Source organism: Macrotis lagotis, chromosome 1, assembly GCF_037893015.1.
Source record: "Macrotis lagotis isolate mMagLag1 chromosome 1, bilby.v1.9.chrom.fasta, whole genome shotgun sequence".
NCBI lineage: Eukaryota > Metazoa > Chordata > Mammalia > Peramelemorphia > Peramelidae > Macrotis > Macrotis lagotis.
The window spans coordinates 824,944,201-825,232,558 of NC_133658.1; the positions used below are offsets into that span (position 1 = coordinate 824,944,201).

Sequence of the window (288,358 nt, forward strand, 5' to 3'; positions counted from 1 at the left end):
ATAATTGTTCTCTATGACCTCTAGCTATTTATTTTACAGTAGGTTCACTAGTAAGTATGTAAACTAAGTAAAGACACAAAGTCCTTTATTTGTAGAAACACAGAGGTTGCAAGTTTCAAACTTTCTCTAGGTTTGCACAAGTACCTCAACTCAATTCTGGTTGCCTATTTACTTTGGAAGAGAATATATGGGAAAATGCCGAAGGTGTAATGCAAATACAACATGTTATTACTCTTTTAAAAATCAGTTGCTTTTTTCTAGATAGACTCAGGACCAAAGTTGTTTTAATTCTCATTGCCCTCTTCATTTCTCTCCTGGTTGTCATGAAAGACTGATGCAACCATGAGACTTAAATAGAGTATGGAGCTCTCAAAGCGGACAACCTGTGCAATGAATCCAAAAGCCCAAATGAAGACATGCAGATGGCACCACAACTCCAAGGTCTTGAACCAAGGTATTGGCAAAAAGGAGCCCACCTGATCCTTCTTTTAAGAACACAAGACTAAAAATAACCTGGGTGAGTGCCATCCACTGAAATGGTAGCCATGTGATTGGGCAAAGACTCTGCCATGTATATAGTAGATATTCAACAGATATTTTTGAATGAATGAATCTCAGAAATGAAGGAGACCTGACCCAGAGGTAACAAGGCAGTAATGATCACAAAGGTTAACATTTTATATCTTCATATTTTTATATATTTATAGCAATTTAGATTTTATTTGATTCTTGCAACAACCTGATGAAGTTGGTAGAACAGATTTTATCTACTTTTTCACAATAAAGTAACTGAGGCACAGAGTAATTAAATCACAGAAGGTGATAGGAAAGGGACAAAATTTTGGTTTAACCCCACCCCCCCCAAGATTGACTCAAAATTTGATAGAATTTTTACCCTCATTAACCCACAGCTGCTTCTCCATCAGTGTATCTAATGGAAATAGGTTCCTTTTTCCAGGGCAATGAATTCATTAATACCCTCATGGTTACTACTTCAAAAGTCAGACCAGTGTATTAGGCAGAGATAGAGAAGATACTGCTCTTGTGAGGCAGAGAAAGAACAACTGAAAAGGAGAGCATGGGGTATGGATGCACAAAAGAACAATCAGAGGAAGAAAGGCATCCAAGCAAAAGAACTGGAGCTGCAGATGTATTTTGTGGTCCCCAGCTTCTGGTTTATTGATGAGGAGATGGTGCATTTATTTGTTTTAAATCAAAATAGACCAATTTGCTTTGTAGTGTGATCCTGCAGCCACCAGGTGTCACTGCAACAGGACCTATGACATTCTGAACAGGTAACAAATACTCAAACTTCTGCAGAGTAATGAGATTTAAGGGAACAGCTCTAACTGTAGCATCTGCTCCGTTTAAGGCTCTATTTGGTTAGTTACCTGCAGGATTTTATGCATTTCTGTGCAGGAATAACTAAGGACAGTGAACACAAACCTTTCACAGTAGGAAGCAGGAAAGCAATCAACAGATTAAATGTATTCCAGAAATGGAACCCCACCCTGAGGACCCATCCTTTTTCCTACTTTTCAAAGGGTGCCTTCAATCTTCTAAGTCCAGATTCTTAACTGGAGTAGGAATGGGACATATTTTATATAAATAGGGACATAATCCCTAGAAGAGAGTAGTGAGAGTGTTCTTGGGATGATCATTGGTTTGTCTTCTTTGACACCTGAAGCATAAAAGGGAATTGGTAACAGAGGTTTGAGCAGAACTCCCACTGCCTTGCAGAGATACCTATTTAGTCTATTAGGCAGTTGCTGTGCTAACTGCAGAGGGGGAGGAGAGTTGCCATTTTAATCTAATACTAATAACTGTGTGATTTTAAGAAAATAACTTTACTTCTTTGGGTTTCAGTTTCTTCATCTGTAAAGTGAATGCTCCAAGGTCTCTTCTATCTCTAAGAAAATGTGATCAATGGCAGTTCACACTCTTGTGAATAATGTGGTTGGGGGGTGGGTGGGAGAGTAGGGGGAAGATGATCTTTAAGGTCTCTTTTAGCTTTAAGAAAGTATGTTTTTAGGGGCAGCTAGGTGGCACAGTGGATAGAGCACTGGCCTTGGAGTCAGGAGTACTCGAGTTCAAATCAGCCTTCAGACACTTAATAATTACCTAGCTGTGTGGCCTTGGGCAAGCCACTTAACCCCATTGCTTTGCAAAAACTAAAAAAAAAGTATGTTTTCTAGTAGTTTACAATCTGGTATCAAAGATGATATTTAAGCTATCAAAGTTAGAGAGCATTCTGGAATTATACCCTAAGAGTTATAAAACTGTCTATTGGCCAAGCAATATCACAATAAGATTTGTTTACTAAGGTGATCAGAGAGAAAGGAAAAGAACCCAAATGTTCAGAAATATTTATAGCAGCTCTCTTTGTGGTGGTAAAGATTGGAAAATGAAGGGATACCCATCAACTGGGGAATGACTAAACAAGTTGTGGTATATGATTGTGATGGTATACTATCATGCTGTAAGAAATGATGTTGGTTAATTTCAGAAAGACATGGAAAGATTTGTATGAAATAAAGAAAAATGAAATGAGTAGAACCAAGAGAATATTGTCTATAGCAACAGCAATATTGTTCTTAAAAAACAGTGAATGACTAAGTTATTTTGATTACTATATATACTCCAATTGTGGGGCAGTTAGGTAGCACAGTGGATAGAGCACTGGCCTTGGAGTCAGGGGGACCTGAGTTCAAATTTAGCCTTAGACACTTAATAATTATCTAGCTGGGTGACCATGGGCAAGTCACTTGACTCCATTGTCTTGCAAAAACCAAAAAGAAAACTAAAAGAAAAGAAATGAATAACTACTCCAATCAATTACAAAAGACCCATGAAGGAAGATACTATCCACCAAAAGAAATAGTGCTACATCTATATCCAACTACATCTATCTATATGTTGAAACGTTGGTCCTTATTTTTAAAAATATTTATTAGTTTTCCAATTATATACAATAGTAGTTTTTACCTATTATTTTTGTAAGGTTTTAAATTGTACAATTTCACCCCCACACACAGAAGGCAGTCTGATAATCTTTAATTGTTTCCATGCTATACATTAATCAAAATTGAATGTATTGAGAGAGAAATCATATCCTTGAGGAAAAAATAAAATTTTAGAGATAGCAAAATTATGTTGTACATAAGACACTTTAAAAAAAAATGAAATTGGTCTTTGTTTAAACTCCACAGTTCTTTCTTTGGATACAGGTGGTTTTCTCTATCACAGATAGTCTAAAATCGCCCTTTATTATTGCAATGATGGAATGAGCAAGTCCATTAAAGTTGATCATCACCGCCATGCTGCTGTTAGGGTGTACAATGTTTATCTGATTCTGCTTATTTTGCTCAGCACCAGTTCTTACAAATTTTTCCAGGCTTCTCTGAATTCCCATCCCTCCTGATTTCTAACAGAACAATAGTGTTCCATCACACACACACACACACACACACACACACACATATATATATACCATAATTTGTTCAGCCATTCCCTAATGGATGGACATTCAGTCAATTTCTAATTCTTTACTACCACAAACAGGGCTACTATGAATATTTTTGTACAAGTGATGTTTTCACCCTTTTTCATGATCTCTTCAGGGTATAGACCCAGTAATGGTATTGCTGGATCAAAGGGTACACACATTTTTATTGCTCTTTGATGTTGGCCCTTCTTTAATGAGGGGTGGGAAGGAAGGCAGACTGTTTGGAACTTAAAATGCAACAAAAAAATAAAATAAATTATTTAAAAAACGATGATAATAACTACATTTAAAAAAAGCTATCAAAACTTAATTCTGCAGCAAGACTTTTGGGGCAACCTGAATAATTTGCTGCTTCAGGAGTCTGAATTTTTTTCTCAAGCATAAAGATATAGGGGATTAAATATATCTATGTCTACATAAATGTAAATTTATACAGAAAGTCTAATTTCTGTCTAAATTTTAAGAATTTTCCTAGATGGGTCTCAGAATGATTGTGATTGAAATAACTTTTCAAATAAGATAAACTTCCTTAAGCTGCAATGAAAGTAAATCTTAGGGCTATTATATTTCATTTAGACTTTAGAATGAGATAATTATTATAATAAGAAGTTACACTTGAATTGAAAGTAATAACTAGGTTCAATGACCTCAAGGAAGTCATTTAAAGAAAAACTTAAAATTGTCTTTAGAAACAAACTTCATTCTTTGCTAACTAAAGGCTTAAGTTTGGAAAGACCTCAAAGATAGAGAACAGTTCTTTGACATTTGTTGTAAACTACTTTGATGTAGTCTAAGATACTATTTAATTTCTTGGGAGTCCTTAGCCCAACTCTTTAAAATTTTTTTTAATTTATGGCAATGGGGTTAAGTGATTTGCTCAAGGTCATACAGTTAGGCAATTATTAAATGTCTGAGGCTGGATTTGAACTTAAGTTTTCCTGACTCCAGGGCCGATGCTCTACTCACTGTGCCACCTAGTCGTCCCCCAACTCTTACTTGCACTAGAAAGTTGGGTTCCCAGAAGACTAGTTAGCTGGCCACCCCTCTCTCCCTCCAAGTTCTAGAAGTAATTCTGAGGGGGAGAGTGGTTCTTCTAAGTTATAAACCTGAGCTCCCATTTAATAACTCACTATTTTAGTATAGTATCCTCAAAGTTATCATCCACCTAAACATTTAATATCTCACTTATAGCACTGATTCATCAATTAGTGTTTCAATATAATTTGCTGGGCTATAGTGCCTCAATATTATTGTTAAGCATTTGACATTGCTGTTTGTTTGGTCATTTCAATTCTTTATAACTACATTTGGGATTTTTTTTGGCAAATATACTGGAATGATTTGCTATTTCTTTTTCCAGCTCATTTTACAGATGAGGAAACTGAGGCAAACGGGGTTAAGTGACTTGCCCAGCATCTCACACAGCTAGTAAGTGTCTGAGAACAAATTTAAACTCTGGAAAATGAGTCTTCTTGACTTCAGTCTTGTACCACCTAGCTACTGATGACCTCTAATCTCCATTAAGGGTCACTGGGTGGTGCAGACATCCTGGAAGGGGAAAAATTCACCTTACTTTGTGGAGCCCTCAGAATAAGTACAAGGTAGGTTGTGAGGAGTCATCCCTCCTGACATGTCATCCTGGGCTTATCTCCTGGGAAGTATGTCTGATATACAACCCCATTCTATGTTGAGAGAGTTGATAAAGCCAGAAAGCAACTTTTCATATCCTGCTTTCTATGTATGAGAACCCCTATTCAAAGGCTCTATTTTGGGGGTCTTGATCTCTAGCTGGGCTTCCCAGGAATGCCTGTGTAATCAACAAACTTGGAGAAATATTAACAAATGTTTATGTTAACCTAACCTGATTCTGTTTTGCTCTTTCTTGAGGTCAACTCTGGAGGTTAACATTTGTTCCTTATTAGGAAAAACTCTGAAGGCTAACACATATTTAATTTAATTATTATTTTTAAGGTCAAACTCACAGAGGTCCCTACAGCCCAAATAACATTGACATTTTATAAAAGAACATTTACTGAGAAGATGTAGCAAGAATAACAATATAAATGCATTTCCCCCCAAAAAGAATCTGGAAATACAATGTCCCCTTTATGTCACAGATGCAGTATCTTAGCAGGTGTCTTGGTTGCCTGCCGTCATCCCACTGCTCTATTGGATCCCCAGGTTACTCCTCACTGGACTTGACTTCTGACAAACTCTGGTACAAACTTCAGTTCCTGGACCTTTTGACATCTCCCAAGACTTTGTACCAAAGAAACAAAGACACAACCAAGGGGAGGGGAACTATCCCAGAGACACTCCTGTCCAGAGGCCAGCCTGATGTAGGAAAGTAGATACTGCCTTCCCCCCAAATATACACATATCAATCACCTTAATAATGTGCAATATTAATATGCTTGTTATGAATTTGTTCTATTACATAATAATAGAAATTATTAATTTGATCATAATCAATAAGTATATTAATATTATACATAATATCCATAAATATTACAGGTACTATCAGGGTGGTTGTAAGGTATCTCTGGTGCTTTTTCAATACTGCTTAGATATTCTGTGTTCTCACGCAGTCAGGAACCTTCGGTCTTCCTCCATGACTTTTCTATGAAAGGATAATTTAATAATGCTAGTAATGCCCCATTTCTAATTTTTGACTCTTTTTTCTATATCTGGTACTAAAATAGTTGTATGCCCTGTTCTCAGCTTTAGGAAATTCATCTTAGAATGATAACATATTGGAACTAGAGGGGACCTTAGAGCTGATATGGCTCAATATTCCCTTCTCTACCATCACCGCCATCATCACCATCATTCTGCAAAAAGTCTAGAGAAATTAAACAACTTTTTAAAGTGTCAGTTCATTTTGGCAGTCAGGCTAGAACCCAGGGTTCCTGATTCAGTTCAATGTGCATTTTTAGTACATAAATAGGCTATCTCACTTTAAGAGGAAAAAAAAGCAAAAATGAACCCCTAGTTTGTAGATAAAGCTTTATTTGTGACATATAACCAACTTGCATAGACTTTCAGAGCCAGGAGGAGTATAGATCTGAGTAGTTACCAGAATGGGTATTCTTTCATTTTGACATGTTTTCCTGCAACTAAAACTTGCCTTTTTAATACCATCAGTCTCCTAGAGATGCAAAATGGATGTAAATTATTGAATTCATAATCTGCTGTTGACCCAGACAATGCAAGGTATGTGTAAGCTACAGGACATTAGCATGTGAGTTAGATTCAGAAGTCATTCTCAATGACCAAAAAAGAAGATGGGTCAGTTGTATAGCCAAAGTTAGATAATATAGATGAACAGTCCAATGTTTTCATTGGTATGGAATATTTTAAAAAGTACATTGTAGGGGTGGCTAGGTGGCATAGTGGGGCAGCTAGGTGGTGTGGTGGATAAAGCACCCGCCCTGGAGTCAGGAGTACCTGAGTTTAAATCTGGCCTCAGACACTTAATAATTACCTAGCTGTGTGGCCTTGGGCAAGCCACTTAACCCCATTGCCTTGCAAAAAAAAAAAAAAACAACAACCTAAAAAAAAAGTACATTGTACTTCAATACATTGTATTGAATTACTTAAGATAGAAGAGTAAGAATGTATAACGGCCTGCACAATGAAAATTATAGACCTGGGTGATGTTAGGTGTTTTTTGTGGGAAGGGATGGGATCTCCTCAGGGTTACAACATAGCATTAAAAAACAGCTATCTATTCCATCTTTACATTAGGTCAGTCTCAGCGAAGGTCCTATTTGGACTTAGTCTTTCAACCTCACCATGGTAATAAGGGTATCTTTCTAATGCTATTGATTCAAGCCATTATTCCAATGTTTTTCCTAATATCATTGCCAATTTATTACTTCAATATCTTTGTTAATCAATTAACATCAATAAGCTTTTTAAATTTATTTTTTAAATTTTTTATTATATATTTTATGTTTTCCAATTATATACAATAGTAGTTTTTTTTTCTTTTTATGTTTTATTAAAGATATTATTTGAGTTTTACAATTTTTTACTCCCCCCCCCCATGGAAAGCAATCTGTCAGTCTACTTTGTTTCCATGTTGTACATTGATCAAAAGTGAGTGTGATGAGAGACAAATCATATCCTTAAGGAAGAGACAAGAAGTCCAAGAGGTAACAAGATCAGACAATAAGATATGTTTTTTCTCCTAAATTAAAGGGAATAGGGGGCAGCTAGGTGGCACAGTGGATAGAGCACTGGCCTTGGAGTCAGGAGTACCTGAGTTCAGATCTGGCCTCAGACACTTAATAATTACCTAGCCATGTGGCCTTGGGCAAGCCACTTAACCCCATTGCCTTGCAAAATCTAAAAAAATAAACAAACAAACAAACAAATAAATTAATTAAAGGGAATAGTCCTTGTTCAAACTCCAGTTCTTTCTCTGGATACAGATGGTATTCTCCATTGCAGACAGCCCAAAATTGTCCTTGATTGTTGCATTAAGTGAGTTCTTCAAGGTTGAACATCACTCCCATGTTGCTGTTAGGGTGTACAGTGTTTTTTTGGTTCTGCTCATCTCACTCAGCATCAGTTCATGCAAATCCCTCCAAGCTTCCCTGAAATCCCATCCCTCCTGGTTTCTAATAGAACAATAGTGTTCCATGACATTGCTAAGCCATTCCCCAATTGAAGGACATTTACTTGATTTCCAATTCTTTGCCACCACAAACAGGGCTGCTATGAATATTTTTGTGATGTTTTTACCCTTTTTCATCATCTCTTCAAGGTATAGAGCCAGTAGTGATATTGCTGGGTCAAAGGGTATGCACATTTTTGTTGCTCTTTGGGTATAGTTCCAAATTCTCTCCAGAAAGGTTGGATGAGTTCACAGCTCCACCAACAGTGTAATAGTGTCCCAGATTTCCCACATCCCTTCCAACAATGATCATTATCCTTTCTGGTCATACTGGCCAGTCTGAGAGGTGTGAGGTGGTATCTCAGAGAAGCTTTAATTTGCATTTCTCTAATAATTAATGATTTAGAGCATTTTTTCATATGGCTATGAATTGCTTTGATCTCCTCATCTGTAAATTGCCTCTGCATATCCTTTGACCATTTGTCAATTGGGGAATGGCTTTTTGTTTTAAAAATATGACTCTGTTCTCTGTGTATTTTAGAAATGAGTCCTTTATCAGAATCATTAGTTGTAAAGATTGTTTCCCAATTTTACTACATTTCCTTTAATCTTGGTTACAGTTGTTTTATCTGTGCAAAAGCTTTTTAATTTAATGTAATAGACATCATCTAGTTGGTTTTTGGTGATATTCTCCAACTCTTCCTTAGTCATAAACTGCTCCCCTTTCCATAGATCTGACAGGTAAACCACTCCTTCATCTTCTAATTTGCTTATCAATAAGCCTTTATAAAGGGATATTTACTGAAATAATATAGCAAGAATCAAAAGCCCCCCAAAATTCCCTTCAGATGAGGAGGGAGAACACATTCTTCCCTCTATCAACTCAATCCCTGGGGGGGTGGGGTAGGATAGACTCAATATACCTTCCCCCTTCTTTCCCAGCCCACATAAATCCATAAATTAAAATATCCTACATTGTAAAAGTAAAGAATAATATTTGTTGCTGAAAAATAAATTCAATTGGGAGATAAAAGTTATTTCTATAAGCAGCAGAGGAAGGCATACTATTTGAAGAGACAATCCAGTGGACAATTTACAAAAATACAATTTGATGCTTTAACAACCAAAAAAAAAAAATGGGTAGATTTTAATGAAAATTCTCCAAGTATTCTTATTTGGTCATATGATTTTAATTTGGATTTCCATTTGGTCTTCCTTCTGATAAGTTGAATATATTTGAAAACTTTATAATAGATCAGGGAAAACCACACACACACACACACACACACAACATATACATCAAGATTTAAAGAACTAACAAAATTAATCAACAATGTAAACAAGAGTTAGGTTTGTGTAAATACCTTTTTAAAAAAATCCATTTATTTATTTAGTTTTTAGTTTTTGCAAGGCTTGCCCAAGGCCACACAGCTAGGTAATTATTAAGTGTCTGAGGCTGGATTTGCACTTAGGTACTCCTGACTCCAGGGCCGATGCTCTATTCATTGCACCACCTAGCTGCCCCTAAAAATCCATTTATTTAAAAAAATTCATTATGAATCAATTTTATCAGTTCACCAAAGTAGGTCCCATAAGAATGCCAATTTTGTAATACTTTGTTAGCATAGTTCTAGTTTGTATATGAAATTTTATTTCTTTAATTGCTTATAAATCAATTTTCCCCCTGCTTCTAATTAGTTTGGATTAGAGTAGAATCTCATGAGATCTTAATTTAGAGCTTTAAGGAATCTTACAAATCATGGGAAAAAACTGAGGCTCAGAGAAATTGAATAACACATTAGAATGTAAGTTCCTTGAGAGAAGGATTTTTCTTCACTCATATTCATTATCTTTAGTCCTGAGCATAGTTTTTCTGTATATAGTTGGTGTTTAATCACTGCTAGCTTGAGTGTCCAAAAGGCATGCAGATAATAAATAGTAGAGCTAAGACTTGAATTCAGTCTCTAAATACATGGTCACTAAGCCAAATTCTCTGATTCAATTCAATAAACATTTATTAAGCTCCTACTATTTGCCAGGCACTGTGGATATAAATTTTAAAAATACAGTTTCTACTGACAAGGAGCTTACATTCTAATGTCTGAAGACAGATAAAAGAAAGCTGATGAGCATGGGAAAGAGGAGTGTCACTAGGGGGTACCTGGCTGGGTGAAAGGTGTCCTATGGAGTTGAAACCAAGCAGAGCTGCTGACAGATGGGAAATGGAGCTGCCATGAAGGTTGTGGAGACTCGCTAAAGCATGGATGGGGAACATCTGGTCTTGAGAAATCATTTGGTCTGGCCTGGCCAAAGAAACTGCAGGTAGGACTCTAAATTCAATAAATCTGGCCTCATGCATAAATTTTGTCAAAAAGCAAAGGGTTTAACAGCCACCAGTTTAAGTGGTTACTGAAAGATCTTGACTGAGTAGGGTGGTCTTGTTTATCATTGTGAGATGTGATGCTGAGTTGAGGGAACAGGCTCATGAGGTTTTATGAACTGTGAGATGCAGTCAAGTAGTTTATGGAGATGAAGGGAAAACCTTCCCTCAGGAAACTTGATGATAGCAATGTGATCTACAGTGCTGATGGACATCACCAAGTACCTCCCAAGGGGAACTTCAAGCTGCAGGGTCTCAACCTGCTTCTCAGCTCCCTAATTTCAAATGTGAAATCATTTGAAACTAAATTAAGGCTGTGGAACATGCTTCACAAACGAATAACTGTGTATTTTCCCAGTCTGGAAGGTCAGCTGTCTTCTATGACACTTAAATATGCTGATGAACATGTGAAATTAATTGAGGAAATGAACGATTCAAAGATGTAAAAAGTAAAAAATGGAATTGAACATTTTTTCTACCCCATTCAATATGGAACCAACTGATATATCTGATAACCTACATGAACTCATTCAGAAGCAAACTGATGATAAGCTAAAAGCTAGGTATAACAACTCCCATGAATTCTATAAATGTTATAGAAACAATGATGAATTTTCCACTTTGAAATATGTATCTGTGTTCAGAACAACTTACTACTGAGAGCAGCTCTTTTTCAAAACTTAACATCACAAAGTCAACCGCACTCCAGACAGACCAACACAGAATTGGAAAAGCAGATGTGAGTAGCACCATCATCAATGCCAGCTATTATCACATGCCTCACCAAAGTGAAGCAATTCCAGTCATCCTATTAGGGGTAAGTTAATTAAATGTTCAACCAAGTACAGCTGGCTAATTTTTAAATTGATAATTTTGTATAGTCCCAAATGAAGTTATAATAATCCAAATGGTCCTTGGCAGAAAAAAGAATCCCATCCCTTCTCTAAAGGAAGGTGTTAAATGCTCTGTCCTTCTAGCCCTCTGGAGAACAGTCAAATGGGGGTAAGAGTTGAGAGGTGTTGAGTATCAAAGCCTGAAGTGATGAGATTTCAGGTGATCAGCTTATCTTCCAACTATATGAACAAATAGAGCATTTGTGTGTGTGAGTGTGTGTGAGTGTATGTGAGTGTGTGTGTGTGTGTGTGTGTGTGTGTGTACTCTGTGAAAATATGAAATGTCAGATCAATCTGGGAACCATCATAGTTCCCTACTGTCGTGCTGGTGATTAGATCAATCAGAAATCTGGATAGGGAAGGGAATTTACTCCTGGGGAAAGGTCTGAATTCAAATGCAAATTAAATTAGCACAATTCAAAGGCCAGGCTAGGGTTTGAAATTATCTAAAACAAAAAAATCCCAGGGGACAAATAGCAAGCCAGGAGAATTCAACTTGATACTAGATCAACAGGAAAGATATAGGGGCATGCTGTCAAGCTGATTCTGACTCAACTTATTTGACCAAAACCTCACTAATTTTATGTGGGCAGCTTGGGGGTGCAATGGATAAGAGCCTGGTCTTAGAGTCAGAGGGACCCAAGTTTAAATCTAGCCTCGGATATTTAACACTTATTTGCTGAGTGACCTTGGGCAAGTCACTTAACCCTGAGTGCCTGGCAACCAGGGCCATATCCAGTTGCCCTGATTCATGTCTGGCCACTGGACCCAGATGGCTCTGGAGGAGAAAGTAAGGTTGGTGATATAGCACCTACTGACTCAAATCTGATTCATGTGCTTGTCATGGCATCACCTCCCTGAGGTCATGGTCTCCTTGGAGAATAAAGGACAATAAAGGACATTATCATCATCATCATCATCATCATCATCATCTCATAGAGTTAATGAGATGATCAAATGAGGCCATATTTGAAATTTCTTAATTCATACAGTAAACACTTAATAAAAACTTATTTCCTTCCTTCCTTTTTAAAATGATAGCTTCATATACTCTATCCCCACTCCCTATTCCCCAAGTTGAAGTGTCAACATGATCAACAACAGCCAGATCCATGGTAACCTCTCTTGACTTACTCTTGCAAGTATGATCTAGGGCTTAAAAGTCTGTTATCATCAACTTTCTCTCAGATGCCCAAAAGTCTGAAAGTATAAAATGCAAAACTGGAAAACTGGATTCACTTTTATGTGCTCTGTAGGGTCCACTTAAAGAATTCATGGGAAGGGGGAGCTAGGTGGTGCAGTGGATAGAGCACTGGCCCTGGAGTCAGGAGTACCTGAGTTCAAATCTGGCCTCAGACACTCAATGATTACCTAGCTGTGTGGCCTTGGGCAAGCCATTTAACCCCATTTGCCTTGCCAAAAAAAAAAACCTAAAAAAAATTCATGGGAAGATAATAAGACTTTGTTAAAGTTTTTTTAACCTGTCAATCAAGGTATTAAAAACACAATGAACAATATTTTATAACAAATTTTAATGTTTATTAATGTAGTACAATTGAATAATTATATTATGAACTTTGTTACTAGCACAAGTGAAATTGCATTCATTTATCCCTGTATTAATTTTTTCAAATCTCAAATCTCCAGTTCCTCTCCATTTTACTGTTAAGAAAGCAAATCAGTTTAGAAAATACAATTGGGAGAAAACTAATTTAAAAGAATTAGTTATGACAATCTTGCTATATTATTATCTAGGCTAAAAACCATAATAACTTATAAACAAAGAATTCAGTTGTAATTTTTGAAAATTCATCTGAACTTTTTTCCTGACTTCATCTCCTTCTGATGCAGTTTCTTGAGTCCTATCCATGACTGCCACAGTAGTAGTCCTGGGATCAGTACCCACACACCATTAAAAAATACCAGGTAGACCCAAAGATAAAGCCAATTGCTGGTGTTAAGGTTGGGGCTTCCAATAAGCCAATCTGGACAGAAGGTCATCCATCCGCCATACAGTTCACATACGCACAGGGTAATCTGAATGAAATGCCTGTTGAAGAGATAGGAGAAAGAAATGAGAGAGGTATCTTGAATCACCTTTCCACCTCCATCATGACAGTTTCTTTTCTTACCAATAATCATCTCACTGGAGTTCTCATTATAAGCAACACAAAACAACCCTATCTCTTAGACTGATCCTTTTATTTCCTGGGCAAAGCACATCTCATTATTGATGATTTTCATGATTTCTATAGAGAACATTTTGATAAGGAAACCAGGTCTATCCTTAGACAGATGGTAGGAACACTTTCAATCTAGAAGGGAGATGATTACCTCTCAACTGTAGTTGCTCATACATCTAAATGAGTGAGTGAATGGAAGAAAAGGAAGGAAAGAAAGAAAAGAAGGAAAGAATAGAAGAAAGGATGTAAGGAACGAAGAATGGAAGTTAAAATGGAAAGAAGAAAAAGATCTAGAGCTGAGGAACATAGGACCTAGGGCAAACTCTTTGGCATGCATTTACTGCCATCAATATCTCTACCTGATGAAAAATCTAATATTTTAATTCTTCAGTATAAACAGGAGTAAAATCAAACCAAATTTTTTATTATTTAGTTTTTTCTAATTACATGCAAAGATAGTTTTCAACAGCCCTCCTTTTGCAAGTTTTATTTTCTTTCACATTTTTCTACCATTCTTCCTCCTCTCCCCATGGCAGTGAGCAATCTGATGTAAGTGTAGAATCATGTTTAACATATTTCCATATTAGTCATGTTGTAAAAGAAGAATCAGAACTAAATGGGAAAAAAATCATGAGAAACAAAGAAAAAACATAAAAGAAATTTTAAAAAGTGAACACAGTAAGCTTTGCTCTGCATTCAGACTCCATAGTTTTTTCTCTGGATGTGGAGGGCATTTTCCGTAATTCTCATGATTGTCCTTGATCACTGAACATGTGTCCATCATAGTTGACCATCTCTCAATGTTGTTTTTAATGTGTACATGGGTCTCCTGGTTCTATTCACTTCACTCAGTATCAGTTCATGCAAAACTTTCAGGTTTTTCTAAAGTCCAGCCACTCATGATTTCTTACAGAACAATAGTACTCAATAACATTCATATACCATATTTGTTCAGTCATTCCCCAATTGATGGACATTCCCCTCAATTTCTAATTCTTTGACACTATAAAAAACTGCTATAAATATTTTTATACATGTAGGGTTTTTTTCTCTTTTTTATGATCTCTTTGGGATATAGACCTAGTACATATTACTGGATCAAAGGGTATACACAGTTTAATTATCCTTTGGACATAGTTCCAAATTGCTCTCCAGATTAATTGGATCAGTTCACAACTCTACCAACAGTGCATTAGTATCCCAGTTTTCTCACATCCTCTCCAACATTGATCATTTTCCTTTTTTTTAGCTATCTTAGTCAATCTGAGGTGATACCTTGGAGTTATTTCAATTTGAATTTCTCTAATCAATAATGATTTGGAGTAGGGGCAGCTAGGTGGTACAGTAGATAGAGCACTGGCCCTGGAGTCAGGAGTACCTGAGTTCAAATCTGGCCTCAGACACTTAATAATTACCTAGCTGTCTGGCCTTGGGCAAGCCACTTAACCCCATTGCCTTGCAAAAACTAAAAAAAAAAAATAATAATGATTTGGAGCATTTTTTCAAATGACAACAGACAGCTTTAATTTTTCATCAGAAAATTGCTGTTCACATATCTGACCATTTATCAACTGAGGAATGACTTGTATTCTTATAAATTCAACTCAATTCTCTATAATTTTAGAAATGAGTCCTATATCAGGAACACCAATTGTGAAAATTTTTTCTCAGCTTTCTTGGTGATATTTTGGTTTTATTTGTGCAAAACCTTTTTAATTTAGTGTGGTCAAAATTAGCCATTTTGTAATTTTTAATGTTTTCTATCTCTTATTTGGTCAAAAATTCCTCCCCTCTCCATAGATCTGACAGAAAGACTATTTCTTGGTCTCCTAAATGGCTTATAAACAAAACCAAATTTAACAAACACAAGTGAAACAGGCATTTATTAAATGCCTACATGCAAGGGACTTTATAGAATTGTAATATATAGGGCATTCTAAAAGTCTTAGTGAAGTTTTAAGCTATTAAAGCTTATTAAAATATATAAAACAAATGATCACATTTCTGCTCATTTAGCACCACTCTTGGGAGTAATCAGCAAGGCAGCACTTGGTATACTTTCCAGGAAGAAAAGGAGGATAAAGGAAAATAAAAAATGCCAATAAAAGTCTCTTTACTCTCTACTAATCTTTACTCAGATTTTGGTTTGTTATTGTTATTAATAGTGACTTTAATATAATAATAATTTAACATTTTAATAATAATAATAATTAATAACATTAACTCATCAAAGACAACATTCCAGTCTAGTTTAAAAAAAGAAAAACAAGATGAAACAAAAAAAAAACCCAAACCAAAAAACTATCCAATGCTTTTGGGAAACCCTGCAGCCACAAATTAGTTACATATCTCATCTGTATCGCACTCATACTTAGAATGAATGGCATTAGTATAATTCACTTCTGTGCCAGGTGAAATGGGGTTGTCCTACAGGTATTGGAGAAGATTCAGCAGAAATGCCTCTTGTTTGCTTTAAAATATTAGCTGAAAAATGATGCAGTTTCCTGTTCTTCCACATATAATCCTCAACATCCACAATTAGATTGTCACCTGGGATCACATTTCTCTCAGTCTAGATTTTGAACAATTTGCAATTATCCTGATGGCCACAATGTCACGTAATTAAAATTTCACAGTTTTCTTTCATGTACTATTTTTTCTAGCTACTTATTTTAACCAGTTTACCTAGGTTTCATTATTGGACACTTGATTTTGAAAAGGACTAGCTACTGGGCACTTACCGATAGTACTTCTCCTTTATTATGGCATAAATGAGGAGCAAGGCTAGTAATCCATCCACAACGACAGTCAGCATCTCCAGGGATACAATGGTGGGATCTGAATGAAGCCATCTTGCATCTGCTTTGCCATATTCTTTCCCTAAAATGAGGAAATGATTCCTTACTAAGTATGTGATTAATTCTGCCATCATCGGCTCAAATGACCTTCTCTCAGGGAAATATTCCAACAACCCTCCCTCTATCCTCATCAGAATGGTTTATTGGAAAGTGAAAAAACTCTTGAGCTAAAACCAGAAAAAACCTTATCAGAATTAGAAAGCTCACTCACTCCAAAGCTTTATATTTGTATATTTTATATTTATTTAGCCTTTTTTTTTTCAAAATCATTTTACACATATTGGATTTTCCTCCCTCCATTCCCCTCTGCCCCCAAATTAATTGCAACTACAATGGAATTTTTAATTAACTCATGTGACAGTGAACCTTTTAAAAAAGGAGGACAATCTAAGCAAAAGATTTAAAACCAATATGGCCTGCAATACCTGTTCTTTAACATATTTGAATTTTTTGCCTCGATAACTGATTTAGTGAGAAATTTGCAAACAGAATTGGGAACAGAGAAATTTGAAAACAGAGATGGGAAATCATTGGCAAATACCTATATTTGGTAATAATTCCTGTTCAGTGGAGGGGAGATTATACTCAGAGAAAGTTGGGAGGGGGGAAGTTGAGGAAGAATTAAATACCATCAATAAGCCTGAACAACATAATATAGCAATGACAGACAAAGAACATTTGCCACCAGTATAGAGAGCTCATTAACAATAGCTGTGACCTGGAGTATCACTTATATTGATACTGCAGTGAATATGGTTCTGTATTCATTAAGACCTACTCTTAGAATGATTTTTCTTTGAACACATAGTAAGATCATAAAATCTTAGAGATGGTCTGATGGCAATGTACTGGTAATATCATATTTCTTTCCTTTGAAGCAGTATTCTTTTTTGAAAAGGCAAGAGCAGCCACAAATTAGTTACATATCTCATCTGTATAGTAAGACTTTAGTTCTCATAATGGACAGAGGAACTATTCCCTAGGGGTCAGGGACAAAGAAAGTTTCTAATGAAAAGGAGAAGGGAGAAGACAATCAATAAATAGGAGAAACTGTTTAATGAAATAAAACATGAAGACATCATGCTGAGAAGAGACTCACAAAAGTCCAGAAATAATGAGCAAGCTAGGCTAAGAGCTATTTAGGCTTGCACTAGCTAGTCATTTGTGCTGGTTCCTATTTCTTTCTTTGTCTCTCTCTCTCTCTCTCTCTCTCTATCTATCTATCTATACACACACACACACACACACATATGTATTTTAGAAAGTTATAGGTTCATTTCTTTTATGTTTTTCCTCTTTCTTTCTCCCCCCCCTTAGTACTAATTCTTCTTTCACAATATGACTAATGGAAATACGCTAAACACGATAGTACATGTACATCCCATATCAGATTATTTGCTGCTATGGGGAGGGGAGAGGGAAGGAAGGATGGTAGAAAAAATGTCAAAATACAAAAGCTTGCTAAAAGAATGAATTTTAAAATATATCTTTCCATGTAATTGGAAAAAAAGGTTTTGCTGAGTTCACAGATGGTACTTACAGAGGTTCAGAATAAATAGATACAAATATAAATGTAAATATATATATATTCATGTGTATATGCATATAAGTATATTTATTATATATCCAAGTATATTTATGTAGGTATTGGGATAGTCATGTGGTACAGATGATGAGGTTCAGGTCTTGGAGGTGGAAAGATATGAATTCAAATCTGGCCTCACCCCTATTTGCCTCAGTTTCTCATCTGTAAAATAGGGACCCACTGGAGAAGAAAATGGCAAACTCCCCTAGTATCTTGGCCAAAAAAATCTGATAGACAAAGTCTAAGGGGTCATACAGAATTGGACAATACTGAAGAGCTAAACAACAACATATATATATATATATATATATATAATATATACACATATGTATATTTTGTATATACACATGTGCATATTTTGTATATGTGTATAAATAATGATGACAATAACATTAATATAGTGCTTGCCATGTGCTAGGCACTCTGCTAAGCACTTTACAATTATTTTCTCATTAGATCTTCATAGCAACCCTGGAAGGTAGATGCTTGTATTATTCCTAAATTATAGACAAGAAAAATGAGGCAAAGAGAAACTAAGTATCTAAAGCTGGATTTGAACTTAAGTCTTCCTAACTTCATACCAGACACTATCCATTGCACTACCTTCCCACAATATGTATATGTGTATGTATTTATGTAGACATGCCCTAAAGGGCAATGAAAGACACTCTTTAAGCAGATGTCTTGTCTGCTTAAGTTGTTTTTAAGCAATGATTATTTTTGCCCAAGAAGTGAAATAAAAGGCATCAGAGCATTTATGACTGACAAGGGAAGTAGGCTGGTGATGTATCAAGAACAAAGAATCAATAGATCCAATGTTGTCCTGACATCCAGAAAACATTTCAAAGAAAAGCCTTCAGGATGATGATGAGTGTATCATCCATGGAATATTTATGGAAACATGGTCAAAATTTCAGAAGATGGGAAACATGGATGAATAATACATAATATATAACAATCAAGGACATGACCTCATTAATAACATCATGCTGTAATTGAAGAACAGGACAATCTCCAGTCATCCTGATTCACTGGCCATTGGACCCAGATCATTCTGGTGGTGAAAATGATACTGGTATTAGCACAGCACCTCTCATTCAAATCCAATTTGTGTGCTTGTCATGGCATAACCTCCCTGATGTCATGGTTCTCTTCAATAATGAAGGACAGACCACTATAGATTCCACCCCTAGGGCACCAGCTTTGGGACTCAGTGTATATAGGATAGTGCCAACAAAACCAAATGCAAAAGATTGCAATGATCTACTATTCAAAAATGGAGTAAACTATAATTATTTTTACTTATTTTTTGAGTATTTTATTTTTTCCAATCACATATAAAAACAAAACATTAATTTTTTTTAATTTTGAATTCCAAATTTTCTCTCTTCTCTCTACCCTCCATAAGAAGTAAACAACTTGATACAGGTTATAAATGAGCAAGCATGAAAAATATATTTCCATGTTGTGAAAAAAAAGCACAAACATCCTTACAAAATCACACAAAAAATTAAAAAATAGTATACTTCAATTTGCATTCAGACTCAAAATGGAGCAAATTATTGTTTGTTTGGAGACTAGTGGTTTAATTGTTTGGATTATTCAAGTCTTTGATTTCTCTTTCCATTTTTTTTAACCTCGTTTTCTGGGTACCTTACTATTAATACCTAAAGAATAAAGAACCCAGGAACTACTAAGATTCTGATTAGGCAATTGTTTTTGGTATTAGTTACAAAGTTTAAAGGGAGTTCTGGTAGTAAATAAAGGTAGACTAACAAGCTGAAGAGATATAAGATATTCATGCTATTCACTACTATGAAAAGCTGAAGTGAATAGACTGTGAGTTCACAAGAGTCCAACGTACCCATCTGTGCAAAGCTACCTCTATTATGAGGCTTTTTTTTGCCTATTTTTTAAAATTTATTTTTATTAAAGATATTATCTGAGTTTTACAATTCCCCCCCATCTTACTCCCCCCACAACGGAAAGTAATCTGTCAGTCTTTACTTTGTTTCCATGTTGTACCTTGATCCAAATTGAGTGTGATGAGAGAGAAATCATATCCTTAAAGAAGAGACAAAAAGTCTAAGAGGTAACAAGATCAGGCAATACGATATCTTGTTTTTTCTAAATTAGAGGGAATAGTCCTTGAACTTTGTTCAAACTCCACAGCTCCTTATCTGGATACAGATGACACTCTCCATTGCAGACAGCCCAAAATTGTTCCCGATTGTTGCACTGATGGAATGAGCAAGTGCTTCAAGGTTGAACATCACCCCCATGTTGCTGTTAGGATGCACAGTGTTTTTCTGGTTCTGCTCATCTCACTCAGCATCAGTTCATGCCAATCCCTCCAGGCTTCCCTGAATTCCCATCCCTCTTGGTTTCTAATAGAACAATAGTGTTCCATGACATACATATACCACAGTTTTATTATAAGGCTTTTAATCAGGGAATTTGCCATAGAGCTACCAAAAGGAATGACAGTAACCTGAGGATTTTGCTTCTGGAAAGGATGGAGAGGAGGGAAGATTCTATAGTGACCTAGATAGAGGACACCATATTTATCTTTACAACAGAACTGAGATAAGTGCTATGTGCACATGAAGGGCAGGTGTGTCTCCTAAGAAGAGCTCATAAGGGAGTTAAAGAAACACTTCTTTACCTTCCAGTCAAGTCAAGAAGCGTTTAGTAAGAATCTATTATGCACCAGACACTATTCAGTGCCGCTGACAAAAACCAGTCCTGGCTCTCAGGGAGTTTATGGTCTAATGGGAGGAAACAACATGCAAACAACTACTAACAAGTACAATGTAGTCAGAATAAATTGGCTATAATCTCAGAGGGAAAAGGTGTTGATGATGACGATGTTTGTCCTTTATTCTTGAAAAAGACCATGACATCAGGGAGGTGATACCATGACAAGCTCATGAATTGGATTTGAATGAGGTAGGTACAAAATCACCAGTCTCACTTTCTCCTTCAGAGTCACATGGGTCCAGTGGCCAGATATGAATTGAATTAGGATGACTGGAGGAGGCCCTGGATATGAAATCACACAGCTCCCACACTTAAGCTCCCCAAGTAACTTGCCTAAGGTCACACAGCTAGTAAATGTCAAACTCCTGTCCTGACTCCAAGGCCAGTCCTCTATCCATTGTGCCAGAAGTGTTAAGAAATGGAAAAAGGACTTCAAGGTAGAAGCAAAGTGAAAAAGGCTATGATGAGGTAGAAGGAAATCCTAATCTATCAATGGGTTGGAAGGTAAGGGAATGTGACAAGGGAAGGAGGGAATATCAGGGACCTGAGTAATAGGAAGGAAGTTTTTTACTTTGAGGGTGAACCTGGACTCTGAAAAAGCAGCTACTTTTGAACCAAGGAGTGGCAACAAAGAAGAGGTGATATCATTTGCTTTGACATCACTGACATTTTTTCCAGGATTCTCCCCACCCTCCCAGAAAAACCATTCCATAAAAAAATTTTAAGATAAAAAAGAAAAAATTCAGCAAAACCAATCAATACATAGAAAATATGAAATTATGTGAAGTTTTACTCCTGTGAACCTTCTATCTCTGCAAAATAATGGGAAGACCTGAGTTGAAATCCTGCCTCAGAAACTTATAAGCTATATTACCCTGAGTAAATCTTTTAATCATCCTTTGCTTTAGCTTCCCCATGTGTAAAATGTGGAAGGCATAGGAAAGAGAATGAGCAATTTATATAATACCAGACACTGTGTTAAGTGCTTTTTACAAATTTCATTTCATCCTCACAATAACCTAGGGAGATAGCTATTATTATTATTATCATCCCCATTTTATAGCTGATGAAATTGAGGTAAATGGGAGTTAACTGATTTGTTTAGTCACAACAGCCAGTAAGTATCTGAGGTTACATTTGAACTCTATGTTCTGTTCATTGTGCCATCAGCTGCTGCTGGGGGGGGGAATAATAACACCTACCTCCCAAGATGGCTGTGAGGATCAAATCTGATACCATAGGTGCTTTGTAAATGTTAAAGTGTTAGATAAGTGATAGTCATTACTATTATTATTATTATTATTATTATTATTATATCAATTATTTTGTGGTTATTATTTTGTTCCAATTACATTGCAGTAGTCTTTATTTCCTTGACTCTGCCTCCTTCATTCTGCATCAGGTCATCTATAACTTTACATGCATTTCTGAATTTACCATTTCACTGGTTCTTATAGATTAGTAAGATTTAATTACATTTATTTTGTTATTCTGTACCATACATTTAGCCTTTCTCCACTCGATGGATGTCTACTTTTCTTACAATTCTTTGCTATCACAAAAATGGCCATAATTATTAATAAATACAATATGTATGAGAATTTTTTTCTTCTTATCAATGTCCTTTTTGAGATATATGCATATAAATGGTATCTCTAGGTCAAAAGGCATGCATATTTTAGTCACTTTGCTTGAATAATTCCAAATTTTAGATCAGAGATTTTAATCTGGAGTAGGAAGCAGAGTTTATGAAATTGTTTGAAAAAATATTTTGATAGCTGCATTTCAAAATAATTGGATACCTGTGTAATCATATATATTTTATTTTATGCATTTAAACATGTTGTTATTCAGGGAAGGGGTTTAAAGTCTTTACTGATTTGCCAAAGGGGTTAATGACCCCCAAAAATGTTAAAATATGTAATGAGTAGAGATGGTTAGTGACTCCACGCTAAGGAGTAATGTGCCTACTTCAAATTAGTAATAGTGAAATCTGTTGCCTTCCTGGGACATGAATATAGCAAAGAGCTTCCCAGTATTTGCTAAATCATTGGGACTGGATAAATGTTGGCCTACATTCTTAGAAAAAGTCAAGAACTCATTATTAAAGAAGTGGGCTTTGAACATCTTAGCTAGAAGAGTCAGTATGACTTTATCAAGAACACATCATTCTAGATTTATTTCTCCATCTCATTTCTCTTCCCTTTTCCTTTCCTTTCTTTTTCCTTCTTCCTTGCTTCCTTCCTTTCTTTTCACCTGACTTTGTTAAAGTTATTGTACACAAGTGGTTTAGGTAGTAATTCTATTAGGAATTTAGTGACTAATTGACAAAACTTAAAGAGTAGTCATAAATGGATAGTTGTTAGCCTGGAGGGAGGCATGTAGGGAACTATCCCAAGGTCTGTGCTTGGTCCTATGCTATTTAACATTTTTATTGATGAAGGTATAGATGGCATACTTATAAAACTGTAGATGTCACAAAATTGAGAGGGATAGCCAGCACACTGGATGATATATTCAAAATCTCAAAACTGTGTCAACAGATATCAATGTTAGAATGAATAGAATGTGATGCTTATAGAGATAAGTGTAAAGTCCTACAGCTAGGTTTAAAAAGTCAACTGCCTAAAGAAAAGATACAGGAATGACTGAAAAGTTAATCTGGAATTTGAAGAAAAGCGAAGAATTCAACATGGCTGCCCTCAAAAGTAATGTTAGTCTGCATTATTGGAGGTATGGTGTTCAGAACTATATAAGTGATGATGTAATTGTATTTTGTTTTAATTAGATCACATCTCTTTACAATGCTGCTCACCCTCTTTTGAGGAGAACACCAACAAGCTAGAGAGAGTCCAGAGGAAGTCTATCTGGATGGTGAGAGGCCTTGAGATCATGGCATATGAGGACTGATTGGAGGAATGAAAGATGTTCAAGCCTAGAGAAGAGAAAACTTAGGCGAGGATGTAACAGTTTCTTCCAGTATTTGAAGTTCTATCTCATGGAGGAGAGATTATACTCAATCTGCTTAAATACATGAGAAAGTACAAGAAGCAATGAATGGGGGAATAAAGAGAACCAAATTTAGCATCAAGGCAAGGAAAAAATTCTTAACAATTATAAGTGTCCCAAAGGTAAAGATGGCTTCAAAGTTCCCTTTTGAGGTCATTAAATGAAAGTTAGATGACCAATTGTAAAAGATGTTGTAGAAGATAGGAGTCTTATTTAGGTATAAATTTGACTAGATCACCTCTGAGGTTCCTTGCTACTTGAGATTCTACCCAATCAGAAATCATGTTTCCTTATTCAGATGTCACATTCTCAGTTAAAAGTCAATCAGGCAATTAGAAGAGGAGAAGAAGGGAATAGGCATTTAAATAGGGAACTAAATGTTTTTTACAATTATTAACTCATTTGAGCCTCACAACCATACTATTAGGTGGATGCAACTATTATCTGCATTTTATAGTTGGGGAAAACTGAAGCAGAGAATGGTTAAGTTAGCCAGGGAAACTGAGACAAAGAGGTCAGAGCATTCTAGGTATTGGGGGGGGCACAGTCAGTGCAAAGATAAAGAGACAGGAGATGGAATTTTGTATTTGAGAAACTGCAAATAGGCCAGTGAGACTGGATTGTGGAGTGCAAGGAGTAAGGCAGGGGATGGCTGGGAAGGTAGAAAGTGGCTAGGGACAGGTTGGGCAAGGATGCCAAATAAAGGAGGTTATATTTTCTTGTACATTAATGTCCTACTCTGTATGATTTTTTTTGTGTCACACTCAGAACATAGATTTGTACCTAGTAGGCACTTAATAAATGTTTATTGCTTTAATAATTTAAAAATGTATTGCATAATTTAATTTACATTCATTTCAGTAAAAATGAAGAGCACTATATTTATATATGATGCAACAATGATTCATCCAGACACTATAAAATGTGAGTTCCTTTTTAATGGGATGGAGTTAGGATTTGTTCCCTGAAGCAGCCTGGACAAAGAGAAAGGAATGCAATGCCCCCTACAGAGTAGGTCAGCAGAGATGAGGAGGCCAGAGTTCTGGGGTCTAAGAACAGAGAGGAGAAACAAGGAAGGATGAAAGCCAGAAAGGGTCACGACTCTCAGTAGGGAGGCTGGGGTTGCTGTTTTTCTCTGGCCACTGAGGTTTTCCCCACTACGGCCAGTTTGACCTTTAACTCAACTTGTGTTGGCAAGGGGTGGGGTGGGGGGGAAGCTGAGCTAATCAGCCACAATCCATCCTTTGTCATTGATGTAAATTGCTTTCCAAGCCTCAGGGAATCCATTCTCCTTCAGTTTATGATTACAGGCCAGAGACCTAGATGAAGTGCAGAATTAAATTTGAGTGAATTCACCAAAGGTTTATTGAGTACCTACTATGTGCAGAGCACTGCATGATATCCAAAAGTTTGAGTAAGACACGGCCCTTGTCTGAATGCCAGAAAACTCTGTGAAGACTTTATGAATTTAATGCTGAGTGAAGTGAGCAGAACCCAGAGAACATTGTACATGGCAACAACAGCATTGAGTGATGATCAACTATGATTGATTTAATTTTTCTCAGTAATACAGTGATCAAAGACAATTCTCAAAGATTTGTGATAGAAAATCCACATCCGGAGAAAAAACTATGGATTCTGAATGCAGGTCAAAGCATATTATTTTCACTTTTTAAAAAAAGTATTTGGGTTTTTTTTTCTCATGGTTTTTTCCTTTTGTTCTGATTCTTCTTTCTGAGCATGACTAATATGGAAATATGTGTAACATGATTGTACATGTATAACCTGTATTAGATTCCTTGCTATCTTGGGAAGGGTGGGAAGGAGAAAATTTTACAAAAATGTATGTGGAAAACTATCTTAACATATAATCAGAAAAATAAATAAATAAATTGAAAAAAAACAATAAAGAAGCAGAGAAATGTGAAAAAAAAAGATATGGACTCTGTCTCCATGCAGCAACAAAGAAGATGAGGGACTGCAGTAGTTCTTTCCTGGGGAAGGTTCTGACATACATAGTTGGTAGAAAAGTCCTCAGGAATTATAGCAGAATCAATTATTAAATCATGCAACAGAATGTAAAATCTAAAAGAAATCATATTGAATGAAAATAAATATTAATACTAATGGCTAGCAGCAGAATTGTATTTTCCAAAGTTCTTTTATAGATCCAGCACAGCTTGGGACACAGAACAACTTTTTAAACTATATTATTGATGAACTGAAATTTTGAGAACCTAAGGAAGAAATCGAAGAGGAAGTGTAGAATTGTGGAAAGAATACTGGGTTTGAAATCATGAAGAGAAGGATACAAATTCTGTTTCAGGTGTTTATCAGCTGTTTGAATTTTGGGAAGTTGCTTAACCTCTCTGAGGTTCAGTTTCTTTATCTATTAAGTAGTGACAATAATAGCACATCCTGCTTAGAGTGTTTTTAAGACTCTTGTGATAATACAAGAAAGTGCTTTGTAAATCTTAAAACACCATACAAAAAACCAAACACTATATAAAAATATTATTATAATTATATTAGTACACATCTCTACCTATATGAATATTTAAAAAACCCACTTACCAAGACTATATAGGTGTACCAAGGTCACATATGGTATATTTAACTCCCCCAAATCACTATACTTTAGTTGGAATGGATGCTCCCTCCATTGATGTAGATCTTTACTGTATCTTGGGAGAGAGTGTTGCTATAGACAACTTTCTGGTAATAAGTCTCTTGGGGCTTACTGAACTTCATCATGAGACTACAATCTAGCTTATATCCATATAGGTATATCCATTCCAATATCCATATAGGTATATCCATTCCAAAAGGAATGGTAATAGATAATAAAATCATTAAGAATCTGTTCAAACTGCTGGGTAAAGATTCTTTTTTGAGAACTTTTGGGAAACCTGGAAAGCAGTTTGGCAGAAATTAGCTTTAGATCAACATCTAATGCCATCTTTCTCAATAAGCTCAAAGTGGATAAGCAACTCCAATTTAAAAGGTCACATCATAAGAAAACGAGAATGGAAGAAGGCATCCTTTCCACAACCAAGATTAGGGGATAATTCTTAACCAAATAAGCTTTAGAGATAATAAAAAAAGTAAAATAATTTCAATTCAATTCAAAAGCTTTTGCATAAAGAAACTCAATGCTGCTAGAGGAAGAGGAGAAGCTGTTAAAAGTATGACAAAAAGGTTTGATATAACCAAGACAGAGAATACGCACACAAAATCAATTCTTGTTATTTGTTGTAATTATGTTCTATAATATCAACATGAAGACAGAATCAGCAAATATTGGAAATAGAGGCTTAGGTTCCTGTGAGTGAGACTGTGGTCACATTTACTTTGGCACTTTCTATACAAGTTTTACATACTTGATTGGTGAATTTCCCCTTTCTTCTTCCAAATGTACTACATTGTTGATCCATTAATATTGTATTCAAGAGGAACAACTCTATAACTCAATCCTGGGTGATACTTAATATATATTTTCTTTATAACACCACAACTTTGCACTTGGGGAGTATTTAAATAGCAAAATCAACAAAAAGATATGCACAAAAATTAAAAGGGAAAAAATCAAACTATGGCACTCAATGGACTGCAAAAAAGAACACTAGTTTACAGCATGACAGCAGAAATAAGAAGACAGAGTTTTGCCTTATCCAACATCAGTTGGGAACATGAGTGTAACCATTCTGCATATCTGTGAAAGTGTCTCTATCTGTCTGTCTAAGCCAGGAGAACAATTTATCCAATAACTATAATAATTTAAGATAAAACAACACAGGAAAATTTCAGTATTCTGATTAATGCAGTGACCAACCATGACTTCAGATGACTGATGATGAAGCACACAATGTAATTTTACAATCAGAAATGGGTTAGCAAGGCCACTGTGTTCATTTGTTTTGAGTAATTATTTTTTGGTTACCAGACAGGATTCTGGGGATGGGTTAGGGGTATGAGCAATATGATGATATAAAAAAGTCATTCATAAAACACCAAAAAACTATACTTTAAATATTATCACATTTATTCTAACTGTGCTTCCCACATTCTTAACTGCACACCAAGCTTATTAGATTCCTCAAAATATTTCAAAATTCAAATAAAAGAATACTTACATAATGAAGCAATTATGCCATCTGAGTCTGCCACATTTCCTACCAAAGACAAGTAGACAAAAGGACCCTCCTAGGAAAGGAAAAAAGTGATAGAACATTTACTATAATTTCACTGGAGCATCTCATTTGCCAGAGGATAGTCATACCTCATGAGTTCCTACCTTTAATCAAGTAGGTTTTTCTATATAATGCAATAGCAAGTTAACTATCCTATTGGAGGGAGATATTATCCTTGAATATACAAAGTGATCATTCCAGAGTTTTCAGAAGTACACCCTGAATTATGAGATTTATACTTACCTGAAAAGTATTAATTGCATTTTTTCATTGATTTATACTATAAAATCAGAAATATTCTTTTGAGAAATAAAAGACAACTCAATCAGCAATGAACAGAGGCAAACATTCCTGGCAAAAAAAGCAATGGAGCAATGTTGTCACCACCTAGGATCAAATGGCAATTTGGTCAGTTGGTCAGCAAATAATTATTAAGTACCTACTACCTGCCAGTCAAGAAGGCAGCTAGGTGATTCAGTGGATAGTGTCGGGCCTGGAGTCAGGAAGATCTGAGTTCAAATCCAAATTTAGATACTTATTAGATGTGAGAACCTGGGTAAGTCACTTAACCTCTGTTTGCCCAAATCTACTGGAGAAGGAAATGGCAAACCACTTCAGTATCTTTTCCAAGAAAATTATAAGTACAGTATAGTCCATGGGGTCATGAAGAGCTGGACATAACTAAACAATAACAACCACAAAAACATGCCAGTCATTGTGCTAAGTGGTGGGGATATGAAGAAGGGCAAAAAACAGTACCTTATTTCGTGGAGTTTGCAGTCTAATGGGGGAGGAACAGCACATTTAAAAGAAACTGAAAAATAGGAGGTTAGAAGGATACTAGCTGTGGGAGCGTGATGAAATCCAGGAGTGGAGCTGGGCGGGAAATGAAAGGATGATTATGTTGATACGTAAATGTAGGATCTAGGAGGAGTTTTCTACTCACTAACCACTTTCCATCTTTTCCAACCAGTAGGAAGAAGGGGCCCTAGGATCGGGGATACCGATCAAGCGTGAGTTGCAATGTTGATGAGGCTCTGTGGATAAAGTATGGGTCTTGTAGTCAGGAAGATTTGAGTTCAAATCCTGCCTTAGACACTGACAAACAAGTCATGTGACTCTAGACAAATAATATAACCTTTCTGTGCCTCGGTTTCCTCATCTGTAAAATGGGAATAATAATAATAACAACCCAATAGGATTATGAGGATCAAATGAGTTAAAGATATTCAAAATATTTTTTGCAAACCTTAAAGTAAAACATAAGTCCTAGCTATGATGAAAATGACAATGATGATGATGATGATAAAACAGAAATGACAATGAATCTGAAATCAGAAGTCCTAGGCTGACATTCCAGTCTTGTTATTATGTAACCCTGGGCAAGTTGCTTCAGATTTCTGACCTTCAGTTTCCTCATCTATGAAATGAAGGGGTGGCCCAGGTGCCTGAGAATTTTTTCATTGCTAGAGTTCTGATCTCAGGTAAGCTTACCTTTCTTAGACTGTTTCTCCATTTGTAAAGTGAGGGGCCTTGACTAGATTATTCCTTCATTAATTTTTAAAATTACTATCTTTTGTTTTGACATCACTTCATTGCTCACCTCTGTTTTACCTGGAGAAACATCCTTTATAATAAAGAAAAAGAACAAAAAACAAAGCAAAAGGATTAGATGACTTCTAAGGTGTTTTCTAGATGTAAAATCCTATGAACTTTGAGAAGGGATATCTCACTGTGCCTCCTTAAAGGAGTACTCCTGAAGTCGTATAAATGCACAAACTAATATGTACAACTTGCTATTTTTTTAAATATATAATAAAGTTACCATGTAAATTTTTTTCCCTCATTTCTCATCTCCTATCCTAGAGATGGTTACCATTAGACACAAATCAATATATAGGTATGCCTGTATATATATATATATATATATATATATATATATATATATATATATATATATATTACACATATGAGTATATATAAATATAAATATATACATATACATATATATACTTTTATTGATTGTCTTTCTTTGGGAAAGTACAGCATTATGATATACTTTTTATTTTTTTATTTTTGTTTTTTTTTGTTTTTTATTTTTTTTTTTGCAAGGCAAATGGGGTTAAGTGGCTTGCCCAAGGCCACACGGCTAGGTAATTATTAAGTGTCTGAGACCGGATTTGAACCCAGGTACTCCTGACTCCAAGGCCAGTGCTTTATCCACTACGCCACCTAGCCACCCTATGATATACTTTTTAAAGACAAGGAAGTTGAAACTCAAAAATTAAGAGACTTGTACAGGAACATAGGATTATTAAGTCATGTGTCAGCAATATCTAGCTGGCCCCAGACCATGATATCATGAGCTTAGTACTCATGATACACCCTATCATACCATTTTCCAACACACCAGGAACTACCTATTAAAGGCATCTTGCTATGTGACCTGACACCTCATATATTCATCCCCTATCCCTCTTCTACCTCTTGTTCTGGAAATAATAATCAAATAAATGTTACCATTACTACTTAAATAGAAATGACCACTTACTGTCTTATGGATCTCCTTTGACTACCCGATCCAAACCCCTTTCCTTCTTCTGGCTACTACTTCCATATATATGGTTGTTTGTCCTTCATTCTTGAAGAGGCCTATGACATCAGGGAAGTGATGCCATGACAAGCACATGAATTGGATTTGAGTGAGGGGGTGCTGTGTTAAGTCACCAGTCTCACTTTCTGCTCCAGAGTCATCTGGGTCCAGGGGCCAGATATGAATCAGGATGACTGGAGATGGCTCTGGATGTGAGGAAATCAGGGTTAAGTGACTTGCCCAAGATTACACAGTTAGTATTGAGTGTCTGAGGGTGGATTTGAACGCAGGTCCTCCTGACTGCAGGATTGGTGCTCTATACACTGTGCCTTTGAGTTGCCCATATGTCAAGTCCAAAAGCATATATTAATTGCTTACTATATGCCAGGCACTATGCTAAGTAAATACAAATACAAACAGGAAGACAGTCTCTACCCTGAAGGGGCTAACTTTGAAAAGAGAAAAATCCAAAAGAGTCAGAAGTGCAGCCTGGAGAAGGAAGATATAGTAGGCCTTGGCATCTTCAAAATGGTGGGAAGAACTAACCAATCAAAGGGAAAGGCCACAGGGGCAGAGGTGCTTCCAATGAGAAAAGTTCAGAGCATCCAGAATAAAAAGGTTTCTAGGAAAACTGAGAGAATTGCTGGAGAGATTAAGGAATAGAGCTAGGAAAGGAATGAATTTGTATTGAGTGTCCCAAACTACTGGAGGAATCCTGAGGTCTTACCTTTAAGTTTGAATCCCTAAGATTGAACCCACTGCTTAATAGTATGTGTTTAATAAATGTGTATTTCTTCAAATATCGGAACTAGGACTCAAATGCAGGTCTTTTGACTTAAGATCCAATGTGTTTCCATTATAAGGAATTCTTTCACACAGTTTCCCTGTGTGACGTAGGTCATTTGTCATTTCTAGGCTTCAGTTTTTCTTGCTGAAGCAGGGATAATGGTAACAGATGTTTATTTAACACTCCAAGGTGTTTTATAAATTGTAATGAGGCAACTCCACTAAGGTGGTTCTGATAAGATGAGTGTCCACCTTTGAACAAGGAGAGCTATCTTTCCTGGATGAAAGAAAGATTCTTTTTTATGACCAACACTGCTTTCTTTTCTATGGAAAAGAAAAGAGAAAAGGGCCCACCAATATTCTGTGTCAGCAACCCATCCATAACTGGCTAAAAGCCTAATTCTGTCCACCTTAAAGACAAAGATGCATGGCACATCTTTTCTCAATTTGGGGAGATTGTTCAAGATCTGAACTCTGCAAGGCTCATATCAAATCACAATGTTATTATGTATTCTGTGCAGAAGGCTGGCTGATGAAAGCAGTGACGCACATCAGACGTGTGCAACAGGCTGACGCCATATCAGGGGGGTGCATGAATCAGATCTCCTAGGGGATCAGAGGATTTTAACATTGGAAACAAATGACTCAAATCCCATTCATTCCAGACTATAGTATTTCCTTCCGCCTTTCACCCAGCAAAGAAACTCAATATAAGCTAGAATAAATCATTTATAAAGTGATGGCTATGATTTGTAGAACTTTCATATATGCATTTGATCCTCACAACAATCTTATAAGATGGATGATATTCCAAGAATGTGTGGTGAGGGGGGCGGCAGGTGAAGCAGAACTGAGCCTCATCTCTGATTGCAAAAGATCCTCTTCATTCCCACTTTCCAGATGATGAAACTTGAGGCAGAAAAAGGTCATTTGTCCAGTGTCACACAGCTAGTAAGTGTCTGAGAAGTGAAAAAAGTCTTCCTGAACAATATCTTGAAGGGGTCCCACAACTATGGTACTGATCAAATCTAAGAATGATCAATCATTATAATGTTAAAAATGTTACAGAATTAGTAATATTATATCATTATCATTACAGTATTAAAGATACTTTGGCAGTATGGGTGAGGTATGTACAGGCTTCTCCTACCAAAGCTACTTTTATTTAATATTACCTGTGAACTAAGTTTATCCCAGAAGTTACATAGGTAATCAAGACCAAACACTGCCCCCTGAGCTCTGTTCTGATCATTTAAATTAAAGGAACAATTCTTATCAATGCAAACTTCATTGACTAGAAAAAAATTTTTCTTACTTTGGAAACATGCCTAGAATTCAGAACTGTAAAGCTTGGGTGAAATCATTTTAGTGGAGAGTTGTGGAATTATTAAAACTAGATTAGTTCCAAATGAGATGTTGTTTGAAGGAAGGAAGGAAACAGTTATTAAATGCCTATATTTGTCAAGCACTGTGCACTTTCAAATATTATCTCATTTTATCTGAATGATAATCCTGGGAGGCTGGTGATATTATTATCCCATCTTACAAATGAGGAAATTGAGGTAAACAGAGGTTAAGTGAATTACCCAGGGTCACACAGTGTCTGAGGCTGGACCTAAATTCAGGTTTTCTTTTGACTCCATATCCAGTGCTTCCCTAGTTGCCTGGAAGAATATAGTCTTGGATCTTGTTGGTCTGACCCAGGTCACACAGGGAGCATGGATTTGTAAAGATGGTAGCATTGAAATGGACCCTGAAGAAAATCTAACCCAAACACATCATTTTAGAGATGGGGAAACTGCAAATGAGAGGAAACAGCCAATGAAGTGTTAGCTAATGCATGAAAACATAACTTTGTGACTGTAAAAGTTGTACATAAATCCTAGCTTTCTAATGTGTAAAATGAAGAGGTTGGATTAAGTTTAAGACCCTCTATACTTTATGTGGGAAAGTTTCTGAGAACAATGGATAAAGTACTGGTCTTGAAGTCAGTTAGTCAGACAATCACATCACCCATATTTATTGAGCACTTACTCTTTCTCGAGTGAGGCACTGTGCTTAAGCACCAGAGTCAGACACTTGCAAACTGTATGGCCTCAAGCAAGTTCCTCTTTTTGTGAATAAATTTCCTCATTTGTAAAATGAAGGTTTAGGAAATGATAGTCCTAAGGTCCCTTCCAGCTCTATATCCATTCAAAATGTTTATATGAAGTATTGGTGCCCAACCTCTGGCAGAGTCTTCCAAATTCATTTTAGTCTGATCAGTCACAGTTGGACACACTGTATCCTGATCCTTAATACAGTGATGTTATTTTGATCTTCTTTGAGCAAAAAGGACAACAACCAACAAACATCTATGAGCCTATGATGCTATGAAGCAAATCTTAAAAGAGAACTTCATCCATATACATCAAATATTTATAGCCATACTTTTTGTCATAGTGAAGAAGTGTAAGCAACTTGTCATTGACTAGGGAATACTGAAATAACCTGTGTCACACAAATGTGATAGAATATTATTGTCTTGGGGAAAAATATGATGAATAAATAGAAACACAGGAAGACTTAGATGAGATCATCAGTATGACTCTTAGATTAAAGGAGCAAGGTCCCTCCTGTGTCGCTAGGTCTCACTCTATGGAGGATACTGTTCATCATAGGGAAAAAAGTGTTAAGAGATGGCCAAAAGTCCCAGAAAATATTCCATATTCTCCAAATATGATCCAAGGTAGAACTTCTGCCTTATGAGGCTTTTTTACTCAATGTCTTAAGTGCCCATAGATTTAATGTTCATGGTTAATGTTACAACTTCCTTTGAAAATACAATGTATCCAGTTGACAACAATATTTTGCAGATGATGATCATTTTGATAATAACATAAAAGCACAGAAATACGTACAGCAACAAGGTATGGGCAAGAATCTAATGTTCTACTAAAAGATACAACTTTATAAGAGAAAGAATGATTGCTAATGTTATACTAGCAGTCAGTCATAGTCAAAGACTATGGGTTTGTAGGGCAGACAAACCTAGGATAATAGGCCAATTTTTTTGAACTGAAGTAAATACAAAAACATTGTTCCTGAATTAAAAGAGTTTCTATTGATATCTCACATGCATTTCAGCTTTATGACACCAAATTCATAATATTTTACAGTCTGGGATTATTAATCTTAAATGTTAACATTAGTAGCATACTCTCTGTGTTCTAAGCAGCTTATTATATACTTTTGCTGTCCTGTATCTTTTGTTTTTAAGATTTCTAATATGTTCTGTAATGGCTGCTTAAAAATTCTAAGCACTTTATCTAATACTTATAATTGGAAAATAAAATAGTATTTTTTTTCAAATTTGTTTTTAAAAAAATATCTCAGTCATTAATGTCATGACTATAAGGTAATGAATTTAAGTTTAAGTTTAAACATTTTCTGATCTAAGGGGCATACAGATAGTGACATCAAAGTGTGCATGTGTGCTGACTCATCATATTGTAAAAGATGATGTCTTCGGTTATATAAAGTTATGTTAGAGGTTGGATAGTCTAAGTTTACTTATTTGTTGTAAACAAAATACTAAAAAGTATAGTAAGGTTTTTATATCAAAATATTGTTCTAAGTTTGTATCTTTAATTGAAATGTAAGTTCCACTTAATTTTCTTAAATTATAATTTTGTTGTATTTTATGTATTTAATATAAAGTGATTATCTTAACTTTGAGGAAGATAGGCTTGTTTTACCTGATATTTCAAAAAAAGAGGGCATTATCAAATGTACTGACAGTATCAACATTCTATTCTCTGCTTTATTTGTTCTACCAATAATAATAATAATAATAATAATAATAATAATAATAAATAATTTTAAGCCTTATAATAAGATGAACTAAAATTATCTTTCAAATGATCTGCTTCATATAAGTGAATATAATTATCAAGTTCTTCTATGAAGGGCCTCTTTTTTTTCTACCTGGAAATTTTGCAGTTTCCCATCTACAATTAAATTTTTATTCATCGTGTTATATACTCTTAGACATACACTCTTGCAAAATGTAACATTTTCAAAATTTTGATGAAAATATCCTTATTAGGGAGTCATATAGAGCTATTATGTATATTCTAACGTCTATGTATCAGTGATTGAATGGTGCTGAAAACACTTTCTTAAAATAAAACTATGGTTATTTGTGGCATCTTGGACTGTAACAGTGAATGAAATAAAGGATCCTTTATGGTAGAAATTTTTTCTAAAATAGCTGACTATTAGTTTTGCAAACAGTGAGGAGAATGGAGGAGTAGATTCACTCTTTACCCTCCAATGGTCATGCATATTGTATTGTGCTATAATAAATTTAGAGAGTCACTTTAATTCTGTACAGCTGGGTAGCACATTGAATATGATGCCAGACCTAGAGTTAGGAAGACATCTTCCTGAGTTCAAATCTGGCCTCAGACACTTACTAGTTATGTACCCTGGGAACATCACTTAATTGTTTGCCTCAGTTTCCTCATCTTATAATAAGCTGGAGAAGGAGATGGCAAACCACTCTATGAACACAAACATGCCAAGAAAATCCCAAATGGGGTCATGATGACTTCCTAAGGACTGAAAAGTCTGAAGAACAACAAATTCAGTGCTTTAAATCACTATCTTATGAAAAAGGCTGTGAGTAGTAACTGCACTGTTTTTTTCTTGCTGTGGGATATATGAAATTAGTCAGGTATTGTATATTTGACAATAAAGAACATGAAGAGATGGTCTTTGAACCTTAAGACAAAGAGAGAGTGCACGGCCACTACAAGGATTCCTCATGTGTAGCAAATGGACAATCAACAAATACTAAGTCTCTCTTCTTTATCCATTATTCAAAATCTTTAACTAATCACTAAGTATACTTCGCATGGGCTTATACATTTTAAAATCAAATTATTGATATAGGCAGTTCCCTCCCCTCATGGCTGGTCCAGGAAATGATGTCAAGTGAAACAAGCAGAACCAAGGCCACAACAATGTAAATGGAAAGAACAATCAAATAACTGAAAGAGAATTTAGTGAAATTAGAAGGACTAAGCTGAGAGCCATCAGAATATACTTCCCTTCCTTTTTTGCAGAGATGAGATACACTCCATATAATGGTAATCATTATTTTTTATTAGCTCTATGATTTATTAACAAAAACAACAAAACATGATTACTTACATTGTATTGGCTATGAGAAAAATCACAGTCAGAGTCATCTCTGGCCATTGTGGCTACTAAAGATTTCTCAGTTCTGTAAACTTGATTGTGTTAGTCATAAAAGCATCTAAATTCTATTTATAATATTTCTTCAGAATTTTTAATTTCAGTTTCTGAGGAAAGAAGTGCTTTAGATAATTTCTCTATGCAGTTCTGGAATGTAAGTCAATAAATATTAATTAAATGTCTACTGTGTGCCAGCAAGAGGGCTGTGTGCTGAGAACACAAAGAAAGGTAAAATACAATCTCAAGGAGCCTGCTGTCCAATGGCAAATTAGACTGAGATGTTGGTTAATTTTACTGTACCTCCCCTCCCCCATCTCTTTTTTATTCTTTGCTATGGAAGATAGCTCTCTAGGAGAGGAGCGACTGAAAAATTGAAAATTCCAGGTGATTAGAAAGGATCAATTTAAAATTTGTAATATTTTTTAAGGTATACACTTTCCTGCATTAGAATATGAGCTCTTGAGTAAGGGACTTTTTCTTCCCTCCTTCCCCTTTGTATTTCTATCATCTAATACAATGCTTGGCTCATAGCATGTATTTGATAAATATTTGAAATAAATAATTGAAATAAAAGAATAGGATTGGGGAGTGTTGATAAAACTAGAAGTATATGATAGGGAGTATAACTGATTAGCCACAGGAATTTTCAGGGTGGTTTCTGGTCATGAAGTCTGGAGGGAGGGAAACGTGCAGAAAGCCTCCAACCATCCTCCCCTCTCTGCAAAAGAAATGTCCACAGTTCAGGAAGAAGCAGGGACCAACCAGGATCAACAATTAATTGTCAACCATTTCTTTGCAGAGTAGCATAGTGAAAATGATACAGTATTAGATTTGGGAAGAAATAGATTAAAATCTTGTTTCTGACATGTGTTAGCTTTTGTGATGACAGGGAAGTCATTAACCTTTCTGAGTCTTGATTTCCTCATTTGTAAAACCAGTCTGTTAATATTTGTATTACCTCCATGAATACTGTGCTTTTCGTTACTATGGTCATTACCAATACAATGTAAGGAACAAATGCGGTAAAATATGGAAAGTTTTAAAAACCTATACCAGTACTGTGATTATTATTCAGTGGTCCATGGTTCAGTGGAAAAAATACTAAACTGAGAAGTCACAGGACCAGAGTGCAAATAGTGCTACTTATTACTTGTGACATCTTGGTCAGGTAATTTAACCTCTCTCAAACTGAGTTTCCTTATCTGTGAAACGAGGGGGTTGGACTAGCCAAGGTACCTTCCAATTTTAATGTTGAGATCTTAAGTTGGCGTCTGTGAACTTTAAAAAAAATCGATGCCTATATTTTTGTTATAATTGGTTTTTCTTTATAATTCTATATAGTATATTGTATGTATTAAAAATATTATTCTGAGAAGGGATTCCTGACTTCACTAGCATTGTTCAGAAAAGGCTGAGAACCCTATTCTTGAATAATAATTCAGTGAGTAAGTGATCTGTTTCTAAGTTCACTTCCACTAACTGTCCTAACATTTTCTGCTTCCTAAAATAAGCTATTAGTCTAGTTCTATGTCCTCATCAGCAAACAGTACAAAGTTCTGTTGCCACAGGCTGATTCAAGCTGCTAGTGAAACTTGTCAACTAACCTCATTACTGACCATCTCCATGAAGGTACAACGGCCTTAGAAAAAGAAATGCCCCCCTTTTTTCAGTCTGCCATAGAGTTTGGAATAATGCACTTTCTAATGATGTGCCCACAGATGCTAATGAAACAAATAAAGCTTCTTGGGAGGGGCACCCATCTAGAGAAGTTGTAAATAACTCAGGGTCTAAGCTTGCAAAGTGATCCAGCTCACACGAACATATATGAAAACCATCTTCTGCCCCAATGAGATACCAGAGTATAATGGAAAAAAGGGGACAGATGTCTCTTCATTCTCTGGATCAGCTCAAAAAACCAAGTAAAAAGAAAAGCAGAATGTATTGGCTACACACAGTTCTTAGCACAGTGTTTGGTACGTGATCAGGACTTAATAAATGATTTTTCACTCAATTATTTATTCATACAGAGTGTCCTCTTAGGCTGCTCAGAAATACCAAGTCATTTGCCAGCCTCTTTTGCTACCAGACAAGATTTAATATTAAATAGTTTAAAATCACAGTTTAAACAGTAAATATTCATGTTAGCCACTTGATTATTAAAAACTGTAACAAATATGCAGTGGCGATGGGCTTACAATTAGCACTCTTCCTTCCTGCCAGTCCCATGAATATTGCCCCTTTCAGCACCATGGCTACCACCAAGCAGTCATTCAGAAATGACCCTGTGCCTCAGCAAAGGTTTTCAAAAACATAGGAAGGTAGTTTTCAACCTGATGGGGGCCCCTATGGCTCTCACGTATGCTTCGGAGTACCATGGTAACATGGCTCTATCAGCAACTCACCAGAACCAAGGCAGGTTTCCATTTCTGGTGATATATTGAAAAATAGATGCTGGCACAAAAAAGGATAAAAATGAAAGACAAAAAGGAATGTTTCAGAAGTGGGGAGGGGAAAGGGCAAATTTTATCTTTCCTAGTCATTATCCAAAGCTCTCTCAATGGCCATGCTCCCACTGGGTTTGTTCCATCCAGGGTTCTGACATTGATTTCTTCCAGACCCTATGTAGTGTAACTAGATGATTTTTCTAAATTTCTTTGAGGAGAAAGCTGCAGAGCTTCTTATTTCCACTTAGAAAGCCACTTTCTCCTCCTCCACCAGAGTGAGGCCAGGCCTGCTTATTGTCACAGCATCTGCAGTGTTTCCCCCTGGGCCAGAATACTACTGTTTCTGTAGGCTGTCCTTTATGCTGCTGTTGTATCCCCCAGTGACTTATTTAGGATGCATACTGTTCTCCATTCTACTAACCTTTGCAGTATTCATACAAAGGGGGAGCAGGATGACTGTCAAGGTTTTTTTGCTTGGTTCATCTCATTTTAAGTTTCATGTGTTTCACAGAAATTAAAGAAAATAGAAAAAGATGTGAAATTCCACATGGCCCTCATAATTCATAGTGAATTGCTCCCAGGCAATGAAACTCTTTGCAGACGGGGGAAGTTCTCATTTTTTATTTTTAAATCCCCTCTGCCTGAAATAGTAGGTACTTAATAAGTGCTTTTTGAATATTACTCTTTCAGAAAGTATTAGATTACTAAAACAAAAATTACAATTATGATGAATGTCTATGAAGGAAATCAATTCCAAACTGATATCTCTTAGCTGGAAAGCAAGTAGAAGTAATCAATTTCTAATCTCACCCATCATCTAAAAAGAACACGACTTATGTTCTTATTATTCTTTCACAATATAGCCAAAATGGAATTAAGTTTAACATAATCATGTCTGTATAACATATCAAATTGTTTACTGTCTTGAGGAGGGGGAAGAAAAGGAGGAATAAAAATTTTAAAACATGAATGTTGAAAACTATCTTTATATGTAATTGGAAAAAAATACTATTAAGTTTTTTTAAAGCACCTAGAAAAAAGACATTGAATCTTTAAAAAGTGCCTTAATATCTCTAAATAGAGCTCTTAACTAAGACATTAATAAAAAAAATGTTTAAATGAAGGAGCTACTGGGTATAATCAGGCTGTTTCTTAAGGGAGATGTATTGAATTTTTGAGTTTCCAAGTTTAATTAAAAAAAAAACCTCAAAGAAATGTATTGGAAATTTCAATAAAAGATTCAACTTAATTAGAACTGTACTTGTAGGAACATGTGTTTCAAAAGAACCTCAGAGAATATCTTAAAAAATTTAGTTATGTTAGGTACAAAAAGAAGACACAAATGAAAGTGCAGAACTGGTATATTAACTCTGTTCTAAACTCATTAGTTACTTCCAAACCTGGATCACAAAAATGGTAGTCAAATGAAGATTTGTGCTATTATGCCATGGCAAGAGGATATATCCCCACTGACTGAAGGATCAGCTGCCCCAACCTCCTAGAGCTGCCCTTGGTGACTTGGGTTTAATACAGTCACAGATGTGTGCTGCCTAGTTTTCCTCCTAATGAGATGATGACTTCCATTTAATGAGAATTGACTACGGTGGACATACGGCCTCATGAAATTGAGATAGGACACAAGTACTTTCAAAATGATGATAAATTAAGGGATCAAATGGCTGCCTGAGGTCTATCATCCCTGCCACATGGTAGCTGGTTATTTGTCACCAGGGCTTCCAACACATTTCTCTCCTGTTACAAAAAAAAAAAAATGAAAAAAAGAAAGAAAACCTTTCTGTGTTCACAAAGACTGATATTTTGAAGATATTTACCAATCTTATTCACAACTTGACTTGGTAGATGGAGTTCTGAACTTGGAGTAAGAAAATTGAATACAGACTCAAATGTTTAATAGGAGAGTAAGAACAAGTGACTTAACTTTGACTTCACCTTAACCTCTCTAGGTTTTTCTCATCTGTAAAATGAGCCTAATAATACACCCATCTCACAGGATGACTGTGAAGATCAAGTAAGATATTATATATATTTGAAAACCATATAATCTTATGTAAATAGGAACCAATATTATTATTTTAACTATTTGGTATAAGTAAGAAAAAACAAGCCACAAATATAGTTAAGCTGCACAAATCAAAAATACAACCAGGTGAGAAAACATCCTGATGTACTCTACCCCGACCAGACATCTTGGAGTGTCATGCTTAGTTTTGAGAAACACATTTTAAGAGGGACACTGATAAACTCAAATGCATATAGGAGAAAGAAAGTAGGACAGTCCAAGGTCTATAAGCCATGACATAATATGGAATGATTCAAAGAACATGAGGTATTTAGCTTGGAGAAGAGAAGACTAAAGTTCAAAAAGATATATGGAAGAAAGATTAGATTTATTCTGTCCAACTCCAGAGGCTCAATTAGAAGCAATGGAAAACTGTAATAGGACCAGAATCTACTAGAGTTACAATTTCCTCTCTAGTTCCCTCCCTAACAAAAAAAAAATCCCATTTGAGTTAGGCTAGTTTCCTCATCACCTCCCAAAGTAGACTATATTGTTCTCTGGGACTTGATTAGCTTAGAGGGCTACAAACTCAAGTTTCTCCTTCCTTGATGTAGTTTCCTGGTAGCCTCTGGTCATACTGTAAAGCTTTATGTATTCTTCAGGATCTGGATTCACCAGGAATCCCAGTTCTTAGGATTTGGCAGCTTTAAGAAGACCTAGAATCATGCTCTATCCTCTAGACAAAAGATAATTCCATATGGAGATAATGGGATCATGCTCCCTGGGTCCAAGTGCAGGAGTTTCCTTCCTATGCTACAACTAAGTAAACCTTTTATTTACTGTTAAGTGACCTATGATCATTTTGCAACAGGTTTTCAACAGGAGGTAAGCTTGCTCCTAACAAAAGTAATGGATATAAGTTCCAAGGACATGAATTTGACCCAATTTGACCAGGAATTCATATATACGTGTGTGTGTATATATGCATGTATCAATACATATGTATTCATATATAGGAGAGAGAGAGAATGATTATTTCTCTCTGATATTAATAAACAATCATTGAGATGAAGATTTACCTTTTTTATCTCTTCATTCAAAAACTAAACTTCTGTAGGTTATTCAGCATTCTCTACAGGACACTGCTAACAGATGAGACTGCCCAAATCCTCAGAGCACTCTATCCAACTAGGAGATCTTACAAGCAGATTTCAGTCTAAGTGAGATCTTGCCCTCAGGAAATAAGCCTCTGCCTGTCCTTGGAATCCCATTAGAATTTAAGATGACCCAATTTATGAAAGGGAACACTAGCAAGGTTTGGGAGAGATTGTGTAGAGATGGGATTTTTTTCCTAGATTGCTGTAGGTGGTCAAGTCTTAGCATCAGGTCACATTTTCTCAGGAAGAGGTGAAGACTTTTCTCCATCCATCAACATGTCCACTCTCTCATTGTTGACCAATCAGAGTTGATTTCCACCCTCCAGGAAGAGTCTTTAGTTTATGAGAAAGTCAAATGACCATCATTTAATTAATTATTTGCTAGCTAAAATGAATAAAAGGATCGTTAGTTATCCAGAAATTATCACTTGAACTTTTCATATGTCACAACATCTAACAAAAACTGAAACTTTATGGTGATTGGTGAGGAATCAGGATGTGTGAACATGATGCCCCATCTAAGATAAGCTGGGATCTCATCATCATGCTGTTAATTCAGCTTCCTATCTCCCTCAGCTTCCTTTCCCTTTTGATTGGATAGTAGAACTCTAAATTTCTACAGCTTCCCTTGAGAGATGGTTGGGATCTGAACTTTCCAGGCTACTCTCCACTTTCCATCTGTAACTCTGCTTGGTTTGAACTCTGCAAAAAATGATATTCCTGCTGGGTATCTTATCCCCTAATATACTCCTTAAATTTCCAGTCTTCTTTTATTTGCTGACTTCCTTCTTTAGATTGTGAATTCCATCAGGGTATGGACTGCCTTTCTTTTTCTTAATATCTTCAGCATGTAGGATAGTGCCATGGAATACAGGGGCTTAATAAATGTTTATTGAATTGAATTGAATCAAGGTGTGTGAATGCTCCAGACTTCTTTACAGGTGCTAGTGATCTTTCTAGCCTCCAGACTCCTAATAGTGAGAGCTGTCCCCAAGTGGTATAGACTGCTATTGTGAGAAATGAGCTTTTTTGTTACTTCAAATATTTATCAGGGGCTACATGACAATTTGTTAAGGAGTTTGTAGAGACTATTCCTTACTATATACTAGATAAGATGGATAAGTATATCTCAGGCTCCTTCCAATTCCAAGTCTCTTCCCAGGATGCTAGGCATTATACCTTGACATACTATGGTCCCTGGTCCTAGAAGCTCAAATTTGACAACCGCAACCACCCTGACTGTCCCGCTTTTCTTGAGAAAGAAACAGTCAACAAGATACTGAATGAATGACTTTTAAAGTGTGGCAAGCAGGCCAGAGAAGTTGGAATAAGACAAATGAGCCTCTATTAAATGGTCACCCATTGGAGCAAATCCTAATCAATTTTCTTCTCATTAGGTAAAAACACTATGCTTTTTAGTATTTAATTTCTGCAGAATTCAAAACTGATAGTCATAAAGCATCTTTAGCTCCAAGAGATGAAACTGGCTTGTAACATGAAAGGACAAGAATAATAACAAATGATAACATTTAAATATTTGTGAAGAGTTGGATTTTGCTTTATAACCCTTTAATGACATATAAATTGCCCAAAAGAACCAATATTCATTTTTTTAAGTTTTTGCAAGGCAATGGGGTTAAGTGACTTGCCCAAGGTCACACAGTTAGGTAATTAAGTGTCTGAGACTGCATTTGAACTCAGGTCCTCCTGATTCCAGGGCCAGTGCTTTATTTACTACGCCACTTAGCTGATCCAAGGAACCAATGTTCTAAAAATAGTCAAAGAAATCATAGATTTAGGACTGGAAGGGATATGAGAGATCATTGAGTCCAATCCTCTTATTTTACAGAAAAAAAAGTAAGGACCAGATTGCTGCTGTTCATTCATTCAGCCATGTCTGTGTCTTCATGAGTCCATGGGCCATAGCATTCCAATAATGTCCATGGAGTTTTCTTGGCAAAGATGCCCTCTCCAGTGGATTAAGGCAAACAGGGTTAAGTGACTTACCCAGGGTCAAATAGCTAGTAAGTGTCTGAGACTGGATTTAAACTTATGTCTTTCTCACTCCAGTCTTAGGATTCTGGATACTGTGGTAACATCTAACTGCCTAACAGGAGCAGGATGGTTAATAATTTGCTTAAGGATACTTAGGTAATTAAATGACAGAGCAAGGTTTCAAACAAAGGTATCATAATTTCAAAGCTTATCCCCTTTCCACAGCTCCATGCCAGATAAACAATTTTTCTAACTGAATTTCCCTCTGTTCCAGTATATTTTTCATTTGTGGGCAGTCAGCTAGTTGTTAGTAAATAGATTTTTTTAATTTAAAAAAAAATTGAGGGAATCTTAAAATGATCAAGTAAACAAAAAGGAATTAAAATCACAAATTAAGCCATAGTCTGGACTATTTGCATGTTGAGATCTTATTTCTGTTTCATCTCTATGAATACTGCTGTTCTAATTCTGCTTTCTTTCTTTGTTCCATTCTATATGTCTTTTCATATTTGTCATTTTAAAGTTCAAGAGTATTCCCTAAATATTGATTTATTCTCGCTATTTGTTTTATTTGAGGGTGCTTTCCAGCTTTGGTTTAACCCTCAAGTAAGTTTTGGGTGAATCAGAAGGAACTTCTCAGAACTGAGATGGGAGATGGATTCTGAATAGGGTAAAAGGGGAGAAGAGACTCAGAGAAGAGCAGATTTGTGTGTGTGTGTGTGTGTGTGTGTGCAAAAAAGAGAAAGGTACTAAGAAAATTTCCTTTTCCCATCCCAAGGCAGTAGGCAGAAGAATAAGAGGCAAGGAGGAAAAGAATATAAAAATGGAGAAGTGGAAGAAGAAGCCTTGATCCGAGGATCTATTCTACTTCCTTATAACACAGCTGATTATGGTAATTTTAGATATGTTACAGGTCAATAAAAACTTGTCATAAACCATATTGTGCTTTCTCACAAAAATCCTGCAACAGAATGATGTACAATTTTCCACTGGGTACCACATACCCTCTGAAGTTAGAATATGGGGACCTGAGATTTCACCAATGCAGAGTATAGTCTATTATAGAACAGAGGTTCTTAATCTAGGCTTAATCTATGAATTTATTTTTAAAAATACTTCATTAACTGTATTTCAATATAATTTTGGTTTCCTTTGTAAACCTATATATTTTATTTTTGGCATTTATGAAGTTTTCTGAGAACTTCAAAAGTCCATAGATTTGCAAAAGGGGTCTGTGATACCAAAAAAATTAAAAACCCTATTCTTCACAATCTTTTTAAAGCTGCTGGAGAATAAGAGGGGTTAAATGACATGTCCATAGTTACGTAACTAATGCACCAGAAGCTCAGTTGAACCTGTTTTCCTGTTTGAAGATACAGCATGATATAGGTCTTGAAATCTCACTACGGACACCTTCTAACAAATCATGTAACTGCTGTGCCTCAGTTTTCTCACTTGTAAAATGGGCTCCCATCACTACACAGGCCTTTGCCTCTCCCCAGGATAAAAATAAATACAAGGTGTGCATTATACACCACACACACACACACACACACACACACACACACACACACACACACACAATGTTTTTATGGTTTCAAAAGATTGATTTCCAACTGCCTAGTTTGTTTTTTCAGGATTTCTAAAAGTCACAGCCCATGATCTCACATTTGTTAACAGACTCCCAGGGCAGAGTTCAGGGCTGTGGCCCTTCATCTCTGATAGCAGCGATCATGCCTCAGCTCTTTGACAGGTCTCTTGATCTTTTGAAGGCCTCTTTCAGACACAGTACTCCACAACTACTCTACTTTCATTAGACAAGTAGGGACAATGAAAGGAAAGCTTCCATACATTACATATAATACATCCTTACATATATTACATATTCACAGAGAGAGTCAGGCAGAGAATAGGAGGGCAAGTGAGAGAGACCAGTGGTGGGGAGGGGAAGATTGGGATTTATAATTCATGGGATTTATAGAGCTGGTAAAGATTTTACAGACTACCCCAAATTCAGCAGTTTTTAGATGAGAAAACTGAAGTCCAGAGAGGGTAAATGATTTGCCTAAGGTGATCCAAATAGTAAATAACAGAGCTAGGACTGAACAGAGGTCCTATGTCTCCAAATCTGTTCAAATACAGCATAATATAACTTAATATAATATAATTTTTGGGTAGCTAAGTGACACAAAAGATAGAGTACTGGGCCTCTTCCTGAGTTCAAATCCACTTTTAAAAATTTACTAGCTGTGTAACTCTAGACAAGTCACTTAACCCCATTTGCCTCAGTTTCCATATCTGCAAAATGAGCTGGAGAAGGAAATGACAAACCACTCCGGTATCTACCAAGAAAATCCCCAGTGGGCACACAAAGAGTGGGATACAACTGAAAAGTGAGTGACTAGCAAAAATATAAATTTAAAAAACAATGCCTAAATAAATGAATGGAAATAGAGACGGAAAACTCAAAAAATATCCCTAATGAATATTGATGAAAAAAATTAAAACATTAGCAAAATGACTACAGGGACATATCACAAAGATTATACAGTAGAACTAAGTTTGATATTTATAATGAGTGGATTTATTTTGTAATGAGAGTTTATGGGCTTGCCTGGTGGGTTGAAGAGGGAGCGACAGGGACAAATCTTTGTAAAATGCTTAACTCAATCTTTTCTTAAAAGCTGCACTGTTCAGTGTTTCTCCACGGATTATAGAAACTTTTGTGTGTGGGGGGGGAATCACCCCTTACTTAATTCTCAGGGAACACTGGTAGTTTAGAAATTCTAAGCAAGGAATAGCTAGGTGGCACAGTGAATAGAGCACTGGTCCCGGAGCCAGGAGGACCTGAGTTCAAATTCAGACTCAAGACACTTAATAATTACCTAACTGTGTGACCTTGGGCAAGTCACTTAACCCCATTGCCTTGCAAAAAAAACCTAATTAAAAAAAAGAAATTCTAAGCAACTTAATGAAACCAAGAAGGACAAAATATGAAGGTGAGAACCATCGAAAAGAACTACAAGATGCTTTTCTTCTTTGGATTCTCATAGGATTGCCATTCTTTTTCTTTCTCTAGGGTAGAAACTCTAGCTATTCCTCTGAAACAATATTGACCCCAGCTCCAGTATGATCTAGAGTATCAGGACCTGTCAATGGGACTTTTCTTTTCTTTTTTTTTTTAGGTTTTTGCAAGGCAAATGGGGTTAAGTGGCTTGCCCAAGGCCACACAGCTAGGTAATTATTAAGTGTCTGAGACCGGATTTGAACCCAGGTCCTCCTGACTCCAAGGCCGGTGCCTTATCCACTGTGCCACCTAGCCGCCCCAGGAACTTTTCTATGTGGTAGTATTTTTCATCTGGATCTGTTGGACTACAGCAAGGGCAAGTTGATAGAACTCTTATATTCTATTCTCAGGACTGATGGACCCTGGGTTCTGTTTGGTTCCCACCCTTTTCTGTCCCTATGATCGCACATGGACTGTGGCAGGTCATCACTAGGTAATCTCAGTAGAGACAGGATCAGATCTGACAAGTCAGAGTAGAAATGGGGAGAAAAGGGTCCAGGTGTCACCTGGAAAGAAAAGTAGTTTGCATCTTAAAAGATGCTCCCTTATCAACACAATCAACAGTATGTCTTTAGAGCTTGTCAGATTCCCATTAAGGAGTTAAATACAGAATACAAAAGGAGACAAAGAAAAAACCAAAGGCAAAACCTATGTTGAACCACCAGGAAGCAGAGCTAAAACCCAGAAATTCCTATAGAAGCCTGAGCCTAGTGTCAGGTCCAATATCCAAGACCAAGATGACCTGTCAACTGACAAAACAAGAGAATGAAAAATGAATAGAGAATAACCAAAGCACTGTGAATTAAAATCTATGCCTTTTCTTAAAAAAAAAAAAGAACTGAAAAATGCATAAAGATTTGGGAGCCACCAATTTAAGCACAGATAGAATTACAATGATCAAATCACCAAGGGGATGCTTAAGAAAGCTGAACAAATCATCAAAATTTACCTGGAAGACCAAGAAGTCTAGAATTTCAATGAAAATAAAGGAGAAAAAAAGTTGGCTACAAAGCAGGGAACATTAAGATTATTTAATACAGGTTAAAAAAATCGAAAAGCAGAACACTGGAACAGATTAAATAAAGAATCAAAAACAAATAAATTCCCTATTTGGCAAGAACCACTGAGAGGACTAGAAAGTGATTTGGCAGAAAGGAGATTTAAAACCCTAGCTAATACTTTATTCCACAATGAATTCAAAATGGATGTGACTTGAATAACTTTTTTTTAAAATAGAGGACAAGATAGATATCTGACATAATTATGTCTAGGAAGAAGAGTTCTTATCTAAACCAGAGATAGGGGTGGTCACAAAAGAAAAATAACAGAGAAAATGTCAGTTATGTGAAATTGAGGGAACTTTTGGCTAAGGTGGCACCATGAAAAATTATAGAGAGGTTTAGTTCTCCCATATGCACTCCAGCAAGATTTGAAAAGAACATTGAGAGGGCAAAGATAAAATGGATGGGGCAGCTAGGTGATATATTAGAGCTCTGACCCTAAAGTTGTGAAGATCTGAATTTAAATCCTGCCTCAGATAATTTATTAGTTGTGTGTCCCCTGGCAAGTCACTTAACTTTGCTCCCTCTCTTCCAACCCACCCTGCCAAAAAAAAAAAAAAAAAAGATTTAGGAAAAAATTAAAAAAATGGAAAAGAGACAGAAGTAAGATGTTTCTTTCAGTCCCAAAGTACAAAGACAGAAGTCAACAGAGTCCTCTCAGAGAAATTAGAGTGTGTTTCAGTTAATGAACTTGAAGTCTGTAGGGCATGGAAAAGGGGTCATTCCAAGAAGCCAAACAAACTCCAGGAAATAGAACAATCAAGTCATTGCTGAGAATTCTGGAGGAGGAAAGTTTTCCTACTGCCCTTCTAATCTTTTTTTTTATTTTCCATTTTTGTCAACCTTGCCAATCAGCTTGGTGAGATCAGGAATTTTAGGGTAGCTTTAATGAGTACTTCTTTTATAAGTGATTTAGAGGGCCAGTTAGGTGGTGCAGTGGATGGAGCACTGGCCCTGGAGTCAGGAGGACTTGAGTTCAAATTCCACTATGTTACCATAGGCAAGTCACCTATCCTCATTGCCCTGCAGGAAAAAAAAATGACTTAAAGTAATTCTTTCGTATGTTATAAATAATTTGGATTTCTTCCTTGAGATACACCTGTTAATATGCTTTGGCTATTTATTAATTGAGGAATTACTTCTTATAAATTTGAATCAGTGGACAGGTAGGTGGTTCAGTGGATGCAGCACTGACTCAAGTCAGGAGGACCTGACTTCAAATTTGACCTCAGACATTTGAGACTTACTGTGTGACCCTGGATAAATCATTTAATCTACAGTACGTCTCCAGAAAACAATTATTTTATTTTATTTATTTATTTTAGATTTTTCAAGGCAATGGGATTAAGTGGCTTGCCCAAGGCCATACGGCTAGGTAATTATTAAGTGTCTGAGGTCACATTTGAACCCAGGTATTCCTGACTCCAAGGCTGGTGCTCTATCCACTGTGCCACCTAGCTTAAACCAGATCCTTATACCTCTTGCAAATGACACATTGTAGAAACTTGCTATAAAGATGCTTCCCACTTAACTGTTTCCCTTTTAATTCTAATTGTGTTTATTTCTTTGTATACACTCTTTTAAATTTTATGTAATTAAAATTCTATATCTTTTATGATCTTCTCTTTCCCTTGTTTGGTCAGGAATTTTTCTTTTGTCTGAAAGGTAATTTATTTCTGTTCCCCTAATTGTTTATGTGAACTTTCATATATATATGCCATTTATTCATTTAGAGCTTATCTTGCCATATGTTGTAAAATAATAGTCTAAATACAATTTCTGTCAGATTTCTGTCCAGTTTTCCTGGCAATTTTATTTTTATTTAGTATTTTATTTTTTCCCAGTTATATGTAAAAATAATTTTCCTCAGCTATTTTTTTGTCATTTTTTTGTATTTTTTTAACTAGGGTCTTAGGGTTTATCAAATAATAGACTAATTTCTTTATGCTGTATACTTAATCTGTTCCACTGATCAACATCTATTTTTTAACTAGTAATGAACTGGTTTGATGATTATTGCTTTGTAGTTTAGACTCCTGCTTCTTGCTTTTTCTAAAGATTTTTTTGGTCATTTTTTCTTCCAGATGACTTGTTATTTTTTTATCTCTATGAAATAATTTGATTGGAATGATACTGAAGAAATAAATTAATTTGTACAGTATTGTCATTTTATTATATTAGCTCAGTCCAACTATGGGCATTTAATATTTCTCTAATTATTTGAGCTTATCTCTACTAAAGCAAAGGCTGTTTTGTAGTTAAATTCATATAGTTTCTGTGTATATTTTAGTAGGAAAATTCCCAGGTATTTTATAAAATTTTTAGTAATTAAATTGGAACTTTTCTGTCTCTTTTTGATGTTTTGCATGGATTTATTTTATACCTTGCAACTTTGTGGAAGTTATTGTTCTGATGAATGTTTAATTGGATTTCTAAGGTTCTATAGTAAAACATCATATTTCTTGCAAAAAAAGTGTTTCTTCTTTGCTCATGCACATTCGTTTAACTTTCTTTTCTTTGATTATGGTTGTAGGTAATTTTTGTGGCACCATCTATATTAAAGAACATCATCCTTGCTTTACTTCTGATCTTATTGGAAAGATTTCCAATTTACCTCCATTACATAAATTTCTTAGTTGAAGAAAGACATGCCATATCATGTTAAGAAAAGATCTATTTCCCCTATGTTTTCTAGTTAGTTTGCTTTTTTATAACAACGATTATTTTTATATTTTATCAAAAGTTTTTTTCTGAATTTATTGCTAATGTGATTTTTTTTAATCTGTTGACAGTTTTCCTATTATTGAGCCAACCCTGAATTTCCAGGATAAATCAAACCTCTTCATAGTGTATAAGTTTTGTGATATGTTGCTGTAGTCACTTTGCTTGTATTTTATTAAATTTTTTGCTTCAATATACATTGGGGATATTGGTATTTTAGTTTTCTTTTTTGGTTTAGATGCTATAACTATTACATTATATTATGTCACATCATATTAAATTAGGATTATACTTGAAGAATTTTATAGAACCCCTTCTTTTCCTATATTTTTATGCTGAAATTAACTATTTTTTGAAATGTTTACTAGAACTTGTTTGTAAAAGTCATGTGGTCCTGGTTTGGTTTTGTTTTTTCCCCTTCAGGAGCTTATTCAATTTCCAATCTTTCTTTTCTAATCTTTGCTTTAAAGGATGACTTTCAGAATTAAGGAGTGAGGGATATGTTGTGAAATAAAGGTGATAAAAAACAAAAGACAATACATTTTGAAAAATTATCTTAAAGAATACTGGATTGTAATCTGTAAAATGGAGTTAATCATGTACCATGTACCACACAGTATTTCTGTGAGGAAAATATTCTATAAAAATTTCTAAGTGCTCTTAAAAAAAAGAGAGAACATTGAATGTGACAGTTATTCTTGATTAAACATTTGCTAAGAAATCAATGTGAAGGTGGAAGGGGTTGGAGCAATCATCTATTCTAACCTGTTACTGCCATTTTGCAGAAAAGAAACTAAGACTCAAGAGAGAGAGGAAGTATCCTGCCCAAGATCATACAGATAACAAATGGAAGAGTCAAAATCAAAACCCAGGTCCTCTCCTGTATTTATTGTACTTGTATCATTTATGTTCTCTAAGGTTCGGTTTTTCTATCTGGAAAATCCAAATATTGGCATAATATTGGCCTCTAAAGTTCTTTCATCTCTGACATCTATGATTCCATATCTATAAAACATCTAAGATCCCCTCTTACATTTTCATTTCTTCCTCTCATCCTTCATTTTTTTATATTTTGTAATTCTAGACAAGTGTCAGGAGGAAAGAGTTGGGATCTTTAGAGCAGATATATTTTCTCCATAAACCCAATCTTTTTCCAGATGTGCTTATTACTAAGGCCCACTAAGTGCCCCACCCTCTCCTAAATTAGCATCATCTTCACTTACTTCACATATACTAAATCTTGCCAACTCTTTTTTTTTTCTCTCACATGATCCCTTTTTCCTCCACTCCTATACCTACCATTTAAGTTCATGTTTCATCATCTCTCATCTGGATTACTGCAATAGCTTCTTCACTGTTCTTCCTGCTGTGTCTCTTCTTTCCATTTTGTCCTCTTTATAACTACCAAAGTGATTTTCCTTAAGTCCAGGTCATTCCCTTACTCATTGGATAGAGCACTGGCCTCAGAATCAGAAGGACCTGAGTGCAAATCCAACCTCAGATAGTTACTAGCTGTATGTCTCTGGCCAAGTCACTTAACCCTGATCCAAGGTTATTTCTACTTGTCCGGATCCATATCTGGCCACTGAACTCAGATGGCTCCAGAGGAGAAAGTGAGGCTGGTGATTTAGCACAGCCCTCCCTCACTCAAATCCAATTCACGAGGTTATGGCATCACCTTCCTAACTGTCACGTCTTCTTTGAGAATGAAGGACAAACCACCAAATGCCTCTGACTCCCTTTTTAACTACAGGATAATTTTCCCCCCAATCTTTAATTCCTTTTAAAATTTAAAAGAGAAGGTAAAAGTAATAGAGTAGGGTTAGTTAGCTTTATCAACCTGCTCTGTTTCTCCAGTGAGTTGCCATCACCTATCGAAATGACTTTAAATTTCTTCCGGCATGCAAGCAAGGAACAAAAAATTGAGAAAGGGACTAGAGAAACGTGTGAAGACTCTATGAATCAATGCATGGTGAAGTGTGCAGAACCAAGACAACAACCGACAGGATAACAATACTGTAAAAACAAACAACTCTGAAAGACTGAAGAATTAAGATCAGTGCAATAACCGACCTACTACCTATGTCGTGATAGAGGGGAAGGGAGAGAATTTGTACTTTATGAGCATGTATATTGATTAAAAGGGCTTCTCTCCCTCTGTAGGGAGTGTCTCTCCTCTCTCTCTTGGGAGAGCAAATAGAATTTTATTCCTTGAAAAAAATTTAAAGCTATTAACGTTAACCTAGTTAACGTTTTTCAACGAATCTAACACAAAATTGCAGTTTTCTATGCATATCTTCTCTCTGCTCTACTCTGTAGGCTCACTTTTCCCTGTGGTTTGAATGAGGACTAAAAGAGAACCATGTTTAAAATTTGAACCCAGTCCCGGCTCGCGTCACACTAGCAGGGGAGGTGATGGAGCCCCTAAGCAGCGGCCCCGGGGGCAGGAGCGCGGTGGCCCGAGGCTGCGGGACCCCCGACTTACCAAGGTGAAGTGCACCAGGGCGTCGTAGCAGAGCCAGACCAGCGCCCAGCGGTCTGCGGGGCCGGCCCCGCGGCCCAGGCGGCTGCCCAGCGCGTAGCCCGCCGCCAGCTGCGCCCCGCAGAGCAGCAGCGAGCCGGCCGCGGCGGGGGTGCCCAGCTCCGCCGGCCACGCGCCCATCCCGGCCCGGTCCGGGGCGCACGGGAGGAGCCCGGCCCGGTCCGAGGGCGCACGGGAGGAGCCCGGCCCGGTCCGGGGCGCACGGGAGGGCGAGGGGGGAGCCCGGCCCGGTCCGGGGCGCACGGGAGGGCGAGGGGGGAGCCCGGCCCGGTCCGGGGCGCACGGGAGGGCGAGGGGGGAGCCCGGCCCGGTCCGGGGCGCACGGGAGGGCGAGGGGGGGAGCCCGGCCCGGTCCGGGGCGCACGGGAGGAGCCCGGCCCGCTCCGGGGGCGCACGGGAGGGCGAGGGGGGGAGCCCGGCCCGGTCCGGGGCGCACGGGAGGAGCCCGGCCCGGTCCGGGGCGCACGGGAGGGCGAGGGGGGAGCCCGGCCCGGTCCGGGGGCGCACGGCAGGAGCCCGGCCCGGTCCGGGGGCGCACGGGAGGAGCTCGGCCCGGGAGGGCGAGGGGGCCTGGGCAGCCGCGGGCCGAGGAGGGGGCGCTCCGCCCTCCGCCAGAGGAAAATCCGGTTTTCCCGCGCCTGCTTCCCGGGCCGGGCTCCTTCCCGCAGGCGGGGCTGGAGGGCGGGGATCCGGTTTGTGGTCCTTGCCGTCCGGCCCTTCTGCCCTGAAGCGACCGCCTCCCCGGGGTCTTTTTCAGAGACCCCCGAGGCCCCCGGCCCCGGTGTGGGACGCAGAGAAGGCAGCGGCCGGTCCTGGCCGCCCCGCACACGGGCTTCCCAGGCCGGGCAGCTTCTGCCCGTTCGCGCTCTGGAAAGCCCCAGGCAGGGGCCGCCTGGGAAGCAGCGGCGGGGGGCGAGGTGGGCCGGGCAAGAACTCTCCCGTGTGTGCTTTCTGTGTGCTTTTTAGAGTCCTCTCTCCCCAAAGCCCTAGCAAAGAATGCTCCAGGAGGCTGGCCTTGAGAAAAGCCTGGAAAGACTTGTATGTACCGATGGTGAATGAAGACAGCAGCGCTGGCAAGGGTAACATGGTGAGATGCGCCCCGGTGGAGGCAGCTCCCTCAGCAGTTCAGTGATCAAGCACAATCCTGACAGCCCTGGTATGGAAGATGCCATTCTCATCCAGAGAATGTCTGATGCCAGAGCAAAACATAGACTGCGTTCACTTTCTAAACCTTTTTTTATTGTTTCTTTCCCCCTCTTAGCTTTTATTCTTCTTTCACAATATGACTGATGAAACAGGTGGCACAGTGGTTAGAGCACTGGTCTTGTAGTAAGGAGGACAGGAGTTTGACTAGTTGTGTGACCTTGGACAAGTCTCTTAACCCTGGTTGCCTCTCATCCAGGGCCATCTCCAGTGGTCCTGATTCATATCTGGCCGTTGGACAAGAAAGTGAGGCCAGTGACTTAGCACAGCACCCCACCCCCACTCAAATTCAGTTCATGTGTTTATCTTGGCACCTCCCTGATGTCAATGGCCTTCTTGGAGAATGAAAGACAACTATTATATTTTAAACGAGATCTTGCTCACTACCATGGGGAGGGGGAAGGGAGAGGGATAGAAAAATGTGGAACTCCAAAAGCTGGCAAAAGAATGAATGTTGAAAACTATATCTGAATGTTATTGGAAAATAAAGCCAATAAAAATTTTAAAAATGCTCTAGGATTTTAGCTGACCCTTGGGAATAACTGGGGGAGTGAGAACAACTTATAACTTGAACATCATAAGCATCTGCATTTCAGGTAGAAACTGGGAGATGGAGAAGGAGGCTCCAAGTTCAGTCTACTTGGTCTTTCATCAGAGCTTTGTTTCTGATCTCCAAATGCACTTAACGTTTAAATATTGATAACAATTGGTGACAATGGTAAAATCAAGTGGGTTTTGGACATTTGTTGGGATCATGAATCCTTACAGATGCCACTAGTGTTGAGGAATCTGGGGATTACTGTTGAGTAATGAGGGGAGCGATGTGAGTTAGTGTTTAAGGGATGGTTAAGATTAGGGGAAAAAAATAAATTACATTTCTATGGTGCTGTAAGGTTCACCGCTCACAGTTATTATCTCATTTAAGCCCCCCAACTGGGCATTAAGGATTTCATGCCACTGCAGAAAAATAAGAAGGAAAGAGAAGTAGAAAGGAGAAGGTGCTTCTTAGAAGTATGGTGGTTAGACAAATGGGTTTGAAATCAGGTAGATTCATCTTTCTGATTTCAAATCCAGCCATAGATATTTCCTGTCTTTGTGAACCTGGACAAGTTACTTAATCTTGTTTGTCTCAGTTTTGTCATCTGAAAAATGAGTTGGAGAAGGTACTGGCAAACCACTCCTATATCTCTGCCAAGAAAATTCCAAATGGGGTCACAAAGGGTCAGATGGGACTGAAACGACTGAACAGCCTTGTAAAGAAAAGATTTGGAATCATAAAACCTGGTTTTTGAATCCTAGATTTGGGGTGTGAAGGATGGAATGAAAAAAACATTCAGCACTAGCAGCACTGAGCTAAGCACAGACAAATCAAAAGGAGATGGAACTTATAGTCTATAAAGACAAGAGCATCCATTGAGTTTATGGTAAAAAAAAAATCAACTTACCAATTTTAAAGAATCCAATAACTCAGGCTCTCATTCTTCACCATGTAATGGAAAGATTTAGCACCAGCATGGTTCTGGAGTCAGGAAAATCTGGGTTTGAATCCTTAGTTATGTGACTTTAGGCAAGTTACCCACTATGGACTTCTGTGTTTTGATCTGTAAAATTAGAGGGTTGTACTTGATGGCCTTCAAGCTCTCCCTTCAAGAAGTCTGAATTTTTTCTTTTCTTTATGGGGTGTTTACAGTATTCTTTTGTAAAATTTGGATGGCTATTATATACTATACATGTTTTATACATTTTCTGAGTTTCTAAAATTTTTGTGTCACCTGAGGGCCTTTGTGTGTCATCTGTGACTTCTGCAAAATTCTCCCCCATTCCCATTTAGTTTCTTTTGCCAACCTGCAGTTCTGAGTCCTGGGTTCTCATTCTAACACGATTGCTACCTAGTAATCTTGAGTTATTTGATTTCCTCTCTTGGTCTGTAAAAGGAAATAGATATGAAGATACAGCTACCTACCTATGTGATGTTATCCCAAGATGGAGGTATCAAATTCAATTAAAAATAGAATGGAATTACATTTTATCTTAGAAAACCACAAATTAACATTATTTGTATTTTGTTTTCTATTTTTGTTTATTTTGTTAAACTTTTCCCAATGACATTTTAATCTTGTTTGGCATTTGGGAGTTTTGCAAGGATCCATTGGACCTGAGTTTGACACCTCTGCTGAAGGGTATCTAAACCATACCCCAAACTTAACATGTCCACAGCTGAGCTTAGAATAATTCTCCCCAAGCTATCCAACTTCTTCACTCTTTCTGTCTGTGGGACTACAATTCAGTATCACACATTTTAATCACTGGGGTCATGATTGACTTTTTCTTTATCTTATCTCTCTTAACTAGGGAATACTGGAATGGAGACTTTGGAGAGACCCTCTATGGGGATGAAAAAAGTATCAAAAGAGGTGATGTTGAATGGTGTTAGTAGAAGGGTGTTAGGGAAGAGGCAATGAGAAGTAAAGAGCGAGCCTACTCCTACCTTTTCCAGTGTGTTGGATCTATGAGACAGGCTGTAGCTGTTGGGAAGCTGTTTTAATCTAGGTCTGGAGCAGCAAACAAGGAACAAAAGTCCAGCTCTGACCACAATAAAATTTTATTTTTAAATGTAAAAGTCAGTGAGTCAGTGAGGTGGTGAAGTGGATAGTGTTGGGCCTGGAATCAGGAAGTCTCATCTTTCTGAGTTCAAATCTAGCCACAGACATTTCCTAGCTATGTCATCCTGAGTAAATCGCATCACCCTGTTTGCATCATTTGTAAAATGAACTGGAGAAGGAAAAGGCCTACCACTCCTGTATCATTGCTAAAAAAAAAAAAATCCAAATCAAAAACCAAAAAACCCAAATAGGTCACAAGGACTTGGGCACAACTGAAACAACTTAATTATATCTTTGCAACATCTTTTGAATCCACCCCAGCAGCACAGGTATTCATTACCACTCATTTATACTAGGGTTCTTGGGCAAATCCGGAGAGCTAAGAATGTCTTTTACATTTAAAAATAAAATTTTATTTTTGGTCAGATCTGGACTTTTGTTCCTTGTTTGCTGCTCCAGACCTAGATTAAAACAGCTTCCCAACAGCTACAGCCTGTCTCATAGATCCAACACACTGGAAAAGGTAGGAGTAGGCTCGCTCTTTACTTCTCATTGCCTCTTCCCTAACACCCTTCTACTAACACCATTCAACATCACCTCCTTTGATACTTTTTTCATCCCCATAGAGGGTCTCTCCAAAGTCTCCATGCCAGTTTTTAGTTACTGTGCAGCAGCTGATGAATGTTTTATAAAGTTGAAAATTGTTTAAACTGTAGAGCACAAGATAATGATAATGCTGAATGTTACAAAGATATCAATATTTAACAATTTTAAAATTTGAAGTTGACAAAGTTTAAAACTAAAGTAAGATTTTTGTAATACCCTGTTATCTCACCCTATCCAAATTTGGGTAGAAGTTATCCACTGGTCAGCAAATCATTTGCCCTTCTTTCTAGTATTCTGTATTTAGCTCTTTACTCCATCTCCTATCATTGTACTAGGAAGACTTCAATATACATCTTGGTCTTTCCTCAAAAACCATTACTCTCTTGTTCATCGAGGTCTTCAAATTTCATTGATTATATCTTCATTCCTCCTTAACAACAAATAGGGATGGTCATATCCTTGATCTCATCTCAGAACCCCTAGTGTCCAACCTTTTAGATCTGACATCTCTATCTAGCTTTCTATTCATCTCTCACATCCCTCTGAAAATCATTCTCCATCCTTATATTACAACTGCTTTGTTGATAAATTGAATTCTCATATGCCTTCCATGAAAATCTTGATAGTTAATCAATTCAAGTTTGTGTTGGTCTGGTGTCTTTTAACCCTTCACTGCCCTGGTCATCCTTTTCTAAACTTCAGTCTTGAATTACTCCCACCATGTAAGGAACCAACCAACTTAACTAGATCCACTGCTGTAAGTCAATCCTTTTACTTTCCCCATGGTTACTTTTTTCCTCCAGAAACTGATACTACCCTTTAGCCCTTTCCTCTCATCAAACACCTCACCTCACCTCATATTCATTGAGAAAATCGAGGCCATCTCTTTGAGCTTCCAATTTAACACCCTAAATATTTTGTCATTCCCATTTTTTCCTCTCCTATAATCTCAGATGAAGAAATGGCTCTTATCCTCACCAAGGCTAGCTAATTTTTCTATTTATATCCTTGATCCTATTCCCTCCCTTTTTCTCCTCAAGCTTGCCTCTTTATCACTTTTTCAAATTTTCCATTTGCCCAACCCACTGGCACTTTTTCTACTACACACAAACATGTCCAGCTCTACCTATTTTTAAAAACCCATCATTTGAATCTATTTATTCAATCTACCAACCTACATTTCATCTATTTCTGACAAGCTACTTGAAAAATACATCTGAATTCATTCCCTCTACTTAGATCTTATTCCTTAACTCCTTACAATTAAATATTTTTTTCCTTTCAAAAAATGATTCCAAATTGCTTAATTGATAAACCCAAAGGTCTTCTCTCAATCAGTCTTGAGTCTCTCTGTAGAATCTGATATTTGTTAACCATTTTTTCCTTTTTTTACATTTTCTTGGGCTTCTTCACTGAATGAAATTGCTCATTCCCTCATTCTTTTACCTATCTCATTACTCCTCTTTTGCAAGATTACCCATTGTCAACTATATGTCCCTATAAGATGTAACTAAGAAAGCTATCTTGGACCTCCCTCCCCTTCTTTTTTTGGTAATCTTGTCAGTTTTTGTGGAAACTAAGATGACCCCAGTCCATATTTCTCTCCAGTCCTTCATCTGTACTTTCCTCCTAGATATCTTCATCTGGGAGTCCCATTTGGGCAGCTGTGTAGAGGATGGGGAGAAGGGGGAAATGAGACACCTAAGTCAATTAAGTTCTGGGCAAAAACTAAGGATGTCATTTCAAATAAGGTAGGCCAGTCACGGAGCAAGAACAAGGATAGTGGATGGACAACATGCATTGGTAGTTTTTGCATAATGTTGAAATTTGGAAGAAGTCATCTTTCTGGGTGCAATCTGGTGAAGGATTTATAAGAAATGCAGCAATAATCACCCATAAAATGTGAATTGGTTGCAATTTGCACCCATGAGTATCCACATAGATGAAATCACAGATTCACTAAATAAAATGGGCTGAGATTGTGGTGGGCTGTTACCATACATGTCATCATATTTTCAAATCATGATATTCTTGTACACAAAGAATAGATGGCATTTATATAGAATCAAGATTCCAAATCAGGTTGAGATGGCAAATTTTGCCTTGTTGATTTTAAAGCTAAATAAAAATCTGAGGTAGTACAATGTAGTAGAAAGTATCTTATGTCATTATGATCACATCAAGGCCAAAAGCAGTTCTTCATACTCTTTGGATGTGGCTCCAGATTCATTCAAATAGTATTGTCATTTAGCCAGTACTTTGTGAGGACAAGTTAATATTTTTGTAAGCTTTTCTTTGTTAAAAATGTGGGCTGAATGCTGCCTAAAGCACTCCTAAATATAGTAGAGTTTAGTGGCTCCCATTTTTATTTGAGTTTGACACAACAGGACTAAATGAAAGGATCAAGATTTCCTCCAGCTATATGCCATGAGCATAAATTTAGATTTGAAAAACTACAAAAGCATTGGGCTTTTTTTGGGGGGGGGAGTAGAATCTAGCTTAATAGCAATTCATGTTAACAAAAAGTCTTGGGTGTTTTATTGATAAACTTTATATAAGTCAAAGATGTGATATGTACCTTAAAAAGCTGATTAACCATCTTGGGCTACAAGTTTAGGGTCCAAGTCATTGGATGGACCAGTAACACTGTACATCGACCAGATCAATTTGGAGGAACCCTGAGAAACTGGATTATGTTTTGAGGAAGAACAGCTGGACATGATCACTTTCATAGGTGAAGACACAGAATGCACTCTTTTCAAAACAGGCAGGAAAATTTATAGTACCTTAAGGTTTCTAAAACTTTCATAAATATTACTAATGTTTAAATGACTGCAGTGCTGGGTTGAAAGGTTCTAAAACTCTGGTTTTCCATGTTAATCAACATAAAATTTGAGAATTTATAAAGCTGCTTGGGCCTTCTTTTCTTTTCTTGCCAGTGCTCCAGAAGTGGATATGGGTTGGCTGGCTGACAGTGCCATACATTAATGGCTAGACATAAAATGGCAAAGGGTAATAATAAGAGAGCTCTTGTTGCTAACCATCTCTAATAAAAGATGGCCAAAATGCGCCACCCTTTTGTGGGAACATAAAATACTATTGAATTTCTTCTTGATGAGAAGGTTGAAGGAATGCATCAATTTTTTTTTGTTTTGTTTTTTTGCAAGGCAAATGGGGTTAAGTGGCTTGCCCAAGGCCACACAGCTAGGTAATTATTAAGTGTCTGAGGGCAGATTTGAACCCAGGTACTCCTGACTTCAAGGCTGGTGCTCTGGCCAGTGCTCTATCCACTGCACTACCTAGCTGCCCCCATCAATGTTTTCTTTAAGATCAATAGGGGTGAAGACTGACAGAGTGCTTTCCGTGGGGGGAGGGAATTGTAAAACTCAAATAATATCTTTAATAAAAATTAATTAAAAAAGATCAATAGGGCTGATTAGAACCTTAGGAATTTTGGACAATATTAAAGAATTAATGACCAATTTCAGGGAATAAGGGATTGGTCTTATAAAACTTTTAGGCTTAGAAGGCAAAGGACCTGGCATTTTTATGCTATTTGTAAAAAAGCCTACTATAAACATTTTGGTATATCACAACATCAGGCTAAATCACATCTTTTGTTTTCAAAGTGATACCCTGGTATATCTCATATTAAAATCTAATGGAGGCATTCTCTCGTTTTACAAGCAAATTTTGCTAGGCTAACATGATCTTTTGTAGCATAAGAGCAGAAGGAAAGGCTCAAGTCCTGCCTCCTACAACAAGCCTTTGATGACTCCTCCAGTTATTAGTGCCCTCTCCTATCTAGGAAATTTTGTACTTACTGAATACCTTAGCCTTCTTCCTCCTCCTTCTCTCCAGCTCCTGAGGCCCCCATCCAGAGAAGTATAAGTTCTTAGGGTCTAAAAATGTCTTTTTTTGTATACCTAGAACCCTTTACAATGCCTGGCTCATAGACTAAGTTCAGCTATCTTGTTGAAAAAATGTATGTCAGAGTTCAGTGTTTCACCTGTTATGCCAATACTAAATCAACTATAAGTCTATTCTCTACACAAAACCCCACAAACAGGCTAAGGGATCAAAATAAGGTGAAAAGGAAGAGAACATTTCAAAAAAGTAAACTTTCATAACTGAAAATATGAGAACCACAAGAGAGCAAGAAAGAGTGAAAAAGAGAAATGAGGAATGGGAGAAATATCTGGAAAGCCACTAACTAGGCTAAAAAAGGAACACCCAATTCCATAATAGTACTAACCTTTTGTCTTTGCCTCAAACAGCATCATAATTAATATAAAGGGAAGCTCTAGCAACAGAATTAACTATCTCTAACTTAAAATAAGTAAACATATATAATCTACAATATATGCAAGCAAATTATCATTGTCTTAAGGAACATTTAAATTTGAGTTACTTAACTGTTTTAAAAGTTAACAGTTGAGGCAGCTAGGAGGAGCAGTGGATAGGCCAGCCCTGGAGTCAGGAGGACCTGAGTTTAAATTTCCCTCTAGTTATGGATTCTATCATCTTTGGCAAAATCAATTCTGTATTTTCTCCCCATTTTAGTTGTATTGCTGTTTTTCAGTCATGCCCAATTTTTCATGGCCTCATTTAGAGATTTCTAGGCAAGGATACTCAAGTGGTTTGCCATTTCCTTCTCCAGTTCATTTTCGTAGATGAGGAATTGAGGCAAACAGGGCTAACAAGGTTAAATGACTTGTCAGGGTGCACAACTAGCGTCTTGAGTTTAGATCTGAACTCATAAGTCTTCCTGATTATAAGCCCAGTATTCTAATCACTGAACCACTCTTCTATTGTCTCTTCTTAACCCTGTGCAACTTGGCTTTGACCTCATCCTTCTCTCCAAAGTTACCAAAGATCTAATTGTGAAATCTAATGGCCTTTTCAGAATCCTCATTGTGACTTCTCTGTAGCATGACATTATTGATCACCTCTTTCCTGTCTTGGGTTTTGAAACATGGTTCTCTTGGTATTCCTGTCTGGCTGCTTTTTTTTGCTGTATCTTTATGACGTTCCCCCCAAACTGTCCTGATCCTTCTTTGTTCTCCTCTCAACTGATTCCAACTTCCAGTTTTAATGATTTCCAGGATTTAGAATCCAGTTCTAGTCTTACTACTGAGGTTTAAACTCATGTTATCAACTGCCTCCTAAACAGCCTGAATGGGATGTCCTATTGGCATCTCATGGTTAAAACACCCCAAATGGAAGGCATCACCCTCTACCCTCCCCCCCCTTTTTGCAAGGTAAATGGGGTTAAGTGGCTTGCCCAAGGCCACACAGCTAGGTAATTATTAAGTGTCTGAGACCAGATTTGAACCCAGGTACTCCTGACTCCAGGGCCAGTGCTTTATCCACTGCACCACCTAGCCATCCCCTAGCCCTCCCTTTCTATGAATTTCTCTGTTACTGCTCAGTCACCCCAGTGTCAAATTTTGTCCTTTCTCTATTTACAGAACATCTCTAATATCCCTTTCTTTTTATTCACTCTAGCTCAGGCTCTTATCACAGACAACTGCAATAGTTATCTAATTTGTCTTGTTGCTTCAAGTCTCACTCCACAGATCCAAAGGGATTTTCCCAAAGCCTTTTTCTGACCATCTTCTTCCTCCTGAATAAATTCTGGTGGCTCCCTATCCACACTGAGGTGATAAATCAGGTCATAACCTGATCCATTCCTATCTTCTAGTATTTTCATACTTTCCCTTCCATATTATATAATCCAGTTACTTTGTCCTTATACTTTATATTCCTCAGACAGGACACTCCCATCTCCTATCTCGATGTCTGTAATACTTTCCTTTAACTTCTTTAGTCAAAATTTCTGGGTTCCTTCAAAAATAAAGTCAAATGCTACTTTCTAAGGTAAGCTTTAACCTACTCTATAGAATTGTGAACCTATTCTTTTACATGTTATCTTCTCCCTTTGAAGTCAGGCATTGTTTTTGCCTTTGAACTCCTAGTTCAAAAAAAGAAAAAAAAAGAATTCCCAGTGTAGGCAGCATCTAGCACATATTTTAAAATGTTTGCTTTCTTAGTACAAAGTACAAATCTATGTATTTCATAATTTGGCACCTAAAGCACATATGCCAAGTTTTAGGACCCAGTTGTTATTTGGTCCTAGGACAAAAGAAAAATCGTAAGTAGTCTTTCCTATGTGTCTCTTACTGGAGTTATTAAAAATCCAAACCTTTCCTTGCAAGAAACAAGGTACAAGTGTACAGCCTACAGTCCAGGTCTCTAAGTTCCTTATGTTTATTTAACCTTTATTCATCAAGAACCACACTGAAAGATGTGAAGGAAAAAGTCTTAATCATCAACTTTTGTTGTTTCATATGTGCCTGACTCTTTGTGACCCTGAGATTTTCTTGACAAAGAAGAAAAGTGATTTGCCCTTTCCTTCTCCAGCTCATTGTACAGATGAGGGAACTGGGTCAAACAGGGTGAAGTGATGGCCCAGGGTCCCATAGTAAGTGTTTGAGACAAGATTTGAACCAGACAGATGAGTCTTCCTGAATTCCGGACTGGTAATCTATCCAATTCACCACCTAGTTGCCCTAATCATATTCTGTTGAGTACTGATCACAGTTGAACTCTCCTTCAGGACCTAAGGGTAAAGAAAGAGTTTGGGTTTTGGTAATACTCAGATCTTATTTGGTTGTTAGTTTGAATAATAAGGCTGTGATTGGTAGGTAGTACCAATGTGATCAGGTGGAAATCAAGTTAGATATGTAAAGCCAGGATAAGTTGTTTTTTTCCTTGTTGTTGTTCCAGTTCAGGTACTCTTAACAGGTTGAGTAAGTTTATATCAGTTTTTTTGGGAAGCACCTGTGGGGAAAGGGTATGACCAATAAAGTTAATTATTATTTTTTAAAAAATACTTTTCCCCTTAAAAAAATTCCATCACCCCCATATAGTGTCCCAAAAGTCTTAGTGCAGTTCGATAAGCTTTTAGAGAGCTTACATATTAAATCAATAAATAATAGTCAACACCTAAAATTGTGTGTGTGTGTGTACGTACTAAAACAGAAAACAAATATTTACACATTAGAATTGAAGACACATCTAGATAAGACATGGCAGAATTATTTAGGAGTTAAAATTTCCTCATATTTGGGTATAATTTTTAAACCAAATTCAAAACTGGTATCTTCTTATTGTCCAAGCTAATTTGTTCTTTTATGTTATAGAATTTACTACTGCCAAATGGCTGTCTTATTGCAGTTACCATCTTTGATGATATATTTTTAAGGACTTTGGATAATCTACAAAAAAAGAGCTCTGTATTTTAATGCTAGTGGCTTTATTTAAGTCACTACTGCACTATCTTTTCTAATTAAAGATCACTCAAAAGCTATAAATATAAAACTCCATCCTCAAATAGTACCTGAGACTACTCACTGCCTTAGTTTACATTATAATGTTCTAAAATTCTCTCATTTTGAAACCCCTTCTTCAGGGGAAGAGGATGGAAAATACCATAAAAATTAACAATGAAAGAGTATCTGAGGTTCAAAATATTTGGGAACCATCACTCTGGTCATTTGGACATTTAAAAAGAATCCTATCTTTTCAATTTGGTCATAGAAAAAAGAAAAATAAAGCTACTTGAGAAACCTAAACAATTTCAAAATAAGTTGTGCGTGTTTTGTAGTATTTGATAGCAGCTTTTTATTGGTTACAAAAACCTAAGCCCATATACAAAATTAGGAACACATTTAGATGCCTCTTTTGAAAGAACGTTTTAGTCTATTTTAACTGATAGTTTAAAAAAATAATAAAAACAATGCAATTTTTAAACACTGTTCTGAAAACTTAAAAGTGCAGCAATATATTCTGTTTCCTTTAACTATGAAATGGTGCAATTTCAATCGAAAACTGATAAGGTCACAACAAAAAGAATCAAGTAACTGCACAGATCTATCTGCTTTACCTGACTCTATTATGTTCACTTGGATGTTGTCTGCACTTTCAGTGCAGGAAAAAACTGCAATTTTCACAGTAGTGGGAAAAATGTTCATTTTAATCTCACTGTAATATTAATGTGTGCAAAATCAACAGGGTAACTGTCAGTATATGTGGCAGGATCATCAGAAATCAAGTTGGAAGGGGAAAAGGATTTTAATTCACCATAGTATCTGGTGGATTTGGACTTTAAAATTTCACCAATTTGTGACCTTAAATTGCTTTGATTTTGTCATACCTACTTTTAGTGAACACCACACAGTTTTTAAGATTTTTAGATTTTGTGTGAATAGGATGCAGTTACCATATGAAGCTTTTTAAAACTCAACTTTTGGGGAAAGAAAAAAAAGGCACAATGAACTTCAACTCAATTTTATGTGCACAAGAGTTGAAAAAATCTGAGCCACCTTAAAGAGAAATTGATTCTAAAATTTATAAAACCTATAAATAATCAGAGGCCAAACCACTATATTAAAACAGATTCTCTAGCAAGTAAAAATCTTGCATTTTAAACATACGCTTGTATCTATTTAAGATACAAGACAAAACTCACTCTCTTTAAAGTGGCTCCACCTTGGCAGATATATACTTTTAATGAATGCACACCTGCTATGTGTTGTTCATCAGTGAAAAAAAACCAGCTGATCCACAAAGCTCTGATGGCATCTATCCTTGTCTTCATCACAGTAAATACACCCCACATCGTATCACTAAATTAGTTTAGATTTTTCTATCCCTTCACATCAATGCATTGGGAAATCACACCCAGTAAACAATGGCAACAAATCCATTTTTGTGATAGCTTACAGAGTTTCAAATTGTTCATTCCCACTCCAGCAATACCATATCCTTTTGTAAATTAACTGGGTCAGACAATTTTACCAAAAGCAATGACTTCACATAATACCACCAGATTATGCAGAACTATTTAAAGATCACTGCAAATCAGATTTATGCTGAATAATGGCAGCTTCTTCTATACAGCCTTACACATACTTGTCGGTATTTTTTTAAATAAGGGAATATGGTTTTAGAGTAGGTTCAGAAGTAAGTTTTCTGATACTCAAAAAAAATGAAGCTTTTTATGACACTTCTAAACAGTTGCTGGTTTGTTGCCAACCACATTATCAAAAGCACTGGTCACTAAGTAAAAAATAGTTTAAGACTAAATTACAGTAAACATGAAAGCTCCACAGTTTAAACCCAATATAAATCAACCAGATTCAATTATTAATTTAAAACAAAACATACTGACAACTGCAAGGTGAAAGCAAGACTCTTATGATCAAGGAGCCTTTCATTTCAGACTTCTCTTTTTCCCCCGGGAGTTGGGGATCTTGCTTTCAGCTTAAACAGAAGTCCAAGTCCAGGACAGGTTGCAGCTCAGGTAAAATACCATGCACAGCATTTGATTACTTCAAAACAGCAGGAACACACAGGCTGAAGTGAGTGGCCAAACAGGGCTCGCTGTTCTCATTTAGGGAAAATGGCAAAAGCGTCACCGTTCCAAATCTAGAGCTCTTTTTCCAACCCTGGCTTCTGAGGCAGGTAATGAACACATCAATTACTGATAGATGAAGTACAGTTTTTTTTAACTTAATTGTTTAATCAATAACCAAGTTTTCTTTTTTGTTCCATTTTTTAAAGTTACTTTTTTTTTTTCAGTTTCACCAATGAAAATCATTTGGCTCGCATTTTAAAATCTATTCTTCCACATAAAGTATATGAAAATATGTTTGTGGAGGACAGTGATGGAGGCCCAGGTTGGACTGTGCCCCTGGTAAAGTCTTCCAGAATGTACGCACGCATCATACCCAAGTGTCTTGATCCACAGCGCACCATTTTCCAAAGAAATGCTCTGTGGAAAGCCGACGTGCCACTGCTATGAAATCTCTCTAATAAATCTGCAGGCTGCGCTGTCAGCACGTGGCACCAGGAAAAAGAATGAGAAAATAGGAGAGTTGGGGCTGTTGAAAACTCTAAAACAGTTTAGGAAATCATGCATATGCATTTATAGTCCATGTGAGAGTGACTTTTGGCAACTGCAAAGTGACCGATACACGGCTTGCTTTAAAAGCATCAAAACGAAGAGGAGGCGTGTGTGTTTGGGAGCCTTTTGATGTTGTTTGTTTTTGTCATTTGGTAGCCATCTGGTGGTGCTTCAGGTTGATTGGGGAGAGAAGCTGCCCGCTAAGGAATTTAAAAATTAAATTCTTTTGTTTGAAGGTTGGCCGTTGGGTCAAAATTGTAAGTACCTCCTTGTGTTGCTTCAGGAATGAGGCTAGGGTCTTCATCAATCTATAAAGAGCACAAACAAATCCATTTAATGTTAAAACATGGTTAACTCTAGCTTGTTGCCCTTGCAGATAGAATACTTTTATGCAGTGTTTGGCTTAAAAGCTTTGTTTTTCATTTTATTGCACAAAAATGGTTTAAGTGATCCAGCAATCATTTAAGAAAAACATGGATAATCTGAAAACAATTTCCTGGAAAATGATACTGTATTGAAATTAGTAGCAATTTGGTATAACTTAATTACTTTAGCTGAAATGTTCAAATTGAGTATATGTTAGGAGAATTAAGTCATTTAAATTTGACTCCCTTTAAGCCTCATGGATTTCATTTGTCTATCATAATAATTGTGCATCTGCTATGTAATTCTAATGAACTGAATCTAAAGCAACAAGAACTATCATTTTAAATAACTTCTTATATGAAGTAAAGGAAGATGATTTTAGGGAGAGAAAAATAATAAGAAAATGGAAAAAATTTTGATTTAGGCTGTCTAAACTAGAAAATCATTTTGTTTTATTATTACAGGAAAGAAATCATAACTATATAAATGGGAAGTTTTAGTAAATTCAAGAGATAAGCTTCAAACTGCATTCACACACATCATTGCTGTACTTACATCATCGCCAGAGAAATACTGATCTATGATCTCAAATGCTAATTTGTAAATATCCTCATTTTCATGTTGTTGTAAGGCTTCAATTTTCTCCAAACCTATTAGAGTGAAATCAGTAAGATCAACAACCACATGAAATATTGCTCCAAATAACAAATAAGAGAAATCTCAAAACATCTCTGAGGTTTTAACACTCTCTCTCTCTCTCTCTCTCTCTCTCTCTCTCTCTCTCTCTCTCTCTCTCTCTCTCTCTCACACACACACACACACACACACACACACACACACACGTTCTGTGAAAAAAAGAACATCAGGAATTCAGAGAAACATGTAAAGTGATGCAGAGTTATAAAGGAGTCAAGGGAGTATGCATATTGACTAATAAGTTTTTTAGAAAGCAGTTGAACTGCTATGAACAATCTTTGTTTCGAAGTACTAGGCCACTTCTCTCTTTTTCTCTATAAAGAGGTAGGGACTACAGATATAGAGAACAGTGCCTACTGTTAGATTCAGCTGCTCAGTCAGTTGTCTTGCTGAAATGTTTTTATGATAAAGTATGTGATAGTGGGAAAACTTAAAAAAAAAAGAAATAAAAAAAGATTAAAGCAAGCATAAAGGGGATTTGGTTTCCATCTTGGGGAAGGCCAGTTTCTCTAATAATCCTATGAATTTCACTGGATCAAAGATTTAGATGCAGAAAGGATTTTAGAAGTCACCTAGCTGATTTTTTCATATTGCAGATGAAGAAATGGAGGACCCAGAATGTTTAAAGTACTTGCCAAAAGACACATGTATAGTAAGGGGCAGTGCCCTTTACTGGAATCTGGAGGTCCTCTAACTCAAAAATATAGTATTTTGATTGCACTGTGCTGATTATGGGCCAGGGCTTTTAAATGTCTACTTTTAGAAAGAAATAATGTATCTGTGGCACTGAATATTAATAAATGAAATAAATGATTGGAATTTGTAACACAGAAGAGAGGAGAAATGATCTGATAAAATGGAAATATCATAGGATGGCTGAAAGGTTTGGTAAATCTTATGAGAACAGATTAAATGGTATCCCATTTCAAACAAGACCACAAGTGAAGCTCTCCTCTAACAAAGCCAGTCCATAGTCCATTTCTGGTAGTCATCTTTTTCTCATCTACTTTAAGTTTAAAAGTCCCACCATTCTTGATTCTTTTCCCTTTCTCAAATGAATTCAATCAATCAAAATTTATAAAGTACCTGTGATGTGCCAAGTGCTGTGCTATGCTTGGAGAATCAGTCAATTGATGGTTCTTTCAAAATGATCTATCCAATCCCTGAAAAAAACCTCCCTCCTTTCCACTATCATTACTCTAATTCAGACCTAGTGTCTCTTGCTCAAAAAAACGTGTAAGCCTCTCTAACTGTTCTTCCCCTTCCAATTCATTTTCCAAACTGATGCAAAATCATATATTTCCCCTTGTCAAAAGGCTTTGGTGGCCAAATAGTTGTCATAGGTGTAGTAAAAAGGATAATACCAAGTTCTAAATGAATGTGTCTTTTTAGAGGAGGAAAGGATTTATTATATGTGATGTCTTCCATAAATCAAGCCTGAAATGCCTGATTTCAAGACATCACTAATTGGCGATAATATGTGTAGGAGAGCTAAAGAGGTTATAAGAGAGCCTGTGGAGAGGGAGCACTCATAGGTATAGGAAGGAGTCAGAAAAAAAAAATACGCCTTCAGGCTGGCATTTCAGACTTTCCATAATCTGACAGAACCTACCTTGTGAGCCTTGTTTCTGGCAGTTCACTCTCCCCTACCAGATAGCTAAATATTCCTATTATTCCATCCTGCCTCATTATGGCAGAAGGCATTTCATAGCTCTACCTGGAATATTATTCTTGCCTATGTACTGTTATTTTTTCTTCTTTCCAGTCTTGATCTTACATGCCACTACCTCTAATTTTCAGATTTTTTATTCCCTTGATTTTCCTCCTTGACTTCCACAGCCAGTAAATCCACACACACACACACACACACACACACACACACACACACACACACACATGCCTGTTCTCAAGGAATGATTTGGGCAGACAACAAGCAAGCAAGTACATACAAGGCAAACTTTATATATAGGATAAATAAGGGAAAGTATGAGAATCAAGAGTGATTGGGGAAAGAGTTCCTATAGAAGGTAGGATTTGTGCTTGCTTCACAGTATATATACTAAAATTGGAATGATATAGAGAAAATAAGTATGGCCCCTGAACAAGGATGACATTCAAATTTGTGAAGTGTAGAAGGTGGGATTTTAGTTAGGACTTAAAAGAAGCCAGGGAGTGGACAAGAAAGAGAGAGTTCTGGCATGGGAGACAGAAAAAATATCTGAAGACAGAGAGATTGCTGATCTTATTCGATGAATAGCCAGGAGGCTAGTGACACTGGATTGAAAAGCATGTGCTGAGGAGTAAGGTGTAAGATAATTGAAGAGAAAGGGGGGGGGGGGCCTTTGGTGAATAAAGGTTCTGAATACCAAAAGATTTTGTAGTTAATTCCAAAGTCTGTAAGAAAGTCGCTCTTCTAAGCACTGAATCACTTGTGAATATGTGCTGATCACTATTACATATCACTCTTCTGCTCAAAAACTTAAATGATTGCTCTTTACTGTCCAATCAGTTAAATTCAGACTTTTGTTTATGTTCAAGACCATTCAAATCTGATAATAACCTTTCCCATCTTGGTTTCATACTTCTTTTTGTCATTTGCTTTACATTCTAATCAAATGAGAAAACTCTTCCCTTTATAATACACCATTCCCTTTCTTCCTTCTGGGTGTTTGCTTGCAGTATCCTTCATCCCCTCTGAATTCCTACCCAACTTTTTTTTTTTAAGGTTTTTGCTAGGCAATGGGACTAAGTGGCTTGCCCAAGGTCATACAGTTAGGTAATTATTAAGTGTCTGAGGCCGGATTTGAACTCAGGTCCTCCTGACTCCAGGGCCAGTGCTCTATCCACTGAGCCACCTAGCTGCCCCCAATTCCTACCTAACTTTCGAAAAGCTTAATTCAATTGTCATTTCCTCCAAAAAAAGCCTTCACAGATCTCCTGGAAGTTATATTTGGAAATCTTACCTGTTTGCTATTAACCTATATTGAAAATATAACTAACAATAAGTTAATATAATTAATATATATATAATAATAATATAATAACTAACAATAACTCAGTTTTGAATACATTTAGCTTCATGTTTCTCATCTAAAAAAAAAGGAGGATAATACTTGTACTGCTTGCTTATATATCAAGAAGCATATAACTATGAACCATTTCCCCTCCCTGGGTCTCATGAGCTAACATAATGTATAGTACAGTTACATGTGAATATGCCTTCTTTGGTCAACCAGTCTGTAAGCTCTATTTCAAGGAAAATACAATTTCTAAACTTTTATTTCCCATAGTACGAACATAGAGTCTAAATTCTAGAAACACTTTATAAATGTTTGTAAGAGTCAAATTCAATGTCTTGTTCCCTCTGGGGAGGAGAATGAAAACTCCTCATGTGTTTAATTTCATTAAAAAAAAAAAATCAAGCAGTCAATCCAAAAATATGCTAGGCATTGTGCAGGGGGATAGGAATAGAAGGTCAAGTGTGAAACAACCCCTGATGCATTGAAGACCCAACTGGGGTTGGAAAATCAAGCAATATTTTTTGTAAAGGGGGAAGGCAACACAGAAAAAGAGAATGGGAAGGAGAAGAGAATGAAAGAGAGAGATGGGGGGGAGAGGGACAGGGAGGGTGGAAGGGGAGAGGTGGAGAGAAAGAGAGAGATGGAAAGAGATAGATCAAAGTTAAATACAAAGTTGTTTGGGAGGGAAGGCACTTGATAGTTGAGGGTACCAGGAAAGGTTTCCTATAAAAGATCCTGCCTGAACTGTACCTTTAAAAAAAAAAAATTTAAACAAGGGGAAGTGATAAGATCATACATCTAGTTAATGACAAAGTTGGTTTGAGAACCCAGGTCTCTTACCTACCCTTGACAGAGAGTAATCTATTATTTCCATATTTATCATGCTGTACAGGAAGAATTAAAACAAAATGGGAAAAAGCAACACAAGGGGGAAAAAACAAAACATGCAGAAATTTTAAAAATTGAAAATCATTCAGACTCCCTAGTTCCTTCTCTGGATGTGGATGAATACCATCCACATAGTAAGTCCTTCAAAATTCTAACCTGCATCCTAAAGGAGAAGAGAGACTATGGGGCAGAAGAAAGGAAAAAATACACTCCAGGCATGTGGTTCAGTCAATTCTTAAAAAGGGGGAGGGGAAGTGTTCTGGATGAGCAAACAAGGGTTCACAATGGCTGGACTGCAGAATGCAGGAGGCAGAGGAATGTCTAAGGAGGTTTGAAAAGTTGGGTTGGGGCCATGTTATACAGGGCTTTAAAACAGGAGTTTATCCTAAAGGCAAAAAGAAGTCACTGGAGTCAAAGTAAGGGAGCCACAAATGACCTCTGCATTTAAAGATGCTAATTTTAGCATCAGAGTGTGTGTGTATGTGGAGAATCTCCCCACTCAAGTGGGAAGAAAGGAAAGGGGAGAAAAATTAGGAACTGCTGCACATATCTAATCAAGAGGTGATTAGAATCTAAACTATTTTGGTAATTGAAAGAAGAGATCAGTGGGAGAAATGTGAAGAGAGAAATGAAAAATTTGTTAACTGATTGGTATCTGGGGTAAGAGAGAAGTGAAGTATACAGGATAATACCAAGTTTCTAAATGAATGTGTGTGTCTTTTCTGTCAAAAATGGGGAAGTTTAGAAGAGGAGAGGATTTAGGGGGAGATATTATATGTGATGTCTTCCAGAAATAAGCCTGAAATGTCCGATTTCACAACACCACTAATTGGTGATAATATGTATAGGAGAGCTAAAGGGGTTACAAGAGAGCTTGTGGAGAGGGAGCAAGCACTTGCCATAGTTAGGTATGTGAAGAAGTCAGAAAAAGAGAATAAGAAAGAATAGTTGGAAAGGAGAAAGTAGTGTCATCAAAACCCAGAGAAAATATTCAAGAGGTAAGAATGCTCAATAGTGTCACATGCAGGAGATAAAATTGAAAAGGAATAGGACTAAGATTAAATTTGGTTATTGAGAGAACACTAGTTAACTCTGGAGAGAGAAGCTTCAGCTGAAGCCAGTACAGAAGCCAGACTATAAAGGCCTGAAGCATGGTTAGTACAAAAGAGAGGCAATGGAAATTGGTACAGATAGTTAAGGGTTTTATTTTTTTTTTGATAAAGTAAAAGACAAGGACTTTAGGAGAGGGGTTTGCAACAGTTTCTGCACCAAGTTAGGGAATCGATAAATGGGAAATATTAAGGTCTGCTCTGATGTGGAGAAGACCCAACTGAGGTTGTGGATAATATGAATTTATAATATCCTCAGTTAGATTTCCTCCAGTAGAGTTCAGTTACTTGTGAGTAGGAATAATTCAAGACTCAGAAAGAGAAGAGTAACAAGAGGACAAGAGAGCAAGAGAAGAGGACAAAATAAAGATGAAATAACTACTGGATCGAGACTTTAGAGGGAATAAAGTAAACCCAGAGCAGAGATAGTGTTCTGAGAAAGTATCCATTTAGTATCAGTAGATATTCAATACTAGAATTGATTGAAATTGAATTCTGGGTCCTTTTTTGGCTCTAAAATTATACGGTATTTATTTTTTCTTTAAAAATATCACTCAGAGGGGCAGCTAGGTGGTGCAGTGGATAGAGCATTGGCCCTGGAGTCAGGAGTACCTGAGTTCAAATTCAGCCTCAGACACTTAATTATTACCTAGCTGTGTGGCCTTGGGCAAGCCCCTTAACCCCATTTGCCTTGCAAAATCCTAATCAATCAATCAATCAATCAATCAATCAATCACTCAGGGACAGCTAGGTGTTGCAGTGGATAGAGCACTAGCCCTGTAGTCAGAAGGACCTGAGTTCAAATTTGGCCTCAGACACAAAATAATTACCTGTGTGACCTTGGGCAAGTCACTTAACCCTGCTGCCTTGCAAAAACAAACAAAAAAATCACCCACGCTAAAATAAAATAAAGCTTTACTCTCCCCTTAGACTTGAGTTATAGTAAAGAATTATTAAAAAACTTATTTCAGAGAAAAATATAGGTTCTAGTTAAGTGAACATTATTCACCTTTCCTTCTCAGATTAGAAAATAGTGCCCCAAATTAGCTAACTTTAAATAAACCAAGCCTTACCTCCACATTCTTCTATTATTTCAGCTATTGTGCTAGCTTCATCACCAGCCATGATCAGAATGTTTTTCAGACCATCTAGAACCACCTGAACCACCTGAGAGTCTTTTACCGACAGTAAGTTACAGAATGGTGGTATTACATTCTGCTGTACAAGGTATTCAACCTGAAATGGAAAAATTTATTACTTTTTAAGCAGACATAATTTTTTCCCCTAACGAGCGCAAGGAATTTACCTATTGAATTTAACCCCCCCCAATAATTTCTTAAGCAGCTTAGAAAAAAAGGATATTTGCATGTATCAAGGAACAACTTAAAATAATTTAATAACTATTTCATACAGTCATTTGGTACCTGATCTTTTCGCCCACTTATCGTCAAGTTGCTGATTGCCCAAGCAGCTTCTTTTTGGGTTCCAAAATCCCCCTGAGGATTAAAAGATAAACTTAAAATATACTGTTTATTAAGAAACTTTTGTTAAGTTATATCAGATATTTTATTCCAAAATTTTTTATCAAGGTCATTTGTTTTTACAGTATCTACATTTTCCTTCCAGAAAGCTTATGTCAGATACTTTAAATCAGTCTACTCATAAAATGACTGACCTTAGCCAGCTGGTGTATGATCATAGGGATTAATCCAGCATCTATTACAGCTTGTACTTGTTGTTGGTTTCCTGCTGTTATATTGGAAAGGAACCAAACTGCTTCCTATAATTGGACAAAAAAAGGTACTTTTATTAATTAATTTTTTAAACATATGGTAAATTTAAACAAAACACCTTAAGATAAATGAACAAAATCAGGTTAGATGACTAAAGTACAGGACTTATACAAAATCTTTCATTGGTAATATTAGAATCCTATTAACTAATTAGCATTATCACATTTTTAAAGTCAGGGAGACAGAAAAAAAGGAAATTAAACCTACTGATAAATAACAACATTCATCATCATTATACTTGAATTTGTTCTATATGCATTATATTTAGCTCAAATAATGATCAATTAATTTTTACCACTAAAAATACTTATGTGGCTAATGTCTGGGGCCTACTACTATTCAATATTCAAGCTAAGAAAGACAATTTCTTGGGATTCTGAGTAACAACTTCCATGTTCACCTTCTAATAGTCATGTACCTGCAAAAGCTGTGAACAACCAAGATTACCAATAGAACCAGAAAAGTCTAAGACTTCAGACAAGATCAAGAGTAAAAAAAGTCTCATCCAAGATATGTAGAGACTTTCAGTCAGTAGTAAATAGAGATTGCTCAAACCAAGTGGTTACTGGAGAAGAACTAGGACATAGATATATTAAATGATGTTGCAATATTCTGCTCAGGGATAGACCAAAAATCTGATCATTTTGTTGTTTTTATCTGGACTGAAAGAAAAATACAAATAAGTATAGAGAGCTGGTAGTGACTGGAATGTCAACCTGAGAACAAATGTCAGGCTGAGAAAGGACTTAGAGATCTGGGACTTTGATATTCAGCCAAAACAAGTCTGAAATCAAAATGAGGGCTGGAAGAATAGGCAAAGAAAAAAAGAATTCCACCACAAAATGCTTATCATTGAGACAGGGCATTCAAGAAGAGAAAAACTTCCAAATATCTACAAGTAAAACCTCAAAGAAACACACAGCCTAGAAACAAATTCAACAATAATTCCTGAAAGACATAAAGCAAGAGTTTAAAAAAAAGTTCAAAATAGTATTTTTCATAAATGAAATGAGAGAACTAAAGGAAAAAATTGGAAAAGAACTGCAAGTTATAGATGAAAGAAACAGAAAAGTAGTAAACAGCATGGGATAACAGGTATAAAATTTTGCTCAAGAAACAAACTCCCTGAGATACTAGGAGTCAACAGAAAATACTGTAACAAAGTCAAAAGACTGAGGAGGAAAACACTTCAGAATCACTAGACTAACAAAAAGTCATGAACAAAAAATACCACACATCATATTTCAAGAAATCTTAAAAGTGTTCCAATTTCTTGGAATCAGAAAGGGAAAAAAAGAATCCACTGGTCACCCCCTGAAAGAAACTCCTATAGAAACATTCTACCTCAGAGCCAAAGTTTTCAGATCAAAAGAAAAAAAATACCCCAAGCAGCAGGAAAGAAAGTATTTATGTTAACAAAGAGATGCAGTAGGGAACATACATGATTTAGTACCTACTACTATAAAAGAACAGAAAACACAAAAGGGAGGAAACAAGCATTTATTAAACTCCTACCATGAGTCAAGTATTCTATTATTAAATACTTTAAAAATACTTCATTTGATCCTCACATCACATATAAGAGTTAAGTGCTATTGTTAATCCCATTTATCATCCCCAGGTGAGGAAAGTGAAGTAGTTCAAATGACTTTCCAAAGGCTCCTGAGCCATCAAGTATCTGATACTGAATTTGAACCTAGGTCTTCTTAACTCCAGGCTAAGCTTGGCCAGTAACCAGATAGAAATTTACAGCCAAGAATAACTTGCCCAGTAAAAAAAATGAGTTTAATCCTACAGGGGGAAAAAATGTACTTTTAATGAAAGCAAATTTCCAACATTTCCTGATAGAAAGACCAGGTGTGTAGAAACTTCAAAGTTCAAAAATAGGATTAAGAGAAACATAAAAGGTAAAAACAAATGAAAAGTGATTAAAAATAAACAGTTTAATATGGGGAGAAGATAAGTGTGTACCTTCTGAAATCTATTCTCATCAGGGGTCAGAGAGGAAGTCTAATTATACAGGAGACAAAGAAGTGGTTCTGTTTTATTTTTGCTGTCTTAAAAGAAGAATAGAAAGGCAAGGGAAGAATAATACAGAGGTAAGAGGGAAATGAAGGTTAGATTAGTAGAAATCTCATATAATCAGGGAGCAAAAGCTGAAGTCTAAGCAAGCAAAAAAGAATGAGGGGGTGTGGATGTGGGAAAAGTAGAGAATGGTTGATACCTGAAAGCTTATCTGAACTGATCAAAGGAGAAAGAATACATTCACCACTAGATTTAAAAATAGAAGGAAAAGGGGGAAAAAAGGAAAATTAGAAGGAGGACAGGTTAAGGGGAAGGATTAATCCTAAGTAAAATAAAGTCTGAGGATATGCCAAAAATGATGAAGGGAATGGTTTCTGAGAAACTGAAGACGATATGTATGAACTAATACAGAGAAAAGTGAACACCAGGAGAATCAGGTGAATAATTTAGACAATGACAACAATACTGTAAAAACAAACTTTTAAAGACTTAACATAAAACTTAAACCTGAGGGAGAGAACAAAGACTCAGAGAACAGAAAGAAATTGCTATCTCTATATGCACAGTTTTAGATATCTGTATGGCCTTTTTCCCTTTTAGACATGATCAATATGGAAATCAGTTTTGAATTTGAACTTTGCTTGGATTAATATTTAGATTAGATATTATTTTTCTTTCATTTGCATTTGGGGGTGGTGGTGGAAAAAAGTGCAGGAGGGAGAGAGGACAGATTCTTGCTGATCAAAAATGAATGAATGAATGAATGAATGAATGAACTGCTACATGACTACTGGCGCATATTTTTCATCAAAGTAGTGATAGAAATGGCAACAAACAAACCTGTCCTGATCAAAATACTACTGATATTGTATTAGTCACATACAGCAGTTAGTAAGTGAGAAGAATGGGGCAGATAGGTGACTTCAAATCCAGCCTCAGACACTTAATACTTACTGTGTGACATGTCATTTAATCCCACTGCCCCATTAAAAAAAAATAAATGGAGAAAATGAAGGAAGAGAGATAAAAGTTAATAGAAAAATTCTACTACGTACCTTATTTATCTTTTCTTTTGGGTGAGACAAGAGATTTGGGAAGTGTGAAAGAACATCACAGTTGAGAACAACTTGTGTCTGCTCATCAGTGCCTGTCACTATATTTCCCACTGCTCTCAAAGCTGCTGTCTGCAATGACAAGAGAGAAAATAAATTTAATTCACAAAGAAAATTCATTTCTTCTTTAAATCATCTGACTGGACTTGAGAATATTGAACATTCAAGAGAGGAATATCTAACTTTATCCTAACCAAAAGCTTGTTTGAAATTTTTAAATGAAGTATGTTAGTTAATAAGCACAAAGTTAAGTGATGGAAACACAAAAGGCAAGAAGACTCTGACCTCAATCAAGGAGAACATAATCTACTACTTGTAAAAAAAAGAAAAAGAAAAAGAACCCCAAATATGCAACATGATAAAAAAAAAAGTTCAAAGATTCCAAAAGTAGAATGTAAAGAGAAAATCTGAAGGACTAGTAATTCAAAACTTGCACTTTGTTGCTTAATAGCCTCTTGATCTACTGTAATTATATTCCTTGTTAAGGCAAATCTGTCTCAATATTCATTTATTTCATTATTTGTTTTCTACCTTCATATAAACAAGATGATTCTCATCTACTTTTAAGATCTACATCAATATTTATAAATTAAAAATGTTTAAAATGAGTTATTTCTTAAATCTTTCACAAGAGAGACATCAGTTAAATGACACTATAAATGTTGAAAGCTAAAACTTTCTGCCAAAATATATATGGTAAAGTTTATCATTTTGAGAAATATATTGATATTATCTGCTCCTATAAGTTTTTTGTTAGCTATATAAGTTGGTTTTCTTATTCTTCTAATTATTCTTTTTAAATATCCAATCATTAAAAAATATATAGATCATCGAAGTTGTGCAAGGCACTATGCTAGGCACTTTGCTAAAGAGTATTAGCATCTTGACAACTTATTTTGACAGTGAAAATAACTAACATATCAATATATGGAAGTGAAGATTATAAACTATTCTTTCTCCCCAAAAAGGACCTACTTCTAGTAACCAAAGCTACAGTATTTTAAAAATTCCAATATTAAAAATATTTTAAAAACTCCAATATTTTGGGTCCACATTAGAATAGAAACCAGAATTCAATAGGCTTGATCATTAATATTAGGATTAATATTTTAACTAAGAAATAATCAGGATAGATTTCCTTGGCCTTGATGTTGAGAACAAGGTCAAGGCATATTTTTTCCTATCTTTCATATTATTACTGGAAATTGGTTCATTTTCTTAGATGGTCAAGGCTAGAAAATACTAGTCTCAAGCTTCAAATTGGAAGATGATGGGGATGGATGAAAAGGGAATAAAAGAATTATGGTACCTCTGTAAAGGAGATGAAGAGGAAGGAGAAGCAATTTTGAAGCATTAGCATTCTCCTTTGGGAGATTCAGCTGTTTTTCAAATTTTCCTATTTTTGTTGAATTGTTCTATTCTCAGTTTCTTACTTTGACATTATTCTTGATTTTTCTTTCTACCACATACCCCATATATCCAGCCTACAGCCAGCTTACCATTTCTATGTGCACATCTTATAAGTGAACCAATCTTTCCATTTTTATAGGCACTACCTCAGTTCAAACCTTTACCATCTTCTGTCTTGATCACTGCATTGGCCTTCTCAATGGTCTTTCTACCTCTCACCTCTTCCTAGTGCATCCTATCTTACACCAGAGCTATTTTCTTCAGTGCTGATCTGAACATTCACTACTGCGGCTCAATCAACTCTAGGGGAGCTTCCTGTCGCCTCTATGATCAATATAAAATTTTCTATTTAGCTTTTCAATTCCTATACAACCTGGCTCTAATTTATCTTCCTGATCTCAATCTACCTGATTTTCTTTTCTGTAATCTGATTTGGCCAAATAAGCCACCTCTATCCCTTTTCCCATCTCTATGCTTGAGTGTTATTCTATGCCTAGAATGGACTTTCCCCCCCTCTACCTCCTAGAATGCTCTTCTGTCAAAATGTAGCCCAGATAATATTTCTGTATGAAGCTTTCCCTCATGTCCCTGGTTTCTGAAGTTGTGAGGACCAAAGGAGAATATCAGTTCAGTGCTTAACTTACTGGTTGGCAAAGAGTAGTATGTAATAAATGCTTGAATCCTTCTCTCCTTTGTTTCTGTTTATATTTTCAATATATTTATTCTATACATATTTCCATGTGTAACCACAGTTTGCACTAGTAGGATGTAAGCTCCTTGAGAAAGATTTATTTTACTCTTTATACATTCAAGGCTGAGTGTGGGATATAGAACTTTCACTACATAAATGCTTGTTGATTGATGATTCCCTTTCTACCTTTTTAAAAATTCAGTTATTTTACTTCCATTTAAAAACTTAAGTTTTTTTTGTTTTAATATTTTAAGGTTTTGAGTTCCAAATTTATCCATCCTTTCCCTTCCCACCTCCATGGATTGGTAAGCAATCACAAATAGGCTACTGAGTTAATATTCATTTTTTAAAAGATTTTTTGAATTCCAAATTCTGTACCTCTCCCTAATGTGGTGAGCAACTTGATATAGGTTATATATGTGCAATCAAGTAAAACATCTTTCCATATTGGTCATGTTGTGAAAGAAGAAACAGCTCAAAAGAAAAAAACACAAAAAATAAAAAAAAATGAAAATAACATGCATCAATCTGCATTCAGACTACATCCTTCTCTGAAGATGGATTGCATTTTCTATCTTGAATCTTTTGGAATTGTCTTGGATCACTGTATTGCTGAGAAGAGCTAAGTCATTTATAGTTGATCATTGCATGATGTTACTGACGCTGTGTACAATGTTCTCTTGGTTCTGCTTACTTTACTCACCATCAGTTTCATGTAAGAGTTTCCAGGTTTTTCTGAAACCACTCCTCTTGTCATTTCTTATAGCACAACAGTACTCCAAAATAATCATGTGTCAGAACTTGTTCAACCATTTCCCAACTGATAAGCATCTCAACTTCAATTCTTTGCCACCTCAAAAAGAGCTGCTAGAAATAGTTTTATACATGTGGATCCTTTCCATTTTTAAAGATCACTTTCAGATACAGTCTTAGTAATTACTGGGTATGCACAGTGTTACAGCTCTTTGGGCATAGCTTCCAATTATTCTCCAAGATGGCTAGATTAATTCCCAACTCTACCAAGAGTGGAACCAATTGGTGTTCCAGTTTTTCCACATCCCCTTCAACACTGATCATATTAGCTAATCTGATGGTACCTCAAAGTTGTTTTAATTTATATTTCTCTAATCAATAGATGTATGATGATGTAGTACAATAATGTAGAACATTTTTAAAGGGCTATAGCTAGCTTTAATTTCTTCATCTGAAAACTGCCTGTTCATAATCTTTGACTGTTTGTCAACTGGAGAATGACTTGTAATCATATGAGGCCTTTATCAGAGACACTTGGCTATAAAAATTGCTTCCCAGTTTTCTGAATTCCTTCTTTATTAGTTGCTTTGGTTTTGTTTGTGCAAATCCTCCTTAATTTAATAAAACCAAAATTATTCATTTCACATTTTGTAATGCTATCCCTTGTTTGGTCATGAAGCTTGTTCCCTTCTCCAGAGTTCTGAAAGTTAAACTATTCCTTGCTCTCCAAATTGGCTTATGGTATCATCCTTTTATATCTTAATCTAGGACCCATTTGGACCATATCTTGGTCTATAGTGTAATATTGATCTATGCCTAGTTTTTGCCATACTATTTTCTATACCATTTCTTAGCCAGTATTAGATAATTTTGATTATTGCTAGATAATATTGATTTTGAGATCTGGTATGATCAGGCTCCCTTGCTTTACCTTTTTTTTCAAATTCCTTTGATCTTCTTATTTGTTTTTGCAAGGCAACAGGGTAAAGTGACTTGCCCAGGATCATACAACAGAGTATGTATTCAGTGTCTGAGGCTAGGTTTGAACTCAGCCCTTACTGACACCAAGGCTGATGTTTTATCTACTGCACCACTTATCTTCCCCAATAATCTTGCCATTTTGTTCTTCCAAATGAATTCTATTATTTTTTCTAGTTATAAAAAATATTTTTGGCAGTTTGATTGGTATGGCATTAAATAAGTAATTTATGTAGAATTATATAGACTTGGCCCACCCAGGAGCAAGTGCTATTTTTTCCAGTTGTTTAGATCTGTCTTTATTTGTATCAAGTGTTTTATAACTGTACTCATATAGTTGTCTTTGGCAGGTAGTCAGTCTCTCACATATTTTATATTGTCTGCAGTTATATCCATTTCGCCACCTAGCAGCCCCTTCTGCAGTTATTTTAAATGGAATTTTTCTTTCCTTTCTCTTGCCACTGAGCTTTGTTGTAATATATAGAAATTTTATATCCAGTAACTTTGAGAACATTGTTTGAAGTAGTTTTTTGGTTGATTCATTAGGATTCTCTAAACATATCACCATTATCATCTACATAGAGTGTTAGTTTTGTTTCTCCATTGTCTATTGAAAATCTTTGAATTTCTTTTTCTGCTTTTATTACTATAGTTCACATTTCTAGTATAATACTGAATAAGAATGGAGACATTGCCCTGATCTTATTGGGAGGGTTTCTAGATTATCTTCATTGTAAGTAATTCTTACAGATAGTTTTAGATAGACATGACTTACCATTTTAAGAGAAACTCCATTTATTCCCATGGTATTAATGTTTTTAATAGGGATGAATGCTGTTTTATTAAAATTTTTTTGCAGAATCTATTGAGATAATCATGATTTCTGTTGGTTTTGTTATGGATATAGTCAGTTATGCTAATAGTTTTCCTAATTTTCAGTCAGCCTTGCATTTATGGTATAAATCTTACCTAGTCAGTGTATAATCCTATTTTATTTAAAATTTCTGCAACAATATTCATTAGGAAAAACAGTCTACAGTTTTCCCCCCTCTATTTTGGTTCTTTCTGCTTTGGGTATCAGCATATTGTACTGGAGTTAACTGTTCTTGAAATGCTCAGATGAAATCACATGTGAATCCATCTGGACTGGGGAATTTTTTCTTAGGGAGTTCAATGATGGCTTGTTAAATTTCTTTTTCTAAGACTGGGTCACTTAAATTTTCTATTTCTCTTTCTGTTAATCTGAGCAATTAGCAAATACTTATCCATTTCATTTACCTATTTAATTCTGTAAAGCTATTCCTATGTGACTGGTTACAAAGTCAAAGACCCTAGAAAGCTTCTACATCTTCTCAAAATTGTTCATTTTTGTTACATTGTCACCAACCCCATGAATCAGCAATTCCTTTGGGCCAAGTAACTTTTCATCCTAAAATTCAAAATTATTGAGAGGACTGTGGGTTATTAATCATTCATACCTTGGTATAAATTAATTTTAAAATAATGATTTCTTCCTATTAACAAATGCTATAAAACATACTGAGGGAATAAATGTTTTGGTTAGTGGGGATGGAAAAAACAACAATTTGGGAAAACTGAGTTATGGAAGGAGGACAAATATGGATAAGGAGATCAAAATAGGTAAGTATGAATTGTAAGAAGACCCATCTTTGTAAAACTTGGTGTCTGAAGTCAGATAAGAATGGAAAACAGTGATTAGGAGGAGGGCTGGCAAAAAGCTCACATAGTTCATAAACTATTAGGGGCATCAATACCCCTTTTTCTGGAAACCAGCTGGGAAGATAAGCATTATCTAATACCCACATTCTAAGCAGTAGTTCCCTGCAATGTTATTTGACCCTTGCAGATTTTTTTTGCTAACTATATTCTAGCTTATTATACTGACATTCTGTCCTGTTCTGTCTGAAGCATGGTGATAGAAATGTCTTAAAAAATAAACCTCTCAACCCTGGGATGATGGCTGATAAGAAATTTTCCCTTCCCAACTTGCCATCTCACTCCAATTTAGTAACTCTGCTTCTCAGTTCTGTGGCAGTGAATTAACTTAATATTTAATATTTATGAAGAGACAAATGGAAGCCTTTAGATAATTTAAAGGAACTAGTCTGGGATTAGCTGTTAATGACAGAAAGACTGAGAAATGGTCATACAAACTGGCATGTTAAGACAGTCTGACAACTCCTTTTGCTTCTTCCATAGAGCCTACTACGATGCTGGGCACATATCTCTTATTTTTGTTAAATTTCCAGTTAAATAGAAAATTAAGTTATTTTAGTATCCTAGCTAATTTAAATTTTAATTGTACAATCCTGAATGTTGTTTTGAAAAAATCAATTTTCAAACTGAAAAATAAAATCATACTGTATAATTAAAATCACGAGGAATAAAAAGTAAAAACAGACCCAAATAGGAAAATCAGTCACAAATGAACACAGTAAAATATTTGTTTCAAATAACCATAATATTTTAGGGACTTATTGTCATCAGTTTCAGTATTCCCTCTTTAGTGAGATTATCCTTAGAGGGAAACATTTGTGAATTCTTGTAAGTTGAAAAAAAATCTATGAAGTGGCTATGTCATGATGAAGTGTAAAGTATTCATAAGCAGATATTCATAAATGACAGGCCCTCAACAAAACCTGAAGCCTTTCTAGAATGCTGAAATCTGCCAGAAAAAAGTCTGTTTCCTCCATATAATAAATGAGGTATTGAAGTAGGATCTTAATAAAAGTTCAAACTTTTAATCTTATTAAAATAGTTACATTAATCTATGTTTTGACAATCAAATTTTAATTAACAATTTTTTATGGAAATATCTGAAATTTATGCCTATTTTAAATTAACAGAACTGTGTTTATAGGTGGAATAATACTTACTTGAACTTTAACTTCCTGATGGCTCAGAAGAGGCACAAGAAATGGTACAACTCCTGAATCAATCACCATTTGAATCTGTTCATTACCTCCATCAGTTAGGTAAGACAAAGCCCAAACAGTGTCCACAAGAATCTACAGGAAATAATGATTTTTAAAAATCACCATTTTTCATATTAATTTCAACATTTCACGTACACAAAACATTAGATGGTGGTAGATAAATGTCAAAATTTGTTTCATGATTACAAATTAATTATATGTATCAAATATCCCTTAGTCATCATCCCCCTACTTTCAAGACAGATCACCACCCCAATTCTCTCACTTTTAGATCCAAAGAAACAAGTGCCAGTTTGTTTTTTTGCTACATCTTACCTGAAAAACTGATATTTGTAATGTCATTGTCTCTTCTGAATGGAAATTTGGAACAGCTATCCCATCTACTTTATGGCTTACTACTTTGGGTCTTTTATCAAATCAAAGATAACACACAGACACACACACACACACACACACACACACAGATACAGATGTAGAAAGCAAGGCTGGACACCCTGATCTTTTCCTCTTAAAAAAAATGAGCCCAAATGTTTTCTCTGCTCTCCTTTATTCTCTCACACCTTTCTTCAAAGGAAGAAAAATGTACTACCAAAACTTAATTCGTACCTTTTTGAAAAATGTTAATTTCTAATGGAAATTATCATCATTGCACTGTAATCAGTGAGTTTACTGTCACCAAATTAGAGTCTGAAGATTTTGATGGTCACCTCTGGCTTCTTGATTATAACCAGGAACAGAACTGAATGGTTGCAGTATCAGAAAAAAAATGCATTACCAAGCATCTGTATAAATGAAGTAAAATAAACTGTTCCTAACAAAGGATAAAGAAAGCATTTTTCATTGATCTCTAAGGACATTAGTTTACTTTCATATCAATAGCCTTATAAAACTCTTTATTAAGTTTAACCACAAGATATATGGGGTATTACCTGAAAACTATGTACTTCAACGTCATTACAGACTGATTTAACTTTCTCACTTAAATCTTGGGCACCTTGAAACTCTCATCTCCCTTGGTTTTCATGACATTATGCTCTTCTGATTCTCTTGGTCTTATTGCCTTTTCTCTCCTTTGCTGATTCCTATTCTTCCAAGCCTTCATCCTTGGCTCTGTTCTTCCCTAGATATTCATTTTCCCTTATGGAAATTTTATCCACAAATACAATTTCAACTATAACCATCACAACTTAAGCCCAGTATTGCTAATTAGATTATCTACCACATCCAATAAAATTATCTACAATTTAACAAAAAGTGGGCTTGTTTTCTCCTTCAAATACTTCTTCTTTTCCAACTTCTCCATTCTAGGAGTATTAACATAATAATAATAATAATAATAATAATAATAATAATAATAATGAATGTGTTTTTATTCTTCTTCAACTATGAAGTACTTGATTCTTTAGTACTTGTAAGAGCAGAATTTGGCAAAACCAGTTTCACTAGTGCTGTAAAATTCAGTATGAGTTAGGTGAATTAATTTCCTAAAATGGCCTGAAGCTTCACAGCTTGCTTGTTATGTTTCCCCAGGTAAGCCTACCCTTCCAATGCCTCAGTCTGAAATGTCCACTGTAAGATATTAAATTCACCCACTAGAAATTACACACAGCTCAGTCAACTGCATTTACTCATGAAAATCTTTTGCCTTTTCAAATAACTTTGAGTAAAAGACTTTCATCTTTTTACAACAGAAAGTTTAGAATACATATTATAATGTGAGTCCAAAACCAGATCTAGCTATAGTTCTGTTGCCTTTTCTTATACCACTGTTTTGGCTATAGTACTCTGCTACATAGAATTCAATGCAAATCTGTTAAACACCTAATGCAGGCAAGGCACTGTTAGGAATATAGAGAAATAAAGTAATATTATCTGCCCTAAGTGATTACTATAGTAATAGGATTCAACAACTGGAAGGCCTGCTAGATTGCTGTGGTCCAACCTCCTCATTTAACTGAGGAAGAAATTAAGACTCAGAAAAGTAAATGATTTGCCTAAAAGCACATTTAGTTAAGTTGGTTAATAACAGTTTCATATGTATGTATGTATATATATATATATATATATGTATGTATATATATATATATATACACACACACACACACACATATATATATAATATATGCATTATATACTTCTATATCATATAATAAATGCTATATATGGTAAGCATATAAACATAAAATATAAATGGTTAACAGTTAATGTTTGAATCCAGTACTCCTGGATACCCCTGCCACTACATTAGGCTTTCAACAAAGAATGTATGTGTTATGATCAATACCCTTCAATATTATGCTTTCATTATGCACCTGTGACTGTAGTGATGCCCTCTGACAATATGAAAATATGCTTACTTTGCCCTTTTATCAAACTCAGTTCCAAATACCACAGGGCTCTTCTTAGCCATCAGCATAAAACAACAAAAATAACTTTTCTAACTATTGTAAAATTGTACGGTTTCCCCATCCTCTTCCCCCAACCTCAGCATAGATTACTCTTTTATTCTTCATTACAAAGAATTTGTTGATTATTGATCCCACTAACCTCTATATCACTGTTCTTTTTTAGGCCTTAAATAGTTCTGCTGCCTCCCCTCTTTCACTTTTGCCTCCTTTCCTCATTTTTTTTAAACAAGCAAGACATTTTAATTCCTTTTTATTTTTTAACACCCTCCCTCCCCTTTCTTGTTTCCATTTTTTTCTATCATAAAAATACTCATCAATATTTTGATACATATTACACTATTATTTTGGTCTACGATTTTCTTGGGTTATAAGTTCAATGATGAGATCAATAGATCAACAATTAAGGTTCATACATTTTAATTTTTTTACTGAAGAAAAAGTTTTTAATTGGTTGAAAAAATTTTAATTAGTTGAGAAAAAACATCTGAACCAACTTATAGCTCCACCAATATCGCTCCACCAATATCTTTCCACAATCCCTTTAATATTAAATAATTTTTATCATTATTGTCAATCTGCATTTCTCTTATTTTTGTGTGATTTAGAATCTTTTTTTCCATTTGGTTTATAGTTTGCCTTTCTAAAATAGTCTTGTAGTAAGAGTAAACATAATTCCCCCCCCACAAAAATAGAAAAACCTCACAAAAAATAAAGTGAGAGAAAAAGAAAAACAACTGTATTTCAAGCTGTGTTCAGATACCATCAATTGTGTCTCTGGGATGGATTGAATTCTTTATTAGAAATCCATCAGAGAAGTTGCTTCAATATTTTTGCCACAGTTGCTATTGCTAATTGTATTTCCTTCCTTCCATTCCTCCCCTCTCCCATTTATTCTATTCTCTCTCTCCTTTCACTTCATCCCTCCTAAAAAGTGTGTTGTGGAATAGAAGAGTGGTTCAGTGGACAGAGCAGCAGTCCTGGAGCCAGGAGGACCCCAGGCACCCAACATCCTCCCATGTTTCTTAACTATTAGGACAGTAACTTTTATATCCAGGCAGCCAGTCATTGAGAGAAGACTTCTTTCTTACTCATCATAAACAGAATATCTTTTGAAGTATCATTGGATCCTCAGCTCTTCTTGGCTTATGGCTAGTAACAACATTATGTTGAAAAATTTATTCCTGAACTGTTCCTTAGAATAATAAGCAGTATCTACCTGAAACCATCAACAAGCATTATAGTCAACAGGGCGAGGCTAAAGGCATTTCCAATAAGATCAGGGGTGAAACAAGGATGCCCATTATCACCACTACTATTCAATATCATATTAGAAATGTTAGCTTCAGCAATTAAGAGGGAAAAAAAAGAAATTGAAGGAATTAGAATTGGCAAAAGAAAACTCTCACTCTTTGCAGATGACATGAGAGAATCCCAAGAAATCATCCAAAAAACTACTGGAAACAATTAGCAAATTTAGCAAAGTTGCAAGATATAAAATAAACCCTCATAAATCCTCAACTTTTCTATATATGACTAGCAAGATACAGCAGAAAGAGTTAGAAAGAGAAATCCCATTCAAAGTAACCTCAGACAATATAAAATACCTGGTTGTCTATTTGCCAAGGCAGACTCAGAAACTTGTGTCTGAGGTTGGATTTGAACCCAGGTACTCCTGACTCCAAGGCCGGTGGTCTATTCAGTGCGCCACCTAGCCGCCCCCAGAAACTTTTTGAAAACAACTATAAAACACTTCTCACACAAATAAAATCAGATTTAAGTAACTGCTCATGGATAGGTCAAGTTAATATAATAAAAATGACAATTCTACCAAAACTAAACTACTTGTTTAGTGCCCTACCAATGAAAATTCCAAAAAATTACTTTAATGAGTTAGAAAAAGTTGTAAGTAAATTCATATGGAGAAATAAAAAGTCAAGAATTTCCAGGGATTCAATGAAAAAAGTGCAAGAGAAAGTGGCTTAGCCCTACCATATCTAAAATTATATTATGAAGCATCAGTCATCAAAACTGTCTGGTATTGGCTAAGAAATAGAGTGGTGGACCAGTGGATTAGACTAAGTGCAATAACAGGAAATGATTATAGTAATCTGTTTGGTAAACCCTAAGAATCCAGCTATTGGGGACTCTCTCTTCAATAAAAACTGCTGGGAAAATTGGAAGTTAGTATGGAAGAAACTTAGATTAGACCAACACCAAGATTAGATCAAAATGGATACATGATTTAGACATAAAAAACAATATTATAAGTGAACTAGAAGATCAAGGATTAGTTTACCTGTCAGATCTTTGGAAAGGGAAGCAGTTTATAACTAAGGAAGAGATGGAGAACATCACTAAAAACAAACTAGATGATTTTGATTATATTAAATTTAAAAGCTTTTGCAAAGACAAAACCATTGTAACCAAGATCAAAAGAAATATAGTAAACTGGGAAACAATCTTTACAACTAGTATTTCTGACAAGGACTCATATACAGAGAACTGAGTCAAATTTTCAAAAACACAAGCCATTCCCCAATTGATAAATGGGCAAAGGATATGCAAAGGCAATTTACAGATGAGGAGATCAAAATCCAGTCATATGAAAAATTGCTCTAAATCATTACTTATTAGAGAAATGCAAACTAAAGCATCCCTGAGGTACCACCTCACACCTCTCAGACTGGCCAATATGACCAGAAAAGACAATGATCATTGTTGGAAGGGTTGTGGGAAATCTGGGACACTAATACATTGTTGGTGGAGCTGTGAACTCATTCAGCCTTTCTGGAGAGCAGTCTGAAACTATGCCCAAAAGGCAACAAAAATGTGTATACCCTTTGATCCAGCAATACCACTACTGGGTCTTTACCCTGAAGAGATAATGAAAAAGGGTAAAAACATCACTTGTACAAATATATATATATATATATATGTATATGTATGTATGTCAGGGAACACTATTGTTCTATTAGAAATCAGGAAGGATGGGAATTCAGGGAAGCCTGGAAGGATTTGCATGAACTGATGCTGAGTGAGATGAGCAGAACCAGAAAAAATTGTACATCCTAACAGCAACATGGGGGTGATAAGCAACCTTGATGGACTTGCTCATTCCTTCAGTTCAACAATCAGGGACAATTCTGGGCTACAGAATACCATCTGTATCCAGGGGAAGAACTATGGAGTTTGAACAAAGACCAAGGACCTTTAATTTAGAAAACAAAACTGATATCTTATTGTCTGGTCTTACTATCTCTCTTTACTTAATTGATATGATTTGGATATGATTTCTCTCTCATCACATTCAATTTGGATCAATGTACAGCATGGAAACAATGTAAAGATGCAAAACTGCCTTCTGTGGGGTGGGGGGAGGGAAGTAAAAGATTAAGGGAAAAATTGTAAAACTCAAAATAAATAAAATCTTAAAAAGGAAAAAAAGAAAAGTTTATTCCTCTACCCTTTGACTTTTGTCAAAGGACCCTAACCTAGGGTCCTATGCTTCTGATGAAACCTATCCACCTTAAATGGGAAGCAGGAAGGAGAGACAGAAGACACCCTGAACAAAGATAATCAGGTAGTCAGAATTATCTTGCTTTTTATTTTTTTCAACTAGCTCTTTTCCCAACAGTTTTATTTTGTTTTTCCTTTATGAACAAGATTCATTCTTTTATCACTTTGGGGAACTCCTGGGATGGAATTTTGCAAACTGACAAATGTCTCCAGAGTACTTCCAGGCATACCATTAGGTTAAATTACCTGTCCATAGCTATATAGCTACTATGAAAAAAACTCTATAGTCTTCTTGATGTCATGATTGTTCTGATCACTATACCATATTTCATTTCTTGACTACATTTATTCTCCTGTTTTATTTAGGCATCCTCAATAATTCTATTTAAGCATTTCTGACAGGGAAAAGAAGAACCTAAAAGTGGGTAATGAAAATGTGTGAATCTGTCTATGTGCCCCAAGTGGATTATTTATACATAGGAAATTAAAAACTGACACATATTTCAAAAATTCTTTAAGGTTACACCAAACAAGTTCTTCTCAGCAACCTTGCATAGGAACTAATTTTGTGGAAATTCCCTCCCCTACTGCAGACCAAGCTCTCCTTTATAACTCAAGGCATTTTAAAAAATGATTCTATCATGTCCAGGCTGGAAGTATACCAGCCATTTATGGGCCTACTGCTAATACTGATAGGCTTGGAAACTTAAATCTGCTTTGCTTTTCCAACCTGGGTTGGCCAGCCATTCCTCTATTCCTAGAGGTCCGCTGTATTCCTGCTGGGTTTAGCATGGACGCTGAAATGCTCAAGCCATTAACAAAGTTTGGCTTCCCCAGCAGTAGGTACTTTGAACTTGCACCTGGAACTAGTGCTAAGATATTTGCTATGATATGAGATATTAAGTAACTTGACCATGGTCATCTAGCTGGTCTGGCACAGCAGAGAATAGCTGAACCAGGTTTTCCTGACTCAGCTTTTTATTACTAAATGGCACTGCCTTAGAGATGGTCAATAGTCCATCAAGCCCATGCTATACTGGAAAAAAAAACATTATAAGACCCAGGTCAGATACTTTACTTGATTTATAATAAAGATTTCAAGCTGATAAACTAAAATCTCATACATTGATTTGTTTAAAATTAATTTCAATCTGTTACCCTAAAATGAGCAAAAAAATTAAATTTTTAAAAAAAGATTAAAAAGTGTCAAGTGAGATATATTATCTATGACTTCACATTTATTTTAACTAAAAAGTGATTTGCAAGTTGGTCTTTAAAAGCTAAAGAAAACTATTTAAAAATTCAGGAAAAATTTATAAAACCACAACTAGATCAACTACCAAGAAACAACCAAATCTATTATATCTTGTCTATAGCAGAACTGGTAATGAAATTTATCAAGTTATTTCACTTCCTTTAGATATAATTTCACATTTTTATTTATTTATTTGTTTTGAGAATATTCTAAGATTATATATTATCTCCAAAACAGAGGGATTAAAATTACTTAAACTTTAGTCAGCAAAATAAATGGTCTGCCTGAGGTAACAACCTTCCTATTTTAAATTTTATTCTCTAGTCTATAATTCTTGCCCTTAAATAATACACTAGTATTAAAAATTAACATGACGAGCTGTTGCCATTCAACCAGTTCATGTTAACCTATCCAAGATTAATATTTATGCTGTATAGGCAATCTAAAATATAAGCCCATTAAAATCATAATCCTGTTTTTGAGTAACAGCTATACTATACTGCTGAAGCTTAATAAACACAATGATAACTTTGCTGACATGTGTTATAAACTAATACGATCTTAGAGGACATATAATACTCCTTTCATCTCAATTAAGAAATCCCACAGCTTAGCTTAACATTGGTTTTACTTACATTTATATCTGTATGGTATATGAGGACACACAATGCTGGCAGAATCTGAGAAAACAGATGAAAGATTTAATCAACTTCAGTACTCTCTTTCTGATTTTGTGAAGCATCAGCAAAATTCAATTTACTAGAGTGGTAAGTTAAAAAGAATGAGGAAATGAATGCATCTCCTCTTATATATTCAACTATTCTGTGCTAGTAATTTAATCTACCTGGAGGAGAAAGAAGAAAATCATTTTATGAAATAATCCTTTGGGTATTCATGACATGGGAGATGAGAATATTGGCATTTTGTAGGTATTTATGAAAAGCTGGATTTTAAGGGCTCCTGAAGTGGAACAAAGTTTTACTTTATTAACCACTTGTCTGTGAAGAAAAGGATTTATCATGAAGTCTGTGCAAAAAAATAAAACAAAAAAACCACACACATATGTATAATTTTGCTTATTTTTATGAAGTTTTGATCTTCCAATTTTGGTCTTCTGCACTTCATTGTTTTTAATGACTAAGAGTGCATTAAAATCTTTTTCATAACAATAAAAAGTCTATCAAATTTTTGCTGTTCTCAACTGTAAGTGTACACTCAAAATAGCATGATGCTATTCAAATAAATATTATAGAATGATTAAAAAAACCACGAAACAATCCTACCTATACATAGTTATTTTTAAAATATATAAATAATCAACATTCAATTAAGTAGATTTAAATAAACAGCATTTTATAGCGTATAAACACAGTAACACCATGTCATGTGATTTTTATAACAATACTGGCAATCAGGAAATACAGGTTTTATTTGCAGTTGAAATTAAAAGGCTTGTCAAATGACACATGGCTAGTTAAAGGTTGAGCAAGGATGTGAATAAAACATTCCTGACTCATTTTGCATTCTTTTTCATAGCATTATGGAAATTAATGTCCAATTCAAGAGCTAAATCTTATAAAATTTATTCTGAACTTGTATATTCCTAGATAAAAGATTAATGTAAATACCATAGTAACAGATGAATAATTTTAATATTTTGTGATTAAAATGAAAACTTTATTGTAGTTTAAAAATACAATTCAAAATTAACAGGCTTTTTTTCTCTTTTAAAAGTTACACTAAACAGCCCTGTTTGTAGTGGCAAAATATTGGAAATTAAGTAAATGTCCTTCAATTGAGGAATGGCTTAACAAACTGTGGTATATGTATGTCATGGAACACTATTGTTCTATCAGAAACCAAGAGAGATAGGAATTCAGGGAATCCTGGAGGGATTTGTATGAACTGATGCTGAGCAAGATGAACAGAACCAGAAAAACACTGTACACCCTAATAGCAACATGGGGGTGATGAACAACCTTGATGGACTTGCTCATCTCATCAGAGCAACAATCAGGGACAATTCAGGGATATCTTCAATAGAGAATGCAATCTGTATCCAGAGAAAGAATTGTGGAGTTTGAACAAAGATCAAAGACTATAACCTTTAATTACAAAAAAATGATCTTATTATGTAACTTTGCTATCTCTTATACTTTATTTTTTTCCTTAAGGATATGATTTCTTTCTCATCACATTCAACTTAGATCAATGCATACCACGGAAACAATGTATAGGCTAGTCAACTGCCTTCTGTGGGGGTGGGGGGAGGGAAGCAAGATAAGGGGAAAACATAAAAATCAAAAATAAATAAAATCTAAGATAAAAAATTAAAAAAAGCAAAAATAAAGTCACTATTCTATTAAAAAAAGGTTACACTAAAGACTAAGTAGGCTTTATTCATTATTCTTTTAAAATATAAAAATAAGGCTCTATTTTAAAAAATATACACGAATGAAAAGTATCTTGTATTACAATCAAACACTGACACAAACAGTAAATTCATCCTGTTAATTAAAACCTAAAGCTTAAAGATAAGGAAAGTATATATCATCTGGCCATTATATTTCTTTGTTTACCTCCTGTACTGTTTCCATAGGTGGTGGGGGATCCTTATTCCTGCAGAGATTGACTATGACCCATGTGACATTCCGAAGGAAGGTGATGGGAATGGAGGGATTGATGAAGGACAGAAGAGGTTTTACAACTCCCAGTGATATGACATAATCTCTACATTGAGGACCATCACCTATAGAAATGAAAATTGATTTAAGAAAAATTACATTCAAGATGGAACACTTTGAAATGTATGTAATGGCTTTTGTAGAGATACTGATATTCTATTTCCTCACCATTAATTTACGAACAGCACCCAAGATTTCTGTTCCTTCCCCTTCTGATATGGGGAACATACAATTTAACCTACTAGAACCTGACAGTAAGTCACAATGTCTTTTTCAAGAAGGTATGTTAAGACATCTTCTATGAGGAGAAAAAGATGAAGTCAACACATGCTAAATATAGAGGAAACAGTGTGCAATGGTAATGATAATGTTGAAGAAGTTAGATAATGTTCTTAAATGGTCCTAGTCTTAATTATTTTTCAAATCTGGCTTAACTTACCTATAATATTTCCTAAGGCCCATACGGCTTGCTCACAAACATTCTGATGTGGTGAATGGAGAAGTCTCAAAAAAAGAGGTACTGCATCTATAATTATACAAATTTTTTAACATTTTCAAAAGTTGAAAAATGAACTGAAGTATTTACCTTGAGAAATTATTATAAACAAAGACATATATAGGTATATGTATAAACAGATGTATATGTATTTACAAATGTTTACTCTGCTATACTGCACACTTTAATTCTAATAACACATTTTAAAATTCTTTTAAAACAAAGTTTATCATGTTTCAAAATGGCACCAGCCTGCTAATCCTCTAAGTAAGCATTCAACATTAAATAATTAAATTAAATAGTAAGTGAAGATAAAAACACAAAATCTTTCCTAGTCTGAAAACCAAAGCTATATTGACATGCTCTAATGAGCCTCAGCCCTGATCTGTGCTACTGTAACCATTTAACAAGTTACTATAATCACCAATCCCTATTGAAAGTTGGTCAATATTAAGTTATTTCCCAAGAATTAAAGAACTACTTAGTAATCCCAAAATAAAATTACCTTAAAGAAATGATACTTTAATAGAATCCTTATATTTTGCACACTTTATTTACTACAGTAATCTTTACAATATTCCTAAAGTATTATAGAAGATTAGAAGACCAGAGAAATCTTCTCAATCTTTCCTGTTCTTTGTCCCTTTCTGCCTAAAGGGTTGACCCCTTTTTCTCTTCTAGGTCTCCCTACAAATATTGTTCTTTAAATGATGAAGTCAGTTGACTTAGGCAAGAGTAATATTAGTTTATATGAGAAAAGCTGCAAAATGTTTTGTAACGTCCAAGGTATAAACAATTCAATATTTAAATACTGAAAATAACATTAAGGCATGCTTTGGAAAATAATTTGCATACAAGTACAAAGTTCAAGTTACCTCATTTAGAAAATGTAATCTGTAAGAGGTACAATTATCCCTTGATAGACGATGAGAAATAAAGCCTTCATCTTCAAGGGGAACACTGCACTCACCCACTTTATGTTTTTTTGTTTTGTTTTTAGGTTTTTGCAAGGCAAATGGGGTTAAGTGGCTTGCCCAAGGCCACACAGCTAGGTAATTATTAAGTGTTTGAGACCGGATTTGAACCCAGGTACTCCTGACTCCAAGGCCAGTGCTTTATCCACTATGCCACCTAGCCGCCCCTACTCACCCACTTTAAAAGCTAAAACACAATGGTAGGGTATTTACACTCCAAGAATAATAAAGGAAGCTGAACTGACTTACTAGATTGTACCACTGCTTGAGTCTGTGCAGAAGTTCCTGATGCTATGTTAGTCAGGGCCCAGGCAGCTTCAAATTGTAACGAAGGACTAAAAAGCACATTTAAAAAAAAAAAATCTGTTAATATGAATGCATTTACAAACCATGCTATCACAGCTAAAGTTATGTCTATACAGAAAACTGACACGGGCAAGTGCTTTGACGGAAACATTCCTGCACTTAGTCTTATGCCAAGTTCCAAACAACTGTAATAAAAATGGGGAAAATAACCTTGGCATAGTTGGGAGATGGTAATGTCAGTCTAGCTGAAAGAAAGGGTTTATTGAAGAGGGTAGCAGAGATAAAATGGAAAAGACAGTTTGGAGCCATCCTACTGAGGTGCTTGAATAAAAGAGTTTGGAAGCTAGTATAAAGCCAAGCAAGTTAAGCACCAAATACTCACCACTACCCTCTCTGACTTTCTTTGATTAAGAGGAAGGAGGGTAGGAGTTGGCAGAGGAGAATTTAAATGGATAGGCTGTGGATCTGGCCCCTGGACTTCCTCAGTGTTCCAATGGAACTGGCAGCTACTGGGGTATCATTACCCCTACCCCCTGCACTGTCCTAAGGACTGGGGGGGAGGGAGGGAGGATAAATTAGGAGGTTAAAGAAGAGGGCTTAAAAAGCCCTACTTTTTATGTACTGCTCCTGAGGGTATGTTCTTTGTATCTTCACACTAGACTCTCCACCTTGCCAGTTCCTTTTATCCCTTTTTATCATAAGAAGGGCTGCTAGTTTCCAAGGGTAGAACTAGGAGCAATGAATGAAGTTACAGAAAAACAAATCTAGGTTTGAATGTAAGGGGGGTGGGGCGCCTTCTTAACAATTGCCAATAGTTCCAATGTGAAATGAACAGTTTAAGAGGTATGTTTCCATCTGTCAGCAAAGATAGGATGATTATCTAAACTCTGAACAACTCCAATACTGGCCAACTCATTGTATGACAAAAAAAAGCCCAATTAATTATATAATGGGGATAATCTAGGAACATTTCCATTAAAATCAGGGGTGAAACAAGGTTGGCCCATTATCACCATTACTATTCAACAGAGTATTAGAAATGTTAAGCTTTAGCAATAAGAAAAGAAAAAGAAATGGAAGGAATCAGAATCGACAAAGATAAAGCAAGGTGTTCACTCTATGCAAATGATATGATGGTATACTTAAGAGGACCCTAGAAAATCAACCAAAAAATTATATGAAACAATTAACAAATTCAGTAGTAGGATATAAAACAAACCAACATAAATCATCAGCATTTATATATATATATATATATATATATATATATATATATATATGAACAACAAAGCCAAGAGCAAGAGATAGAAAGAGAAATTACATTTAAATTACCTGCAGACAACATTAAAAACTTGGGAATCTACCTCCCCAAACAAACCTAGAAATTGTATAAACACAATTACAAAGAACCTTTTATACAAAGTCGGATCTAAACAATTGGAAAAATGTCAATTGCTCATGGTTAGGTTGAGCTAATAAAAATGACAGTTCTTCTCAAATTAAATTACTTATTCAGTGCCATACCAATCAAACCACCAAATAACTATTTCACTGAGCTAGGAAAAAATAGAAACAAAATTTATCTGGAGCAATAAAAGAATATCAAGGGAAATGATGAAAAAAAAGGTAAAGAAAGGTGGCCTTGCTCTACCAGATCTAACACTATACTATAAAAGTGACAGTCATCAAAACTGCCTGCTACTGGTTATAAAACAGAAAAATAGATCAGTGGATTATGATAGTTTCAAAAGAAAGGTAAATGACCACAAATTCAGAGACATTAGTTTCTGGGACAAGAACTCACTATTTGACAAAAATTGTTAGGAAAACTGAAAAATAGTATAGAAAAAGTAAGCATAGACCCACATCTCACACCCTATATGGTCAATAAGGTCAAAATGAGTACAGGATCTAGACATAATGAACAATACCATAGACGAATCAACAGATCAAGAAATATTTTCTGTCAGATCTATGGAAAGGGAAGAAATGTATGACCAAGCAAGAACTAGAGTACATTATAAACTACAAAATGGATGATTTTGACTATATTAAATGTAAAAGGTTTTTGTACTAATAAAATCAATACTTCCAAGATTAGAAGGAAAACAGAAGGCTGGGGATTCTGATAAATGTCTCATTTCTAAAATATAGAGAGAATTGCATCAGGTTTATAGCAACTGATGCTGAGCAAAGGGAGCAGAACCAAGAGAACAGTGTGTGTATATTAACAACATTGTGAGTTTATCAACCTTGATGGGTGCAGTTTATTTCTGGAGTTCAGAGAGCTAGGTCAACCCTAGAAGACCTGCTTTGAACCATGCTATCCACATCCAGAGGAAGAAAAACAAAACCCAAAAAACCTTACAGAATCTCAATCAACACTACATTCATTTAAAAATTTTTCTCTTTTATGTTTTTCTTTCTTATCTCATGGTTTTCTTTCTTTTTTCCTTAATCCTAATTCCTCATATAAAAATGATTAATCTGTAAATATATGAAACACAAATGTGTTATGTACAATATTTACCAGACTGTTCACCACTGAAGGAAGGGAGGGAGGGAGGTGGGAAAAGAGAGTGGAAGAAAATTATGTAATTTTAAAATATGCATATGCATTGTGGATGAATGTTAAAAAGCTTTCATAACATGTAACTGGAAAAATAAAATATCAATTGGAAAAAGATAAATTAAAAAATCCCAATTAAATTTTTTTTGTAGGTTTTTGCAAGGCAAATGGGGTTAAGTGGCTTGCCCAAGGCCACACAGCTAGGTAATTATTAAGTGTCAGAGACCGGATTTGAACCCAGGTACTCCTGACTCCAGAGCCAGTGCTTTATCTACTGTGCCACCTAGCCGCCCCTCCAATTAAATTTTAGATAACTTTTGGAAATCTCAAACTGGCCACTCAAACTCAACACATCAAAAATGGAATTGATCTTTTCCCTCTGTCTTGAATTTATCTACTGAAGTTCCTACCAGCTTCCAAGTCACTTAGGCTCTCTGTCTTACTGTTATTCTCAAATTCTCACTCATATATACCTCACATATCCAATCAGTGGCCAAAACTTGTTATTTCTACCTTCAAACATACATCCTCCTTTCTCCACTCACAGTCACTATCCTAGTTCATCGTAAGACTTTTGCAATATCCTGACTGGTTTGCCAGCTTCACATCTCTTCCCACTCCAACCCATCCTCTACTCAATTCTATGGTGATTTTCCTAGAGAGCAGATCTACCCATTTCACCCCACCCCACCCCATCCCCTGCTTTCTGATCAATAAATTACTGTAACTCCCTATCACAGCCAGGATCATAATTCCTCTAAATTGGCTAAAAAAAACCCCACTTAGTAATCTGGCTTTTCATTACCTTTCTAGTCTTCTTACCCTTTACTTTCCTCCAAATACTCTATGATATAGTGATACCAATCTTCATCCTATTCTCAAACAAGACATAAAGTCTATCTCCTAACTTCATGCATTTGCCTTGGCTGTTCCTCATGCCTAGAATGTTCTTCCTCACTTCTTGATTACTCATTTCCCTGTTTTTCTCAAAAACTCAATTAAAATCTCTCCTTCTGCAGGAGATCTTTTTTCTGATATCCTCAGCTAATAGTGGCTTCTCTCTTAAATAACCTTCCATTTATTATCTCTATATCTTATTTATTTATTTTTGGATATTCTCTAACTCATTAGAATGCAAGTTCCTCATGGGAAAAGACCATATTTTGTCTTTCTTTATATTTCCATAGTGCTTGGCAGTGTGTCTGAAACACAGTGAACACTAATCATGCCTGTTGACTTGCTGGCACTAATTGTTTAGAAGTCCCTCCATATAGTAAACTGCAAACCAGTTCTCTTTAGCTTTCATTTATTAGTCCTACTTCTGTCCCGTGGGAGTGAAGTATAATAAATATAATCTCTATGACAATGCAACTACTAAATGCTCCTTTAATTTTTGGTTAAAAATTTTTTTTAAAAATAAAATCATTGGGCGGCTAGGTGGAGTAGTGGATAAAGCACTGGCCTTGGAGTCAGGAGTACCTGGGTTCAAATCCGGTCTCAGACACTTAATAATTACCTAGCTGTGTGGTCTTGGGCAAGCCACTTAACCCCATTTGCCTTGCAAAAAAAAAAAAAAAACACCCTAAAAAAATAAAATAAAATAAAATTATTTTCTCCTCAAGCTGCACATCTCTAACTGCCTACTGGACATTTCAAACTAAAATTCTGAAAGGCAGCCATTCATCATGTGAAAACCAGAACTTAATGTCTTTTCCCCAAACTCATCCCTCTCCTGTATTTCCAGGAAAGAAATCAACCTTCCTGTCACTTCACTTTGTCTTATCCTCAATGCCTCCCCCATCCCCTTACTCAGTCCCACATATTTACTAAATTGACAAATCTATCCAACTACCTCTCTTGTACTGAATTCCTTCCCTCTAGTCCCATGACTACTAGGACTTCATTGCTGCTTGTGTAGACAATTATAATAGCCTTCTAATTTGACTCCCTGATTCAGTCTCTAATATTAATCTACAATTCATCCTTCACACACCCACTACAGTCATGGTCCTGAAGGGCAGGTTGGATTAAATTTGAAAAATTCCACTGGCCCATTATTACCTTTAGGTTCAAACATAAATTGTTTGGTTTTTTAAAAGAAAACCTGATCCCAGCAATCTTTTCTGACCACATGGTATCTCATTTCCCTTCTCTGGGACTTTGAGAATCTTGTTGCCTTCTAAAATCAGTTCAAAACCACCTTCATGAAATCTTTCTTGATTCTCTCTGATGCTAATCCCACTAACTAGAAAATGTCCCTGTGTTGACTTTGTATGACTTCTTTTACGTATATGAAATCTGCTACCATCCCCCAATAAATGTAAGCTCTTTGAGATGGCTGTTCCATTTATCTTTATGGTCCCAGCCCTGAATACACAGAAGTTTAATAAATGCTTCTTCAAAGAATAATTCTCCAGATTAAATATCAACAATTCCTCATACAGTCTGTCTTTAAGTCTCCTCACCATCCTGGCTGCTACTATCAATATTCTAGATAGGATGGGAATTGGTTGAGTACAATAGGAATATTACTGCTTTTGTTATAAATATTATACATCAATTAATATATTCAATAACTTGTGCTAATATATTACAATTTGAAGTTTACAACAAAATACCTTCATCCCAACAACTCTGAGGAGGGTTTACTTAAATATTGTTATCCTATTTTATAGAGAATCAATGAGGTTAACTAATTTGTTTGTAGTCCTGCAGCTAAGAATTCTCAGTGGTAGCTTTCCAACTTAAAAGAGTAATGACTTGATGTTCAGTGAGATTTTCTTCTTAAAATTACATTGATACTAAAGGAGTGCTTTAGATTTTGTTGTTTTGCTGCCATTTCTTCATAATGAATTTGCATAACATTAAAAACAAATATTTTTATGATTCACTGTCCTTATGATGTTTATTTTCTAACCTTAAATGCAGGATTTTACATTTATCAGTATTAAATTTTATTTTGCTAGCTATGGGACATCGCTCCTACCTGTTGAAATTTCTTTATATGTTTGTTCTGTCATCCACAGTGGAAGGTATCCCTTCTAATTTTGGATCATATGCAAATCTTATAACCTTGTTTTCTATTTCTTCAGCCAAATCAATGATTTTGGAAGGGCAAAATCTTGTGGTAGATCACTATACACCCCCATCTAGTAAGGAGAATTCATACATTTCTCTTTTGATTTACTCTCAACAATCTACCTTATTCACAAGGGTCTCATCAAAGACTTTTATAATAAATAGCTTGCTGAAATCAAGACAACTATAACATTTTTGTGAGGTACAAAAATGATCCAAAAAGAAAGTATTTGTTCTTAACGATCCCAAGTTCACTTCTAGTGGGCAATCTTTTCTCTTCTAAATATGAGAATCCATGGTTTTCTGGAATTTTAGTAAAGAGTAATGTCAAACTCAATGATTTATAATTTTTGGAATATACTTTTTATCCCCTACTTAAAAAATTGGGACATTTGTAAATTGAGATTTCTAGCACCTCTTTTGCCCCCCCCCATTTCCTTAAGGTTACCAAAATAGCAAATTTTGGAATCATGTCCAAGTTCTTTCAGTAAGATAAATCACAATTTCAGTTGCAAGACCTGAACTCATTAAAATTATCTAAGTACTCTCCTACTACCTTTGACTTTCAATTCCCCGAGTAGTTTGTGCTAACTTATTTAGTTTGAAGACAATGACAGAAATCAAATGGTTACTTTGGCTCACTCTGTAGATTAACATATTATTTACCCAAAGCAATGAACCTTGTTCTTAGCAGACCAAAGTCCTTTCATTAACATTTTTTGTGGTTCTCATTTCATTTCAGCCTTTCTAAAATGTGACTTCCTAACATTCTAAGTGTTTGCCTATATTCAGTGCTCTCTCTCAATATTACATATGCTGTGATGACACACACACAAGATGCTCACTATTTTCATATAACCAACTAGTTATTTCATCGGGTGTCACTTAGATCAACATTAGCAATGAAAATTATTATCCTTTCTATCTTCTAAGTACTGGAACTGCCAGCAAAATAAGTAATAAATTTATTATAAGCTTTGCTTTGGAAGAGAAAAAATTTCTAATAGATATTCAGATAATTCTAGATCTCCATCAATATAATACTATTCCAAGACAAATTCAAGACAAAGCAGGAACCATTAGTGCTATACAATACTGAAGTGGAAAGTATTATGAAGTAATGAGTTTCTTACACTGGATGTGTTTATGTAGAAGCTTAAGAGTGAATTGTCATCTATTAGTGTTTAATAAATCCCTTGCCTTAGGAGAGGAGGAAAGAGTAAATAAATTATCTAAGGCTGATTTCAAATTATCCACTCTTTACCTATTAGGCATTTAGTAGATTTTGATGTGAGAAGTTTTATTAGTTTAACTGTCATTGTTGGAGACAGATATCAATTCAATCTTTTCTTTGCAAATAAAGAAATGACTGGAAGAGAATTATTTAATAGAGAGTTCAGATAAAAGAACAAATAGGAATACAAGTGAGAGAAAGTTGAGAACTAAGGTGGCTTTGGGTCATTTAATTTTTGAATATTCATTAATGGCTTAAATTAAAATAAATTCTAAAGAATGTTACCATGTCATTGATGATTCTGGACAAGCCACTGGTGTCAAAAAGTTGAATGCATATATATGTTGGATTCTATCATTTAGCAGAGAGCTTAAGTCTTTCTCAAGTTACACCAGTTACTGCATTCAACACAAAGCAGCAGTTAGACAACACAGTTACCAAGTGCTTCCTATGTGGCAGATCCTGCACTAAGCTCTAAGGATAAAAAAAGTGGCAGAAGATCATCCCTGACCTAATATGGGGATGATGACAAGAAAACAACAATGTAGACATAATCTACATACAACACAAGGAAATCAATGAGAGGGAAGGAGCCAGAAAGAACAAGGGTTTGGGGAAGTATTCCTGGAGAAGATAGAATTCAAATTGAGACTTAAAGGAAGCCAGGAAAGGCAGTAGCCAGAGATGACCAGGGAAAGCATGACAAGCATGAATGAAGGACAAAACAAACAAACAAAAACAAAAACCCCAGAAGAAATGAAATTTCTTGTTTGTAGAAAAGCAAGGTGGTCAGTGTCACTGGTGAGGACAAAGTAAGAAGCAGGTAGACCCTCTAGGATGCCACTGTAGTAGTGCAGATGAAGTGATGGAGATGTTGCATAGATGAAGTTTATAGACCTTGTCAACATGTGTTGACATCTGTTATGGAAGTGGGAGGAGTGAGGTGGTAAGAGACTGCAAGGAGCTAAAGATGATAGGTAGGCTGCATGCCTAAGGGATGGCAAGAGGGTTCTGACTTCTGTGCTAATGGGTTGGCTTTAGGAGGAAAGATAATGAATTTAGTTTTGAAAATGCTAAATTTAAGGTGTATACTGAACATCCAATTTGAGAGATCGAAAGGGCAGTTAGAGATGACTGGAAGTCAGTGGAGAAATTAGGGCACAATAAGTAGATTTGAGAATCGTTAGCATGCAGATAAGTAATTAAATCCATGAATACTGTTGAGATCATTAAAAAAAAGTAGTAAAAAAAGATAACAGAAAAGAGACCCAGGAAAGTGTCCTGAAGTATACCTAAGATTAGAGGGATTGATCTGGATGAGAATCTATAAGTAAGATTAAGGAAGTGAGAATAGTATCCTGAAAACCTAGAGAAATGGGTGCCAAGGAGGGGAGGTAACAACATCAAAGGTTGCAGAGACAGACCTCCATCAAAGAGAATGAAGAATGAGAAAAGGTCACTGGATTTGGCAATTAAGAGATCACTGTTAACTTTGGAGAGCAGTTTCAGTGGAATTGTGTTGTCAGAAGCTCAAGTGTAAGGGGTTAAGAACAGAGTGAGAGGAGAGAAAGCAGAAGCAATAATTATAGATAGTCTTTTAATGGATCATAGCTATAGGATAGAAGAGATATAAGACAGTAGGTATGGAAAGATCAAGTGAGTGTATTTTTAGGGTGGGGGAAAAATAGGCATGCTTTTAGGCAGGAGGGAGTGAACTACTAGAAAGAAAGAAATTGAAAACAAATAATAGAATGGAGAAGAGAGGCAATTTGTTGGAGAAGACTGGATGGAATGAGACTATTTGTGTAGGTAGCAGGATTGCTAAGGAATAAGATCACTTTATCATGTGAGAAAGGGGGTAAAAGAAGAGATAGTGGCAGAAGGTGTATATATATATGAAAGTAATACAAGATTTAGAAAGGGAAGATGATGGAATTGATGATAAATAGCCTCAACTTTCTCTGTAAAATATGAGACAAGATTCTCAGCTGAAAGGGTAGAAGAATAGGGAGAAAGGAGATTTGAAAGGGGGGGGGTCTAGAAGAGCTACTGTGGATCAAACATAGTAGCAGTGAAAGGCCAATTAAGATTGTGTTACATAAATTCATAGCAGATCCCATCAGAACAATCGTGTGATTTTCTCCACAAATAGTTGTAGGGATCCAATTCTGAAACCCAACAGGATATAATCAGAAAAATGATATGGGAATTAGGCAGTCAAGAGAAAGAAGACAGAGTAAAGTTCAACTGGTTTACCCAGAAGACATCAAGATGGGGAAAAGAGAAGAATGGTTACAATGCAATTTGACATGATTGCCTGGGAAAGAATTGAGATGTCAAGGCTTTGGAGCTCTATGTAGATAAAAAAAATAATGCTTAGTAAAGAAGAGCAGAGGGAGAGGTGAAAAGTCAACAGTTTATGGTCAGATATGGAGATTTTATTATATCTAAACTTGAAAGTGGAACATTTGTGAGTGATAAAAGATCAAGGGTGTGATCATAGTATAAAACCAAGTTGGGTGGGAGAATAGGTCATTGAAAATGAAGAGGCTGAGAAATTGAGTGGTTAGAATGTTTTGAGGGAGAGTCAATGTGTATACTGAGGAGAGAAAAATTCTAAGTCACATACCAAATCCATTAGTTTGGAAGGGGAATAATCTGGGGATCTACTGAAAATAGCTACTAGGATTTTGATTGGGTGGTAAGAAAAATAGTTTGAATCTCAACAGAGTTATGGAAATAAGGAAAAAATCTGGAAGTTTTAGGTACTTAAAGAAGTATTCCAACTACCCTACCTTGACCAGTGGGCTAAGGGGAATAAGGTATAGCCAGTATTAAAAAAGGTGGCCAAGGAGACTGTATCATCAGGGAGGAGCCAAGTTGTAGTAATATTAGAAAATAAAATGCATAGGAGAAGAAAAGATTTAGGATGGAAGAAAGTTTATTGTTATAGAACAGGTATTATAGAAGGCAAAGTAGAAGAGGATATGTGTTCGATTTTAATTTGGGGATAGGAGATTTGAGAGGGAATGGAAAAAAGGGATCAAGCTGTGGAAGATGGAGAATGGGATCTGGATAATGACCTGTTAGGATTTCAAGTCATTGGAATAAGTAGAGTATGACTGGTACATGGACATAAAACAATAAAAGTATAATAAAATTGTATTAATTTGATGCTAATAGGCAAATAATGATGGGGGAGGGGGAAGAGACAGAGGAAGCAGATTATTTCATATTTCATGGGAAATGGAATTGAAAGAATTTTATACAGTTTCAAGAACCAACATGCACTTAAAAAGCACCCCCTTCCTATTATATGCTAAATATAGATCATTCCCTTTAATTCAAAACAAGTTCCCTCAGAATATTTATTTGGCAACATATAATTAAGGCAAAATATATAATAAGGCAAAAGAATATAATATAAATAATATAATATATAATAATATATAATATATTAATATAAAATAAATAAGGCAAAAACATATAATAAAGGAAAAATATAATTACTCAATTTTAATTACTATTTGCATTTGAAAACAATAAAAATACTTTAAAAATATTATTTATAATTCTGATGTATTCCCCCCATTAGTCCAAATTACTGAGCTTTTAGGGTATGTGATAAATATTCTTAGTTCTTGTTGGTAAATGGGTTCTATGGCCCTTAATCCAAATGCTGCCTCTTCTATTCCCACTGCCACAACCCTCTCCTTATTTCCAACTCTTCTAGGTGAGAAAAACCTATTTCCTATTTCTGATAGGCCACAAATAAAGAATATAGTATTACAAAAGAGCATACGGGCTCAAGTACTGCAGAAGCATATGCATAAGCTCAGTGGATCAGCTGAGAACATTCCTGATCTAAGTGGGAGTCATTCGATTCTGGAACAGTTCATGTTGTCTCTGACATGTGGTGAGTCTATAAATAGTTTGATAAGAAAGCCTAAAGGTTCTCCTTAGAACAAAATTTTCAGGTCTATTTTAAAACATTTTTAAGGAAAGAAAATCAATGAATACCATGAATAATGTTGAGGTTATTGGGTTCATTCAGGAAGAAAAGAAATTAAGACACTATAGAAAACGCAGGTTTCAGAGACTCTCAAATGGTCAGCATTTTAGATTTCCATCAAAAATGTGTGATAATTAAAAAACTATTACTAGAAAGATATGGCCAAGTAAAACTTTAAGAGGAAAAGCAGTGAACTAATATATCTAAAAAATTCTAAGTATTTAATTGGGGGAAGATAAAAGGCTAGCAAAACAGATATATACTTACTTATCATCCCTTTCTAGACATTTGACTAGAATTGGTAAAATCCCAGACTTTATTAAGTCATCAATTGGTGGATTTCTGTCACTGGATAATAGTTTTCTAGACGAAGAAATGAGAAGGGAAAAATGGTTATAAGAGTCAAAGTCTGAACCAAAACAATACTGAATACTCTGGCTACATATTTTTAAATTTCATACCAATGACCTTAAATATGATAAACCAACTCCCTCTTAGGAAAAATTAGTTTTACCTTGCAGCCTGAACAGCACTCAACTGGATCACTGGGTTATCACTTGTGGCATTCTATAATACCAAATGTAAAGTTTAGAAATTCAGAAAGCATTAAATACAAACTTTTAAAATAAAAATGTTAAATCATTAACATACCTGTAATATAGCTTCTAGTGTTACATTTTGCTTAAAAAGAAAAAAAGAAATAATTCAGCAAAAAAAATTATAAATTTATATAGTCTCAGTTAAATATACCCTTATTTTATTTGTAAAATCGGTATTTTAAAATTTTTTTTATTTACTAAAGGCAATGGGGTTAAGAGATTTGCCCAAGGTCACACAGCTAGGTAATTATTAAGTGTCTGAGGCCAGAACTGAACTCAGGTCCTCCTGACTCCAGGGCAGGTGCTCTATCCACTGTGCCACCTAGTTGCCCCCCCACCATAAAATTGGTCTAACAATTACCGCAAAAGATTTTCTTTTAAAATTGATTCAGAAACAATGTTCAACTTACTGCTTTAAAATCAGCATCAACATCAGAATCTTCTAAACTTTCTTCTTGAGGAACATTTCTCTTTTTCAATAAATGTTCATCTCTTTTGTTCTGAAAGGGAAATGGCAAGTAATTGGTCAACAAGTAATTAAAGATACTATGGAAATTATGACATGTCTATTATAGATCGTTCTTAAAAAATGAAAAGCTGATTTAAATTACAATTAGTGTACTTCGACTTTAACAGTTGAAAAATCTCATACAAGGGGCAGCTAGGTGGCACAGTGGATAAAGCACTGGCCCTGGAGTCAGGAGTACCTGGGTTCAAATCCAGTCTCAGACACTTAACTAATTACCTAGCTGTGTGACCTTGGGCAAGCCACTTAACCCCATTTGCCTTACATAAACCTAAAAAAACCCACCTCATATAGCTGCTTATCTCCAAGATTAATTTGATTCAATTGTGCAGAGTATGAATGTAAAAAAATGTTAAACCTCGTTTTCTGTCAATAAATGTGCAACAAACTAAGGAAAGTGACAAACTTCTACATAAAGGACATAATTTTTATTATATTATTTAGTTGCAACAGGAATATTTATTTAGAAATTGTTCACACTGCTATTTTAATAAAATCAAAAACTGAAACTGAAAACTTGTTTGGAAAAAGTGTGTAACCCTCTGAGTTATCCAGATTAGCTCTATTTTAATTCTATGTGTAAGAAAACATCTTTAAATGCTGACACTTATATAATATCTGCTGGTCATTGTAATATTAACAATTTCCTCTTAAATCACTTTACCCTTCTTTATTTAGAAAGTGCTCATCAAATGAGTTGCTCTGAAATAATTATTTTAATGCTAAAGCATCTTGTAAACTGTTTATATCTATTAAGTTCAAATATACCCCAGGCACAACACTACATTGATCATAATATTGGCTAATTTCAAAATAATAACAGAAGTTAACTTTTAGCTGCTTAGCATATATTCCATTAAAAAAGTTAAGTAAAAATTGCTGAACTGATTGATCTATGGACCATCCAACTAAGTAGTCTGTCTTCTATGGTGGTAAATACTTCTCCTCTTACCTAATACCAATCTCAAAAAATTAAGAAGGCACCTGCCAATACCTCAGTCTAATTGCTTAATAAATTAGAAGTCCATTATCCACTTGCATATCTAAACATTCTCTCAATCTCTTCAGTTACTATTTTTTTTTCAGTTTTTGCAAAGCAGTAGGGGTTAAGTGGCTTGCCCAAGGCCATACAGCTAGGTAATTATTAAGTATCTGAGGTTAGATTTGAACTCAGGTACTCCTGACTCCAGGGCTGGTGGCTCTGTTCACTGCACCACCTAGCTGCCCCTTCAGTTACTATTCTTATGATTATAATTTACTTCAATGGTAGCTATCACTGCTTATCTCTTTTATTTTCTATCAAGCTTGCTAGATTTCTTCATATCAATATAGCTTCTTAATATACAACATTTTCTCCTCTTAATTATCTGCTCCTTTAATCTATTCTGTTTTGTTTTAAGATATATACTTCTAGGGTCATGTTCCTGTCATGAGACTTGTCCCACCAAGATTCAGTGAAATATATTGAAAGAAATCTGTCTCCTTCCACCAGCATTGCTGGGTTTACCCTATTTCTTATGATATGTATCTACAGATTAGAGGGCATGGGTTTTATTGCTAATTCATTTCTTGGATTTTATATCCTTTGAAATTCTCCTTTTCTCAATTGTTAAGTTTCTACATTGTAGGACTTCTATATTGTTTTTAACTGTTTCTCTCTCTGATTCCTGGTTTAAACATCATTAAAAATACTTTAAAGGGAAACATTCTAAAGGCATCCAGCATGATAGTTTGAATTGATTTCTCCTAAATGCACTGCCTTGCAGTTTCCTAAAATGAAGTCTATCAACTATTTTTTAAAAAGAAATCTTCAATATAGTATTGACAATAAACTGTAAGATTGAGAGGAATTATTTTCTTTACAAATCTTAAGTAAACATGTTAAATACAAGGCAGCATGCTGTATTGGGAAGAACTTAAAGGTAGAGAACCTGGGTTTAAATTCTAGGTCTGTTTATTTATTACCTTGCATATATTACTAAGTCATTTACACTCACTGAGTTCCTTAACTATAATGAGGAGGTTGGATGAGATGATCTTATAATTCTATGTTTTAATAATTGTAAAGCTAGCCTTGGCATAGAATTCTGGGGAGACCCAGTTTACATATACCGAATGTCAAGAGTACTAAAATCTCTTGGGAGCCAAGGTGAGAGGGGGGAAAGTTAAGAAACACAAGAAGATATCTGGGCTTCTAATTTGTTTGGAATTAAATGGTCAGAAAAAATTTCTTAAGAGGGTTGATACCCATGAGAAGTGGGGAATCTGTTCTTGATGAGCTCAAATCACCAATTTATGATGAACTACATGGGCATTGGATACTTTCTTTTCTTTCTTTCTTTCTTTCTTTCTTTTAAGATTTTTGCAAGGCAAATGGGGTTATAAATGGCTTGCCCAAGGCCACACAGCTAGGCAATTATTAAGTGTCTGAGACTGGATTTGAACTCAGGTACTCCTGACTCCAGGGCCAGTGCTTTATCCACTATGCCACCTAGCTGCCCCTGTATACTTTCTTATCTTGACAGTCAATCAGTGGCCAAGTTCTATTGTTTCCATCTTTGCAGCATCTCTCATATGTATGAATGTATGTTTGTATGTAAGTATGTATCCCTTCTCTCCTCTAATACTGGAGTAGACCCTGATTATTCCCTACCTACACTATCACAATTAGCCTCCTGCTAAGCTTCCTTGCCTCAGAGTCTCTCACCATTCCAATCTATCTTCCACATTCAACTGTTAAAACTATTTTGCCTAAATATCTGATTTAACAATTTCATGAACATTTTTACCTTTTATTTTGTATATTCATTTAGTTATTATTTACTGTTAAGCTTATAATTCGGTTTGTGAATACCTAGTAAAATAATAATCATTAAACGTTAACATTCTTACCAAGAAAGGACAGACCAAAAGAACAACTTCATTTGGGGGAGAACAGTTAGATTATGAAGAAAAGAAAAATTTCATAGATTAGATTTTGGCCAAGATTTTTACAAAGGATGAAGTATCTGGTTGGTACAATGGAGAAAGTACAGGACTTGGGAGTCAGGAAGCCCTGAGTTCAAATCCATTCTCATCCATTTCCTAATGGGGCAAGTCACATAACGACTCAGTTTCCCCATCTGTAAAATGGGGATAATAATGAGAGTGCTTGTGAGGATCAAATGAATTAATGCATATAAAACACTTTATAAACCTGAAAGTGCTTTATAAAGCACTTTATTATTACAGTTTCTTATCTTTATTGACAAGATGGAGACATTTGGGCTGTGTAACAACAGAGTCAAGGTGAAACAACTAGTTGAATGAGCAAACATGAACTCTTCAGTAGAATATCCTAAGGAGATGGAGATGGTCTTGGTCCTTCCTGTTCTGGTCAACCTTTTTAAATAACAAATTGAATAAAGGCACAGATGCTGGGCTTATTAAGAATAAGTATGGCATAAAACAAGGTTACAATGATAGGGCAAATTAAGCAAGACAAAACAACTGGAATAAATGTAAAATCATACAGTTGGGATAAGAAAATGTGATGCACAAATATGATATAGGAGAAATATGGTTAATCTGGTTTGTGTAAAAGGATTTATATGGTCAAAATACTAAGTATCTTGGACTGTATTAAAATATTTGTAGTATATAGAATGAGGAAAATGGTATTAACACTGTACTGTTCTGGTCATACACTAGTTTCAATTCTGGGCACTCCATTTGGAAGGGCATCTGACTTACTAGAAAGTTGATAGACTTGGAGACTGCAATCAAGAGCAAATATTTAAAGAATTGGAAATCTTCATTAAAAACTTAGGATGGAACTTGATGACTGTTCTCATGTATTTGCTAAGGGAGGAGACTTTTGTTTGAACCTAAGAGGCAAGGAATTGGGAAGCATGGGGCAAGTGGCAGAAAGGTATGGGTTTTTTTTTTGTTTCAATGAAAAACACTTCCTAATCTCAAATGGAAACAGGTTGTGTAAAGAGGTAATAGAGCCCCCCCATTACTAGAGCTCTTCAAGTGAATGCTGGATAAACATCTCTCGATGATATTATTAAAATAATTACTGTTCCGGTAATTCTGCTAAATAAATATGAAGTTTCTTCTAATTCTGAAAGCCTGTGATCTTACTATCTTTTTTATAATATTGGAGTATGCATTTTGCAATGAGATCACTACTAAAACTACCCTTCTCTCTAAAAGACATCTTACAAGATAATCCTTGCATATTTTAGGCTGTGTGATATCTAGTTTGCACCTAATGTCACATTTTCCCTCTTATTTTCCTTGACTAGGCAATTTTAACTTTTTCTCTCTTATGAGTCTTAGTTTGCCAATAATTCATGCAATGTTTATAACCCCCCCCCCCCTTTCCTTTAAACACTTTGTCTTTTTTTATCCTTGGCACATATCTATCCTGGACTTTTACTAAGGCATTAAAAAGTGCATTCTTCTTCACTTGTGCATTAAAAAGCTCTTGGCAATTGTCACAAGGTATATTTTCTCAAGACGGATTCTAATTTTCCACAAGAACAGTGATTTATTTGGGGTTTCATTTGTATTCAAGGACTTGGTATCAAATAAATATGACAGTTGTAACTAGACATATGTCATTAAAACAAATATAATGATGTAACTCTATAATCATTTAAAATAAAAAAAATGCTACCAAGTCCTAGAATCGTTAACTACATAAATGAATTACATAAGGGGGTTTAATTTATAATAAAATGTGTATAGAGTGTATTATAAAAACCATTCAATTGTATCATTATTTTGATTTAAAGTTAATATTGCTAGAATAAATATTAACAGTTAATCAACAATAATTTAAGAAGACTTTGGGGAAAATGATTTGGATCAGTACTGTCAAACTCAAATAGAAAGAGATCCCTGGGAGCTACATACTGCTTAGAAAACTACAAACTAACATTGTATATGATGTATTTTTATTCATTTTGTTAAACATTTCTCAATTACATTTTAATCTAGTTCTAGTCATGCTGATAAGTTTGACATCTCTGAATTGGATAGCCTAGGTCTTAAAAAAAATCTGTTCAAGGCAGTATGAATTTTTCTCTTGATGAATTTCCCAGTAAGTAGAGGCATTCAAAATTATTCTACTGGCCTTAGAGTACTGATAAAAGTAGTAGGTATAAATTAGGGTTTTTTATTGTTGATGATAATAGCATTATTCCTCCCACAAGAAGCATTTTTAAAAAATTCCACTGTGCACCACCTAGCTGTCCCCTAGAAGTATTCTTAAAAGAAGGGATTAAACCTAGACTTGTTCTTTTCAACCTCATTTATCTCCTCAGTTTAACCAAAATTTTGACTGCAGCTGCTCAGTATTAGACCAAAACAATATTCACCAAGAAACAATTAAAAAGCCGTTAAGTTACTCAGAGTAACTTAATGCTTTAAGACAGCTTAGTCACTGTAGTTTTTCCCAGTCTGGCTAACTTTCCAAAGAAGGCTTGGCCAAACAGTACATTCATTCAGGGTGTTCTGCCTTATGAGCTCTTAAAAAATCCCACCAAATCTCTAAAGACAGCGTTCAGAAATGTTACTTCCTCTCCGTACAAAATAAAGTAGGACAGATTTCAGTAGATAATAAGTGTCTTCCATAAGTAGCTTAGAAGCAGAAAGCTACAAATAACTATAAAAAAATCTTCTGCTACATGATACTTTGTCAACAAGCTATCTGTGGACTTCATACTTCATTGGAAGCCAAAAGATTACTACATCATTAGCAGACTTTTATAAAGGTGCTTCAAAACATCTCCCACTAGTGAATTGCTAAGAAAGGCATAAAATAAACAAGATCATATCCTCATTATATTAACTGTCTTGGTCTGAGTAGAGAACAAGCAAGAAAAGGGTCTTAAATTATGCAGAGGGATTGAACAAAACAGAAAAATGGGAATTGCTATACTTCTCCAGGAATTCTTTTTAATTTTTTCTTTATTCATATTTAGCTGTTAATCTCCTCTCCTGTCAGAATGTTTAATATGATGATCTGACTTTGGTGAGTCATTGAGAAATAATTATTTCCTGTTAAATATTCAAGAGAAAATACAACATAGTTCCTTTCTTTATGATTTTAAAATGCTAGAAAGCAGAAATTTGTCCTATACCAAAATCTCATCTCCCTTTTCCACCACAATTAAGTACTCTGTCAAAATACATTTAGACAATTGATGTCTTTCATTAATTTTACCTGGCCTCATCACTTTTAGATTTCTCAGCTGCAATTACTGCAGTTGAACTGCAATGAACTGCCAGTTCATTAAACTGTTGAGCTGGCATCTCCCTATTGTACTTCTAAGCAGCAAAATTTAAAATACTATACTACTTCATATCCAATAAGATTTCGAATTCACTGTATTTGTTAGCAATCTTCAAACCTCCTCAGGCTCCTCCAGACTCTCTTTCAGCTGAGAGAAGCTGGGCTCCTATTTCATTGAAACAGTTGAGGCCATTAGCTTAGAGTTACTTCTTCCATGCTCCTCATTCTCAAATCATTCAAATTTCTTTTCCTACTATTTCCTCCTTCATACCTGACTCATAAAGACAAGGAAAATATTACATGTGCATAAGGGGTCCATTTCATTCTGTCCTTTCTAAAAGACTGCCCCCCCCAAGTTTACTGGCTATCTCCCTGCCACTTCAAAAATGTCCATGTCTCCCTTACTCTCAAAAACTCATTTTATTTGTCTCTTCTACTGTCCTACATCTCTACTGCCTTTTATGGCTAAAATCCTGAAAAAGGACATTTACTTCCGCTTTTAATTCTTTACAGCTTGGCTTTCAATCTCATTCATTCAAATGAAACTACTCTCTCCAAAGGTGCCAATGATCTCTTAATTGTGTCATTTTTCAATTGTTTCCAACTCTTCATTATCCCATGTGGAGTTTTCATGACAAAGAAACTGGAATGGTTTGTCATTTCCTTATCTAGCTTATTTTATAAATAAGGAAACTGAGGCAAACAGGGACAAATGGCATACCTTTGGTCACACAGCTATTAAGTGTCTGAGGTCAATCTAAACTCAGGAAGATTGAGTCTTCCCAATGCCAGACCTGGTACTCTATTCACTGCACTACCCAGCTCTCCAATCTCAATTTTAATTATCAAATTCAATGATCCTTTCTCAAGCCTGATTCTTCCTGATCATCTCTATAGCTTTTAACACTGCTAATCATCCACTCACTTCTTCCTGGAAATCTCTTCTCTCTATATTTTCATGACACTACTGTCTCTTGATTCTCATTCTATCTGTTGGACATTCTATCTGTTGAGTCTCCCTTTTGCCAGCTCTTCATTCAGGTCCTGTCCTCTACTCATGTTTCCCACAGGTTTCTTTCCTTTTCCATTTGACCAATTCTACTTTTTAAGGAGTTTTTTCCTTTAGTGAATTTTTGTGCCTTTTTTTATTTGACCAATTCTGCTTCGTAAGGTATTCTTTTCCTTCATTGACTTTTTATATCTTTTACCATTTGGCCTAGAATCTAAGGAGAGGTGTTTACTATTATCCTGGTCTATACCAAGTCTGTGAGTGACTACAAACACTCTTTGCTGTCCTGGAATTGGGAGGAGGGCTTCAGACATCTGCCACTTACTAGTTGTGTGATCTTGGGTAAATCATTTAACCCTGACTGCCTTGCATCCAGAGCCATCTCCAGTAGTCCTGCTTCAGACCCAGACCCAAATGACTCTGGAGGGGAAAGTGAGGCTGGTGACTTAGCACAACACCCACCTCACTCAAATGCAATTCATGTGCTTGTCATGGCATCACCTCTCTGATGTCATGGTCCTCTTCAAGAACAAAGGACAAACACATGGAGAGATAGATGATGAAGACATCCCCGAAATCTTGGAAGATAACCTCCTCCTGCCATATAACTCATACAATTTCAGTCAGCTTTTGTATGAGCATTGGACCCCATGAGATGCACAAATCTTCAGAATTTAAGTGACCACTGCTGTTGCTGTTTCCAATTCCATTCCTCTCAAGTTCTACCTGCTATGACTGGCATTCTGAACCTACTCTAGCATTAAAGTCACCCAGAATAATAAGTTTGTCCTCTTTTGACACATTAATGATAAGGGTCTTCAGCATAAAATTTTTCTTTGCCCTCATCAGATGTCATTGTGGGAGGGCACTGATGATGGTGGCATTTCTGCACATGGCAATTGCACTGGCATGAATCTGTCTTCACTCCTTTTGGTAAATATATAAGCTTTTTGACTAGTTAGTTTTGATTACAAAACACCTTCACATACTCTATCATCAAGTGACATTGGTCTCCTTGATGTTCCTCAAAAAACCACAACAAAACACTACAAAAACTGACCCTACCAAAAAGATGGAGGGATGGAAAATTATCAGGGTATGAGAAAGCTTATTATATTTATACATCTGTTAGGAGAGGTATACAGTGATAAATTCTAGCATTAAAGTCACCCAGAATAATAAGTTTGTCCTCTTTTGGCACATTAATGATAAGGGTCTTAAGCATAAAATTTTTCTTTGACCTCATCAGATGTCATGGTGGGAGCATAGGCACTGATGATGGTCGCATGGTAATTCAAATTTTTATGCACTTTTATACAAGGCAAAGGACTTTCCTTTAAAAAGCCTGTGAAACAGTCTATCTGAACAAATCCTAATATTCCTGTTTTACAGAGGAGGAAACGGAAGTTCAGAAAAATTAAGTGCTTTACAGTCAAAAAGTCAGTAAACACCAAAAACAAGAAACAAATGCATATTTCCCCCCCTCGAAGCAAAATTCTGTTTCTCCTACATCATATAATCAAATATCTTTCCAAATTCCCATTTCCAAATTTTCAAATGTTTGAAGAAATCAAATCTTTACTTCTACAAATGAGGAGTTCCAAAAAGGCAAATGAAAGTGTATTGATGAGAATGGAACAGTTCTAAATAAGTAGTACAAAGATAAACAGGGAGAGATGTAAAAAGTATATATTTTAATTAATAATAAGAACATACTCTCAAATGGAATTGTTTAAAAAAATTTGTCTCCTTATCTAGTAATTGATATTTTTTCATTATGATAAAAAATAAACTACAAAAATTCTCTATTAGAATGTCAGCTGCAAAAGATAATTAACAAAAACTATAAAGACAAAAAAATAGACACAAATCCTTGTTAAATCAAATATAATATGTTACACAGAGATATTGAGGGTTCACAGAAGCATTCAATGCTACTTTTATTTTATAACAGTTTCAGAAGGAGTTCTGCATGGTAAGAAACCAGTTTTCAAAAGGCATATCTCATAATTCAAATTAAGTATAATTTTTAACAGAAAATAAAATTACCACCACATGAACAACAAAATCATAAACCCCTTCTTACCTTACGGAGTTCAATTGTTACTTCATTTCTGTGTCTTCTCATAGTCTAAAAAAATAAAAAGGATATATAAATATCTAAACCTAAAACAAAAAAAATCACTAAGATTTATAATGCTGTTATAATTTTTTTCAACCATGAAGATACTGATAAAAATTAAACAAAGATCAAATATCTTTAAATTGTCATGGCATGTCAATTTTTCACATTCAAATTTCTAGATAAAAACAACAGGTTCATTAGAATCTTAAAAAAAAAAAAGGAAAATTCATGAATAGAAGTATATAGAAAGAGAAAGACCTGATATTGAAAATAAATAGAAAAACTCTTCAAAATAATGGGGTTGTAAAAAAAAAAGCAGTTTGCTGGAAATAATTCCCCTACTTGCACACTGCAAATACACACTAAAAATTCTTTTAGGGCCTGATCTATCCACTCTAGTCTCTTTTATTGTCACTATTATTGTTTATTTTCTTTCGACCCTTACCTGATCAACCTCTAAAAACAAAGAAATATATCTAGTCTTTCAACTATTCTTTAAAAAAATATTCTTTCAAAGTAGTATAAAGTTGATAATCTCGATAAAGCATGATATCCCCTACTGTAGAAACAGCAACCAACCTAAACCAGATATAGTAAACAAAAGTCATATTAGAGACTACTCTGAGGACACTAAAGTATCAATTCTCAAAAAAAATTTTTTTAAGGAAGTATAGGAGGTGGAGTGAAGAAGATGGAATAAAGGCAGGGGCTTGCCAGAGCTCTTCCTAAAACCACTTTAAATATTTTTAAATAATGACTCCAACCAAATTCTAGAGTGGCAGAGTCCCCAAAAAGACTGAGTGAAACAATATTCCAACCCAAGACACTCTGAAGATTTTTGGGAAGGGTCTGCTGAATCAGGATGAGAGAGGAGTGTAAGCTAACCCAGAGCAAATCAGCTCTGGCCATCTAGAAATAAGATGCCAGGCATCCATGTCAGTGGCAGGGGTGGTGGTTTCCAAACCTCTGAGCCTAGGGATTGCCAAAGACAACTGGGAAGATTAGGAGAAAAACTTTGCCGCTTAGGAGTGAGATTGGAGCACAGTTCAGCAACAGGCCTCATCAGCAGAGATTTGACCCCAGCAGACCAGGAACAGGCCGGAGGAGTCAGTGAATCAGCAGTGGCAACTACTTCCGAAGCCCACAGCCAAAGGGCAGTAAGGGGACCAGAAGGAGATTAAAGGGATCTCTTTGCTACAGTGGAGGCAGAACTCTGTTGCTTTGCCCATATTCAGATCAGGAAGAGGAGCAGGGGCTTTGTCCTCAAAGGACAGAAAGAAGTCAAAGAGAACATATTGTTAGGCAGCCAGAAAGAAAAAATTCAATTATCATGGAATCACCAACAAGATAACACAAGAGTTAGCAACTTCTACATTAAGGGATTATAGGCCTCGGAATATATTCCAGAAGGCAAAAGAGCTTGGATTACAACCAAGCATCAACTACTCAGCAAAAACTGCACTTACTCTTTCAGGAGGAAAAGATGAACATTTGGTGTAATAGGGAACTTTCAAATTTTTCAGATGAAACAAATAGAGCTGAACAGAAAATTTGATCTTCAAATACAAGACTCAAGTGGTAAACAGGAAGGGCAAATCATAAGGGACTTAATGATGCTGACCTGCTAATATTTCTACATGGGAAGACGATTCTGTCAATTCAAATGAACTTTATCATTTATTAGGACAATTAGAAGGAGTATATTTAGACAAGGCACAGGAGGGAGTTGAATTTGAAAGGATAATATATTAAAAGGTGATGTCGATGAGTGAGAGAACATACTGGGACAAAGGGAAAAGGGGAGGTAGTACAGGATATGTTAATTCACATAAAAGCAAGAAAAAGTTTTTGCAGTGGTGTGGAAGGGGGTTAAGATGGGGGTGGGGGAGAGTGAGCGAGCTATACTTTCATCAGAATTGGTTCAGAGAGGGAATAAATATACACACTCAGTTGGGGTTGGAAATCTATCGTAAGATAGAAGAAAGTAGAACAAATGGATGGAGAAAAAGAAGGAAGAAGAGGAGGAGGATAGATGACAGAAGAGAGGGAAGATTGTGGGAGGGGGTATTCAGATGCAAAATCACCTTTGAGGAGGGAATGGGTGAAAGGATAGAGAGATAATAGAATAAATGGGGGTGTGGGGGGAATAGGATGGAGGGAAATATAGTTAGCAAAAGCATTTGTGGGGAAAAATATTGAAACAAGTTTCTTTGATAAAGAACTCATTTCTCAAACATACAGAACAGAGTCAAATTTATAAAATATAAGAGCCATTTACCAACTAATAAATGATCAAAAGATATGAACAGTTTTCAGATGAGGTTATCAACACTATCTATTTAAATCATTTTTTAAATATGTAACTCACTACTGACAGGAAAAATGAGGGTTGGAACAACTGAATTGGCTAATAGGACAGAAAGAGAAAATGACAAATGTTGGAGGGGATGTGGCAAAAATGAGACAGTAATGCACTGCTGAAGGGATTCAACGAGTCTGTAGAGCAACTTGGAACTATGCCCAAAGGGCTACCTTTTGACCTTGCGATGATACTACTAGTTCTATATTCCAGAAGAGATGAAAAACAGGGAGAAAAGGACCTATATGTGTAAGGATATTTATAGCAGCTCTATTCTGGTGGCAAGGACCTGGAAATTGAGGAAACACTCATCAGTTTGGGAATAACTGAAAAAATTGTGGTATATGAATAAGGTGAAATGCTTTTATATGTTATCCTTAACCCCCTAAAAAAGTGACAGAGAAAAATAAAATAACTATCTCCTGACCCTATATAAAATGTTTTTGAGAATAAGCTAAACATATTTCCAGGCCTTAATGAAGATATTAGAATGCAACTGCCAAGCTTTTAGATCATATCTCTATCACCAATCTACTGACTAAAGGACATAAGAAATTCAATCAATCAATGAATCAACAAGAAAATATTAAGCACTTATTTTGTGCCAAGTACTGTCCTAAAAGCTGGAGATACAAAGAAAAAAGGAAAACAGTCCTGCCCTCAAGAAACTTAACATGCTAATAAATGAGAAAATATAAATCAGTCTATATGAGATGAATGTAGATTAGATGGGAAGTGACTTTAGCAGGGATGGCTCTGTTTGGGTATGGGTTGGTCTTAAATGATCTGATAACTCATGAAAAATAAAAGAACTGAAATTATTAATAAATTCAAATCTAAAAAATTAAGACACACAAATACATAACACCATGGATAGACATGGACATGCACAATAGGCCCAGAATTAGAACAAGAGGAAGAGAGTTGACTGGGTTGTCTTTAGTTAATTACCAAGTTCTTTTAATGATTCTCATCACCCTGAAAAAAGGGCTCATCTTTTTTTAGTATTAATAGTCTTCTGGTGATATTTTATGGTCATAAGTCACAGAATACTATAATATTCAAAATATGGACATGGAAGACAAAGGTAGGTTGTAATGCATCACAGACAAGGATTAGGGAAGGAATAAAGCATTTGTTTCATTAAAGAAGGAACAATGGACAGTTTTTGTGCTAAGAAAAGGAATAACCAATGGATAATTTATTATTGGCATGGCTAAAAAAAGGGGGGGGGGATAACCAGTGGACAACTTATGAGCTTTAGTGATATGCCTGCAAATAAAATTCAGAAGAATTCAAGGAAAGTTTCCAGTGCTTTAAGATTGATCACATATGATGAAATTATGGGAGTAAATGAACAAGAGTTTAATCCATTAGTACCCATTATTTATGTGCAGGACTGAGGATACAAGTACAAGGAATGCAACAATTCCTGCTTGCAGTGTACTTGTACTGAGGGAGATAACAATATAAAAAACATAGCATAAATATAATGTGAGCAATATAGAGAGTAATCAAGTAAAAGGTAGCTTAGGAGGAAGGGCCCTAGCTCTTGGATAGGTAAGGGAGAGTGAAGCCTGTTTGAATCTAAGACTGTGTCTAAGATGTATGTTAAAGGAAGAGAGGAACTCTATGTGGCAGAGGAAAGGAAGGAGTGCATTCCAAGGATGGTAAATAGCCATTGCAAAAGCAGAGAGATGGACAATGGAGTACCATTTGTGAGCAATATAAAGAAGACTAATTAAGGAGTCCGGGATGGGAGAGGAGAAATGTTTGATGAGGTTTGAAAGACAGGTTGGGGTCAGGTGATATCACTCCAGTGACTTCTTATTAAAATGGGAATTCCTCTGTATAGCTTTTAATAAGAAGTCACTGGAGTGGTTGAAGAGGAATCATATGGAATGATCTGTGCTTAAGGAAATAACTTTGTACAGGATGGAGAAAACAAGAGCTTTGATTGAGAGAGGGGATGGAATAATGATGAAATCACATATTCATCTTAATGTAGTATAAGATGTGTATCTAAATTCATAATACTGCTGTCTAAATACCTCCAAACTACTATTAGATGATTTCTTTCCCAATCTTTTATTATAATAAATTTATTTTAAAATTAGCTCCATATTATTTATATATAGGCATCTATTTTTCTATTTTATCTCCTAATCTATTTTTTATTTACAATCAATTTTAATATTTCTTGCTTTATAACATGAAATATAGTACCCTCAATTCAATTTTATCACAAGTATCTTTGAATTCTTGCCTGTTTGCTTTCCCCATGTAAACTATTGGCCTTTTTTCTAATACTATAAATATACTATTGCTATTCTGGTTGTATTTCACTAGGTGAAGTTTCCATTTATTGCTATCTTCCTTATGTTTTCTGGTTTGACTTCTAGTAAAATCCAGAGGCAGCATAGTGTAATACATAAGGCACTGGAGTTAAAAGATCTGAGTTTAAATATCACCTTTGATAATGATTAGTTAAGTCCTTTAAATCTCATATAGCCTCAGCTTGCTCTCCTATAAAATAAGGAGAGTTGGCTATAATAATCTCTAAGGTCCCTTCCAGCTCTAAATATAATTCTAATAAAAATGTCAATATGGTTGAGGTTCAACTTCTCCAATAATATGTAAACACTGGTCACTACAATAATCTGTGTTTAAATTAACATCTATGAACATTCAATCATTTATCATTTATTACGTGCTTATTATATGCTGTGCTATAGATAAAAAGGCAAAAACAAAACTAAAAGCCCCCACAAAATAATTTTCCCTGCTCTCAAGTCCCTAGTCCATAGTCTAATGGGGAGACAATATCCAAACAACTACACATATCTATATGTGTATTATGTAATAGATAAATAGGAGGGAAAGCACTAAGATTAAATTTGAAGATTTTAAGATTAAAACTTTTCTAATCCTTACAGCAGGTGAGGTCTGAAGAAAGTCAGAGAAGTCAGGAGGCAGTGATAAGGTGAGAGAATTCCAAAGAAACAGCCAGTGAACATACATGAAATTGGTAAATAAAACATCTTATTTAAGGAACAGCAAAGAAGTGTCATTGGATTGCGCAGTATGTGGAGGAAAGTAAGATGTAAAAAGACTGCAAAGGTAGGAAAGGACTAGGTTATAAAGGGCTTTGAACACCAAACAGATTTTTATATTTGATTCTGGAGTCGCTGTAGTTTATTCAATGGTGGGGAGAGTGATTTTGATCATACCAGCTTTTAAAGAAAATCAATTTGACAGCTAAAGGGAGGATAGACTGGACACAATCTAAGAACTAGGGATTTCGGGGCGGCTAGGTGGTGTAGCGGATAAAGCAACGGCCTTGGAGTCAGGAGTACCTGGGTTCAAATCTGGTCTCAGACACTTAATAATTACCTAGCTGTGTGGCCTTGGGCAAGCCACTTAACCCCATTTGCCTGGCAAAAACATAAAAAAAGAACTAGGGATTTCTTAAATCCTCAGATCTCTATTCTATTCTAATAGAATTTTTTGGTTGTTGTTTGTCCTTCATTCTGAAAGAGGACCACAACAACAGGAAGGTGATGTTGCCATGACTGGCAAATACATTAATGTGATTTAAAAGGGGGGTGGGTGGGTGAGGGGCTGTTTAAAGTCATCAGCTTCCCATTCTCCTCCACTGTCATGTGAGTCCAGTGGTAAGATATAGATCAAGATCATTGTAGATTTCCCCAGATACTGTGGGAGACCTTGATCTTTCAAAGCTAAGGTCTTTCCCTAGTCTCAGTTTAACTGAGGCAATGTTCACTTACTGATTAAGGTCTGGTAGGAAATGAGGCCAAAAAAAAAAAAAAAAAAAAAAGCACTGCTTTTACCTAGGTTCACCCCTCTTCAAAAACAATCAGGGAAGGGAAGATTCTCTAGGGTTTCTGGCTTAAACAGAAACAATTGCTATTTACATCACTGCAGAAATGAAAAACTACGAAGGTTTAAGGACCATGTTATTTTTATCTGGTTCACTGAGAACCACTGCAAGTATCATATGTATGAATATATGTATGTAAGTGTAAATATGTTCTCACATCTATAATGCATGCATACACATTCCTCCCTAGCAGCTAATCTTCCAGTAATAAAGTTAAGACAGCAGACAGGGTCACAAAATCTGTCACTTGGCCTATATTAAAAGCCTTTCCAGTAAAGGAAACCTGCCAGGAATTTGCAATCTTGTTGGCATCAACTTCAAAGGAATCAGGGTCAACTCCATGTCATGATGAGGGAATGAGGTAGAACTTTTGCAGAAGATGTCAACCAAGTCATTCACAAAAAAACTCTTCTTTCTAAGAGTTCTCGGACTCTCTAAAAGAAACCTCCATTCATTCAATGAGATCAAAATTCTTTGGATACCATCATTTAACCTGTTTCAAATAAAATCAACTATACCATGATCCCTGGCCAGACCTTTCCCCTCTTGTCCAAATGCACCTGAGAAAGAAATTTTCAAATACCTCTTAAAATCCAAGTAAAATTCTATCTATGGCATTTTCCTATATTAGTTTAATAATGTCCAAAAAAAAGTGACATTAGTTTGAAGTACTTATTCCTTATAAATCCAAGTCCTTCTTTTTCTAAGTTCTCAAAAATCATACCACTAAACAAATGCTTCCTAGAGTTTTGTCAATTATTTTTTTTTTGAGCTTTGTCAATTATTGAAGTCAAGCTTTATACTATAGTTTGAAAATTATCCCTTCCCCAGGTTACAAAGGTATCAAATACTAAAGATGCAATTTGAACATAGGTCTTTCCGACATGTTGCCTCATGGTTTTTAACTCCCTCAAACATTTTCTCCTCACTGTTCAGTACTGTCATAGATCCCATTAAACTAAGAAATAAACTAACAGGTGATGAAATGTAGACTGCACTATAATAACCCTTTAAGAAAAAGTTTCTTTAACTAGTTTCACAGCTAATTGATTATTGATTAAATTCATTACTTTTAACCAAGAGGTCTGTGGTTTCTCCTTCAGAATATTACCACTGTTGATGCATTTCATCTACAGTATTCCCTCTCACCATACTCACTGCAGCAAAACACAACTGACATTTGGTTAATTGTCAAAGGTGTTCAAATAGTCTTGGTCATTCTGATCAAACAATGATCCAAGACAATTCTGAAGGACTCATGACGAAAAATGATCTGATGATCTCCGAAGTACACTTTTTTCACTCACATTTTCTTGCTTTATTTGGGGCAACATGGCTAATATGGAAAAATGTTTTGTATAACTATATATAACTCATCTACTGCTTGCATTCTCAATGATGGGGGAGGGGCTATAAGAATTTGGAACTCAACTTTTTTAAAAATCCATAATAGACTAGAGTCTATCAGTCTACTCTAGTAAATGCTCAGATATGTCATTAATCAAAATTTAACTACAGATCAACCTAACTAATGGTTCTTGTCCTTCCTAATCCAAGACCAAAATGAAATCTCTCTTGCAGACAAGTTACAATGTATCTGACTTGTGGTTGATCAGACCAATATGGGCTTGGAATGCTCTAAGATAGGTCAGACACAAATAGTCCATTTGAACACCTAGGGTGGGTTCTCTAAACTTGTGCATCTCACATTTCTTTTGAGCTGCTTCAATTCTATCCTTATAGAGCACAGAGATAACCAACCTAATGGATGCCTTTTAGCCTCTTGAGAAGAGCTAGTAAATATCTGCATTGCATAGAAAATGCTAATGCAACATTTAAACAGTCTATGTCTTGTTTGGCTTAAAGCATGGAAGAGTAGAAGGCAGTCAGTCCATCACTCAAGTATATGTACTGCAAGGACTGAGTGGAGGGCCCAAATGACACAACTATACTTGTTGATATGACTCATCCTGAAATATTTCCAGTCTCTGAAACACCACTCTGTTGAGTGCATGTGACTAGCAATTGAATCTCTAGGCCAAGGGTATTTAGCCATTTTATTTACTAACATAAGTCAAGTTTCAATTCAAAAAGGTTGTACCATTGCATCAACAATGCATTAATGTGTCTATCTTTCCATAATCCCTCTAACAGACTATTCCCATTTTTTACCATCTGCCAATTTGCAATTTCCAAGGCTAAAGAAACCTCAGCAGTGTTTTGATTTGCATTTCCCTTAGTACCAATGACTTAAGAATTCTTTCATAGCTCTTTTTTTTTTTTAAAGGTTTTTGCAAGGCAAATGGAGTTAAGTGGCTTGCCCAAGGCCAAACAGCTAGGTAATTATTAAGTGTGTGAGACTGGATTTGAACCCAGGTACTCCTGACTCCAGGGCTGGTGCTTTATCCACTGCGCCACCTAGCTGTCCCCTCATAGCTCTTCTTTTAAGAACTGTTTATATCTTTTGACCACTTGTCATTTGGAGAATGGCTTTTGGTTTGAAATACTTGGGTTTGTTTTTTATTTTTTTTTTCTCAAGGCAATGGGTTTAAGTGGCTTGCCCAAGGCCACACGGCTAGGTAATTATTAACTGTCTGAGGTCAGATTTGAACCCAGGTACTCCTGACTCCATGGCTGGTGCTCTATTCACTGTGCCACCTAGCCGCTCCTGAAATACTTGTTAACTGACTATGTGTACATGTATAAGATCATTCTATTAAAAAAATTATGAGAAGAAGACCTTTCACAGCTTTGGAAAGAAGATGTACTCTTATTCAAATAAGAGTTAGAAGGGGCAGCTAGGTGGCACAGTGGATAGAGCACCTGCCCTGGAGTCAAGAGGTGCCTGAGTTCAAATCTGACCTCAGACACTTAATAATTACTTAGTCGTGTGACCTTGGGCAAGTCACTTAACCCCATTGGCTTGCATAGACAAAAAAATTTTTTTAAAAAAAGATAATTAGGAAACAATAAAAATAATTGTTTTACATGAAACTGAAACTTCTGCAAAATAGAATTAATGCATTATAATCTTGGAAAAGAATGAAAATGATTCAATATAGGAAAAGCATCTTTGTATCAAATTTCCTATAAACTCTTATAGGGGAAATCTGATACTAAGATTTTTCAAAATCTGTAAATTATGTTTTCCCTTCATCCTTACTTTTTTTCATTATTCCCCTTCATATCTATAACTTTTGTTTCTCCAAGTAAATTTAGTTATTTCATCAAGTTCAGTATAGTATTACTTGGATAGTTTGATTGTTAAATAAAAATATTTTATAAATAAAAAAGTAAATTAAGTTTTGGCAGTTTTTTCAATAGACTGTCAGTTAAAAACATAGGCATTGAACATTGCTCTATTTAAATTGTTCTTTAGTTCAATAAGGAACCATTTGTAATTGAATTTAATCAAGTATTAAGTGTTCATAGATTCATTCTTAAATATTCTATGCATTTTGTGGTTATTTTAAATGGAATTTCCCTTTCTACAGTTACCTCTTGGATTTTATTATTATATAGAAATATGAATGACTTTTAAGGATTTATTATTATTTTGAAAGTTATTTGCTTTGCTCAAACAAATAACTATTCCAATTAGTTTCTTTGCTGAATCTCTAGGATTTTCTAAGAAAAACATCACACTATAAGCAAATAGAAATAGTTTTGTCTCTTTACCTTTATTATTAATTTCCTTCTTTCCTGTCTTACTATTATTGCTAGCATCTCTAAAACCAAATTAAATAATACTGGGAGGGGGGGAATAAACATGTTTTCTTTATTCCTGCTATTTACAGGGAAAACTTCTGGCACGTTCTGATGAAATTATTCTAGTCTAAACTCTAACCCTAACCCCTTTAAGACCAAAGGTACACATATGTAAGAAAAGATACATGTGGTCTGTAACTAGTAAGCAAAGAGAAAATCATTGGCTGTTAACTAAAATCAACTCACCAACAACATGGTCTACAAACCAACACCAAACATGAATTTCCCTAACAATTCACTAAAATCCAATTCAGTCTATTATGTATTCACAAAGTGTCTACCATGTGCAAGAGATACAAAGCAAAATGAAAAGAAGCCTTGGTTCTTTTACATTCTATTGAGAGAGGGAAAGTTTAATAAACAGACAAGATTATATATGATTATTTAAGGAAGAGAGCACTAATAACTAGGGTGGGCTATAAGGAAAGACTTCCCAAGAAAGGTGGCTAGGAATTCTAAGGCACAGTTGCAAGGAAGCTGTGCACAGGAGCACAGAGTGTGTAAAGCGGAACAATGTTAAATACCCTAGTAAAAGTTCACTGGAGTCAAACTGAAAGGTCTCAAAATGTGAAGAGGGAGATACTGAAAGTTCTTGAGCAAAGGAATAATACGGCTAATCTTGTACTTTGGGATGCTTGTTTTGGTAGGTGTGAGGATAGAAGGGAAAGAAACTAGAAGCTCAGTTAAGAGTAATGCAACAGTCAAGATGATAAGTTTTTATCAGTTCAAGACACTACATTTTATGAGAGTTAAACACACAAGAGAATAAAAGGGCCATGGGATTATGCCATATGAGGAATAATTAAAAGAAATGAGGATGTCTAAGCTGCAGGAGAATAAAGTTAAAGGACACAATAGCTATCTTCAAGTATTTTCAGTACTGTTCTAGAGAAAAGAAATTAGTTTTGTTCTACTTGAACTGAGATGCTGATATATAAATAATGGGTACAAGTTGCAAAGAGGTAAATTCATAATAGAAGGAAAAATTTGCTAGCATTTAGAGCTATGTATAGATGGAACTGGGGCTAGTCATGGCAGTGCATCCATGACACAGGGAGGTGGCATAGTAGATAAATGGCTGAATAAAAAATCAGGAACACTTGAGTTTAAATTGGATCTTATACACTTCCTAACTGTGACCTTAGGCAAGTTACTTAACTTCTGTCTGCACTATAGGTAAGTGTCTTTATCTATAAAATGGGAATAATAAGAGTATCTACCTCCCATGGTTGCAAGGACCAAATGAAAAAAATAAATATAAAGCATTTCCTTAACAATGCATGGCATATAATAAGCACCATATTAAATATTAGCTCTTACCATGGTTCTTCTTATTCCATCTGCTGGCTGAGTCTGAAGCTGAAAGGGCTGTCAAATAAAGGAGTTCTGAACTGCAAATAAGTTACAATTCAGAGTTCAGCACAAACATGATAAGTTCATGGGGACAGAGGACAGCCAGACTACCTTATGAGGGGAAACAAGGCTAAGATTTTTGTTTGTTTTAGTTTTTTTGCAAGGCAAATAGTGTTAAGTGGCTTGCCCAAGGCCACACAGCTAGGAAATTATCAAGTGTCTGAGGCTGGATTTGAACCCAGGTTCTCCTGACTCCAGGGCCACATAGCCACCCCCAGGCTAAGCTTTAAAAAGCAAAATAAAAGGAGCAGGTCAAAGCTTCTGTGTTAGTCAATATTAGGATCTGGCTTAGTGAATGGCAGCTATACTTCTAGCCTAGATGAAACTGAGAGACTCAAGTCTCAAAACAACAACAACAAAACTGTACAAAGGCCTGTCTTGGGAGGTGGTATCTTTCCCCTTCATTGGAGATTAGACAACTTCATGTCAGGGAGATTTTACAGGGAATTCTCATTTAAAGGAGAGACTAAGTGGCCTCATGGGATCCTGTGACTCGTGACTGGATTCATGCTCAAAAGAAATATGTCTGATAGACGGAGTTCTCTATTCTAATGTAATGGAATAGTACTTATAAAACATTTAACAATGTGCCAAGCACTGCATGTAACTCAAAAGATACAAATAGAAAAGGCAGGGCAGTCTCTGCTCTCAACTCATATGCTAATTAGAAGAAAAAACACATATAGGAAGTGGAAGGCTCAAATTCCAAAAAAGATGGCAAGATCACTTGGTCATGGAACTATGATTTTAGCTGGAAGAGACCTCAGAGGTCAATGATTACAACCCTCTCGTTTTACAGACATACATAGAGATTAAGTGACTTGCCCAGAGGACAATATCTGAACTCAGATCTTCCTGACTCTAAGTCCAGAATTCTAACCACTCTACCACCCAGCTGTCCTTAGGGTCTGGAAGGCAAAGCAACATGGCAGACAGTTAAGTATCAGTGGACTCTGGAAAGCAAGAGTTGGGCAGAAGGCCCTTGACCAATGACTATTAGGGAAAAATGTAGTAGACCCAAGGATCAGAGTAGATAGAACTGAACTGCAGAGTACTTCGGACAGAGGTGAATGAGACTATGCATCCAACTGAATGCAGCTGGTAAGAACAGAGCAGTGGGGGAGTGAGAGAGATGAAAGAGGGTAGGAAAGAGCATTCATCCAAAGAGTGCTCCTGCTATGTTCTTGGGGACTGCTGGGGCAGGGGAGGTCAAGTCACTGGTTTCCCATGACAGGACCAGACATCTTGCCCTCTGGCATGCTTTAAAAAAAAAGATACACATATGGTAGTCGTCTAAATGGGAACACTTAAAGGGGAGTATGAGTGTCAAAAAAGTAGAAGTATATAATTGTGGGAATACACTATAGACTATAATCACATAGAAGAAATAAATGTTGAATTCCTGTTATAAAGCATAAAAACTAGAAAACAGGCAAGAAATAATTTTGATGGGGATGACAAAAAAAATCAATCAGCTAAAAGTTTCTATTAAAAAGAACATATTTCCTTACTTCTAACAATTTCTTCTTTCAGAAAGAAGAGGAAGTGATAAATGAATTGTTCTGGATGTGATTCTGACCATAAAAAAAGGTTCTTCAGTGGAAATGACAACTAAATAGAAAGAGGACTTTATTTGTATAGTTATTTTTGCATATCTTACTGATATGGTAGCTTTGGAGTCAGCAAACTTCCTTAACTAATTTAGATCAGCAAATCACTTATAAACTGAAATAATCTCACTTTGTAAGAGGAGGTTAAATGATTTCCAAAAGCTAACCCATGTTTAGAAGCAGAATTTGAACACAGGTCATTTTCTAACCAAGAATGACTCACTAAATCATGAAAAATCTGTGGGCAGGCACTGTGCTAAGGACAGAGCATTAAAAAAGGAAGAAGAAATGGAGGAGACAACATGCAAACAACTATATACCACAAGTTATATACAGAAAAGGAAATAATCATCAAGTGAAAGGCAATATAATTAAAGAGGACTTGGAGAAAACTTTCTGTATAGTGTGGAGTTTTAGCAAGAACTTAAAGGAGAGAAGCAAGAAGTAGAGTTGAGAAGGGACAGAATTCCAAGCATAAGTGAAAATGCCTAGATTGAAAAGATGGAATGTCTTTTTCAAGGACAGAAAGGTCAGTGTCAATTAATCAGAAGATGTGGGAGAGGGAACAATATAAAGTAGAAGTAGATTGAAAAGTGTGTGAAGGGGCAAGAGCTGGGTTCTGAAGGGATTTGAATATCCAACAGAGGATTTTATATTTGATCTTGGTAGAGAACCACTGGAATCTACTGAGTTGTGTGCACATATAATGGAGATGGTAGAAATGCACTTTAGGAAGTGGTAGCTGAATGAAGGGAGAGACCTGAGGCAGGTAAACCCACCAGCAGGCTTTTTCAATCGTTCAAACCTGGCCTCAGACACTGAATTACCTAGCTATGTGGCCTTGGGCAAGTCACTTAACCCCATTGCCTTGCAAAAACCTAAAAAAAAATAGTATATAGGAGTGAGGAGATGTGGGTAATGGTACTGGCAGTGTCAGAGGAGAAAAGGAGCCACATACAAGAGATGTCATACAAAGGTTGTAAAACTGACAAGACATGGCAACAGACTGCTTATATGGGAGTTATGATAGTGATGAGTCAAGGATTTTACCACAGTCATGTGACCGGGAGGTTGAAATTGCCTTGACAGTAATAGGGAAGATTGGAAAGGAGGATGGTTTAGGGGAAAAGATTGTAAGGGGCAGCTAGGTGGCGCAGTGGATAAAGCACCAGCCCTGGAGTCAGGAGTATCTGGGTTCAAATCCGGTCTCAGACACTTAATAATTACCTAGCTGTGTGGCCTTGGGCAAGCCACTTAACCCCGTTTGCCTTGCAAAAACCTAAAAGATTGTGAGCTCAGCTTTTTACATGTAGAGTTGAAGATGTCCAGTGGACATCCAGTTCAAAATGTCTAATCTCAAACAGTTGGAAGATAGGAGACTGGGGACCAGGAGAGAGGTTAGGGCTAGATAAGATTTGAAACATCAATACAGTGCTTGCTTTGACAGCATATATATTAAAATCAGAACATTAAAGAGAAAATTAACATGGCCTCTGTACAAGGATGATTTAAAAAATTCATGAAGCACTTCATCTTTCAAAAGGGGGGAGGGGCAGCTAAGTGGCATAGTGGATAGGCACCAGCCCTGGAGTCAGGAAGACTTGAATTCAAATCTGATCTCAGACACTTAATAATTACCTGTGTGATCTTGGGCAAGTCACTTAACTCCATTGCCTTAAATAAAATTAAAAAAAAAGCAGGGGGAAAAAACTCATCAATATAGAAATGATTACTAAATTCATGGGAAATAATGTAATCACCATAAGAAACAGTAAAGAAGGCAGAAAAGAGAGCCTGGGATGAAGACTGAGAAAAAGCTAAGGGATTTGGCAATTAAGAGATCATTGGAAATATACTCATTATAATTGTACAGTATAATCTAAATCAGATTACTAGCTGTTATGGGGAGGAGAGAGGGAATAGAGGGAGGTTAAAAAAATGGGAACTCAAAATCTTACAAAATGCTGGGAACTGTCTTTGTATGTAATTGGAAAAAAATAAATTTTAATTAAAAAAGAGATTATTAGTAACTTTAGGGACAGCAATTTTTGTTGAACAATGATACTGGAAGGAAGAGATAGGATAGAATGAGATTGACTTGTGTATGTAGAAAAGTTTGATCCTTAAAAAAAAAAGGTTTGACCTTTCTAAGCTATTCAATAAACCTTTCATTTTATGTGGGAGTTCATTCCATTCAAATTCAGTTAAGATTGTTAACTATTTTCCTCCATCCTTTCTTCTTCAATTTTTCCTCTGTTTCACATCCCTCTTTTTAAATTTTTTAAATTATATAAATATTTTGTTTTCCAATTACATACTATGGTAGGTTCTACCAATCAAGTTTTTTTGGGCAAGGTTTTAAGTTTTACAATTTTTCTCCCTCACTCCCCATAACAGAAAGCAATCTAATAGAGGCTTTACATTTTCAACCATGATAACTCTAGATCGATACTGAACATGTTGTGAGAGATGAATCAGATCCAAAAGGAAGAAAAACAAAAGAGATAACAAAATTACATAATACATAAGACAACTTTTAAAAATTTAAGATAATTAGCTTTGGTTTTCATTTTAACTCCACAGCTCCTTCTCTAGATATGGATGGCATTCTCCCTGGTTATTGCACTGATGGAATGAACAAGTTGATCATGGTTGATCAATACCCACCCATGCTGATGTTAGTGTGTATGATGTTTTTCTGGTTTTGCTCATTTCACTCTGCAAGTTCACATAAGTTGTACCAGACTTTTCCGAAATTCTGTCCCTCATGATTTCTTACAGTACAATGGTGTTCCATCAAACACATATAACAATTTGCTCAATCATTCTCTAATTGATAGGCGACATATCAATTTCCAATTTTTTGCCACTACAAAAAAGAGATGCTATGAATATTTTTGTATATGTGGTATTTTTACCTTTTTTCATGATCTCTTCAGGATAAAGACCCAATAGTGGTATTGCTGAATCAAAGGGTATGCACATTTTTATTGCCCTTTAGACATAATTCCAAATTGCTCTCCAGAAAAGTTGGATCAGTTTCCAATACCAACAATAAATAATGCATTATTATCCCAGATTTCCTACATCCCATCAAACACTGATTATTTTCCTTTCTGGTCATATTAGTCAACCTGAGAGGTGTGAAGTGGTATTTCACAGATGCTTTAATTTGCATTTCTCTAATCAATAATGATTTTGAGCAATTTTTCATAAGATTATAGATAGCTTTGATTTTTTTTTCCCAAGAATTACCTTTTGCATATCCTTTGACCATTTGCCAATTGGGGAATGACTTGGTTTTTTTAAAAATAAATTTGACTCAATTCTCTAAATATTTTATAAATGAGTTCTTTGTCAGAAATACTAGCTGTAAAAATTGTTTCCCAATTTACTATATTCCTTTTGCTCTCTTGGCTGCAATAATTTTGTTTGTGCAAAACCTTTTTTTTAATTTAATGTAATCAAAATTATTCAGTTTGTTTTTTATAATGTTCTCTATCTCTTCTTTGATCATAAACTGCTCCCCTTTCCATAGATCTGACAGGTCAACTACTGCTTGTTCTCCTAATTTGTTTATAATAAGTGTTTTTTATCTAAACCCTGTACCCATTTTAACCTTATCTTAGTATAAGGTGTGAGATGTTAGTCTATTCCTAGTATGGCAGAAACTAGGAATAGACCAACATCTCACACCCCTCTTTTTAAAAGAGGTAATGACAGGAAAGATGATCACTATCTTTGTTACAGTTGAGGGAAAACTGATAATAAGCAATACTAAGATCTGGAATGATACCATGAATGGGCAATCTGAAGGAGATATTTAAAAAGCTAATATCAAGATCAGAGATTTGATAGGCTAGAATATCTACAGAAGCTGAAATCAAAAAATGGATGAATTTCCAGATGAAAGGAATAGCTTGAGTAAGGACAACTGAGATAATGGAAGACAAAACTGTATTTTAAAGGGCCTTCAATATGTAGAAAGAAATTAATGAAAATTTTAGAAAAGAATGAGGATAGAAGAAACCAATTGTAATATACTTTAAAATATTAAGTGACTACTAATAATTATTGCTTCTACTCATTACTACTACTGTATTTTATTATTTATTATTATGATGATTAATATTAGAGCAAATTTGTGCTTCAGGACTGGACTAGAATACCTCTAAAATCTCTTGTAATTTAGACTACGATTCTAAGAATTTTAAGAACAAGAGATGACTCTCTGGATGGGATGGGGTGTTGCAGGAAGGACAAAGGAGGAAATAAAAACCATGTTTAAAAAAAGGAAAAGATGTTAAAATTCTAAATAAAAAAGTAATTTTAAAAATTTCTACAAATGACTTAGGGCAAGGTAGATGATAATTATTTTAAAAGTGTCCATTTGACCCTTCTACTGATACAAATAAAAAAAATTTATGTATAACATTTTACCTTTTTTCTAATATCTGACATGCTAATTTACACATCTTGATATAATTATTATATTCAAAATATATTCCATGTTCCTTACCTAACACTGAAGTCGCTAACAATAAATATATACTGCAAACAATTTCTGATAATGAAAAAAGTATTCCCCTTATTAACTCAGAAAAATGCACTCTTGTAACCAAAGTGCAGTCAAGCAATGCAGTGACCAATCAGAAATTCCAGCAGTCTGGTGATGAACTATTATAATCAGGAAACAGCATTGGTCAATCATTCATGGAGAGGGACAACAGACATTCTGATAGCATTTAATCTTTTTAAAATAAAATTTCAGTTTTCCTATTCCATTCACTCCTTTGAGGAAAAAAGAAAAGAAAAATGCAATCTTGTATGCACTCTTGTAACCTAAGTGCAGTCAAGCAAAACAAACATTGATTATGTCCAAATTTTTGTTTCTCATTCTGTATCTTGAGTCCTATTCACCCACCTCTTAGGAGATAGTTCTCTTCTTTATATCTCCAGCTGGAGGAAGTTCCTTTTCTAATAACCTATATTAAGTTCTTTCAGCCTTAAATTTGGGATATGCAGGAATTTCCAGATCTACTCCTTTGTTTTAACATTGAATTTCAATGTTAAACCTTTCAATGAAAACCAGTTCTAAGCTGTTCTAAATACTGTGAGGACTTCCCTTCTTCTGATCTAGAAAGTCAAGACAATATAAGCAAACCTCTGAGGAGTTTCCCTCCTTAGCTGTAGATGGCATTAGAGAGTAAAGGAAGACTCTTCCCCAGCTAACTCCTTCAAAAGCAAATTGTTTTGCTTTTCTGTTCAGGAGCTAGTATCAGTTCTTTCCTCCAATCAGATCAGCTCCCTGCATCAACTGCAAAGCCTATCTCTGGTCAGGTGGTCTTACCTAGGCTCTACTTAGGGATTCCCCTAGCTTATCTGATTCCATTGGTTTCTGTCACCTCTTAGCTTTTCTGCTGTCTTCTCACTCCCCAATTCTATTTGCAATTTCACTTATTTCTCCACCCTCTTCCAGCTCATTTCCCAGCTGGCTGCTCTATTAAGGTTTCATGGGGTTCAGAAACTCATTATTTCACAAGATGAAAGTTGACTCTGAGACTCACACTACCTCAGCACCCCGCTGCTCTTGGGTATGGGGTGGGCATCTGGTAGCTACTCCCAGATCTTCTGCCACTTAAGGAGACTACCCAGGGTATTACCTCTGACTGTTCTCCTGGACTTCACGATCTCCAGAAACACATAATTCTGCAAGATGAACCCCATACCATCAGCACCCCCTGCATAGAGATCCTGCCCTCCCTTGGGCTGGAGAGGATGGAAGGTCAACAATTAATTAAGAGTTCCTTCCAGATCCTCAACCATTTAAGGAAGAGAGCAGCCAGGCACTCATCTCATTTTCCAACTAGCTGTTGTGAACTTTATTAAAACCTCAGTATTCTATACAAGATGAAATCAACTCTAGAACTTACATCTCACAGCACAGCCTTCCTTTGTTCCTACCCTTCCTTTTTAGCATTTTTTTTTTTTTAGTATTTTGTAAGGCAATGGGGTTAAGTGGCTTGCGCAAGGCCACACAGCTAGGTAATTATTCAGTGTCTGAGGCCGAACTTGAACTCAGGTACTCCTGACTCCAGGACCGGTGCTTGGTCTACTGTGCCACCTAGCAGCCCCTTAAGCATGTTTTTAATGCAGTCTTTCCCCATTAGATTGTGAGCTTCTTGAAAGCAGTCATTGTCTTATATTTTTCATTTTTATCCCCAGTATTGACCTAATAGGATGCTTAATATATGTTTATTGGCTCTGATTCTGACCTTTCCTACGTGACATCAGGAACTTCTTATATGACAGTGATTCATTTCTATCTTGGACTGAGAAACTCAAAATTCACATTTCTAACAAACGTGACAAAAAAGTCCATAGTCCCTAAATAGTTCTTTGCTTCAAAGTGTCCCAGTAATAAAACTTCAAAGTACTAAAAATTATAATTATTACATTAAATTAAATGCTTTGGAAACAATGCACTCTCAATAGCATTACCACTAATTAATGTTTTTACTGCTGGGGGGGGTATATTTCTTTCTTAGAGCTGTCCCTGTTTCTTCTCAAACAAATGTCTTTTTTCTTACCCTTTGAATAAATAAAATATTCATATAGGGGATGCTACTTTATATCGAGATCCTTGTAAACTGAAATATATTCTCTCTACAGAATCAATTAGCATTCACATACCAAGAAAATAATCTCAAACCATTTCCTCAAGTGTAAGGACCCAAAACCTTTCCTCTTTTGAGGTTTTTTTTTTAAGTTTTTCTTTTGTGATTCTGCGTATCCATCATTAATGAAGAAGAAAAAACACTCCATACTTAGCATGGTTTTATCAACTGCTGTGCCCAAAATAATTTATCATTAACCTTTTCATGTTCCCAACATGACAGTCAATCCCCAGGTCTAAACTCAAAACCTTTCCAGTTTAGTAAGCTCTGCTAGAGCTAGCACTAGATTCATAGAATATTTAAGAATCAAGAGGTATTTCCTGGCAATAGTGAGGAATCAGAGTAGGACTTTCATAGAAATTTTCTTTGCTTTTTAGATATAATAATGCCTAAGCAGGGGATACCTAGGTGGTGCAGTGAATAAGGCTCTGGAGTCAGGAGGACCTGAGTTCAAATATGACCTCAGACATTTAATAATTATTAGCTGTGTGACTTTGAACAAGTCACTTAACCCCATTGTCTTGCAAAAAAAAATATCAATTTTGCCTATCAAGAACACAAATCAAAAAACAAGAAAGTAAGAAAAGAATGATGAGAGCAGTCAAATGATATGTTATATACTTTCTTATGTTAAATGCTTAAAATTTCATAGTAACTTCCATGTCTGCAACTGTAATCTCCCATGTCTGTTTATATCCTTTGACCCATTATTGTATCTAAACAATATTATTTCTACCAACAATATTCATAACAGGAAAAACAAATGAATATATACCCATAGACTGGGGAATAGTGAGCAAATCTTGTTATATAAACACAGTGTAACATTATCAAACTCCAAATTCCAAAGAAATATGGGAAGACATTTAAAGTGAAACAGTGGGGAAAATCTAGTTAAAAGAAAATCTACATGATGACTACAACAAAATCCAGAAATACATACAAAAAAAATTGTACAGCAGGAGAAAAAGAAACAACAGGAAAATACCATTACTATCTTCTCAAAGTTAAATATATTTTTAAAAAGCAAAGTATATATAAAAGCTCAAAGTATCATGCAAAATCATCTGCAATATTTTCTTTTGTTCTTATTTCCATATTTAAATGTTTGTCAATAAATGTTAAGAAAAAGTAATTTTCTACACTGAGGTAATAGTGAGAAACAGGATAAACTATAAAAGAACTGGGAGTGTGATTATTGATATTATTATGCTAACCATATAGTCCAGGCAGATAATTATAAATTAATAACTAATAAAAGACATTAGATTTTATACCAATATCATATATTATATACCACAATAAGTTTTAAATTAATTCAGAAGTTAATTATAAATGTATAAATTTGCATATATTAAAACTGAAAAGCTTTTTTTTTTTTTTTTAGGATTTTGCAAATGGGGTTAAGTGGCTTGCCCAAGGCCACACAGCTAGGTAATTAATTATTAAGTGTCTGAGGCCGAATTTGAACTCAGGTACTCCTGCCTCCAGGGCCAGTGCTCTATCCACTGCGCCACCTAGCCACCCCTACTGAAAAGCTTTTGCACAAGATTAATGATAGAAAAGAATTAGGAAAAAAATTCTTTATAGCAAATATTTCTGAGAAAGGTTTGATATTCTTAGTATATATATATATATATATATATATATATATATATATATATATATATATATATATATGTATACACACACACACACACACACATATAAACTAGCAAAGGTGTGTAAAACAAAGAGTCATTCTCCTGTAGATAGTCAAAGGATGTGAATAGGCAGTTTTCAAAAGAATACAACCACCAGATTAAAAAAAAAAAAGAGGCCTGGGAAGCACAATGAAGAGTACTGGGCCTTAAATCAGGAAGATCTGGGTTCAAATATAGCTTCAGACACTTACTAGCTGTGTAACCCTAGACAAATCATTTAACCTGTCTCAGTTTCCTCAATTGTAAAATAAGGTTCATAAGTCCCTACTTTCCATAATTGTTTTGAGTATCAAATGAGATAATACTTATGAATTAGTGCCTGGATATAGTAGGCATTAATAAATCTTATTATCTAAGCATTTATTATTTCTAAAACATTACAAACAACCACTAAGAGGAACACAAATTAAAACAATCGATGTTCCCCTTCATTACTATAATAATGACAAAAGCAACAAAAGAGGACAATGACCATTGCTGGGCTGATTAGGGAAGGCAAGGACACTAATGCACCCTTTAAAGACTGGTGAATTGGCCCAATATTCTGCAAAGCAATTTGAAACAACTCTTAAATCATTCAAGTATTTACACATAAATTTACCTCAAAGAGGTCAAAGACAGAGGGAAAGTATTCATAGTAGAAACATATTTATAGCAGTGCTTTTGACTATTAGCAAAGAACTGGAAATCAATCAAAACAAAGTAGGTGTCCATCAAACAGATGTTTAACAAATTATGGTCCATGAATGCAATGGAATATTATAATTCTGAAACACTTACATGAACTGATTGATGCAGTATGAAATAAGCATGACCAGAAAAACTTCTAAGATAACCACAATAATACCAGGAAAAGGGCAGCTAGGTGGCACAGTGGATAGAGCACTGGCCCTGGAGGCAGGAGTACCTGAGTTCAAATCTGGCCTCAGACACTTCATAATTACCTAGCTGTATGGCCTTGGGCAAGCCACTTAACCCCATTGCCTTTCAAAAAAAAAAAAAAACCTAAAAAAATAATGCCAGGAAAAAAAGAAAGATTTCAAAACTTTCATCAACAGGTTGAAAAAACCATGACTTGAAAAAACTGATGATAAAGCAAGCTTCCCATCTTTTGTTAGAGAAATACAGAAGGAGTCATTCATTTTTCAAACATGTAGATTAGTTTTACTGATTTATATTTATTTGTTATAAGTGAGCGCTTCTATTAGAAACAAGAGGGAAGGTCAGAGGCTAGTTACTGGGTCCTGGTAAATAAAAAGTAGATTTAAAAAAAAAGTAAAAGTGTATCACTAAGACTTTAAAAATTTTACTAAGAAAAAAGTTCAGAAAGGGACAAAGAAACTTTGTTACCTACTTGTTAAATTTAAAACACACTTTTAAAAACAAACTATACCTAACAAAAATTCATTTTTTTCAGAACCAATATTCTATATACTAAAACATTTGTTGATGATTAAATACAAAATAAAAAAGGCCAATTTAAAAAATGATGACCCTCAAACATTATGAATAGGATTATTGAACAGAACATAACCTTTTCTTGATGAAATAATTTCACTCCAAATCATTTAAGCAAGAAATATTTGGGGGTTTAAAGGAATAAATTTTCTGCTTGTCCTGGTCTCATTTCTCAAAGGTTCTAGATGACTGAGACTGTTTTTTCTTTTTATGTTATTACAGTTATTTAATCTTTAAGCTAGTGCTCCTCCAAAAAATAAATTCTCAAAATTATGCTTTCCTCAGTCATAAGAAACATCTGAAAAGTAGAAATAAAAACTAGACCCATGAATTCATATATATATATATATATATATATATATATATATATATATATATATATATATATATATAAAAGAAATGCCCAGTTGAAGAAAAGTCCCTCTGAGAAATACTTAAAGCACTGAGAAGTTGGATCCAGGGTCACTCAACCACTATATATATTACAGGTAGAAGTTCAACCTAGAAATTCTTGACTTCAAGGTTAGCTTTCTGAATACTCCATGTCACAATTCCATAACACTTTAAAACACTTACAAAGCACAAAAGTAGTGTATTTAAGATAGATGTCTTTATACTCCCCAGTTCCTCTCTTAAGTCTCAAACAGAACTATTGTCTTCCCTTCCTCCTATTTTCTCATTACTCCCTGTCCCCAAAAGCTTTTCTCTTCTGGACTTACCTGTTACCGTATTTCTAGGCAAACTGTTCACAAAGTGTTATGTTAAATTTACAAGATAGTAACAAAATTGCTCTGTCCCCCCAAAACTTTTTTATTATGTAAAATCCTCATTCATTTCCTATTCACATCAAATCAGTAACCAAATCTTTCTTATTTCTATTTTCAAGTCTTTCATACACATTTTACTCTCTCTTCTTCCACAGCCACCAAGTTCAGTCCCTCAACACCTTTACTGCTCGAACTAATCCAAGTCTTCTAATTTGTCTCTCTACCTCAAGTCAAACTCATTCTAATCCATCCTTCCCTCAGGTGCTAAAGCGAAATTCTACATGTCTGACAATACTTCCCTCTTATTCAATTAACTTCAGTGGCTCCCTGTTATGTCCAGTGTTTAATACTTATTTATTGAATTCTGTATTTCTAACTTTCAGAAATGGATGGCTGAGGAAATTGAGAACTTAGAAATAAGAGTAAGGCATGCAAAAACTTATACTACAAAAATCAGCTATCAATTATCACCTACTGGATGTACTGCTTGAGTCCTGAAAACTCAAAAGTGATCATCATATACAAAAAGAAGCTCATTTTCCATAGTTTCGTTATGGGAAAACTACAAAAATGAATATTATAAATATCCAGGGAAAGTTTGTTACTTAAAAGATTCCTCTAGCAATTTCTGTGTGTGTGTGTGTGTGTGTGTGTGTGTGTGTGTGTGTGTGTGTAGTAAATCTAGTCTTAATTTGTTTTCCATAGACCTAGACAATCACAAATTTTAATTAGGTACATAGACCTACATTATTTAACATTGCTACAAATTCATAATTTTCTTTCCTGCTGAACCAGTGATTTTTTGTGTAGTCTGAGAAAATCATTAATATGGAGCACGGACAACACATTTCAATGTAGACAATAGTTTTCAAATAATTAACTCATCACTATTAAATTCAATATGCACAAGAAACTAAACTAAAATTTTAAGACAAAAAGCCATTCCCCAAAGATAAGTGATTGGCTATAAATAGTTCTCAAAAGTGTTTTTGTACAGAGTAAGCGCTTAATACTTTAATTATTAATTTGAAGAATTGTAAACTAAAAACAATGATGTGAAATACTCCTCCAAATCACTAAAGTAAGATAAATGCAAATTTAAAGAACTTTGAGGTTTCACCTCACACATAATAAATATGCAAATATAACAAAAGATGAGAAGTTAATGTTGGAGACAGTATGGAAAAATATGCAAACTAATAATACTGGAGCTATGATTTGGTCCAAACATTCTGGAAAGCAACACTAATAATTAAAGTGACTAAAAAGTACATTTTTCCGTGGCCAAGAAATCCTGTTGCAAGACATCTATCTCAAGGAGGTTAAATTGAGAAATGGAAGAACCCATATGTACAAAAAATATTCAGAGCAGTACTTTTTTGTGGTATCAAAGAACTGGAAACAAAGTTGATTTCCCCAATTAGGGAAACAGTTAAATAAATTCTGATACATGAATACATTGAAATGTTACCATGCCATAAGAAAAGGTGAATATTAAGAATTCAAAGATGCATGAAAGACTTAGATGAGCTGATGTAGAGAGAAGCAAGAAAACAATTTACCCAGTTACTACAGTAATGTACATGGAAAAGAACAAAAGAATCTAAATGTTGTACAGTTATTATGAAAAAAAAAAAAGCTGGGCCCAGCATAAGAATTTTGAAAACACCCCCTCCACCGCTTTTGGAGGGGGAGGGGTAAGGAAGATACATGGCACAGATATGGAAACAGTTCATGTTTATTGCTACTTGGTTTTGTTGAACTACTCTTTTTTTTTCCTTCAGTTGCTTGTTTGTTGGAGTGATAATAGGAGCAAGGAAAGAAGGAAAGAATATATTCAGAAATTAAAGTGATATAAAAGCAAAAAAAAGTCTTTAAAAATAAGCATGGATTACTAAATTTAGGCAAAGTTCAAGGTCCTATGGTTGCTTGATCAAAAGCCATTTCCCCTAATTTTATAGTGAATAATAGAACAAAGATTCATACTTTTCAATTCAAATAGGTATCTAGCATTTCATAATCTGTAGTCCAAATGATACAGAAAAGAATTTCACCAATGTGTAACTTAGGGTATTTTCACACCTGTGGTTCTAATTTTGTTTTCTACCACAGTACCTTCCCTGTTCCCTGGAGATACTGTATATGACATCTTGCCTGGAGACAAAGGAAAACATTAAATTATTTCAAAGAATAGCTTGATGATCTATAGACTAAGCCTTCTATAAAATTAATTTTCTGGTATTAGTTTATAATTTAAAATAAAAGTTGTTATAAATAAAATAATTACTTCACTAAAATCTTATCAAAAGAAATTTAGCTTTTTTAGGGGGTGGCTAGATGGCGCAGTGGATAAAGCACCGGCCTTGGAGTCAGGAGTACCTGGGTTCAAATCCGGTCTCAGTCACTTAATAATTACCTAACTGTGTGGCCTTGGGCAAGCCACTTAACCCCATTTGCCTCGCAAAAACCTAAAAAAAAAAAAAAAGAAAAAAGAAATTTAGCTTTTTTCAACTCAAATGGAAGCCAATATTGTATTAAGTCTAGCATCACAGGATCAGACATTTAGGAATACAAAAGAGATGCCATCAATCACCTAGTCCAATTTAACCATTTTACATAGAAGAAACTGAAGTCATAAGAAGTTAAGTGACTCCCCCCAAGTCACAGAGGCAATAAGTGGCAGTCAGGATGTGAAGCTCTATATTTCTGGCTCTAAATACAGCATTTTTCCCAGTGTACTATATTAACTCCTTATAGGCCCTTAAGTCAGAAAACTACTGAACTAGGTTAAATTTCCAAGATTCTATAAATAGAGAGCACATCTCTCAAAATGTATAAGATGGATTTCATGTCATCTCATTAAATCCACTATTCTTAATTCGCATGAGATGATAAAAATAACTAACTTGGATGCTACATTTTTCTTTCCCAAAGTTTAGTGGTTTATTAATCTATATTATCTACCTTCATCTTTATAAAAAAAATTAAGCATATATGTAAAATTTAGTACTGGTCAACAATAAAGTAAAAAGGTTTGATAAGCAATAGTAAAAACAAAAACAAAAACAAAAAAACCCCAAACATGCGCTGCCCGAATGGAGCTTATAAAAAATTAAATGACAAATTATACTATTTTTAATAAGTCAATGTACTGAATATCTCAGCAGACAAAATTATACTCATGAAGATAAGTTTCCTTTGCAAAAGCTATCTCTAAATTAAATAATTTTTCAATGAGGCTTTTAAAAAAGTGCATGTTTAGAAAATGGAATATTCTAAAATATGCAGAAAGAACCTTAATTTTCTTATCTGAAAATAAGTTTACTGAATGACTTCCTTATACCATTTTTAAACACAAAACAACACACAATGAAATTAAATATTAAAATCACAAAGATAACATGATCTTTTCTTATATAACTTTAAAATCCTACTGTGGACTCAGAAAAAAAGGGAAATGTTTATAGTAAGCAAATTTGGGCTCAGTATAAAGAATTTTCTAACAATCAAAACTGTTTAAAAATGTAATAGGTTGACTTAAAAGATGAGCATTTCCTGTCACTGGAGAGGTAAAAGTAATAGCTTTGTTTACTTATTGGTGAATTTGTAGAAGGAATTCAAACTTCAGATATAGGTTGGACAAGATGACTTTCTTAATTAAGGTCTCTTTCAATTCTGAGATTCATAGAACAGTTATAAGGAAGGCTTGTCAGCTAAGAAACATTTTGTAGAGGAAGTAGGATATAGAAGATATGAGGGACAAAATAAGACATGATTAAGCATGAACATCGAAAGACTATTCCAGGGATGCAGCATAACCTGACTAAAAGTATAGAATCAGTTAAAGAGTATACTGATGTAAATCTAGTTAAAATAGAGGACCAGGTGAAGTTCTGGGAAAGATTAAATTTGATGGGATTCATTCAACATAGAATTATTGAGGAGAGATTTTTGGTGTAAGGAATTGTACTAGTCAATGAGTTAACTGAGACAATGACAAAGATCACAACAGGGAGTGATGGGGACCTTTTTTGATTTCTCAGGACATGAATACCAGTGGAGCATGTGGACTGTCCAGTGGTTATCAATTACTTTGGAGAAATAACCAGATGTCTTTCTGAATCTCATATGTATATGTATATGTATATGTATATGTATATGTATATGTATATGTATATGTGTATATGTGTGTGTGTATATATATATATATATACACACACACCAACGATGTCTTTTACTCCAGTTCCTCTTCCAAGTTCCTTAATGTTATCTGTTGCTAATATGTAGATTTATAGGACATAGATCCTGCTCTAAAGAAGATTATGTGGGGCAGCCAGGTGGTGGTGTAGTGGATAAAGCACCGGCCCTGGAGTCAGGAGTACCTGGGTTCAAATCCAGTCTCAGACACTTAATAAATTACCTAGCTGTGTGGTTTTGGGCAAGCCACTTTACCCCATTTGCCTTGCAAAAACCTAAAAACAAAAAACAAAAAAACCCAAAAAGAAGATTATGTTTTAACCTGGGTTAAAAGACATGTAACAATAATCAAGACAATAACCAAGTTGCAAGGCAAGGTGAACTAAATGCAATGGAGATAGATAGGAAAAGTTTTCAAAAAAGTTGGTGCCTGAGTTAACCTTAAAGTAAGGGAAGAAGTTTACTATAGTGAAATTTGGGGAATTCCTATTTAAGAAATTATTAAGAACAAATAAAGGTACAGAAATGGGATGAATTAAGGAAAAAACCATAATTTAGACTATAAACTATGTGAAGTAAAACAACAGAAAGAAATAAGACCAGAAAGGTAAGTTGGATCAGACTTTGGAAGACCTTGAATATCAAAGGAGGTGTTTTATTTTTTGATCATCAACAGAAAATCATTGTGGCTGGGTAATGTTACAGTGAAAGGGAAAAGAAATTAACACTGATTTAGAAGACTTGCATTCAAGTTTCAGTTTTGTTACTTTAATGAGAAATATTCAAAAAGTCATTTTATTTCTCTGGGGTTTATCATTTCTTCATATGAAAGAGTTGTATAAGATGGTCCCTTTAAACTCCAACATTTGGCTTTTGAGCAGTAGAAGAATATGATGATTTCAGTAGCAATGTAAAGGGACAGTGGGAAAAGAACGGACACAGAAAAACAAGTTAGGAATCTAATTATAATATATTTAGGGGGAAAATAGATGAGTCTAAACCAGTATGAGGGGGACAAATTAGTAGGAAAATTCTTAAAAATCTTAAACTTTTAATTTTAGAGGATGACTCAGAGTCACTATAGGGATCTAAGTAATATCATGAGAAGATCTTTCTAAAGGTATTAACAAATACTACTATTATTACAAGTATGGAAATGAAAGCAGAGGGTTAGGTGATTATCACACAGTTACAGTTTAGACAACCCTAATAGAAAAATAGCTTTTGCTCATTTAGGAAGAGGCTTTGCAGAGTTTAACACATGTACCCAGACAAGATTATTTACCAACATGCTAATATTTATTAGCAACTAATAAACCCTATCAAAAACCTACTTTTTCAATCCAAATAACAAATTCTATATCATGACAGGGATTTATCATATACTTGTAGTTTCAAGAAAACTGCATTGTTTAATTGTTCAACATTGTTTAATATAGAATTCAGACTTCAATGTAAAAGACTCATACTAAAATATATTCAATGTCTGAGGACTGGCATTGAGAATTTCCAAGAAAACTGTTCCAATCTAATCTCCCAGTTGCTATGGGTGATACCATTCTCAAACCTAACTAGCAAGAGGATGATAGGATCACAGATTAAGAGCTGAAAGGGATTTTAAGAAATTAGTGTTCACTTTGTAGATAAGGAAATAGGGGTCAAGAGAGATTATGTGATTTGACCAAGGTCATACAGATAGTAAGTGGAAAAATTAGGATCCAAACCCAGGTCTGACACCAAATCCACTCTTTCCACTGCATTCCTTACCAGCGACCTTTAACTCTTCTCTGCCTTCATTATATATTTACACGTACACATAGGCATACACATTTATATGTTTATGTGAACACACACACAAACACATAAATTTTACCACTAGGCTTTCATCTCCATCCCATCTCCATCTCTATAATTACAACTACTTCTAAGCAGCTAGGTGACAAAGTGGATAGAGCACTGGCCTTGGATTCAGGACAGGAGTTCAAATCCAGCCTCAGACATTTGCTACTTACTAGCTGTGTGACCTTGGGCAAGTCACTTAACCCTGACTGCCTAGCATCCAGGGACATCTCCAGTTGTCTTGACTCATACCTGGTCACTGGACTCAGATAGCTCTAGAGAAGGAAGTGAGGCTGGTGACTTGGCACAGCATCTCCCTCACTCAAATCCAATTCACATGCTTGTCATGGTATCACCTACCTGATGTCATAAGACTTCTTTGAAAATGAAGGACAAACATTATTAGCTACCTCCATAGCATAGGACCTCACTGCCACACACCTTATCTCTTCCAACAGCCTCCTAATCAGTCTTCCTATTTGTAACAAGTCCTCTAATCCCTCCTTCACACTGTTGCCCGATTATTCTTTATTTAGAGATTTGGTCATGTTACTCCCCTGCTCAAAATTCTTGCAATGGTTCTCTATTGTCTTCTAAGTAATCATTTAATATGTAAAGCAGTGGTGTTAAAAAAGAAGCATCCTTCAAGAATGAATTGACTCAGAAAACCACAAATTAACATTACATTTATTGTATTTTTATTTTCTTAAACATTTCTCAATGACAGGACTGTGGAGTGTTACACCACTTGCAGCCATGAGCCCCAAATTCCACATGTCTAATGTAAACGACAGAACTGTATTTAAAACCTGCAATGTTACCATGTTTTAGTTCCTGTAAATATTGTCAGTTAACATCTCTGATATTTATAAAATGAAGAGAACAGGAGATCAGGGCCTATTACTTCATTTCTCACCTATCTGTAGGACTTGTGGATTTCATCATGCCTAAGGAAACTACTAGCATTGGGAAAATCTCATCAACCTGCAAGGTCCAATCAGCCTTGGTTACTCACTCCTCAGCAAAATCCTCTGCCCCTCTGATTGGAGAGTTGAACCATGAACTCCAAAACTTTTATTTAAGTAGGGCACTCATTTCTTACCGGGGGAACACTAACTTGGAACTTCCTTGATTCTCCTCCTACTTTTCAGTTTTCTTTGTCTTCTCCCTTTAGATCGAAATCTCCTGGGGTGGGGGCAAGGATTGTCTTTCTAGTGCTGGGGTCCATATAACAACCATATAATTTAGAGACTATTGTCTACAGCTAAAAGGAACTTCAACAGTCCTGTATTACAGCCCCCTTCATCTTACAGATGAGAAAACTGAGGCCCATAAATCTTAAGGAACTTGCCTCAATGACATAAAAGTATTAATTAGCAAAGCTAGAGATCAAATTCAGATCTAAATTCATTATTCTTTCTACTAAAAGATGTTGCCCTCTCTGAAGTAGCTACCACATAGGGCTGTTATTTGGTTCAAATGAAATCATGCATATAAAACTCTGAAAATTTTGCTAAAATAAATGCCACTATTCATCAATAGACCTCCAAATACTCTATACCAAAAGTATCAAACTCTGATAGAAATAGAGGCCAATAGCCACCCAATGACTTGTGGAAAACCACAAACTAACATTTTCTCTATTGTATAGTATTTTAATTCATTTCGTTAAACACTTCCCAATTAGTTTTAATCTTATGGTTCAATTTGAGATTCTGTTGGCTACTTGTCTTGCAGGCTAAAAATTAACTGCCATCTTTTGCTCTCCACTCTTATCTAAGAGCAATGATTACAGTCCTTCACACACAATTTCACTTTCTTGGCTCTGTGATTTGATTATAAAGCAAAGTCTTCATTAACTTGAACACCTTCTCAATATGCCTACTAAAATCCTACCCATCTTTAAAAGCTCAGCTCAAAGGCTACCTCTTTCATGGAGGCTTCTTTGAATCCCCCTTTGAGTAATGTAAATTCTTTCTCAGTTCTCACAGAGCCCTTTTTTGGTACCCTTTATGAGATGCCATATAATAACTCAAATTTATCTATTTTATGGTTTACAAGGTTATTGGTGTGTGTCAGAACTTATTTACCAGACTGTAATTTCTATGAAGGCAAAGATATCTTGTCTAAATTTTGCACCATCACAACTTATATGTGGCTTATACTGAAACAAATGTGTATATACATTAGCAAACATCACACACACATATGTATGTATACATAGGTATATATGCATTCATTGTAAAGTCTACAATAAATGCTTTGCCCAGTTCCTACACATCATCAGCCCTCAAAATTTTTCCTTGAAGATTCATTTCATAGCAGCACTGTTGCAATCAATTCTAAAAATTGCTACCCTTTTAGATTTCAGATAGGCCTGGAATAAGGAAGACTCATCTTCCTTAGTTCAAATCTGGTCACAGATGTTTATTGTGACCCTGGAAGAGTTGGTTAAATTTCTTTGCCTCGGTTTCCCCAACTGTAAAATGAGCTGGAGAAGGATTTTGTCAAGAAAACCCTAAACGGGGCCAAAACTGAAATGGCTGAACAACAAATAAAAGACATAATAAAAGAAGATGAAAAGTGATGGGGAGAGGGAAAGAGGGGAAGGCCAAACAATTGAGGAAGTCAAGAAAGGTATTTGAGATGAGCCTTCAAGAGTTCCAAAAGAAACATCAAGCTGCCCATTTTGCCTAAGCATGTTTGAGTGAGTTTCTGTGTAACCAGTCTGTAAAGATAGGCTCAAGTTAAGAAGGCCTTTAAATGGCAAACATTGGAGTATGTATCAGGGGAGACTCCTTTTAGAACTCCCTATATAATTCCAATTCCCAAATAGTACCCATCCTCAAGTTACCCATAAGATTCCCATCTCTATTATTTTTTGTCCCTCCATTCTAACTTGTCTAAAACTTTACTCTAAATCAATATCTTTTTATACAGTCCCCCTAAGCTTGCATGGTTGTCCCTGAAAAACGTACCAAGTTTGTCTTCCCTCCAAAGGCCTTTTAGAATTCTTCTATGAAGCCATTCCTGACTTAATAAAAATGAAATGTTTTTCTTCTCAAGTTCACTTCATACTTAACTCTCAGAACTATAGATTTATGGGAAACAATTTATTTCTGGTCTCCTCTGTCACACACACACACACACACACACAGAGACACAAACACACACCCCCTACCTAAATATTCTCTGTTCTATATTATAAACTCCTAAAAAGAACAATGGTGGTAGTTAAGATCAATTTGCATAGTACTCAGTATCTTGTGCATAAAATGACTTTAATATTACTTGAGTATGTGCCCTGGTGTGGTTTGAAGAACAGACCACCCAGGTTAGTATTCAAAAACCCTGGATTCAGTCCAGTTTTGTCACTGATGAATTTGATTGGGTTCTGGGAGATCAAGAAAGGGTTTCTTAAAATCTTTGATTAACAGAGTGAAAAACAATTACCAATCATCTACTATAGTGTCAAGCACTAAGATGGGATCTTGGGAATACAAATAAAAAAGCTACATGGTTCTTGCCCTCAGGAAATGTATATCCTATGCTGAAAGACAAGACCTATAGGAGAGTTATAGCTAGGGAAAGGAGTTTTGGTCTGTGGAGTCACAAGGACTGTGAGTGGAACCACAGGCAGTTCTTACAATTCTCTCAATTTGGAGATCCGGCCTGAAAGGTACTGTTCCAGCTGTTGAGGGAAGGCAAAGAGGAAGCAGATATTTTTGGCCATGGGATGGCCTTTCTAATGCCCAAATTGGCTAATCCGTAAAATGACAATTAATTACTATTCTTCCTGGAATATTGTTTTAGGCCAGAAAACCTACTACTATTCATTTATTTTAAGACGTCCATGAAAGCATATAATTGCCTAGATTTAAAAGATAGAAATTAATGTCACAAGCGGCAAACGCTTAATGTATATCCATTATGCAAATGGAATAATATTAGAAGTTGTAGAGAAATCAAAATAAAGAAGGGGGGTGAGGGGGAGAGGAAGCATCCTAGAGACCTGGGGAGTAGACGAGATAGCCATACCTTCTGGGAGGACCCGGCTAATTTTGCTCTTTTGCACTTGCTAATGGGAGGCGGCTGCAGCAGGTGGAAGGGTTTGCTTATAAATGGTCCTGCACTGAACTCAGACACCAGCTCCGGCACCGGGACAGCAGGAGGCTGGCATTCCCACCTTTCCTTACGGGGTAGGAGTCGGGGCAGGTGTCCGTGAAATGCGGCTCTGCACAGGAATCGGCTACTTTCGGGTTTTAGATCCCCACGTAACGCACTTTACGCCTGGGAGAGCCTGTGCCATCTCCGTTTCCTCATGAGAAAGCGGCGGTGTTGGGATCAATCTCCATGTTTCGGCGGAGATCTCCCACCTCGGGGCCGTGCCCTGGCGGGCCGGGGCTGGGCGTGCGTGCCCCCAAAGGGCGCTGCTTAAGTTCGGCCGCGCCTCGGCCGGGCGCTCCGGCGCTGCCCAGGCCGGGCCCCCCCGCGTACCTGCTCGTGCCACCTCGGTGAAACAATGGCCACGCCGGAGCCCCGGGGGCCCAACGCCCGGGCCGGGGCCACGATGGGTCCCGGCCATTGTCCGGCGCCTCCCGGGCAAGGCCGCGGCGGGCCCGGGGCCGGCGCCTCCCTCCCTCCCGGCCCGCGCCCAGCCCGGGCCGCCGCCCCCGGCCGCCGGGGCCCGCCAGGCCCGGCCCGACCCGGCCCCGCGAGGCCCGGCCCCGGCCCCGGCCCCGGCCCCGCTCGCCCCCGGCAGGCCGCGCCCGCGTGACGGAGGAGAAAAGCCCCGAGCGGCCCCCGCCGCGGCCCCCGCCCGCGCCCGGCCCCGCCGCGCCGCCGCCACACTCACTTCCACATCGCGGCCCTTGTTCTTGAAGCTCTTGATGCGGTGGTTCTCCAAGCCGGCGTTCTCGGCCATGGCGGGCGCTGCTCCGGCGGCGGCTCACTCCTGCGGCGGCGGCGGCGGCGGCGGCGAGGCTCCGGCGCGGGCGGGGGAGGGCGGGCGGGGGCGCCCGGCGGGGGGCGGGGGGCGGGGGCACGTTCCGTGACGCCTGCGAGCGCGAGCGGCCGGCGGCGCGGTGGGGGCGGGGCGGCGCCGGCGGAGCGCCGCGGCCCACGTGACGGCGCGGCCGGCCGGGCTCCGGCGCGGGCGGCTCCCCGGCGCGGCTCCCGGGCGGATCTCCCGCCGCCTCGGGGCCGCGGCTTATTTGCATAAAATGGAGCCCGGCCCAACGGCTTTTCCTGCGGGCGCGCCGGGGAGGAGACGGAGGACTACCGTTCCCGGCATGCCCCGCTCCGAGCCGGCGCCGCGTTCCCCCGCCGGGAGAGAGAGCGGTGGAGGCCGGGATAGCGGGGCCGGAGGCCCCGCCCGCCCTCGCGGCTCCACCCCGGGGCGGGGCCGCGCCCGGCCAATGAGCGTTCAGCGAAGGGCACGGCTCCGCCTCCCGCTCGCCCCACCGGCTATATATGGGGCCCTCCTTTGTGTCCGGCTCCCCGCGGCGCCCCCCGCACCCGGCCCGGGAGCTGGCGGGGCCGGAGCGGCCGTGGGCCCTGTGTCCGCTCCCCGACCACGGCCCCCGGCGGGCCCTCCAAGACGGGGGCACGCGCCGCCCGGGCCTCGGCACCCCCGCCCGAAGCGCAGGGCTCGTGGAAATGAATGGGACGGGCCGGCTGTGCGGCCTTGGCCAGGCCGCCGGACCCGCCGCCTGGCAGCTCACAAGGACTTGGACCGTGAGGGAGAACCTTCCAGACTGCCGTCCCCCGAGGGGGGACGGGGCTGAGCCGCAGAAGCAGCAGAAGACGCACTCAAGGGGCCACCGCCTGGGATTCCTGAGAGCGGACACTAGCGTGGACTCCGTGGAGTGGGCCCACCCGGCCCCTGCTTGAACATCGGGGAAGTTCAAAGCCTGGGGCAAGGCCACGGTGGCACGAAGAGCTGTGCGGGGAAGGAAGCAAAGCACCCGGGAGGAGGAAAGCCTGGAAGCCCGCCCGCACAGCGGAATGGCCCGTGGGGGACCAGGTGGCTGGAAGCTATTCTAAATAGTGTGAAAAGCGAAGTGAAGTCTATGCGATTTTTTTTTAGATTTTTCAAGGCCGTGGGGTTAAGTGGCTTGCCCAAGGCCACACAGCTAGGTCATTATTAAGCGTCTGGGGCCGGATTTGAACTCAGGGACTCCTGACTCCGGGGCCGGTGCTCTATCCACTGCGCCACCTAGCCTCTCCATGGCCTATGGGATTTTGAAGGAAAAAATGTGTCCTACCTTAGGCAGGGATTCATGAACACCCAAATGGACAGTTTGAGGGTCTCCCTCAAAAGAAATCAATTTCCCTTTCAGCTCATTATTGACACTGTCTAGTTTCCTCTGAGAAATCTCTGAATATAGCTTTTACATAATTAATATCTAGTTTTGGGGGGTAATTCCCTTAAAATAGGGGAAATAGCAAATTCTTATCAACCTCCAAAGAAAATACAGAAGGCGAAGGAAGGAAGGAAGGAAGAAAGAAAGAAAGAAAGAAAGAAAGAAAGAAAGAAAGAACGAACGGACTCTTGGTGATGATGGGGAATTAGACTGGTATCCCCAGAGGAAGAACTCATGACTGACCCTGAAGGTGTAAAGGCTCAGATTTTTATTTACAGGCTTGTAAAGTTCATCACAGGTTTGCAAAGCATAAGCGACTCACAGGTTAAACTTCATCTGGTTGACTAACAAAGGTTGAGGAAAGAGTACCTGAGGGAAAGAGAGAAAGGGGAGCAGCCAGAAGAAATGACTGGGATTGATCCTAGCAAGTCCCACATGGAGGGGAATATGGGTCAAACTTTTATAGTCTTGCCCACTTCCAGTGCAGGGAAGAGTCAAGAGAAAGGGAGTTAAAGAGGACCCACTCCTCTACATGACTTTGGAAGACTGAGAGGCTGAAAACTGGTACCCACTTCAGAAGACTGAGAGACTGGAAACTGAAGGAAGGGTAGAGAGATGGATTGAGGTTACTCTTAGTCATTTAAAAAAAATACATTGGACAATTTGGAGAGAATTTACTTTTGAGGGGATTTTGCTGAACAAACAGGGTCAGAGGGAGGGAAGGACTGAGCTTACTCTTGAACATTTAACAATTTAAGGGAATTTACAAGCACAAATAATATCTTCTTAATATTAAGAAGTAACAAGATATTTCTCTAACATCAGGAGCCCATAATCAGAAAACTCATAAAAAAACACTCAGAGTAACCGTTAAGGAATCAACACAATTCTCTTTTCTGATAGGTCCACTCTGGTTCAGTTGTTAACAATCTTTTGCTAGCTTCACCCATTTTTGAGATCTGCCAAGATGATGACCATCTCCTTTTCTAACTTGATGCCAGAAGCTACAAAGTTGCCAGATCAAAAGTAGATTACTTGGGGGTGGCTAGGTGGCATAGTGGATAAAGCACCAGCCTTGGAGTCAAGAGTACCTGGGTTCAGATCCAGCCTCAGAACCCCATTTGCCTTGCAAAAACCTAAAAAAAAAAGTATATTAGTGTCTCCCACAGATCAAGTATTTTGTTTTCCTTTTGTCTGCAGACTTTCTCTCTGCTTTTCCTAAAGGAGTACAAACTTTTCAGCAACTCTCTGCCCCAAAGACTAAGAAGCAGCTCTATGTCATTTTAGGAATAGTACTGTCATCAAATTCCATCCTTTGTTGAAATTACTAAACCCTTAGCTTCTCCAAATAAAGTCTGTTTCAGAACCTTTGCAGATTGGACTAGAACACCCTTACTATCCTTGCAGACCTCAAGAAAGCATTGGTATCAATTCTCACCTTGACACTATGAAATTACAGTTAAGTCTTTTTCTCTTTTTGTTCATGAGCAAAGTGGGAATTAGGAGTGACCTAGGGGTTCTTAATCCCTTGGGCCCTCTCCTTGCCCCATTACATATCATTCTGCATAGCCTGCCTTCATTCACAACATTCTTGAACACTGCAGGCTGCAACTGCCACATACCTTTTAGTAGCAATGTCAGTGATTTGATGTTAAGAGCTCCCTTTGTAGTAATGAGGTTGAGACCTCAAACTCAAACCTTTTCAGATGAGAAACTTGCTAAGTATAAATTGATTTTACTGAGCAAAGAAAAAGTGCCTTCTTAATTTGATCACTTTACTCCTTGACATCCCACCTTCAAGGCATCTTCTTCATGATTGCTCCTCATTTGTGGATATGACTGAGAAGCTCTGCAATGACCTTTTGGATATCCCTCTTGATTTTGCCTTATAATTAGAGGATTCCTCTTTCACGATGGATTGCATTAGGTAGGTAGGCACTTCCATGCTCTCTCTCCCCATGTGACAGATGAAATATGAAATAACTGAAACAAAGGTTTGAACTTCTGAGAATATTAAGAAATGTATGCCAATATTGCATACCAAATTGGGAACAGGCCTTATCTTGGCACTGATCCCAAAGATAGGGGATGTTAGATTTTTATGTGTTTAAACAAGACCAAATCAACAGTATATAAACCAGGATATAAGATTATGTAATCTGATTTATAACCGGGAGAAAGATTAGAGACTTTCGGAGTTGGGACAGAGATGGATGAATAGGAACAATTCCCTCAAATCAGAAAGATGTTCTAGTTCCCCTACCCCAGGCATCTGTATTCAACAAAGGAGCAATAAACAATATCTGATTGACCAGTACAAGGGCCATTTTTCAGATAAGACATAAGACTTGCTTGACATGTGTGATTGTAAGAAAACTACTTGCATTAGTGTTTGGATCTGACTTGGGTTTCTGGTCAGCATGACCTAGGTCCTTAGTTAAGGGTTTCTAAGCAACAGGTGGGGTAGCAACTTTTCAACCCTGCAGGGCTAGGTTCAAACAATGTTTTTTTCAGCATTCCTTTAATTGAATAAAGTTTTCTTTCAAGACAGAAATTAAACTAGACCTATATTTGAATAATTAGGGAACTGAGCTAGCTTCAGGACTAAGTCACAAGATAGAGTCAGATTCATGCAATTCCTATAATGCCCTCTTTTGATTCATGGAGGATGGGCCATCCTGTACTTTCCATGGATCATTTAACAATAATCTAAATGTATAAAGTTTTTAATATATTCATATTCAGAATTAAGGCTATAGGTCAAACTACATAGATGGCTCACAGTGGAATAATTTTGAGAATGGAGCTTTATATATCATCAAGGTAACCAAGAAACCTCAGTGTAAACATCATTAAACAAAAAATTTAATAGATGCAATAATGATTATCAATGCCAACTAATATCAGGTCTCCTTGGATCCTAGTAATCCACTCCTAATATCCATTTAATCTTTTCATCTTATCTTCAGTCCCAAATGTCCCAAGTAGTTGTCTGATCCTTGGAAATATCTTCTTGAACATTCTGGAATAGACCTCATTATCAGGACAGCTCTGTAAGTGTTTTTTCCTTCTCTGAACAGAAATTCCTAGATAATTCTGCTAAAAATCTCCTGAAAACAAGATTTAGCACAATTCAGTACAATTTCTTAAATTTAGTTTTCTATACTTAGCTCATATGATGAAAACCAGCTCAAATCTTATGATTCTGATCCTAGTAACAACAGAGCCATAAGAAGATCAAATCAGAAACTTATGATTCACTTCAGATAATTTCAGTTTTGATATATCATATTTTCTCATATATGATACACCCTTTTTCGAAAAACTTGGAATCTAAAAACTGAGAGCACTTCATACAGTGGTGTAGATTGTTGTCTCTTTGTTGAGCTTTGTTGTCTTTGCACTCACTGTTTCACATTTGTTACCAGTATATTAGATTATGTTTTGCCACGTCCTGCCCAGAAGTAGTTCAGAAAAGATTTTTGTACTTTGCTGAATTCAAGTTCAAAGTGATCCACTTTGCAAAAGGGAATGGAAATCGTGCTGCTGAATGTCAGTTTGGTCCTGCTCCAACTGGAAAAAAAAAAACAATTCGAGACTGACTCCGGGAAGAGGAAACCCTCCTGAAAATGCCCCAGCAGAAGAAAGGTAAGCTAGCCAAATGGCCTGAGCTAGAGAAGGAACTGAAGAGTTGAATTGAAGAGCTAAGGGAACAAAGATGGTTCAGCAGGAGGCAAGAAGAATTGCTTATGAAGAAGTGACTGATTTCAAAGGAGGACACAATTGGTGCTTCAGGTTCATGAAATGGAATGGACTAAGCATGCGTTCACACACCAGTCTTGCCCAGGGAATGCTTATGGTCAACCTCAGACCAGGGTACAGGCAGGATTGTCTCCTCAGATAGTGATTCATCATCCAACACAGATGAGGATAAGCTAAAGGATGGGAGTTTTGACAGTAATGAGGAGTTGTAAAAATTTGAAAATGAATAAAAATTGAGTTCACTAACTTTATATATCTTTTTTCAAATTTTGGGCCCAAAAATTAAGGTACATCTTGTGCATGGCGAAATATGGTAAACCCTGTATCTGATATAAGAATCTTAAAAAAAATTCATAAGGTCCTGACTTCTGTCTTTTAAATTATTATCAGACAGATACTTTAAAATGGGAAAGTGATTTCATTCTCTTTACAATTATCAATGAAATTTTATATATAAAATCCTGAATCTGATTTTGAGAACTTATTACTAAAACAAAAATCCTGAATTTTTGATGAGAAACATTTGGAAGGCATTGGGTCTAAAGTCAGGAGGACTTCAGTTCCAACTTGACTTACTAGCTGACTAATTCTGGCAAGGCATTCAATTGCCTTAAGAAGAAATATTTGAAAGCCAATTATATATTCATGCATGCATGTATGTATATAATTTTTAGAGAAAGCAAACTAATCCTGTTGCTTTCTAAAATTTTACTATTTTGTTTTTAATAAGAAAACTTTTACATTACATGTTTATCTCATTACTTTGTCTAATTCCTGTTTTAGGAGATTATCATTCTATATTATAATTTGACCCTAAATGCAGTTTAAAATTTTTAAGATTCTTTTCATACTTGCATATTATTATAGTAACTCAGAGATATTCTAAAATTTCAATTATTTACCTGCTCTGATTATATGAATTTGTTGTGAAAGGAAAAGGAGAAACATAGTTATAACAATATCAAAACTCATTCCTTCAAGACCACAGACTGACCTGACATACTTAACAGGAAAACTCTAAACTCTGTTTGATTACAGGCAAGAATCATCTCTGACAACGATTCAGAAAAACTCCACCTTATTCACAGAGTATCAAGTGGAGAAATTTTCTATTCAGTAAGGAATTAGCACAATGGGGAAACTAAGTCAAGAAGTTCTTACTTTAGGTCACACCAGTTCATCTCTTCAGGTTTTTTCCAGGGAGAGACACTGACCTGTGGCAGTTTTCAGACTGCAGCATATGCCATTTTCTGCTATTTGGTTCATGACTATTCAAACAACCATCCCTACAATCAAAACTCAAAACAATAGTAAATTATAGTCCCAAGAGATTTTACCTCAAATAGCAAAATTTCACTGACCATACCTTAATGTAATACATATTAATGTAATGAAATCACATCTTTCTTAGACTTTTTTTTTTTTTTTTTTAGTTTTTGCAAGGCAATGGGGTTAAGTGGCTTGCCCAAGGCCACACAGCTAGGTAATTATTAAGTGTCTGAGGCCAGATTTGAACTCAGGTACTCCTGACTCCAGGGCCAGTGCTCTATCCACTACGCCACCTAGCCGCCCCAATCACATCTTTCTTAATGCTGGGTTCTCAAACTTCAGTAGTTTATATTTTATAACAGTTGGTCAGTAGGGCTGATAAGATCTTATGATCCTGCCTGAATACAAAATCTCAAGGGTTTCTGATGTTTGTCCTTCATTTTTTTTTTTTTTTTTACATTTTTTAAACTGCTTTATTAGGAATATCTGCTACTCATAATTGGAGATAAACTGCCTTTAAACCAAGTTTAAAGTGTCGATGTTTTATTTCACTCTTTAAGACAAAAGGATTTATTATGAATACTGTCATTTAAGGCCTTAATGGGTTACCATATTTAATGAGTTTATTATATTTCTAACATCTATAATGTGGATTCCATATATTTCTTGATAGCTGGTGCAGCATTTTCACATGAACAAAGAAAACTTTATTTGTGCAAATGTATTTCATTTATACCATATGATTATATCTTCCACTAGATTCTACAATGCCTGAACAATGTCATATAAATTGTCCTATGCTGCTGAAAGTAATTCTTCTGTCTGTGATCTGATAGGTCCTACCCAAGGTAGAAAGGTTTTGCATTTAGTCATGAACTCTATGTGCAGAGAAGTCATCCATAGACCAGTCAAGTTAAATTCAGGGAAGCTTAACATCAAGAGGCTGGACACATACTGATGAATTTTTCTGTCAAAACAAAAGAGTAAATCCTAACAAAGAATTCAAGGCAAGTAGAGCTTGCAATCTTTTTGAAGGGAGTGCTCATACTGATGAAATTATAGATCATTTCCAGTATCATTTTCAATTTTATTCTAGTTGTAAAGTAACTATTAAAAAAAAAAGGAGGGGTAGCTAGATGGCGTAGTGGATAGAGCACTGGCCCTGGAGTCAGGAGAACCTGAGTTCAAATCCGGCCTCTGACACCCAATAATTACCCAGTGGTGTGACCCTGGGCAAGTCACTTAACCCCACTGTCTTGCAAGGACAAAAAAAAAAAAGGAAAGAGACCTAGGAAGTTAATTTAGCTTTCGAAAGTATTACTCCTAAGGCTACTTTCCTATATCGAAAGAGTAATTTTAATCTTCTAAAGGCCTGAGAATGGGGTTAATCAGAAGACAATTATCATCATTATTATTTTACCTAGCACTTACTGAGTTTCTAAACTAACTGCTCAATATCAGACTTGAACTTCAATGCAAAAATTTGAGAACAGCGTTGGGTAATAGTTAAATATACTTAATGCTTAAACTCACAAGATTCCCAAAGATAAATAGATATTTTGGGGTAAAGTAAAGGATAATTTAATATACTTAACCATATTTCAACAGAAAACTATCTTTCTGATGAAACAAGAATGTTACCAAATCCACTTTTAATTGTTCATGTCTTAGAGGCAAATTTTCAAACAATGACTAAAAAGCACTTGGTTTGCTCTTTAATTAGATTTAAAAAATTATACTAAGTTGAATCTTGAAATTTTTTAGCTCCTTCTCTTGCTAATCTATCAGCTTCTTCATTGCCTGGAAACCCTGAATGACCAGGAACGTGCATCCATTCAATGTCTATGCCTTGAATAAGTTTATCGAGTTTAATGAAGTCTTCTTTGTTAATCACATCTTTTCCTGTGCTTGTTTTCCAGCCATTTTTCTTCCAGTCTTTAACCCAATTCGTTATACCATTTATAGTAAACATACTATCTGCTTACTGAAGTTTTGATTCTTGGCTTGTTCAGTTGCTTTACAGGCAGCATGTATTTCTGCTCTAAGTCTTTCACCTACATTTAAGGGATGGCCTGGTCCCCAATAAACACCAATGCCTGCTCTTGCTTTCTTCTTCCCATTACTGGAGCAGCAGCCATCTGTGTAAACCACGGTTGCATCTCCCATATAAGAAAATTTATCTTTGCTAAGTAAAGGTTCAGAATCTTGTTTTGCAATTTTTTTGCAAGGCTCATCTTCATCTGATGATTCACAGGGTCTCTTATTTGGTTTCACTTTGGGGTCCTCTGTGTTGCATTTCTTTGTTGTAGGTTCAGGGCTTGAAGTATTTCTGACAAAGGCCCAAGCCTCATCCTCAGTAGCAAACTTCTTGAACCGAGCAGCAGGAAATTGGTTCACTTGTGCTTGGCATTCACCCAGGTGGGGAATACGCCGGTCTTGCGACCCCTCATGAGGCGTAGAACGTGGCGGTGCTCAGGCACCGGGCACAGCCGCAGCCGAGGACACCCGTGGTGACTCTGGGGAGTGCTGCCCAGAGCCTCACCATGGCCCGCTCCTGGGCATAGTGGGCACGGGGAGGAGGCCAGTGGCCGGCGGGCCCGGGTAGCCGAGGACGCGGGCGGGAGCTTCAGCCCCTGGCGGCCTCCGTCTTGTCCTTCATTTTCGAAGAAGACTACAACATCAGGGAGGTGATGCTATAACAAGCATGTGAATTGGATTTGAGTGAGGAGGATGTTGTGCTATCACCAGCATCACTTTCTCCTCCAGGGCCATCTGGGTCCAGTGGCCAGATAAAATGCAGGACAACTAGAGATGACCCTGGATGTGGGGAAATAAGGGTTAAGTGACTTGTCACAGTCACATGGCTGCTAAGTGGCAAGTGTCTGAGGCTGCATTCAAACTCCCATACTCCTGAATCCAAGGCCAGTGCCCTATCCACAGCACCACTTAGCTGCCCTGCAAAGGCTCAAGGGACTTCACAGATAAAGATATCTTAGAGCATCACTGCAACTATTCCCCCCAAAAGCAAATTATTATTGTTGTTTTTATTAGTTGAAAACAATATACCCTATTAAATATTAAACAATATTCAAATATCTATTTTTATCAATCTTTTAACAGCTCAATTTGTAATCTAGTAGTATCCAGTTTAAAAGAGAAGTTTATTTGTCTAACAGTATTTCTGATACAGTGATTTATTAAAATTTACAATATAAGAAAAATTTTTAGAAAGTTATAATAATGCCTACAATATCATGTATTTAAAATATTAAACAAGACTTACCAATCAATGTCAGTTCAGTGTAATAGATTATGAAATTATTTTATATAAAACTGTTCATTTTATCACCTTTGGCATTTTCTATTAATCACATCTAAAACCCAGTAAAGATGTTATCAAGTATTTACATTTGAAAAAAATCTGAGGGACATCTCCTCACAGATTGATTTTTTTTTATTATGCAAAAGAGACCAGTTTGCTTCATTTCTTTCTTCCCTGCCTTAATCAGATAAATGGGTATTACCTCAGGGAAACTGAGACTTGTTAGAAAGTTAAAAAGGCTTAAAAAGGTGCGGGTTTCCCTCTGCACCCAGAATCATCTTGAATCATCCTGATCAACATCTGGCCACTGGACCTAGCTGACTCTGGAGGAGAAAGTGAGACTGGTGACTTAGCCCTCATTCAAATTCGTTTTACTTGCTTGTCATGGCATCATCTGATGTCATGATCTTCTTCAAGAAGGAAGGACAAACAACAACATGGAACAACTAATTAAAGAAATACTAATTGTCAGCATTTATATAGTACTTATCATATGCCAGGCACCATGTTAAGCACTCCACAATCATATCATTTGATGGGCACCATTATTATTTTCCTCTTTCCAGATCAGAAAACTGAGGTTAACAGAGATAAGATAATTTGCTTAAGATGACACAGCTAATAAATCTGAGATATCTGAGTTTCCCTGCATTTTTCTAGCAGTTTTTTTTGTATTTGATGCCATAATTAATAGAACACATTTCATCACAATATAATTTAGTTACAAGGCAAATCTCAACCAAATCAAATCTGGATTTGAAACCACAAAATCAAAGTCTCAGTTTTCCAGGGTTATGTTTTAAAATTTAGAGTTAACAGTTGGCTCTTTTCAAAGGTTTGTGGAAGCACCTTTTCATAAACAATACCCAAATAGCCAAATCAATTCTTTTCATGTTCATAATATAGTCCTACCCACTCTTTTTCAAGGCTTTTCAATTTTGAACCTGGGAACAAGAAGAGGAGAGACTCTAGATGGTAGCCTTGAATTCTTATCCCCTGCTTTGCAATTCAGGATATCCTAAAGATTGGGGAATATGTCCCAAACCATCTAAACTATTTATCTTTATTCCATAGAATTCCTCTTAATAATATAGTGTGAAATTTTACACTACAACATTTAATTTCAATTCTGTTGCCTTTTTGGCAGTTCTCAAGAGCTTACAAATATGTGGTTTCTTTCTAATATTTTTTGGTTACTTTGCTTCTAATCTAACTAAACAATTCTATTTATTATATGAGGCTTTGAAAATTTACTTCTGCCCTCCCAAACATTCCCAGTTCCTGGTCACCTCTCTCCCTTCCTGTCATTGTGAATATCTATCCAGTTCAAGGCAGTCTCTCTCTCCTTCTGGGGAGACTTTCCATTGCTTAATTAAATTTTGCTTTTAAAGTTACTCCCTGATTTAAGCAAGTTTTTTTTTCTTTTATCATGGTCAAAAGATTAATAAAAGGTGGCTATTAAGTTCTGATAAATTTAAAAATGCAAACTATATACCTATTTTTTTCTTCACTCGTATTACTTTAAAACTAGTAGCCTTCATTATACTTAAAAAATAGGTCTATCAATCTTCAGTATTATTTATCTCTAAAACTTTCACATCTCTAAAACTTTTCACAAAACTTTTTGCTTAAAGCAAATTCTACAGTGGTACCCAGAAACCCATTAAAACATTTCAGCATATGTTAAGTTTCTTCTAAGTGACTTATCAGGTTGGATAAAGAGAAGGTGATGAGATCCTGGTATTCCCCAAATCTCAGGAGTTCTCCCCTGATATCTTAAAATAAGTAATCATCATTAATGATTAATCTCCAATCTTCTTAATTTCTAAACCTTCAAAATCAGTTACTAAGATTTTTTTTATCCATTTCTATAATTTGGAATCTCTAATTCATTTGTAATGCCATAAATTCCAACAAACCAGGAAAAAGTTTTCATTTTTTTCGATTATCTGACATTGTCTCTATAATCTCAATATGTCTGAGGCTGAAATGACACAGAGAAAATATCTTGAAGGATTCTTTTTTTTTCTTTTTAACCTAATCTCCTGATGAAAGTCAAAAGTAGGAGAACGACACTGTCTGGGCTGCCTCTTTGCCATCTAATCCTAGCATCCAGGTTAATGAATTTATTATGCTTACTCAAGTATGCTGTCTTGCTAAAGGACAAAGTACAACCAAAGTCATGCTATGACTTCATAGTCTGCCATGCTCTAAGGGTGTTGTGGTTAGAAAGGGGATTTTGACATCTGCTGGCAAGATCACTGTTAATACTGATTTATCTTCTCTGCAATTTTTCTCTCTTTTATTTTTTTTAAGTTTTTGCTAGTCAATGGGGTTTTGTTAGGCAATGTGTGCCCAAGGCCACACAGCTAGGTAATTTTAAGTGTCTGAGCCTGGATTTGAACTCAGGTACTCCTGACTCCAGGGCTGGTGCTTTATCCACTGCACCACCTAGCTGTCCCCTCTGCAATTTCTAAACTCACTTGCCATCGTTCATTGTCTTGCCTACATCAATGGAATATTTCAAAAGGAAATAGCCATGTTGTTGCTGTGACTAAATTGGCTTCTCTAGAAGACCCTGTACATATATTTCATCTTTTCTCTTTGCCTCCTGATGACCTTATTGTGATGTGGAGATAAAAAAAAATAGAAACAACAGTATAAAATAAGATGGGTCTCTGGGGTCTAGGTGACCCAGAAGATAAGCTATTCCTCCCCTGGAGTTTCTATCACCAAGTATGTGTTTTTTTTTTTATCATGGGTGGAGGGGGTGGTCATGTTGGCATACAGGGAATAAAAGATAAATTAAGAAGTTTTGGTTTGCCCCAGGCCTCAACAGTATTGCAACTTGAATCTATGTTGCTTGATCAACTTGTTATGTATTCAACCAACATGGTTTTCAAGCCACAGCTTTCGTTGATCTCTCTTTAGCTGCCTGCTATAAAATCTCTCTTGTTATTGTTGATCAACATACTCAGTGGGTCAAAGATTTCCCTGGTTCTAAAAGTCACAGGGGCATTGATTGCTAAGATCTTGCTAAAAGAAAACTTGTATGGGTTTGGTCCTCCTGTACATATTTACTTTGACAAGAAAACTCATTTTATTGATAATGTACTTTCTCAGGTTTACTCATGTCTTGGTTACCTCTCAAGTTTCATACACACTTTCACCCTGAGACCTGGCAAGTTGAGCAAATGAACTTAAAACCTATTGGCAAGTTATGCTCTGATACCTGAAATGGCCAGAAATACTTTATACTTTCCCTTGTTTTGTTTCATCTGCACATCTGCAGAGTCAACCAAGGAATAAATTGCATATCTCTTCTTATGGAATGCTGTTCAGTTATCATCTTATAGCAAACTCTTTCTTATAGCACACCAGTACATATATATATATATATATATATATATATATATATATATATATCTTCCTAGCAAATATATATATTTGCTAGGAAGAGACAGGTATGTTGACTCTTACATCTTAGAGCTGCAATACAGACTGAAAGAATTCCATAAAGTAGGAACTGTAGTACAGACTGCTCCTTTGGGCTTTTCAGTACATGACTTCAAAACTGGTGACAAAATCTATATCTATAACTTTCAGTAAGCCAGCTGGATTCAACCTCCCTGGAAAGGTTCCTTATAGGTGCTGCTGACCACTCCAACTGCCAACAAAAGCAGAGAAAAGAACTCTAGGATCCACTGCTCTTATATAATGCTGGTACCATATTCTGATACACAACACTCCTGTCTTCTGATGATTAACCAATATTTATTTTAGCTGATTAGGACTCAAAGGAACTCAAACTTGTCTCTGTGTTTGACCCAATGCAACACAAGACTTTGGCAGTGGTAAAGTCTATTTTCATAGCTTTAAGGAGAATATACTGCAACTCTATTGTGTCATTTTAATTGTAGCATCATTGCCTATAGATTCTTTTTTTCTTATGATGATTAGGCAATGAATAACACTGTTATTAGACTTCCTGGTTAGGTAGGATATACTTCACACTTAGCCAAAGTCATTTGTCCCTATAGATGTTGATTCTGTCATCTGCTCCACCAGAACACTACTATCACCTTGGTTTCTAGTCTAGTCTATCCAGGCAAGTGAAACCATGCTACAACTTGCAAACTGTAACAGGTTACAGGTTGCTAATGAACTTAAATAATTAGCTATTTGCACATTTTGTTTTTATTATCTGAAAATACCAGTAGCATTTAGAACCCATATAATCAGTCACAAATAACATTTGGACATCTCAAGAATTTAAAATTTCAGTGAAATTTAGCAATTCAACTTCAGTGACTTTCAAATACTGAATTTTCCTACTAAATCAATCTCTATCCAGCTTTGAACTGTGTGTTAAAAAGGATGAATATAATATCTATATATAGGAGATTACAAAAAATGCATTCTCACCTTTCCATTCTCTATATTCATTTCTGCTCTTTAGACTCAGTGAGAGTCAACCTGAAAATTCAACTTTTAAAGTTTCTTCTTCCTATTCCCAGAATTCTCACAGGATCTGATAAAAATACAAGGTAATTTCATATCTGCATTTTTTCAGATTAGTATTCTCTTCCCCTAGGATCAGTATGAACTGGTTTAGTATAGGAACTATAGTCAGAACCATATAACCCCTGGTAGTTCTAGCAAATATGAGATATTTTGAATGACAATATTCTAAAAAGGCAACATATGTATGCATATTTGTATATAAATAATATATGCATATACATATATTTAGTCTTTTACAATGCAGAGTTAACTATAATCTGAAGGAGTAGAAGGGTAAAAAAATGGAAAAGAAAATCTCTTCCAATGAAAAGATCAGATCTCAGTAGAACTCTGAAATTCAAACATAAGAGTAAAGAGAAACATAGAAAGTTAAATTTATTTGATCAATTATAAGGAGCCATATGTTGTAGTACTAATATTCTAATAGTAAAAAGAAAAAAAGAAAAAGAAAACAACTTTAAAGTCTTCACAGTGTATTTTAAGTAAGAAAAACAAAAGACCTAGGAGTAAATTGGTTCTGTTCTGGCTATGGTTCCTACACTATGTTCTGTTCTGAGCATTTTTAGAAAGAGAAAAATAGTAAAGATCAAGGGGAGGGAAATAGATCTTTCTGTTTCCTTTTTTTATAATTATAATTTATAATTATATAATTATAAGTAATTATTTATTATTATATGTAATTATTATATATATTATATGTAAAAGACTAAATATTATTTATTTTTCTCTTTCTTATAACTGGGATATGTGTGAAAAGTATACAAACATGGAAGAAAGAGTGTGGGGAATAGGAATCAGATGAAACTCATGCTTATCTGTAAGAGATAAAACGGGGTTGAATACATGTACCTCCAAAGAATTTGAAATAGAAATACCTCAAACTCAAAAGAGAAACAATTGGGGAATGCCTTAAAAGAGAGGATAATAAAGATGGAAGGAACCATCTCAAGCAAAATAATCTTCCTAATCCTGAAGTAGGAAAATTCTTAAAAGCAGTTTAAAAACTAGGGTGTCCAGAAATTGTTGCCAAAGGGCAACAAAAATGTGCATACCCTTTGACCCAGCAATACCACTACTGGGTCTATACCCTGAAGAGATTATGGAAAAGGGTAAAAATACCACTTTTACAAAAAATATAGCAGCCTTGTTTGTGGGGGAAAAGAATTGGAAATTGGGTAAATGTCCTTCATTTGAGGAATGACTTAACAAATTGTGGTATATGTATGTCATGGAACACTAATGTTCTATTAGAAAACAGGAGGGAAGGGAATTCAGGGAAGCTTGGAAGGATTTGCATGAACTGATGCTGAGTGAGATGAGCAGAACCAGAAAGACATTGTACACCCTAACAGCAACATGGGAGTGATGACCAACTTTGATGAACTTGCTCATTCCATCAGCGCAACAATCAGGGACAATTTGGGGATATCTGTGATGGAGAATACTATCTGTATCCAGAGAAAGAATCTTAGAGTTTGAACAAAAACCAAAAACCATTACCTTTAATTTAGGGGAAAAAAAATTATCTTTTTATGTAATTATGCTATCTCTTATACTTTTTTTCTTCCTTAAGATTATAATTCCTCTCTCATCACATTCAACTTAGATCAATGTATACCATGGAAACATTGTAAAGACTAACAGACTGCCTTCTGTGTGTGTGTGGGGAAGATTGGGGGTAAAATTGTAAAACTCAAAATAAATAAAAATCTTTTAAAAATGTGTATTTGTTTAAAGATTTGATCTTTTTTTTGGTTTTTGACTATTTTTTTTTAACTAGGGAAAAGGTATTTTAGCAACACTAATGCAAATGTGGGTGTGTGTATATATTTTATATATATGTATATATATATTTGAAATGTATATTTTTGCTTTCATATATAATTATCTTTTGTGTAGTGTGAATGTGAAAATACTCTTTTTGGTATTCAAATTTAAAAGATATCTTCAATAAAAAGAACAGGATTTTTTTACAAATGCAATAAAATTATAGAAGTATAAATATGAGGAAATCAAGCATCTTAAGATAAAGAATAATTGAATGAAGATCAATGAATAAAGAATCAGAGGAGATGTCATTTAAATATTCTACAAATCACCATAACAGAAAAATGATGAGAAGTTCAGGAAACAAATTTAAAAGTCTATTTTAGAGGCATGATATAGTAGTAGTTTGATCCTTCTATTATCTGATTTAAACTTCTATTATTTGTCAAGTTCTGAATAACTAAATAATTTCTTAGCATATCTTAGTAATTGTTTTATTCCTCCAAAAGGTGAAAGAAGCTAGATGCCTTTCCTTTAAAAAACTGAGGTAGGAGCAGCTAGGTGGCACAATGGATAAAGCACTAGCCCTGGAGTCAGGAGTACCTGGGTTCAAATCTGGGCTCAGACAGTTAATAATTACCTAGCTGTGTGGCCTTAGGCAAGCCACTTAACCCCATTTGCCTTGCAAAAAAACCTCTAAAAAACTGAGGTAAATCAATCATTATTTGATATTATTTTTTAAATGTTAGCAATAATAAGACAAGAAAAATATTGATGAAATTATATGAACATAACTATAAAACATTTTTACAGAAGTGAGGACAAATTAAATAATTGGAGATAATTTAATTGCTCATATTTCAATGAAACTAATATAAAATGGCAATACTATATAAAGTCATTTGCCTATTCAATGTTATGCCAATCAAACTACCAAAGGTTAACTTCTAGAATGAGAAAACAAACCAACAAAATGTATCCTAAAAAAAAAAAAAAATCAAAGAAACTCTAGAAAAATTATGAAAAAAGGACTAGGAAATAACCATAGCAATGCCATATCTCAAACAGTAATTAAGTAATAATCAAAATTCGGTAATCATCAATGCTATTTGTTACTAGTTAAAAATATAAAAGTTGATCAGTAAAACAGATTAGGTAGTCAAGTTCCCAAAGCAAACAAATATAGTGTCATAAAGTTTGATAAATCCAAGACTATCTACTGGGATAAGAATTTACTATCAAATGAAATAGGATATAAAGTATATTGCAAACTTTACAGTGCTTTATAAATGATACTTATCATTATTTAGCACAAACATATGGGAAAACTTGAAACCCATTCATAAATTAGGTTTAGAACAATATTTCATATCAGATATTACAATTTCCTCATTATAGTCTCAAATAGATACATAACTTGCATGCAAAACAATTTAGAAGAGTAAGGAAAGGCATACCTTACACAGTTATAGATAGAAAAGAGTCTTTAAAATTAGAAGTGAAATCATTAATATGAAAAAAATATTTGCAGTAAGCTTCTCTGATAAAGATTTAATATTTATTAAATAGAGAAGTAATTCAAATATGTAAGAACAAGAACATTTCCCAATAGCTATAAACAGGATATTCTCAAAAGAAGAAAAACAGTCAGCAGCCATATAAAAAATATTGCAAATCACTAACAATAGATGATAGATAAATAAAATATTTATTAGATAATCTCTGTAAGACACTACACTACTAATAATAAGAAAGACAAAAGAAATGCAAATGAAAACTTTGAAGTTCTAACTCACAGTTATTAGACTGGCATCAATGACCCATAAAATGACAACTATTGTGAAGGGGAAGATAGGAACATGAATGTCCTGTTGGTGTTGCTCTGATACTCTAGAAAATGATTTGGAACTCTATGCAAAAGTCACCATCAGGCATCTATCCCAAACAGAAAAAAAGAAAGACAAATGACCTATATGTTAAATATATGTTTGTATAAATGCATGTGTGTGTTTGTGTTTTTGTTGTTGTTCAGTCATTTCAGTCATGTATGACTCTTTTTTTTTTTAGTTTTTTGCAAGGCAAATGGGGTTAAGTGGCTTGCCCAAGGCCACACAGCTAGGCAATTACTAAGTATCTGAGCCTGATTTGAACCCAGGTACTTCTGACTACAAGGCCGGTGCTTTATCCACTACACCACCTAGCCACCCCCCCATGTATGACTCTTCATGATCACATTTGGGGTTTTCTTGTCCAAGATATTGAAGAGATTTGCCATTTTCTTTTCCAGATCATTTTACAGATGAGGAAACTGAGACAAACAGACTTGCCCAGGATCACACAGCTAATAAGTGACTGAGGCCAAATTTGAATTCAGTTCTCCCAGACTCCAGGCCATGCACTCTATCTGTATTATTTAAATGTTCCTATACATACATTTATATGTGTGTTTGTATGACTATGTGTATCCAAATACATATATATGTATATACTTATACACACATTTATAAAGTTGATAAAAACAAAACTAAGAGGGTACTCATCAACTGAGAAATGATTCAATACATTATGGTATATAAATATAATGGAATGTTACATTTCCCATAAAATGACAAAAGGAAAGGATTCAGAGAAACTTGGGAAATCTTTTGTGAGCTGATTCAGAGTGAAGTGATCAGGAGAACAATTTGTGCAATAATGCTACCATTGTAAAGAAACAAATTTGAAAGAGTTAAAATCTTGGATGCAATCAAAGAACTAATGATGAAGCAATCTTCTCACCTCTTGGGAGAAAAATAATAGAGATGCAGAATGAGACATACATTTTTTAATGTAGCCAATATATGCATTTATTTTGCTTAAATATGTTTATATGTTACAAGGGAAAGAGGGAAGAGGAGGGGAATAACATTGATATGTCATGCCAGAAAAATGAAGAAAAGCGGGGGGAAAGATGATAAATGATATAATATATACTTAAGAGAACTGAAGGAAGTTCAGAAGAACATATAAATACAGACAAAAAGAATAGCCTTGAAATTACTTATTGAATTTCTTATTTAAAAGTCATAGTTAATAGGGAATGTCAAATTCATAAGCAATCCTCCTATTCTGTTCTTTGTATAAGGAAGGGCTCATGTTTGTTGGTGTTTATCAAGTTCAGGATAACAAAAAATTTAAAACCAAAACCAAAAATGAAAGAGGAAACAAGGGGAACTGCTCTTCTGGACTTAATTCTCACCAGAAAAGAGGAACTGGTTGCTAAAATAGCAATGGTAGAAACTTTGATGGTAAGTATCTATTCTGTCTTGCAATTCATGTTAGAGGAGAGGAAAGACAAGCATAGACTGACATGTATTCTGGATTTTAGTAGAGTATTCTTCAAAATGTTCAGAGAAAAGATAGGATACTCCTGCCAAAATTCTAAATGAGAAACCATCTCAAACAGGATAGAAAATTTTCAATAATGCAATTCCAAAAACACCAAGAAATATGTCTTATGAAAGAGAAAGGAGAAATTATATAGAAACTGATGTTCAGGTATAGGGAATTCATCAATCAATGTATATATATATATATATATATATATATATATATATTATAGAGACTACATAGAAAATGGAAATGGGACAGATAACAGGTTAAATATAAAAAGCATGGCATAGTTCTAAGAATACTATCAGGAGAGTTAACATTAAGAATGAGCTGAGGAGAAGCTAGCTTGGTGTAGTGGATAGGGCATCAGCCCTGGAGTTAGGAGGACCTGAGTTCAAATGTGATCTCAGACATTTAATACTTAATTAGCTGTGTGACCTTGAGCATGTTACATAACCTTAAGGGAAGAGGGGAGAATGAGCTGAGGCCAATCAAGAAAGCAAAGAAAGAGTTAATCACACATGGTACCAAAGGGTTTGGTGTGGAAAAATATCAAACTCAAAAGGAAAACAAAAACCAGATAAATAATTGGATATATATATATAATCGCTCATGGTAGGGTGGTGCCAACATAATGGGTATGACTAGGATGATGATAAATGATGATGGAGAATAGGCTCCTTAGCTCCTTTTAATTTTTATTTTCTCTGCCATGGATAGGAAAGAGCAAAACAAAAAAAATGATATTAAGGAATTTATACCCAAGATAAATAAGGCAATAATAAATAGAAGAGACTAGCTGGTATAGTGGATTGAGCATAGAATCTGGTTTCAGGAAGACCTGTGTTAATAATTATTTGATCCTGTACAATTCACTTAATCTCTGTCTGCATTAGTTTTCTCCTCTGCAAAAAGGAATAATAATTGTACTTATTTCCCATGGTTGTTGTGAGTATAAAATGAAATAATATTTGCAAACATACTTTGCAAACCTTAAATTGCTATATAAATGCTAGATAGTAGCTGTAATACTGTTTATTTTTCATTTTTTTGAGGACCACGACATCAGGAAAGCAATGACATGACTAGTGGCATGAACTGAATTTGAGTGAGGGGGTACTGTGCTAAGTCACCAGCCTCACTTTTTCCTTCAGAGTCATCTGGGGTCAGGAGCCAGATATGAATCAAGAAGACTGGAGATTGCCCTGGATGTGAGGTAATCAGGGTTAAGTAACTTGTCCAGGGTCACAAAGCTAGTAAGAGTCAAGTGACTGAGACCAGATTCGAACTCCTGTCCTCCTGACTCCAAGGCCAGTGCTCTATCCACTGCAAAAGAAAACCTGACATTGATGATAGACATGATGGCTGAAGCAATCCAAATAATCCAGTTCTTTTATATCATCATAACTCATGAATTCAATGATCAATTCTGTGTGAATAACTCCCAAATCTACATATTTAGTTTTCCTCTTTCTCTTGAACTGCAGTCCTCTCATTACCAATTGTTGGTACAGAATCTCCAGTTGGAAGTCTCAAAGGTATTTCATATGCAATATATGTGAAATAGAAGTTATTATTTTTCATTGTAAAGTTTTTCTTCCTCCTCACTTTCCTATATATGTCAAAGGAGCCACAAGTCTTCTGGTTGCCCAGATTAGCAATCTTAGAGTCAACCTCTTTACTCTTTCTTATCTGTCCAGAACTGATTGGTTGTTAAATCTTGGTTTTTCTATCCCCATAATACTTTTTACTCTTCCCCTTCTTTCAACTCAGTCATTACTATCCTAGTTCGGGACTTTTTTCTTCTCTTACTCATGTGGTTGCAATAACTCCTAATTGTTCTCCAAGCCATCCTCCACACAGTTAGCAAATTGTTAAAGAACAGGTATGTCTACATCTTCTCCTTAAGAAGATTCAATGGATGCACTGAAGAGAACTCAAGAAAATTTAGAAGGAAATATAGACAGGTAAGACAATCTTGAAAATTTATGTGTATTTATATAAATAAATATGAATATATAGATATGTGTATGATTATAATTATATATACATGTGCATATACACATAGACATATTTGTACATGTGCAACTGTATGAAATGAAAAATTGTGGTTTCATACAGAATCCTATTTTTTTTTGTTCTGCTTTTTGGAAATGTTATCTTTTTTTTTTTAGACATTTAAGTAAAGAATACATTTTTAGCTTCCCTCTGAGCTCAAATAAAAACTCTTCACTTTGTTATTGAAAGTTTTCACAATAAAGCTACATCTTTCTAAATTAATTTCACTTTCCCTTTTCCATGTACTCTTATAATTTATTCAAATTAAACTGATTAATACACCAAGGTGCTTAATAAATACTTATTGAATTTAACTAAATTGAAGTGGTAATTGATTAGGGAAAGTAGAAAGTCACATTAATCTCATGAATCAAGCAGGGGTAATTTGGGGAATGGACAGTACTTGTAATTGAAATAGTCAGAGGTTAGGGCCACTGGTATGGCCATGCTCTTAGTAATAAGGGAAGTGTTTTGATCTAGTATTTCATATATGTAGCAGATGGTATAAAAAGTACTAATCTAATCATCAATCTGGTTCCTTCAGGTTGACTGCCTGATCTTTGAAATGCTTGTCTCTTCTTCTACAGGAAGACAAGTATTCCTGTAGCAACCTTCTCTAGAGAACACAAATGAGAGACATTCTAGATTCTTGTAAGGAATTATTTTCAATGAATGTGATTTTTTTTTGTGGAAACAATAAATCACTGTTGTTTATTTGAGGAAAATTAACACTAAAATTTATTTTACAAATTTGCTTATGGCAAAAGTTGTAGGGGGTGGCTAGGTTTCACAGTGGATAGAGCACTGGCCCTGGAGTCAGGAGTACCTGAGTTCAAATCCAGCCTCAGACACTTAATAATTAGCTAGCTGTGTGGCCTTGGGCAAGGCACTTAACCCCATTGCCTTGCAAAAACTAAAAAAAAAAAAGTTGTATCTACCTATAAGCAGAATATGAAGTGTTCTATCTTCACCTTAAATTTCAACTTAAAATTTTCAGAGTTGGAATAAACTTTACAGATTTTCTTAAACAATTTTTTCATCTCTCATTTTACAAATTTGGAAATTGAGATTTCCTTGCCTTGCTATGCTTTCTTTTATTTAATATTTATTTTTTTCTCATTTTTTACAAATGTTTTTATACATTAATAAAATATTCTCATTTAAGTAAACAAAATACCCCCTCCCCCAAAATATAAATTCACTTGAGCGATAAAGTAAAGGGGAGAGAAAAAAATTAAAATTAAAATTAAAAAAATAATAGTAATAATTGTAGGTATGGTCAGGTGGTGCAGTGGACGGAGCGCCAGCCCTGGAGCCAGGAGCACCCAAGCCTACATCCGACCCTGTACACCCAACAATCACCCAGCTGTGTGACATGCAAGCCACCCCAATCCCACTGCCATGCAAAAACCAAAAAAAGAAAAAAAAAGACCCAAAATAAAATAAAATAGTAATAATAGTAGGGGCAGCTGGTGGCAAACAGAGCACTGGCCCTTGAGCCAGGAGCACCCGGGTTCAAATCCGGCCTCAGACACCCAACAATCACCCTGTTATGCGGCCCCAGGCAGGCCACACAGCCCCATTTTCCCTGCACCCCGAAAAAAACTAATAATAATAATAATAACAATAATAATAATAATGATGATGATGATGATGATGATGATAAAAAAATGTGCTTCAGTCTGTGTTCCAACACCACCAACTCTGTCACAGGTGGATCACATTCTTTATGATAAGTCGATCGCAAAAGTTACTTCCATATTTTTCCACCCTTGCCATTGCTGATCACAACTCCCTCCATTCATATTTCTCCACTACCATGAACTCTATTTTCTCTCTCCTTTCACTCTGACTCTGCTGTAGGGTAGCTGAGTGGAACAGCAGACAGATCCCTGGCCCTGGGGCCAACAGGCCCCGAGCCCCCCTACCAAGCCTTAGGCCCAGAATCCACCTGGCCCTATGGTCCTGGGCAGGCCTTCCAATCCCAGCCTCTTGCAAGAAGTAAAAAAGAAAATGTGTTATATCTGACCACTCTCCCTCCATGGTCCATCCTCTCCTCCTTTATTCACATCCCCACCCCTTCCCCCTGCTCCCCCCTCCTTCTTACTCCAGATGCCTATACCCCATTGAGTATATATGCTGTTTCCTCTCCTAGCCACCTCTGATGAGAGCGAAGATTCCCTCATTCCCCCTTGCCTTCCCCCATATCATTGCAATAGCTCATTGTAATAAAGAAAAATCTTATTTTATGAAATACTTGGCCTATTCCCCCTTTCCTTTTTCTTTCTCCCCCTTACATTTCCCTTTTTTTCTATTGACTCCATTTTTACACCTTTTTTAATCTTCAAATTCGGCTTTCTCCTGTGCTTCAACTATAAAAGCTCCTTCTACCTGCTCTGTTAATTGAGAAGGTTCATATGAGTATTATCAGTGTCATTTTTCTATGCAGGAATACATGCAGTTCATCATCATTAAGTCCCTCATATTTTCCCCTTCTCCTCCAATCTCTATGCTTCACCGGAGTCCTGTAGTTGAAGATCAAACCTTCTGTTCAGCTTTGGCCATTCCAACAGGAACATTTGAAATTCTCCTGGTTCATTGAAAGTCCATCTTTTTCCCTGGAAGAGGACATTCAGTTTTGCTGGGTAGTTTATTCTCAGTTGCATTCTAAACTCTTTTGCCTTCCAGTATATTATATTTCAAGCCCTACAAGCTTTTAATGTAGTTGCTGCTAAGTCCTGTGAGATCCTGATTGTAGCTCCACGGTACTTTAATTGTGTCCTTCTGGCTGCTTGTAATATTTTTTCTTTGACTTGGGAGTTCTGGAACTTGGCTACAATTTTCCTGGGGGTTGGTTTTTTGGGATCTCTTTCTCAGAGGGATTGGTGGATTCTCTCCATTTCTATTTTGCTCTCTGCTTCTAGGATATCAGGGCAATTTCCCTGTAGTAATTCTTTGAAAATGATGTCAAGGCTCTTTTCCTGATCATGATTTTCAGGTATTCTGATAATTTTTAAATTGTCTTTCCTAAATCTGTTTTCCATATCAGTTGTTTTTTCAGTGAGATGTTTCACATTTTCTTCTAACTTTTCATTCTTTTGGTTTTGAAGTATTGAGTCCTGATTTCTTGTAAATCCTTCAATCTCCCTGAGTTCTATTCTTTGGCTGAAGGATTTGATTTCCTCAGAGAGCTTTCTTATCTCTTTTTCCATCTGACTAATTTCACTTTTTTAAAGCATTCTTCTCCTCAATAACTTTTTGAACTGTTTTATCTATTTGACCTAAGCTGGTTTTTAGCTTGCTGTTTTCTTCAGCATTTTTTTTGGATTTCCTTGACTAGGCTGCTTACTTCATTTTCATGTTTTTCCTGCATCTCTCTCATTTCTTTTCCCAGTTTTTCTTCTAACTCCCTCATTTGATTTTCAAAGTCTTTTTTGAGATTTGTCATAGCCTGATCCCAATTTCTGTTTTTCTTGGAGTCTTTAGATGCAGGAGCTTGTGCTTCCTCCTCTTCAGACTGAGTGTTTTGATCCTTATTGGGCTCACAGGCAAAATATTTCTCAATGGTGTTCCTCTTGTTTCTCTGCTTGCTCATTTTCCCAGCCTTAGACTGTTTTGGGGGTGCTTCTTGAGCTTTTGGAACACTCCCACAAGGATCTCAGTGTGTGAAGCCTGTCCTCCCTCCTGGTCTCTGAATGACCATAAGTGCCCCCCTCTGCCAATGGGGCTGAGGTGGGGGGGCCTGGTGATCTTTGGGGGGGCCTAGACTGCAATCAGGATCTGAATATGGCCAGAACCCCAGAGTCCTGTTCCAGGGGCAGAGCTCCGCAGTCTCTCTCCACTCCCCTCCCTAGGTTCAATGGGCTCATGTCCTGGGGGCTCCTGCTTACCGGCTCTGCCTGCTTCTGTTTCTTTGATCTGGGCTATGCTGGCCACTCTGCTGGCTGTGTGCCCTGAGGGCTGGGCTCTGGCAGAGGTCCCCCCTCCCCCATTCCCCCAAGTTGTGCCTGGTACTCCCCTGGCTGTAGATCAGGAAACTCCCCTGCTGCTGTGAGCCGCAGCTCCCTGGGGCTGCCTCTGGGAGGCTGAAGTTCTTTCGCTCTGGTGGGCCACCACTCTGGCGGCCGCCTCTGCAACCCCAGGGAGCAGAGACTTTCTGCTCTTTTCCAGGTTACCTTGAGTAGGAGAATTGCCTCACTGGGTCCCTCTGTGGGTTCTATCTCTCAAAAATTTAGTTAGAGTCCTTAGTTTATAAGTTTTATGAGGGAGCACCTAAGAGAGGATCCTCTCTTGTCACCATCTTGGCTCTGCCCCCAGTGAATGTGAATCCTGACATTAATGACTGTTAGACCTTTCCTTAGTGAACTGGAGTGTCTGAGATTCATGTTATCCTATCAAAGTGAAGATGAGAATTTTGTCTCTCTCTCTCTCTCTCTCTCTCTCTCTCTCTCTCTCTCTCTCTCTCCATATTTTATAAATATAATATATATATATATATGTATAGTATACAGTGTAAAAGTCATACAAAGCCATAGATCACATTTTTTAAAAAAAGAAATAGAGACAAAACATTTTGAACACTGTTCCAATTCTCAATGACATTTTAATATGTTTATGGGCTTTACTGTGGGGAATGGAATAAGCAATAGTGAAAAATAAAACAATGTCAAGAATATTACAGTATTTTACAGTTTCTATGTTTACATTTTCAAACTATAATATCTGTTTTATATTCTAAAATATTTTGGCTTAAAAGTGTCTTTGTGACTTCATAAGAATTCATTTTTTATATTAGATTCTAATCAAGATAGAGTTCATCCTGTTCTTCCTCTTCAGTACTCTTCCAAATATGCTCAAAAAATTTTGTAATCTCATGACTGTGGTCCAACAATGCAAACTGAAACTCAAGTCATGCCTGTGCAACCTGTGAAAGTAATAACTTCAAAGTCTCCTCCACAAAAGTTCACAGAAGAGAATGCACTCATGTTAAGGGCCTTCCTCATTTTCTACTGATATCTCATGAAGACCAATGGAGTGCTTTAGCTGAACACAGACTATTCCTCATTCTTACCACATACCCAGTCAACATTCCTTTTTGTTCATGAGTTTCTCTTACAACATTCTTTATTCTAGCTCTTTTTGTAATAACTTTTTTTATTCAATGTTACATTATGTATTTGTTATATGTTTTTTTAAGTTATTACATTCTCAGCATGTACCCCTCCAATGCCTTCTAGATGCTATTCCATTTTAATTCATTGAAAACTTGTGTTCCATGATTTACAGTGATATAATAGTAGTATATTAGAACACTTAAATATATTGACCTTTTATGCTTCTGGACTTAGAGATGGGAAAAGTTGAAGTTAGGAAGACTTATGTATAAATACAGACTCAATGAACCACCAAAAAATAACTGGAAAGACTTATATGAACTTCTGCTGAATGAAATGCATAGAACGTTCTGCTGAATGAAGTGCATAGAACCAGGAGAACCTTGTACACAGTAGCAGCAACATTGTCTGATACTCAACCATGACAATCTTTGCTCTTCTCAGCAAAACAATGGTCCAAGACAATTCCAAAAGATTCATGATGGAAAATACTAACCACATGTAGAGAAAGAACTACAGAGCTTGAATGCAGATCAAAGCATACTATTTTCAATTTTTTTGTTTTTGTTTTTGTTTTTATGTTTATGGTTTTCCTTCTCTTTCTTCTTCCATAACATGACTAATGTGGAAATATGTATAACACAATGATACATATATAATATACATATGATTGCTTACCAACTAGGTGGAGGGGAGGGAAGGTTGGGAAAATTTGGGGAACTCAAAAATTTTTAAAATGAATGTTGAGGGAGAGGTGGAGCCAAGATGGTGACAAGAAAGGATTGTGTCTTAGGCACTCTCTCATAAAACTCATAAGCTAAGGACTTTAACTAAATTTTCGAGAGACAGAATCCACAGAGGGACCCAGTGATGAAATTCTCCTACTCAAGGTAATCTGGAAAAGAGCAGAAAGTCTCTGCTCCCTGGGGTTGGAGGGGTGGCCCTCCAGAGGAGTGGCCCACCAGAGCGAAAGAACTTCAGCCTCCCGGAGGCAGCCTCAGGGCACTGGGAGCCGCGGCTCACAGCAGCAGGGGAGTCTACTGAGCTACACCCTGGGGAGCACCAAGCACAAATTAGGGGAACAGCAGGGGACCTCTGCCAGAGCAAGCCCAGCCCTCAGGGCACACAGCCAGCAGAGTGGCCAGCATAGTCCAGATCAAGGAAACAGAAGCAGGCAGAGCTGGTAAGCAGGAGCCCCCAGGGCATGAGCCCATTGAACCTAGGGAGGGGAGTGAAGAGAGAGAGAATGCCAAGCTCTGCCACTGGAACAAGACTCTGGGGCTCTGACCACATTCACATCCTGATCTCAGTCTAGGCCCCCCCCCCCATAGAACAGCAGGGCCCCCCCACCTCAGCCCTGTAGCAGAGGGGGGCGCATATGGTCATTCACAGACCAGGAGGGAGGACAGAGCTTCACACACTGAGACCCTTGTGGGAGTGTCCCAAAAGCTCAGGAAGCACCCCCAAAACAGTCTAAGGCTGGGAAAATGAGCAAGCAGAGAAAAAAGAGGAACACAATTGAGAAATATTTTGCAAATGAGCCCAAGAAGGATCAAAATGCTCAGTCTGAAGAGGAGGAAGCACAAGCTCCTGCATCTAAAGACTCCAAGAAAAACAGAAATTGGGATCAGGCTATGACAGAGCTCAAAAAAGATTTTGAAAATCAAATGAGGGAGTTAGAAGAAAAACTGGGAAAAGAAATGAGAGAGATGCAGGAAAAACATGAAAATGAAGTCAGCAGCCTAGTCAAGGAAAGCCAAAAAAATGCTGAAGAAAATAGCATGCTAAAAACCAGCTTAGGTCAAATGGATAAAACAGTTCAAAAAGTTATTGAGGAGAAGAATGCTTTAAAAAGCCAAATTGGCCAGATGGAAAAAGAGATAAGAAAGCTCTCTGAGGAGAACAAATCCTTCAGAGAAAGAATAGAATTTAGGGAGATTGATGAATTTACCAGAAATCAGGAATCAATACTTCAAAACCAAAAAAAAATGAAAAATTAGAAGGAAATGTGAAATATCTCATTGAAAAAACAACTGATATGGAAAACAGACTTAGGAAAGATAATTTAAAAATTATTGGAATACCTGAAAGTCATGATCAGGAAAAGAGCTTTGTAAAATTGCCTTGATATTCTAGAAGCAGAGGGCAAAATAGAAATAGAGAGAATCCACTGATCCCCCTGAGAAAGAGATCCCCAAAAATCAACCCCTAGGAATATTATAGCCAAGATCCAGAACTCCCAAGTCAAAGAGAAAATATTACAAGCAGCCAGAAGGACACAGTTCAAATATCGTGGAGCTACAATAAGGATCATACAGGACTTAGCAGCAACTACATTGGAAGCTTGTAGGGCTTGGAATATAATATACCGGAAGGCAAAAGATCTTAGAATGCAGCCAAGAATCAACTACCTAGCAAAAATGAATGTCTTCTTCCAGGGGAAAAGATGGACTTTCAATGAACCAGGGGAATTTCAAATGTTCCTGTTGGAATGGCCAGAGCTGAACAGAAGGTTTGATCTTCAGATGCAGGACTCAGGTGAAGCATAGAGAGTGGAGGAGAAGGGGAAAATATGAGAGACTTAATGATGATGAACTGCATGTATTCCTGTATAGAAAAATGACATTGATAATACTCATATGAACCTTCTCAGTTAATAGAGTAGGTAGAGGGAGCTTTTATAGTTGAAACACAGGAGAAAGCCGAATTTGAAGATAAAATATGGTGTAAAAATGGAGTCAATAGGAAAAAAAGGGAAATGTAATGGGAGAAAGAAAAAGGAGAGGGGGAATAGGCCAAGAAATTTCATATAATAAGATTTTTTTTATTACAATGAGCTATTGCAATGATATGGAAAGAGGAAAGGCAAGGGGGAATGAGGGAAACTTTGCTCTCATCAGAGGTGGCTAAGAGAGGAAACAGCATATATATATATATATATATATATATATATATATATATATATATATATATATACATATGCTCAATGGGGTATAGGCATCTGGAGTAAGAAGGAGAGGGGAGGACAGGGGGAAGGGGGGGTGATATGAGTGATGGAGGAGAGGATGGACCATGGGGGAAAGTGGTCAGATATAACACATTTTCTTTTTTACTTCTTGCAAGGGGCTGGGATTGGATGGCCTGTCCAGGACCATAGGGCCAGGTGGATGCTGGGCCTAAGGGGTGGTATGGGGGCTCAGGACCTCTTGGCCCCAGAGCTGGGGATCTGTCTGCTGTGGCACTCAGTTACCCTACAGCAGAGTCAGAGTGAAAGGAAAGAGAAAAATATAGTACATGGTAGTGGAGAAATAGGAAAAGAGGGAGCTGCGCTCAGCAATGGCAACAGTGGAAAAATATGGAAGTAACTTTTGCGATCAACTTACCATAAAGAATATGATCCACCTGCGACAGAGTTGTTGATGTTGGAACAAAGACTCAAGCACATTTTTTATTATTATTATTATTATTTTGGGGGCGGTGCAGGGCAAATGGGGCTGGGTGGCCTGCCTGGGGCCACATAGCAGGGTGATCGTTGGGTGTCTGAGGCCAGATTTGGACCCAAGTGCTCCTGGCTCAAGGGCCAACGCTCTGTCTGCCACCTAGCCACCCCTATTATTATTACCATTTTATTTTATTTTGGGTCTTTTTTTCTTTTTCTTTTTTCTTTTTTTTTTGGTTTTTGCAGGGCAGTGGGGTTCGGGTGGCTTGCATGTCACACGGCTGGGTTTTTGCTGGGTGTACGGGGCCAGATGTGGGCTCGGGTGCTTGTGACTCCAGGATTGGTGCTCTGTCCATTGTGCCACCTAGCCATACCTACAGTTATTACTATTATTTTTTTATTTTAATTTTTTTCTCTCCCCTTTACTCTATCGCTCAAGCAAGTCTATATTTATGGGGGGGAGGGGGTATTTCATTTACTCTTAAGAATGTTTTGTTAATGTAAAAAAAACCCATTATTTGTACAAAATGAGAATAAATATTAAATAAAAATAAAGAATGTTGAGGGGACAGCTAGATAGTGCAATGAATAGAGCACTGGCCTTGGAGTCAGGAAGACCTGAGTTCAAATTTGAACTCAGATACTTAATAATTACCTATGTGACTTTGGGCAAGTCACTTAACCCCATTGCCTTACCAAAAATAAAAAAAAAAAAAACCAAACAAACAAACAAAAAATGAACGTTGGAAACTACTATTTCAAGTAAGTGGAAAAAAATACAATTTACAAAAATAAATAAATGAATGAGTAAAAAGACAGCCTACTTCATTTTTCCTCAAAAATGGGGATAATAACTGTATCTACCTCATGGAGTTGTGAGGATAAAATGTTATATTTATAAAATGCTTAATAAAGTGACTGGCACATAGCAGGTGTTAAATAAATGCTTGTTCCTTTGTTTCCTTCCCAAAAAGCAGCCATAAGTAATAGCCTTTAGGAGAGGGTAGCAGTTCCATATTTAGTAAACTGAGCTAAAAGAGAAATGGAATAATAAGCCAGAAGAAATTGGGCTAAGGAAAATATTACTATATGTCTTTGGAATATTATCACTTAAAATGGGTTGCACACAATTAATTTTGTTTGTAAACTAATGTTATATTTTCTGTTTAGTAAAAGTTGTCTTTGCCTTAAGCCTGTCTATAGCTATCAACTCAGAATGTACAAAAGGGATACTTACACAAAGCTTTTGGTTCTAAGAAATTCTAGCTATGCCAGAGAAGTCAGGACAATATGGCAGTAATCCAATGATATTAACTTCAAGTTTTGGGGAGTTTCAAAAGATTTTAAAAAATCAAAATTATCTAATATAGAAGGCAAGCTGGGAACTCAGCTGGTGGTGCTAATTCCTTAGTACTATTTTTGGTGCAATTCTTTACAACATCTGCTCAAACTAAGTCTAGCCCTTTGAGAACAAGAAAGAAAATTGATGCATCACCAAGAATAAAGAAGAAATGGTCCAAATGTATCCTGGTCTGGTCAGACCACATCCAGATAGCTCTGGTCACTTCTGGGAACTGTATTTTAGGGAGGATATTGATAAAATGGAGAGTATGCAGAGTACAACCAGGATTTTGACAAATCTCAAATTTACCACAGATGAGGACTGGTTAAAGAAGCAAGGGATATTTAACCTGATGAAGAGGTAACTTAGGGGTAACTTCCATTAATGGAAACTACAGTGGGAGAAGATTTGAGATTGATATAAGAGGAAAAAACTTCCTAACGAGTAGATTTTTCCAAAATAGATGGAGATATCTTGGGAGTTAGTGAATTCCTCCAACAGAGGTTTTTTCCATGTGTGAATTAAAAGTAATTGGCTACAACCAAACAACCATGAAATTGTTTGACAAGAAACCAGGCCACCTTGAAACTACTATGACTATGGTGTTTCATTGTAGCAGAAAACCCTCCTAAATCTCATTTGTGTTGTATCACACCTATTCTACTGCTGCAAAGTGGTTTAAATATAATGCAATTATTATCCCCAAATGAGTGGGACTCCTATGTGCCTTTCTTCAAAATCAGTGCTTGTGATTAAGCCAAGATCGCATATTAGAACAGCAACCCAGCCAAACTCTTCCAACATTCCCTTCTAAAAAAACTAAAATAACTCATCAAATAAAATTTTGGATTGCAGAGCCATCAAAGAGTCAGAAAGAGACATTTTTCCAACCTAAGACACCTTAGGAGGTTGATGGGAGGCATTTGGGGCAACCTAGAGCAATCTTCAGAAACAGTATACTTGAAGACCTCCCAGAATTAACTTTGAAAATAGCAGCACAAAAAAGGCTGAAGTTTGGGAGAGTGCCTCCCTATTTGAAAATAAGCAGAGTTCAACTTTAACATTAAGTTCAAAGTGAAGAAATATCCTGGAAAAAATAGCAAAAAGCAGCAACAACTGATCATAAAAAGCTACTATGGTGGCAGGAAAGATCAAGATAAAAATCTCAGAAGAAGACAATGATATAAAAACAGCCACCGATCACCTTCTGAAAGAGATTCCAAAATGAAAACTTCCAGGAATATTATAGTCAAATTCCAGAGTTTGCAGATCAAGGAAAAAATATTGCAAGAAGCCAGAAACAAACAATTCAAGTATTGTGACATCACAGTCAAGGCCAAAAATCACTTTGTAGTTTCCACTTTAAAGGAGTGGAAGAGTTGGAATACGATATTCTGGAAGGGAAAGGAACTAAAATCACAAACAAGAATAGCCTATTCAGCAAAACTGAGTATAATCCTTCAGGGGGAAAATGGCCTTTTAATGAAATAGAGGACTTTGATGTATTCCTGATGAAAATACCAGAGCTGAGTAGAATATTTGATATTCAAATGCAATAACACAAAGTGGAAACAAATGACATCTTGTTACCCCTTGTTGTTTGATTCTTTCTCTTTTTATAATTATATGCTTGTTTACTGAAGTAACAAAAAAGAGGGAACTGAAATGTAGTATTTCAACAAAAGTATAATGAGTTTTAAGAAATGATTAGGAACGGGAAGCACGGCCTGGGCCCTCGGCGTCTCGGGGCACCCTCTGGAGGCTGGGGAGCTGGCCTCGGGCCTCGGGCTGCCCGGTGCATGACTGAGCCGCGGCCCTGGGGGCACAGCACGCCCACCAGGAGCTTAGGAGACCAGCATCTACCTGAGGAAGAGAAAGGAAAGACCATGTTGCACCCGCTCTGAGATCCTTGTCCCTCCTCAGTCAGCTTGCAGAGGACTAAATGCTGTTCCAAGGAGAGAACCTATAACCAGAGAGAATGGCCCCCAGCATCCAGAAACCCCATTCCCAGGTGAAGGAAGGAAAGAAGGAATTCAGATTTTGCAGAGGAAATCCACATTTGCCTGTAGAACAGTTTCACCTTAGAAGTTTTTCACAATCCTAGTAGAGACAGGGACCTTACTGTGGGAGGATTTTTCCCTTTAATTATATATGAAGCCACCATTATACATCTTTGGAAACATTTCCGCACTCATCCTGAGTATTTTCTGAATGGCTTTCAGAGGTGGTGACATTCAAGGATGTGTCTGTGGACTTCACACCGGAAGAGTGGAATCTGTTGGACAATGCTCAGAAGCAGCTGCACAAGGACGTCATGCTAGAGAATGCTCAGAACTTTCTTTTCCTGGGATTTCCAGTTTCCAGAGAAGATTTGATCCCCTACTTGGAGCAAGAGGGTCTAAGGACCTCCTGTCCAGATATGGAACAGTGCATTGTCTGTGCTGAAGATGAATATTCAAACAAAGAGAGAAATCCTTGCCTCCCCAAAGTGGAGATCTTTCTGACATTTGAGGAACCTCTGGGCATGACTCTGACCTGCATAACTGTGTTCTTCAGTCTTAATGACAGTTCTGATATTTGGAGTCTTTGTGAAGTATCAGGACACTCTCATAGTGAAAGCTAAGGATATTACTATCAGCTACACCTTGCTCTTCTCCTTAATCCAATGCTTCCTGTCTTCACTGCTCTTCATTGGAAAGCCTACCTCAGTCATGTCTTCTCCAACAGACATTATTTGGAATCACATTGACAATGGCCATCTCCTGAATTTTGGCTAAAACCATCACAGTAGTTGTAGCCTTCAAAGCTCTAAAACCAGGGAGCAGGAGCAGAAAATGGATGGGCTCTAAGACACCCATTTCTATTATTCTTATCTGCTCCCTGATTCAAGTGATACTCTGTGGTGTTTGGATGTTGGTTTCTCCCTGCCTTCCCAGATACAGACCCTCACTTAGAACCTGAGCACATCATCCTGAGGTGCAATGCAGGTTCACTCATTGCTTTCTACTTTATCCTGGGCTTCATGGGATTATTGCCCCTGGGGACATTCATTGTAGCTGTTTTGGCCAGAAACCTTCCTGACACCTTTAATGAAACCAAGTTTATCACTTTTAGCACGCTAGTGTTTGCAGCGTCTGGATCTCATTTTTTCCCACATACCACAGCACCAAGGGGAAAGCGATGGGAGCTGTGGAAGTCTTCTCCATCTTGAGCTCAAATGGTGGCTTACTTGTCTGCATCTTCATTCCCAAATGCTATGTGATCCTTTTGAGACCACATAGGATCACTCAGGAATGGATAAATCATAAACCGTATGCCAGGGGATGCCATCATACTAAAACATGTCCTCCTGTCTCCTAGAAATATTATGACTACCTTCAAAAAAATAGCTAACTCTTGTTTGAGGTTAGATATATGTTCACATCAGGGTCTCCATTATTTCCTCATCTGAACAAGTCCATTTTCAGGGCTCTTCCTTTGCCTCCATCACCACTACTACCCTTTTGCTAGTTGCTGCCTCAATTTCTCAATGATATATTTTCATTGTCACTTTTACATTCTTACTTCTTTTAAACAATATTCATTTCTGCCACCTCACCACTATTATTTATTTAGCTCCTAGTCTTCCCACCATCGCCATCACCCTTTTATTTCCAGGAATCACTTCAACTTTGCCTATCAAGGCCTACTGATGTACTAATGGGAAAAATTTTCTCTCATCATTTTCCTTTCTTCTCTGTCATGAATCCACTTGACTTGAAAGATTAAATTTTATACCTTTGAACTGGCAACTGCTTTTCATTTTAGTCTTTTAATACTGACCACGCAAACAAGAATTTAGAAATCTACTTAAAAGCGAAACAAACTTTTTAATAAAGTGATATACAATAATATACAAAAAAGAAATGATTAAATAAATATTGTAAGCATAGTTCTGTCAATTTTTTTTTCACCTATGGGCAGAATTAACATTACTACAGGCACTTAGAAAACACTGTTGCGCAGATGAACATTATAAGAGTAAGGAATGTAAATTTGTGATTTCCACATTGAACTGCTGCTCAGGAGCCCACCTTAGGGAGAACTCTGATTACAAGTGCCATTTTTACAACTGGTTCACCAAACAAAACATAAAATTAAGTATCAGTTCTGCTGAACCAGTGCCAGCTGGCTGAATCCCACTACTGATGTAATCTGAAATAGCTTTCACAGGTACAATTGTGTTGCACAATTTCCATATAATCAAAACAAAAAGGGAAAAACCTTGAGAAAGGAAAACAAAAAACAAAATTTAAAAAGTAAAGAGGTGTGCTTTGATCTGCATTCAAATTTCATATTTATTTCTCTGAATGTGGATGGCATTTTCCATCATAGGTCTTTTAGAATTATCTTTAATTGCTGTACTGCTGAGAAGAGCTAAGTTCATCATAGTTGATCATCACACAATGTTGCTGTTAAGTTACAGTATTCTCTTAGCTTTGCTCACTTTTCAGCATCAACTCAGGTAAATTTTTCCAGGTTTTTCTGAAGTCTGCCTGCTCATTGTTTCCTGTAGACTATTGCATTATATTGCATAATATTGCATTATATTCATATAAAAGACAGCTAGGTGGTACAGTGGATAGAGCAATGACCTTGGAGACAGGAAGATATCTGACCTCAGACACTTGACACTTAACTAGTTGTGTGACCTTAGGCAAGTCACTTATCTCTGATTACTTCCCATACTGGGTAGTTTCCAGGCATCCTGATTCCTGTCTCAGAACTGGGCCCAGATGACTCTGGAGGAGAAAGTGAATCTGGTGATTTAACACAGCACCTCCTCACGCACATCCACTTCATGTACTTTTCATGAAATCATCCCCCCTGATGTCATGGTCTTCTTTGAGAATGAAGACCAAACATCATTATCATCATCCTCATATTCATATGCCACAGCTTGTTTAGCATTCCCCAATTGATGGGTATCTACTAAATTTACAATTTTTTGCCACCACAAAAAGAGCTGCTCTGAATATGAATGGTCTTTGTCCCTTTTTTGGTGATTTTTTTTTGTGATACAGACTTAGGAGTAGTAATGCTGGATTAAAGGGCATGCACAGTGTTATTGCCCTTTGGGCATAGTTCCAAATTACTCTCCAGAATTGTTGGATCAGTTCACAATTCCACCAATAGTGCATTAGGGTCCCAGTTTTCCCACATTCCTTTCAACATTTATCATTTTCCTTTTCTGTAATTAGCCAATTTGATGAGTGTAAGGTGGTACCTCAGAGTTGTTTTTAATTTGTATTTCTTTAATTAATAGTGACTTAGAGTATTTTTGCATATATCTATAGATAGTTTTAATTTCTTCATCTGAAAAATTCCTGTTCATATCCTTTGACCATTTATCAATTGGGGAATGACTTGTACTCTTATAAATTTAACTAAATTCTCTATATTTTTTAGAAATGAGATATTTTTCAGAAACTCTAGCTATAAAAAATATTGCTTCCCAGCTTTCTGATTTCCTTCTAATCTTGGTGGTTTTGATTTTGTATGAAAACTTTTGAATTTGATATAAGCAAAATTATCCATTTTGCATTTCATGATGATCTCTCTCTCTTATATGGTCATAAGTTCTCCTTCTCTCCCTAAATTTGGCAGGTAAACAATTCCTTGTTCTTCTAATTGGCTTATGCTATTACCCTTTATGTCTAAATCATGTACTCATTTTGACCTTATCTTTGTATATGGTGTGAGGTGTTCATTTATACCTAGTTCTACCATGCTATTTTCCAGTTTTCCCAGCAGTTTTTGTCAAATATTGAGTTCTTATCCCAGAACTGGAATGTTTGGATTAATCAAATAATAGATTAGTATACTAATTAGTATACTAGTATGCTAAGACACTACTGCATCTTGTGAACCTAATCTGGTCTGTTAATCTACCACTCTGTTTTTAATGTTATTTTATTTTATTTTCTCAATTACATGTAAATATAGTTCTCAACATTCTTCTTTTTGTAAGCTATAGAGTTCCACATTTTTTACCTCCTTCTTTCTGTGACAGTGAGTAATCTGTTAAAGATTTTACATGTACATTCATGTTTAACATATTTCCATATTAGTCAAGTTGTGAAAGAAGAATCAGAATTAAAGGGAAAAAAACATGAGAAAATATAAAAAGCATAAAATAATTTTTAAAAAGAAACTATTATGGGGGTGGCTAGGTGGCATAGTGGATAAAGCACTGGCCTTGGAGTCAGGAGTACCTGGGTTCAATCCAGTCTCAGACACTTAATAATTACCTAACTGTGTGGCCTTGGGCAAGCCACTTAACCCCATTTGCCTTGCAAAAACCTAAAAAAAAAGTAAAAAGAAACTATTATGCTTTGTTCTACATTAAGTCTCCATAATTTACCTCTGGATGTAGATGATATTTTCCATTACCAGTCTTTTAGAATTTTCCTTGATCACGAATTGTTAAGAACAACTAAAGTCCTTTATAGCTGATTATCACCGAATAGTGCTGTGTTATATAAAAAAGTATGCTTCAATCTATATTCAGATGTTCTTTCTCTGGGGTTGGAAAATATGCTTTATTAGAAGTCCTTTCAAATTGTCTTGGCTCACAGCACTGCTGAGAAAAGCTAAATCATTCACAGCTGATCATCTTACAATATTGCTGTTACTTTGTACTCAAGAATTTCATACCATATCTGCTCATGTCTTTCCAGGTTTTACTGAGAGCATCCTATTCATCATTTTTTTAAAGAAGACTAGCATTCCATCAAAAATACATACTACAACTTGTTTAATCATTCCCCAGCTGATTCTTTGACACCAGAAAAAAACTACTATAAATATCCTTAGACATATAGGTCCTTCTCCATCCCATTTTTCATCTCTTTAGGAATACAGACCTAGTAGTGGCATTGCTAGGTCAAAAGGATAGGAATGGTTTTATAGCCCTTTGGGCATAGCTCCAAATTTCTCTACAGAATAGTTAAATAATTTCACAATTCCACCAACAGTGCATTAATGTCTAATTTTCCCTACATCCCTTCCAATATTTGTCATTTTCCTTTTTTTTGGTACTATTATCTAATACTATATTATAAGTTAATACTACTTAATTGCTCTCATTTACATTTTTGCAATCAGTGGTGAGTTAGAATATTTTTTAAAATATGGCCATAGATAGCATTGATAGCCTCATCAGAAAACTGTTTATATCTTTTGATCATTTATCAATTGGGGAATGATCCTTATTTTTAATAAATTTGACTTAGTTCTTTATGTTTGAGAAATAAGACCTTTATCCAAAAAACCTTGTTTCAACATTTTTTTTCTCCACAGTTACTATTGCTAACTCCTTCATATTTCTCCCCACCTCCATTTATTCTATTCTCTCTCTCTCTCTCTCTCTCTCTCTCTCTCTCTCTCTCTCTCTCTCTCTCTCCTTTCCACCAATCTAGTTTTTAGCAAATATCAAATAGTTTTGAAAATTACTGCTTTATAATATAGTTTTAGATCTAATAAAAGTCTAGGTCCTCTTCCTTTACATATTTTTCATTAATTCCCTTGATAGGCTTGATACTTTGTTCTCCCAGAAAAATTTTGTTATTGTCTTTTCTACCTCTATAAAATAATTTTTGGTTAGTTTATTGTCATTTCTATTGTAGTAGCTTGGCCTACCCATGAGCAACTAAGATTTTTCCAATTGTTAATATCTGACTTTATTTTGTGAAAAGGGTTTTATAATTATATTCATATATATGAGTTTGTCTTGGCAGGTAGATTCCTAAATATTTTATGTTGTCCACAAGTAATTTTGAATGGAATTTCTCTTCTAACTTCTTGATGCTGGACCTTGTTGATCATATATAAAAGAGTTAATGATTTATGTGGGCTTATTTTATATCCTATGACTTTGTTAAAGTTAATTTTTTTCAAGTAATTTTTAGTGGTTAGTCTAGGAGTCTCTAAGTATACTATCATAAAATCAGCAGGGAATAATAGGTTTGTTTCTTTGGTGCCTAATCTAATTACTTTAATGTTTTCCTTCTCTACTATGATATTGAATAATAATGATTATCATAGGCATCCTTATTTCACCCCAGATCTTACTGGGAAGGCTTTAAGCTTATCCCTATTGCATCTGATACTTGCTGATAGTTTTAGGTAGATGCTGCTGATCATCTTAAGGAGAAGTCCATTTAGTTATGTCATTTCCCCCCCAAATAGTCTATTTCAATTTAGAATTAATTGTTCTTTTAATATTTGATAGAATCCATTTGTGAATCCATCTGGTTATGGAAATTTTTTCATAGGTAGTTCTTGATGATTTTTCCAATTTTTTTTTCCTGAAATAGGGCCATTTAAGTATTTTATTCCTTCTTCTGCCAATCTGGGCAATTAGTATTGTTGTAAATATCCTTTTCACTTAGATTGTCATATTTATTGGCATACAGTTGGGTAAAATATTTCTGAATTATTGCTTTAATTTCCTCTTCATTCACTATTATCATTTTTGATACTGGTAATTTGGTTTTCTTTTTTTTTAATCAAATTACCCAAAGGTTTATCTATTATGTTGATTGTGTTCATAAAACTAACTCCTACTTTTATTTATTAATTTAATAGTTTTCTTACTTTCAATTTAATTAATCTATATTTTGATTTTTAAGATTTCTAATTTGGCATTGAATTTGGGATTTTTAATTTGTTCTTTTACTATATTTTTTGGTTGCCCAATTTATTGATCTCCTCTTTCTCTAATTTGTTCATATATGTGTTTAGAGGTATAAAATTTCACTTTAGAACTGCTTTAAATGCATCATAAGTTTTGGCATGTTGTCTCTTATCATTCTCTTTGATGACATTGTTGATTGTTTTTATGATTTATTGTTTGACCCCCTCATACTTAAGGAATAATAGGTTATTCAGTTTCCAAATAATTTTTAGTTTATCCTTCCATGACCTTCTGTTACATATAATTTTTATTGTATCATGATCTGAGAAAGATGCATTTAAAGCTTCTGTATTTGATTATGAGGTTTTATGCATTTAATATTTCTGTATTTGATTGTGAGGTTTTATGCTCTAATACATGGTCAATTTTTGTGAAGGTGTCATATACCATTGAGAAAAACTTATATTCCTTTCTATCTCCATTCAGTTTAAGGTTCTGTTCACCTCCTTCACTTCTTTCTTGATTATTTTGTAGTTAAATTTTTCTAATTTTGGGAAAGATGGGTTGCAATCCCCTACTAGGATAGTTGTATTGTCTATTTCTTCCTGTAATTCACTTAATTTCTCCTCTAAGAATTAGGATGCTATACTACTTGGTGAAGATATATTTAGTATTGATATTACTTCACTGTTTATGATGCCTTTTAGTAAGAGGTAGTTTCCTTTCTTATCTCTTTTAATTAGGTCTATATTTACTTTTGCTTTGTCTGAGATCAGGATTGCTACCCTTGATTTTTTTTAACTTCAGCTGAAGCATAATTTTTTGTGCCAGTCTTTTTCCTTTGTATCTCTCTGCTTCAAATATGTTTCTTATAAACAACATAAAAAATTATTTGGAAACTAAATAAACCTATTCCTTAAGTATGAAGGGATCAAACAATAAATCATAAAAACAATTAAAAATTTCATCCAAGAGAATGGACAACATACCAAAACTTATGGGATGCTTTTAAATGGTTGTTTAATCCACTCTGCTATCCACTTCTATTTTATGGGAGGGTTCATCCCATTCACATTTACAACTTTGATTACTATCTGTATTTCCCTATATTTTATTTTTTCTCATTTATACTTTTTCCTCTCCTTTTACCCCATCCCTTCTCACTTGCTTTTGATCACCAATTTCCTCATTCCTTTTTTCTATCATTCTGCCCTTTTTCTTTCCACTTTCAGTCTTTCATCTGTCCCCTTCTATCAGCCCCTCCCACCCCTTTCCCCTTCCTTCTTCCTTGAAGGAAAGGATGAATTTTGAAATTCAATTTGGAATATATGTTATTCCTTCTTTGAGCCAAATCTATTGAGAGTAAGATCCACTCAATGTTCACATTCTCCTTTCTTTCCTTCTACTATAAAAAGTCCATTGTGCTTCTTCATGTGATATGATTTACCCTCTTCTTCCTCCTCTTTCTCCCAGTATATTTCCTTTCTTTATGTCTTAATTGTTTTATACCTGTCATATCCACATATATCCATTCTTTCAATTGTCCTAATAGAAATATAATTCTTGAGTTAACTAGTAACATCACATCATAATCAACTTATAATCACACCCTCTGTCTATTATAGCCAGAGTAATAATAATTGAATGATAGTTGAAACAATTCTCCAGAGTTACAAGTAATAACACATCATCAACAATTTATAGCCACACCTTCTAAGTATGCCCTTTTCAACTGCCCTAATAGAAATGATGGTAATGATGATGTTTGTCCTTTATTCTCAAAGAAGACCATGACATCAGGAAGGTAATGGCATGTCATGCATGTGAATTGAATTTGAATGAAGGAGGGCTGTACAAAGTCAGCAGCTTCACTCCTCTGGAACCTTTTGGATTCATCTGGGAGTCAGAACACCTGGAGATAGTCCTGGATGTGAGGCAATCAGGGTTATGTGACTTGCCCAAGGTCAAACAGCTAATAAGTGTCCAAGTTCAAATTTGAACTCAGTTCTTCCTAACTTCAGGGTTGGTCTCTACCCATTGCACTATTTAACTGTCCAGTTAAAGAAATACAGTTCTTAAGAGTTACAAGTACCATCTTCCCATAAAGGATTATAAACAGTTTAGTGCTATTAACTACCATTTTTTTCTTTCCATTTGCCTTTTTATCGACTAAGTTTGAAAATCCCCTATTTTGTTCAATGTCTGTCTTGACCATGAAAGAATATACTGGGCGGGGGGGGGGGGGGGGGTGCAGAGCCAAGATGGCGACATGAAGGGATCGATTCTTAGGAGCTCTCTGATAAAAACTCATAAGCTAAGGACTCTAACTAAACTTTGGAGAGACAGAACCCACAAAGGGACCCAGTGAGGCAGTTCTCCTACTCAAGGTAACATGGAAAAGAGCAGAAAGGCTCTGCTCCCCAGGGTCCGAGGGGGCAGCCTGCCAGAGTCAAAGAACTTCAGCCTCCTGGAGGCAGCCCCAGGTCGCTGGGAGCCTTGGATCACAGCAGCAGGGAGCATGTGGAGCCCAGCCCTCAGGGCACACAGCCAGCAGCTTGGTCTTTCTGCAGCCCAGACCCGGAAACAGAAGCAGGCGGGGCAGGTAAGCAGGAGCCCCCAGGGCATGAGCCCATTGAGCTGAGGGAGGGGAGTGAAGAGAGACTGCTGAGCTCTGTCCTCTGCCTCTGGAACAGGACTCTGGGGCTCTGACCACATTCAGATCCTGATCCCAGTCTAGGCCCCCCCATAGAACAACAGGGCCCCCCCACCTCGGTCCTGTGGCAGAGGGGGCCGCTTATGTTCATTCACAGACCAGGAGGGAGGACAGAACCTCACACACTGAGACCCTTGTGGGAGTGTCCCAAAAGCTCAGGAAGATCCCCCAAAAAACAGGCTTAGGCTGGGAAAATGAACAAGCAAAGAAACAAGAGGAAGACCATTGAGAAATATTTTGCAAATGAGCCCAAGAAGGATCAAAATATCTCCTGCATCTAAAGACTCCAAGAAAAACAGAAATTGGGCTCAGGCTATGATAGAGCTCAAAAAAGACTTTGAAAATCAAATGAGGGAGTTGGAAGAAAAATTGGGAAAAGAAAGGAGAGAGATGCAGGAAAAACATGAAAATGAAGTCAGCAGCTTAATCAAGGAAATCCAAAAAAATGCTGAAGAAAATAGCATGCTAAAAAACAGCTTAGGTCACATGGATAAAACGGTTCAAAAAGTTATTGAGGAGAAGAATGCTTTAAAAAGCAAAATTGGCCAGATGGAAAAAGAGATAAGAAAACTCTCTGAGGAGAACAAATCCTTCAGAGAAAGAGTAGAATTCAGGGAGATTGATGAATTTAACGGAAATCAGGAATCAATACTTCAAAACCAAAACAAATGAAAAATTAGAAGGAAATGTGAAATATCTCATTGAAAAAACAACTGATATGGAAAACAGACTTAGGAAAGATAATTTGAAAATTATTGGAATACCTGAAAGTCATGATCAGGAAAAGAGCCTTGACATCATTTTCAAAGAATTACTACAGGAAAATTGCCCTGATATTCTAGAAGCAGAGGGCAAAACAGAAATGGAGAGAATCCACCGATTCCCCCCAAGAAAGAGATCCCAAAAAACCAACCCCCAGGAATATTATAGCCGAGTTCCAGAACTCCCAAGTCAAAGAGAAAATATTACAAGCAGCCAGAAGGACACTGTTCAAATATCGGGGAGCTGCAGTCAGTATCACACAGGACTTAATAGCAACTACATTGGAAGCTTGTAGGGCTTGAAATATAATATACCAGAAGGCAAAAGAGCTTAGAATGCAGCCAAGAATCAACTACCCAGCAAGGCTGAATGTCCTCTTCCAGGGAAAAAAATGGACTTTCAATGAACCAGGGGAATTTCAAAGGTTCCTTTTGGAATGGCCAGAGCTGAACAGAAGGTTTGATCTTCAGATACAGGACTCAGGTGAAGCATGGAGATTGGAGGAGAGGGGGGAAATATGAGGGACTTAATGAGGATGAACTGCATGTACAGAAAAATGATACTGATAATATCCATATGAACCATCTCAGTTAATAGAGCAGGTAGAGGGAGCTTTTATAGTTGAAGCACAGGAGAAAGCTGAATTTGAAGATAAAATATGGTGTAAAAATGGAGTCAATAGGAAAAAAAAGGGAAATGGAATGGGAGAAAGAAAAAGGAGAGGGGGAATAGTCCAAGATATTTCACATAATAAGATTTTTTTTTATTACAATGAGCTATTGCAATGATCTGGAAGGGGGGAGGCAAGGGGGAATGAAGGAACCTTTGCTCTCATCAGAGATGGCTAGGAGAGGAAACAGCAAATATACTCAATGGGGTATAGACAACTGGAGTAAGAAGGAGGGGGGAACAGGGGGGAAGGGGTGGGGATGTGAATAAAGGAGGAGAGGATGGACCATGGGGGGACAGTGGTCAGATATAACACATTTTCTTTTTTACTTCTTGCAAGGGGCTGGGATTGGATGGCCTGCCCAGGACCATAGGGCTAGGTGGATTCTGGGCCTAAGGGGTGATATGGGGGCTCAGGGCTTCTTGGCCCCAGGACCAGGGATATGTCTGCTGCGCCACTCAGTGACCCTACAGCAGAGTCAGAGTGAAAGGAGAGAGAAAATATAGTACGTGGTAGTGGAAAAATAAGAAAGGAGGGAGTTGCGATCAGCAATGTCAACGTTGGAAAAATATGGAAGTAACTTTTGTGATGGACTTATCATAAAGAATGTGATCCACTCACGACAGAGTTGATGGTGTTGGAACAAAGACTGCTCCTGGCTCAAGGGCCAATGCTCTGTCTGCCACCCAGCCACCCCTACTATTATTACTATTTTATTTTATTTTAATTTGGGTCTTTTCTTCTTTTTGGTTTTTTGCAGGGCAGTGGGGATCGGGTGGCTTGCATGTCACATGGCTGGGTGATTGTTGGGTTTACAAGGCTGGATATGGACTCGGGTGCTTGTGGCTCCAGGGCTGATGGTTCGTCCATTGTGTCACCTGGCCATACCTACAATTATTACTATTATTTTTTTTTAATTTTAATTTTTTTCTCTCCCCTTTACTTTTTCACCCAAGCAAGTCTATCTATATTCATGGGGGGAGGGGTATTTTGTTTACTTTTAAACAAGTATATTTTATTAATGTAAAAAAAAACATTTGTACAAAATGAGAATAAAAAATAAATTAAAAAAAAGAATATACTGAATTTTACAGGGTATTTTATTCTTGGTTGTAATCCAAGTTTCTTTGTTCTCTGGAATATCATTTCCAGGCCCTACAAGCTTTTATTGTAGAAACTGCTAAATTCTGAATAATCTTGACTGTCATTCCTTGGTATTTGAATTGTTTCTTTTTTGACTACTTGCAGTAATTTCTCCTTTAGCTGATAATTCTGGAATTTTGTTACAATATTCCTTGGAGTTTTTATTTGGAAACTCTTTTTTGGAGGTGATTGATAGATTCTTTCTAGAACCATTTTGTTTTCTTTTTCTAGAATATTAGGGCAGTTTTCTGTGATAATTGTCTGAAAGATATTTTCCAGTATCCTTTTTTTAATCAAGACTTTTAGTTAGATTAATAATTCTTTAAGTCTCATAGGGCCATTAGTTTCTACATTGCCCAATTCTAATTTTTAGGGATTTATTTTCTTCAGTTAGCTCTTCTATCTCCTTTTTCAGTTGGCCAGTTCTTCTTTTAAAAGAGTTGTTTTTCAAAATGGAAAAGGACCTATATGGTCAAGGTTGTATAAAGTAGCTCTTTTCTCTTGGCAAGGAATTAGAAATTGAGGAGATACCCATCAGTTGGGAATGGTTGAACAAACTATGATATGTAATTATGTTGAGATGCTATTCAACTATATGAAATGATGAATAGGATGCTTTCAGAAAAACCTGGAAAGACTTTAGCTAATGTAAAGTAAATGCACTATATACAAAGTAAAAACAATTATGTAGGATGATCAATTGTGAATGACTTAGCTTTTCAAAGCAATGCTGTGACCCAAGACAATTTTGAAGAACAATGATGAGAAATACTATCCATCCCCAAAGAGCTGATGGTGTCTGAATGCAGATTGAAGCAAACTTTTTTATTATTTTATTTTTCTTGAAGTTTCTTTCTGTTGATCTATGTTTTCTGTCATAATATGACTATTATGGAAATGTTTTGCATGATTAAAAATTTATTTCTTTTATTTTTATTAACATTTTATTTTATTTTTCCAGTTACATGTTATGAAAATTTTTCAACATTTATCCGCATCCATATTTGTTACACAATTTTCTTTCACCCTTCCTCCCCACCCTACTTCCCTCAACATTACTCAGTCCAGTGAATATTATACATGTACATTTGTGTGTTTACATGTTAGTCATTTTCTACATGAGGAATTAGGACTAAGAGAAAAGAAAGAAAACCATGGGATAGGAAGGAAAAACAGAAGAGAAATTTTTAAAAGGTGAAAATAGTGTTCATTAAGATTCTGTTGTTTGTTTTTTTTGGCTTTGTTTTATTGTTTCTTCATCTGGATGTGGATGGTATTGTCCATAACAAATTTCCCAGTGATATCCTAACTCTCTGAACTGCCTAGAGGAGATGCATCCTTCAAAATTGATCAACTCACAATTTTTTCTTGGTTCTGTTCCCTTCATTCAGCATCAGTTCCTGTAATTCTTTCCATGCTTCTCTAGAATGGCCATCTCCTTAATTTCCTCCCTATTAGTGTTGAGTTCGCTCTTTTCATTTGGATACTAGTAATTGGGTATTCTTATTTCCTTTTTTAAATCAGATGAACCAAGATTCATCTAATTTATTGCTTTTTTATGAAACCAATTCTGTTTTATTTATCAGATCAATGGTTTTCTTGCTTCAATTTTTATTAATCTCTTCTTTGATTTTCAGAATTTCTAATTTGGTTTTTAATTGGGCATCTTTAATTTGTTCTTTTTCTAACTTTTTTAGTTATATACCCAATTCAATGATCTCCTCTTTCTCTGTTATTCGTATAAGCATTTAGAGATATAAAATTTCCCCTAAAAATTACTTAGACTGCATCCTATAAATTTTGGTGTGATGTCTCATTGTTATCATTTTCTTGGATGAAATGATTGATTATTTCTATGACTTGTTTGATCCACTCATTCTTTAAAATTAAATTATTTATTTCCAATTAAATTTTGGTTTATCTTTCCATGACCTTTTATTACATGTAATTTTTATTGCACCATGATAGGAAAAGTATGCATTTATTATTTCTGCCTCTCTGCATTTGGTTGTAAGGTTTCAATGTCCTAGTTCATGGTCACCTTTGGTATTGGCTTCATGTTTTACAGAGAAAAATCTATATTCATTTAAATCCCCATTCATCTTTCTCCAAAGGTCTATCACAACTAAGCTTTCTAAGATTTTATTCACCTTTTCAATGTCCTTCTTGTTTATTTTGTGGTTAGATTTATCTAGTTCTGAGAGAGGGAGGTTGAGGTTGCCCACTAGTATAGTATTACATGTCTCCTTGTAATTCATTCAGTTTCTCCTCTAAAAATTTGGATGCCATATCACTAGGTGCATATATATTTAATAATGATATAACTTCATTGCCTTTTGTGCCTTTTAGGAAGATGTAGTTTCCTTCATTATCACTTTAATAAGATCAATTTTTTTCTTTTTCTTTGTCTGAGATCAGAATTGCTACCCCTAAATTTTTCTTTTTACTTTCACTGAAGCCTAATATATTTTGCTTCAATTTTTTTACCTTTACCCTGTGTATATCTCTCTGCTTCAGATGTATTTCTTGAAAACACCATAATATGGGATTCCGGTCTTTAATTCATTCTGCTATCTGCTTCCATTTTATGGAAGCATTCATCCCATTTATGTTTATAGTTAAGATTACTTAGTCTGATTTCCCTCCATGGGATCTTTCCACATTTCTACTTTTCTCTTTCCTCTTATTCCCCCTCACCAAAGTTTTGCTTCCTTTCCCCTTTTAAATTTTAACTTTAAGTTTGCTTTCACTTATACCTACCCTTAAGAGATAATGTAGCCAACAAAATTATATTACTAATATTTTCATAAAAACAAAAACAGGGCGGCTAGGTGGCTCAGTGGATAAAGCACCGGCCCTGGAGTCAGGAGTACCTGGGTTCAAATCTGGTCTCAGACACTTAGTAATTACCTAGCCATGTGGCCTTGGGCAAGCTACTTAAACCCATTTGCCCTTGCAAAAAAACCTAAAAAAATAATAAAATTAAAAAAATTAAAAAATAAAAAACAAAAACAGTGGGCAGAAGGAAAAACAAAAATAGTGAACAACAAATACAATGGCATCATATAAGCCAATGAAGATGAAAGAATCAAGAAAGAAGAGCTGATCAAGAGTGTTAGATGCTTCAGAAATGATGAAGAGGATGAAAAAACTATTGATTATTGGAAGGTCATGAAGGACCTATTGAAAGTAGAGTTAAGAATTACAGGCCATTCTAGAAGTCTGTCAATTAGGGGGAGAAGGGAGATAGAATAATAGCTTAAGTAGTTAGATGAAATAATTTTGTTTGTTTTTGCTTAAAATTTGGGGAAACAAGGTTGATAGAAAGTGATTAACAATAAGAGGAAGAGATTAAAAATATGGGGGGGAGCAAGATCTCAGAAATGGAATTGGATAAGATCAAAGGTAAAGTTAGAAGTTCATTAGATTTAAAATTTTTCTGTGTGATAAAACTGAGATCCAGTGAAGTATTGTGATTGCACAAAAATTACACATTAGTGGAAGACCCAGAACTATAACTTATTCATCACCTGAACAGCAGCTCCCAGGGTTGAATGATTCAGAACCACTGACAGCATCCGGTTGCTGAAAGAACTTCAAATGGTTATCTCTTTAAGCACCCCTTTTTATATGAGAACCAAAGCCTTGACCCTCATCTGACCCCATTATTAGCTTCTCTGGACCTTTTGGTCCAGGTATAGGAAGGTTCCTATCTCTTTGCAACTCTCCCTTTATCTCCTTGTTTCACTGCTTTCTCTTCTTTCTGGAACCTCTCAGACCCCACATAGCACTTTGTTTCATAACTTTCTTTGTTCAGTTGCAATATAGAATTGTGTATTATATGAACACACACTTTTGTTGGGAGTGGGGGTTCCTCCAAAATAACTTTGAATATGTAACAAAGCTTCTCAAAGATCCTAGAAGTTGTACTTTTTCCCCAGCTTAAAAAGGGGGCAAATTAAAGAGAGATCAGGACAGAAGGCAGAGTTTTTCTTAGTATAGCAGAAATTTGAAAGATCTCTCAAGTAAAGGATAAAATGGAGGTGGCAATATATGACACATGTAGCAGCATCACAGTTGGGTTGTCCAATGTCAGTGACATCTTCAGTATCCTCCCTCAGACTAAAACTTCCCTAGAAGACTATGAGAGATGATGGACAAATAGGCATATGAATGTGGTTTTCTTTAAACTCATGTTTACTTCATTAACTGAAACCCTCAGAGAGAAACAGACTTCTGCCCCTTGCTTTAACATGAGATGGTACAAATGGCACCCATTTCTAAATTTAAAAATGCTGTTAAGGACTGTATTTGATGAATCTAATATTATTTCTCATAAACTCTCATGGTTGGATCTGTATTTATATTTTTTCTTTTTCTTTTTTACTTTTTTTTTTGGTTTTTGCAAGGCAGTGGGGTTAAATGACTTGCCCAAGGTCACATAGCTAAGTAATTATTAAGTATCTGAGGCTGAATTTGAACTCAGGTTCTCCTAACTCCAGTGCTCCATCCACTGTGCCACCCAGCTGGCCCCATATGCTTACATTTCCTAATGAAAGTACCACCATCACACTTTGATTAAGTCACAAAGATACAGGATAGCTCTAGAGCTACACAGGAAAAAATTACCTTTTTTATTTCAGAGAAGGGATCTTAACTATCTGATCCACTGTTAAGGAATCTTCACTTTCTAACTGGTGACATAATTAGAAATCATTTTATACTTATACTTTCAAGGGAAAAATGACTGTGAATTAGGGTCATTTTAGGAAAAATCTCATGTTGGGGGCAGAGCCAAAATAGCAACATGGAGTCAGGGATTCTAAAGCTCTTCCCTAAAAAACTAATGCTGTAAAATTATGATTCTAACCAAATTTTTGAGGGGCAGGACCCACAGATAGACTAAGTGAAACAATTTTCCAGCCCAAGACAGCTTGGTATATCTAAGGGAGAGTTCTATTCCACTGAGACTGGGGTTGGAAAGAGCATCCCAGGCTGCAGTCACACCATGCTGAAGCAAACCAATTCCAGTCTTCCAGGAACAACTGGCAGAGCACTTGGTTCCCTGGGGGCACCTAGTTCTGTGGCAGCAGGAGTGGTTGCCAGACCTCTTGGCCCAGGGATTGCCCTGATGACTTGGAGGGTGAGCAGGAGGACTCTGCTGCATCAGAGTGAACATAGATCCCAGACCAGTACTGGCCTTAGGGCAACCCCACTCCACTCTTTGGAGTCACCCAGCAGTTGCTTCCAGAGCGCTCAGCATGGTAGGGGGGGTGGGGAGAGACTATAGAGGTCTCTCTGCTATCACTGGAGCAGGACACTGCTGCTTTGCCCATACTCAGATCCAGGACCCATAAAGCAGCAGGGACCCTCCTAATAGCTCTAGAGCAGAGGGGAGTGTCAGTGGTCATCCACAAACCAGAGCACAGGCCAGAAGAGTAGTCAGAACCTCTCATAAAACATAGGGAGAATTAAGGTCTGTGGTGGTGGTAGGGTGAACCAAAAACCCCCAAAGTTTTGAAAGTATGTTAAAGTCAGATCATAGGCTGGGGAAATGAGCAAAAAGGAGGGGAAAAAGAATCTGATCATTGGAAATTTCTTTGGTTCCATGGAGGATCAAAATATGCACTTAGAAGATGACAAAGTCAAAGTTTCTGTATCCAAATCCACAAAGAAAAATGTTGATTGGTCTGAAGTTATGGAAGAGTCAAAAAAGACTTTGAAAAGCAAGTAAGAGAGGTAGAGGAAAAATTGATAAGAGAAATGAGAGTGATACAGGAAAATCATGAGAACCAAGTCAGCAATTTAGTGAAGGAAATACAAAAAAAAAAATGCCAAAGGAAAATAGTATGTTAAAAAACAGTTTGAGTCAAATGGAAAAAAGGAGACCAAAAGGTCAATGAAGAGAACAATGCCTTAAAAAGCAGAATTGGTCAGATGGAAAAGGAGATAAAAAAGCTCTCTGAAGAAAATAACTCCTTCAAATGTAGAAGGGAACTAAGGGAGGCTAATGACTTTGTGAGAACTCAATAAACAATAATACGATACTAAAAAAAATTAGAGGAAAATGTGAAATATATCATTGTAAAAACAACTGACCTGGAAAACAGATCCAGAAGAGATAATTTAAAAATTATTGGATTATCTGAAAGTCGTGACCGGGAAAAGAGCCTAGACTTCCTTTGCCAAGAAATAATCCAGTAAAATTACCCTGAGATCCTAGAAGCAGAGGTTAAAAGAGAAATTGAGGAAATCCACCAGTCACCTCCTGAAAGAGATCCCACCAAAAACACCTCCCAGGAATATTATAGCCAAATTCCAGAACTCCCGAATCAAAAAGAAAATACTTCAAGCAGTCAGAAAGAAACAATTCAATTACCGTTGTGCTACAGTTAGGATTACACAGGATTGGGCAGCATCTACATTAAGGACTCATGGGACTTGGAATATGATATTCTGGAAGGCAAAAAAGCTTGTATTACAACTAAGAATCAACTACCTAGCAAAACTGAACATCCTCCTTCAGTCAGGGGAAAAGATGGACATTCAGTGCAGTAGGAGACTTTCAGACTTCCCTGTTGAAACTCTCAGAGCTGAACAGAAAGTCTGATCTTCAAGTACAGGACTATGATGAAACATAGAGAAGGTGCATGGGAAGGAGTGATTATGAAAGATTTAATGATTTTTGAACTGCATATATTCCTGCTTGGGAAGAAGATACTGATAGACTCATATGAACCTTCTCATATATAAAACTTAGAAGGAGCATATAGAGCCAAGGAACAGGAAAGACCTGAATATAATGGTATAAGATATTATAAAGATTATAATATATATTATAATATATTAAAGGAGTCAATGAGTGAAAAAGGAATGTACTGGGAGAAATGGAAAGGAGATGTAGAATGGGCTAGGATATTTCATGTAAAAGAATCAAGAAATAGCCTTTTTTTTTAGATTTTTCAAGGCAATGGGGTTAAGTGGAAATAGCTTTCTTTTTGCAGGGCAATGGGGTTAATTGTCTTGCCCAAGACCACACAGCTAGGTAATTATTAAGTGTCTGAGGCTGGATTTGAACTCAGGTACTCCTGGCTCCAGGGCCAGTGCTCTAGCCACTGCACCACCTAGCTGCCCTGAAATAACTTTGTTTTTAAGAAAGATTTTATTTATTTTGAGTTTTACAATTTTCCCCCATTCTTACTTCCCTCCCACCACCCCCCAAAGGCATTCTGTTAGTGTTTACATTGGTTCTATGTTATACATTGATCTCAGTTGAATGTGATGACAGAGAAATCATATCCTTAAGGAAGAAAAATAAAGTATGAGGTAGCAAAATTACATAATAATAAAATGCTTCCCCCCCCCCCCAATTTGATGGTAATTTGGTCTTTGTTCAAAGTTCATAATTCTTTCTCTGGATACAGATGGTATTGTCCATTGCAGATAGCCCAAAATTGTCCCTGGTTGTTACACTGAAGGGATGAGCAAGTCCATCAGGGTTAAACATCACCCCCATGTTGCTGTTAGGGTATACAATGTTTTTCTGGTTCTGCTCATCTTGCTCAGCATCAGTTCATGCAAATCTTTTCAGGCTTCCCTGAATTCCCATCCCTCTGGGAAGAAATAGCTTTTACAATGGAATGGAAGGGGGGAAGGTAAGGGAGAATTAGTGAGTCTTCATTCTCATCAGAAATGGCACAGAAAGGAAATAACATATACACTCAATAGGGTATAGAAATCTATTTTACCCTAGAGGAAAAAGAGAGGAAAGGGGACAAGGGGAAGGAAGAAGAGGTTTAGGTGATAGAAGAGAGGGAGGATTGTGGGAGAGGGTAGTCAGATGCAACACACTTCTGAGGAGGGACAGGGTGAAAGGAGAGAGAGAGAATAAAATAAATGGGAGTGGAGAGGAATAGATTGGAGGGTAATACAGTTAACTATAGCAAATGTGGGGGGAAAATATTGAAACAACTTCTGTCTTGGACTTAGGATAAAAAAAAATGCAACCCACACCAGAGACAGAGCTGATGTTATCTAAACACAGACTTAAGTGCACTTTTTTACTCTCACTTCATTTCCCTTAAGGCTTCTCTGTCTTTTTTGGGGGGGTTATATTTACATTCACAAGATTATTGTAGTAATGTGAAAATACATTTTTAAAATCATTTTAAAAATATCTCATGTTTTTAAACATACTTCAAAGACACAAACCTAATTGTGACCATTTTTTTTGAAATAGAGCACCAAGGCAGGAAGTAGCAAGGCAGAAAGAGAACTCATGGGATACCTGTAAGACAGAGTGAAGACAGAGGTGTTATTTGACAACTCCACTTCTCACCAAGCAGATCTGGTGATAGAGGACAGAGAGGAGCAATTAAGAGCATGGGCTTTATCTGAAGTATTGAGAAAGGAACAAGTTCTGAAAGTAAATCATAGCTGTGTAGTTCTGAACCCAGGAGAATTAAGACTTAGTTGTAGCCTCCAGTCCAAAAGGAAAGCCTCTAGTAGAATAACCAGGGCAGAAGTCTAAGACCAAATAGTAACTTGCAGTTCAGGAAAAACCTGCAGTTTGAAACTGTAGAGCCTTCCTATGGCTAATAATAATTGCAGCCAACAATATCTACTGAAATTGCTAAACAGGGAAAAGCCAGTAGATTAAAACTTTGGTTTCAGTCAGAAAATAGCAGAACTTAGAACAGGATAGTAGTGATCAGATCTTGCTCCAGATCATATCCCACTATGAGCAATGAAAGATTACAGGACCCTAGACTGGGAAAGCAGCAAGAGGACATAAGAGGACAAAAACTCAGACCATATATACACTTCAGAAATACATAGAGTCTAGAACTAACAAAGCCCAAAGTCAAGAATTAGATTGGAATAGTAAACAAATAAAAAGAAAAATCTTATCATAAAGAGCTATTGGGGGAGGGGCAGCTAGATGGCAGTGGATATAGCACCGGCCATGGAGTCAGGAGTACCTGAGTTCAAATCCAGCCTCAGACACTTAATAATTACCTAGCTGTGTGGCCTTGGGCAAGCCACTTAACCCTATTGCCTTGCAAAAAAAAACCCTCTAGAAAATAAAAAATATAAAGAACTATTAGGGTAACAGAGAAGTTCAAGAAACAAAGCCAAAAGAAGGGAATAACTTGAAAACATCTAAAAACAAAGTCTCAAAAAAAATTTTATTTTGAACATGAATAAAAATTCTTAGAAGAGTTAAATCAAAAGTTCATAAAAGAGCTAATAATTTTTTGGCTAAAAAACCAATTGAGAGAGCTAGAGGGAAAAGTGAGGAAAAAAGTGAGAACTAAACAAGAAATGTATGAAAATAAATTAATAGGGGCATCTAGGTGGCGCAGTGAATAGAGCACTGGCCCTGGAGTCAGAAGTACCTGAGTTCAAATATGACCTCAGACACTTAATAATTGCCTAGCTGTGTGACCTTGGGCAAGCTTCTTAACCCCATTGCCTTGCAAAAGAAAAAAAAAAGAAAGAAAGAAAATGAATTAATAGTCTGGAAAAAAGATACAAAGCAATACTAAAGGGAACAATTCGTTGAAAACTGAAATTGCCCAAATGGAAGCCAAGATATAAGACAAAGTAAAAAAACCTAAAGGTAGAAGAAAATGTTATGGATATCATATGAAAAAGAACTGAACTACAAAACATATTGTGGAGAGATTATTTAAAAATCACTGTACTACATGAAAACCACAAACAAACAAACAAACAAACAAAAAAAAAGAACCCAGTCATCATAATTCAAGAAATAATGAAGTAATAACCTACATATATTAAAACCAGATGAAATAGAAGAAATTCTCCTAGGTTAAGGAAAAATAGCACACACTTTCAGAACTTGCAGGTCAAGGAAAAAAATAATAAGATATCAGAAAGAAAGAATACTGAAGAGTCACAGTCAAAATCACACAAGATTTAATAGCCACCACTGTATAATAGCAGAGAGACTGGAATGATATTCCAAATGGTAAAGAATCTAGGCTTAAAACCATGACTAACCTATCCAACAAAATTGAGAATAATCCTATGGGGGAAAGAAATAATCCTTTAATGAAAAAGAGAACTTCCAGCCATTTCTGATGAAAATATTAGAACTGAGTAGAAAATTTGACATATAAGCCCAATAATCTAGAGAAGTATAAAAAGATCAACATGAATGAGCAATCATAAGGAACTAAAAATTAAACTGTTTATGTTATTATATGGGGGGGATGATACATGTAGCCCCTCAGAATTCATGAATTTCAGAGAGTCTAATTAGAAAGAACTGAGAATTATTCTGTTATAATTTGATGATCAGAAAATTAGAATGGAAAGGGTAGGGAAGAGGAACACACTGGGGCAGGGGGAAAGAAGAATAAGAATGAGGAAAATTTTCTTTCAAAGTGAGGTGCAGAAGTAAAAGTCCATACAACAAGAAGAAGTGAGAGGAGAGCAGGTGAGACACTAACTTAACTCTCATTTGAATTGGTCAAAGAAAGGAAGAATCTATCTATCTATCTATCTATATCTATATCTATCTATATCTATCTATATCTATCTATATCTATATATATCTATATATATATATCTATATATCTATATCTATATATATATATATATATATATATATATATACAGGCAATATATATATATATATACAGAAGCACTAACCAAAAGGGAAAGAGGAGAGAAAGGGATTACAAGTAAGAGGTGAGAGAAATAGAGGACAAGCATATTAAAGAAGGGATTAGGGGCAGCTGGGTGGCACAGTGGATGGAGCACCGGCCCTGGGCTCAGGAGTACCTGAGTTCAAATCTGGCCTCAGACACTTAATAATTCTCTAGCTATGTGTCCTTGGGCAAGTCATTTAACCCCATTGCCTTGCCAAAAATAAAAAATAAAGAAGGGATTAGTCAGGGGCAGCTAGGCAGCACAGTGGATAGAGCACTGGCCCTGGAGTCAGGAGTACCTGAGTTCAAATCTGGCTTCAGACATAGAAACAAAACAAACTCTTAAAGATGGAGTGAAAAAAGAAGGAAGAGTAAGAGAATAGAATAAAGAAAAATATAATTAGCAATCACAACTGTTAGTAAATAATGCAGAAGAAAATAATAGAATGGATTAGAAATCAAAATCCAACGATATGTTATTTATGAGAAACACTTGAAATAGAAAGATCCACAGAGTTAAAATAAGGAGCAGGAGTAGAATCTATTATGCCTATGCAGAAAATTAGAAAGGCTGGAGTAGCAATCATTATCTCAAAGTAACAGCAAAAACAGACCTAATTAAAAATAATAAACAGGGAAATTACATTCTGCTAAAAATGAATTATTATTAATATTAAATAAATATATGTCAAATGATAATGCATTTAAATTCTTAAAATAAGTTAAATTATGAGGAAAAATAGAAAACTATAATAGTGGGGAACCTCAATTTACCCCCTCTAAAGCCTAGGTAAATATAAACAAAAAATAAACAAGAAAGAAATTAAGGACCTGAATAAAATTTTAGGAAAGTCATATATATGATAGCCCTCCGGACAATGTTGAATACAAATAAAAAGGAATATACCAATTTTTCTGTGTGGATGGTCCCTTCACAAAAATTGACCAAATATTACAAATTAAATATTCATTAAGAACTGGAGAAAAAGAGATATTTCTTTGATCATAATTCAGTAAAATAATATTCAATATAGAACCTTTAAAGCAAAGATTAAAAAATTAAGTGGAAACTAAATAACTTAATCCAAAAGAATGAGTAGATTAGAGAGAAGATGAAGTCAAAATACCCATCTAAGTACCTTTAAATAATGACTAAGCAAATTCTTGAGTGGCAGAACTAACAAAAAGACCACTTAGTCTTTTTTTTTTTCAGCCCAAAACAACTTGGAAGATTAGTGGGAAGGATCAATTGCACCAGGGTGAGAGCAGCACAGAGCTGCTCTGATGCAGATCAGTCCCAGCAATCCAGGAACAGAGTGGAACATCTGGGTCAGTGGCAGTAGTAGCAACTTCCAGACCTCTCAGCCCAGAGATTGCCAAAACAGTTTGGAAAGTCAGCAGGAAAACTCACTGGGGTGAGATTGAAGCACAGTCCAGCACAGCCCTCAGAAGTGCAGACTGGACCCCAGTGGATCTATCAGGAGCAGTTCTTGGGAGTCATTGAATCAGCAGTGGCAATTGCTTCTGGAACTCTCAACACACAGAAGGAGATGGGAAAGAGATTACAAAGGTTCCTTGCTATCACTGAAGCAGGACTCTGTTGCTTTGCCTATACTGTCATCTGGATTGCAGTCGCAGGAACAAGAGGAGCAGTAGTACAACAGAGCTTGCCTCCACAGAGGAGCAGGAGATCCTTCTCACAGCTCTAGGGCAGAAAAGGGTGTTTGTGGTCCTCCACAGACCAGAGCAGAGGACAGGAAAAATGGTAAAAACCTGTCCTTAGACCATAAGACCTTGGAAGAATTGAAAACTTGCAGGTGCCTAGAAGCATCTCTGAAAACAACAGCAAAAAAAGCCCCAAAGGCTTGGGACAGAACACTCTTCACTTTGGAAGCAGAACTTTACCTTAACAAAGAATAAAAATCTGACCATAGACAGCTATGGGGATAAAGAAGATCAAAATTTACACTCAGAAGAAGCTAAAAAAAAGTCAAAGTTTCTTTATCCTAAACCTCCAAAAAAATGTGAATTGGTCTCAGACCATAAAAAAACTCAAAAAGGATTTTGTAAATCAAGTTAAGGAAGGTAGAGAAAAATTGGAATGAAAAATAAAAGTGATGCAGGAAAATAATGAAAACTGAGTCAGCAGCTTAGTGAAGGGATGACCAAAAAATAACATTTGAAAAATAATACTGGGTCAAGTGGAATAAAAGGCCCCAAAAAGCTAATGACTAGAAGAATGCCTTAAAAAGCAGAATTGGCCAAGTGGAAAAGGAGATGCAAAAGCTCAAGGAAGAAAATAATTCTTAAAATATAAAATTGAACAAAGGGAAGTTGATGACTTTTTGAGAAATCAAGAAACAATAAAAATAAAAAGCAAAAGAATAGAAAACTACAAGAAAATGTAAAATATCTTATTGGAAAACAACTGACCTGGAAAGGAGATACAGGATAGATAATTTGAAGATTATTGGATTACCTGAAAGTAATGATCAAAAAAAAAAAAGAACCTAGAGATCATCTTTCAAAAAATTATGGGGGGGGGGCAGCTAGGTGGTGCAGTGGATAAAGCACCCACCCTGGAGTCAGGAGTACCTGGGTTCAAATCTGGTCTCAGACACTTAATAATTACCTAGCTGTGTGGCCTTGGGCAAGCCACTTAACCCCATTGCCTTGAAAAATCTAAAAAAAAAAAATTATCAGGGTGGCTAGGTGGCTCAGTGGATAGAGCACCAGCCCTGGAGTCAGGAGTACCAGAGTTCAAATCCAGGCTCAGACATTTAGTTTGGTTTATTTTTTTAGTTTTTTTTTTTTTTTTTTTTTTTTTTTGCAAGGCAATGGGATTAAGTGGCTTGCCCAAGGCCACACAGCTAGGTAATTATTAAATGTCTGAGGCCAGATTTAAACTCAGGTACTCCTGACTCCAGGGCGGGTGCTTTATTCACTGCACCACCTAGCTGTCCCCAGGCTTAGACATTTAATAATCACTTAGCTGTGTGGCCTTGGGCAAGCCACTTAACTCCATTACCTTATAAAAAACCTAAAAAAAAATTATCATGGAAAACTGCCCTAATATTCTAGAAGCAGAGGGGAAAATAGAAATTGAAAGAATCCACTGATCATTGACCTCCTGAAAGAGATCCTAAATTGAAAACTGCCAGGAATAGCATAACTAAATTTCAGAGCTTCCAGGTCAAGAAGAAAATATTGGAAGGAGTCAGAAAGAAAAACAATTCAATTATCATGGATCCACAGTTAGAGTAACATAAGATTTAGCAACTTCTACATTAAGGAACCATAGGTCTTGGAATATGATACTCCTGAAAGGCAGAGGAACTTGGATTACAACCAAGAATCAATTACCTAGAAAAACTGAATGTATTCTTTCAGGGGAAAAGATGAACATTCAGTGAAATAGGGGACTTTCAAACTTTCCTGATGAAAACACCAGAGCTGAATAGAAACTTTTATCTTCATATGTGAGACTCAAGTGAAGCACAAAAAGTATACAGGAAAGCCAAATCATAAGGGATTTAATTGAACTGTTTATATTCTTGCATGGAAAGATGATACTGATAATTCATATGAACTTTTTCATTTATTAGAGTAGTTAGAAGGAGCTTCTATAGACAAGGAACTGGTGGGAGTTGAATATCAAGAGATAATATTTTTAAAAGATGGAGTTAAGGGGTAAGAGAAGACTATACTGGGAGAAAAAAAAGAGGAGGAGATAGAATGATAAGTTATTTCACATAAAAGAGACAAGAAATAGCTTTTTCAGAGGAGTAGGAGGGGGGAAATTGAAGGGTAGTGAGTGAACCTTACTCATATAAATTGACTCAAAGAGGGAATAACATACACACATAACAATAACTAGGTATAGAAATCTATCTTACCCTAAAGGAAATTAGGAAAGTAAGGGAATGGAAGAAAATGGAATAAGGTAATAGAAGAGAAGGAAGATTTGTGGGAGGGTGTAGTCAGATGCAAAACACTTTTTGAAGAGGGACAGGTTGAAAGGAGTGAGAGAAATAATATAATAAATTGGGGAATAGGATAGAGGTAAATACAGTTTGCCATAATAACAGTTGAAAAAAATTGAAATAAATTCTCTGATTAAGACTTCATTTCTCAAATTTATAAAAAATGTCATCCCCCAATTGATAAATGATCAAAAGAAATAAACAGTTTTCGGATGAGGTTATCAATGCTATCTATGACCATATTTTTAAAAAATGTTCTAATTCACTATTGATTGAGGAAATGCAAATTTAGAACAGTTCTGAGGTACTGCCTAGTATCTATAGATTGGCTAATAGAACAGAAAGATAAAATGACAAATGTTAGAGGGAATATAGGGAAAATGAAACATTAATGTACTGTTGGAGGAGTTGTGGAATGATTCATCAATTCTGTAGAGCAATTTGGAACTATGTACAAACAAACTATAAAACCACGCCTACCTTTTTGACCTAGCAATGCCACTACCAGGACTATATTCCAGAAGAGATAAGAAACAAGAAGGAAAAGGACTTAGATGTCTAAGAATATTTAATAGCAACTCTTATTTGGTGTCAAGGAATTAGAAATTGAAAGAAATTTGGGGGACAGATGAACAAATTGTGGCATGTGATTATGGTGGAATGCTATTCTGCTATTAAAAAATGATGAACAGGGGAGCAGTTATGTAGCACAATGGATAGAACACAGGCCATGGAGTCAGGAGGACCAGAGTTTAAATGTGGCCTCAGACACTCGATACTTACTTCGCTGTGTGACCTTGGACAAGTAACTTAACCCCATTGCCTTGCAAAAAAAAAATGAATCGATAGGCTTGCTCCCAGTAAAATCGGAAAAGACTTACATGAACAGATACCATGGGAAATGTACTTTTTACAAAGTGACAGCAATATTGCAAGATGATCATTTGTAGATGACTTATCTTTTCTCAGCAATGCTATGACCTAAGACAACTCTGAAGGACTTATGGTAGAGAATACTATCCACCCCCCCCCCCCCCAATACAGAGCTGATGGTGTCTGAATACAGATTTAAGCAGCCTTTTTTAAAAACTTAATTTTTCTTGAAGTTTCTCCTTTTTTTGCAGGGTGGAGGACTATGTTTACTTTCACAAAACACATGCCTATTATGGTATTGTTTTGCATGTCTACAAATTTTTAAGCTATATCAAATATCTTACTTTCTCAATGAGGGTGACGTAGAATGAGAAGAAGGATAAGAACTTGGAACTTAAAGTTTTAAAAATGAATGTTAAAACTTACTTTTACATCTAACAGAGGAAAAATGAAATTTAAAAAGTTAAAAAAGAAAGGGAAAATGGGTAGATTAAAGGACACTTTGGCAAATAATAGAAACAAAAATTTATATTCAAAATGATAATAATTAAAATAATATAATAAAATTTTTAGAATACAACCAAAGCAATGCTTCAGGGAAATTTTATAACTCTGAACATTCCATCAATAAAAGAGAGAAAAAGCAGATCATTGAATTGGATGGGTAACTAACAACTAGAAAACTGACAAATTAAAAACCTCCAAATAAGTACCAAAAATAGAAATTCTGAAAATCAAATAAGAGATTAATAAGACTAAAATCATAAAATCCTATTGATTAATAAATAAAACTAGTAGTTTTTGAAAAAACCAATAATAATAGCAACAATATAAAGACAAGTTATTGTTGTTTAAAAAAGAAAACCAAATTACACAAAAATGGGAAAAAATTAATTTACAACCAATAAAGAAGAAAAAAAATAAATATTAGGAGCTATTTTATCCAACTCTATGCCAATAAAACTGACAACCTGAATGAAGTGAATGAATATTTATAGATGTATATTTCCAGCTTAGTAGAATAGGAAATAGAGAGTATAACTAATCATATTACATAAAAAGAAATTAAATAAACCTTAAATGAACTCCCCAAGTGAAAAACCACAGAACCAGATGAATTTACAAGCAAATTATATCAAGCATTTAAAAAACAATCTCAAAAAGTGTTTTAAAAAATGTCCTATCAAGTTCTTTCTATGTCATAAATAATAGTCTTAATTCCTAAACCAGGGAAAGTTAAAATGGAGAAAGAAAACTCTAGACTATATCATTAATGAATAATTCAAAATTTTAAAACAGAACACTAGCAAGGAGACTATAGCAATACAAAACAAAAATTATACATCATGATCAGATTATATCTATATAGTGAATGTATGACTATTTTACATCAGAGAAAACCATAAATATATTTTACCATATTAATAATAGAAACAGCAAAAATGATATGATTATTTCAATAGATGCAGAAAAATAAATTTTTGACAAAATACAGCACTTATTCATTAAAAAATTAAGCATGGGAAAAATACACCTTTCCCTAAAATTATAAGTATTTGTTCAAAACTAAGAGCTTGTATTAACTGTAATAAATATGTGAGAAGTGTTGCTGACAAGATTAGAATTAATACAAGAATGTTCATTATCACCATTACTACTCAATATAGTGCTTGAATTGCTAGCTATAGCAATAAGACAAGAAAAAGAAACTGAAGTAATAAGTAAAAGCAAAAAGGAAACGGAACTATAACTTTTTTTGCAGATGATGCAGTTTTACTTAGAGAACCCAAGAGAGTCAACTAAAAAAATTAGCTGAAATAATGAGAAACTTGAGTAAAGTTATTCAGTAGAACATATCCTCCAACACCCATAGACACACACTTTTCTCATAACATGTCAATCTCAACACAGAACAGGTTCAGATTCAGCACAGTTTCTACACAGCATTGGTCTCATCAAATTTACAATGAAATGCAACATTGCTGCTAGATGAGTCCAACTCAGCTACTGCTATACTTCTTCCTAAAGAATGTTCCTCAGTGGGGCAGCTAGGTGGCGCAGTGGATAGAGCACTGGCCCTGGAGTCAAGAGTACCTGAGTTCAAATCTGGCCTCAGACACATAATAATTATCTACCTGTGTGGCCTTGGGCAAGCCACTTAACCCCATTTGCCTAGCAAAAAGCTAAAAAAAAAATGTTCCTCATTCCCTGGTACTGGTATATTGTTCAGTTTTCACAACCATACAAAAGTGAGGTCAACACAATAGCTCTGTAGATCTTAATAGTAGGGTTTTGGTAGCTTAATTAAGGTAGTTTAATAGTTCTTCTCTCCCTTGTCTTCCTTCAGAGTTCCCAAATGCTAGCATCCATGCATAAAGAAGAGAAAACTTCTACATCAGACACAATAGAATCACCAGCAGATAACTGGCCCCAAGTCTGGACACTTTTTCAAGAAGACAGACTAAAAGTGCTTCGGACAATACCAAAACAATGTGATGTAAAACATGCCTAATTAGCAGTCCTACAGATTGCTTTTAGTTCCTCAGAACTAATCTGATCCAGGACAAATATCCAGATAAAGAACAGGAAATGGAATTATATCTCAACTCATACAGGCTCAGCAAAAGTTCCTCAGAATTGGATAAAGAAAAATATTCATGTGAAGAAATCCAGGAACCTTGGGACAGCTAGGTGGCGCAGTGGATAGAACACTGGCTTTGAAGTCAGGAGTTCCTGAGTTTAAATCCGACCTCAGACATTTAAAAAAATTACCTAGCTCTATGACCTTGAGCAAGTCACTTAACCTCATTGCCTTGCATACAAAAACAAAAAGTAAAAAAAAAAGAAATCCAGGAACTTGAAGAGAGAAACATAGTTTAAAGTACTTAGGGGGGAAGAAATCAAAGAATAAGAAGCAATATGTTGTAGAGATATACAGACCACTTTTTCAGGGAATATTAGAGTAGGATGGAAAATAGGTCCTAAATCTAGCACTAGAACATCATAATATAAGGGACTCTGTCCAGACATCTGCTGAAGCTTTTCCCCTATTAAAATCAGAAGAGATAACTATGGCTATAATTTCATTTTTAAAAAGGCTAAAAATATTTTAAAAATTAAAAAAAGGTTAGAGGTGACATGGGAAAATTTTTTAAGGCTAGAGTTCAAGGGGTAAGAGAATGATTTTTTTAATGGAATGGGAATATTACTCTTTATGGGTGAGATGATGATGATGATGATGATTATAATGAAGAATGAATGATGGTGAGGTGACTGAATTACTCAATTCATTGTGTGTCCATTTTCTTTTTCAAGGAGAATGATCTTTGAATTTGGAAGTAGTTAATTGCTAATCAAAACCCAACATAAGTTAGAAGGTGGTGAGGCAGCATCTTTTTGATCTTTTTGAGTCCTAGTAATCAGGCTGTTATAGTATTGGCAACTTGGAGTTTGGGCTTGCAGTGAGGCAGATACAAGAATCATATCTCTATCATCTCTACCTCTATCTCTGTCTCTATCTCTATCTCTATCTCTATCTCTCTGTCTCTGTCTCTGTCTCTGTCTATGTATATATCCATATCTTTATCCATATCCATATCCATATCCATATCAATATCCATATCCATATCCATATCTACATCCACATCCACATCCACATCCATATATCTATATCTATATCTATATCTATATCTATATCTATATCTATATCTGTATCTGTATCTGTATCTGTATCTGTATCTGTATCTGTATCTGTATCTGTATCTATATCTATATACACATGGTTGTGTGTAGACATACATTACTGCCCCAGTTTCATTTAACCACTTAACTTCAACTTGCTTTTATCAAGGAATATTTATTTAGAAAATATAGCAACAACAAAAATACAATTATACCTCTCAATCCCTATAAGGCACACACTTTTCTCATAACAGAAAACAGGTTCAGACTCAGCACAGTTTCTACACAGCATCAGTCTCATCAAATTTACATTGAAATGTAACAATGCTGCTAGATGAGTCCAAATCAGCTATTGTTATACTTCTTTCTAAAGAATCTTCCTCAATCCTAGTATACTGTTCAGTTTTCACAGCCATAAAATAGTGAAGTCAACACAATGACTCCGTACATCTTCAGTTTAGTAGGTAGCTTAATAGTTCTTCCCCCCCATGTCTTCCTTCAGAACCTCCCAAACACTAGTATACATGTACTAGCCCCATCTTCTATGTGTACATCACTGGAAAGTATATTGCCAATATTGCAACCTCAATCAAGCAATGATAAACATGCATACATATATATGCATATATACACATAATACATACATCTGTAATAGAGGACTAGTGCATACTCAGAATGCATCAGCATACTCATCAAAAAATGTTCTCCATGGGGAAGAAACTGGGAAGTCTTCTTTTTGAAGAGTCCTGATGATATTTAATGAAAATGCATTGGTGAGACCTCACAGCATGTGTAAACATTTTGAAACTGGTTCTGGTCTGCTAACAATCTGGTGAATGGAAGCTTTTTTGATTGGCAAATTAATCAGAAATGGGAATTCTTTTAAGAATACTAGTTAACGGGCAGCTAGGTGGTGCAGTGGATAGAGCACGGGCCCTGGAGTCAGGAGTACCTGAGTTCAAATCCAGCCTCAGACACTTAATAATTACCTAGCTGTGTGGCCTTGGGCAAGCCACTTAACCCCATTGCCTTGCAAAAGCCTAAAAAAATATTAGTTAACTATAGCCTTTGTTATTCTTTTTGGCAGCTGTCTTGGTGGATCTCTACTCTCATTTTGACTGTTTTATTAACAGGGTCTAGTAGAAGGTGGAGGTGGAGGCTTTCTGGAATAGATGGTTATTCCAGGTCAAGGAGTCACAAGTGCTTGTATTAGCTGTAATTGTGATAGTGAGGGCTTCTGGAAGCAGTGATTGGAACTTCTTTGAAGTTCACCTCTGAGGCCAAGAGTGAGCACCATAAAATCTCTAGCATGGAGAATTTGAAGGAGCAGGTTTTTTTTAAGTGGGGAGAAGACTTCTCTACAATTCATTTCTGATTTCTGCTCATGAAGGAGAGTTACCAATATCAATGGTGAACTCAACTGTGGCTTCCCCATGCCAGCAGAAAATGGGAAGAGAGAAAGCTAAAGATGGATATTAGTATAAAGGAACTTCAAGTCTAGATAAAAACCAGAGGCAGAGGTCATAATTCAGCTGAGAATCAATCATTTAGTCCCTGGAAGCTACACAGATAGTGACAAGACTGAAAATAGGGGAAAAAAAGACTTGTTGAAAGGAAAAATTTTATACTGGAAATAATTTTCCATCCTCTTAGTACATGCACAGTTGGGCACTACAATCTAAACTCTCTTATTACATACAGAGAACATGTTTTCCAGAGAGCATATGTATTTGCAATGATTTGAAAGTCTAAGGGAATTTTATGATATAAAAGAAGTTCTAGTAATCAAGATAGGTGGACTTTATAACCTGAGCTGTTTCTATAGATTCATTTGGGTACCAGTTGGTAAATGGTAAATGTGATAGTTTCAGTCTAAAAGAGAGAAGTGATAAAACTCTTAAACAAAGGTTCTATCATTTAGCTTTATTTTTGTCCAGGATAACACTAGTCATACTATCTATTTATACCACCCTTTTCATATCCTTATTACTGATAACTTCATTCCAAATGAGAGTATATTTAATCCAAACTCATACAAAATCATAAAGTCAAGCTAAATCTTTCTTGACCTCCAGTCATACAACCTCTAGAAATGTTATGATATAGCTTAGTCCATTTTAGAAGAGTTAAATTCTTAGTTTTTTCTTATATTGATCCAAAATTTACAACTTTAGAATATATTAGTCCTAGACTGTACAAATAAATTTCGCTCCTTCTATAGAATGTTTTTTATAGAATGTTTTAAAAAATATTTTAATATCTCAATCATGGACTTCATACCCCTCTTCCAGATTACTCTTTATTCTCTAGGTTAAACATATTCAACTCTTATAAACAATTAGCATGTGATTTTGGCTGAGTACTCTCAGTATTATGGCTTTTTCCCTCTGATAATGGGAAAACTTGTTTGTCAATGCCCCTCCTAAAACATAATGACTAGGTGTGTTCTGACTAGGGGCAGAGTACAATGAGATCTTATTGTACTTGTTCTGGACTCAGGATTTCATATTAATTTAACCTAAGGGAGAATTAGCTATTTGATAGCAATACTACAGTGAGGACTCATATTAAGTTAAAGATCACTTAAAACTCTAAGTCTTCTTCACTTGAACTTCTTTCTAGCCATATTTTTTCATTTTTTGATTATACAGTTGATTTTCTGAACCTAAGTTCTATTCAACAAACATTTACTAAGTACCTGATCTTTCTATAACACTCTGTTAGGGATTGAGGATAAAAAGACAAAAATGAAACATCCTCTGACCTCAGGAAACTTACATTCAACTCAGGGGATACACATGTACACTTAAGAGCAAATAGTCGATAAATATTTATTAATGTTATGTACTGAGATCTGAAGACACAAATATGAAAAAGAAAGACAGTCCCTGCCCTCAAACAGCCTGCAATCTAATTAGGAAAGATAATAAACAAAAGAAAACTGAAAGAGGGAAGAGGTGGCTAGAAAATATTGTATTCAATCACAGGGGCATGGTGGAGTTTAGTCCAGGAAATTCAAACTCATGGAAAATGAAAAGATGTCCAGTCCTCCTTAAATGGATGATTTAAGAGAAGTTCTTGCTCTGCTCTCCAGTCCTCTAATCAGAGAAGCAGAGTGTACTGAGGAGGTGCAAGTATCAAAGCTGATGCCTTCTCCCAGGATGATGAGTTCCTCGGTGAGGAAGCTTTCTTGGGGTATGGTAGTGTAGAATTCAAGGAGCGCAAGCTGGTGGGGGAGTGTGCAGAAAGTGAGGGGGGAGAGAGAGAGAGAGACAGAGATAGAGACAGAGACAAACAGAGACAGTTCCTTTGGGAAAGTCCTTGGGTGGGAAGTAATACCTGATCTATATTTTGAAGGAAGTTAAGACCTCAGTGAGCTGAGAATGAGGTGAAAATGCATTTTATTTTTGGGAGACCACTTTTACAGGCATAAAGATAGAAGATAGCATATTAAGTATGAAGAAAAGTTATAAAACCAATTTCTCCAGAACACAGTATATGTGTGAAGGGAATAAGAAAAATTATTCTGGAGCCATATTTTGGAGGGTTTTAAAAGGACCGGTTGAGTTTAAATTTTATATTAAAGACAATAAGAAACATTGTGATTTTTTAGGGGGAGGAGGCATGTAACATAGTCAAATCTGTTTTGTAAAAAAATTTGTCAGCCATATGAAGGATGAGTTGGAGAGAGAGAAGTGACTGAAAGAAGGGAGACCCATTAAAAGGCTGAAACCAAGCAAAATGAAAGCCTGAACTAAGGTGGAGGATATATGAATGGAGAAAAAAAACCAGGGATGGGGCAACAAATATTATAGAATTAGAATCAACAAAATTTAGCAACTCATTAGACTGAGGTTAATGGAGAGAGAGAAAAGTCAAATATGATTCCAAGGTACAAAGATGTGCACCTAAAAAGAAGATATTGGGGCGGCTAGGTGGCATAGTAGATAAAGCACCGGTCCTAGAGTCAGGAATATCTGGGTTCAAATCCGGCCTCAGACACTTTATAATTACCTAGCTGTGTGACCTTGGGCAAGCCACTTAACCCCATTTGCCTTGCAAAAAAAAAAAACTTAAAAAAGATATTGCTCTCAACAGAAATAAGTAGGTTGGAAAGAAGATCAACTTTTTATGTTTTGGGGGTTCCCACAAAAATATAATTATCTCCATTTTAGATATGGCAAATTTGTGATACTTATAGAACATCCTGGTGGAGATATCTTGCAAGCAGCTGATATCTAGAGTTCTAGCTGGCTCTAGCTGGCTCTAGGCTCAGAAAAGGGATGAAACCTGGGTATACAGGTGGAAATCATTTGTAGAAGTGACCATTGAACAATGAGAGTTGATAATACCAATAAGGGAGAAAATGTCGAGAAATAAGAGGAGCCTTGTAGAACCCTCAAGTATAATCAGCATATTCATCCAAATCATTAGTAAAGCAGTAAAGCACAGAGAATTACAACATAGCTCATGGAGTTTGCTTCTAGACTGTTGTTGATCCATTAACTACCATTTTTTGTAGTAATATCCAGTCTCAACCAAAGGATGAGAAAGATGTTTTGAAATGTCACTCTGAAAACCAGTATAATGTGTACATGATATTCCTTTGATCTTCGTTGTTTTTTGTTCTAAAAGAGGACCAGAGGGCAGCTAGGTGGCACAGTGGATAGAGCAGTGGATAGAACACCGGCCCTGGAGTCAGGAGTACTTGAGTTCAAATCTGGCCTCAGACACTTAATAATTACCTAGCTGTGTGTTCTTGGGTAAGCCACTTAACCCCATTGCCTTGCAAAAAAGAGGACCAGAATGATATTACTATGTTGGGGTCAAGATACATACAGTGTGTCTGACTGTGGATGATCAGATTAAAACAAGCATGAAAGCCTCTACCACAGGTCAAGAACAAATAGTTCATATAAATATTTGGAGTGAAGATGTCTCTTAAATTTACACATCTCGGGGTGGCTAGGTGGCACAGTGGATAGAGACTGGACCTGGAGTCAGGAGGACCTGAGTTCAAATCCAGCCTCAGACACTTAATAATTACCTACCACTTAACCCCTTTGCCTTGCAAAAACCTGAAAATAAGTAAAAAATAAATTTGCACATCTCATAATTCACTTGAGCTACTAAAACCCACTGCATTTGGCTTAAAAGGTAATAACACACACATAGAAATTTATCTAACTTACTATCTATAGTCATTTAAAAATGTTCTAAATCATTATTTATTTAGAGAAATGCAAATTAACATAAATCTGAAGTACTGCCTTACACCTATCAGATTGATTAATATGACAGAAAATGAAAATGATAAATGCTGGAGAAGAATGTGGAAAAATTGGAACACTAACACATACTGGTGGACTTGTGAATTGATCCAACCCTTCTGAGAACAATGGAATTATGATCAAAAGGTTATCAAACTGTATATACCTTTTGATCATACCCTTTGATATTGCCCCTAGTAACTCTGCATTCCAAGAGATTATAAAATAGGAAAAAGGACTCATATGCACAAAAATATTTATAGCAGCTCTTTTTGTGATGGCAAATTAAGGAATTAAGGTAATATCCATCATTTGGGGAATGACTGAACAATTTGTGGCATATGGATATAATAGAATACTATTGTGCTATAGGAAATGATGAAGAGGTGAATTTCAGAAAAATCTGGTAAGAATTAAATGAATCAATGCTGAGGAGAGTGAGAAGAACCAGGGGAATACTGTATCCAGTATGATGATCAACTATGAATGACTTAGTTCTTCTCAGCAATACATTGATCCAAGACAATTCTAAAAGACTTGCGATAGAAAATGCTAACCACATACTAAGAGTAAAAAACTACATGAGGGTGGAGCCAAGATGGCAGCAGGAGAACAGTCTCTCTTAGATGGTTTCTCCAAAGTATTTAAAAATCCTTAAAATTATGACTCTAAATTTTTGGGAGATCCAGTGAGGCAATTCTCCAGTCCAAGGTAACCTAGAAAATAGTGGGAAGGTTCTGTTCCATGGGGTTGGAGGGGTGACTGTGTGCCAGAGCAAAGGAGCTTCAGCCTTCCAGGAACAGCCCCAGGACATCTAGCAGCAGAAATAGTTTCCTGATCTGCCATCCCAGGGAGCATCAACTTGGAAGATCAACAGGGAAGACCTCTGCCAGAGTTAGCATGAAGAACAGGCCAGTGTAGCCCTCCTCAGTGTGTCCATGACCCTCAGCACAGCCCAGATCCCAGGAAATGAAAGCAGGCCTGTGGAACCACCCAAGAGAAGCCACCCAGCAGCTGCTCCCTGAGCCTCATCCCATGGAAGGTAAGGGAGTGGTGGGAGACCATCAAGGTCTGTCTTCTGTCCCTGTGACAGAATTCTGGGTCTTTGACAATATTCAGACCCTGATTTCAGTCTGGGCCCCAGAGGGCTGAGCTTCAACAAACCAGGAGGTCCTTGAGAGGGTGTCCCAATAACAATCAAAAGCTCAGGAAGCACCCCAAGACCAGACACAGGCTGGGGAAATGAGTAATTAGGGAAAAAAAGAATCTGACCATAAACAATTACTTTGGTTCTATGGAGGACCAAAACACAGAATCTGAAGATGAGAAAGTCTCAGCTTCTGTATCTAAAGACTCCAAGAAATATAGAAGTTGGGCTCAGGCTATGATAGAGCTCAAAAAAGATTTTGAAAATCAAGTAAGGGAGGTAGAAGAAAAATTGGGAAAAGAAATGAGAGAGATGTAGGAAAAACAGGAAAATGAAGTCAGCAGCTTAGTCAAGGAGATCCAAAAAAATGCTAAAGAAAATAACATATTGGATAAAGCAGTTCAAAAAGTTATTGAGGAAAAGAATGCTTTAAAAAGCAGAATTGGGGGTGGCTAGGTGGCACCGGCCCTGGAGTCAGGAGTACCTGAGTTCAAATCCAGCCTCAGACACTTAATAATTACCTAGCTGTGTGGCCTTGGGCAAGCCACTTATCCCTATTTGCCTTGCAAAAACTAAAACTAAAAACTAAAAAAAACAAAACAAAACAAATAAAAAGCAGAATTGGCCAGGTGGAAAAGGAGATAAGAAAACTCTCTGAGGAAAACAAATCCTTCAGATGTAGAATGGAACTAAAGGAAACTGATGACTTTGTAAGAAATCAAGACATAATAATCCAATACCAAAAGAATGAAAAACTAGAAGAAAATGTGAAATATCTCATTGAAAAAACAACTGAGTTGTGGCTAGGTGGCATAGTGGACAAAGCACTGGCCCTGGAGTCAGGAGCACCTGGGTTCAAATCTGGTCTCAGATAATAATTACCTAGCTATGTGGCCTTGGGCAAGCTACTTAACCCTGTTCACCTTGCAAAAACCTAAAAAAAAAACTGATCTGGAAAAAAAAAAGATCCAAAAAGCTAATTTAAAAATTATTGGGCTACCTGAAAGTCATGATAAGGAAAAGAGCCTTGACCTCATTTTTAAAGAATTCCTACAAGAAAATTTCCCTGATAACCTAGAAGCAGTGGGCAAAATAGAAATTGAGAGATCTCCTACTGAAAGAGATCCCAAAAAACCAACCCCCAAGAATATTATAGCCAAATTCCAGAACTCCTAAGTCAAAGAGAAAATATTACAAGCAACCAGAAGGAAACAATTCAAATATTGTGGAGCTACAGTAAGGATTACCCAGGACTTAGCAGCATCTGCATTAAGGGCTCATAGGACTTGGAATATAATATTCTGGAAGGCAAAAGAGCTTGGAATGCAACCAAGAATCAACTACCCAGCAAGACTGTACATTCTCTTCCAGGGGAAAAGATGAGCTTTCAATGAGATGGGGGAATTCCAAGTGTTCCTGTTGAAATGACCAGAGCTGAACAGAAAGTTTGATCTACAAGTACAGGACTCAAGTGAAGCATAGAGAGTGTGGACAAGAAGGATAAATTATGAGGGACTTGATGATGAACTGTGTGTATTCCTGCATGGAAAGATGATGCTGATAATACTCACATAAACCTTCTCATTTAATAGAGCAGTTAGAAGGAGCTTTTATTGATGAGGCACAGGAGAAAGCTCAATTTGAAGATATAATATATTGTAAAAATGGAGTCAATGGTTCAAAGGGAAATGTGCTGGGAGTAGGAGAAAGGAGGTAGAATAGACTAAGATATTTCATGTAAAAGATATTTCATGTAGCTTTTGCAATGGTATGGAATGGGGGAAGGCAAGGGGAAATGAGGGAGCATTCCTTCTCATTGGAATTCTCAGAGAGGAAACAGCATACACACTCAATATGGTATAGACATCTAGAAGAAAAGGGAGAGAAGGGGGATGGGGAGGGGAGGGGGGATGTGTTTTGAAAGAGGAGAGGGTAGATCATAGGAGAGGATAGTCAGATATAACACATTTTCTTTTTTTACTTTTTGCAAGGTTCTGAGATTGGGTGCTCTGTCCCAGACCATGGGACCAGGTGGTTGCTGGGTCTCTGGGAAGGGATGTGGGCTTGGGGGCCTTTTGGCCCCAGGGCCGGTGCTCTACAGCACATTTTTGAAGAGGGACAGAGTGAAAGGAGAGAGAAAATACAACAGATGGTAGTGAGGAGGAATGGATGGAGGGAATTACAATCAGCAACAGCAACTGTGGAGCAATATGGAAATAACTTCTATGATGGACTTATGATAAAGAAAGCGATCCACCCAAGACAGAGCTGATGGTATCATCTGAAACACATTTTTTTCTCTTTCTTTTATTTTATTTCTCATGAGTTGCTATATTTTTGTGGGGGGAAGGGTATTATGTTTACTCAAGCAAAAGTATTTAGTAATGTGTAAATAGATTAAAGAAAAATAAAAATAAATTTAAAAACATGATTGTAAATGTAAAACCTATATCAGATTGCTAGATCATGTATGTAAAGATTAAAGCAGGGAATCGATCTACTGAGGTCATCTCCTTTATCAATTTAATACTGTCCATGAGATTTTCTTGGCAAAGATACTAGAGTGGTTTGCCATTTCCTTCTCTAAGGAATTCTCCACTATGCTCCATCCACCTTAGGTAACCCTGCCTGACATAGCTCATAGTTTCATTGGGCTACAGAAACCTCTGTGACATGCAAGGGAGTGATTCAGGAGGGAAAAAATTATTCTAGTAAAATTAAATATATTTAGAATGACTGGGAAATAATATGTTCTGGTTGAGTCATGATATATACTATGTGTGTGTGGGTGGGGTGTGGGTGTGTGTGTGTGTGTGTATAGCCAAAAGACTTTTATGGAGAACTCACACAGAACAAGCATTCACAGTAGGATCAGAAAAAGTAATACAAGGATTCTCTGAAGAGCTCTCTTAAGGAATTTGGAATTGATTGTTCAACATGGGAGACATTATCTCAGGATTGGCCAGCATGGTGTGCCCTCATCAGAGAGGATGCTGTGCTCTATGAGCAAGGCAGAATGGAAGCATCTCAAAGGAAACATGAGAGCCAGAAGTTTAGAGTAACCAGCACAGGTGTGCATATGGATTGTGTCCAATCTGTGGTAGAGCATCCCAAGCTTGTATCAGTCTGATCAGCCATAGTCAGACATATTGTAACTTGTCTCCAACATAGTGATGTCATTTTGATCCTCTTCAAAAACAACCAACAACAATATGTATGTGTGTATACTATGTATACATGCATCTATTTTATGTAAATATGGATTAAATTTCAACGATATTAAACAATATTTATTAAGCACCTACCATATATGAAGCACTATGCTAGGTACTGGGTATTCAGAGATAAAAATGAAGTCTTTGTCATCAAAAGCATATATTCTAAAAGAATGCAATTTGTATCTATGATCTATATTTCCTTTGTAATCCCTAGATTATATAACAGTGTTTAGAATACTGAAGACACTAAAATGTTTTTGATATGCCATATACTTATTAACAATTTTCAAAGAATTTGAAAATAATGAAACACCTAATACAAAACTACAATGAACTCAATTTAATCATTCTTTGACATGATTGATTTAGAGAAATGCAAATTAACACAATGATTCATATAATGCCTCAAGGTAGATGCCATGCAGAAAAGTGGATAGGAGAGTCAGGCTGCTGTTTGACTTTGGAGAAGTCACTTCATTTCTTAATAACAACCTATAAGCTGCAAAACAGTTGTAGATATACCTTGGTAAAGGGCGTTATTTCACCTAGGGTGCCTTATATTGGAGAAATCAAAATCCTAACTCCACCAAATAAGTAATGAAAAGATGGAGAAGGCATATGACAAGTATCAAAAACCTATTTTGAGAAGCAAAAAGGACTGCTAAGACCAAAACTCTGGGAAAAATTGTAAGACCATCACTGTGCCTTTCTCTCTCCTGTTTAGTACCCTGTCCAAAAGCTATTCCCTTCTTTTCCTCTTTTGTTTGTGACCCAGTACCCTTATGTTGCCCTGTTTCTGTCTAAAGCACCTCATGGTAATTATCTTACCAATTCTCAATCATTCAAATGCTTCATGATCCAAAATTATTTGAGATGATACCTATATCTCTGAAGTCAAAATATTTATCCCTTCAGACTATTGATTCCACATCAGCTGATTAATGTAATTCATACTTTATTAACCATGTCAATGACAGAATCTTTTTCTAAGCATGCTTGTATTTTAAAAGCTGTCACTGTCTTTGGCAAGTTACCCTCTCCAGAGGGCAGCTAACATTCTGTTTCAAAGGTAACACTGAAGGGGTTGGGGTTTGTAGCACTGCCACTCATGAGCCCCCAAAGTTACACATCCTATTGATATGCCAAATCCTACTGATTATTGCCAAAGTGCATTAGCTATTGCTGCTGTTTGGTTTTGTCCTGAATCCTTGAAGAAGACCATGGCATCAGAGAAGTGATGCCTAGACATACATGTGAATTGGATTTAAATGAGAGGGATGCTACACAAAGTCACCAGTCTCACTTTCTCCTCTGGAGTCAGATGTGAATCAGGATGACTGGAGATGGACTCAGATTAGCTGTTAGGGTATTTATTATGTTATTTAGTAATAGCAGTAGTTTGAGACAGCCTTTCCTCTTGCACAGATAACACTTCTAGGGAGAGTGGGCTCAAATGTAGAAATCATGTATGTTCAAAAAGTAAACTCACAGTTTCTTGTTTTCTTTCTGTGGAATCCTCAAAAAATTCTTCTTAGGTATAACTCTCCTTTGAGTCCTGAAGGGCAGTGCCCTAGTAGAGTCCTGTAGCCCCTTTTACTTGGTGTGTCTAGTTTGTCTTTAATGTGACCCTTAACTTCCAAGGAAGATGCTTTTGTTGTCCACTGTGACTCCAGAGGACCATACTGCCAAAGCCAAGGAAACTCAGATCTTTATTTCAAGGATCATTAGGCTGTCCCTTAGTTAATTGGGGAAGGGGAAGAGTATGACAGTCCCTTTGGACTCACCACCCTTGCCTCTTGGTTACCTTCTTGTACAGGTATAAAGATCTATCTTCAAGGAGCTTCTGAGCCTAGAAGTTCCCAAAACTTGATTGATGGGTTGTTGGACTATTGATTCCAAAGTGGCTTGCTGCCTAGGATGTATCTGAGTCTCTAACAATCAGTAAATATTTTCCATGTGGAGTCATCTATTTTCAACCACTGCTCAAAGAACTTCCCCAGCATTTATCACAGTTCCTGGCCCATTGTATCTTAATAAATGTTTGATTGATTAGACATCCTGCTTTCCAATATAATTAATGACTTACAACTCTGATTGATTTTATAAATTTGTCCAAGCCTTCTGTACATACATTCGTTGGGGAAGAAGGTTTCTTATCCATATTCATATTTGTAAATAGTATGTAGTATGTATTGGGCATATACTTTCACTTTTTAAAAAATTTGATTCAGATCTAAGATTTCATTGGTATAAGAAACTGCCAGCAAAGAAACCTGAAAATCCCTCTACCAATGTAGACCAGTACCTGTAATGTAATTTTCTATCTTCAATTCAGTTGCCTGAACCCATGCTGAGAATTGTTATCCATCTCCAGAGAGAGAACTTATGAACCCTGAGTTCAAGTTAGAGAAAAGCAAGATAAACACTTTATTTTTCTTGATTTATTGTTGTTGTTTTTGGGGTGTGTGTGTGTGTGTGTGTGTGTGTGTGTGTGTGTGTGTGTGTGTGTATGTAATTTCTTTTGTAAGATGGTTATTTGGAATAGGTTTTGCATGATGTCATATGTAAAATGATATTGTTTGCCTCCTCAAAGGGTGGGAGAGGGGAGAGAGGAAGAGAATTTGGAACTCAAATTTTTAAAAAAATTTTAAAGTATTTTTATATGTTAAATCTTAAAGTATTTTATATGAGAAATCTTTTTCCCTCTTTTTTTTGGGAGGGGGTGGCACAATGGAATTAAGTGACTTGTCTAAGATCACACAGCTAGGAAATATCAGATGTCTGAGGCCAAATTTGAGCTCTGTCTCCAGGGCTGGTGTTCTATTCACTGTGCCACCCACCTATCCCTTACCTGGGAAATTTTTAACAAAATCAGTTAAAATATATTCCTAAAAAAAGGACTTATTTGAAGCAGTGCAAAGAATGAGTGACCTGTCCAGGATCACCTAGCCAGTGTGTATCAAAAGTGAGTCTTGAACTCAGCTCCTGACCCAGGTGGCTTTCTCTCCATACCTCACAGCTTTTCAAGAAGAAGAAGAAAGAAGAAGAAGAAGAAGAAGAAGAAGAAGAAGAAGAAGAAGAAGAAGAAGAAGAAGAAGAAGAAGAAGAAGAAACCAACCTAGGATATTTTAATCTCTCTCTCTCTCTCTCTCTCTCTCTCTCTCTCTCTCTCTCTCTCTCTCTCTCTCTCTCTCTCTCTCTCAATGAATCCTTTCCAGTAGCAGAGTCAGCAACTTTTATCTGTGTACAAGTGAGCTATCCAAGTCTGACTGCCCTCCACTGGCAGAGATCCTCACCCACACATCAGTTAAAGCTCAAATTCATGCAATCTATACAGAAACCTCCAACTTAGCTATCTGTTTCTCTTCCAAATAAATGTCCCATTTTTCAGCTCAGTTTGGATCACTGTGTAATAACATCCAACTTTGCTAGATGGGACTTCAAGGATAATCGTCTTCCTGGAGCCTGATGCCGGCCCCCATACAGAAGTATGTATTATGTTTAAGAATGGAAGAACCCGGGTCCTGAGATAAGCTAAAATTTCTTAACAATTGTTTTTTTAATTTGTGCCTAGAAAAAACAAGGGAAAAACAGATCAAATTCTGACTAACCTACAACTCACTCCCCAGACATTCTCAGTTTACTGTGGTCTTAAAAAGTCTTAAAATCCTTCCCCAAAAAAGTCTTAAAAATGAAAATCCTTAAAGGGTGATAGAAATGATAGTATTTTATTTCCTTGCTTTGATTCAAAAATAGAATTACATAATGTATAATTGAATTGAAAAAGATCTCATTGTCTGTTTTCTTTCCCATTCTTTAAACCAAGCTGTAGCTTGGAACTCTCATTACAAAAAAATAAATTCATATAAAACTTGATATCTTTTCTGAAAGACTTGAGTATACAAATTGTTGACAACTGAATTATCACAGCTAAAAATGTTACCTGGAGTTAAAGCCACTGATGTGTAAAAGTTTTCAGGAGAAAATGATGAAGTTACTCCTTGTCTCCAGATATATTTCAAGTGGGCTGCTTTAAAAAAAAATAGAATCTTCTTTGATTTCTGCTTTATGATACTGTCACAATTTTTACTTGATCAAAAAACAAAGTGAAGATTCTCTTTCAATACAAAGTAAACTCTTTGAGAATATGGTCTAATTATTAATTTGTCTATATTCCTAGCACCTAGTACAGTGTAAGCACCTAAGTGCTTGATGGAGTGGCTTAGAATTTATTTATTTATTTGTTCATTTATTTATTTATTTTTAGGTTTTTGCAAGGCAATGGGGTTAAGTGACTTGCCCAAGGTCATACAGTTAGGTAATTATTAAGTGTCTGAGGCTGGGTTTGAACTCAGTTTCTCCTGACTCCAGGGCTGGTGCTCTATTTACTGTGCTACCTAGCTGTCTTGGAATTTATTTATTTTTTTAAATTTATTTTTATTAAAGATATTATTTGAGTTTTACATTTTCCCCCCAATCTTGCTTCCCTCCCCTCTCCCCCCCATAGAAAGCACTCTGTCAGTCTTTACTTTGTTTCCATGTTGTACCTTGTTCCAAATTGGGTGTAATGAGAGAGAAATCATATCCTTAAAGAGAAGAGGTAACAAGATCAGACAATAAGCTATCTGTTTTTTTTTTCTAAATTAAAGGGAATAGTCCTTGCACTTTGTTCAAACTCCACAGCTCCTTATCTGGATACAGATGGTACTCTCCTTTGCAGACAGCCCAAAATTGTTCCCGATTGTTGCAATGATGGAATGAGCAAGTCCTTCAAGTTTGAACATCACTCCCATGTTGCTGTTAGGATGTACAGTATTTTTCTGGTTCTGATCATCTCACGCAGCATCAGTTCATGTAAATCCCTCCAGATTTCCCTGAAATCCCATCCCTCCTGGTTTCTAATAGAACAATAGTGTTCCATGACATACATATACCACAGTTTGCTAAGCCATTCCCCAGTTGAGGACGTTTACTGGATTTCCAATTCTTTGCCACCACAAACAGGGCTTCTATAAATATTTTTGTACAAGTAATGTTTTTACCCTTTTTCCTCATCTCTTCAGGATATAGACCCAATAGTGGTATTGCTGGGTCAAAGGATATGCACATTTTTGTTGCCCTTTGGGCATAGTTCCAAAGAGCTCTCAAGAAGGGTTGGATGAGTTAACAGCTCCACCAACAGTGTAATAGTGTCCCAGATTTCCCACATCCCTTCCAACAATGATCATTATCCTTCCTGGTCATACTGGCCAATCTGAGAGGTGTGAGGTGGTACCTCAGAGAAGCTTTAATTTGCATTTCTCTAATAATTAATGATTTAGAACATTTTTTCATATGGCTACGGATTGCTTTGATCTCCTCATCTGTAAATTGCCTTTGCATATCCTTTGACCATTTGTCAATTGGGGAATGGCTTTTTGTTTTAAAAATATGACTCAGTTCTCTGTATATTTTAGAAATGAGTCCTTTGTCAGAATCATTAGTTGTAAAGATTGTTTCCCAATTTACTACATTTCTTTTGATCTTGATTACATTGGTTTTATCTGTGCAAAAGCTTTTTAATTTAATGTAATCGAAATCATCTAATTGGTTTTTGGTGATATTCTCCAACTCTTCCTTAGTCATAAACTGTTCCCCTTTCCATAGATCTGACAGGTAGACTAGTTCTTGATTTTCTAATTTGCTTATATTATTGTTTTTTATGTCTATGTCCTGTAACCATTTGGATCTTATCTTGGTAAAGGGTGTGAGGTGTTGGTCTAAGCTAAGTTTCTTCCATACTAACTTCCAATTTTCCCAGCAATTTTTATCAAAGAGGGAGTTTTTATCCCAATGGCCAGACTCTTTGGGTTTATCAAACAGCAGATTACTATAATCATCTCCTGCTTTTACACCTAGTCTATTCCACTGGTCCACCACTCTATTTCTTAGCCAATACCAAACAGTTTTCATGACTGATGCTTTATAATATAATTTTCGATCGGGTAGGGCTAAACCACCTTCTTTTGCACTTTTTTCATTAAGCTCCTGGCAATTCTTGACTTTTTATTTCTCCATGTGAATTTACTTACAATTTTTTCTAACTCATTAAAGTAATTTTTTGGAATTTTGATTGGTAGGGCACTAAACAGATAGTTTAGTTTTGGTAGAATTGTCATTTTTATTATATTAGCTCTACCTATCCATGAGCAGTTGATATTTGCCCAGTTATTTAAATCTGATTTAATTTGTGTGAGAAGTGTTTTATAATTGTTTTCAAAAAGATTCTGAGTCTGTCTTGGCAAATAGACTCCCAAATATTTTATATTGTCTGAGGTTACTTTGAATGGGATTTCTCTTTCTAGCTCTTCCTGCTGTTTCTTGCTAGACATATATAGAAAAGTTGAGGATTTATGAGGGTTTATTTTATAACCTGCAACTTTGCTAAAATTGCTAATTGTTTCCAGTAGTTTTTTAGATGATTTCTTGGGATTCTCTAGGTAGATCATCATGTCATCTGCAAAGAGTGAGAGTTTGTTTTTTCCTTCCCAATTCTAATTCCTTTAATTTCTTTTTCTTCTCTAATTGCTGATGCTAACATTTCTAATACAATATTGAATAGTAGTGGTAATAATGGGCACCCTTGTTTCACCCCTGATCTTATTGGGAATGCCTCTAGACTCTCCCCATTGAGTATAATGCTTGTTGGTGGTTTCAGATAGATACTGCTAATTATTTTAAGGAATAGTCCATTTATTCCTACACTCTCTGGTGTTTTTAATAGGAATGGATGCTATATTTTGTCAAAAGCTTTTTTCAGCATCTATTGATATGATCACATGATTTCTGATAGGTTTGTTGTTGATATAATTGAGTATACTAACAGTTTTCCTAGTATTGAACCAACCCTGCATTCCTGGAATAAATCCTACTTGATCATAATGTATTATCCTAGTGATGACTTGTTGTAATCGTTTTGCTAAGATTTTATTTAGGATTTTTGCATCTATATTCATGAGGGAGATAGGTCTATAATTTTCTTTCTCTGTTTTAACTCTTCCTGGTTTAGGTAACAGTACCATATTGGTTTCATAGAAAGAATTAGGCAGAGTTCCATCTTTCCCTATTTTTCCAAAGAGTTTATATGGGATTGGAACCCATTGTTCCTTAAATGTTTGGTAGAATTCACTTGTGAATCCATCAGGCCCTGGAGATTTTTTTTAGGGAGTTCAGTAATGGCTTGTTGAATTTCTTTTTCTGAGATAGGGTTGTTTAGGTATTTAATCTCTTCTTCATTTAACCTGGGCAACTTATATTTTTGTAAATATTCATCCATTTCACTTAGATTATCATATTTATTGGCATAGAGTTGGGCAAAATAATTTCAAATTATTACTTTAATTTCCTCCTCGTTGGTGGTGAGTTCACCTTTTTCATTTATGATACTAGCTATTCGGGTTTCTTCTTTCTTTTTTTTAATCAAATTGACCAGAGGTTTACCAATTTTGTTGGATTTTTCATAATACCAACTTTTGGTTTTAATTATTAATTCAATGGGTTTTTTGCTTTTGATTTTATTAATTTCTCCTTTAATTTTTAGAATTTCTAATTTGGTATTTGATTGGGGATTTTTGATTTGTTCTTTCTCTAATTTTCTTAGTTGCATATTTAGTTCATTGATTTCCTATTTATTCGTATAAGCATTTAGAGCTATAATATATCCCCTGAGAGTTGCTTTGAATGAATCCCACAGGTTTTGGTATGTTGTTTCATCATTATCATTATCATTATCATTATCTAGGATAAAATGGTTAATTCTTTCTATAATTTGTTTTTTGGTCCACTCATTTTTTTAAAATGAGGTTATTCAGTTTCCAATTTGTCCTGGGTCTATATCTCCTTGGCCCAATATTGCATATGACTTTTATTTCATTGTGATCTGAGAAAGATGTATTCACTATTTCTGCCTTTATGCAGTTGATCATTAGGTTTTTATGTCCTAGTACATGGTCAATTTTTGTATAAGTTCCATGTACTGCCAAGAAAAAGGTATATTCCTTTCTATCCCCATTCAGCTTCCTCCATAAGTCTACCATATCTAATTTTTCTAACAATCTATTTACCTCCCTAATTTCTTTCTTGTTTGTTTTATGATTTGATTTATCTAGATCTGATAGCGGGAGGTTGAGGTCTCCCACTAGTGGAGTTTTGCTATCTATGTCTTCCTGTAATTCTTTCAGCTTCTCCTCTAAGTATTTGGATGCTGTCCCACTAGGTAAATATATATTCAATATTGAAATGACTTTATTGTCTATGGTACCTTTTAGGAGGATAAAGTTTCCTTCCTTATCTCTTTTAACGCTATCTATTTTTGCTGCTGCTTTGTCTGAGATAAGGATTGCTACTCCTGCTTTTTTTACTTCAGCTGAAGCAAAATATATTTTGCTCCAACCTTTTACTTTTACTCTATATGTATCTCTCTGCTTCAAATGAGTTTGTTGTAAGCAGCATATTGTAGGATTCTGGTTTTTAATCCACTCTGCTATTTGCTTACGTTTTAAGGGAGAGTTCATCCCATTCACATTTAAGGTTATGATTACTAATTCTTTATTGCCCTCTGTGCTATCTTCCTTCTGTTTGTATTTTTCCCCCTTTCCCCCCCCCCTTTTATCCATATTCCCCAGTCTTTTGTTTCTGAAAACCACCCCCTTCAGTGTGTTTGCCCTCCTATATCACACCCTCCCCTTTCTTTCCCCTTTCCCTTTTTCCCTTTATTATTTCCCCTTATTTCCCCCACTCCCCTTCCCTTTCTCTGTCCCCCCTCCCCTTTTCCCCTTTTAATACTTGAAAGGTTAGATGTTTTATAAGTTAACTGAGTATGTGTAGGTTGACTTTAAGCCAAGTCTGATGAGAAGAAGTTTCAGGTGTTTCTCCTTTGCTTTCTTCCCCTCTATTACAAGAGGTATTTTGTACCTCTTAGTGTAATGAGGTTTACCCCATTCAATCCCCTCTCTCCTCCTCTTTCCTGTCCCCCTTTTTAAGGAGGCAGTGTTTTTTAGATCATTCTAAGTGACAGAAAATTCTAAGTGTCTGACCCTTCTAGTTCTGTATATTCTATCGAATAGAGTCAAAATTCCTGAGAGTTGTTAGAGTCTTTCTCCCAAATGGGGTTAAAGCCAGTTACATCCCATTAGATAGTAGTCTCATGGATAGGTCATGAATGTCCATCATTTCTGGCAAGGTATATTCTCTCTGTTAGAGTTACATTTCTCAAGGTTTATGAGAATCTTTTTTTTACCCCCCATGCTGGGATATAGCCAGTTTCAACTAACTTACTGGATTGCATTTTTTTTTCTTTTACCGCCCCCCCCCTTTTTTTTAACCTTTTCATGTGTCTCTCGAACCTCCTGTTTGATGTCCAAATTTTCTGTTTAGTTCTGGTCTTTTCATCAGAAATTTTTGGAATTCTTCCATTTCGTTAAATGTCCATCTTTTTCCCTGGAAGAGAAGGCTCAGCTTTGCAGGAAAGTAGATTCTTGGCTGCATTCCAAGCTCCCATTCTCTTCGAAATATCTCATTCCAGCCCCTTTGATCCCTTAATGTTGATGCAGCCAGGTCCTGCGTGATCCTTACTGTGGTTCCTTGATATTTAAATTGTTTCTTTCTGGCTGCTTGCAGGATTTTCTCTTTTATCTGATAGTTCTGCAGTTTGGCCACAACATTCCTGGTGTTTTCATTTTAGGATCTTTTTCTGGTGGGGATCGACGTACTCTTTCAATAACTACTTTGCCCTCCAATTCCATGATATCAGGACAGTTTTCCATCACTAGATCCTGTATTATTAAGTCCAGGCTTTTTTTTCTCTTCAATATTTTCAGGAAATCCTATAATTTTCAGGTTGCCTCTCCTTGATCTATTCTCAAGGTCAGTGGTTTTGTTGATGAGGTATTTTACATTTGCTTCTATTTTTTCTATTTTCTGATTTTGTTTAACTGACTCTTGCTGTTTCGTGGAGTCATTATTTTCTGTAGACTCCATTCTTTTTTGGGGGGAGGAGTTTTCTTCATTAACCTTTTGCAACTCCTTTTCCAATTGGTCAATTCTACTTTTGAAAGAGCTTTCCATTTGACCAATTGAGGTTTTGAGAGAATTAATTTCTTTTTGCATTTGCTCATTTGAGGATCTGAGAGAATTATTCTCATTTTGTAATTGTCCAATTGATGATCTGAAAGATTTATTCTCCTTTTGTGTTTGTCCAATTGTACTTTCTAAGGTTTTGTTTTCTTGTTGCAAGGTATTAATTGTCTCTCCCAAATTTTTAAGCTCCTTTCTTATTTCTTTGAGGAAGTCTTTCTGTGCTGGAGACCAGATTGTATTCTCCTCAGAGGTTCCAGGTCTCTCTCAGTTGGGGTCTTTCCCTTCCAGGAATTTTTCTATGGATCCACCTTTCCGCTGACCCTTCTTCATTATGGTAAGACCTTGAGTTGGTGGGGGGGCTGGTTCACCTGGGCTTGGGATCGCTAAAGGCTTTACTGAGTGCAGTTTCTCTGGCTGGCCAGTAGGAGGTGCTGGTTGCCCTCTCTGGAGTGTCTGTGACCTTGGTTGAGAGGCCTTCTCCCTTTGCCCGAAGGGAGGAGTTGGAACTATTGAATTCTTTTGCCTTCAATCAATGGTAGGCTTTACCCTGGCCTGAGGTCATTCCTCAGCTGGGCTGGTTCTTCAGCTCACACACCTGGGCCTGAGGCAGAAGTAGTTTGCATTTGTTTGGGAGGAGGCCTCTGTGCAATGGAGGCATGGACTCAGAGTTTCTCAGACCTGAGGAGCCCAGGGATGGTGTTTGCAGTTCTCCTGTACCAAACCTCTCCCCACAGCCCCGTCCCCAAGTTCCAGGGGGGACAGCACCAATACCAGCGCCTCTGCTTCCCCGCGGACCCAAACCCCTTTTGTCCAGCTCCTCTGCTGATCCAGCAGGTCCAGCTCTTGGGCCCTCAGACTCCAGGCTCCACTTCAGCTGCTAATCTGGCTGATCTGGGGCTGATCCTCCCTCTGAGCCCAGACTTACCTGCCTGAATTCTACCAAAGCTGCAGTGGTAGACAAATCCTGAGGTAGATGCTCTTTCTCCTGGCTTTTCTCTCTGGGTTCCGCGAGTCGGACTTCCTCTAAGAGGTTTGTTTCATGTGATAGATGGGGAAAAGACCAGGAGACTCTAGAACTGTGCCTGTCTTCTCTCTGCCATCTTGGCTGGAAACTGGAATTTATTTTTTAATAAATTTTATTTTTCCCTAATTACATGTAAAAATAATTTTCAGCATTCTTTTTTTTAAAAACTTTGAGTTTCAAATTCTCTCCCTCCCTTCCTTCTCTCCCCACTTTCTGAGGTAATAGACAATACCACAGGGTATACATGTGCAATCATTTTTAAACATTTCTATTTAGTGGAAGAAAATTCAAAATTTTAAAAAGTAAAAAAAAACACATGCTTTTGCTTACTTTCACTTCTTTCTCTGGAGGTGGATAGCATTTTTCATGATGAGTCTTTTGGGATTGTCTTAGATCATTGTATTTCAAGAATAGCTAAATTATTCAAAGTTGTTCATCTTACAACATTGCTGTTACTGCATACAATGTTCTCTTGGTTTTGCTCACTTCATTTTGTATCAATTCATGTACGCCTCTCCAGGTTTTTCTGAAATCCATATGCTCATCATTTCTTATAGCACAATAATATTCTGTCACATTTATATATACCATAATTTGTTCAGCCATTCTCCAGTTGATGAGCATCTCCCTCAATTTTCAATTCTCCCACAAAAAAGAGCCACTGTAAAAAATGTTGTACATATAGGTTTTGTCCCTTTTTAAAAGAAAAATCTCTTTGGACTACAGACCTACTAGTGGTATTGCTGTATCAAAGGGTATATACAGTTTTATATCCCTTTAGACCTAATTTCAAATTGTTCTTCACAATGGTTGGATCAGTTCACAACTTCACTAAGTGCATTAGTGTCTCTGTTTTCCCCTCCAATACTTGTCAGTTTTCTTTTCTGTCATATTAGTCAAACTACTAGTTTTTTGAGGTATATCTTAGAGTTATTTTAATTTTTATTTCTCTAATCAATAGTGATTTAGAACATTTTTTTCATATGACTATAGCTTTGATTTCTTTGTCTAAAAACTTCCTGTTCATAAGTGGATTGGACTTTAAAAAATACCTCATCTGTAAGGGATCTTAGAGAGAATCTAGTCCTTTTTTGCTTATAATCTAATTTATTATTGGGGCAGTTAGGAGTCACAGTAGGTAGAATGCTGACCCTGAAGTTAGGAAGACCTGAATTTAAATATTATCTGATTCTTATTAGCAGTTGACCTTGGGTAAGTCACTTAACCCTTATTGCTTTGCTTCCAGGGTCATCTCCAGTTGTCCTGATTCATATCTGGTCACTGGACCTAGATGACTCTAGAGGCAAAAGTGAGGTGATTTAGCACAGCACCCTGTCATTCAAACCCAATTCATGTGCATGTCAAAGCATCATGGCATACTGCTCTGATAGCATGATCTTTGGACAACCGATCATCATCAATTTGTTATTATTAAGAATAAAAATAGTTCATAAATATATAATGCTATACAAAGTTCTTTCCTTTCAACTTGAGAAGCAATATGGTGCAGTGAATGGAGGCTAGGCTTGGAGCCAAGGAGACCTGGGGTTCATATCCAGTTTCTGATACTTCATAGATAGTTTGTGAGGCATTGTGGAGGTGTACTTGTCTGACTATAGACTGAAGCATACTTACTATGTGTCATCTACCACATTTAGCAGTAGGAATATAAAAAGAAGTCAAAATTAAAACAGTCCCTACACAAAATATACAGAATACTACATCTGAAACATTATGAAAGTTCAAAGAAGGGTAACCTGGGGGGAGATGAAGGCTGATATGGGATCCCTTCTTTAAATGGAGGTTCCTAAAGGAGTCTTTTCCTCTCCAATCAGAGGAAGGGGGTACCTAGGCTGAAAGTATTCTGCTGGTGTGAGGTCCAGGGCTGCATCCTCAGAAATCATTAACTGGTCATTGTTTAGATCATACTTCCTGAAGCTTTCAGAGTTTCTTTTTTTTTTTTTTACAGCAGTAATGTTATTGCATAAACTCTCTCCTCTTTGCTTTGATCATTTTCTTCTTCATCAATATGTAAAAGTTCTGAGGCGGCTAGGTGGCACAGTGGCTCTGGAGTCAGGAGTACCTGAGTTCAAATTGGACCTCAGACACTTAATAATTACCTAGCTGTGTGGCCTTGGGCAAGCCACTTAACCCCATTGCCTTGAAAAATCCAAAAAAAAAAGTTCTCAAAATAGTTAATTTTTGTAATATTGATGCTAAGTATAAATTGTGCTCCTGGTCATACTTTTCCTCTGCATCAGTTCATATATGTCTTTCCACATATGTATATATACATATATATATATATAAACACATATGTATATATTTAAATCTATTTCTTCATTCCTATCAGCATCATAATAATAATAATAATAATTATTATTATTATTATAGATAATGGAACTATCATTTACAGTGTTTACTATGTTAAATATTTACAATTATTATCTCATTTGATCCTCACAACAACATTGGAGATAGGTGCTATTGCTATCTCCATTTAACAGATAGAAAACTAAAGCAGACAAGAGTAAGTGACATGTTCAGGGGCACATAGATAGTATATGACTGAGATCAAATTTAACCTGAGGCTTTCCTGAGTCCACAACCAGTGCTCTATTCATCTTAATTTTATAACTTTTGAGGTACAGTACCAAATTATTTTTCAGAATGGTGGGACAAATTATGATCCCTACAACAATGTATTAATATGTATTTTTCTTTGCAACCATTGATTGCAAAGATTGAATATTTCCATCTTGTGTCCAATGTTTTTTGCCAATTTGATGGGTGCAAAGCGATATCTTAAAGTAGTATATTTATCTGGTTATTGATGATTTTCAGCAATTTTTAGAAAGTTGCTGTTAATTTGTTCTTCTTTAGATAACTATTTGTTTATATTTTTCAATAATTCACCTATTAGAAGATTACTTAGTTTTGTAGATTTGTGCTGATACCTTGTAGATTGTAGATATTTGATTTTTATCAAAGATATTGTTTAAGGTTTTTCCCAATTCATTTATTTTCTTTATGTTCTAACATCATTTATTTTATATAAAAGTAGTCTATTTTGCCTTTGCTATATACATACATTATATGTATACACATATAGATATTTATATATATATATATATATATATATTCCTGAATGTACATGGAGTATGGGCCAGTTATGACAACAATACGGTTATGCTCCGCACAAAGCTATGAATTCTTCAAATTCTATAGGAGAGGGAGTTTGCTGTAGTGGGTAGAGGGCCAGACTTTGGATCAGAAAAAAGGTTTGAGACCAACCTCTCACATATATAGACTGTATGGTCTTAGGGATATCTCTTAACTTTTCAGTGCCTTGGGCAAATAAGACTACAGGTTTCAGAAGGATTATCAGCATTCACTGTTAGAATTTCCATACCCATTCAGAATTACCTGCACTGAGGAAATCATAGGTCTGAATAAAAACAAAAAAACTATTATTCTCTCTGTTATGCCTGGTTATAAATTAATTCCCTATCCATCATTTTGAGATTTAAATTTCCATTCTGTCCTAATTTTTAAAATATTGCTATTTTTTATATTTAGTCCATTTATCCATCTGGAATGTGGTATGCTTTGTATGCCTTATACAACATTAAAGGGACAGATATAAACATATTTTCCACCATTCTGCTATTCATCAGAAGTTCTTGTTTTCTTTTTTAACCTTGCACTTTTTGTTCTTTAGTTTATTGGAGACTAGGTTACATTACACATTTCTAGCTGATTTGCTTATCTTATCTATTCCATTGAACAATTTGTATATTTTTATTCAGCACCAAATACTTTTGATAATTACTGCTTTGTCATATTTTGAAACCTAATAATGTAATATTACAATTTATTTTCATTCTTTCCTTAAATATATTTGATCTTTTGTTCCTTTGTTGTCATTATTATTTTGTATAATTCTACAAAACACTCTCTTGGTAATTGGATACATATAGCATTAAAGATGTAGGTTAATTTTAATGATATTTTTACTATATTGTTGCAGTCTCATCATAAAAATTAAATATCTTTCAAGTTATTTAGATCTGTTATAATTCTTTTTTAATGTTTCAATTGATGTCTTTCCTTTATATATCAGTAATTTCTGAATATAACTTTTTCATCATTCCCAATCCTGGAAAAAACAATTGATACAGTCATCAAATAAGATACTGTATACAGTATTCTATAAGTGTTATCCACCTGCTTTCTACCATAAGAAGATAATTTATTATCTATTTTCTAAGACCATTACTTGTTATTGCAATCTTTCAGAGTTTGATTTCATTTATTATTATATATTATGTTATTATTATATTATTATAAATTTCATTTATTATTATTATTAGATTGTAAGCTCCTTGAGTTCAAGGATTTTTTTTTGCCTCTTTTTGCATCCCCCCAGCCCTTAGCAAAGTGTTTGAATTATAGTAGGTGATTAAAGAAGTTTATTGATTAATTTCTTTGTCAACATCATTGTAGAAATTATTTAGTTGCCTATTTATGATTACTTCATTTTTCTTTGGTTCCCATGAATAATTTTAGATTACTATTATTTATACTATTTATTAAGAATCTATTACATTCAGGGTGGCTAGGTGGCAGAGTGGATAGAGCACCGGCCCTGGAGTCAGGAGTACCTGAGTTCAGACATTTAATAATTACCTATCTGTGTGGCCTTGGGCAAGCCACTTAACCCTGGTGCAGACAAAACACAAAGACAAAAATAAAAGCCTGATCTCAAGGAAGTTCCATTCTATTAGAGAAGGAATAAGAAAATATTTTTTAAAAATAATATTTATGAGGGGTGGCTAGGTGGCGCAGTGGATAAAGCATTGGCCCTGGAGTCAGGAGTACCTGGGGTTCAAATCCGGTCTCAGACAATAATTACCTAGCTGTGTGACCTTGGGCAAGCCACTTAACCCCATTTGCCTTGGAAAAAACCTAAAAAAATAATATTTATGCATATATCATTATTTATATAAATATATGTATATGTATTATGATCATCAGCAACTCCAGTAATGGAATTCCTCAACCAATGTAGATCTCTGCAACTTCTAGTCAGAGAGACCTAATGCTTTGAGAGTTGCCCAGGGTTTCTAAACCAGTGTGTGACAGAGGCAGAAATTGAATATAGATCTTCTTGACTCAGAAGCCAGTTTCCTATCTACTATTCCATAAAGACCTCTTTATTTATTTTAATTTTATTTTATTCTGAATTTAAGACATACAACAAACATTTCTATAACATAGTAGAATAGGAAAAATGATTGCACATGAAACTGCAAATCTATTATGTATAACTGCTATTCCTTTTTTAAATATATAATAAAATTTTCAGGTCACTTTCTTCCCCCTCCCCTGCCCTAAAGATGGATACCATTAGACATAAATATATATCCTAGCTTTGAAGGAAGCTAGGAATTCTAAGATATGAGAGATGGGTAAGAGGGAACTATAAGAATTAGGAGATGAAATGTTAGGTTTGAGGAGCAATAACAAAATAGCTTAGCTGAAGCACAGATAAAATAAAGGGGAGTTGTGTAAAAACCCTAGAAAAATAGGTTAGAACCAGGTTGTGTTGGGTTTTAAATACTAAACAGAGGAATCTCTATTTGACCCTAAAAATAATGTGGAACCAATCATCCATCCTTCAATTAACATTTATTAAGTGTATGTATTTAATAAATATTTGTTGAATTTATCCTTTCTACTCTTCCTTTTATTTAAATTTTTTTTTTGCAAAGGGGTTAAGTGACTTGCCCAAGGCCACACCATTAAGTAAATATTAAATGTCTGAGGTGAAATTTGAACTCAGGTCCTGTGCTCTATACCACCTAGCTATCTTTCTAATCTTCCTTTTTACTTTTATTTTTTGAGAATCAACTCTTTCTTTATCCATAGTTCAAGGAAGCAATTTCTTCTTTAAATTGTTTATGATGAAATCTTTTATATCTCTCAAGTATACTTATTCTTTAGTCAGTTATTTAGGATATTATTATTAGGTATATATTTTTGCTTTGGAAATAATCAATTCTTCCTTTTTTCTTTTTTTCTGAGATTTTTGCTCTTTATAACCTCTCTGAGATTTTTCCTCTTTATAATCTTTTTCTTAGTCACTGTTGTTTTTCAAGATTTCTCTCCTAAAAAGTAAAAGCATTTTTTAAAAGAGGAAAAATAAAACAAACACAAAAGTCATCAAGAACCACTGCCTTTAATAGCCATAGACTCATGAAAGCATTAATTTCATTACTTAGTCTTCTCTAGTTAGGTCAACATATCTACCTTTCCTTTTTGTAAGTTTGTATGTACTGCTTTAAAAAAGTAACTAAAATTCCTTTCCATTGCTGAAAATAGAATTTTTTCACTGCTTTCTAGGCATATATTTTCAGAATATTTTATGGAGGGGGACTGAAAATTGACTTTTATTTTTTTGAACATGATATTCATTTTTTTCTTTTGGTTTCTTAGAAATCTTAGAAGTAATCCTAAGATCTTATGACATTTTATGGATATGTAAATGTTATTTTGTTGGCTCTTTGTCATATTTGTTGTTTGATGTAGTACTTCTGAGATTTGATCATGATACTTCTTGGTAAGTTAAATTTAGTATTCTCTCTGTTGGTACACTATTTATTATCTCAATCTACACATTGCTACTTATTTCCAATGCTTCTGAGCAATTATTTTGTATTATGTCCAGGAGTATGACATTTTAGATTTTATTCATTACATTTTTCTAGAAGACTTTTCTTCAAGATCATCTTTTCACATTCAAGTTCAGTATGTTTGGTATAAAGGCTTTTGTGTGTTCTTTCAATCTCATTGTGTTTTTATTTCAGACAAAATTTTTCATTCTGTGTACATATTTCGCATTCCAATTCTGTTCTCTTTTTCAAATGACTACTGTTCTGAAGATTATGTCAGGAGTTTATTCTAAATTATTGACTCTCTTACTAATCTTATTAATTTTTCATGTGAGAGCTCAAGCTCTTTGTCTTATTTCTGGTTAGGTACTGCCCCTTTCATATGTGAACAGTTTGGGTGCTGAAAGCAATAGAAAAATAACATTTGTGTACAGAAAAATCTTAATACTGACTTGTGAAGAAACACAATTGCTCAGATAAAATGTTGAGCAAAGACAGGCTGTCTGCAAATTATATAGAGAACTATCACTCATATAAATGTACTCAGAGTACTTCTTTGAAGTACTATGATGACAGGTGCAGGACATCAGCTCATATGCATGTGGATGCTTTTTAGAGTTCTGAATTCAATAACTTTCAAATTTATAAATCAAATAACTATCTATAGACTGCTGGGAGATTATCTACAAGTCTCCTTGGGCTCATACCTGACAGAAAGATAGATATGTTAAAGTGGTTAAAATGTCCATTGCCTTTGACCCAGATAGTCCACTGCTAAAAATATAACCAAGGGAAGTAAGGAAAAAAATAAAGGCTCCATATACGCTAAAATATTAGGCCATCACTTCTAGTGGTAGCAAAAAAACTGGAAGCAAAGTAGATTTCCATTATTTGGGAAATGGCTAAACTAATTGTAATATATGAAGATAACATGTTACTCTGTTATAAGAAATGGCAAGTATGATTAATATAAAAGTAAATGGAAAGACTTGCATGAACTGAAGCAAAGTGAAGTAAATAGAACCAAGAGAACAATTCTCCAGACTTTGCTACTTTGCCCCTGTGTACGTATTTTTCTCCTTTTCAATTCTCTTTTATGTATTGTCTTCTACTAGAATGTAGATTTTTTTGAGGGCAAAGACTATTTTTCTCTATGCCAGTATTTGGCACATTGTAAGCATTTCATAAATGCCTTTCTACTTCTCACAATGACTATATTAAAATAAATAGAACAACCATAACAAAACCATGGAAAATCAATGTGAAACTACAAATAACAAGTTAGTATACTAAAAAAGGACATGAAATTAGACTTCCTTTGCAGAAGTCAGGGAGTGGGAGAAGAGAGAAAGTGAGCCACAGGAATTGTGTTGCATGTTATTGCTGAGTTGTTCTGGCATGTCTGATTCTTCATGACTCCCTGGACCATACCTATGAAGATGATCTGATACTCCATTTCTTTGAGGACTTGTTACATCAAATTTTTATGATGTATTTATTGGTTTTGCTGGTTTTCAAAATGTATTCCTTTTCCCTCTTTCTAAATTATTTCTAAAATTCTTCTTTAAAAATATCTTTTTAAAAAAAAATAAGGGATAACTCTTTGGGAACAGGAGGGTAAGGGATACAGGAGAAAATTTAGGCAAGGTAAAAACAAAAGATAGATTACTTAAATCTTATTCTGAGGAGGAAGAGATTTCTTTTTTCCCTTGGCATCTTTTTTCTTTTATTATTTTTATTAAAGATATTATTTGAGTTTTACAATTTTCCTCCCATTTTACTTTCCTCCCCCCACCCCCCCCAACGGAAAGCAATCTGTCAGTCTTTACTTTGTTTCCATATTGTACATTGATCCAAATTGAGTGTGATGAGAGAGAAATCTTATCCTTAAGGAAGAGACAAAAAGTATAAGAGATAACAAGATCAAACAATAAGATATCTGTGTTTTTTTCTAAATTAAAGGGAATAGTCCTTGAACTTTGTTCAAATTCCACAGTTGTTTCTCTGGATATAGATGTTATTCTCCATTGCAGACAGTTCCAAATTGTCCCTGATTGTTGCACTGATGGAATGAGCAAATCCTTCAAGGTTGATCATCACCCCCATGTTGCTGATTGGGTGTACAGTGTTTTTCTGGTTCTGCTCATCTCACTCAGCATCAGTTCATGCAAATCCCTCCAAGCTTCCCTGAATTCCTGTCTGGAGAGAGAGATTTCTGAAGAGTGCCTACATTGTCCTCAAATTCCTTTCTCTGTTTTTTTATCATTTAAATGTTATTTTATTTTTTAATTACATGCAAAGATAGTTTTCAACATTCATCTTTCTGTAAGTTTTTTTTTTTTTATTTTAGGTTTTTTGCAAGGCAAATGGGGTTAAGTGGCTTGCCCAAGGCCACACAGCTAGGTAATTATTGTGTCTGAGGCTGAATTTGAACCCAGGTACTCCTGACTCCAGGGCTGGTACTCTATCCACTGTGCCACCTAGCCGCCCCTTTTCTGTAAGTTTTTAAATTCCACCTTTTTTAACCTATCTTGCTTCTCTCCTCCCTTCCCATGACAGCAAATAATCTGATATAATTATACATGTGTTTATCGTGTTTAACATATTTCCATATTAGTCAAGTTGTAAAAGAAGAATCAGAACTAAAAGGAAAAAACCATGTGAGAAAAAAGAAAAAAACATAAAACAAGTTTTAAAAAAGGGAAAATATATGCTTTGGTCTGCATTCAGACTCCAAAGGTTTATCTCTGTATGTGCATGACATTTTCCACCATAAGTCTTTTAGAATTGTCCTTGTTCCCTGAACTGCTGAGAGGAGCTAAGTCCATCATAGTTGACCATCACACAATGTTGCTATTAATGGGAACAATGTGGTTCTGTTTACTTAGATCAGTATCTATTCATGCAAGTTTTTCTAGGTTTTTCTGAAGTCCATTCACTCCTGGTTCCCTACAGAAAAGGAAAAAAGCAGAGAGAGAAACTTGAAGCTGATTAGGCCAAGCAGAATCCCCTTCATTAGGAGATTAGAAGAGCTTGGACATTTTCTGGCCAAAAGGGAGTAACACTTTGCTCAGTCTCCTACAGGAGAAGAAAGAAGCAACTCTGTTGAGCAGAAAAGTGAAGATCAGAAAGATCAGTTAACAAAAAGTGGTTTCATTTATTGTACATTGTCAAGCAAAGAGTTCTAAGTTTCACAAAGCATATGGGTTTTCCCATTCATGTGCTCTCTTTTAGGTTTCTGTGTCTACTCTCTCCCCATGGATACTTATGCACTGATGGAAGAATGTGACCCAAGTTTATGAATGGATTGTTATAGGCTGATTATTCCTGCTCTAGTCTTCTATTGAGTAATTGCTGTTGTTGAATCATTTCAGTCATGTCCAACTCTTCATTATCCCATTTGGAGTTTTTTTGGCAAATATTCTGGAATGGTTTGCCATTTCCTTTTTCAGCTCATTTTTACAGATTCTTGGTGTCACATAATTGTCATTTCTGAATTCCTCATAGACTTTGTTATAACACTTTCCCCTTCCTCAGAGGTTTAAATTTCAATTTCTTTGTAGTGAAATACTTTTTCATTGAGTTGACTAATTCTCTATGGCAGAGGTAACCCATATCCTGCTCAAGGTCCACAACATTCTCCAAGTGGCCCAAGTCACATTAAAATGTAATTAGGAGGGGCAGCTAGGTGGTGCAGTGGATAAAACACCAGCCCTGGAGTCAGGAGTACCTGGGTTCAAATCCTGTCTCAGACACTTAATAATTACCTAGCTGTGTGGCCTTGGGCAAGCCACTTAACCCCATTTGCCTTGTAAAAAAAACCTAAAAAAATGTAATTAGGAGATATTTAATAAAATAAATAAAAATACAGTAAAATGAAGATAAGGTTATATTTTAAAACAAAAAATATCATAAAATTCTCTTTGAATGGAGTTATATGATAACAAGAATGAATGATTTGTTGCTGTGTTTATTAATGCTCATCCGTTAGAACTGACTAGATGGTGACAGTTCTAAAAGAATAATTTTCCATTCTCAAATATTTAGTTGTTATTGGTAATATTGGAGGAGGCAGGGATATGATAGATGGAAGTAGGTGGTGAGGAGGTGGTTTGCACAATAATTTGATGATCTACCAGAGGATGCTCAGAGTAGGAGGGTGGGAGAAAGCACAATAGGAGGGAGGCCCAATTTTGGCATGTGTGAAAAAATTAGAGACAAGTTTGCAGCACATGGAAGGTACAGATCAGAACCTTACACAAACACATTAGCAAAATGACAAAACAACCCCAGAAATCTCCCAAATAATAACTAAACTCCTCTCTTTGGAGATCACAATCTCTCTTTTTTTGGTAGAAAATGTAGGAAAAAAATATTTATTACAAACAACTTTGTGATATTTTTAATATTTGTTGTAAAAGGTAAGAACATCAATTTTTTTTTTTGCTACTATTCTGGCACTATAAATTATATATTTTCATTTGATGAAAAACCTGTGGTGCACTGAACACTTAGACATGCCTTACATTTCTATACTGATCCTCCTATGCAGTATTGAAGCATACTGTGAAGTTAGCCTTCTCAGGTAAACTAATGCTGAATTGTTTCAATTGCATCTGAATCATTGTGATACCTTTTGGGAGTTTTCTTGTCAAAATTACTGGAGTTTATATTTCCTTCTCCTGTTTTTTTTTTTTTTTAACACATGTGGAACTGAGAAAAATAGGGTTAAATGATTTACCCAGGGTCTAGTAAGTATCTGAAGCTGGATTTGAATTCGTGAAATTGAAACTTCTTAATTCCAAGCCTAATGCTCTATTCATTATGCCACCTAGCTGCCCTCCAATGTGTCTTTATAGGTAAAAGAGTTTGAGAGAAATTGTCTATCAAAACTTATTTTTAATAATATTTTTAAAAGGAAAAATTCTATATGGGATGGCTCTTGGGGAACCATTTTCTTTGGGGAGGAAAAAATGGAGATACATGGAATATTCTGGTGATATAAGAAACAGAAAATATAACCAATACTTAAAATATTTTTAAAAGTAGGTTGAGGAGGGGTAGCTAGGTAGTACAGTGGAGAGAGCACTGGCCCTGGAGTCAGGAGGACCTGAGTTCAAATCTGCCCTCAGACATTTAATAATTGCCTAGTTGTGTGACCTTGGGCAAGTCACTTAACCCCATTTCCCCTTAAATTAAAAAAAAAGTAGGTTGAAGAGCAGCTAGGTGGCCAAGTAAATAGAGCACCGGCCCTGGAATCAGAAGAACCTGAGTTCAAACCCAGTCTCAGATACTTACTAACTACCTAGCTATGTGACCTTGGGCAAGTCACTTAACCCCACTGCCTGGCAAAAACCTAAACATTAAAAAAAATAAAATAAGAGAAGTTAAATTAATAAATTAGAAACCTGCATTTCAAAAATAACCAAAAAATTCATGAAGATAGTGAGTGTAAGGTCAAATCCATTTGTATTATTTCAGAAATTGGAGTTAAACATTCAGTGTTTCAGTGAAGATGAATTTGTGAAGAAATTTACGGTGAGGGGCAGCTAGATGGCGCAGTGGATAAAGCACTGGCCCTGGAGTCAGGAGTACCTGGGTTCAAATCCAGTCTCAGACACTTAATAAGTACCTAGCTGTGTGACCTTGGGCAAGCCACTCAACCCCATTTGCCTTGCAAAAACTAAAAAAAAAAAAAAAAAAAAAAAGAAAGAAAAGAAAAAAAGAAATTTATGGTGAAAGATACTGAAAATTTTTGTCTTAAAAAAGTTAAATCTTTGGGGCAGATAGGTGGCACAGTGGATAGAGCACCAGCCTTGCAGTCAGGATTACCTGGGTTCAAATCCGACCTTAGACACTTAATAATTACCTAGCCATGTGGCCTTGGGCAAGCCACTTAACCCTGTTGCCTTGAAAAATCTTTAAAAAAAAGGTAAATCTTCAGAATATTTCACTATCACAAAACACTGTTGCCAAAACAATTAATGAAATTCCTGTTGACATAAGTGGAAATTGAAATCAAATTTGGAAAACTGACTTTTTCTACTGTAATTGCTAAAAATACAAATATTAATTAATTGGTGCAAGTAACTTTAAGCATGTGACAAAAAGTGTACTGTGAGTGAAGAATTGCTTGATATTCTGTCTATTAATGACACTACAAATAGGTAAACTATAACTAGGTATAATCTACTATGAGCAAATATATGTGTATATCTATAAATAGTCCAACAGCAAAGATTTTCTTCATTATTATTGAAAATTGAAAGTAAGCCAGAAGATATACTTTATCACCCAGAAGGTTTCTGGTTTTCCAATCTTATGGTTTTGAAATAATTTGATAAATTTCACCATGAAATCCAAATGTTTTAGAAATGAGAGCCACAAGAAAAATAAGAAGAAGAACTGGTTCAGGATTTAGCTTTCATAGTATATATTTCAGGGCATTTAAATGAGTTGAACTTAAATCAAATCAAACTTAACTTGAACTTAAATCAAAATCAAATTATAATATTTATTCATGGCTGCCTTAAAGCACTTAATACAAAACTTGATCTTTAAGAAAGGCAACTAAAAAATGTGATTTGACTCATTTTCCTACATATAAAAATTACCAAGTCATTTGATACTTGTAATTTCAGCAAGTATGCCTCTTCAGGAATTATTATTCATATTTGAGATTCTAAATGTGTGAAAATTTTTTTTACTTTATCACATTTCATTTTTTATGTTGAGAGAGTAAAAAGGTAACATCAAATAGATCTTGTTGAAATTCAGTGTAACATAGTGTTAAAAGTATAATGAAGTTAGTGCTCCAGATTTTTATTCTTACCTGCCCAGATATTTTATTGAAATGTGCAGGTTTGCTTCAAGAATCTTAGCAATGTTTGGTAGGATGGACCTATATGAGCTCTTATCTTTACTCTTGAAAACTATTAAAACTTCACATAGGGTAAGATAAACAAATGAATTATTTATCATTTATGGCTATTTTTTTTTTTTTAGTTTTTGCAAGGCAATGGGGTTAAGTGTCTTGCCCAAGGACACACAGCTAGATAATTATTCAGTGTCTGAGGCTGGATTTGAACTCAAGTACTCCTGACTCCAGGGCCAGTGCTCTATTCACTGAGACACCTAGCCTCCCCATTTCTCATTTATGTTAAAAAAACTGTATTATCACAAAAGTTTATCCCAATATTGATAAAATATTTTCTAGCAAAAAATGCCAGTTTCTAGCAAAATGATTAAAATCTTTTTGTAGTGTTATGTTTTATGATGATTTTGAATCTATTCAATACTAAAACATAAAATGGTCTCCTTTTTTAAAAATCTATAAATAGTTCCTACCCAATTTGTACACATCAGGCCTGGAGTCAGGAAGATGGGTTAAATCTGGTACTTACCATCTGGGTGATCTTGGGCAAGTCACATACCTTCTATTTGTACAATGGGAATATTAACAGCCTCTACCTCCCAGAGTTGTTATGAGAATCAAATGAATAATAAAGTGCTAAGTAAAATACCTGACACAGAGAAAACACTATATAAATATTATGTATTATTATCAAATGATTCAATTCAAATCTAATTCCTTTTTTATATTAGCCACATCTAGTTTCTTCCTGATTTTAAAGCATTGACACACTAATAAAGAAAAGGGAGATATATAAATACCTGTGATTTTTTTAAGTCAATATTGGGCAACAGAGATCCTTATTTACAATTCAGTGGCTCTGTTTTCTATTTGATTTTGACACCACTGCCCTAGATTTTGCTCTTTTGTTTGTTCTTTTGTCATTTTCAATCCTCATTCTGTTGGTTATTCTATGGTTTCTTTCCAAAAATCCAACTTCTAAACATCAGTCTCTCCCTTCTATATCCTACTAGCATTGAAATAAGATCAGGTACTGTCAAACACTTCCATATCCAGTGTTGTTTATTATCTGATCTCTCCAGACCATTGGAGTTAGCAATTATTGGTGACTCTTTGGGTTGAAGGTAGACAACTCAGGGAGGATTTTTTTTCAAATTTCAACAAGTTTATGAAGCATAGGACTGGTTACATATGGGGTCCCAAGCAAGATGTCTGACATCAAAGTTATAGAACCATATTATCCTAATTTAAAAAAAATTTATTTGTGATCATTTTGTTTTTATGCCATATTTCTCAAATAGAACTCTCCTTGATAATAGGGGCAGGGATAAAGCAAAAAAAAAAAAACAACTAAAAAGAACTGAATCTGGCAATGTATACAACATGCTTCAGAACAGTCCCTTGATTCTACTCCAACAAGAAGGAGGTAGATTTCCTTTTATATTCTCCAAAATTATAATTGCTTTTAAAATTACTTGAAGTTCAACTTTCTTTCAATGATATTTAAATGTATTTTGCATATTGCTTTTATCATTTGGCTTATTTCACTGTAACTGTGCAGCAACTTGTACAAATCTTCCTATGTTATTGGGATAGTCAATGTGCTGCAGGGGTTTTAGACTTTTGCCTCTGCATTCAAAAAAAACAGCAGGAACGCACACCATTCCTGCAAGTTTGACACTGGCTCTCAACTTCCTCACTGCCTCTTCTGCTTTCCTTGAGTCCAAGACTCCAAACAGTAGTCCTGAGAAATGGATGTTTTCAGTTTTGTTGGTAACCTCATAAAGTCAAGATATCATGACCTGCCCAGTAAGAACTGATTTTTACAACATTCAGAAGATATGACTATTATGAAAAAAGTCTAAGTTATTTCATTGCTTACAAGATCTGGAATTTTGAGTTGCTTGAATAATACAGATCAGAGACAAATTACATTTTCTTAATGTGAAATAGCTGTTGATCAGTTCTACAAAGTTGATGTTACTTCCTGGAAAAAAAGTAAACACTGGGGTAACTGTTTCCTGCTTTAAGTTTTTGGTATTGAATGATTATATGTCATTGTGTTTCATGCATTTTTTGTTAAGTGAAGGAAAAAATAAATAGCTCTCTTATATTTTATATTTACCATTTTCTATATCTGGTATATCTCTAGAAAAGACATCTTTCTTGTTCATCCTTTTGACTGGGGAGATTCTAGATATGAGACATGCTTAAGTTTTGTTGTAGAGATTTTCCTAGAAATTCCAGAATGGGAACATAATGAGCCAGACAGTTCAAGCCTGACTGGTCTTAAATAGGAGTCAGCTTCCCAGCAGGACTGAGTCCAGTTCATGTGAGTCCAAATTGAAGTTCCTTTTAAGAGCTGATACTCTGTGAATGGCAAGGGACAAGACTAACCTTAGACATTTAATAGTTGTGTGACTCTGGGCAAGTCACTTAATTGTGCCTGCCTCAGTTCCTATCTATAATATGAACTGGAGAAGGAAAAGGCAAATCACTCCAATATTTTTGTCAAGAAAACTCCATCAGGATGTATGGGGACAAATGTACAATTAGATTTGTGACCTCAGCCAATGATTGGCATGAAGGGGCAGGAACAAAGCCTTTCATCACTAAATCCTGTAATATTAAGTTCAGGGTTTTTTTTTCTCTTCAATGTTTTCAGGAAGACCAATAATTCTCAGGTTGCCCCTCCTCAATCTATTTTCAAGGTCAGTGGTTTTGCTGATGAGGTATTTTACATTTTCTTCTATTTTTCTATTTTTTTTGTTTTTATTTAACAGGCTCTTGCTGTCTCAAGAAGTCATTAGTTTCCACAGACTCCATTCTTTTTTTAATGGAAAAGAGTTATTTTCATTTACCTTTTAAAACTCCTTTTCCAATTGGTCAATTCTATTTTTGAAAGAGCTTTCCATTTGACTAATTGAGGTTTTGAGAGAATTATTTTCTTTTTTGCATTGGCCCAATTGAAGATCTGAGAGAATTATTCTCATTTTGTATTTGTCCAATTGTATTTTCTAATGATTTGTTTTCTTGTTGCAAGGTGTTAATCTTCTCTTGGGTTTCTTTTCCCAAATTTTCCAATTGATTTTTAAACTCCTTCCTTATTTCTTCAAGGAAGTCTTCCTGTGCTGGAGATCAGATCATATTCTCCTCAGAGGTTCCAGGTCTCTCTGAGTTAGGATCTTTTCCTTCCAAGAATTTTTCTATGGACCCTCCTTTCTGCTGACCTTTCTTCATTTTGCTGAGACCTTGAGTTGGGGAGGGGCTGGTTCACAGAGGTTTGGTGTTGGGATCCCTAGAGACTTTACTCACTGAGTATAATATCTCCAGCTGGCCAGTAGGGGTGCTGGTTGTTTTCTCTGGAGTGTCTGTGACCTTGATTGAGGCCTTCTCCCTTGACCTGGGGGGAGCAATTGAAGTTGTTAAATACTTTTGTCCTCAATCAATGGTGGGCTTTACCTTGGGTTGAGGTCATCCCTCTCCCTATTGTCAGCTAGGTTGGTTCAGCTGCTCACACACCTGTGCCTGGAGAAGTAGTCTGTAATTTTGCTTGTCTTGGGAAGAGGCTTCAGCCTAAATGGAGGTGTGGACTTGGAGTTCCTTTGGACCAGAGGAGCCCAGGGATGAAGTCCGCAGCTCTCCTGCACCAGAACTCTCCCCCCAGTCCTGTTGGCAAGCTCCGGAGGGTCAATATCACCACCAATGCCTCTGCCCCCTAGTTGAACCAAGCCCCTGCAGTTGACCAGGCTCTAGCCCCAATCAAGCAGGTCGGGTTCTTGGGCCCTCAGGCTCCAGATTTCTGTTAAGAGGTTTGTTTCATATCATGTATGGGGAAAGATCAGGAGATTTTAGAACTGTGCCTATCTTCTCTCTGCCATCTTGGCCAGAAGTCCTAGTCTGTCTTTAATAAAAGTAGTAACTCAACAAAGCCTTTCAAATTGTGTATAAGACCTAACATTTCTGGGATTCCTTGCTCCTCCCCTCTTGATAAAGGTGTTCCATTTATTAAATGTCTTAATAAAAAATCATTTTAATCAAAAAAAAGAAATAAAACTCCATCAGAGCAACTAGGTGGCACAGTAGATAGAGCACTGGCCCTGGAGTCAGGAGGACCCGAGTTCAAATCTGACCTCAGACACTTAATTACCTAGCTATGTGTCCTTGCTTGGGCAAGTCACTTAACCCCATTGCCTTGCAAAAATCAAAACAACAACAACAATAACAACAAAAACTTCAAATGGAGCTGAAAAGAACTGGACATGATTGAAAATGATTCAACAACAATAATGCTAGTCCAAGAGCAAATATTATGCTAAGGCAGGAACAATGGTATGGTGGAGAGCAAAGAGGCAGAGATGTGTCCAAACCCTGTCCCTGAGAGGGGCCAGAGCCAAAGCACTAAACTTCACTCACCAAATGATGTTCCTTTCTTTTTACCCCCAATTCCTAGATATAAAGTCCATCAGTCGACAAGTACTTACTAGAGTCACAGTTTTCTTGCAAATGCACATATTCCTCCTTTTAAGAAGTTTCTAGCTTCCTACAATCATAGATGGAAGAAACCTTGACATTCTTCTAGTCCAAGCCTCTCATTTTACAAATAAGGAAACTGAGGTCTTTAGGTAACTTATATAAGGTTGTACACCTACCTAAGTGGTAGGATTGGACTTTAAACTAAAATCCCTTAATTACAAATCTAACATTTTAAATGCTTTTTGACTAACAATAGCTAATCTAAGTTGTGGAGTAATATAGTAAACAAAGCAAATACAGCTGGAGGTGGAGGCAGAGGAGATAAGCAGAAGGAATATATAGCTTTGAGGCTTGAACTGACCTTTTTCTCACACTAGGACTGACTGCTATAATTCCCTGATTATAAATTCAGCACTTGAAATTTTGGTTTATTGACTAATTCAACAGTTGTTCCTAGTCATCAATATAATGCTTCTAGCAAATATTTATTTCCTTTACCCCACAGAAATAAGGTTAAAATAGAAAAGATTCATTAGAACTCATTAACAGCACTTGGCATTGCACCAGTTCCCTGGAGAACTAGATCAAAAAAGAGGCAATACAAACAGGAAAAATACTTAGCGGTCTTTTAACTATAGTACGGTACCCTAGACCATGTTAAGTATACATCTATCTCTTGAGTTCTCTTGCAATAAGAGCTTTTGTCTTCCAGATTTACTGTTATCCATGAGTGTGCGTATGTTCCATGCACCAATGGTGAATGGAATCTTTTTGTAGATTTTTTTGTGTCTTGACCACACTGTGGGATCCCCATCTGCCTGGGACAGGTAAGCAGACAATTTTTAGGGCACCTTTTCTAGCCCCTTGCTCACATGAGGAGGTGAGCAGTGTGATACTTAAAAGGGCTGCTCAGTCACCCAGTGGGCTGCCAAATCCCACTGATGCTTTCAGTGGGGAAATGACCCTATGTCCTGGGCTGCCTGGGGTGCAGGACTGTGACTACAGTAATAGTGTAGCAGCTCTTTTTGTCATGACAAAGAATTGGAAATTGAGGGATGACCATCAATTGGGGAATGGCTAAACAAGTTATGGTATATGAATACTATGGAATGTTATTGTTCTCTAAGAAACCATAAATGGTCAGACTCTAGAGAAGCATGGAATGACTTATGGGATCTGATGCTGAGCAAAAGGAGTAGAGCCAAGAGAACAATGTACACATCAACAACATTATGAGATGAACAACCTTGATGGAAGCAGCTCCTCTCACAGTCCAGAGAGCTAGGACAACTGCATTAGACTGGTTATGGACTTTCTTCCCAACCAGAGGAAGAAAAACAAAACAAAACATATAGAAAAAAAAAACAACCCTACCAAATCTGATAGACACTTTTTAAAAATTATCTCTTATGTATCTCTTTCCCTTAATCCTAATGCCTCATAACAAAAATTACTAATTTGTAAAAATGTTTAACAAAATATGTATGTAAAATGCTAACATATGGGGTGGCTAGGTGGCTCAGTGGATAGAGCACCGGCCCTGGAGTCAGGAGTACCTGGGTTCAAATCAGGTCTCAGACACTTAATAATTACCTAGCTGTGTGGCCTTGGGCAAGCCACTTAACCCTGTTTGCCTTGCAAAAACCTAAAAAAAAAATGCTAACCTGACTTCATTGCTGAGGGGAGGGGGGTGGGAAGGGAGGGTGGAGGGAAATTTTGTAACTTGGAAATATGCATGTACAAATGGATGAAAATAAATAAATTAATTAATTAAAAATATAATTAAACTTCATATACTTTGACATAGCTATACATATATAACCTATATTAGATTGCTTTCTATGGAGGGGGAAGGGAGGGAGAGAGGGAAAAAATGTGAAACTAAAAACCTTACAAAAATGATTTCTGAAAAGTGTTTGCAGAGTTGGAAAATAAATAAATAAAATAATTTTTAAAAAAGGAAATTTTGCTAAAATATAAGTATATATAATGCCTTTTTCTAATATCCTACTTTGACAACTTTCAAAAATAAAGAAATTAGGCTAATTTCAAATTATCTGTTATTGATAAAGGTATGCCTGATCATTTTGTCTGAAACATAGTAACTACTTAATAAATGATTGTAGAATAAAAAAAAAATCCAACTCATGCACGCAACAAAAGACATCATTTATAACTGTTCCTCAAAGGTAAGTGATAAAGTAATTTATTTCCTCTTCTGTTAATTTGGGCACTTTGTATTTTTGTAAATATTCATCCATTTCACTCAAGTTGTCCAATTTATTGGTATACAATAGGCAAAGTGGCTCTAAATTACCTCTTTGATTTCCTCCTCATTGTGGTTAGTTCACCCTTTTCATTTTTGATACTGGTAATTTGGTTATTCTCTTTCTTTTGTAAATCATATTAACCAGATGTTTGTCTATTTTATTAGCTTTTTCATAAAATCAACTCTTAGTTTTATTTATGAGATCAATCATTTTCTTACTTTCCATTTTATTAATCTCTCTCTCCCTTGATTTTCAGAATTTCTAATTTGTTATTTAATTGGGAATGTTTAATTTGTTTTTTTCTAGCTTTTTAGTTGCATACCTGATTCATTGATCTCCTCTTTCTCTATTTATTCATATAGAGATTTAAAGTTTCCCTTCAAAACTGCCTTTGCTGCATCCCATAAATTTTGGTAAGATGTCTCATTATTATCATTTTCTGGGATATAATTATTATTTCTATTATTTGCTGTTTGATTAATCCATTATTTAAGTTATTTAATTTCCAATTAGTTCTTGGTTTATCTTTCCCTGACCCCTTATTTTATTGGTCTGAGAAGTGTCTATTTATTATTTTTTGCCTTTCTGCATTTGATTGTTTTTGTACCCTAGTACATGGTTAGTTTTGGTGAAGGTGCCATTTCCTGCAGAAAAAGGCATATTCTTTTCTATCCCCATTAATTTTTCTCCAGAGGTCTATCCATATCTAAGTTTTCTAACATTTCATTCACCTTCTTAACTTCCTTCTTGTTTATTTTATTGTTAGATTTATCTAGTTGTGAAAGAGGGAGATTAAGGTCTCTCATTATTAAAGTTTTGTTGTCTATATCTCCTTGTAACTTACTCAGCTTTTCCTCTAGGAATCTGGATACCATACCACTAGATGCATACATGTTTAGTAATATAGAGCTTCATTACCAATGGTGCCTTTTAAGAAGATGTAGTTTCCTTTCTTATCCCTTTTAATGAGATTGATTTTTGCTTTTTACTTTGTCTTGAGAATAGGATAGTACCCCAGATTTTTTTTAACTTCTCCAGAGGCATAATATATTTTGTTCCAACCTTTTATGTAAAATGGATTTAAGTGAGGCAGAGCTGCATGAAGTCATCCACCTCACTCTCTCTTCTAAAGTCATCCTGATTCAGCATAGTGAAACAGAGTCAAGACAAGTGGTGATGGCTACAGATGCAGTGGATGACATTGTCATCTTTGATGTCCAACCAAGCTCTAAGGATTCCACAGTACCTCCTTCAGTTGGCTTCATGGCTGTTGGAATGAATTGCTCTCCTCTGCCCATTCCATCAGTGGAAGACTTCACATGCTTGGGTAGGCACCCCCCACTACTCACCAATGAGCTTGTGATTCCCTCAGTTACCTTCAACCTGGTTTAGTTTGCTTGCCAAAATGGTTTACTGGGGGTGTGCCCACTGTGCACATTACAGCTTCTTTTTTCTTTTAAGTTTTTGCAAGGCAATGGGGTTAAGTGTGCCCAAGGCCACACAGCTAGGTAATTATTAAGTGTCTGAGGCTGGATTTGAACTCAGGTACTCCTGACTCCAGGGCCGGTGCTCAGGGCACTGTGCCACCTAGCTGCCCCTATGTTACAGCTTCTTGGAGTCACAGAGAGTTAGGAAGAGAGTTAAGTGAGAGTAAGGAAGCTCAGGTAGACATTGAAGGTGGAAAGCAGACCTGAAGAGGGCTCAGCAGCTCTCACACCAAGATACTAGTCATCCTTGAACACACCCTACAGATCTTATTGCAAGAGAACTCAGCAGGTATCATATCGAAATAGCAGCCTTGAGTGAAGCAAGGCTGGCAAATGAAGGCTGGCTTACTGGATACACATTTTTCTGGAGTGGCTGCAGTGAAGCGGAATGCTGTGAATCTGGGGTAAATTTTGCAATCAAAACTAATCTAAAAGAAATAAAAATTAAATTAAATTAATCTAGTCAACATTCTTGAATGCTTACAAAAAAAAGTGAATGACAAGCTCATGACATTGAGATTGCCACTTCTAGGAAAATGCCAAGCCATCATCAACAGTGCCCCATCATGATGAACACTGATGAAGTTAAAGAAAAAATTTTGTGAAGACTTAAAGGCCCTTATCATCAATGTACCAAAAGAGGACAAACTTATACTTCTGGGTGACTTTAATACTAGGGTAGGGTCAGATTACCAGACTTAACAGGGAGTCCTTGGGAGGGATGAAGTTGGAAACAGCAACATTTACTAATGATGAATTGAGTATCTCCTGACCTTCTTTCTCAACACAAACACTATGTTCCATATACTTAAAGGCAATAAAACTTGCTGGATGCAGCCTTATAGAAAACACTGGCATCTATCAGACTATGTGATCATAAGGAGAAAAGACAAACAGGATGTGAGAGTGACAAAGGCAATGTGTGATGCAGAATTGGACTGATCACAGATTCCTCCTTTCCAAGCTAAATATTCACATTCAACTGAAGCAATGGCCCTGAGGCAAAATTACTACTAGAAAATTAATGTAAGGAATTATAGAATGCCTCTTCAAGTTGGAATAGTTTGTTGTTAACCTGGAGGGAAAGTTAAACCAACACATAGTTGATAGCAGTGGAATAGAAAAAGAGTGGGCTGTTTCCAGAGATCTGGTATATAGCCCTGCATTTGCTCACCTGGGCCAGAAGAGACAGACAGGATGTGAGAGTGACAAAGTCAATGTGTGGTACAGAGTGGCTGGACTGATCACAGACTCATCCTCTCCAAGTTAAATATTCACATTCAACCAAAGCAAAATGAATCCTAGAAAAATTAATGTCAAGAGATAAGAGGGGGCAGCTAGGTGATGCAGCGGATAGGTCACTGGGCCTGGAGTTCAAATCCAGCCTCAGACACTAAATAATTGCCTGAATATGTGATCTTGGGTAAGTTACTCAACCCCATTGCTTTAAATAAATTTAAAAAAATTTTTAAAGAGAGAGAGATTGGAGTGTCTCTCTAAACTAGAACAGTTTCTTGTTAACTTGGAGGGAAAAGTGAGCCAACACAGTTGGCAACAGTGGAGCAGAAAAGGAGTGGGCAGCTTTCAGAGATCTGGTCTACAGCACTGCATTTGTTCATCTGAATCAGAACACTCACAGACAGCAAGACTGGCTTGATGAAAATGAATGGGGAAATACAGAAGCTGCTAAATGAAAAAAAAAAAAACGAGAACTCCACAGGGTTTATCGGCAGGAGAGTTCATCCATTTCTAAGAAGGCAATATTTAATTGCATCAAAAGTAAAGGGGGGGGGCGGAGCCAAGATTGTGACAAGAGAGCAACATCTCTTAGAAGCTCTCTCATAAAACTTATAAAATAAGGACTCTAACTAAACTTTCGAGAGACAGAACCCACAGAGGGACTCAGCGAGGCAGTTCTCCTACTCAAAGTAACCTGGAAAAGAGCAGAAAGGCTCTGCTCCCCGGGTAGGAGGGGTGGCCCGGCAGAGCCAAAGAACTTCAGCCTCCCGGAGGCAGCCCCAGGGCGCTGGGAGCCACAGCTCACAGCAGCAGGGGAGTCTCCTGAGCTACACCCCGGGGAGCACCAAGCACAAAGTAGGGGAACAGTGGGGTACCTCTGCCGGAGCGAGCACATGGAACCTAGCCCTCAGGGCACACAGCTAGCAAAGTGGTCTTTTGCCCAGATACAGGAACAGAAGCAGGCGGACCCTGTAAGCAGGAGCCCCCAGGACATGAGCCCATTGAGCTGAGGGAGGGGAGTGAAGAGAGAGACTGTCAAGCTCTGTCTTCTGTCCCTGGAACAGGACTCTGGGGTTCTGACCACATTCAGACCCTGATCGCAGTCTAGGTCCCCCAAAGAACAGCAGGGGCCCCCTCCACCTCAGCCCTGTGGCAGAGGGGATATGCATATGGTCATTCACAGACCAGGAAGGAGGACAGAGCCTCACATACTGAGACCCTTGTGGGAGTGTCCCAAAAGCTCAGGAAGAACCCCCAAAACAGGCTAAGGCTGGGAAAAGGAACAAGTAGAGAAAAAAGAGGAACACCATTGAGAAATATTTTGCAAATGAGCCCAAGAAGGATCAAAATACTCAGTCTGAAGATAAGGAAGCACAAGCTCCTGCATCTAAATACTCCAAGAAAAACAGAAATTTGGCTCAGGCTATGACAGAGCTCAAAAAAAGATTTTGAAAATCAAATGAGGAAGTTAGAATAAAAACTTGGAAAAGAAATGAGAGACATGCAGGAAAAACATGAAAATGAAGTCAGCAGCCTAGTCAGGGAAATCCAAAAAAATGTTGAAGAAAACACCATGCTAAAAATCAGCTTAGGTCAAAAGGATAAAACAGTTCAAAAAGTTATTGAGGAGAAGAATGCTTTAAAAAGTAAAATTGGCCAGATGGAAAAAGAGATAAGAAAACTCTCTGAGGAGAACAAATCCTTCAGACAAAGAATAGAATTCAGGGAGATTAATGAATTTACTAGAAATCAGGAATCAATACTTCAAAACCAAAAAAATGAAAAATTAGAAGAAAATGTGAAATATCTCATTGAAAAAACAACTGATATAGAAAACAGACTTAGGAAAGATAATTTAAAAATTATTGGAATACCTGAAAGTCATGATCAGGAAAAGAGCCTTGACATCATTTTCAAAGAATTACTACAGGAAAATTGCCTTGATAATCTAGAAGCAGAGGGCAAAATAGAAATGAAGAAAATCCACCGATCCCCCCAAGAAAGAGATCCCAAAAAACCAACCCCTAGGAATATTATAGCCAAGTTCCAGAACTCCCAAGTCAAAGCGAAAATATTACAAGCAGCCAGAAGGACACAGTTCAAATATTGGGGAGCTGAAGTCAGGATCACACAGGACTTAGCAGCAGCTACGTTGGAAGCTCATAGGGCTTGGAATATAATATACCAGAAAGCAAAAGAGCTTAGAATGCAGCCAAGAATCAACTACTCAGCAAGGCTGAATGTCCTCTTCCAGGGAAAAAGATGAACTTTCAATGAACCAGGGGAATTTCAAATGTTCCTGTTGGAATGGCCAGAGCTGAACAGAAAGTTTGATCTTCAGATACAGGACTCGGGTGAAGCATAGAGATTGGAGAAGGGAAAAATATGAGGGACTTAATGATGATGAACTGCATGTATTCCTGTATAGAAAAATGACATTGGTAATACTCATATGAACCTTCTCAGTTAATAGAGCAGGTAGAGGGAGCTTTTATAGTTGAAGTACAGGAGAAAGCTGAATTCGAAGATAAAATATGGTGTAAAAATAGAGTCAATAGAAAAAAAAGGGAAATGTAATGGGAGAAAGAAAAAGGAGAGGGGGAATAGGCCAAGATATTTCATATAATAAGATTTTTCTTTATTACAATGGGCTATTGCAATGATATGGAAGGGGGGAAGGCAAGGGGGAATGAGGGAATCTTTGCTCTCATCAGAGGAGGCTAGGAGAGGAAACAGCATATATACTCAATGGGGTATAGACATCTGTAGTAAGAAGGAAAGAGGGGAGACGGGGGAAGGGGAGGATGTGAATCATGGAGGAGAGGATGGACCATGGGGGGGGAGTGGTCACATAACACATTTTCTTTTTTACTTCTTGCAAGGGGCTGGGATTGGATGGCCTGTCCAGGACCATAGGGCCAGGTGGATTCTGGGCCTAAGGGGTGGTATGGGGGCTCAGGGCCTCTTGGCCCCAGAACCAGGGATCTGTCTGCTGTGCCACTCAGATACCTTACAGCAGAGTCAGAGTGAAAGGAGAGAGAAAACATAGTATATGGTAGTGGAGAAATATGAAAGGAGGGAGTTGCGATCAGCAATGACAACAGTGGAAAAATATGGAAGTAACTTTTGTGATGGACTTATCAAAAAGAATGTGATCTACCCATGACAGAGTTGGTGTTGGAACAAAGACTCAAGCACATTTATAATTATTATTATTTGGGGGGGGGGGGTGCAGGGCAAATGGGGCTGGGTGGCCTGCCTGGGGCCACATAGCAGGGTGATCGTTGGGTGTCTGAGGCCAGATTTGCACCGAGGTGCTCTTGGCTTAAGGGCCAATGCTCTGTCGGCCATCCAGCCACTCCTACTATTATTACTATCTTATTTTATTTTGTGTCTTTTTTTCCCTTTTTTTTTGGTTTTTTACATGACAATGGGGTTGGGGTGGCTTGCATGTCACACATCTGGGTAATTGTTGGGTGTACAGGGCCGGATGTGGGCTCGGGTGCTTGTGGCTCCAGGGCTGGTGCTCCATCCATTGCGCCACCTGGCCATACCTACATTACTATTTTTTTTTATTTTAAACTTTTTTTCTCTCCCCTTTACTTTATCACTCAAGCAAGTCTATATTTGTGGGGGGAAGGGAGTATTTCATTTACTCTTAAACAAGAATATTTTATTAATGTAAAAAAACATTATTTGTACAAAATGAGAATAAACACTAAATTAAAAAAAAGTAAAGCACAAGTGATGTTTAGAGAGATGCAAGATTCTTGGTTCAATAAGAAAGCAGATGAAATTCAATTTCATGCAGACAGTAACAAACCAAAATGCTTTTATGATGCCCTGAAGGTTATTTATGGGTTAAAGACAAAGAAATGGGTACATTTCAACTACTCGATGCTGATAGATCCACATCACATTCATTAATGATAGGGACATGATCCTAGAAAGATGGGCTGAACTCTTTCATAGTGTTCTTAACAGACCATCATCAATCAATGCAGAAGCCATTGACTGTTTATCTAAAGTTGAAGTCAATCAGTCCCTAGTTGAAGTTCCAACTGAAGAAGAGGTTTTGAGTGCCATTAGGCTCCTTTCAAGTGGTAAAGCATCTGGTGCTGATTCCATTCCACCTGAGATACAAGGTGGTGGTGGTGGTGGGTAACATTGCTTATCCAAAAACTGACTGAAATTTTCCAGGTTATATGGCATGAAGAGGTTATCCCCCCCCCCCAAGAATTCAAGGATGCCTCCTTCATCCTTCTTTATAAAGGTAAAGGGGATAGATTATCCTGTGACAATCACAGGGGTAATTGTCTCTCTTTTTTTTTAAAGTTTTTTGGTTTTTGCAAAGTAATGGGTTTAAGTACTTTGCCCAAGATCACTATTAAGTTTCTGAGGCCATATTTGAACTCAGGTTCTCCTGACTCCAGGGCCAGTGCTCTATCCACTGTACCACCTAACTGCCCTGGTAATTCTCTTTTAGTCGTTGCTGGTAAGATTCTTGCTGGAGTCCTTCTCAATAGGCTGATCCTTCACATGGAAGATGTTCACCTCCCTGTGGCTTCAGAAAGAGTAGAACAGGTGTTTGTTGCCTAAGGACTCCAGGAAAAAATGCCAGGAACAGAACAGAGATCTGTATACAACATTTGTAGATGTGACCAAGGCCTTTGATATTGTCAGTCCTGAGGGCTTATGGAAAATTTGGTTGCCTGGAGTTCATCAGCATTGTACATCAATTCCATGATGGCATATATGCCCCTGGATAGTAGATGATCTCAAGATTTTCCAGTCACCAGTGGAGTGAAACAAGGATGTCTCCTTGCTCCCATACTTTTTGTCATGATGTTTTCAGCCATGTTAGCAAATAAATGCCTTCAATGAGTTTGAACATGGCCTCATGGTTAGCTACTGCACTAATGACAAATTCTTCAGCTTGAAAAGGTTACGAACCAAGACCAAAGTAGAGAGTGTTGGTACATGATCTTCTCTCTGTAGATGATTGTGCCTCAATTCAGCCTCTGAAGCTAAGATGAAACAAAGTATGGATCAATTATCTGCAGCTTGTGCTAATTTTGGCCTAACAATTAACATCAAGAAAACACAAGTGTTCCATCATCCAGCACCACACTGTCCACATGTGGAATCATCGATTACAGCAAATGGAGAAGTTTTGAATACTGTGGACAAGTTCACTTACCTTGGAAGTGTCCTTTCCAAGGAGGTACACATTGAAAATGAGGTTGGCACTTACATTGCCAGAGTTAGCTCAGTTTTGGGGAGACCTGGGAAAAACATATGGGAGACAAGAAGTATTAGACTACCAAACTGAAGGTCTACAGAGCCCTTGTGTTGACCTCATTGCTACATGCCTGTGAAACCTGGGCAATCCACCAGCGCCATGTCAGGAAACTGAATTGCTTCAATTTTAATTGTTTTAGGAAGGTTCTTAAGATCACCTGGCAGAAGAAGATACCAGACAATGAGGTTCGCTTTTTATCTATATTACCTAGCATTCCAACATTACTACAGAGTGTAACTATGATGGCCTGGACACATTGTTAGAATGCCAGACATACACTTGCCAATAAAACTATTTTATGGAGAACTAAGTGCTCACAAGGAGGTCAGAAGAAGTGATAACAAGACACTCTGAGGGTCTCATTGAAGAAGTCTCGAATTGATTATACAGCATGGGAGACACAGGCACAGGACCATCCTGCCTGGCATGTCCTTATCGGTGAGGGTGCTGCATCTATGAGGAATGCAAAATGCAAAGGAAATGTGACATCCATAAGTTTAGAGCACACGGACTATTTGTGCCCAACCTGTGGTAGAGCATTCTGAGCTCACATTGGTCTGATCAATCACAGTCGGACACACTGTAATTTGTCTCAAACATAGTGATGTCATTTTGGTCTTCTTCAATAATGAAAGATAAGAACCAACGGAACCAACAAGTATCTGTTTTGGGAACATGGTTTTGTGGGTATATGACCTTTCAGCTGAAGCATTTCCAATGTTTGCCAAAATGAGAATAATGGTATGCCTCAGAGTTTTCCAGGGTACCATTCTTAGATTTACAGGAGCAGACACAGCTAGTTCAATCTGGGATATGACTATTATACAAATCCCCAATGGTGAGACCATTGATAAGGCTATTATAATAGCTCCAGACCTCTACTTCCTGAAAGTAGAACCAAAGAAGACAAATGATAATTGGATCTTTTTTTTAATATGGTATGTAGGTTCTAGCCAAAGCTAAGAGTAAACATTGTTTTGGATAAAGGCTAGAGGTATTTCCAGTAAGTTCAGGTGTAAGACAAGAATTAGTACTATTATCTGATGTAGTTCCAGGAATGTGAACTCTGTGCTAGCAACACAAATAAGAAAATAATTGAGAGGATAAGCATAGGCAAAATAGAAACTAAACCGTCGCTTTTTGAATATGATACGATAACCTCAGTAGAAAATTCTAAGACTGCAACAAAAAATAAAATAATAAATTCAGCAAAATTTAAGTATATAAAATAAACAAATAATCACCATTTTTGCATATTACCAAAAGAACACAGTAGAGATGAAAGAGAAATTCCATTTAAAATGTAGAAGGGCAGCTAAGTGGCACAATGGAAAGAGCACCAAACCTACAGTCAAAAGGAACCGAATTCAAATCTGCTCTCAAACACTTAATAACTGTGTGACCCTGGCCAAAACAATTAACCTTTTTTCTCCAAGAAAAAAATTAACTGTAAATGTGTAAAATAATTGTGAAGAGATAGGGCAGAACTGATTGAATATAGCAACAAAATACACTTTAAAGAAATTAAATCCTAAATAATTAGAAAAGATTTTGTTCATGATTAGATCATAATAGTATAATTTAAAAAAAGAATAGTACAATTCTGAAAATAATAAGGCCAATGTGATAATACCAATAAAGGGTCAAACTGAAGGAATAAAAAGAGACTGTTAAGGTGTAGAATGTTTGTAGTCAGATTTTTAAACATGGATATTGAAGTGCCTAAGGAAGTTGGCAAGAGTAAAATGGAAAAGTTTAAAAAACAGGTGCTAAAGTCATTGAGAAAGTTGAAAGAATAGCCTAGGGGTTGGCAGCTGATAGCAAAAAATGAGAAGTCAATGTTGTAAATGAATGATATGAATTTAAAAAAAAGGAAAAGTCAATATACAGTGGTAGTAGGAAAATAATATTGAAATGGTAATGAGAATATTTCCTCTTAACCATCAGAGAAACAGAATAAATGGCTTCCAAAGGTGTCTAATAAGATTAGTTTAAAATGTCAAGGATGTAGAAAACAATACTGAGAATAGAATAGCAGTTCCAAAGTAAATACTTAGATTGTTAAACTGGTCCTTAAAAGAAGTAAGATTGAATTTGAATAAGGATGAGGCCTATAACAGATCAGTATTAGCAAAATTGGCTCATCCTATGTCTCTCCCAATCATATGCAAAAATATACTACAGATTGGAAAGATTTTAAAAACATTGAAATAGGTAACTATCTATGAAGTCTATACCACAGATCAATATTAGTAAAATTGGTTTATCCTATTTCTCTTCCATCCATACCATATGCAAAAGTATACTACAGATTGGAAAGATTTTAAAAACATTGGAATAGGTAACTATCTATGATGGAGAATTTGAATGTTCACCTGGAAAGAATTAAACTAGTTCTATGATGCCACAAGCATCCTGTTGAGAACATTTTACTAAAGCATGGGGGGCAGGGGAGGAACATTACAACAATAAAGATGAGGGTTTTTTTGTACAAGTGATATTTTTTTATATATTACTAAAATATTCTTAAGAGTAAACATAATACCCCTCCCCCCAAAAATATAAACCCTCATGAGAAATAAAGTAAAGGAAAGCGAAAAAATGTATTCATTCTGTGTTCTGGTACCATCAGCACTATCTCGGGTGGATCACATTCTTTATGATAAGTCAATCATAAGTTACTTCCATATTTTTGCACTGTTGCTGTTGCTAATTGTAATTCCTTCCTTCCATTCTTCCCCATTACCATATATTATATTTTCTCTCTCCTTTCACTCTGTCCTTCTTCTAAAATGTGCTGTAGAGTAGCTAAGCAGCGCAGCAGATTGATCACTGGCCCTGGGGAAAGATGAGGCTTTTAAAAAATCAGTTTTATTGAAGTAAACATGAATTGTTCCTGTTCTCTTCCCTCTGTTCTTCTGTCTGCTACTCATTCTCCTTTCCTGATTCATCATCTATGTCACACTTCATCCAAGATTTTACCCCTGACTTCTTTTCTTTCTCTCTAAACTTTTTCTCAACTATGCCCAAAGAGTTATAAAACTGTTCATGCCTTTTAACACATCAAAATCACTACTAGGTCTGTATCCCATAGAGATAACACATCAATATTCATAATGGCTATTTTTATGGTAGCAAGCATTGGAAACTGAGGAGAAACCCATCAGTTGAGTAATGAATGAACAGCTCATGGTATATGAATGTTATATAATATTATTGTTCTATAAGAAATGATGAGCAGGTATATTTAAGAAAAATCTAGAAAAACTCATGTGAACTGATGCTAAGTGAAATAAGCATAACCAGGACGCAGAACACAGTAATAGCAATAGTGTGTGAGGATCAGTTGTGATAGACTTCCCAGCTCTTTCTAGCAATACAGTGATTAAAGATAGTTCTAAAAGACTTGTAATGAAAAATGCCATCCACATAAAGAACTATAGAGTCTGAATACAGATCAAAGAATACTATTTTCATTTTTAATATTTTTTTAAGTTTCTTTCTTATTCTGATTCTTCTTTCACAGTATGACTTATATGGAAATATATCAGATTAGGACCAGAGGGAGAGAAAGGTGGGAGAAAATGTTATAAAAATAAATATTGAAAACTATCTTTACATTGTAAAAATAAATAAATTTTAAAAATCTCTTTTGCAGTGATTTCATTAGCTTCCAAGGGGTTAGTGTCTTTCACATCTTCATATCCAACTCTAGTATCTCTCCTGAGCTCTACAACTGCCTATTGGATATTTCCAAATGAATGTTTGTAGGATATTAAATTTATTATATCCAAAACAGAATTCATTGTTTACCCCTCCCCAAACCTATCCTTCTTCTTAATTCTTATTGTCAAGAGTACCATCATTATTTCAGTTATTCAGATTCACAACTTCAGGGTCATCCTTGATCCTTCATTTTCATTCACTCAGCATATCCAAATCAGTTGCCAAATCATATCATTTTATCTCCGTAGCATCACTTGCATAAGTTCCCTCCTCTGCATTCATATAGCTCCCACCCTAGTTCATGTCTCTGAACCCCTGTCTGATCACCACAAATCTCCTGCCTGTTTCTTCAGCTTCTGGTGGTGGTGGGAGGGGGAGAAGTAGATTCCATACCATTTTGTGCCATATATCTTCTGCCCTCCTCCAGTCTCTGGAGGGAAAAAGAAGAGGAGACATCTTCTTCCTGATCTCCATGAGCCACCTATCTATGTTTCAGCTTCTGGTGGGAAAGTGAGGTGAGAGATGAATGCCATATCATTGTGCTTTGTGTGTTTTCTTCCTGATCCCCAGCCCCCTGGGAAAAAAGAAAAATGCCTTTTTTTAAAGGTTTTTGCAAGGCAAATGGAGTTAAGTGGCTTTCCCAAGGCCACACAGCTAGGTAATTATTACGTGTCTGAGACTGGATTTGAACCCAGGTACTCCTGACTCCAGGGCAGGTGCTTTAGTGCCTTTCTTTTATACTAGTGTCCAGTCACTGAAAGTTTCCAGCCTGGAAATTCCTGCCTTTGGTGTATGTAGGGAGTGGAAGAGTTTCATCAATTTTTCTGCTCCATGTTCTTGATTCCTCTTCTGAATTGTTCAACATCCTAAAAGGATGTTTCCCAGAGATCATAACAATATTGAACCTGAAAATCTTTCTAAACTTTTCACTTAACGATTAACAAACAATCCCCTGGTCATACACTCCCCATCCCAGTGATTCTGAATCCTCACAGCTCATTATCCATATATCATTCCCCATGGACTATATTTCCTTTTTGTCATTCCTCTCAACTCTCTCCCCGCCTCAAAGTCTCAACCAAAAGCTAACCACACCTTTAACTGAACCCTTTGAGATGCTTGCTTCCCAGGTAACATTTATTTCGTCTTAATTTTTTTCCACATCTACCATCCAAACAAAATTCTAATAGCCTCTTTCTGCAGACCTCCAGGATACTCCCATTCCTTCTTCAATGAATTCAAGTCCTGTCTCTTTCTCTCCTCCCCAATTCCTGTCCTAATGTCCTGAAAAGGACTTCTATAGATAGATAGATAGATAGATAGATAGATAGATAGATAGATAGATAGATAGATAGATACTCTCTCAAATATCTTTGTGGCTAGGTATTGCAGTGGATATAGTGGTGCCCTTGGAATCAGAAGAATTCATCATGTTGGGCTCAAATCCGCCTTGGACACTACCTGTGTGACCCTGGGCAAGTCACTTAATCCTAACAGTTATCTCATCTGTAAAATAAACTAGAGAAGCAAATGACAAACCACTGCAATATATTTGCCAAGAAAACCCAAAAGGGGACTCAGAAAGTTGGACACATCTAAAAAGAGCTAAACAACCACAAATACCCTAGCCTCCCAGTTCATCACCTGACTCATTTCCCATGACTTACCTCCTCTTTTCTCACCTCATTAATACTCAAAGATGGTCATACTCTTGATCTTGCTATAACCCTTAAATAAACAACCTTCATATTCATGAACTCTGATATTCCCTTATCTGGATTTCTACTTCTTTTGCCATTGAATATCAGATTCTGTTCTTTGTCTACATGATGATCTCCAATTGATGACCCTTCAGTTCTCTCCCAGGAAACTTGTGGCTATTGGCCAAACAGGATCCTTAGTCACAGTTACAGGGGTAAAATGAGTGTTAGCACTTGTAGTTATAGAGTAGCAGAGGCCCTTCCTATGTAAAGATCACAAGACAAAGTAGAACTTTTTTAACCACACCTCTCCCTGATTAACACCACCTTGGAAGCACTGAAAACCTATAGGCCCCCAGAACTAACTCTGAAAACAGTTGTGCAGGAAAAGTCTGAAGCTTGGAACAATGCCTCACCATCTCCAAGTGAGCAGATTTGAACTTTGATACAATGTTCAAAATCAACAAATAGGCTTGGAAAATCATCAAAAAGAAAAAAGACAATCACAAAAAAACTAGCTTGATGGCAGGAAAGACCAAGACATAATTGTAGAAAAAGAAAGTGTGAAAATAATTACAACCAAAACCCCAAAGAAAAATGTAGTTGGATCCAAGCACAAGAAGAATTCCTAGAAGAATTAAAGAAAGAGATGATTGAGAAAGGAAAAAAATTCAGAAAATAAATGAGAGTGATGCAAGAAAATTATGAAAAGAAAATTAACAGCTTGATAAAAGAGAGACAAAAAATAAAATAACACCTTAAAAAAACAGAATTGTCCTAATGGTAAAAGAGATATAAAAATCCACTAAAGAGGGCAGCTAGGTGGCACAGTGGATAGAGCACCAGCCTTGGAGTCAGGAGTACCTAAGTTCAAATCCAGCCTCAGACACTTAATAATTACCTAGCTGTGTGGCCTTGGGCAAGCCACTTAATCCCATTGCCTTGAAAAAAAAACTAAAAAAAATTCACTAAAGAAAAGAACTCCTTAAAAAAGCAAAATTGATCAAAGGGGAAAAGAGTTATAAAAGCTCATTGAGGAAAATAATTGCATAAAACTTAGAATAGGGCAAATAGAAATGGATTACTTCATGATTTATCAAGGAACAATAAGACAGAGTAAAAATATATAAAAGGAGAAAATTAAAAATTCTAAAAGGATAATCAATGGACCTGAAAAACAGAATGAGGAGAAATAATTTAAGAATTATTGGACAACCAGAAAGCTATGATTAAAAGAGTCTAGATATCATATTTCAAGAAAGTATAAAAAAAGAAAACTGCTTTGATATCTTAGATACACAGGGTAAAATAGAAATTGAAAAAAATCCATTGAGCACCTCCTAAAGGAGATGGTAAAATGAAAACTTCCAGGAATATTACAGCAAAATTCCAAGTCTCAGATCAAGGAGAAAATATTGCAAGCAGTCAGAAAGAAATAATTCTGGTGTGGGGGGAGGAAGGGAGATGGGGGGGATTATAAAATTCAAAAATAAATAAATAAATAACTTTAATTTTAAAAAAAGGAAAGAAAGAATTCAAATATTGTGGAGCCACAGTCAGGCTCACACAAGATTTAATGCCTTCCACATTAAAGAAGTGGAAGCTTAGGAATATGATACTTTGAAAGGCAAAGGAGTTAGGGTTACAAGCAAGAATTGCCTATCAATAAAACTGAGCATAATCCTTCGGGGGGGGGAATATTTAATAAAATAGAGGAATTTCAAGAACTCCTGATGAAAAGACCAGAGCTGAGTAGAAAATTTGATATTCAAACTCAAGACTCAAGAAAAGCATAAAAAGATAAACATGAAAGAGAAATCATAAGGGACTAACTCAATAAGGTTAAACTGTTTACATTCCTATAGGGGAAGCTGATTTATGTAACTACTAAAATCTTTATCATTATTAAGGTAGTTAAAAGTTTACATAGACAGAAAGCATGAGTCCATTATGTAGAATGATCTCCAAAAAATGAAGCAATGCTGGGAGAAGGGGAAAGGGAATAGGGTAGAATAGGGAAAGTTTTCTCACATAAAAGCGGCATACAAGGAAGAACTTTTGCCATGAAGGGGAACATGGGGGATGGGTGGGCAATGTTTGAACCTCACTCTTATTAGAATTAGTTCAAAAATGAAAAATTGCATTTACATACTAAGTTATGTATAGAAATCTATCATATCCCATAGGGAAATAGAAGAGGAAGGAAATAAGAGAAAGAGGGGAATGATAAAAAGGAGGACAGCTTAAAGGAGGTAGTGGTTAGAAATCAAATAGACTTTTGAGGAGGGAAAGGGGGAGAAAAAGACAGAAAGAAAGAGAGACAGAGACAGATAGAGACAGAGAGACAGAGACAGAGAGAGGAAGAAACAAGAAAATGGGAAGGGGGTGGCTAGGTGGTACAGTGAATAGAGCACCAGCCTTGGAGTCAGGAGTACCTGGATTCAAATCTGACCTCAGACACTTAATAATTACCTAGCTGTGTGGACTTGGGCAAGCCACTTAACCCCATTGCCTTGAAAAATCTAAAAAAAAAATTAAAATAAAAAAATGGGATGAAGGGCAAGACAGTCATCATGATTGTGAATGTGAAGGGGATGAGTTCACCCATAAAACAGAAATGTATAGTAGAATGGATTAGAAACCAGAATCCAACAGTATTTTGCTTACAGAAGACCCGCTTGAAACAGAAAGATACAGTGTTTAAATGAAAGGCTGGAAATCTAATGTTCCTCAGTTGAAACAAAAATTCAAAGGTAGCAATCATGATCTCAGAGAAAACAAAAGCAAAAATAGACCTAATTAAAAGAGTTAATCAGGGAAACTACATTTTGCCATAAGACATCCTAGACAAATGAAGTAATATCAAAAAATTTTACAGAAAATTGCTCTGATAAAGAGAACTGAGTTAATTTTATAAAAAATAAAAGCCATTATTCAATTGATAATTGACTAATATGATATGAGCAGGCAGCTTTTAGAAGAAATCAAGGCTATCTGTAGTCATATAAAAATTGCTCTAAATATTGATTTGAAAAAGTAAATTTAGACAACCCTGAGTTACCACTTCAAACCTATCAGAAATAACAAATGCTGGAGGGGATAAGAGAAAATAGGTACCCTAATGAACTATTGGTGGAGCAGTGAACTGTCCCAATCAATCTGGAAAATAATTTGTAACTATTTCAATTGTGCATACTGTTTGATCTAAAAATACCACTACTAAGTGTGTATCCCAAAGAAATTAAAGACAAATGAAAAGGGTATGTATGTACAAAAGTATTTATAGCAGTTCTTTATGGGCAAACAATTGGAAATTGAGGGAATCTCATCATTTTGGGGATGGCTGAACAAGTTGTGGCATATGATTGTGATGGAGCTCGATTATGCTACAAGAAATGACAGGGGGGGGTAGTTTCAGGGGGGGGAAAATGACAAGACCTATGATGCACAGTTAAAGGAGAATTGGGAGAGCATTATGCATAGTAATAGCAATGTTGTAATGATGATCAACTGTGAAAGCCCTGACTACTCTGATTAACTCAATGATCCAAGACTATTCTGAAAGACTCATGATGAAAAAAGAATGCTATCTACCTCCAAAGAGAGAACTGATGGATTCTGAGTGCAAATTAAAGCATAATTTTACCATTTTTTGCAATGTGGCTAATATGGTAATATGTTTTACATGATTTCACTTGTATAATTGATATCATATCACTTATTTTCTCAGTGGGTAGAGGAGGAAGAGGGAGGGAGGGAGAGCATTTGGAACTCAAAATTTCAAAAAGAGAGGAATGCTAAAAATAAAAATTTGAAAGAAATTTTAAAGGAGAAAGGTACAAGAAGTCAGGAAATAGGACTTGTCTTATAGTGTTGAAAGAAAAGTATGTTTAGCTTTTAGTATTAAGAAAATATTATTTGTGCCTGTCAGTTATTTTCTGAGGGCTTCCTTTGACTCAGATTGTTCAGTATAAGTCCCTATTAGTTGAAAATTTCCTCCAATAGTTCGGTGTAACTTCATTGTTAAATGTAAATTCACCAAGATAAACCTAACCTCTGCCCATATCTCCACCAAGCTTCCCAACTCTCAGTCTTCCAAAGTGGGTACCTGACCCCAGTCAAGAAGAGGAGATGGGTCACCCTTTAACCTCCTAACTCTTCTCTGCACAGGAACTGGGCAAGACTATAAAAGTTTGACCCACATTCCCCTCCATGCCCAACTTGACTCTTTTGGATCAAGCCCAGTCTTTCTTATGGATGTTTTTCCTTCCTTTCTCTCTTTCCCTTAGGTATTCTTTCCTCAACCTTTGTTATTCATCCTGTCCTTAAGCAACTTACTATCTCTTCAGAAAAGTTAAATCTGTGAACTTCTTGAGCTTTACAAGCCTGTGAATGAAAATCTGAGCTTTTACACCTCTAGGGTCAATTATCTTTGAGCTCTTTCTCTGGCAGCAAAGCCCAATTACATCACCAATAGGGAGTGGTCAATACAATAAACCCTTGATATGTTATTGAATTTCAATAGGGGTCAGGTGGGAAGAACCAGGGCTGCTCTACCTCAGATGGTCTCTCTTTTGAACACTCACCTTTCTCTAAGTAGAAGCTTTGTTATTTTTCAAATATTTTAATGACTTCTTTAAAAGTAACTGTACAACAGTTAAAGAACAATCTCATTGTATATTTTTAGAGCAAGGCCGACTCTATTAGTCTCTAAGTACTTCACATAGGAGTATGTCTTCCACAAAAACTGATAGAAGTTTCAGGCATATCACTTTTTTTTATTATGCAACTGGCTGGGAACAGCATTTGGCAAAGGAATTGTGTTAGAAGAGTTGCCAGAAAGCATAGCTAGCTTCTCTTGCAGATAGAGCCCATAGATTCATGGGAATGCATGATGATTGAAGAATGATGATAAAGGATCTGCTTTAAAACTCTGGACCCTCCAAATGAAGGTTGTAAGACTTTACATGATTCTTTTTTATGTCCTTAGTCTGATAATCTCTGCTACAACTCAAACTGTCTGATTCACTGTTTCCTATTTAAAAGATTCCATCTCTTTTCTTTGAGTGTTTGAACAAGTTATCCCCCAAAGCTGGAATATTATACTTTCCTTTACTTCTTAGAGCCCCTTCGTCCTTAGATAACTGAAGGAATATTCTCAGATTTGCCTTTCTTGGAGGCTATATAGAACATGTGTAAATATTACTTGATTCCAATCTAACATAGAGAATTTTCTAAGTCTAATTACCTGTCATGTGTGACTGGGGGGCTAGTACTGTATAATGATGGAAAGTTTCCAACTGGCTGTAAAGCCAAAAGAACTGATGATTTAGGAATTGCTGAGTGAGTGAAACTGAGTGAGTATCCAAAAGGAGAGACACATCCAATTCTCAGTTTCTTTTCCTAGGTGAATTAGGACTGTTTTGAGAAACAACAGCTGACAATATTCTCCCACCTGGCTGCCACATGTTGCTGAGCACATGGAATTTCTGTTTCTTTTGTGCTTATTTTTTCCTGATCTTAAAGTGAATGAGTGTCCTGAGATAAAAGTGCTCAAGCTAGTTCAAATGATCAAGAAGACCCATTAAATGTTCCATCAGAGATTCTACTTATGACCAGAATCAGTAGAGAAGTCCATTAAAGATGGTAGCTAGAGTCACCTCCCAGAACAGGGAGTTGATCAGTTAGCAATTTTGAGATAGGTACGGCCAAGCAGTGATCTTGTGGCTATTGAAAGGTCCGGAGAGATTCTACACTTGAAGCTGAACCCAAGGAAGAATCAACACCTGTGGATAGTAGCCTACACTAGGTAATTATTAAGTGTCTGAGGCCAGATTTGAACTCAGGTACTCCTGACTACAGGGCTGGTGCTTTATCCACTGCACTACCTAGCTGCTCCATGGATTCTTTATTAATATTCACATATGGAACTACCAAGGTACCAATGCCCTGGAAAAACTCTATGCAAATGTCTATCTTCCTTACTTCCCCTTATATTCTTAACATGTGGTAACCTCTATCAAACCCAATCTGTGATGTAAACCCAAAACCTTGCCAAAAAAAGTTTTTTTTTTTGTTTCATGTATTTGGAAAAATAAATAAATTATTTTTAAAAGAGAGAATAAAAAAGCAACACCAGTATGTGAATGCTGATCTCCATGAGAATCTAATTCTGTTTACCTCAACAGACTTATATGTAGGGAATCTTTATGTAAAGTTCGATTAAACTGACAGAAAAACCCTGAAAGTGGTAACAGTTGCTTCCCCTGAGGACCCCAAACTTCCAAAATCAGTCATATGTATACCTGCAAAATAGCATAAGCACTGCCTCCTGCAAGAAGTCTTTCCTGCTTGCCCCAGTGTTTGTGCTCTTCCCCTGTCCATAATTACTTTGTGTTTATTTATTTTCATTAGTTATTTATTGTATGTACACATGTATTTGTTTGCTTATTGTATCCCTTCCCCATCCTAAAATGTAAACTTTTGAAGGGAGAAACTGGGTTTTGAATCTACAGGGCACTGAATGCAATAGGCATGTAATATATGCCTGTTGAATTGAATTGAAGCCTTTTTTTTCTATGTATGGAAGTCATTTCCATACTGAAGTCATTGGGAACAGGAAATATTTGAAGACGCCAATGTTAGACAACTGGAAAGAAAATAATAACCCATGTTTATATGGCACTTGCAGGTTTGCCAAGTACCTCTCTTGCAACACCTCCATGAGGGAAGGAGATACTAGTACATAAGTATAGCTTCATTTTACAGATGGAGAATTAACTAAGACTCTAAGAGGTTAAGAGGGGAAAAAAGGACTACCTCTGAAGTCAGAGTACCCAGGCTCTGATGTCTCTGAAGCCTACGACTGTGTGACCCTGGACAAAAGTCACTTCATATTCTGGCTCCTAGCAGTTTCTGCATATATGAAAGGAGAGAGTTGGCTGGCTTCTGAGATCTCTTCCAGCTCTAAATCTATGATCCCATGGCATCAAATGAGATAATATTTTAAAAACTCCTAGCGCAGTGCCTGATAGATGCTATATAAATATTTCTTTCCTTCCCTTCCCCTCTTCTTCTATGACTCTTCTCCACTCAAGTGCCTAACAGACGGCTGAGGAAGGATTAGGATGTAAATCTCTACCTTCAGGCACATCCCAGGAGCCAATACACAAAGTTTCCTCTAGTACTAGACTTGGTGGTCAAAAGATAAAAGTCAGATAAAATAATGCCACAGAAATGATTCGGTGCCCACTGAAAAGGCAACTGTGTGTCGTTCGAAAGGAAACATAATTTGTTGGTGGCTTCTGAGAGCTCGCATTTCAATGGGAAGAAAAGACAAAACAAGAAATAAAAAACAAAGATAAAAAAATACCAAAATACATGCCTAACCAGCTATAATAGCAAAGCATTAAACGTAGCAACTGAGAGAGGAAATTCTGCTGGTGTTGAGGAAGAAGAGAATTATTTTCAGGGAGTTCCCTTCCCCCCTAAATTTTCACATTCCTAGAGAAGATTATTTTTTAAGTAGCCAAAGCTGTAAAGAGAATGATCTATTGGCTGTGAATCTCTTGCTGATGAGAAGAGAGTGAAACAGACTGCAGGGGGTGGTTACTAAGGTACCTTCTAATAGAGAAGTCGGAGGAATGACACAGCCTCTGCCTAGCACTGCGATTGATTGCTAGGGAATTCAGAGATTTGATGGAGAGGCTCAGAGGAGAAAAGAAAAGGAAGCGAAGTGCTTTATCTTCCTCTGTGGAGAAGCAACCCCTCCTGCCACACTCATCAGGAGAATAGGAAACCATCTTGTGTGCTGGGTGAGAGGTTCCAAAAGGAGGTCCCTTGACTAACCGTCAATTGGAATCAATCTCATTCTGTCTCTCTCTCTGTCCTTGTGTCTCAATCTTTATCTCTCTGTCTGTCTGTCTATGTGACTTGCTATCTCTCTCTCTCTGAGTGTGTCTGCCTCTGTCTCTCTCTCTGTGTCTGAATCTCTGTCTCTGAGTGTCTGTCTCTGTCTGATTCTCTGTATGTCTCTATCTCTATCTCTGAATGTCTGTCTCTTCTATCTGTGTCTGTCTGTCTCTGTATTTATCTCAATCTTTCTGAGTGTCTGTATCTCTGTGTCTCTATCTCTCTGAGTGTCTGTCTGTCTCTCTGCCTCTGTCTGTTTATCTATGAGTGAGTCTTTGTCTTTTTATCTCTGTTTCTCTTTCTCTGTCTCTCTTTCAAAGGGTTTTATTTTTAAAATATCATTGACAGCACTTTAGCAATCCCTCCCACCAATTCTTTCCATCCTGAGGATGCAGTTTGCCTCTTCCTTATGCCCTGAACCCAGTGAAGACAGATAGGTAACTCTCTCATGGAGGCATGAAAGGCAGCACGATACAGTGGGTAGAGAACTAGCCTGGGAGTCAGGAATATGAGGTAAAGTTCTATCTTTGAATATACTATTGGTGTGAACTGGGGAAGTCACTAAATATCTCAGTACTCTATGAAAAAGAATCTGGATCCATGAATAGATTTCACAGGACAGGAGTTCCATGAATTTTTTAATGTGTTGATAACTACATTTCAATATAATGAATCTCCTTTGTAATACTATGTATTTTATTTTATACATTTAAATACATTTTTCTGAGAAGGGATCTGTGGTCTTCACCAGTCTTCCAAAAGGGTCCATGACACAGGAAATGTGAAGATCATAAGTTGCCAAAAAGGTACCAACCTGCATAAGAAGAAGTTTCCTCATCCAGAAGTTCCCAGGTCCAATCCTTCTCTCTCTCCCTACCTAACTACCTGGAGGGCAGGGAAGGCTGAGTGGAGTTCTGAAGAAGTGGACCTGGAAGGAGGCAGAGGGAGACATAATGTGCTCTTTGAAAAATATGGCAGCAGTATATTAGGCCAGCTTGGACTTGCTTGGGAGAGGAGCCAATTATTAAATTTTCAGTGTGAGTAATTTACACCTTAAAAATCAGTAACTTTTACAAATCAGAATTTGATTTGTTGTTTTATTGCTTGTTTAGAATTAAGAAAGTGATGGAAAAAATGTTAATAATGCAATTGTTGCTTAATTTTGTCCTACTCTTCATCTCTTAGTGACCCTTTACAGAATTTTCTTGGCAAAGATACTGAAATAGTTTGCCATTTCCTTCTCCGGATTATTTTACAGGTGAGGAAACTGAGGCAAGCAGGGTTAAGTAACTTGCCCGGGGTCACACAGTTAGTGTCTGGGGCCACATTTGAAATCATGAATATGAGACTTCTTGACTCTACTATCCATTTTCCTACCTACCTACTCGATAATAATGCAGATTAAACATAAAAGTGTATTCTTTTTTTTTCAAAGAGTTGAATATTATACATTGATCAGTATACCTGAGTATGAAGGATTGCTAAGGGGGCAGCAGAATGCTGGGTGACAAGTTATTTCTGTAAACTCTTAGCATTCCTCATCTTCAGTCAATAAAACACTCATACTCTGAGTCATTTCCCCTGCGAAAAGGTGGATGAGGTGATAGATAGCAGCAGAAAAGACACTAACTTGGAATCAAAGTAGCTGGGCTTGAATCTTAGTTCTGCGACTTTGGTCAATGCTTTTTTGGACCTTGGGTGCTTTAATGAGGAGAATTGAAGTAGATCAGAGGCATCCAATACACAGGCTACTCTGAAGGGGCAGCACTTGGAATCAGTTTAAAATATAATGGGGAAATACTTAACAAACAAACAAATACAAGAGAACAACAGTGATATCTATGAATAATATTACTATATAGTTTTTTTAATCATCTTGCAAGGACAGGGATCCTTCTTTCCAAATTATTAATCCTCCTTTCTCTCTGAGTTTGACCTCCCAGGCTGAGATGATCACTAGGTTCCCTTCCAGGCCCAAATCCTAGTTTCTTGACCAGGGATTCCCTGTCTTAGAGAAAGACACTAGTTTTTAACAGAGTTTTAAATGATAGGCCAACAGTACAATGGGAAAAAAATAATCATCATTTTCAGTGGTCCTTTTTTTTCTTTAAAGTTTAAATCTTTTGATTCTTAGTGGCTACCTGGAACTGAAGTCAAACACAGAATCCTATGGAGGAAATGTTCTTCTTAAGGCAGCATCCAGAGCAATGCACCCTGGCTCCCTCACTTGAGTCCTGAGAAAAATTCAGGAGGATCATATTCAGATCAAAGTAATGAAATACCAATAGCTTCATTCAGGATTCAGCTCAAATGCCATATCCTTCATTAGACCAGTTCTGATTCTCAAGCTTCTGGAATCCCTCCTGAAATAACTTTATCTGTGTACACATTGATATATACATATATATATATATATATATATATATATATATATATATATATATATATATATATATATTGCTTGAGGTCAGGGACTATATCATTTTACCTCTGTATCTCCAATATTTAGTACTGTACAAATGCTTGTCAAGAGGAACAGTGTAAAGTAAGAGAGAGATCTCAGAGTCAGGAAGACTTATTTGGGCTCAAATTCTGCCTCTGGTTCATATGGTTGTATGACCCTGGACATGTCACTCAATTCTTAATTCAAGCAGCTCTCTAAGATTTTAAATTGCAAAGCAAGTTGCCAGTCTGCATTTGAAGAGGAAGCTTTCCATCCCAGGCAATCACAACAATCCTGTTTTTAAAATATCATGGGATAGAGCACTGGTCTTGGAGTCAGGAGGACTTGAGTTCAAATATGGTCTCAGATATTTACTAGCTGTGTGACCTGGGCAAGTCACTTTATCCCAATTGCCTCTCCAAAAACCCCAAAAACAAAAACCAAAAATGCACAACTAAATCAAATTAAATTTCTCTCCACAATGGATGATTTGGGCAGAGGTTACTCAGAAAATTGATTTTTGTCCACCGCTTCATTATCCAGAGGATATCCTGATGGAGATTTCTCCTTTCATCCTATCTGCCATATGTCTTCACCTAGCATTCCCATCCTGGTTACCTAGTTTCCCCATAGAAGGTAAAAACTGACTTTGGTTTAAAAGAAATTTATTAAAGGCCATTAGAAATAATTACCATGGGGCAGCTAGGTGGTGCAGTGGATAGAGCACCGGCCCCAGGAGTCCCTGAGTTCAAATCCGGTCTCAGACACTTAATAATTACTTAGCTGTGTGGCCTTGGGCAAGCCACTTAACTCCATTTGCCTTGCAAAAAAAAAAACTAAAAAAAAAAAGAAATAATTAACATTTTGAGACAGGTAACATTTTAGTTAAGTCTCTGTATTAAATACCTCTCAGCTTGACCTTTCCTCATTTCCTCCTATCTTTTGGGTACAAGGGCTTCTAGAGTATAAAGTTAGGTAATGGTGAAGTTTACTATCAGTCTAGAATACAAATTCCACTGGAGTTCTAAAGGGACAGTATTCCTCAATTAGAACTAATTCTTTGAGTCTTTACTAAAATTGTTAAACAGTATCTTGGATAATTCCATCTTTTCCTTCTCAGTCCTCTCACCATTAAGTTTTCATTCATAAACTAGAGAGCCCACGGGGTAGCTAGGTGGCACAGTGGATAAAACTCTGGCTTTGGAGTCAGGAGGATGGGAGTTTGAATCTAGTCTCTTGATACTTACTAGCTGTGTGACCTTGGGCAAATCATTTAACCCTGATTATGTTGCATCCAGTCATTCTCATTCATATCTGGTCACTGAACCCAGATAATTCTGAAGGAGAAAATGAAATTCCACAGTACCCTCTCACTCAAATCCAACTCCCATGCTTGTTATGGCATCACCTTCCCTGATGTCATGGTCTTCTTGGAAAATGAAGGGCAAACATCATCATCATCATCACCATCATCAGAGAGCCCACATATAGAGTATTTGGCTATCAAAATCTAGTATAAAGAACAGTGGGATAGACGTAAACCCAATAATTCATCTCAAAGATTCTAAATCATAAACATGTCTCTATTGAGTAATTACAGGTGTACCAAATTTAAATCAAGTCAATTTTTGATTATACTAATAGTTGGTAGGATTAAGGGAGGAGGAGGAAGGGAGAATTATGCAAATTACCTGGAATATATATGACTTAAAATAATTTGCATTTGACTTTGTTATTCAGTTTTATATTTCTGTTTCAGTAGGAATATGCCTACCATTATGGAAAGTCACAATATGGCATGCAAAGTCACAAAGCCACATCTTGAAGATATGTATGACTGGAGGAACTCCCTGCTTGCTGTTCCCAGATTCATGGTGCTCAAAGTAATCGTTTGTCAAAATTCACAGCTACAAAGTCCCTATTTCCACTGAAACTCACCACCCATATCTCCAGCTAACTGAAACCTGCTGTCTTAGCAAAACAAAGGATAACTTTCCAATTAAAATTGTATACAAGGTAAATAGGAGAATTAAATCTTGACAACATGCCTTTATTAAGCCCTTACTAGGTAACAGCACTGTATTAAATGCTGGAAATGCAAAAAACAAGTAAAAAGAAGGAAGTAAAAAGAAAGCCCTTGATGAATTCACATTTTATTGAGAGAAGACTACATACAAAAGGAAACTGAAAGGGGGAAGAGCAGAGGAAGTGTAGTACCAGCACAGGATCACGGAAGCAAAGTCCAGGAAGTCAAAAATAGACCTAGGAAGGGAATGGACCCCTCCCCTAAATGGAGGCTCTGGAAGAAACTCAACCGTATTAACATTAATTAATTGTTAATTAATTATTAAATTAATTAATTAAACATTAACATAATTGTTGATTATGTCCCACTCCTTGAAATTTTTTACCTCTTGATTTCCAGGACCTTGTACCATCTTGGTTTTTCTCCTACTTTTCTGACCTTTGTACCTCTCTGTCTTTCTTGAGAATTCCTAAGTTTTAAGTTCCTTGATGGAAACTTATTATATGCCTTTGATATCCACCATGGACTTAGGCATATAGCAGAAGGTCACTGAATACTTTTGGGACAAGATCTCACTCCAGTGTAGGACACTCCAAGGCTTTAACAATGGAGCTCAAAGGGGCAGCTAGGTGGCATAGTGGATAAAGCACCGGCCTTGGAGTCAGGAGTACCTGGGTTCAAATCTGGTCTCAGACACTTAATAATTACCTAGCTGTGTGGCCTTGGGCAAGCCACTTAACCCCATTTGCCTTGGAAAAAAGCAAACAAAAAAACAAACAAACAATGGAGCTCAAGGATTGTAAAGTACTTAGATGATGCACAGTAAACTGAGCCTGCTTTCTAATGACCAGTCTAGCTAAACTGAGTGACCTATGGAACAAAGCAGAAAAAAACTATACAAAATGTTCCAGAATCCTTTTTTTGCTTCTGTAGTAACAGTGTCAGCATAATGGAAAGGGGAGCAAAGTATGTTAACAATTACACCATTTGGGGACCATTTAGTAACATTATTTACCTTTGGTATACTAAATGAAAGAAGTTTATATAGTGACCAATGATTGGACCAACAACTAGAAAAGGGGAGCCTATTCTTTCTGCATCATATAGCCCTTTGGCAATCTGGTAAATCATGGTCCCTTTGTCAGTATAAATTTTTAAATACATTAAACAAAATACATAGCACTACAAAGTGAACCAAAAGTTAGTGAAAATAAATATGTATAGGTATTCCTTCCACATCATGAGGATTAGGGGTTAGCACCTCCATGATCTGGAAATTTCACATAAAATTTCTTGACTGTCCCTTTGTACCAAAGAAGTCTGAATTATTTTATGGTACTAAGAGATAAAATATGTTGATATTATATAATACCATACATATATTTTATACATTTCTAAATTTCCAAATTTGTCTTTTGTCTAAATTTGTCTATAGTATTAAAAGATAAAATATGTTGATATTATATAATACTATATATATATATTATACATGTCTAAATTTCCAAACTGACTTTTGCATGTTGTCTGCAGTTTCCATAAAACTCCCAAAAAATTCCCATTTAATTTCTTGTTTCTTATGTCATTATATCTTTATACATATATATATGATATCTTAAATAATTTCTTATATCAAAACCACAATGGGAAAAATCATTATGTTGAAAGGATAACTGCAATTTTTCTCATCTAAATTCTTGGACCCCCTAGAAACCTATCCATGTATCCCTTGGGAGTCCATGGACCATAGCTCTAGTGTCTGGACATTTACTCAAGAGTCAGGTCGAATAGAGATGTACACGCAAGGTCGTGATACAACTCTACTGCTTTATTTTTGGAAACTCAGACCTTTTATAATAAAAACTTATATCTGGAATGACCAGTTAGAAGAGACCCAGTTTAGGGGCGGCTAGGTGGTACAGTTGATAGAGCACCGGTCCTGGAGTCAGAAGTACCTGAGTTCAAATCCGATCTCAGACACTTAATAATTACCTAGCTTCGTGGCCTTGGGCAAGCCACTTAACCCCATTGCCTTACCAAAAAAAAAAATCTAAAAAAAAAAAGAGACCCAGTTTCACAATTTCCTGGGTAAATTTACAATATTTATTCTTAGAAATCTGCATACTTATTTATCTGAAAAGTTTTTTACAGCCACCTCTGGAGCCACAGATTGTCCCAGGTCAGGGTACACTGGAGAACCAACAAATCCATTTAATGAGCAAAAATACATTCATATCTCTGATGGAAAAGGTCACCAAAGATATGTATGAATCACCCCCAGGAGCTGGCCCTCAAAAGGACCCCCTCATTATTATTATTAGTGCAATTGTATCACATAGATCTCATCACTAATGAAACTAAAAGATGAAACCAAAAGGGTGGCTCTAAGCTTCCCTTTGGGGGATGAGATGTTCCTTGAGAGATATAGCAGCAGTAACTTTCAGTAACCCTCTGATTATTAATGACAAGATATAAAACAGAGTGAAGAATTCATTCTCACTGAAGGTGTTATGAAAGATGTCTAGAATAGAGTACAAAGGGAAGATGGGATTTCTTACAGGTCATGAAGTCCTTGGAATGATCCTAACTCCAGGAAAGAAAGTGGTGACTGCTTCAAACCCTAGAATGTTATAAAGCCTCCTGAGCAAGATCCATAATCTCTCAAGAGTTTGGCCTAACTCAAATCAGAAAAGAAACAAGTGAATGAAGAATACCTATGGTCCATTTTATGATACACTGAGCTCAATACATGTATCCTGGACAGGGAGTGAAGAAGGATGATTAAATAAGAGTCAGAGAACAATCTGCTTGCAGGCAGGAGATAGCAAAGAGTTTTTAATGACCCCAAGAAACTCCCTGGAATAAAGACTCTTGTTTTTAATATCATTGTTCTTCAGGAGATACTCTGTGATTGCAAAATATAAAATTACCATGCAACCCTTCCCTCCCAAACTGAAGTTTCAGATCACCCAAAGGGCAACAGAGAAACACAGTGGGCATGAGAAGGCTGCAACATATTTCCAACAAAAAAATCATACAGAAGAATCTAGATAATACGAATGCAAAACATAATCTTAAAGAAGGTTAGGGCAATTAGATGGTACTGTGGCTAGAATACCAGGGCTAGATTCAGGAAATCTCATCCTCCTGAGTTCAAATCTTGCCTCAGATGAGAATTATCTGTGTGACCTTGGACAAGTCACTCAACTTGTTTGCCTCAGGCTCTTCCTCAGCAAAATGAACTGAAGAAGGAAACGGCAAATCACTCCAGTATCTTTGCCAAGAAAATCCCAAATATGGTCACAAAGAATTGAATGCAATTACAACAGTTTAAAAACCATTAAATGCCTACTATGTACCAGATAACTCATGCAACATCAAGAGTC

General features: G+C 36.3%; 2 protein-coding genes, 1 long non-coding RNA gene, 2 other non-coding genes and 1 pseudogene across 7 annotated transcripts; 3 read left to right on the forward strand and 3 right to left on the reverse strand.

Annotated features, from left to right (window-relative positions):
• Nucleotides 1-12,941: 12,941 nt before the first annotated feature.
• Nucleotides 12,942-53,953, reverse strand: EBPL (EBP like). The gene is made up of 4 exons (XM_074217154.1): nucleotides 53,555-53,953; nucleotides 27,928-27,997; nucleotides 16,324-16,462; nucleotides 12,942-13,449 (listed from the first exon to the last, which is right to left on the reverse strand). Exons 1-4 carry the CDS (start codon nucleotides 53,729-53,731, stop codon nucleotides 13,209-13,211), a joined length of 627 nt encoding a protein of 208 aa, XP_074073255.1. The 5' UTR covers nucleotides 53,732-53,953; the 3' UTR covers nucleotides 12,942-13,208.
• LOC141508487 (uncharacterized) lies at nucleotides 21,934-23,876 on the forward strand. The gene is made up of 2 exons (XR_012474424.1): nucleotides 21,934-22,026; nucleotides 23,574-23,876. It is a non-coding gene; the product is annotated as an uncharacterized LOC141508487 (long non-coding RNA).
• A 3,480-nt stretch (nucleotides 53,954-57,433) lies between the features above and the next one.
• Nucleotides 57,434-153,556, reverse strand: KPNA3 (karyopherin subunit alpha 3). Of its 3 annotated transcripts, none has more exons than XM_074217155.1 (17): nucleotides 153,413-153,556; nucleotides 118,827-118,871; nucleotides 109,333-109,422; nucleotides 108,975-109,004; nucleotides 108,838-108,890; nucleotides 108,591-108,686; nucleotides 97,374-97,459; nucleotides 96,094-96,180; nucleotides 95,550-95,719; nucleotides 93,606-93,650; nucleotides 85,732-85,863; nucleotides 78,946-79,074; nucleotides 75,748-75,852; nucleotides 75,497-75,568; nucleotides 75,146-75,308; nucleotides 68,915-69,009; nucleotides 57,434-68,301 (listed from the first exon to the last, which is right to left on the reverse strand). In XM_074217155.1, the coding sequence occupies exons 1-17, from the start codon at nucleotides 153,479-153,481 to the stop codon at nucleotides 68,203-68,205; spliced, it is 1,566 nt and encodes a 521-aa protein (XP_074073256.1). In that variant the 5' UTR covers nucleotides 153,482-153,556; the 3' UTR covers nucleotides 57,434-68,202. The 3 variants fall into 3 exon arrangements, with proteins under 3 accessions (XP_074073256.1, XP_074073258.1, XP_074073257.1); XM_074217157.1 differs by lacking the exon at nucleotides 153,413-153,556 and adding an exon at nucleotides 153,055-153,165; XM_074217156.1 differs by lacking the exon at nucleotides 153,413-153,556 and adding an exon at nucleotides 152,596-153,031.
• Nucleotides 71,092-71,197, forward strand: LOC141510517 (U6 spliceosomal RNA). The gene has a single exon (XR_012474992.1). It is a non-coding gene; the product is annotated as a U6 spliceosomal RNA (small nuclear RNA).
• On the forward strand, nucleotides 133,348-133,455 carry LOC141510566 (U6 spliceosomal RNA). Its single transcript, XR_012475030.1, has one exon. It is a non-coding gene; the product is annotated as a U6 spliceosomal RNA (small nuclear RNA).
• Nucleotides 153,557-161,691: 8,135 nt separating the features above from the next.
• LOC141488853 (ribonuclease H1 pseudogene) lies at nucleotides 161,692-162,498 on the reverse strand (annotated as a pseudogene).
• Nucleotides 162,499-288,358: the final 125,860 nt, after the last annotated feature.

Coding starts and splice junctions, on each gene's coding strand:
- EBPL (XM_074217154.1), bottom strand. CDS start 53,731: ATGGGCGCGTGGCCGGCGGAGCTGGGCACCCCCGCCGCGGCCGGCTCG. Junction 16,463..27,927: donor TGGCATAATTGCTTCATTAT/GTAAGTATTCTT, acceptor TCCTCATTTTAG/GGAAAGAATATGGCAAAGCA. Junction 13,450..16,323: donor ATAAAGGAGAAGTACTATCG/GTAAGTGCCCAG, acceptor TCTCTTCAACAG/GCATTTCATTCAGATTACCC.
- KPNA3 (XM_074217155.1), bottom strand. CDS start 153,481: ATGGCCGAGAACGCCGGCTTGGAGAACCACCGCATCAAGAGCTTCAAG. Junction 95,720..96,093: donor GGCCTTAGGAAATATTATAG/GTAAGTTAAGCC, acceptor TCATTTCTATAG/GTGATGGTCCTCAATGTAGA. Junction 85,864..93,605: donor TATACCATACAGATATAAAT/GTAAGTAAAACC, acceptor TATTTCCTGTAG/ATTCTTGTGGACACTGTTTG.